Source organism: Melanostigma gelatinosum, assembly GCF_949748355.1.
Source record: "Melanostigma gelatinosum genome assembly, chromosome: 15".
Lineage (NCBI taxonomy): Eukaryota > Metazoa > Chordata > Actinopteri > Perciformes > Zoarcidae > Melanostigma > Melanostigma gelatinosum.
The window spans coordinates 2250150-2538507 of NC_136648.1; the positions used below are offsets into that span (position 1 = coordinate 2250150).

At 43.5% G+C, this 288358-nt stretch overlaps 17 protein-coding genes and 3 pseudogenes across 25 annotated transcripts in view; 15 read left to right on the forward strand and 5 right to left on the reverse strand.

Moving 5' to 3' along the window:
• LOC306789109 (major histocompatibility complex class I-related gene protein-like) overlaps positions 1-1185 on the forward strand; it is a 7457-nt gene extending 6272 nt beyond the window's left edge. The window contains exon 7 of the mRNA XM_079284901.1: positions 94-1185. The gene's annotated coding sequence lies outside the window, so the exon portion shown is untranslated. The remainder of the gene's footprint in view (positions 1-93) is intronic.
• A 6967-nt stretch (positions 1186-8152) lies between these two features.
• Positions 8153-15051, forward strand: LOC306789112 (major histocompatibility complex class I-related gene protein-like). Its single transcript, XM_079284904.1, has 7 exons — positions 8153-8291; positions 9566-9832; positions 10997-11275; positions 11788-12090; positions 12494-12613; positions 13392-13469; positions 13960-15051. Exons 1-6 carry the CDS (start codon positions 8222-8224, stop codon positions 13448-13450), a joined length of 1098 nt encoding a protein of 365 aa, XP_079141030.1. The 5' UTR covers positions 8153-8221; the 3' UTR covers positions 13451-13469; positions 13960-15051.
• Positions 15052-15717: 666 nt separating this feature from the next.
• gtpbp4 (GTP binding protein 4) lies at positions 15718-23576 on the forward strand. Its single transcript, XM_079284670.1, has 17 exons — positions 15718-15823; positions 16716-16886; positions 16966-17069; positions 17207-17343; positions 18405-18505; positions 18618-18710; positions 18974-19165; positions 19502-19567; positions 19715-19804; positions 19903-20013; positions 20890-20967; positions 21073-21124; positions 21214-21314; positions 21513-21710; positions 22046-22111; positions 22368-22511; positions 22908-23576. Exons 1-17 carry the CDS (start codon positions 15776-15778, stop codon positions 23058-23060), a joined length of 1905 nt encoding a protein of 634 aa, XP_079140796.1. The 5' UTR covers positions 15718-15775; the 3' UTR covers positions 23061-23576.
• Positions 23577-24128: 552 nt separating this feature from the next.
• On the forward strand, positions 24129-44586 carry LOC306789417 (WD repeat-containing protein 37). Its single transcript, XM_079285349.1, has 14 exons — positions 24129-24269; positions 25205-25370; positions 32053-32149; positions 32296-32391; positions 32517-32581; positions 35696-35831; positions 36619-36690; positions 36843-36887; positions 37309-37385; positions 37732-37969; positions 38159-38300; positions 39322-39456; positions 39825-39939; positions 40264-44586. The coding sequence occupies exons 2-14, from the start codon at positions 25233-25235 to the stop codon at positions 40393-40395; spliced, it is 1488 nt and encodes a 495-aa protein (XP_079141475.1). The 5' UTR covers positions 24129-24269; positions 25205-25232; the 3' UTR covers positions 40396-44586.
• A 2173-nt stretch (positions 44587-46759) lies between these two features.
• LOC306789729 (double-stranded RNA-specific editase B2-like) lies at positions 46760-67628 on the reverse strand (the record flags this gene model as incomplete). The annotated part of the gene is made up of 11 exons (XM_079285805.1): positions 46760-46924; positions 48252-48433; positions 48943-49124; positions 49601-49754; positions 50679-50833; positions 51448-51616; positions 52135-52255; positions 53794-54713; positions 55211-55297; positions 65360-65535; positions 67600-67628. The coding sequence occupies 11 exons, from the start codon at positions 67626-67628 to the stop codon at positions 46760-46762; spliced, it is 2340 nt and encodes a 779-aa protein (XP_079141931.1).
• A 4368-nt stretch (positions 67629-71996) lies between these two features.
• On the forward strand, positions 71997-73673 carry LOC306789730 (tripartite motif-containing protein 16-like; the record flags this gene model as incomplete). The annotated part of the gene is made up of 1 exon (XM_079285806.1): positions 71997-73673. The coding sequence occupies one exon, from the start codon at positions 71997-71999 to the stop codon at positions 73671-73673; it is 1677 nt and encodes a 558-aa protein (XP_079141932.1).
• A 3522-nt stretch (positions 73674-77195) lies between these two features.
• LOC306789323 (solute carrier organic anion transporter family member 5A1-like) lies at positions 77196-95580 on the forward strand. The gene is made up of 9 exons (XM_079285220.1): positions 77196-78317; positions 85632-85764; positions 86815-87035; positions 87955-88119; positions 89576-89774; positions 93623-93782; positions 93956-94203; positions 94279-94343; positions 94757-95580. Exons 1-9 carry the CDS (start codon positions 77357-77359, stop codon positions 95251-95253), a joined length of 2649 nt encoding a protein of 882 aa, XP_079141346.1. The 5' UTR covers positions 77196-77356; the 3' UTR covers positions 95254-95580.
• Positions 95581-99726: 4146 nt separating this feature from the next.
• On the reverse strand, positions 99727-132793 carry stard3nl (STARD3 N-terminal like). Of its 4 annotated transcripts, none has more exons than XM_079285225.1 (9): positions 132733-132793; positions 104821-105196; positions 103510-103587; positions 102797-102874; positions 102305-102358; positions 101820-101937; positions 101229-101327; positions 100674-100741; positions 99727-100581 (listed from the first exon to the last, which is right to left on the reverse strand). In XM_079285225.1, the coding sequence occupies exons 2-9, from the start codon at positions 105022-105024 to the stop codon at positions 100567-100569; spliced, it is 714 nt and encodes a 237-aa protein (XP_079141351.1). In that variant the 5' UTR covers positions 105025-105196; positions 132733-132793; the 3' UTR covers positions 99727-100566. The 4 variants fall into 4 exon arrangements, with proteins under 4 accessions (XP_079141351.1, XP_079141352.1, XP_079141350.1 ...); XM_079285226.1 differs by lacking the exon at positions 132733-132793 and adding an exon at positions 120160-120190; XM_079285224.1 differs by lacking the exon at positions 132733-132793 and adding an exon at positions 107593-107701.
• LOC306789731 (uncharacterized protein) lies at positions 108310-123958 on the reverse strand. Its single transcript, XM_079285807.1, has 6 exons — positions 123837-123958; positions 121327-123155; positions 119133-119257; positions 117052-118824; positions 113264-113296; positions 108310-110519 (listed from the first exon to the last, which is right to left on the reverse strand). Exons 2-6 carry the CDS (start codon positions 122994-122996, stop codon positions 108760-108762), a joined length of 5361 nt encoding a protein of 1786 aa, XP_079141933.1. The 5' UTR covers positions 122997-123155; positions 123837-123958; the 3' UTR covers positions 108310-108759.
• LOC306789732 lies at positions 128959-135660 on the reverse strand (annotated as a pseudogene). The gene is made up of 2 exons: positions 134007-135660; positions 128959-131392 (listed from the first exon to the last, which is right to left on the reverse strand). The product of its transcript is annotated as an uncharacterized misc_RNA (transcript).
• A 5463-nt stretch (positions 135661-141123) lies between these two features.
• LOC306789326 (vasoactive intestinal polypeptide receptor 2-like) lies at positions 141124-167302 on the reverse strand (the record flags this gene model as incomplete). The annotated part of the gene is made up of 13 exons (XM_079285223.1): positions 141124-141297; positions 141789-141830; positions 141956-142085; positions 142609-142700; positions 144151-144220; positions 144716-144776; positions 145635-145785; positions 146364-146496; positions 147484-147581; positions 148384-148475; positions 149897-150010; positions 152083-152188; positions 167255-167302. 13 exons carry the CDS (start codon positions 167300-167302, stop codon positions 141124-141126), a joined length of 1311 nt encoding a protein of 436 aa, XP_079141349.1.
• Positions 167303-173070: 5768 nt separating this feature from the next.
• LOC306789324 (tripartite motif-containing protein 16-like) lies at positions 173071-174735 on the forward strand (the record flags this gene model as incomplete). The annotated part of the gene is made up of 1 exon (XM_079285221.1): positions 173071-174735. One exon carries the CDS (start codon positions 173071-173073, stop codon positions 174733-174735), a length of 1665 nt encoding a protein of 554 aa, XP_079141347.1.
• Positions 174736-176587: 1852 nt separating this feature from the next.
• On the forward strand, positions 176588-177184 carry LOC306789733 (tripartite motif-containing protein 16-like protein; annotated as a pseudogene). The gene has a single exon. The product of its transcript is annotated as a tripartite motif-containing protein 16-like protein (transcript).
• A 1922-nt stretch (positions 177185-179106) lies between these two features.
• On the forward strand, positions 179107-190310 carry LOC306789735 (uncharacterized protein; the record flags this gene model as incomplete). Its single annotated transcript, XM_079285809.1, has 4 exons — positions 179107-180767; positions 183039-183055; positions 185562-185896; positions 188616-190310. 4 exons carry the CDS (start codon positions 179107-179109, stop codon positions 190308-190310), a joined length of 3708 nt encoding a protein of 1235 aa, XP_079141935.1.
• Positions 190311-196350: 6040 nt separating this feature from the next.
• LOC306789736 (tripartite motif-containing protein 16-like protein) lies at positions 196351-196947 on the forward strand (annotated as a pseudogene). Its single transcript has one exon. The product of its transcript is annotated as a tripartite motif-containing protein 16-like protein (transcript).
• A 7866-nt stretch (positions 196948-204813) lies between these two features.
• Positions 204814-206378, forward strand: LOC306789325 (E3 ubiquitin/ISG15 ligase TRIM25-like; the record flags this gene model as incomplete). Its single annotated transcript, XM_079285222.1, has 2 exons — positions 204814-206136; positions 206265-206378. 2 exons carry the CDS (start codon positions 204814-204816, stop codon positions 206376-206378), a joined length of 1437 nt encoding a protein of 478 aa, XP_079141348.1.
• A 7575-nt stretch (positions 206379-213953) lies between these two features.
• Positions 213954-223143, forward strand: LOC306789737 (uncharacterized protein; the record flags this gene model as incomplete). The annotated part of the gene is given in 5 exon segments (XM_079285810.1): positions 213954-215076; positions 215308-215847; positions 218415-218749; positions 221442-221465; positions 221467-223143. Coding segments are annotated over 5 exon segments (3699 nt in total).
• Positions 223144-224361: 1218 nt separating this feature from the next.
• On the forward strand, positions 224362-257222 carry esyt2a (extended synaptotagmin-like protein 2a). 3 transcript variants are annotated; one of them, XM_079284359.1, is made up of 24 exons: positions 224362-224494; positions 225585-225942; positions 232984-233025; positions 234786-234920; positions 235495-235571; positions 236056-236128; positions 238280-238369; positions 243555-243610; positions 246390-246510; positions 246720-246896; positions 247024-247106; positions 247477-247525; positions 247851-247940; positions 248034-248129; positions 249407-249508; positions 252628-252702; positions 252878-252964; positions 253086-253235; positions 253325-253746; positions 253974-254072; positions 254164-254295; positions 254382-254487; positions 254662-254711; positions 254832-257222. In XM_079284359.1, exons 2-24 carry the CDS (start codon positions 225592-225594, stop codon positions 254875-254877), a joined length of 2709 nt encoding a protein of 902 aa, XP_079140485.1. In that variant the 5' UTR covers positions 224362-224494; positions 225585-225591; the 3' UTR covers positions 254878-257222. The 3 variants fall into 3 exon arrangements, with proteins under 3 accessions (XP_079140485.1, XP_079140486.1, XP_079140487.1); XM_079284360.1 differs by lacking the exon at positions 249407-249508 and adding an exon at positions 251611-251673; XM_079284361.1 differs by lacking the exon at positions 249407-249508.
• A 582-nt stretch (positions 257223-257804) lies between these two features.
• The window catches only part of LOC306789304 (receptor-type tyrosine-protein phosphatase N2-like), a 150601-nt gene continuing 120047 nt past the window's right edge, over positions 257805-288358 (forward strand). Inside the window, exons 1-9 of the mRNA XM_079285192.1 lie at positions 257805-258013; positions 263310-263360; positions 269317-269430; positions 277952-278066; positions 278308-278452; positions 280570-280945; positions 281732-282025; positions 285520-285560; positions 286954-287327. Of these exons, the coding sequence (XP_079141318.1) occupies positions 257920-258013; positions 263310-263360; positions 269317-269430; positions 277952-278066; positions 278308-278452; positions 280570-280945; positions 281732-282025; positions 285520-285560; positions 286954-287327 (1604 nt within the window). The 5' untranslated portion in view covers positions 257805-257919. The remainder of the gene's footprint in view (positions 258014-263309; positions 263361-269316; positions 269431-277951; positions 278067-278307; positions 278453-280569; positions 280946-281731; positions 282026-285519; positions 285561-286953; positions 287328-288358) is intronic.
• LOC306789306 (tripartite motif-containing protein 16-like) lies at positions 270508-272767 on the forward strand. Its single transcript, XM_079285194.1, has one exon. It carries the CDS (start codon positions 270629-270631, stop codon positions 272291-272293), a length of 1665 nt encoding a protein of 554 aa, XP_079141320.1. The 5' UTR covers positions 270508-270628; the 3' UTR covers positions 272294-272767.

The window sequence follows — 288358 nt, forward strand, 5'->3', positions numbered from 1 at the left end:
TGTGTAAATATGTGTCTTTGTTCTGATTGAAACATTTGTGGTGAATGATTTAGTTTTCTCTTTGATGTGTTTCTTTTCTTTTGGTCTCTTCAGGTTTATGGATAAATATTTCACTGGATCAAGAAGTGGTGCCACCACACTCTCCTCCATGAACTGTGACCTCACCACTTCTTCACCGTTCATGTCATGAAGTCATTGAATCTAGCTGTAGATGCTCATCGATCGGAACACATTTGAAAGCTATGAGCAAACATCAGTGGTGACGTGAAATGATTTGGATCGTTTGGTTTCAACTGAACAAAATGTAATTTCCTCTGATGAGACGTTCTTAAATCAAACGAGGAAGATTATTGTTGGAGATCTTCAGAACAATGAAAGCATCACATCACTCTGCACACACAAAGACGTGTTCATCTCAAACAAATCCTCCATATTTACACTTCAATGCTTCTGCTGTTGGGTTTCTGGTTCAATCGATGTTGGTAACACACACACACACACACACACACACACTGTCGGGTCTGGTGATGTGAAGACATAAAGCTTGAGATCAGAGATCTTCGTCAACCAGTCGAGTTTCTTCTCTTTTCATACTGAGGAAGTCGTTCTCTGCTTCTCTGCTTGGGTTCCATCACTGGGGGAAACGCTGCAAATCAACCAGCAGCACCAGAAACACGCTGCGGGAACCGGACGCCCGGAGTCTCCCGTAGGTGTCGGTGTGATGGTTTCCTATCTGTGTCTCTGCTGCTGGTGAACTGGACTCCAGCTCTCTCCCAGTGTGGACTGGGATTGACTCCAGTCCGCCTCCACTCTCAGCAGGACGACACACCTTTATTTCACACTTGTGTGAATAGTTTGTTTGTATGTTTCCTTGTTTTCTAGCAGCAGGTCAAAGGAAAGAATCATTTATGTCTCTGCGTGTTTTCTTCAATAATCAAGAGGATGTTTATTGTTTCATCTCATCTTTTGATCTGATTTGAAACATTGTTTTATGTAAATGAAGGCTTCTAGTTTCTAAAGGGCAGTGAGATGTTTGAAGCTTCTCAGCTGATATAAATCTTCTTCAATATGTTTCCTGATAGTATTTAGGGACGAGGAGGCTGTTGGCTTTACAATGAATGCTGATGAAGCGGCTCTATTTCATTCCTTTTCTACTTTTGTTTTGCTTTTCAATAAAGTGCCCAAAACTCCAAATGTGTGTCTCTGTGATTCAGCAGATATGCTTATGCTTATTAACACCACATATTCTTTGTGACTCAACCTTTTAAAAGCAGAAGCGCACACAGGTATGACGCTAATAAAGTTCCTCATCGAGCATCATATAACCCAGGGGTGTCAAACTCATTTTCACTCTGGGGCCACATCAGCATCACGGTCGCCCTCAAAGGGCCGGTTGTAAATGTAAGACGGTGTAAATGTAACTACGGTACTCCTAACATAGTTAGTTTAGTTTCCCGGGATATCTGTGACTTCCACAACACGTACTTCCAGTTGTGTGATTTCTCCTCCGCCATTGTTTCCTGTTGCTGGTGCAAAATGCATTCTGGGATATTTGGCTGTTCCAAGTACAGACAAGTCACCTCCGATGCATCCCGGGTAAAATGGGCAGAGCGAGCCACATCCGGGCATTAGGGCCGTGCTTGGCTCGATGTGAACTTTGAATTGGAACAGTACTTGGGCTGAGACTGATGGCGTTTCAGTACAGAGAAGTACGCATGTTGAGAAACTTGTTGGAAATCTTCTTTATGGGCTGTTGCATCTCCTGTCCACCTGTTGTGATAGTTTTAATGTCGGCACACAGACAACATGCCATCTCATCACTTCGACTTTCTATCTCATAATTTCGACCATGGGGATATTTTTATTTTCACATCTAACTTTAAATTTTTGTAAAAAAAAAAAATATATATTTTTTTTTTTTGCTGGCGGATTCGTGGGCCACATAAAATGACGTGGTGGGCCGGGTCCGGCCCGCGGGCCGTATGTTTGACACCCCTGATATAACCTGATGTGTGATGCTGAAATAAGGACTTTGTGTGTTTGTAGTGTGACGACCCCTCCCATCCACTAGGGGTCTGTGTCCTGTTTGCTGCCCACTCTGTCTTTCAGGATGTTGATGGGCAGCTCACGAGCCCCACCTGAGCCTGCTGGAAATAGCAGCTATAAAGATGCACCACCTGAACATGGCGCTGTGCCTCACCTCCTCTCGGCAACTGTTCTCTCTTCTTTTGATTCATTCTTTTTGTTTGTTCGTTCAATAAATGTCTATTTTTTACTTTTACTTAAATGTCTCTTTTTAAGATCCACACACAACTGTTTTTATGTAGCAGCCCTATGAATATTATATTCACTCTTCTCATAGAGCAGGGATTCCCAAAGTGTGGTGCGCGCGCCCCTGGGGGTGCGCGAGAGGAAAAATGTAATGGCGGTGCAGTCCCGTCTCCTAAAAATTACGTTCCCCCAAAACTAAAATGCATTCTCAATTACGTTTGCCGCCACTCAGAACCATAAAACCAAGTCCCGGATTTCACCCGGGGGACATTGTGGAGGTATTGTGACCGGGTGATGTGCCTCGTTGCTGGGGAGGTGCGTGTGTGTATGAGCGCATTTCTGACAGGCGGCGTGTCGTGGTAGTATTCTGACCGCGTAACAGGGAGAAGGAGAGGCGGTGGTGGAGAGGGAAACAAATGTTAAAGAGATGGTGGCAGGCACGTGCACAGACATTTTGGGGGGCAGGTGCTCAAGCAAAAAAAAGGGCACCCATCGCCAAAATTATACATGAAATTAAAATAATGATAAATAAATAAATAACACAGTCGGATATTTTCAACGTATATATTTATTTTTGTTAACGCAACCAATACTAACTCAAATTATCAAATTGAATAAATAAATGAATAATAGGCAAAAACAAGGCCAGACAAAAACAAAGACAAAACAAAGACGGGCTGATGGCTACAATTTCGCTGGTACTTGTGACTTGGTAAAGGTTCATTCCTTCAAGGCCATATTGTATAACCAAATAATATGTTAAATAATAAAAAAAATATTCTAACTTAAAACTCTGCTCTGAATAAATTAAAGGATCTTCACAGGAGCATCCTCCTTGGTGCCATCTCTTGGAAGATTTTTATTACTTCACTGTGATTTATTTCAATGTCTTGCTCAATGGCAAGCAGGAGAAGGTCGGAGAGTCTTTCTTCCCCACAGAGACTCCTGAGCCTGGTCTTTATTATCTTCAGTTTTGAAAAGGATCTTTCCACTGAAGCTGTTGTCACTGGCAGTGTTGCATAGATCCTTACCATCTTCACAAATGTTGGAAAGATGAGCTGGCCAGTGTTCTCTTCAACAATGGCAAGGATTTCTTGCAGGTTATTCGAGGGAAAGATGGAGTGGAACACCTTTAGCTCTGTCTTCAGCTGGTCCTCATTTTCCTCATAGAAGTCACAAAGAACATGGACAGCTTCCTCTGCCTCTGGGTTTGGGGTGCTTGTCCAGTTGGCACACACTGTTAGAGAGTGGAAGGACCGTATGATTGTACCAGTTGGACTTCCAGTGATGCTCCCATGGAATCTCCTGTTGAGCTCTGCAGTCAGGGTATCAATAAATGTGTAGTACACATTCGACCTGTAGTATGACTCCACAGAGTCAATCTCATCACTCACTTGCGATGCAGTTGTGCTGTGTTGGAAACGCACTGGCACTTTCCGTTTCCTCTCCTGACCAGGCACAACAGTAGGTAAAGGAATGTTGAGAGCCTCTGCCTTCTCTGATGCACCTTGAAATATCTCGGCAAACTTCTCCTCAGACCTCAATGCTTGTATTGTGTGAATTACACCATCAATTAGGTTGTAGGCTGTGGAGTGGTCCAGGCTTTCTTCTTGCAGAGCATTTGATGCAAGAGCAGTGACTTCAAATGCTGGGGTGGTGATTTCCATGCAGAGAATGAATGCGAAGTTAATCGCATTTTTGTACATTTTTGCATCCCCTAGGGCCAGGTCAGGTGTATGTCTTTCGCAGATCTCATTGAGGAGCATCATTATAGCTTCCAGATTTCTCTGAAGGGCCTTCAGTGCTTGTTCCCTGCAAGCCCAACGGGTATCTGACAGCCTCTTCAGCTCCACAATGTGTCCCTCTGGATGCAGTGATTGCTGCAATCTAACTAAAGCAGCATGGCGTTTTGAGGAGCCACTGCAAAAGGCATACAGCTTCTCCACGAGGCTGAAGAAGGTCACAAAGTGCTTATTAGATTTGGAGGCTTCAACCAGGACCAAGTTTAGGCAGTGTGCTTTGCAGTGCACATAGAGGGCCTTCTCATTGAGTGTGCGTATTCTGGCTTGAAGGCCTTTGTACATGCCACTCATGTTGGCTGCTCCATCGTAGCCCTGGCCATACATATTTTTGAGCTCCAGACCATTCCTCTGTAGAAGGGAGACTACAGTATTCTCCAACTCCTGGCCTGTTGTTGTATCAACGTTGCAAACTTCAAGAAACCTTTCCTTCATTTGCTTATGTACATATCGCACTACAAATGACACCTGTTCTTTGTGGGAAACATCAGTGGTCTCATCCACGAGAATCGAGTACATTTCAGCCTCTTGGATTTCTCTTTGGATCTCCCTCCTGACGTAGGTACCCAGTGCTGTGATCAGGTCATTTTGGCTTCTGTTTGACAGCATTGATACCTGGGGCCTTTTCTTGGTGACTTTCACTCTTTCAAGATTTTCTGTATGCACCTTCAGCACACTGTCATAGCGGGAAAAAAGATGAACGAGTTCCAGAAAGTTACCACGGTTGTGACTTGAGTTACTTTCATTATCACCTCGAAATGCTAGCCCCTGCCTTGCGAGATACACTGTCAGATCTATTAACCTGGTCAGTATCTCTCTGTTTGTTTGCCTCTCTCGCTCTCTGGCTTCCACTCCCTTTACATCTGATACTTCAAATGAAGTCTGGAGTGCCTTTTGTTTGTAATGGGTCCACCTCACCATGCTTGTCATGTGGACCTCTGTGACAGAGTGCTGCTTAATTTTTTCAAGAGCAGTATTCCATTTTCTGATCCCATTTCTCCATTCCTTTCTGCTTTTATATCTATCTTCAGGTAGAAAAAGCCGACAACTGAAACAATGCATTGAATCAGCACTTGGGGAATACTCCAGCCACACATTTCCAGAAAACCAATGCTTTTGGAATGACCGCCCCTCAGCATTTTTGGGAAAAAACATTTCTGGTTGACAGGGCCCTACACTGCAGCACATAGCAATGTAACTCTCATTGCACCTGATGTGAAATGCTTCAACATGGGACGGATCTGTAGGATATGGCATGGTGGCTATTTTTGAAATTGCATTCTCACTTTCATCAACAGCTCTTTCCTCCATATGCCCTTGCTGTGATGTAAAGGGAGCTGCGGTCACTTCACCCTCTTCTTCACTCATCTCCTCAGGCAAAACTGTTTCTGTTGCTGCCCCTGAACATAACTCAGTCCTACACTCTGTCTGTCCTTCCTCATCTGTGGTGGGCTCATCTGGACCAGGTAGGGTTTCTGATTCTCCCTCATTTGTTTTAATAGTTGATGGCCTGATCCAAGATAAAAGACAGCTGCTACCCTGAGCTGCTTGCTGCTTTTCCCTGTCCTTCTGTTTTTGTAGTCTCTCTTTTCTTGGCATTATGCTGCAATTTTTTTTAAATGACATAAATCAATGTTGTGCATAATAATCAAGACATTACATATCTCTCTAAAGCTGACAACACAGTACACACCCATGTTTTTACTGTTTTCTGACAGTTGAAGCATAAGCAGCATTACACTAATAATAGCCTATAGCCTACCACAATACCTCACCAGACTGTCATGTAGCTCAACTTAAGACCTACCTTTCTTTTTAATAATTAAAATAATTAATGTCTGCCTGCCTCTCTCCCCTCTCTCTTCATTAAACATGACAAACGTCAGTAAACAACTGGGCAAGGCTTTTAAATCATGGATTTCGTGAGGGTTTTTTTTGTTTGTTTTTTAGCAAACGTCGGACCAGTTGCGACGTAATGTTTTCAGCGGCGCTAATTGTTGTTGTTAATTTATCACCAAACAACGTCGGGGTATTGCACTGTCATTACCTGTCTGTCTGATGCTCCGGGTCAGAGAAGAAGTTGCTTCAGCCGTTTAGCCTGACGCTCAGCACTGCACGCGCAGTAGGCAGTAAGTGAAGGAGGAGGAGGGAGGGGCGCGTGGGAGGCTTGTGGGCCCCGCGGTGCATGTCGGGGCGAAATTCTCACAAGTACTCAAATAAATGCCCCGTCAGATATCGAAACACATTTGGGGGGAATTGATGACAGAAAAAGTAATTTTTATTTTATTATATTTATAAAAAATTTGGCACCAGCAGAAAGGGCACTTTTCTCATCCAGGGCAAAAGGGCAGGTGCTTGAGCACCACTAGGGGTCTATCTGTGCACGTGCCTGGATGGTGGAATGTATGATTGGAGAGAGAGAAGCGAACAAACAACACTGTGTCGCGTGCATCGATGCTTTGTCCGAAGACATCCTGGCTACATTAATCGGTCGCGTGAAGAAGAGTGAGTTTCACTCTCTGCAAGTAGACGAGTCTACAGATGTGGCCAATCTGGCCAATCGTCTGGTGAACGTCCGTTACCTTTCAGAAGGCACGGTGCAGGAAGAGTTTTTGTGTTCTTTATCTTGTAAACAAACGCCACGCGCGAGCAAACTGTTCTCTCATTCGTCCGATTTTTATGCGGCTCTGTTGCTTTTTTTTTAAGGTGTGTGTGTGTGTGTGTGTGGGGGGGGGGTGATTGGGGGTGCGTGAACCCGGTCTGGATGTAGAGGGGGGTGCGTGGCCTAAAAAGTTTGGGAACCGCTGTCATAGAGCACTGATGAACGTGACCCCCACCTGTAGATGTTAGATGATGAAGAGGGAAAGGGAACCAAATCCAGTAGAAACATCATGTATTCACAGAAACACAGCTCAGCAGATAAACTCAGTTATTGATCAGCAGAGAAACTCAGTTATTGATCAGCAGAGAAACTCAGTTATTGATCATCAGCAGATAAACTCAGTTATTGATCAGCAGAGATAAACTCAGTTATTGATCAGCAGAGATACAATATGACACATATCTGTTAGTTTGTGCAATAATCATGAATAATGATGTAATAATCAGAAATAATACTATAATAATGAACAATAATACTGCAATAACGATAAATAAGACTGTCTCAGTAAAGCAGTGAGAACAAAGCATGAGTTCTTGAGATCAGATTTAAACTCTAATCTTTTATAAAGTGCTTGAACAACAGGAAGTGATGAGGGGTGAAACAGAGTCTCAACGCTTCCAAAGTGAAAAACAGCATCAGGTGTTCAAACATCAACAGAGGTGTTACATTTCTCTTCTTCAAGCAGTTTCCAGCGTCCGCAGCTCTGAGTCACTTCAGGAGCACGTGGGCTGTCGGACAGAGATGACCTCATCTGATGCTTGTGTTGGAGAAGCTCTCTGACTCTCTTCCTGCTTTGCTTCTCGTTTCTCTGCCTCTTGTTTTCCTCTCAAAGACAAACTGTGAGGTGAAATGCTGTTTGGTGGAGACTCTCTTGTGTTGTGTCGTATTGTCTGTGCTGATGCTTCAGGCCTCATGTGTGCTGAGACCAGCGTGCAGGCCTGTACTGAACACCTTCACGTGCTCACACATCAATAAAAGCCCTTGTTGGATATGGAGCTCCCCTCCATCTCATTCCATCAGCAGACGCTCTGATCGCACACAGACCTGTTCAACACAACAGATAATAAGAGTCTGAGAAACTCTCCTGCTGCTCATCAAGTGCAGCTGTGAACCACTGTAGTGCGACGTCATGTGACGTCTGTGCACGTGACGTGACATCAGAGTACACATCATGAGAGAAGACCCGAGCAGCAGGAGGTCAAACACTCCTTTCACATGAGAACAGCAGAATAAAGCCCCGCGTGTCCGCGTCTCCTTCATCCTCTCACGCGCTCAAACAACATCAATACTTTCACTTTCATTCACAACCTGAGTGGCTCACTTCTACCTAGTTACACGTGACGTCACGCTCAGCTTAAATTCCCATTGGCTCAGGTGGAGGTGGAAGGCAGCGCTGCTTCTTCTCTCTCCCGCAGTTCAGTGCTGATCCTGGAGCAGAGCGGACCGGATCACTTTCTCTCTTTAAGAACAGAAAGCACCAGAAGTTAAGATGCGACATTTCACTGTGGAGCCGTTGATTCTGTCTCTCCTGATGATACACCTTCACGGCGCGGCAGCAGGTGAGTTCACTCTTTGTTTGATAAGTTGTGTGATTGTAGAAGAAGGAAAGCTTCGTGTCTTTATAGACTGTGTTCATCAGTTGAAGCTGCTTTTGATCGTCTTTGATGTTTAGCTCCAGGACTTCCTCGTTGACCACAGAAAATGTGGTAAAAAGTCAGAAATGCTCTTAAAGTCCACGTTCGTAGATCCTGTGTGTGCAGCTCAGTGATTGGTCCCGACATGTCTCTGAGGGAGCCGCTGTGTCCTCGAGTGACTGAGTGAAAAGGACAGAAGTGTGTTCTTTCTCTCTCTGCTGTCGCTTTGATTTGGGACATTATTTCATCATATCAGCAGCATTCACAGCGAAACGGTGTGCACGCGCTTAAAGCTCAGACGTCAGCATGACGCAGCGCAGCAACAGTCCAACACCAGTCCGACGAGGAAAGAGCATGAAGCATGACGTCACAACAGCACGAGATTTAGTGCTCTTTTCTATTTCAACATCGAACTTGTTGGTGTTTGATGTAGAATGTGTGCTGCGGTTCATTCAGTGCTGTTTACAATCACTGTTATTGCATCAACGATGTCAATATTTAGTGTTAGTTATTGTCATTCAGTGGACAGAATGAACATATTCATACAGTCAGGAAACACGTCAGCACATTTCATCTCTCAGGCTGCTGTGGAGGTTTTGGACTTTTACTTTGAAACAACGAGTCAGTTGATGGTTGTTTTCCTGCTGAAGACAAACTACTTCCTGCTTTGTTGCTGTAATATTTAATATCGTTCACTCATAAACTCAATCACTGACAACCTGAGCGGCTCACTTCTACCTAGTTACACGTGACGTCAGGCTCAGCTTAAATTCCCATTGGCTGAGCTGGAGGTGGAAGGCTCAGACTTTCAGCATTACTCATGAATCATCTTGTTCTTCAGTCTCTTCAGTGTTCACTCCTTAAACAAGATGCAAAGTGTCATCTGTCACTAAATAAAACATGTTTCATGATTGAAAAGGAAGAAGAAGAAAATCATATTATATATCAGCCTCTCACAGTGAATCAATAACAAACATATTTATATTTCATTTCAGAACAGATAGTTTTAAAACAATCATCAGAAATATTAAAGTAAACATTTATTCCTGTGTGTATTGAGTGCTCAGCAGATATTATCAGCATGTATTTATTGTACTGCAGTTCTTTTAGATTCTGTGAGCAGCAGAACAACATTGTTCAGTGATTTATTAAAGCGTGATATCTAAACTGAAAGTGATGATTTTATCTTTCTGTTCCAGTGATTCACTCTCTGAAGTATTTCTTCACTGCGTCCTCTGGAGTCACAAACTTCCCAGAGTTTGTGATTGTTGGGTTGGTTGATGACGTTGAGATGGTTCACTATGACAGTAACACCAGGAGAGAAGAACCCAAACAGGACTGGATGAGCAGACTCACAGCAGATGATCCTCAGTACTGGCAGAGGAACACTGAGATCTCTGTGGGTAACCAGCAGGTCTACAAAGTCAACATGGAAATAGCAAAGCAGCGCTTCAACCAAACTGGAGGTTTGTTTATGTTTCACACATTTTGTTGATATTGTCATCCTGTACTTTAGTAAACAGATGTCACTCACTCACACACACACACACACACACACACACACACACACACACACACAGAGCTTCTCTTGGCTGAAACAGGGTGACTCAGCAGAAACATGGCTGACTGAGTGGCCTGGGTGCTGCTGTGCTCCACTGATGGTGTTTGTGTCCATCCCATAATGAGCAGCAGAGATGATGAACACCTTCTCTCCACTGGGTTCCATCAGAAGAACTCTACTGAAGTGGCCACAGAGCGTTTACAACACACAGCTGGTCGAGGAACATGACGGCCGGTTTCTCAAAGTAGGGAGCAGGACTGTAAACGGGACGCAGGCTGCTTCTGCTGGGTCCTCTCCTGAGAGGAGCAGCATGTTTGAATGGAGCTGGCTGACAGGACCACATGGTGCATGTCTCATTCAGACCACAGGCTCCACTCCAGTGTGTCCATCCCATAATACTCTGTACATGTAGAGACAGAACCACAGACGAGTGAGCTTCACTTCACCCCAATGTGTTCGTGTCTTCATAAACATCTTCAGTGATGAAGCTAGTTATGAATTTGTTCAGTTAAACGAATGAATTGGCTACATTTCTGATAATCAGATGATAATTTCAGTCTTTCATTGAAGCAATAAGTCAAACATGTTGTAGTTCAGGTTCCTCAGTGTGAGACTTTGTTCCTTTTCTCTGATTGATGTCGTTGTGAATGAAATGCTGTTCAGTGTTGTTCAGACTGAAGAAGCACTTTAAAGAGTTCATCAGACTCTGAACTTAACGGCGTCTTCACACTTTACTGACATTTACACTGTCAACTATTTATGGATTCATTAAAAATAGTCATTCCATAATCAGCAAAGACGAGAATAATGAGTTTGAGCCCTAAATATGGAGAATAATACAGAGTAGAGTCATTGAACTTCACTCTGGTGTGTTTATGTCTTCATGAACAGACAGTGTTAGAATAAGGAATCTATCAGTTCAACAGGAAATGAATTGACTTAAATGTTGATCATCAGATGATCACTCAAGTCTTTCATCAAGAAAACATGTCAAACATTTCTCTCTCTCTCTCTCTCTCTCTCTCTCTCTCTCTCTCTCTCTCTCTCTCTCTCTCTCTCTCTCTCTCAGGTGTCCACATTTTCCAGAAGATGGAGGGCTGTGAATGGGATGATGAGACCAATGAGGTCAAAGGTTTTCGTCAGTTTGGTTATGATGGAGAAGACTTCTTATCATTTGACCTGAAGACAGAGACATGGATCGCTCCAAAACAACAGGCTGTCATCACCAAACACAAGTGGGAGAATAACAGAGCTCTGATAGCACGGGACAAGAACTACCTGACTCACATCTGTCCTGAGTGGGTGAAGAAGTATGTGACCTACGGGAGGAGCTCTCTGATGAGAACAGGTAGAATCACATGACCTGATGTAGTTTCATAAAGCTTCTGTTGTTTCTGACCAACAGTCACATTACAACACATGTCAGCCACGTACAGAGAGCTGCTGTGTGTCACACCTTTCTCCTCCCTCACCTCTCTTCCTCTCTCTGCCTCCTTCTCTCCTTCACCACATTTCCTCCCTCACACTCATCACCCCTCTGTCCCTCCGTTCTCTCTCTTTGTCTCTGAACTGTTTCTGTCTGTCTCAGTTTCTCTCTCTGTCTCTTTGCTCTGTCTTTCTCACACTCACTGTCCTCCCTTTCTGATCATCTCACCTCTTCATCTGTTTGTCTCTCCCTTCTTTCATCAATTCAACCTCAATGACATGTATTTGCATTGCATACATACATCAATATATCTATATAGTGTGTGTGTTACCAAGGCATTTAAAACACATTCATCCAACATGAATGATGATATGAATCCACAGTAAATAATAACACTGAAGAACCTATAACCCGTCTCTCTCTTCCCTCTCCAGAGCTTCCCTCAGTGTCTCTCCTCCAGAAGACTTCCTCCTCTCCAGTCAGCTGCCACGCTACAGGTTTCTACCCTGACAGAGCCACACTGTTCTGGAGCAAAGATGGAGAGGAGCTCCATGAGGACGTGGACCTCGGAGAGATCCTCCCCAACCACGATGGATCCTTCCAGATGAGCGCTGACCTGGACCTGTCATCAGTCCCAGCTGAAGACTGGAGGAGGTACGACTGTGTGTTCCAGCTGTCTGGTGTGAAGGAGGACATCGTCACCAGACTGGACCGAAAGGTGATCGAGACCAACGAAGGTGAGGCTGAGATCAGGTGTGATGAAGGTGGGAAGCACACCTTCAGTTCACTGGAACACTTTGTGTGTTTTTATGAGGACGGGAAGTTGAGTTCAGTTCAAGTTTATTCAAAGTGTGCTGACGGTCAGAAAGGAGTTTGAAGACGTTTGTCAGAAGTTGTCGTCGTGTCAAAAACCAACATGAGACAGAAAGCAAGAGAAACACACAGCTGGACAGAGAGAACACAGCTGGACGAGATCAACAAGCAGAGAGACAGTCATCGTGTAGAGCAGATAAAGAAAGGACAGACACATGGTGTGTGTGTTCAGGACTGTGGTCTGCTGGATGAACGGATGTTCTCCTCTTCTAACCTGCTTCATCTCTTCAGGTTGTGACGATTTTATTCTTGTTTTCTGCTCAACAGAGAAGCCCGCTGACATGACCTTCATCATCATCATCATCATCATCATCGCTGCAGTGGTTCTTGCTCTCGTCATCATCGCTGTGGGTGGATTCATGCTTCACAGGAACAGGAACAGGAAAGGTGAGAGACCCGAACACAGACGTTGGTATTTCATTAGTATGTCAGTAGTATTTCGTGAGTATTTCGTGAGTATTTCGTGAGTATTTCGTGAGTATTTCGTGAGTATTTCGTGAGTATTTCGTGAGTATTTTGTGAGTGTTTTGTGAGTGTTTCGTGAGTGTTTCGTGAGTGTTTGGATTTTAGGCATTTTCTTCAGAATGTGACAGAGAAGCAAACTTCAACAGTCAGCGGTAATGTCATGATGACATGACTAGAAGAGACAAATTCATATTTTATGTCCAACATTAATTTCTGTTGATGTTGTTTCATCATATTTTCTTTTATTCTTCATAATATATTATATCTGCAGTTTTATAGAATCGACGAACACTTCAAGGCAGCTGGTTGTTTTCTACGTGTTCTTTTAGACTGTTGATGAAAGTAATTTGGACTTTTGGGGGGAAAATAAATAAAAACAGTATTTTTGTAATTGGAATAATGTCAGTTTTTTCATGCACATTGTTTCTACAAGGCTCAGATGATGAATAAAACCTCTTTCATCTCCGAGAGGAGTCAGAGTGAGCGGTGTGCTTAGGATCACTCAGTCACAGGTTTACTCTGTGGAGCTGCTTTTGCCTCCTCCAGTGATGACAGCGTGATGATGTCAGAGAGAAGTGAAGTCTTCATCAGTGGGAGGGGCTAGAAGAGGGGATCCTCTCCACTGGGAGGAAGCTGCTACAACACATTCTGACATGTTGGCTCTGGAGAACTAAAACGCCGTCTTTGCTTTTTATTTCAGCCAATTGCTCTTTGCCCTCTGAGCTCTCTATGAAGCTGAACCCTGAGGCTGAACGCTGAAGTCAGCGCCCTGCACACAGTGAGTTGCTTCATACGGGACATGAACTGTTCACAGCTGCTGTTAAACAAAGCTGCTCTAAACTAGCAGCAGAAGAAGCTGCTGTGATCGGTTCTCTGTCCGCTGTAGAAGCTCTGGGACACGTTGTCGCTGTGAAGAACATCTTTGACTTCTTCCACAACAAAGGTGAAGCTGCTTCATCTGATGTGAAGTGAGATGATTCAGAGAAAGACACAGATGAGTTCAGAAAGCTTCACATCAGCAGCTCAGATCACGTCTCAAACATCAACCTTTACAAACAGGGACACCAGTTTATCAGATGAAAATAAGCAGTTATGACTTCATAAGCGTGATGGTTCAATATTACAGAAGGTAACACTTCTGTGACTGAGTCATGAATATTTGGTGTCTCAATGATTGTGTAAATATGTGTCTTTGTTCTGATTGAAACATTTGTGGTGAATGATTTAGTTTTCTCTTTGATGTGTTTCTTTTCTTTTGGTCTCTTCAGGTTTATGGATAAATATTTCACTGGATCAAGAAGTGGTGCCACCACACTCTCCTCCATGAACTGTGACCTCACCACTTCTTCACCGTTCATGTCATGAAGTCATTGAATCTAGCTGTAGATGCTCATCGATCGGAACACATTTGAAAGCTATGAGCAAACATCAGTGGTGACGTGAAATGATTTGGATCGTTTGGTTTCAACTGAACAAAATGTAATTTCCTCTGATGAGACGTTCTTAAATCAAACGAGGAAGATTATTGTTGGAGATCTTCAGAACAATGAAAGCATCACAGCACTCTGCACACACAAAGACGTGTTCATCTCAAACAAATCCTCCATATTTACACTTTAATGCTTCTGCTGTTGGGTTTCTGGTTCAATCGATGTTGGTAACACACACACACACACACACACGCTGTCGGGTCTGGTGATGTGAAGACATAAAGCTTGAGATCAGAGATCTTTGTCAACCAGTCGAGTTTCTTCTCTTTTCATACTGAGGAAGTCGTTCTCTGCTTCTCTGCTTGGGTTCCATCACTGGGGGAAACGCTGCAAATCAACCAGCAGCATCCAGAAACACGCTGCGGGAACCGGACGCCCGGAGTCTCCCGTAGGTGTCGGTGTGATGGTTTCCTATCTGTGTCTCTGCTGCTGGTGAACTGGACTCCAGCTCTCTCCCAGTGTGGACTGGGATTGACTCCAGTCCGCCTCCACTCTCAGCAGGACGACACACCTTTATTTCACACTTGTGTGAATAGTTTGTTTGTATGTTTCCTTGTTTTCTAGCAGCAGGTCAAAGGAAAGAATCATTTATGTCTCTGCGTGTTTTCTTCAATAATCAAGAGGATGTTTATTGTTTCATCTCATCTTTTGATCTGATTTGAAACATTGTTTTATGTAAATGAAGGCTTCTAGTTTCTAAAGGGCAGTGAGATGTTTGAAGCTTCTCAGCTGATAGAAATCTTCTTCAATATGTTTCCTGATAGTATTTAGGGACGAGGAGGCTGTTGGCTTTACAATGAATGCTGATGAAGCGGCTCTATTTCATTCCATTTCTACTTTTGTTTTGCTTTTCAATAAAGTGCCCAAAACTCCAAATGTCTGTGTCTCTCTGTGATTCAGCAGATATGCTTATGCTTATTGCTGTAACATAAAACACTCGTTATGACATCTATTACACTTAACCCCGTTAAAGTGACAGAGGATGTCGTATGTACAGATCGTAAAGCCCTCTGAAGCTAATTTGTAGTTTGTGATTTTGGGCAATTCAGAATACATTTTATTTAACTTATTCATTTTGTATTTTGATATTGTGAGCAGGGAGGGGATTGCTGGAGAAGTGGGGTGAAGAGGGAATGAAGGAGGGATAGTACTAAAATAGTAATAACAACTAAGAATAAAGAATGAAAAAAACTATCTGAGGAAATTTTTAAAATTAAAAAATAAGAAATAAAATATAGAAATAAAAGCAAAGTACTCTAAAGGTACAAACTATAAAACATAAATATGCAGTTAAAACATGAAAGAGCTGTACAGTGTTAAATGTGTGACTTAAACATAATATTATATAATATATAAAAAAAACAATGAAATGAATAGCAGTAGTTACAGTTATTACTAACTTTAGTTGTTTGTCTTACGGAAAAAATAGAAATTGTTAGAGATGTTTTGTCCTGTAATGCCTGCATCCGGCCGGAAGGGGGCGATGTTTAGAAACACCTCGCTCCGTGTTTCTCAGCGTCTCTTCCGGTTCTAACGGAACGAGGTGCCTTCCTTTCCCCCAGTGCCGTCAGCGGACTACAACGTGTCCGACAAGATGGCACTTTACAATTTTAAGAAGATTATGGTGGTTCCCACCGCAAAGGTACGTTTTTATTCTTCCTCTTTACGGTTTTAAACGGATTACGTTGTTTGAGCTTTTAAAAGGCGGCGGAAGATATTTAAAAAACAAACATGGTGGAGCAAAACACGTGCTGAGCTGGTGTAAAGAGACACCTACTTTATGGCGTACAGTACCACGAGACGAAGTATTGAGTCTGACTAGAATGAGGAGATAAATAAGCTTTATTATGTCGTAATTACACAAGTTGACTTAAGCCGAGATGTGTCCCGGACCAGACTCCGTTAACAAACCGGGATGTTTAAGACGAGGATACGCTCCAATGCGACGTGAATGGCAGCACGTAACGTTAGTACTGAAACCGTGTTTCTCACCTGTTTCCTAAACAAATAGCGTCGTTTGTTTTAATCGTACGCCGAATTGATCAGAAGACATGTATTAAGTGTGGACATAATACAAAAAGTTCGTACAATGTGTCTGCTTTTACCTACAAGTGATTATGTATTAAACTGATGGTTTGTTAATGAAGTCTGGAAGGACTCTGGGGAAAAAGGCCTAAATTAGATTTTAGAGGACATGCATACATGTTTTTATGGATAAATGTGAAGTAGCTGTTCCAGTGGGTGTTACAGTATGTACTGTTATGAAATACAATAACAGGAGAGTCAATTTGGCAATGACATAAATACTTTATTGAGTAATATTACCGGTGACAAAAAGAGGTTCATGTTTGGAGAGTAAATGCCAAAGACATGACAGATGAGACAAATAGTTTAAAGTAACACAAACTTCTTTTCAGGGGAAAAATATCCTACGCTTTCTAATAATTAAATGTTTATGAATGTCTTGTTTACCTGTTTCCTGATGAAGTGAAAACTGTAAAATAAGTCATGTGTCACTGTTCCTCTCCCTGCAGGACTTCATCGACATCACTTTATCCAAAACCCAAAGGAAGACGCCCACCGTGGTGCACAAGCACTACCAGATCCACCGCATCCGACACTTCTACATGCGGAAGGTGAAGTTCACCCAGCAGAGCTACCACGACCGCCTCGCGCAGATCCTCACCGACTTCCCCAAGCTCGACGTGAGTCCACGAGACGCCCCGGAAAGTCTTTTGTTTACATGTTTGCGATCAGTTTGATGACGTGTTGTTTTTCTTTCAGGACATCCACCCGTTCTACGCCGATCTGATGAACGTGTTGTACGACAAAGATCATTACAAGCTGGCTTTGGGACAGATTAACATCGCCAAGAATCTGATCGATAAGTAAGTTTAAATGTTATATATATAAATCAGGTCTGCATGGCATACATCAAGCATCTAGTTTAAATATAAATATATGAACATAACCCATAACATTGATCTAACACAGGCGTGTAACCTCTTTATTTTTTCACCTCCAGTGTTGCCAAAGACTACGTGCGCCTGATGAAGTACGGAGATTCTCTGTACCGCTGTAAACAGCTGAAGAGAGCCGCTCTGGGTCGCATGTGCACCATCCTGAAGAGACAGAAGTCCAGTCTGGAGTATCTGGAACAAGGTAACGGAGATTCAGAGTTAACTGGTCCTGAACCAGTCTCAGTGTAGTCCTGATCCTCCATCAGTACAGAGACCATCAGAGAGAAGATGGTCTGTTTCTGTAGAGTTATTCTTGATGCTCGTCATCGGAGCCACCGGGTCGGATTCTGGTGAAACCGGATGAACTCATGCAGGTTCACCAGAACCTCCTTCAGCTCAGACTCCAGCAGAGACCGGTCCACCGTGGACAGACCCAGATCCTCCAGCAGAGACCGGTCCACCGTGGACAGACCCAGATCCTCCAGCAGAGACCGGTCCACCGTGGACAGACCCAGATCCTCCAGCAGAGACCGGTCCACCGTGGACAGACCCAGATCCTCCAGCAGAGACCGGTCCACCGTGGACAGACCCAGATCCTCCAGCAGAGACCGGTCCACCGTGGACAGACCCAGATCCTCCAGCAGAGACCGGTCCACCGTGGACAGACCCAGATCCTCCAGCAGAGACCGGTCCACCGTGGACAGACCCAAATCCTCCAGCAGAGACCGGTCCACCGTGGACAGACCCAGATCCTCCAGCAGAGACCGGTCCACCGTGGACAGACCCAGATCCTCCAGCAGAGACCGGTCCACCGTGGACAGACCCAAATCCAGGTGCTCCGGAGGGAGGAGGAGCGCTCAGCTCCCGGCGGCAGCAGCAGCGTCTCCTCCTCCTCCAGGAGCAGATCTCTGGGAGCCAATACCGACACCACGCTGTTGGAGACCCAGGACATATTGCTGGACCCGCTGGAGGGAAGGGAGGCACGGGAGAACCAGGACTGAGAGGAGCAGACTGTCAGACCCTGCTGCAGTAAAATGAGGTTTTCTAAAGAGTCTGGAGCTCAGAGACAATGGCACTTTAGTTCAAAGGGTTCCAAAATCAACACAAAACGGAAGCTCCTCGTAGTAACTTTAATCTGTTTTCAGGTTCTTTTTATGAACTTTTTCCATCACCTGAGAGGTTTTTATTCGCCCGGTTTTATGACTGTTATCTTTCTTTTTAACACGCTAAAATAATTAATCCCTCTGTCGTCCTCTTCAACAGTGCGTCAGCATCTGTCCCGTCTGCCGAGTATCGACCCGAACACGAGGACTCTGCTTCTGTGCGGTTACCCCAACGTCGGCAAGTCCAGTTTCATCAACAAGGTAAACTGCTCTCTAATAATAATAATAATAATAATATCAATATAACAGCTGTGCATGACACTGCTCAAAACTAATCAACAAGCTGACGTTAACATGTTGTGAACGTTGTCAGGTGACCAGAGCAGACGTTGATGTCCAGCCGTACGCGTTCACCACCAAGTCTCTGTTTGTGGGTCACATGGACTACAGATACCTCCGCTGGCAGGTGAGCCGGTTACACATCACGCGTTCGTTTTGTCCTTCAGACACGTTCTTCTGCTGCTTATGTGTTCTCGGTCAAAGGTCTTAAAAGTAACTCGCATCATTTAATTCCATTATTCATTCATTCAACACTTTCATGTAAGGCTCTAACGTCATTGAGGTTTCTTTCATTTGCAATGACGTAAATACAGAGTTAAACAAAAGGACCAAACCTGAGACATGCTTCCTGTGAACTCCGTCTTGTTGTTGTTGTTGTTGTTGTTGTAGGTGGTGGACACCCCCGGGATCCTGGACCACCCTCTGGAGGACAGGAACACCATCGAGATGCAGGCCATCACGGCTCTGGCTCACCTGCGAGCGGCGGTTCTTTACGTCATGGACGTGTCGGAGCAGTGCGGCCACAACCTGCAGCAGCAGCTGGAGCTCTTCAACAGCATCCGCCCGCTGTTCGCCAACAAGGTCAGAAAACTGTCACTCACCGGGTGACGATGACGATGTCAGAAAACTACAAACTCAGAAGTTCCTCTTTCAATGCCTGATGCGACTGTGATCCAGGTTTTTGTGGATTGAAAACTTTTGATCTCCATTTCCTGTCGGCCATTTTGAAAACTTTGCTCTCTGATATTGACGAGCTCAAACAGGAACAGGATATATTTCCCTGAGTTCTTCCAAATTATCAATACCCACCCCTCGATCTAACCACATCAAACCACGGGCAATAATTTACTGAGCAGGTCTGAGCGTCTCACAATGTGCTGGTAATGGAAGTAACACTCATGTGTGTCTCTCCTGCAGCCGCTCATCATCGTGGCCAACAAATGTGACGTGAAGAAGATCAGCGAGCTGTCTGAGGAGGACCAGGTGAGTGAAGACGCACTTCCACCAAACGTCTCAAAGGATGAGACTAGAAATACATTTAGAGTTTATTGCCGAGCAGGTCATTAAAACTTCAGAAATTCGCTGTTTTATTTGCACAAGTGTTAAAGTTTCTTCCTTTTTTGCCGTCAGAAAATCTTTGCCGATTTCACCACGGAGGAGATCCTTGTGGTGGAGACCAGCACCCTGACCGAGGAGGGAGTCATGCAAGTTAAAACCGAGGTGAGACCCGGGAGGCGTGTCGAGGAGACTAAAGTATATTGTGTTGTGTATTTTTTTTTTACCCCGTGGTTCACGGTTACTTTTGTGTTTTTTGCCAGGCCTGCGACCGGCTCCTCGCCCATCGCGTCGACACCAAGATGAAGGGCAAGAAGGTCCACGATGTTCTCAACCGGCTCCACCTGGCCATGCCCTCCAAGAGAGACGAGAAGGTACAAAGAGTCGCGAGCTCGCATATCGGAAGTCTGTGAGTGAAGTCCTCTCGCGTTAGCTCAGAGCTCGACATTAACGCTTGACCGGAGCAAGAAAGGTGGAATACTTTATGCAGTTTGTACGATAGCAAGTGAAAAATGGACGCGGTCGTTATTAGTGACCAATATTCAGTAAATATTAATGCTTTCTAGTCGCAGATCCCTGATGACGCTACATTGTGAAATACAAATCAGTTGAAAGTGACAGGAGAGCCTGTTGACGTTAGCTGTTGGCGTTAGCTGTTGCGGTTAGCTGTTGCGTTAACGTTAGCCGTTAGCTGTTAGCACAGTCCTGATTGGCTTAATAACGGAGCTAACGGTGTAGCAACATTTGGAACAACTCAGTTGGTCAGACACGTCTGCTAGTTGTATTATAGTTCACAGTGAGCGACACAGAGTCTCCGTAGCTCAGTCCTGCTTACAACGGAGCTAACCGCTAACGTACGGAGGTTCCATTCACTTACATTGTGGTGCGTTCAAGCTCCAAACCGTAAATGTCGTATCTTCGGGTAAAATGGATATTACAGATGGAATTATGACCTGATTAACTTCCTTAACGCTAGCTCTAAGTAGCTTATAAGATATAATTAAAACTATTAATGCCCCCAAAAATGATAACGCAGAGTAAATATTGAAAATAAAATACAATAATTTATTTTCTAATCATTTGAAGTGTGTGTTTTTATCCAAATAACTATTATAGATGATGATAACAAAGTAAAATGTTGAGTCTATTTATTCATTAGTAGGCCTACATTTTACATTTCTGAGGAGTTCGTTTGAGCTTAATATCGAGCCCTGTACTGATATTAATTATTATTATTGTGTAATTTCCAGCCGAGGCCTCCGTTCATCCCAGAAGGAGCGTTGATCCGTAAGAAGGCGATGGAGGTCGACGAACCCAAACGCAAACTGGTACGTCCGGCGTTACCGTCGCTCTCTGACTCTCTGACTTCATTTAAAGTGAGACGTGACCTCACAGCTCTCTGTGTGAAATAAAACGTTTTTATCGTCTCACAGGAGAGAGACCTGGAGGTGGAGCTCGGCGATGACTACATCCTGGACCTTCAGAGTAAGAGTCCTCATTTATTATGCCGTGAATTCTTGGAAAGTATATGTTTACATCTGCAGGGCTGATACTGTTTTATTATTCATGAATAGAATACTGGGATCTGATGAACGAAGAGGAGAAGAACGATAGGATCCCTGAGGTGTGGCAGGGCCACAACATCGCCGACTACATCGATCCCGAAATCATGAAGGTGAGTTTAAAAACTAAAGACGGGTTTCTGCAGTGACACAATGTTCTTTGTCCAGTTCATTTTTTACCCTATTCACCTGTAGTGTCTGTAATTTAACAAAACGTATGAAATAAAAAGAGATTTTTGATTTCCCAGAAGAACAAATCAAAGAAATAAATGGTTTTCTCCTCTAATCATCTCGACTTCCTGTCCTAACAGAAACTGGAGCTGCTGGAGAAGGAGGAGGAGCTGAAGGAGCGAGCCGGGGAGTACGACTCCGAAGAGGAGAGCGAGGACGAGGAGATGCAGGAGATCCGCGTTCTGGCCAAGCAGATCCGCGAGAAGAAGTTCCTCAAGATCGTGGAGTCCAAAGATAAGGACATCCACGGGCCCCGCATGCCCAGGACCGCCACCAAGGTGAGGACGTCATGTGACAACAGAGACACTGTCAACGAGTCTCTAAGTTTGTCCACGAGAAGGTTTCATCTCGTCAAAGGGAAGACAGAGAATGTTTAACGTGATGTATGAGGAACACAGCTGAGACATGAGCCACAAAGAGGCGAACCCTCACAAAGTCCTGAGCAACAGAAATAATCACTGGAATTGCGACTCGATGCTTCAAGTATCTCACTTTTACCAGATCGAGTAGCTGTCTCCATTTGCATTCACCCTCTAACCTCGACAGTGACGGTGCTTTTCTTCTATGAAATGACTCATTTGGCTTTTGTTAACGTTGTGCGTTTCTGTCGCAGGTTGAAAGAAAGAAGCTGGAGAAGGAGATGAGCGGGCTCGGTCTGGACATGGATAACAAGGACGATGTAAGTTCCTCTTCAGATCAGAACCTACAGGACATTTTGGCTCTATACTAGGATATGAGTGAACTAACGGGGTTCCAACGAGTCCCGGGAAAACAGTCGTCCAATCTTCCAGTAATTAAAAACGCATGGTTCCAACATCCTCGAACCCAAAACGCGAAAGAATTGAGTCCTTGAAAGTCCTGAAGTGGTCCTTGTGAACGCCGGCCACTGAATTGGTTTTCCTGAATTGGTTTTGAACTTGTTCTTCCTCTTCCAGAGCCACTACGCTGAACAGGCCCGGCGGTCCCGAAGCATCACCAAGAAACGAAAGCGGGAAGTTTCGGTGGTTCCGATCTCCAAAGCCCGCAGCCAGAGCGCCTCCCGTCTACCACGAGACCAGTCCGGCGTCAGAGACCCAAAGGTACGAGACGTCTTCACGTAGCTTTCATTCACTCAACATGCTGCGGTTTATGGTTTCAGTTCAGCTCACACATTGTGGATAGGCGGAGGATTACATTTCTATGAGGAAGATTGCTTTTTAATTCATTATTACCTGTAAAATATCAGTTTTTTTGTTTATTTCCTCCTTCGTTTTGATCCTAAATATTATCGTCTACTGATAAATATGTCCTGAGGAGGCAAGACATGACTCCACCTCAAACACTATTATGTTAAAAAGTGTATTTTATTTGTTTTGCGTGTTAAAAAATACAACTTTTTTTTTAATGTGCAATATATGCAAACCGAGATAAAACGGTGCATTAAGTACATCACTAGTTCTGAACTCACGTCTGTGTCGTCTTTGTTTGTTCCTCAGATGGCGAGGATGGGGAGGAAGATGATGAAGAAATCCCAGAAAGACATGAACCGCCAAGGAAAGAAGGGCGAGGCGGACCGACACGTGTTCGACCTCAAACCCAAACATCTCTTTTCCGGGAAGAGGACGTCCGGCACCCACGATTACAGATAAAACCCGTTATTTCTGGACTGTTCAGACCTGGACGCTCTTTTGGAAAGGAGAGGCTTAGTGTCAAAGTCTTCACTCTGTACATTTTCCCCAGCAGTAAAACGTTATGTTTGTGACATGGAAGCGTCATTCTTGAGGATGATGGCGCTGTAAAAATAACTGTAAAGCTGCGGGGGAAATGCACCCAACCCATTTAAATGATTACTAATTATAATAACCGTCTGTTTATTTGTCCGTATGGAAAAGCAGAGACTCGGAAACCGGTTGTGTGATGGTCAATATCTTATTGTGTTACTGCAGTTGCCACAATCAAAAACATGTCCAACATTATTCAGTTGTTAAACTGATGTTTTATCATATTTCACACGTTTTATTTTGGCATTAGCAGTTCAGTATGTGGCTCAGTTAATGCTGCGTTTACTTCGGATAAAGTGATGATGATGATGCTTCCTTTGAAAGTCACCCTTTTGAGAACTATTCATTAACAAGGGGGGCGTAATAAAATAAATATACACCTGAACTAAACTGCAGTCTGTCGGGTTGTTTTCTTTTCACAGAAATTCCTCTATATAGTGTGCTTTTATGTTGTAAACCCAAAGTCGTGCATGGAATTTAACTTTTTGTTTTAAAGTTAATCTGTCGAGTTGGAAATGGTTTTTTTTATTCTCACGGAAATGGTGACCAGATTGAACTCTTTAGATATTAACAATTTAAAATTGTTTCTGTCAAATATACACGCGTGATAAAACATGTTGCACACACTGTTAACATCAACTCTGTAATTCGGCTTGTATTATTTAGTTATCTATTAAGAAACCTCTAAAATAATACCTACTAGGAATACCTACGAGCTCAATGTGGGAGAGTTCATTTTACAATTTAGATTATATTTCCTAATTTGAAGTCTTTTTGCTACTTTTTGATATGCCGAATACACAACATTCCATTTGTGTCAAGTGCAGGCGTGTGGTAACACACAAGAAACGAACCCGTTTTTAGTGGAGAATGGTCTGAGGCGATACCACAGGCTTTTATTGTGAAAAGCCCCGGGCCGGAATTGGCTTCGTTATCTTTTCTCTCACGTAGCGGAGCTCGTCAGCTGTCAAACTACGGATTACTGGAACAAAAAACCTGCGCATTAAAGAGCATGTTAGTAACGGCGACACATCCCATAATATCCCGGGACAATACTCCGTATTTATAGACTTTGTGGTGAGTTTGGTTTCCATCTTTTTGAAGAGGTTTGTCTCTACCCGTTAGCCCGTTAGCCCGTTAGCACCACCAGCTTTAATGTGGATGATGATAACGGTAGCTTCGCTTTAGCTTGATGCTATGTGGAGCATGCGCAGTAACGAGGCTAATGTCTAGACTTGTGTTAAATATTTATTTTAGTATTTATTCTACAAATCTACAGCAACATTATGAAGCTTAAATATTTTATATTTGTATTTCCTTTAAATATTAAGAGCAACAACCAGCCACAGTGTCTGACAGTAAACACGGTTTCTATTCAGCAGAAAGAGACAGAAACAGGAGCTGTAATGTATTTTATTGTCTGGTTATTGAAGAAAAACAAACATATTTATGATCATACATATTCATGACTCCCTCACCCTGATGCACAGATGAGTGGAGCCCTGTAGTGTCACTGTAGGTTTGATTTTAACACGTATTGTGATGCCTAAATGTAAAATAATGGATAAAGACAACTGATAAAGCTATTATTAATAATTATCATCTGTTGTTTTAATAGTGTGGGTCATGATAAACAAGTTATGTACATTTGGTGACATGATTTTTGCCTCATAGCTGAACATCTTTCTCCAGCAGAATATATTAATAAAAAGGTTGTTATTGTTTCACACACATCCTCAGCTTGTGCTCCAGTAATCCCTCATGTTCCGCCTTAAGGTTCCCACTGTGGGAGTGCTGAGCGTGGACCTTCAGCAACACTCTGCCTCACACTCGTTCACCCCGTCGTCTCACACATTCACACGAGGAAGCTGCCAAGAGCAACACAGCCGTCTTTGTGTTCCTCCGCTGAGTGTAGTCGTGGAGTGAGGGACTCGGATTGTTTCCACGATGGTTTGTTCTCTTGACGCCTATTCGCTCACGTTCTCTGATGTGACTTTTGTTCCTTTTTAAAGACCGGTTACATCGGGTTCAGACGGCGGGATGCCGGTGGAGAGCGGGAGCAGCGCCGCCGCCCGTCAGGCCAAGCAGAAGAGGAAGTCCCACAGTCTGTCCATCCGCCGGACCAACAGCACCGAGCAGGAGCGCTCGGGCCTGCAGAGAGACATGCTGGACGGACAGGTGACGGAGACACACGGAGAAAGTGTTTAAATAGTCTACAATCACCAGTTTGAGCTTCCAGCTGCTGCTCTGGAGGTGTCAAACTACACCCTGTCTGTCACCATTACCTGTTGTAAGCCTACGCCTATCAGGTTGTGATGCATCCACCAACAGGTTCTTATGTTCTTGCCTGCTTAAGCGTTATTTTAACTCGGTGGTTTCAGCAGATGATTCAGAGCGTGTCTCAGGTTGGATCGGGTTAGATCGGTGGTGCTCGGTTCCTGCTGGGTGTCAGGCCGGCCAGCTGATAAGGAGGTGAACTAGAAAATGCATTTCCTGCTGACAATGCGTTGGAATGCTGGAAGCTGAAATTAATTGTGAAAAAATTGCTGAAAATTAAGAAATGGGAGACTATCTGTCTGAAAAATGTTGAAGCCCGAAAGCATTTAAACTGCACTACTGAAAAACCTTCTAGTTGAAATGTCTAACTATGGAGTCTGTAGCTGAAAGTATGAGGAAGAAGAAGGCTTTGAAAGTTGAAGTATAACAGGATTTGAAGATTTTCTCCGTAGAGATCCCATTCAAAAGAAAATTGCAAAAAGCTAAATTCAAAAAGTTTAGATTACAAATATGAAAAGTCAAAGCACCTCTCTCCTGAAAGAGCTGAACATTTTGATATTTGAACAATTTCTGGAGCTTAAACAAATTTCAGAAGTTGTGATATTTGTAGTAATAGTAGTAGAAGTTGTAGTAGAAGTATTATTAGTCGTAGAAGTATTTGTAGCATTAGAATAAGTAGTAGTAGTAGCAGTAGTGATATTTGTAATAGTAGTAGTAGAAGTCGTAGTTGTAGTAGAAGTATTAGTATTTAGAAGAAGTATTAGTATTTAGAAGAAGTAGTAGCCTAGTATCAGTAGTAGTAGTAGTAGTAGTAGTAATAGCTGTAGTAGTGGTCGTAGTATTTAATATAACAGTAGTAGTAGTAGTAGTAGTAGTAAAAGTAATGGCAGTATTTGAAGTAGCAGTAGTAGTAGTACCAGTAGCAGTCATACTAATAGCTGTAGTAGTATTAGTACTGGCAGTAGCATGAATAGCAGTAGTAGCAGTTGTAGTATAAGTAATAGTAGTAGTGGTAGTAATAGCAGTAGTGGTAGTAATAATATTGATGGTAGCAGTAATAGCACTAGTAACAGTAGCAACAGCAAAAGTTGTAGTAGAAGTAGTAGCAGCAGTAGTAGTAGTAATACTAGAAATATTAGCAGCAGTAGTAGTTGTCGCAGTATTAGTAAGAGCATTCATTATTTCAACAAAAAAGCCTCATTTTGAGCGAAACATTTAAATACAGTTAATCCATCAGGCTTTTATTTTGAAAGGGTGGGACTGGGTGGGGGAGGGAGGGGGAGAGGAGACATAATCATCATGTTTGACACATAAACAGAGGTTATTAAATGACAGGCTTCATCACAAGCAGTTCAGTTAGAATTCACTCTCTGGGGCTTTTATTTTGAAATGGGGAGAAGGGGAGAGGAGAAAGAATCATAATGTTAGATAAACACAAACCGGTTATTAAATGACAGGCTCATCACAAGCATTTCAGTTAGGATTCATTCTGTGGGGCTTTTATTTTAAAATGGTGTGTGTGTGGGGGGGGGGGGTGGAGGAGGGGGGAAAGACCTCTAAAGATCCCTAAGACCTGAATGACTGTATGAGAGTGTTGAAGAAATTCAACATTATAACTGAACTGAACTGGATATGAACTAAAAACAAGTTACGTAATGTGTTATTGTGAATTCGACGGAGATATCGGGAAATGGGCCTGCCTCTGGTAACTTACGGGAACTGCTTTCCTCTGGACAGATAAAGTGTGATTAATCTCTCAAAAGGACCAAAACAACACCATAAATAGAGTTGTTTTCTGTAAAAACGAAATGGAACCCTCCCAGATTAGAAGCCCAGATGTGTCCTGTTTGAATTGAACAGACAGGTTTGATTGATGAACCACAGCTGAAAAAGGCGTGTGTTAGGTTTATAAAAGAGTTGGTCAGACAGTTAGATTTGGAATCTGTCTCCATATGCCACCTCGCATGTTCGACTGTGCATTAAACGATTCCCGCTGGATTGCAAACTCCGATTCGTCCTGACTCCATCCTCATTTACGCTTCCACAAGAGACACACAGAGAGAGAGAGAGAGACACGAAAGAATGAGTGAGAGAGAGAGACCTCTAAAGATCCCTAAGACTGTGTGTTTATCAACATCACTAATTGGCTCAATCGCAAACACCTGTCTGCCTGAAGCCATTTGAAAATATTCTCCATAGAGATCCCATTGAAAATAAAAAGCTTAATAATTCAAAAAGTTTAAAGGTTAGAAATATGAAAAGTCATAGCACCCCTCTGGTGAAAGAGCTGACCATTTTAATAGTTTAACGGTTTCTGTAGCTTAAAATATGAAGGAGAAGAAGAGGTGGGATGGAAGAAATAGAAGAAGTTGAATAACGATTTGAAGAACAATAGTTGGAATGCTGAACAGCATTCCAACAATAAAGATTTGAAGAACAATAGTTGGAATGCTTAACAGCATTCCAACAATAACTCCTGGAATGCTGGGTAACTACAGTAACCTAGAGTTGGTAAAGGGGGAAGTGAGAGCCACAGAATCACAGATCGTCTCCGCTTAGATTTCATTTTGTGGAATAAAACATGTTTGCTCCGTGTTTTAAGATGGGTGATATTTTTACCCGCCAACTTTGTACGACCTGAACACAACTGAGGTTCTCAAAGGGGAACCTCCAGTTCCTCCGGAGCCACAGAAGACATGATACCTGTTTCCAAAGGCTCTGTGATCCTCCCCGAGTAAACTGAGCGCTGTGTGTAATAAACACCTACAAAACCTTCTGAAAGAGCAAAATATGATCGAGGATGAAATGATTAACTCTTAGATTGCTACTATTTAATCATGCATATTCCCTTTGATGTTAAGAAGAAGTTCCTTCTTGTTTCTTGACGACTGATAAAAACTCTCGACATCCTGAATGAAAGTGCGTTCTTATTGCTGAACTGAGTGATTGAAGCCTGAATGATGAACAGTTAAACGATCCAGTGGTTATTCTGGGCTGTTGGTGCGCAGCGGTTTCTAACCCGTCGTGGGTCAGACTGTAATCTCTGCCTCATGACTCTCTTCTCTCACTCTGGTCCCTTCTGGTCTCAGTCCTCTGATAACCTGGAGTCCCTCAGCAGGATGGAGGTAAGTGTTCAGACAGCAGTAGAATCTCCATGAAGAGATCTCGTAGCGTGTAGTTTAGGTTCGGTTAGTATTTAGAGGAGGTGTGGTGGTTCTGATTCCTCTAGTGTGAATCCATAAATCCCTTTCTTCCCCTTTTTAAATGTGATGAAACATTTAGGGTTCGATCAAACGAACAGAAGGTTTTCTTTTGCTAAAGTGGAAGAATAGACCTGACTGTATTTAAACCAGATGTTACGGGTGTTCTCTTTGGGCCTCACTAGTGTTCCTGTCCTGCTCCGGTCCTCTAACATGACTCCTGGTTTCCTGTGTACCTGTCTCCATGTGTAGGCACCATGAGGTCATACGTCTCATCTCAGATATTTGGTTCAGTCTGCCTCCCTCTCTCATGCTGAGTCGTACATCCTGTTCCTCTCCTCCGCTCTCTTTCTCCGTGTTCACCGAGGCACAAACTCTTCCGTCGGCCCGTGAATGCTGACGGCACACTTGAGCGGTTCCTTTAGAAACACGGAGCCGCGAGCAGCGACTATGAGAGTGCACCGCTCTCGGGTACAAAGACGCTGTGAGCAGCTTCTTCCAGGATTGGACAAAGACGAGGAGACGTGTCCCACTTCTGGACCGCAGAAACGTTTCTACTCACGACTGTCACAGCATTCTCATAAATAGGTCATAACTCCTGCTTTAAGGATGTGGTGTTTATTCATCAGTGGAGAAACTCTTTAAATGGAGAAACAAATCCATGTAATAATCATGAATACAAAAACCCACATGGAAATCATTTATTTATATATATATATATATATATATATATATATATATATATATATATATATATATATATATAAATATATATATAGCTAGCCGACGGGCCAAAGTTTAAGGCCTGTGTCTGTTAAAAACATTATTTTCTTTCGTGGATACTTTAATTGATTCTCTCCTCTTTGAGCTTCAAACTCGTGTTTCCTCCCTAAAGGTTCTTTATTGTTTGCTTCATGTTCTCCTGTATCTTATTTTACTGCATCGTAACAGGACGTTGAGTTCTTTATTGTGACGGTGGTGATTTGTGTTTATTCAGAGATTAAACTGCTGATGTTGCGATAACAGAACAGTCTGATGACCGACAATAAGAACTCACAACCTTTTATTTTCTCTGACCTCGAAGCAGATACGAGAGCCAAGAGATTCACATCAAAACTGTTTCTTTACATGCTTTGTTTGTCTGTTTTTATGCCTTTTCTCAGTCTGAACCTACTTCACATTACTACATCTGTACTCACACACAGAGTGCTGAAACAGTTCGTTGATTTATCGATTAGCGATTTATCGATTATCGTCAGAAAATGATTTGGTAACTGTTTAAATAATCTTTCAAGATAAAAAAGATAAACATTCACTGGTTAAAGCTTCCCTCCTCAGTGAGGACGTCTTGTTTCATGTCCTCCTCTTGTCTCCTCAGTGAGGACGTCTTGTTTCATGTCCTCTTGTCTCCTCAGTGAGGACGTCTTGTTTCATGTCCTCTTGTCTCATCAGTGAGGACGTCTTGTTTCATGTCCTCTTGTCTCCTCAGTGAGGACGTCTTGTTTCATGTCCTCTTGTCTCCTCAGTGAGGACGTCTTGTTTCATGTCCTCTTGTCTCCTCAGTGAGGACGTCTTGTTTCATGTCCTCCTCTTGTCTCCTCAGTGAGGACGTCCTGTTTCATGTCCTCCTCTTGTCTCCTCAGTGAGGACGTCCTGTTTCATGTCCTCCTCTTGTCTCCTCAGTGAGGACGTCTTGTTTCATGTCCTCTTGTCTCCTCAGTGAGGACGTCTTGTTTCATGTCCTCTTGTCTCCTCAGTGAGGACGTCTTGTTTCATGTCCTCTTGTCTCCTCAGTGAGGACGTCTTGTTTCATGTCCTCTTGTCTCCTCAGTGAGGACGTCTTGTTTCATGTCCTCCTCTTGTCTCCTCAGTGAGGACGTCCTGTTTCATGTCCTCCTCTTGTCTCCTCAGTGAGGACGTCCTGTTTCATGTCCTCCTCTTGTCTCCTCTTGTCTCCTCAGTGAGGACGTCCTGTTTCATGTCCTCCTCTTGTCTCCTCAGTGAGGATGTCCTGTTTCATGTACTTGTCTCCTCAGTGAGGACGTCCTGTTTCATGTCCTCCTCTTGTCTCCTCAGTGAGGACGTCCTGTTTCATGTCCTCCTCTTGTCTCCTCAGTGAGGATGTCCTGTTTCATGTCCTCCTCTTGTCTCCTCAGTGAGGACGTCCTGTTTCATGTCCTCCTCTTGTCTCCTCAGTGAGGACGTCTTGTTTCATGTCCTCTTGTCTCCTCAGTGAGGACGTCTTGTTTCATGTCCTCTTGTCTCCTCAGTGAGGACGTCTTGTTTCATGTCCTCTTGTCTCCTCAGTGAGGACGTCTTGTTTCATGTCCTCTTGTCTCCTCAGTGAGGACGTCTTGTTTCATGTCCTCTTGTCTCCTCAGTGAGGACGTCTTGTTTCATGTCCTCCTCTTGTCTCCTCAGTGAGGACGTCCTGTTTCATGTCCTCCTCTTGTCTCCTCAGTGAGGACGTCCTGTTTCATGTCCTCCTCTTGTCTCCTCAGTGAGGACGTCCTGTTTCATGTCCTCCTCTTGTCTCCTCAGTGAGGATGTCCTGTTTCATGTACTTGTCTCCTCAGTGAGGACGTCCTGTTTCATGTCCTCCTCTTGTCTCCTCAGTGAGGATGTCCTGTTTCATGTCCTCCTCTTGTCTCCTCAGTGAGGATGTCCTGTTTCATGTCCTCCTCTTGTCTCCTCAGTGAGGACGTCCTGTTTCATGTCCTCCTCTTGTCTCCTCAGTGAGGACGTCCTGTTTCATGTCCTCCTCTTGTCTCCTCAGTGAGGACGTCCTGTTTCATGTCCTCTTGTCTCCTCAGTGAGGACGTCTTGGTTCATGTCCTCTTGTCTCCTCAGTGAGGACGTCCTGTTTCATGTCCTCCTCTTGTCTCCTCAGTGAGGACGTCCTGGTTCATGTCCTCCTCTTGTCTCCTCAGTGACGACGTCCTGTTTCATGTCCTCCTCTTGTCTCCTCAGTGAGGACGTCCTGTTTCATGTCCTCCTCTTGTCTCCTCAGTGAGGACGTCCTGGTTCATGTCCTCCTCTTGTCTCCTCAGTGACGACGTCCTGTTTCATGTCCTCCTCTTGTCTCCTCAGTGAGGACGTCCTGTTTCATGTCCTTGTCTCCTCAGTGAGGACGTCCTGTTTCATGTCCTCTTGTCTCCTCAGTGAGGACGTCCTGTTTCATGTCCTCTTGTCTCCTCAGTGAGGACGTCCTGTTTCATGTCCTCCTCTCCTCAGTGAGGACGTCCTGTTTCATGTCCTTGTCTCCTCAGTGAGGACGTCCTGTTTCATGTCCTCCTCTTGTCTCCTCAGTGAGGACGTCCTGTTTCATGTCCTCCTCTCCTCAGTGAGGACGTCCTGTTTCATGTCCTCTTGTCTCCCTGCAGGACTCCAAGCTGCCTCTGTCTCTGAGGAGCAACCTGCTGGACCTGTTCAGTCAGATCGAGAGGGAGTTTGAGAACCTCTACATAGAAAACCTGGAACGTAAGTCAGAATATATCGCTTCTCTTGCTGTAGAACAACAGCAGATTGTGCAGAGGAGAGGAACAAACTGCCACTGAGTAGCTTCTCCTCAGCAGTTGGTCTTATTGCTGTCGGTGCTTTTAACACGTGACCCGTCCGACTGTCAGTCCGCAGAGATATCGAGACGCTGAACGACCGTCTGGCTGCAGAAGGACAGACTTTGGAAGGAGCAGATTTAGCCAAAGGAGCTCTGAAAACAAAAGGTGAGACACGCTCCTCTCAGGTTTATGTTCCTTTATAAGTGTTTATAATGTCACGTGTAGTGAAACGTCCACACGTAATTATAAACATGATGAACTTCTATCTCTTTATTTCTGACAAACCACAGCGAGTCACAGCACGAGCCAGCTGTCACAAAAACTAAAGACGACCTACAAGGCTTCCACGAGCAAGGTAAACAACAACAACAACACGCTGGTTTATTGTTTAATTCCTACCCAGCATATGTAAACACTTGAGTTATAAATGTGTGTGTATGGTAGCAGTCTACTGACTTGTACCGGGGGAAGGTTTGATCGGTAAATTGTCTCCGAGTGTCACATGACTTCTGAATGTTAAAGAGAAGAACTGCTGTGTGTGTGTGTGTGTGTGTTGTGTTGTGTTGTTTGTTTCTTCACCTCTTTGCTCGTAGCCGCGTTCAAACTCTTGCCACGCCAGAGTAGGTGGAACCCGCAACTTCAGCGTAACCAGCTGGGAGTTGTGGGGTGGAGACTCATGGGTAACTGGTTGCTTTCTCCCCCTCCCTCCCCTCCCCCTTCCTCCCCCCTCCTCCCCCCTTTATGTGCCAATATGCATGAACAGCCCGGCCGGGGTTGGACGCTCCCTCCCCAAGAGACCTGGTCATTCAAATGTAGGAGTTTGAGCTTTTCTATCAGTTTCTGGTGTGCGATAGAAAACACGACTTTATGATCTCACTAACCGGCTTCTTCTTAAGTTGCGCCTCCTTTGTTTTTCATTGAGCGTCACACGGAGACATCTTTACGCGTTGTTACCAGCGTTCATTCATAAGATGGAGCATTCGTTGGCTGCTTGAGATCATTGCTGATGTGTGTGTGGTCTGCTGAAAAGTGCACGGCCATATCAGATTTAATTAGTTTAAGACTTTTAAAGACACTAAGATTTAGGTAGTTGATACCTTTTTATATCTGTTAACAGAGATTTGATCAGATAAAGTGGCTTTAAAGTGGCAAACAGACACAGAGTGGACGTGGTCATCGTGACGTCACCCGTTGGTTTGTGGACTGATGTTATGAAGCCTCGAGTTCAGTGATTCTACCGTCACCATGTTGTTATTTACCATATTTGGACTGAGGAGTGACGTAGAGACGCCGTGTACGTCTCTGGTAGAGACCTGTCAATCAAAGTAGCCCCGCCCTAAAGCATCCCCTGCTTTATGGTCTGTGTGACTCTAAATGGAGCATAATGTACTAAATGAACATCATGCTGTATTGAAGAAGACTTGAAACTAGAGACTGAGACATAAACTCATGTTTACAATGTTTACTGAGGGAATAAATCAAGAGAGAAGTAGAGTCATTTTCTCATAGACTTCTATACAACCAGAGGAGTCGCCCCCTGGTGGACACTGGAGAGAATGCACTCGGAGGTTGCGACTCGTCTCTGTTCGGGGCCTAATATGAGCCAGTTTAGCTAAACTTCTACCGATGCTAACTTTTGCAATTGTTTCCACAACTACGGTTGTTTTTGCATTTAAAAATCGGTCCCGTTGACTGATTTATTGATCGTTAAGAGTTGATTGTGGCTCCAGCAGACTGCACGCTGAAGCTCAGAGCTGTAGAGCGTTAACCTGTTGGGTGCGTTAGATTCGCCGCTCAGCTAGTTTCCTGAAAGCTTTTTGTTTGCGATGCTTCGCGTTCTCTGAAACCTTCCCGTCTCAGTTGCTTCTTCTTTTTTAACTGTAGCATGAATGCACTAGTGTTACATTTGTCCTGGATTCAACATCATTTTCGTCTCTTTTCATTTTCACATCGTCACACTTTGCATTATCTGACAAACTTTAAAGACATTGAATGTAAATAAAACCAGAGATTCTGCCGCGCTGCTTGCTAACAGCCAGCTAACCACTGGCTCTCACCATGCTGATCATCGGTGTCCATCATCATATCTTCAGTCTCCTTTTATGTGTTTTATTTTGACTATAATTTCCTGATTTGATGTCTTGTTACCGGATAGATAAATGTGAAGCATCTGCTCTGTTCTGTGTGTGTAGCCTGAGATCCATTTGTCAGATGACTGATGTTGTGATCGCTCTCCTGCTTCCTTTCAGTTGGAACTTATTTAGTGGTCTGTTTCCAAAGAGAGCCGAGGGTCCAGTTTGTATCATCCCCATCTTTAACGTAAACACCTCGAGCCTCGATTCCACTGATATTAATCATCACTGATCTTATTGATTGTCTCACCGTAACGTCCCCTTCCAGATTCATCTTTTTCTTTTGCGGTTTTTGCATTGACAGTAATCCTGGTGTGATGGATGCAGCATTCAGTACTGACACTTAACTGCATTTGTGTTGATACCAGATCTGGGTCATTGGTGGTGTTTGGTTTAAAAAAACAAGCTTAAAACAAATACGATTCAAGCTTTTCTTTGTTTGTTTTGGTAAAACCTTGAACCCAGGACTGATATGAGTGACGCTGTTGACAACTGAAGCTTCTTAGCACTGGCACACTACAAGGACCCTGCTGACCCGCTTCCTCCTTCCTTCATCAGACCACGGTTCCTACACAGCTCTGCAACAGTCTGGGAGATTACAACTGGAACATTTCCAGATCTTAAAGGGGACATATCATTCTCAGGGCTTCTACTAGAACATGTTGATATGCTTCAATCAGCCGTATACGTCTCTGGTAGAGACCTGTCAATCACAGTAGCCCCGCCCTAAAGCATCCCCTGCTTTATGGTCTGTGTGACTCTAAATGGACCATAATGTACTAAATGAACATCATGCTGTATTGAAGAAGACTTGAAACTAGAGATTGAGACATAAACTCATGTTTACAATGTTTACTGAGGGAATAAATCAAGAGAGAAGTAGAGTAATTTTCTCATAGACTTCTATACAACCAGAGGAGTCGCCCCCTGGTGGACACTAGAGAGAATCCAGGTTTTTGCAAAAGGCAGTTTCATGATATGTCCCCTTTAAAATGTTTGTGAAATGAGGAAAAATTGTGGTAAAATGTTGAAACATTCATATTTATTTCATTAGACTAGAAGGTGTGAATGACATATCAAGGTTTCCTTAAAAAAACATGGATTTATTGATTTAAACTTTTAAAGGAATGTCTTCCACATTTAAAGTCACTGATTTGATGATAAAAATGATGGTGATCAAAACAAAATCAGTGTCGTAACTCTCCAAAAATGCCAATTCTGTCGTGTGGGAATGCTCTCAATACAGATGCAGAAGTAAAGAAGTGTGTCGGAACCCTGTTCTGTTCGGTTCACTTCCTGTGATGTCACTCTGCGTTAACGCGGTTTGATTCCGTCAGATCGTGTCCAGCTTCAAAGCGACCACGTCCAGAGCCGTGTGCCAGCTGGTCAGAGAGTATGTCGGCCACAGAGACGGCATCTGGGACCTCAGCGTCTCCAGGACTCAGCCCGTGGTGCTCGGTACTGCGTCAGCAGGTACTGCACTCATTTTCATCCTCTTCCTTCTCTCTTCTTCTCTTGATCTGTGTCTTAACAACTTTATTCTTTCCCTTCTGAACCCCCAAAACCTACCGGTGGGATTGAAATGCATGTTTTCTTTAAACAATCGCCAAAACGACACCGTTTATCACAGCCAGAAGCTGCAAAAACATTGTCCAACGCTCCTTGAACACATCATTTGTGACAAACGCTTCTGTCCGAAAAAGTAAAGAAACTTAAAGTTGTGATATTTCATTAAAAACACTTTATTCTACAAGTTTAATTTCAAATATCGCCTCAAATACAGCGTTTGGTAACATTTGTAACACTTGTGGACACTTAACAGATGTTGCATATATGGATTCCAGTGTTTTCCAATTTTTGTAAAATATTTTATCAAAGAAGTTCAACTTGTTTCTTTTTCTTTTTTTTATGATTTATGGCATCATAACTGTGTTATTCTACTCAAAAGACTTTTTGAGTTCTTTCTACTTCTACCCGTGATTGTTTCATAAAGGTGCAGGACGTATTTGAAAGTACTTTGGGTTCAGAGGGTTAGAATAAATATCAATGTGGGAAATGTCCGGGCTTACGAATCCAAATATCTTTCTTCTTTAACGGCGTACTGAGAAAACGATTTACTTCATGCTCGATATAACTTCAGAGATTCTGTATTCAAACAGTCTGTACTCATCAGGCAGTCACTGTCAATGTACACAGTAGTGAACGTACTGTAACTCTTCTCCTCCTGTGTTCTCATTGTTTCCATGTTGTGTCTCAACAGACCACTCTGCGATGCTGTGGAGCATCGAGACGGGAAAGTGCCTCCTGAAATATACGGGCCATCAAGGATCAGGTAGCGTTAGAGACGTAAAGCACCTTTAAGAGAAGACATCTGATTGAACTCTCTTCAGGACTGGTCTTCTGAAGTGTTCTAAAGTTATCGTACAGCACGTTATTGGAAAACATTCGCATTCTGTTTTGTGACGTCATGTTTTGTCTCCGCAGTCAACTCCATCAAGTTCCACCCGACTGAACAGATGGCTCTGACAGGTAACCGTCACATTCGCACTTTCAAATATTAAGCAGGGAAAAGCATCATAAAACTCACGGTTCAGATCGGATCAGCACAGAAGAATACAGGGAGCAAATAGAACTTTTATTGATCCTCGATCACGCCTCCTTTTGTGCCTCTGATACCAACTGCCGATCATCGATGATCCGTATCAGCAGATGCAGATCTACAGGTCTACAAGACTCCATCGTCCCGAAAATAAAATCTCCTCCTGTCGCTTTAAACACTGATTGGTTGTTTCCAATGAAACATGCTCACAGACTAGAAACGCATGATTGTCCTGATCGCATGTTATTTGACTGAACATCGTCCGACAGCGATCGTCAGTGAAACTTTATTTCACGCCGTGATGGTCGTCTCGACTCTTGAGTGTTTCTGTCTCACCTCTGTCCTCCTCAGCCTCCGGAGACCAGACGGCGCACATCTGGAGGTACATGGTGCAGCTGCCGACTCCACAGCCTGTTGCTGATATCAGTGTAAGCGTCAACGGCTCTACGAACCCGTTTGTGTTTTTAAACCCATTTTATTATCTGTAATCGTGTGTCTGTCCGTCCACGACGTCACTATCGGCCTCAGTTCGTCCGTTGTTGGCCACATTTTGGTGTTTGTCATGGCTCAAAAACTGACATCCGTAGAAGAGTTTGGTCTCGTTTTAATCTGCAGATATCTGTTATGATCCACTTTAAGCTTTTGTCATGTCGAGGGACAATTGAGTGACTGAACTTGTCTTTTGTTTGGGAGACGGAGACACCGACCTGGAGGAATCTTTACTGATCGGACTCTTCTATTTGTTTCTGGAAACGTCCTCCCCTCCGTCAGCAGCAGACGCCCTGCGAAGACGACGTGGACTTTTCGGATAAGGACGAGGCCGACGGCGAGGTCGAGGGTCCAACCGACTGCCCCTCCGTCCGCGTGGCCACCACCACCCTGCGCAGCCATCAGGGCGTGGTGATCGCCGCCGACTGGCTGGTGGGCGGCAAACAGGCGGTGACGGCGTCCTGGGACCGAGCCGCCAACCTGTACGACGTGGAGACGTCGGAGCTCGTCCACTCACTCACCGGTAGGATGAAGGGAACATCACACTGATGCTGGTCTCAATGTGTGTTTATTACAGAGACCAATAACACCAAAGAATACACCTACGGAGATCTGTGCACGCTCATTGAGACCACAGGACCCAGTCAATTAATACTGTGTGTGTGTGTGTGTGTGTGTGTGTGTGTGTGTGTGTGTGTGTGTGTGTGTTCAGGCCACGACCAGGAGCTGACCCACTGCTGCACACACCCCACCCAGCGTCTGGTGGTCACCTCCTCCAGAGACACCACCTTCAGACTGTGGGACTTCAGAGACCCGTCCATCCACTCTGTCAACGTGTTCCAGGGACACACCGAGTCAGTCTGACACACTCACTCACTCACTCACTCATTCACTCACTCACTCACTCTCACACACTCACTCACTCACTCACTCACTCACTCACTCACTCACTCACTCACTCACTCATTCACTCACTCACTCACTCTCACACACTCACTCACTCACTCACTCACTCACTCACTCACTCACTCACTCACACGCTCGCTCACTCACTCACTCACTCACTCACTCACTCACTCACACGCTCACTCACTCACTCACTCGCTCACTCACTCGCTCACACACTCGCTCGCTCGCTCACTCACTCACTCACTCACTCACTCACTCACTCACACACTCACTCACTCACATTCACTCACACACACGCTCACTCACTCACTCACTCACACGCTCACTCACACGCTCACTCACGCTCACTCACTCTCACTCACTCACTCACTCACTCACTCACTCACTCACTCACTCACAGTGTATTTTGTAAATAACATTTAGAAAAAACAAGATGAAAGGACAACGTATTGATAAAAAACATTTTGCTTCATCAGAAACAGGATATGTGTCGTTAACAATATGTTCAGTATTTGGGTAGATGAGTAATAAATGATAAAATGTGTTCTTCATACAAATACGGTTAGAACAAAACATCTTAATCATTCAGTTGTTACAGTCCATGTTGTTGTCCTCCTTTTACATTAAGTCTAAACTAACATGCTCTCTTCTCCTTCTTCTTGTCCTTTCTGTCCTTCTCATCCTTCTCGTCCTTCTTGTCCTTCTTCTCGTCCTTTCTGTCCTTCTTCTCATCCTTCTCGTCCTTCTTGTCCTTCTTCTCATCCTTCTTGTCCTTCTTCTCATCCTTCTCGTCCTTCTTGTCCTTCTTCTCATCCTTCTCATCCTTCTTGTCCTTCTCGTCCTTCTTGTCCTCCTTCTTCTTGTCCTTTCTGTCCTTCTCGTCCTTCTTGTCATCCTCCTCCTTCTCGTCCTTCTCATCCGTCTCGTCCTTCTCGTCGTCATTCTTGTCCTTCTTGTCCTTCTCAGCGCGGTGACGTCCGCCGTGTTCACGGTGGGAGATAACGTGGTTTCCGGGAGCGACGATCGAACCGTCAAAGTGTGGGACCTGAAGAACATGAGGTCGCCCATAGCAACCATCCGCACCGACTCCGCTGTCAACAGGTCTGTGACGACAACAACAACAACAGTCTGGTTCTGTTTTACATTCAGTCACTTTATATAATATCGTTAAATAGGTTTGATATGATGCTGAAACTGAATCAGCTGAAACATTTGTCAAATTTGATCCTTTGTTTTATAACATTGTAAATTTAATATCTTCGGGTTTTGAACAGTTTTTTGGACAAAACAAACAATTTGAAGAAGTCTTCTTGGCCTCTGGTTTCAAATTTTACAGTTGTGGTGTCACGGTTTTTAAGGGTGTCGTCTTTTCACATCCCTGAAACCACTTTCCGTGGTCGGGGACGATGTAGCGCGTGTTAAAGATCCGTTTGTCTTTGATTGTCTGACCGTCGTGTCGTCGTGTTCAGGATCAGCGTGTCGGTGACACAGAAGATCATCGCTCTCCCTCACGACAATCGGCAGGTCCGGCTGTTCGACATGGCCGGGGTGAGACTGGCTCGACTCCCACGAAGCAACAGACAGGTGAGGAGGAAGAGGAGGAGGAGGGGCCTCCGATTGACCCCTCACAGCTTCCGTACACTCACAAACAGGCTTCCGTCCAGAGTGCTCTTTTATTTGTGCCAGAGTCTCATTTTAAATGTCATGACTTGCGATGCAACTGAAACGTCCTCAGTTTAAAGTCCAGCCAGCGGTCTTTGTTTTACGCAGCGTATGTCAAAATAAAGACGAAAGAAGACGATAAAAATGCATTCAGATATGCAACGTTTAATGGTCGGTCAAAACCCTGAATACCAGATTACGCTGCCCACGCGTCCTCGGTGTTTAACGCTGTCTGTCGTGGTTCAGGGTCACCGGCGGATGGTGTGCTGCTCCGCCTGGTGTGAAGACAACACCTCCTGCAACCTGTTCACCTGCGGCTTCGACCGGCAGGCCATCGGCTGGAACATCAACATCCCGGCTCTGCTGCAGGAGAAGTGATCTCCTCCTCCTCCTCGTCCTCCTCCTCCTCGTCCTCCTCCTCCTCGTCCTCCTCCTCGTCCTCCTCCTCGTCCTCGTCCTCCTCCTCCTCCTCCTCCTCCTCCTCCTCCTCTCGCTGCTGCTGCTGCCGTCACCTCGTGGTGAAACTCCACCCGCAGCCTGTCAAACACTCTCACCCTGCAGGCTTCAAAGAGAGGGTTTCTGTGACCGACGCAATGAGTCAGCGAAAGATCAAATTACCGACTTTTACCGGCCGTCTCTTGAGTCTACAGGCGGTCAGTATTTGACACGTGAAGCTCCCTAAAGGTCTGACCTCCCACCCTAAACCCGTCGACTGCATCTGTCTAACGCACCGCCGCCATTATTACACAGAACACATTTAGGCAAAAGAGGAAATAAAGTAACTGAACTGACACTGATGAAAACAAACACTGAAGGGTTTTGTTCTTCTTAGTTGAAAACTAAAAACTCAGACGCTGAGGAGAGTGAGGGGCTGATTTAAGCAAATTAACAGCAGCTGTATGTTTGGACAGGAACGTCAGTCTGACGCTTTAAAGGAGGAATCCACTAGTTTTTAATAATTAAATCCGTTTTTTTGCTGATTGTGCAAAATGTCAGCACTAGAAAGTCACTCAAAATCTTCTTTTCTCAAATATTTTTATTCTTTTCTGCTTCTGGAAATAACTTGACGACACAAAACATTGTCTAAAATATGTTTGTCTGGTTTTCCGTTAGTTTCATACATTCCAAACATTTTGATTGGCACCTGAGATCCAGAGCGTAACATCTGTTACACTTTAAGAAGCGTCTATCGTACAAACAGCTATCAGAGAAGCTGTTTGCCTCTGTGCGATACAGTAATGCCCCTTTTTCAGAGTACCTATAGCTTCTCATTGAGGTGTTAGAAATGAAAAATGCTTTTGCAGCTTCTGTACAAAGTCAGAATGTAAAGCAGCTCAGTGCTGGTGAGTTTCAGCCGGAGGGATTGTTGTCCAGTAAGTTCTTCCAATTGACTCCGACAGAGAGGTGGTGACGCCTTTAAAGGAAGCTACATGCGACGCTTTTATTAATGTGTCATGTTCAGAACTATATCGAGCCTGCATGGACCAAAAGACACCAAAATATCAAATAATAAATGATTGGAAAGCTTTTGTGATTGTAACCTACAAGAGAAATGAAAGACGTATTCAAGAGTTCATCTCGGGCTCTTTTGCATGCAAACAGTAAACAACCATCCAAACTTTGATTGTCTGTACACTATAAAAAAAACATATAAATATGGTTGTTTTCATAATTAATGTTGCAATGTGGCTTCCAGCCACCAGAGGCAGCGCTGAGCGAGGAATAAATCCTGCTCCATTTTGAATTGAATTTGGATTTGCAGATAGTGAACTTTAACAAATGTCAGAACAAAACACCGATGAGGTGACTGAAATGTTAGAGTTCTGTTTGGTTTCTCTCCACTGCGCAGCCACACCAGTATGGCTGCTCTCCAGTGTGCATGCTGGTGGTTTCCTCCCAGCACTGACACTGGTGTGGTCTCTCTTTAGTTGGGATACCGAGACGTCCCAGTTTTTCCTCCTCTATGATGTTTTAGTCGGTTGGTCGCTTTGCTCCCGGTGTTGTCGTTGCGGTCTGACTGTGTCTTTGTTTCCTGTAAACGTGTCTGTGTTTCCTGTAAAGCCATGAACCAGCCACAGAGCGTCACCTTCCTGCCCTGTCAGCGGTTCATTGTTGGAGGCTGATGAACGTGTAGTCGTTGTTCCATCTCAGACTTCAGGGAGGAAAGAAGGTTCCAGTGTTTCTGTACGTGTGCAACTTAAATCTCTAAGAGCAACACCTGTTGAAATGGTTGTTAGCAGCGCTGGGTACCGAGATATATCTACAATATACTGTCTCATACTGTTCATGCTGTTGTTTTAATTTGAAGAACTAAATTGACTTTTTTTTTGTCTTTCGACACTTTCCAGCAGTTAAGAAACCTTTTTTTTAGGATCTTCAGCTGTGATTTGACCAGAACGACTTCATCACCTCATGAAACCAAAAAAGAACCGATTCATTTAAAACTTGCGTCAAATATTAAATACTTTGTGACTGATGTTCCTCGGCTGCCCAGCCCTGCTGGCCTACCAGTACTTGACATGATTGTAAAAACATGTTTTTCCAGTTCATCGCAGTGCCCTTTAGTCGTGAGTGTTGAAACACTGTTGTGTGCGATTCTGTCGCATATATTCTGTGTCATATTTGTTATGGTACTTTAAAACGTGATGCGTTTCACTGTCAGCTGCTTTGCTTTCCCACTGCCACTAAAACAGCCAACGCTGCATTGAAGTCAATGGGAGAGGGTGTGTGTGTGTGTGTGTGTGTGTGTGTGTGTGTGTGTGTGTGTTTGAGTTTGAGAAGAAGTATGTGTGGTGATAAAAATCAACGTCTAAAACCTATTTAATGTTGTGATAACAGGGCAGTTCAAGTTCTGACTGCTGTACAACTCATGTACTCTGATGTACTCTGTTGTACTCTGTTGTACTCTGTTGTACTCTCATGTACTCTGATGTACTCTGTTGTACTCTGATGTACTCTCATGTACTCTGATGTACTCTGTTGTACTCTGATGTACTCTGATGTACTCTGTTGTACTCTGTTGTACTCTCATGTACTCTGATGTACTCTGATGTACTCTGTTGTACTCTGATGTACTCTCATGTACTCTGTTGTACTCTGATGTACTCTCGTGTACTCTGTTGTACTCTGATGTACTCTCATGTACTCTGTTGTACTCTGATGTACTCTCATGTACTGTTGTACTCTGATGTACTCTGTTGTACTCTCATGTACTCTGTTATACTCTGATGTACTCTGATGTACTCTGATGTACTCTCATGTACTCTGTTATACTCTGATGTACTCTCATGTACTCTGTTGTACTCTGATGTACTCTCATGTACTCTGTTGTACTCTCATGTACTCTGTTGTACTCTGTTGTACTCTGATGTACTCTGTTGTACTCGTGAGTTGTGACATCAACACGATGAACAAGCACAGTCCATTTCTGCGTCTAGCTTGAGCTTCGTGGAGCGTTCTGCTGGTTTGTAACTAAAGCGTTCATTCAAACATCTGCATTGACGTGACGAACATGTGTGTGCGTGTGTGTATTTGGTTTCACTTTGCGGCTGCGTTTTGCAGTGTTTTAACCCAGTGAAATGTGTTTGAGTACAATAAAAACTCTTAGGTTGACCATATTTGTTTATTATAAATGTTGTGAAAAAAACGGCATCGTTACATTTAAGATCAAAAGATGGAAGATTTCCAGAACAAACTAAAGTGAGAACTTGTCAGAAGTAAAGTGTCAACCTTTAAAACCAGAACATTTGTATCGTATAATTGTAATATACACAGAGAAATGAGGCGGTTTTGGCTGTATAGTGTATTTCAGCTGCAGCAGTTTTTTATTAGCCTTTATAAGTTGACGTGATCTCACATTTCACTTGTTTTATTTCGTGTTATTGCAGATGTTCCGATACCATTTCTCCCTTTCAGATTCCTGAATTTGCGTTTCCGCCGGTACCGATCCGATGCCAGAGCATTAAAAACAGTTAAAAACAGATATGACGTGATATCGGATCGGTGCTTAGAGCGGCGTACTCGCCGAGACATCTCTGATGCTGATATCGGTACAACGTGATCCATTTTACTGCTTCATGACGGATGACGTTGGTTCATCTGTCAAAGGCTTCACATTCACTTTAAACTGAGTTATTTTTGTAACGTAGACCAGAGATGGCTAGTTACAAATGAGCTTTATAAATGTCACAAATGTCAGCTGAAGACTAAACTTTCCTTAAACCAATTTTTAGGTTTTGTGCAATATGTTTTTGTGAGTAGTTATTTATATTAGTTTTAACAGTGTTAGGTGTGTATTTCTATATTATATTCCTCACTGTAGGAATACCCTTTTGCTCAAGAGTTCATCAACGATCTGCACTGTTGATGAAGTTCACGCTTTCACTCGCACAACGAAACGCATCGTCACGGAGCATCGGCCATCTCAGATCCACCGTGGTGAAGCCGGGTTAAACTGTGGCTCCTTGTGTTTAAGTGATCGACGTGGTTCCATGTAGAACAAGACGTCACAGCTCAGTTCTCAGAAGAACAAAAAACCTGTTGGATCGACTTGACGGCAGTTTTGTGGGTTAAACGCTGTAATAAAGAACAAGCATCTGCTTGTGAAATCAAAATAAACCGTTTGTGCTGTTTGAACGTTTCCGTATTGTTGTTCGTCATATCAAAGATGTCGGTGTTGTGTTCATAACTCGTTTACACTGCCCCCCCAAAGTCGCATCATACAGGTTTAAGTTTTAATATCCCATTAACTTATTAAAGCGTCATCTTTAATTTTCAAGTTTTTTAAAACACGCTTCAGAAAATGTGAGAACGAAGATCCTATAATCTGAATTTGAACGGAGAAGACGGGCTTTCTCATGAACCTTTCAGAGCTGAAAGACGTTCGAATGAAACTGGTTCATCAGGTGGACATAATACATTATTAATAATTTTACTTTATAACTTTACTGTGTCTGCTGATTGTAGGAGTCGTCAGTTTGCTTGAATCCAAATTAAAATATGTTGGTCAAAAGAACTTGAAGTCATACAGTGAAGTGGACTATTTCTGCACTTTTGAGAAATTTAACTGGAGCAACAAGGATTTTGCACATTTTTAACTTTTGTTAGTTGGCTCATTTATTTTAAACAGACATTGGTCCCCATTAAATCTGCCTTATTTCTCTTTATTGTGGACTCAAGCAAACATCGACTAACCTCCTCTCATCGTCTAAAACTGGAGTTGCTGTCATGTCCTAATAAGTTCAACTATTACATCAACACAAAGATCCTGAGAGGACCTCATCTTATTAATGATATAAAGTATCCATATGGACGGTGTGAAGCGCTTAATCTTTCACGTTTAATGTGATACAAATACAAGAACTAACACAAATAAGAATTTATTCCCAGTGATATAAAAGTCATGAACAATATAGACTACATCCATTCTGCATACCTAATATAAAAGTTTATACAGCATTCAACACCAGTGGCGTTCAGTATAAGTATTTTCTTTTTTTTACATTCCATCACTCTGAAAACTTTTCTTAAAATGAACACAAAGAGACAGTCACGACACAAAAATAATGTTAAAATCCTTTGGGATATTATTAATAAATCAATAAATACTTTAAAGAGATAAACAAATAAATCTAAAGGACAAATGATGAAGGAAATCGCTTAACAAATTTGAATTATAACATTTCTCTCTTCAGTAAAACCTGGACTCCACATCTTGTAACGCACACAATCGGCCTCTAGGTGGCGGCGTGTCTTCACTCCTGAGTCTCACACGCTCTGTCACTTTACAACACTGTTCAAAGAGCATGAAGAGTAACTAAAAACTAACATAATTGAACAGGTGAGACATGCAGTTGCATCAAATATACATTACTTAAACAACAGACACATTTTCTAAAACAAAACACAAACAAATAAGTGTAAATGAAAATAAAATGTTACTTTCAGTTCAGTCGTAAAAGAAACCAGAGTATGGGTTTGAGTTATTCATGTAGTGGTTATGGTTAGGACAAGTCACCAATGCACTGATACAAGTCAATGTAATGTCCTCCTAAGTGATAAAAACAAGGTGTGTGTGTGTGTCATTCTGTATTAAAGTGTTTGTGAGGACCACAGGCTTTAGACCCATAAGTGAGGACACTGTTGGAAAGTGAGGACATTTTGGCTTGTCCTCACGTCTAAAAGGGTCAGTTTATTAATACAAATTATAAAAGCAAGATACAATTGGATGAATGGGTCCAAATGGATTATCTCTGGGTCAACAAACAAAAAAAAGATAATGTTTAAATAGACAATTGTTTTTTGCAGCCATTTTTTCACCAGGAGGGAGATATCGTAGCTGAATGAGTTCCCGATATCAGATAAGTATTATTATATTTGTTGAATTTTACTCAAACACTGTATATTGCTTTGTTAAACTTACATGAGATGTCTTAAATGTTACTCAGTGGTTTGAGCATCATGGTTGTTAAGATTTAAGGTGGCCAGACGAGCTAGCGTTATCTTCTTTTAGAGCTGAAGTTAGCAGCTTTTAGGCAACTTAAGTCTACTCTGGCTTTTGCCTAAAGTTGATTTTCTTTTCTGAATACTTTGAACTCATTTGCAAAATGAAGAAACTCTCAAATAAGATAAATGAAGGGTGAAATTACACATTTTTTGTACCTCGTACATGCACTCGCAAACAAAAAACACACATGAACTTCAACTCCAACCTCTTCATACTCAGCCTTTCAATAAACACTTATCACACACTGATGTTGAAGTGACCCAATTCTGGAGGTTTTCTGAGCCAAGTCCCCAGCCCGCCGGCCTGCAGAGCGCCGGTGAACTGCAGCATCGCCCTTTGGTAGCGTTCAGCAGCCATCTTGGAACCAGAATATGTCCTTAGGGTCGCTTCTTCCCCATTCAACTGAGAAAGTAAGACATAAAACATGATTCACTGTCATAACACAATAACCAAAATACACAAATAAAACCCACAAACCTACAGTATTACGATTGGATATGTTGACCAATGACACTTGGCCATGGCTAAAAATAATATCTGTCAATCATGTGTTGTCCTCAAAATGACACCTGTTCCGTGACATTTTGACTTGTCAATGCGGGAAAAGCAAAGGTGTAACTAATTACTTTAGATGTCCCGATAAACCACGCCGGCGCTTCAGCTGCAGGGACCTGGAGCTGACACATCGAAATGGTAAATGATGTTATTGGTCACACCAGAGTTCGACAAATGAAAAAGCCTCTCCACACTTGGCTGCCACTTATGATGACGCCCACATGGCTGAAACGTTCAGTCCACCTCCTCTACTGTGCTCAGAATAAAATATTACTTCATTTATTTTCTTGCTTCTTGTTACTTCACTTGGATGTCTAGGAGGCTGTTTTCACTTTAAATCTAAGGTTAAGACATAATGTGTATGAGATGATTTGGTGACATTACAACTAGTTTGGAAGCCAATCGTAGTCCAAAAGGCCCTTTTCACAGCAGTCATTGCAGGGTCAACACAGGTGTGTATAATAACATCAATTATGACCAATGATATGAACATTTAAATGCAAAATAAATGTTAAAAATGTCTCTTTAGACGTAGTATGCTACGGCATATCCATGTTTTTCACATTGAGGAGCTTTGGGTTCCTTTTGTCTTTAATTTGGAGTTCTTTCAGGTTTGCTTCATTTGTTTCTCAAGTCATTAAAATACTGTATCATTGTCTCACTCGTTGTTTCTCAGCTCCTCGTTCAGTCCTTGTTGCCAGTTGCTTTTGTAAATAATTACGACTCTTGTCTGCCGTCATCAAATATATAAATGGAGGCTGTTTTGGTTCAGCAGCAACGCTCTCTGCATACATATTTTAATGTCACAGTGGAAATAAAATCCTGCTTTTAAAAACATCATTAGAGCTCGAGGACGGTTTGGTCGTTTTGCTTCGTGTGCCGATGAAGTTCATTTTATACCTAAACCAGCGTCTCAACTTGTTTGTCTCTTAAAGCTGTCTTTATCTTTTTCTAAGTGATTCACATTGTGAATTAGTCAGCCTCCAATAATAATGCTTCAATAATCAACTTTTAAAAGTGTGAAATTCAATATGAAAATATCAGATTTGGACACAGAGACGAGAATGAATGTTAAACAGCAAAAGTTGCTTGCTTGCGTCTGCTGGCGAGGTTCAGTGTCTCCGGTCTCTGTAACCTCTTCTCACGAATAAGAGGTGAAGAGTGTCTGACCCACCTGCTGCTGCAGCCTTTGCCAGCGGGCGAACATGGAGCGCCTGCAGAGCCGCGACGGCGTCCCCGAGTCCTTCCTCCTCCCCGTGGAGGTGCTGATTTCCTCCAGGCCTCCGTCACCCCGGGTCCAGTTCACGCTGACGTTCGGCGCTTTGCCCGCCGGCCGAACCTCGCTGCTGCTCAGACCTGAGAGAAAACCTCACAGGGTGAGAGGTGAGAATGAGTGTGTCCTCACTAATACCAAGGGTCGAAAATAGGTTTTGTTAAATGTTTCAAAAACTATTGTATGGATTTCAATGACATTTGGTCCACACATTCGTGTTCCCCTTACGATTAACTTAACTTTTCATCGAAAAGATCAAACTATTTCAAAATGTATTGAAAGTACCCAAACACCATGGCCTTATGCATTATCTATGTTATTGGCTTGTTATTACAGTCAGATGCGTTTACATGGAAACATAGTGAAATACAGCACATAACTAAGTGTACGTATTTATTTCCACCCCAATGTGTTTGATTTTAGTTTATTGTGGTTTGAGTTTCTGCTATCACTGTTCATTCTTCTTTAGATCATCTTCAACGAACTAGAAGCTTTCTGTCCAGACCTTCCAGAGTCTGAGGCGAATAAACTGTCGTGAACTCAATTAGGAGGAAGATTTAATACTCCGGGCGTGTATAACATTTTGACCTACAGCCGAGCAGCAGCTGCTGTCGTCGGTACGGGAATGGGAGGCGCTTGACGGGCGCGAGGCGGCGTCCCACGGCCCGGCTCAGGTGACCCGTGTGGCTGAGCGTCCCCACCGTCAAGCTGTGCAGGTAAACCGGCTCCACCAGGTGAGACAGGAGGGCCCCCTGGAGGCCCACAACGCTCCACCTGTCGAGACAAACAATTTTAAACATTGACAATAACGGAAGACTCCTCTGGTTGTATAGAAGTCTATAGAAAATGACTACTTCTCTCTTGATTTATTACCTCAGTAAACATTGTAAACATGAGTTTATGTCTCAATCTCTAGTTTCAAGTCTTCTTCAATACAGCATGATGTTCATTTAGTACGTTATGGTCCATTTAGAGTCACACAGACCATAAAGCAGGGGATGCTTTAGGGCGGGGCTTACTGTGATTGACAGGTCTCTACCAAAAACATATACGGCGTCTTTACGTCACTCCTCAGTCCAAATATGGTCACTTCCTTTTGCGGGTTGCAAAAACAACATAGCGACGGCCGTAATCCAAGATGGCGACGGCGAAATTATTCCACAAACCAACGGGTACATGCCAACGAAACTAAACCCATTATATTTCATTAAATACCAGAACACACCTTCCAGGGCTGATTTTAAACTCACTTTGCCATCTTGTCAGTGCAGGACATGGTGACGAGAGGTTTGCCCGGCGACACGCCGCCCGGGTTCCGATTGGCTCTTCCCGCTGTGATGGGCAGCGTCCCCTCGCCTCCGTCCACCTTCACCCTGAGGTGACAGTGGAACCTCCTGCTGGGATCTGACACGACAAGAAACGAAGAAGAAGAAGGTGACTAATACTGGTTTTTTCTCGGGACGATGACGCTGGTCTGTCCGTCGGTCCGACACTTTGATCCAGACTGAAATATGTCAATGATTAACGGACGGCTCACCATGAAATTCATGGCGTACATTCATGTTCCCCAGAGGATGACTCCTCTGACTTTTGCCGCCAGCGCCATAACCACAACTTTGACTTTTGCTGCTGTTGAGTGAAATATTTTCACAACTATTGCATGTGTTGGAATGCGATTGAGTTCAGTCATTTACGGCCTTCCCACGATTCATTGTGATAAATTTGGCGATCATCCGACTCTTCGTCTAGCGCCACCATCAGGTCAAAATTCACAATAACCCAGCCCACAAGAACTTAAGACTTTACAAAGTTTATTTGGACGTGAATATAAGTGGCTACTGTTTCCGATGATTTCTCCGTCCAGCTGTTGTGTCTCATTGCAAACTGTCAGCTTTGGAGAAAAGCTCTCCCTCTCAGATTTGTTCACTCTTTTGATTCACATGCAGCGGCTGAAAATATGTCGACGTCTGACATTTTGTTGGGTCATCTACAAGAAGAGAGAACGTAGACTAAGCTGCTTAAGTATCTGGTGTTTGTTCATCAATGTTCCCACAGAGCTTAACTGTGTTCTGGTGGCTTTGTCCTTTAAAGGTTCATGAAACTGTCGGTGGTCAGTGGGTTTGTGCAGAATATAAATGTCTGCAGAACAAATACTTTACGAAAGGTATCAAAGTATGTGTCAACAGAAAAGTACAAACTGATAACAGTACAAAAACACGAAGGTGCAAATGTGCATCAGGTAAAGAGGCAGAAATGTTAGATTTCGTCCACACAACGACATGAGTTTAGCATCATCTTCTCATCACCGTCTACAGGTGTTGGTCTCACATGCAGCTGTGGTCTCGTAGGGGCAGTTGAGTCGAGCGTCTCCACACGGCGACGAGCTGACGTACATGTGGAAGAGGACGCCGTCCCGCAGCCGGAAGCCGCCGCCGTCTTTATTTGGTACGAAGATGGATCGTTCCTCACAGCCTGCCGGCTCACTTCAGAGAGGAAAGACAACCGAGAAGTCCAACACGAGACGGAGACGAAAGAAACAAGAACAACTCCCGACAAAAGACCGACTGCAAGGTCGATGAAACTTCAATGATCCTGTGGTGAAACTGCATCTTCTTAATTGTTAATTATTATCAGTTGTCAGTTTGTAATTATTGACAAGCTTTTCAATCCTTGCACACAAAGTTCACTGCCGTTAATTTGAGGAATTAGGACCCGAAGACGAAAACACATTCCCGAATTATTCCCAACAATTAGAGTTCAATTGTCAAGTAACTGTCATCTGATTTTTAAATTATGAATAGTTGAAATACCCGACGACAATCTCGTACCCATCACGCATGAATGCAAACACTTGTATCTTAAAGTTGTGAAATCTTGAGGTTTTTGTTGCGCTGCCTTAACATATCTGTGAGATATTTTTACAGATTAACAAATGTGTTTGGAGCTGAGAGCCACAGACAAGGTGTTAGAAATTTGGGATTTGTAGACAAGAGAAAAACCGAATCACATGAGCCTTGTGCTTTAAATTGAAGTTAAAAACAACAACATTGAAATCAAATTCCCAACCAAGACCAGACACTACAGAGCAGCAGGGTACCAGAGCAGCAGCTCCAGCTGGGCACACAGGAATCGAACCAGCGCCCTCCGGCTGAGGACTTCGGCGTGGCAGTCGCTGAGCGTCCCGCCGCGGTCGCCGACGTTGTCCGAGTCCAGACACTTTGTCCCCGTGGCCAGAGACACAACCTGCGCCGACCTCAGGTCAAATCCTGAGGAAGGAAACGGAGGATGTGGGTTAAAAGTCAACAACGGCTCCGATTTCTGGAGACGTAATGATTTGACTCTACGATGCAACGAGACATGATTCAAACGGGACTCCCAGAACAATACGTTTCCTGTCTCGTCCCAACCAGAGTCACAAGACGAGCCAATGAAAAGTGTATGAATGAACGCCCCTCCAACGCCTCGAAGGACACGATGTTATGCTGCAGTCGGGACGATGAAGAGGACGACTGTCTCCCCTCTGGATCCTCAGTCATTTGAGGTAACTCGTTTGTTTGACATTTTATATTGTCTCTCTGTGTCTGTGTCCCTCTCTCTCAGTGTCCCCCTCTCTCTCTCTCAGTGTCCCCCTCTCTCTCTCTGTGTCTCTCTCTCTCTCTCAGTGTCCCTCCCTCTCTCTCTCTCAGTGTCCCCCCCCCCCCCCTCTCTCTCTCTCTCTCTCTCTCTCAGTGTCCTACCTCGTCCTCTCATGTCTCATTCTGACCTTTGTGTCTCCTCCACTCACCTCTGGTCATTACGACGGCTGCCAGGACTTTGTGGCGGGCGTACGAGGAGGTAGAGGAGCAGCCGTCGGTCAGCTCTGAGTATTTCCCTCCAACCAGGCGGAAGATCGACTCTGCGAAGAACTGCAGAAGAAGAAATGTTCTTCAGTGTTTGAGGAGTGAAGGGTGCATATCCAACACGTCCTCTTTCTTTTCCTTTCACCTCCACGCACACCTGTTGCTCGTTCTCTATCAAGCTCCACCTGCTCCTCACGAGACTCGGTGTAGAACTCGTGTAAGACACTCGGTGTCGCGTTGTGTTTGCAGGTTATCTTCCTGAATGCTCCGCCGTCCTCGAGGAACAGTGTTCATTTCATCAAGCAACGAAGCGTGCGTGTTGTTTAATGACATGTAGAATGCAAACTCTTCATGTCATGAACAGCCCTTCACTCTATTGCTAACTACCCTTAATAAATACATCTTAAGTGTCTTAACCGATCTTGTCGGAGTGTTTTTTTGAGAATGGAACTCTCCGGCTCCATGTTTTTCTGGATGTCAGTGGCACAAGGTCGTGTGCAGCGAGTGTGTTCAACAATTATCTGTCTGATTATTATGCTCTTCACACCGCCTTCCCGCTCCACCTCCTCGGTCTGCTGCCGCTCCTCCTTCATCCCTAATGTTCTGTAATAACGTCCATTAATGCGTCACGCCAGCCGGTTCATGTTGAAGGAGTTTTGGTGTGTCAGCCGAAATGCGCGGCAAAATCACCCTTTTGTTCAAATCCACCCAAACGGTTGCCTCTTGCGCTCTCCTCTCTCTCGTGGAATCCCTTCAGGGTTTCATAAAGTACCTCCATGTCTCCGTATACTCATATACGCATATTTGGGTGGCGGCGTGGTTCTGCATTAGCCACGCTCAGTCGCCCTCTTCGTCTCCGTGCCGCCGATTCCGGGAGACGGATCCTCTTGTATTCATAAAGCACGACGGCAAAAGGACAATTTTCCGAGACTCTGAGACATAATGAAGTTGTTTGGATGCATCCAGCTCTCAGGCCTTCAGGGCACGATGGCCGCGCTGATGTGCGGCCACACTCCATTGGGTAGCACGCGGCGCACTTCAGACCCATTTATTCAAAGCATTTAGAAGACTGGCTCAAGAACTCAAGAGATGAAGGGTGAATTCAGTCTCACCACTGATGTTTCCAAGTGAGCGGATCTGTCTTCAACTGATGAAGGGCATTCCCTGATGTACTCGTCGGCCTCCTCTCTACTCAATGCTAACCAGAGATTAGTCTTGAAATACTTCTGTAGAACTGTTTATTTTGTTGTCTAAACGTTTGTCTACACCACGTATCCTGTTGAAGGTCACTCTGTTATGGAGGCTGTTCCATTATGAATTATACAAGAAGCAACATGGAACATGGACGTCACAGAGTTTCTTGTTTTGAAGCCTTGAACAACCTTCTCCCCTGTTATACTTCATTTATTTAGATTTTCTTTTCAATACGATTTTCATACATGCAGCTTAGCTGCTTCCAAATGTACAATTCACGACACACGAGAATCCATAATAGAAATTCCAAAACAAAAAGAAAAAAAGGAGAAAGAAAGAGGAGCAATACGTTAGTCTGTATCTCTAAAAACATCTTTAAATGGAACCACTGAGCAGACTGAGTTACTCACCTGAGGCAGCTGGTGCTGGAGACCCGGGACTGTCCGTGCTGGTCCCAGACTCACGTTGTACAGAGACTGCAGGGCGGCCGCGGCTGCCTGGGCCTTGGCCGATCTTTTACTGTGACCACACCCTTCGAACACCCTCCCCTCCACCCGCACCACCAGAACGAAACTCCTCACCGGCCTGCCGTGGACCCTCTCCGTCAGGCACATGTACCGGAGTCCCGGGCGCAGCTCGTCGAGCAGCGCCACCGGGCTGAGTTGCTCTAACAGTGACGTGCTGAGGGCTCGTCTTTTTGGATGACTCGAGGAGTCCAGTGTGAGTCGCGCACGTCGCCTGTGGTTGTACACGCTGGAAAACAACTCTTTCTTCGGTGTGTTGCAGTGCAGGAGCTCACAGCTCTCGCGCAGCTCGACCTCTCTGAGGAAGGCGTCGGGGATGTCCAGCTGGTCCGCCGTAAAGTCTGCAGGAGTGCAGGCGGAGCTCCCCGTGGTGCCGTGAGCCTGGGACGCGTTTGGGAACTGGATGAACGACCGGAGGGCCAGTTCTGCAGCCCTCATCTTGGCCTGTTTTTTCGTTGGTCCTCGGCCCTCGAAGTGGAAGCCGTTTACCTCGACGCCCACCGAGAACACCGGCGCATGCAGAGGGCCCGTCTCTGACAGGATCTCGTACCGCAGACCGGGCCGCAACTCGTTCAGCTGCACCAGCGCGTTCTTCCGAGCGGCCGTCCAGGCGGCTCGTTTACAGGTCGAGTGGCTTTGGTGGAGCAGCCGGTCTGTTCCGCCCGCCAGCGGCCGCTTCCTCTTCACAGCTCTCGGCCCGTGTTTGGGGGAAGTCGTGCAGAACGCCGATGGATGATACTTCAGCAGGTCACAGTCCACCTGACTGACATCATCCCGGTTCTCTTTCACCTCCACACTGCTTGTGCCTGTTGGCAGATCGAAATCAAGAAGGGAAACGTGACATGAAGGAAAAAACTAAATGGCACGTTTCTGTCAGTGGTTCCACATGTACGTCACGAGACGAAGAGTCTACGTCATTCCACGCTTTGGGCGTGAGAACGGGTTGAACCTGTTACTTGAATGCAGGTAAACACACTTGGTGCTCGATGAACAGCCACGGGATCATTTAAGTTCTTACAATTTACAGTTTCTGGGTCATCTGCTGTTGCCCGCTCTCCAGACTGTGATGTCAGTATTTACAACAGTCTGTGGGCGTTTCGTTAAGCAGCCAAATCAATTGATCACCACTTCGGGGTAAGTTTCAGAGTAAACTTGAAAAGATGAAAGTAGTAAATATAATAAACAATGATCATTTCAACATCATCCAGGGTGTGTGTTGGTTACTTGTTCCCTGCGGTACAATAAGTCTGTGTGAGCTGGACAAAACAAACTTTTTTTAAGGACAAGAAGGAAAAATATTTACTTGAATTGTCTGCCTCCTCAGCTGATGAAGCTCCAGGATCCCAGCGTCTTATGGGACTGATGAGAGTTGATAACATATCGCCTCGTTCTGAAAAACAGCACCATAAACAACCGTTTACTGATATACGAAAACAACTCATCTCTGACATTTTTGCGTTCGCGAAATGATCCCAATTACAGTCATGATCCTGAACGCTTTTACTGCATCGTTTTATATTCAGTCCCAACCATAAAAGCAATGAAATGGACGGAGGCGAACACGTTCACGGCGACAGCGCAAACGTGATGTGTGAGGCAGGGACGGCCGTAAGGGTTCCCGCTTAAATGAACGGAGTGAAAGCAAACAGACAGGAGCCAGCGGGGTGATTGGAAGGTGTCGGTGGACGGAGGTTTTCAGGCAGGAAGCATCGAGGGGCTCGAAGCTTTGTCTCGTTAACCCGTCACACAGTTCTTCAATCGGCACAAACGTTTTTCATTCCATTGAAATGGATTTGGTGAGTGGTTTGAAGGTGTGATGGCTGTTTTTCAATTAGATATAGAAGAAAATATCACACAATAATAACTAAAAAGTGAAGCCAAAGCGTCATGTGTTAAAGCTGCATTCTCTCTAGTGACCACCAGGGGGCGACTCCTCTGGTTGTATAGAAGTCTATGAGAAAATGACTCTACTTCTCTCTTGATTTATTACCTCAGTAAACATTGTAAACATGAGTTTATGTCTCAATCTCTAGTTTCAAGTCTTCTTCAATACAGCATGATGTTCATTTAGTACATTATGGTCCATTTAGAGTCACACAGACCATAAAGCAGGGGATGCTTTAGGGCGGGGCTTACTGTGATTGACAGGTCTCTACCAGAGACGTATAGTGTCTCTACGTCACTCCTCAGTCCAGATATGGTACGATGCTAATTGATTTAGGTCCGTCCGTGTTTGATGCATTTATATTGTATCGTATCGGCAATTATTGACCTCCAACTTGCAATGGATTGCAGCATCATGTCCTTTCAAACTTCAAGTCATTACAATAATGAAGAGCGCACACTGAACTCTTCGGCATTAACCTTGCACCTTGCAGTTATATTAGGCGTGCGATGCCATTAAGCGGTGGGTTGATATGAGCGAGAGCTGTGAGACTGGAAGTGAATGTAATGATGTGAGTCCGGAGCTTCTGAAGGCAGCGGCGGGTCGGAGGTGTTTTTAATGACCTGCACCATCAGCTAATGGGGCCATTTATTTTGGGGTTGAAAAAGATAATAACCGTGTTTGTCTTTGCGTTACAGCGGCTGAGCCCCTCACCCCCCCCCCCCCCCCCCCCCCCCCCTCTCATTCAAGGAGCTCCATTAACTCACTCGGATGTGAATTGCAGTATTAGACGTAACACTTGATGTAAATAGAGGTTAACCAGGTTGCAACATGACAAATAATTTGCTTAATCTACCTGTAATCTTCTCAACAAGCAAATCTGCACAAAAATATGGTTTTCTGCAGCGATTGAGATATAAAGGCAGCTGCTGTTCAACACAAGTGATATGAAGGTCTTTGGTAAAAACTTCAGTTTGTCATTTGCACACAAATGGAAAAACACTTTTGCTTTTTGTTTTTGACTATTTGGAGAAACAAATGACAGTAATTTAGTGATTTTATTTCATACTAGAATACTTTAAGTTGTGTATTTGACATTTCTTGCACTGAACAAACAATTAATTATGTACAGTTTTTAAAATGAATTATTTCCTAAAAGACAAACACAGTGGTTTAAACACTGTACCTGTTTTCTAAACGTGCTCCCCTTTCTGTAAATGTGTGCTGAAACACTTGATACCTCTCATGTAGATTTTGTGTAGAAACTCACTCCACATGTCAACAGTTCTGGCTCATGACAACATGACACACGCTACTGTTTGTTATCTTATATCATAACTGGCCACATCTCAAATATGACTGCATTTACATCCGCTACTAACATGGTCTGTGTCTGCATCGCCTCTCACACTCACTGTTCGTGAGCTTTTAAAAGACATTTCAGTGACGAACAGCATTCTGCTGTTGAGGCTTCCAGGTGGTCTGAAGTGTCAAACACACCGAATCCACATTTGATTTCAAGTGGAGCGCCTTAACCACTCGGCCATCACATCTGGATAATAATACTCTGGTAACGAGAGTAACTCCTAAAAACGTTTCTCCACTGGCTGTGATTATGTTCTCACAGTATCGGTAACGTTAGTGGAGTTAGATTTTAGGTCACAGTGCTTTGCAAGATGGATTTTTTCCCATAAAAGGTTTGAAGAAGTCTGGGTAAGAGCCCTCAAGCACTCACTGGGACGTCCTGGAGCCTAACAGGCTTCACGAGAGCGTAAGGGCGAATATCTCGCGCCAATCTACAGCCGCGCTTCCACTGAATGGTCGGCTCAACTCAACTGCACTCGCTTTTGGTGCCGCGTGCTTTTCTCCATGCCGTGTTTCTGCTGCTGATGTAACCCGATCAGTGCAGGCGGGATCCTCCACTCATCGCCATCGTTTGCATGCAGCTTCATATTCCACAGCGCGTGTGTTTATCAAACCTCAGAAGCGAAGTTTCTCCATCCAGCCGCTGTTAATGAACCTTTTTTTAATCGAATAATGAAATTAGGCATGGTAGGGGGAGGCGAGAAGCGCCCGCTCCCTGTCCGGTGTGTGTGTGTGTGTGTGTGTGTGTGTGTGTGTGTGTGTGTGTGTGTGTGTGTGTGTGCGCGTGTGTGTGTGCGCGTGTGTGCGTGCGTGTGGTTTGACAGCTGTGGATAATCTCATTTGCTAAGTGTAATTAATGGCAAGCACTTCCATTTACTTGTAATGTGGACTGTCTTTCCTCAAGGGCAAAGAAATAAGGAAACTTTTAGCAATAATTTCTCTGTCGATGGCTTCGCTATCACTAATACGATCTGTAATAGTATCTGTAATACTATCTGTAATACTATCTGTAATACTATCTGTAATACTATCTGTAATAGTAGATGTTTGGTTCATTATTTTCTCAATTAATTCGATTTCTTTGACCCTTTCTTATTACGTCATTTACTTTCCTGGTGTTTATTTGAGAAGACTTCTCCAGCTAAAATGTTGCTTTGAAATCTTAAATGTGTTTTATCTTTCGGTAACTCCACTAAAAGGTTTGCAAATTATGAACTTGCTTTTGGAAAAAAGTTATATCGATCACAATGAAGTCACGTGTTTCGTATCTTGCTTGTAGGTGACCACACAGTGGGCATCGACGTCAGAGTCTTCATATGATGAATACCCTACGTGAGTCAGATCCCAGCCAAATTCTCACCCCTGCTCTTGCTGTTTCCTGTTCGGATGTGTATGGATTTTAATGTAAACGCACCCATTCATTTATTGTGCAGGGTGTCACCATAAGATGGTGCTTGTTTAACAATGACACATAAACCAACTGCAGGACACTGAAGAATCATTTTCTTTGTTTAAGCCATGGTTTGCACATTAACTCCCAGATTCACAGCTGTTGGAGGAATGTCAATAATGCCAGAAACGCGGCGACCGCAAAAAGTGTTAGTCCAAGACTGGACAGCTGTGATGGCCGAGTGGTTAAGGCGTTGGACTTGAAATCCAATGGGGTTTCCCCGCGCAGGTTCAAACCCTGCTCACAGCGTGTCAGGGAAGCACTGGAGTTTCTCTGTTCTTATGCTTCTAACTTACTGTGTCTCAGAGGCAAATATTGACGCCTAAAGGCGTTGGGCTTCATATTCACTGGGGTCTTCCCGCGCATGTTTAAATCCTGCTCACAATGTTCAGAGTCTACAAGTTGATAGAAGTGTAATGCAATGAGCCAAGTTGTCTGTGCTGCCAACCTGACGGAATTTTTTAAATGATCATTAAATCTGAATTAGGTCTTAATGTTATTAGAAGTTGACTTGAGCAAAATGCACACGCTAATCAGCTGTTGATAAAACTTACAAAGCGTGTTCGATTTCCACTGTAAACACGATTCACTCACTTGCATTTAATCCATGAGATGGTTTTTCCTAAAACCTCTCATTCTAATGCGTCATTAGTGATCAAAGTCTGAAAGGCTGTAAAAGTTCAATGCTGAGTGACAATTAGCCAAATTGTCTGTACGACATTAATGCAAAGAGCCAGTAGAATCTGCCTGCAGGACGATCATGAATTCAATTTGACTGATTTTCATCCTGAAAACAACATTTCTTTATTTGTTACCCGTACAGGGAAACTATGCATGGTGGCTCCACTCATGTCTGCGATTTGGATAAAAGTGCATTTCATTTTCTTCTGTGAAATTGTCAATGGACAGAGCTGCAGGGGGGGGGGGGGGTCCTCATACTACTGTTGAACCGCAACGACCTGGATCCGATTCCAGCCTTTGGACCTGTGCTGCATGTCATACCCGTCTCTCTTTCTCTCCCCACATTTACACCCTGTCATCTGTCAAATAAAGCTGAAAATCCCCCAAAAATAATCATACGTATATCATTGTCTTGCGCAGTGAGAACAGACTGCAACGCTTCTTCTTTTCATGTCCAACTCTTCATGCAGTTCAGTGCAGAAACTCAATCAAATCACACTCCAGCAGCTAAAGCTTTCCAATCAACAGACTGATGATCATTATTTGGAAATGAGTGATGAAATTACTCTCTGAAACATATGGCAATGTGCAATGAAATTGCAATGAGAGATAATAACAATGACAGCAATAATCCGTGGCAGGCTGTTGATTGCTGACGATGGCCTCGTTTCAGCTTCTCCCTCGCCTGCTGCTTTACCGCCACTTCATCACTTTGAAAGATTGGGTTTCATTTGTCTCTAATTGTGATCGTGTCATTGTTGTTGTTTTCTTAGTAACTTGAAGCGGGCAGTCACGTACTCTGCACAATCCTCTTTAAAAATAGAGATTTTATAGTTTCGTACATGGGGAATGAAATGCTGTGCAATGGTTCAACCAGACAGAGACAAGGATCCATCTGAGCAACAGTTGAATGAGAGCCTCATCTCTCCTGTAAGCCTGTGGGCAAGTTTAAATCATTTCATTCTTCTTCTTTTGGTGCCAAAACTAATTCAAATGTAGAATAACAGATTTGGTGTCTTGATTATACAGTTTATTTTTTCATCTCTTTTGGTTATTATTTAAAAATAAAAACATAAATATCACCGTTGATTGATAACTTGAGCGGTAATGTACATGTGCAGTTACATTTGACCAACAAAGTCTACCTGCCACTCATGACAGGTAGTGGAAGATACAAATATTTTATTCAAGCAACAAAACTGTGAGTACTTCGAGTTCATCCATATTTATTACAGCGTCTTCTTTCTCCATTCAAAGCATTGTTTTCACTCTGAAAATCATTATTTACCCGCTGAGCTGAGGACAACTTCAGTAAATGCATTCTTATTTTATTAAAGCTCGCTTGAGAATCCATCCACCGACTTTCACAACATAATATCACTGTGTGTGTGTGTGTGTGTGTGTGTGTTATAATACTCTCGTTGTGATTGCTCAGAACGAAACAATAACAGATAAGACAACCATTTAATAGAAGTTAATTCTTTCAAAAAAACTTAATCACGTGGAAATACATCATAAAGAGAATCCAACAAATAATCGTGTGCGTCTGGATGATTCTGTATTTTTTTGTTTTGTTTATAAAAAGCAGCTCTTTCAGCAGATTGTGGAAAATCACTGCTTCTTCAAACACACAAACACTGAAGTGCCCTTGAGCAAGGCCCTTTATCCCCGACCGTTCCAGCAGCAAGCCGTCCTGGGTGTGGTGCTGTCTCGGTAGTTGGGTAAACTGTGGTTTTCAACAATAATATTGAAGTTTCACACCCAAAAAAAGTACCCTTACTAAAGTACTGGACTCAAGTACAAAGTACTTCACTCTCCTATTTCCATTTCACGCCACTTTTTATTGCTACTCAACTAAAAAGAAAGTTTTTCTCCCATGACAGCTTTAGATTCAAGTCGCTTTACAGATTAATATTTTACATACAAAACACATAATGCGTTTATAAAATATGATGCACTGTATTGATTAAATTATACATTACATTAAATGATAATGTATAAAAATAGCTCCAACTACAACACTAAAATTCTACTTTATTGCATCATTATAAGAATTCAAATTTTCTTGAAATTAAATATTGTTTTAATTCAGTATTGATCATTTTACATAAAGGATCTGAATAATCCTCCACCAGTCCACACACAACATAGACATTCTTAGTGTACTGTGTACTTCCTGTCCCAGTGTTTGTTAATGCAGCAGCTGACAGGAAGTAAACTTGGACCAAAGCTGTAACGATCCATTTCGTACCCCCAACTTGTGGGTTGTGGAGCGACAGAAAGGGACATTCGCTTCTGTAGTTTGTCCTCGTCACAATGTCTGCCTCAGTTCTTTGAATGCCACTCAGTCTGTCCTTTGTCCCTGTCTCTAGCCACTTCTCAAACTCAGAACTCAAACCCAGCAGCACCCGTTCCCTTCACACTGATCTGCAGAGGGAATGGGACCCCCAACCCTGGCAGAGTTAGTATCGCACTCTACCCGCCGAGCATCACTGCAATTAAGTTAAATGGGCACACAAACCATATTGCTAATGTTTTCATGAAGCCAGAGAAGTGTGGAGATTGCAGAATCCATCAGTGAAATTGCACGCTGACATGCCCCACTAAGTTTGACTGCACGATGGAGCTCACTTATCCAAAAAGCATCCGACACTCAGACAAGTCCCAACGCACGACGCGACATCAGACAGCCGCTGACCGACGGCAGCTGTTTGTTCCATGTTGGAGAATAATAATCCGCGCTGAAAGCGGCACGATCAAATGTTTTCCTCCGACTGGATTTTACAGCCAACAAATGACAGTTTGTTAAATTTAGACTGGAACGCCAGCAGAAGGGGATTTTACAGCCAAATGGTGATTTGTTTTTACTGAAAAGCCGGCAATAACTCCATTCTGTCATCCGTACAAAAGTCCTTATTAACTGTCGTTTCATTGTGTGCTCAATAGACTTTGCCCAGTAATTCCTAACACGGAGAGAGAAGTTTATTTTTCTGTAACAAAGAAGCTAAGATGACGCTCAGTGTTTTCTCTGCAAAGCGTGAATGTTTTCCTCGTGAGCGGCAGCGTTTCTATGACTTCATTTCAAGCGTTCATCTTGAAATGTTGTTCGATAACGTAGATAATTAGAAACTTCAACCAAATTTAACCCTGTTTCACTTCAGATGTTTAGCTCAAAAACATACTTTTGTCTCGTAAATGAAGGATTGTGCGTAATTTAACTTAAACCACAATCTTTTCACAAACTTCACCAAGTAGTCTTGTTGCCTAAACAACAGTTTCTGCACTGGCCGCCCTGTCTCCTCAAAACGACGTTCCCATACAACGAAACTATTACTTTTGGAGGGAAACGTATTTTGTTGTGGATTACGTTTGCTTTTGACGAGTCACGTATAGGTTTGAAATTAGTCTGCGGAAGTCTGCATAGGGAGGAAGTCGGGGTGGTGGATGGTTAAAAAAACACAGGACTTTCACCCAGGAGGCCTCTGTTTGTACACAACCAAGTACTTTTGTTGCATTTTTGTTTGTTTTGTTTTGTTTCATTCTCATAGTTATTTTAGGCCAAACCATGATGTTTTTTTACAAACCTAACCAAGTAGTTTGTTTTTGTTTTGTTTTGTTTGTTAACCACATGTTTTAAACTGTTCCGCAAACACAGGACTTTCACCCAGGAGACCGCTGTTTGTGTCCCGTGTTAAGGAAGCCTTGTTGCCTAAACATAACCATGAACTTTTGTTTTGTTTTGTTTCAACTTTGTCGTCATTTTAAGCCAAACCGTGATGTTTTTTACTAACCTAACCAAGTGGTTTTGAAGCGATAAATCCATTCTCACTACACGGTCAAAAATGTATCTTGACTCCAACCTACGAAGACTTCAATGACTTTGTACAAAATCTTGTTTTGTCATCATCGCCATGAATAACAAACTAAACTTGTATTTTAGCGCTTTATAACAATGATAGTAAAAACCTTTATCGGTCAGCTGTAAAAGTCTACTGGCAGTATAACCTTAAATAATATCAGATCTTATATGACACAACGTCATGCAAACGTACATCATTCTTACCAAACGCAAACATGTGTCTCTTCCAGAGGTTTCCACCAACGCGATGGAGAAAACGTTTTCACACAAAGACGGCGTTTTAAGAACGTGGACGACTTGATGCAGAACTTGAGTAACTGTTGGACGAAGACGGACTGCAACAGTCACACAAGAGACGTCTGCCGCTTGAGAACAAGAATGCCGCCTTCTGCTGGGACAGCTGGCGTTAAAGTACAGCTCGTTGTTGGATCCGGCGGAAGCATTAGCTAAGTGCATTCTGGTCCTAAAAGAGCGGGATTTCAGTCATGAGTTTTCAAAGAGGACGCAGTTTTTCGCTCCAGAGCTGATTTACAAACAAAACAAAAAGGCCGACGGGCCATTAATGAAAGTGGAACAGGCTTAGAGCACTTTGAATAACCATTGGACTTCATACAAAAGCCATCACGGAGTAATCTGCAGCATTTACTGAGGATTAGCATGCGGAGAACAATGACAGTTTAAATCCTAAAATGCTGACCTGTTGCCTAGACGACTGTAATTATGATTACCAGAGCTCATGGTGAGACGTTTCATTTATGCTCACACATGAAACACACGTGAAACACACGTGAAACACAGGTGAAACACACGTGGAACACACGTGGAATACAGAGGGAACACATGAAACAGTGTTTTCAGGTTTATTTAGACTTTTTCTTCCTCCACCAGTTGAGCTTCTCATCTACTTGTGTTGCTCTTTTTGAACACGGTGTTTGTGAATTTTGGGCAGATGAAATTAAACGGTACAGTTTATTTCTGGGAGCAAAGGAGATGCACGTCAACTTTCTGCATAACTTCCTGTTAATACTCTGAAAGTTGCTTTAATGTCTTGATATGAAGTCGTCAGTTGAATATCGTAATTCTGTTATTTTACAGTTCTTGGTTGTAAATTGTTCTCCTGCTCCTGCTAACATGCCGAGGTTTCTCACAGTTCTGGTCGTTAATGGAAATGCTGCTCCTGATCCACACTGAAATATCTTGTGGTGAAAGACGAGTACATTTACTCAAGTACGTCACTTAAGTACGAATTCTAGGTAGTTGTATATTACTTGAGTATTCCCATTTCATGTTGCGTTCTACTTCTATTCCTCTACATCTCAGAGGTACATGTTGGACTTTCCGTCTCAGCTTTGAGCTCTAATTAGCATATGTTAGCATGCTAACATGCTAAACTAAGATGGTAAACATGGTTGACATTATGCCTGGCAAGCAACAGCATGTTAGCATTTAGCTTAAAGAACTACTGCGCCGCTGTACAGCCTCACAGAGCTTTGCTTTTCTGACTCAAGGGTCTGAGGATAAAGAGCATATCGTCACATGTAGCTGACTCCTGATCCACCTTCACCACCGATCATCTTTAACTTTCACTGCAATACAAAATGATTCGGAGCTACGACTTGCAGTTCAATGCAAAGTGGAGTTTTGATTCTGTAACAGGTCAGAGTTCAGCCTCAGTGACCGCAGCAAAAGCTGCAAACACGCAGCTAAAGAGCACGTGTCAAACATTTAATGAAACATTGAAATAGAACGTGTTTCATTTGTTATACATCATTTGGTTCTGATGACGGAGGTTTGACTCAATAACAATCAGGTTATTTCTGCCTCCGAAACACCATGAAGTATAATTATGGCAAACACACTTATGTTGCTATAAAAATGACTCGGAGAAGATTGAAGGGATTTTAACGCTCACCAGACTGTAGTTTGACAACTCGTTCTGAATCCACGTATTGAAGGTTTCTTTTTAAAATGGAATCCAAATTCAGCAACTACCACAATAAAACTGTAACTCTACATAAGAATATCGTAGTAGAACTATACAAATGCCGTAAAGTCTCTTAAGACACAAAATAAACATGGAATATGAAGAGGGTCACTTTAAAGGTGCCAAAGAAGATTAAATAAATCAGTAAACCAAACACATTATCAGCATTCAGTCAGCATCACAGTGACAGGAACATCAACTTCCCCTAAACACAGCTGCTGTACTAACCTTTGCCTTTGCACCTCCTCCTCCTCTTCCTCTTGGACGTTCCCTTCATGTCTCGCTCTGACCTCTCCATGTCTCTGCTGCACGTCCCAGCATGCACCGCTGCATTCAGGAGATCCCTTCTTCTGTTAATGTTGTCCAGTAGTCTGTCCTCTTTCGGTTTCTTCTTCTTCTTCGTCCTGTCAGAAGGAAAGCCGTTGAGGGAGGATGGAGAGTGCAGCTCTGCAGCGGGAAGCCCTCCACAGTGACTGCCCCCCCGCTGCTGCCGGCTTTAGGAGGAGGCGGCTGTTCAGACTGTGACATCATGAGGAGAGAGCTCTGGTCCAAGCTGTCACTCAGCATCACTGGTGCAAAGCCACTCAGATGTTAGCGGCTTGGCTCAGCGGGAGGTCTGCTGGTTTCCTTGGTCCACTAGACTATCTCAACAATCATACAATGAATTATCATGAGATTCTTTACAGTCCCGGTCCTCGGAGGATGAAGCCCACCGGCTCCTTTAACGTTTCCTGCAGCGCCACTCTGAGGTTCACATTAGTGTGTTTTTTGTGAGCTGTTTAAAAACGAATGGATGGACTGCTGGGGTTCCAGTTTAGACTCATGACAGTTAAAGAATTCGTACGACTAACGTGACGATTGTCGAGTCATTTTGCTCGCTGTAAGAACGCTGTTCTTGCTTGTTTGTGAGGCGTCTTCCTGTTACGTTGCTTCTGTAAAGATTTGACTTAGTTTACTTATTGTAAGTCCAACCAGGATGTTTTTCCCAAACACATCGAAGTGGGTTTGTTGGTCCGTTACTGTAGTTTTGCCTCAACATAAACTCGTCTGTTTCACGGTAACAACGTGGCGTAAAATGGAAATGTTGTAATATTTACACACCGTAGGTCTAAATATTCAGATCCTTTACTGAACTTAAAGCACTAATAACACACTGTGAACATACTCTGTTACGAGTAAAAGTCTTGCATTGAAAATGTAACTCAAGTAAAAGTGAGTATCAGGAAAATGTACTTGAAGTATCAAAAGTAAAAGTACTCAATGCAGAAGTATGACACCTGTGGCTATTTTGACCAACAAATACAAAATATAAATCACTTAAATCTGTCAATCTGAGATGTAGTGGAGTACAGTGGCATGTAAAGAAAAGACTATAGTACCACAAGTTTCAACTACAGCACAGTACTTTGCGTAGATGTACACACACTAAACACAGTCCTGGTTTCTACCGTCATTCATAACACTTATGATAACTCACCCAGTTAACGCCGGACATTTCTTCATTTATTATGCTACTTTCACACTTTTATCAAACATTAAATCACTGAATTGTGTGTTGGAAAGATGCTCCAGCTGTGTTGTCTCTCCTGCTTGGTCTGCAGGCTGCAAAAATACAACACGATGGGGGATTTAAAATGCTGACACTACGATGAATAAACCAAATAGTTATAGTTATGTATTGTGATTGTTACATGCATTTAATGTGAAAAACCACAGACGTTTTAAAGAACAGTTGAGATCCGAAGATTTCCAAAAACACCAAATATGTCAAGATGAATGTGTATAAAATCAAACAGAAGTCATGTAGAATAAGTGCTGGAACGACAATGGAGGTTTAATGCTTTAATCAGTGTATTCAGTCAAGTATAAGATTATTTTAACAACTTTACAGCAACAAGAAAAACAGGGAACATCTGATTTTTAATGGTGAGATCAAAAAGAAACTACAAAATACAATAAAAAACTAAAACCAGACATCCTGAAACCTTCTGCTCAAACTCTCACCGTCACTGATATGCATCACGATGCCAGTTTTGCATAATCTCCCTTCAGTCACCTTAATTAATGAACAGCAGCTGTTTAATCCCCGTCAGTCACCTTCCTCCTCACGTCCAAACTAAGATCCACATCTTTCCCCTCTGTTTGCTCATGTTATTGTCATTAATCTGTCGACGTGTCATTCATTCAACAGTTTTACTGCTTAAGTTCAGCCGCATGTCAAATTCAGCTCCTTATATGAATACATTATTTTCAAAATAAACTACCGTCTTCGCAGGAAACAGCTAAGTTAGGTTTGGGAAACGATGGTGAAATACTTCGTTTGGTTTCGGTCGTTTGGGTTGAAACATAAAACAGCAGTGCTGAAAAATAAAAAATTGAAATATGAATTCTTGAGTTTTGGCCATGGACTGAAGTGGACGTAGTCATCGTGACGTCACCCGTTGGTTTGTGGACTGATGTTTTGAAACCTCGAGTTCAGCGATTTCATCGTCGCCATCTTGGCTTTTTTGCATGCAGTGAACAGGAAGTGACCATATTAGGACTGAGGAGGAGTGACGTAGAGACGCCGTCTCTGGTAACGACCTGTCAATCAGCGTGTAGCCCCGCCCTAAAGCATCCCCTGCTTTATGGTCTGTGTGACTCTAAATGGACCATAATGTACTAAATGAACATCATGCTGTGTTGAAGAAGACTTGAAACTAGAGATTGAGACATAAACTCATGTTTACAATGTTTACTGAGGGAATAAATCAAGAGAGAAGTAGAGTCATTTTCTATAGACTTCTATACAACCAGAGGAGTCGCCCCCTGGTGGACACTAGAGAGAATGCAGCTTTAACACGTGAAGCTTTGACTTCCCTCTGCAGAAAAAAACAAGTCAGGTTACGTTGAGTCCAGGTGGGTGTTTGCTAAATTCCCTTGAGGTGTTCAAAGTCAGCTGTGCCACAATCCTTTCCAACTATGTTACGTTCCAACTCTTCCCCGGTGTAATTGTGGGGAAAACAGCAATAAATAAGCAGAATTTCAATGCGACGGGTTGTTTGAACAGTACACTGGCCAAACATCAGCATGTTAGCATGTTGACGTTAGCATCTAGCTTATAGCACCGCTGTAGAGTCTCATAGAGCCACTATAGCATCACTGCTTTATTTTGTTATTTTGCACAGAACTTTACAATTATAGAAAACAGCGCTGAACAACATCCTGTTATTATAATGTACAGTCGTTTTATTAGAAACCAGGGCAACAGTTTCTTTCCTCGCCCCCTTCCTTCCTCTTTCCTCTCTCCTTGTCTTATTTCTGTCCTGCGTTGTATGTTAATTGACTGGATGTTGCTTTTTGTAAAGAGTATTGAGACACTTCATTTCTTGCTTTCCTTCTTTCTCTCTCTTTCCAATTTCCCTGATGGCTTCCTTTCCTTCCTTCCAGTCTACTTTCACTCTCTACTATTCACCCACCTTGTCACCCTGTGTGTGTGTGTGTGTGTGCGTGCGTGTGTGTGCGCGCGCGTTCGTTTCATTGTTTGTTTTGAGAGCGACGCTCAGCCACCCCGGTCACGCTCGAGGAGATTCATTACGCCGTGAAATAAAGATCACACCGTGATTAAGTTGATTAGATTTCATGAATATTTGGAAGGCGAAACCAAATTGCTGATTAAATATTTGCTGGTGCTTTTCCTTCACGACAGACTTGGAGATCATATCACGTCTCCCGGAGGACTGACTGTATGAAACGTCTCTCATGTCACATAACTGGAACAATACGTTGATCAGGTTCATTGTTAAAATACATTCTAAAGACATTACTTTAAGTTCAGTATCTGTTTGCACCGGATGGTTGTGGTTCAATTGCGGTTTAAAACTGCAGTAATGATAATAAAATAAATATGCCAGCGGTGGAAACGCCCACAAATATTCTACTGAACTGTTTTATTTACGGAACAAAAAGCATATCACATGTTTTATGTCAAATCTGAAAAAGTAAATACAACTGTTAAGTGTCAAACAATGTTGATAAACTGAAATAAACTGTCTTACTTGGATTCGGTGAAGAATGATGCTGAAGGTTTCAGAACTACGGTTCCCATAATGCATCGGGAGAAAGAGAGGAAGTATATAGTTGCCTTGGAGTCAGCTGTAGGCTGCAACTTCTTTTGCCAATATTTGTTTACATTTTGGGAAACTGGCATCATTAAAAGTGTGCCGAATCAGCGATTACACGTTCCTTTTTAAGGTGTACTCATTAATGTACAGATAACTATCACCGGATTAATATAACACTGAAGAAAACTCAACAAGACGATTCTCAGGCTACTTCTGCAGTTACATGAACATCTTCCTTTACCCTTCATTCATAAGCAGATTTGGTTGATATCCGTTCATACTGATATGTGATGTGTGTGTGCGTGTGCGTGTGTGTGTATTCAGATGTGACTGCGCATCGGTTTCACCATTTATTTATTCATTTTTTACCTGAAGGCCCTGAAAGCTGCATAATGAGACATGGACCACTGGCGGCTCCAGGTGGCTGCAGGCGGGAAGTGCGTGAAGCTCTTTGCAGGTCTTTTATTCAGACGTCACACAATAAGTGAAGCCTAAATACAATCTAGCAGACAATATGACGGAGAAGGCGCAGGCAGAAGCATAATGCTCATATATATCCTAGTTTAAGCGAGAAAGAAAATCTGCACACTCAGCAGGGAGCAGACACTGTTTTCTCTCTGAGCTCCAGTTATGATTTATTCGAACAGGGATGTGCTGATATACATTTTAAACTCTTTAAAACGAGTCAATCTGTAGAATGAGTTTAAATGCCTTTAATGTGATCCCAACGACTATTTGGTTTGCAGCTCAACGTCCCAACACAGACACACAAAATACATCATTTCAATACCTGAGAGTGAAACACGCCCTGTGATCATCATTCAGACACAGCTGAACATCTCAGAAGAACATTAGAAAATCTGACATTTGCAAACCTATTTGTGCTACGAGTGTAAAAGTATTATAGAAATACATGATGTAGAAGTTTCTGCACGTTTTCAGACCTGAAAAACCTTTTCTGTCTAAATGTCGAGCGTTATCTGTGTTGAACTTCTTTACATGCTGCTCTGCAGCTGGCACTGACATTCATCTTAATTACAGCAGAAAGCTGAAAGTCACGAAGCTTCAAACAAAACATTTAAACTAATGAGGAATATCTACGTTATTGATGAGTGAAACCTGGAGCGATCAGCTCGTCACTGATATAAACTGATGGTCGACGTCATGTGATAGTTTATTCATTTCATTCGAACTTCAACCTCTAAAACGGACAAATAAACAGTAATGAATGACCCTATCTCTAAGGCTGAGCCCGGCCACCCTACGGAGGAAACTCATTTTGGCCGCTTTTAGCCGCGACCTCGTCCTTTCGGTCACGACCCAGAGTTGTCGATCTCCCGCTCCATCTTACCCTCACTCGTGAACAAGACCCCGAGATACTTGAACTCCTTCGCTTGAGGTCGGCACTCCGTCTCCACCTGGAGGGAGCAATCCACCGGTTTCCGGCAGAGAACCATGGCCTCAGATTTGGAGGCGCTAACTCTCATCCCCGCCGCTTCACACTCGGCTGCAAACCGCCCCAATGAATGCTGGAGGTCACGATCCGAGGAGGCCAACAGGACCACATCATCTGCAAACAGCAGAACAGGACCGGTGACAAACACACTTTTATGTCTTTGACTAATCTAACAGATTGAGGGGCTCAACAACCTCTGCAGACGCAGAATTAACGGTACTTTGGAAAAACACAAGCTGTTGGACTCCTCCAAAAACCTCCAGGAGAACATGTGTGCTTTGCCTTGATGCCTGTCACTGCTAATGCAAACTATGCATTTGTGGTTTTGTTTTTGCAAAACTAAATCAGAAATGTAAAACATCATAACTGCAGGATGATCCCCGCCCCCCCCCATAAAAACAGCTGATTGAAAAGTTTCTTTGTTCACTTCAACTGGGTAGAAAGACAATGACAAGTGTTATTATCTCTCTTACATTCTGTCTTAACGTTGTTGTTGTGAGCAAGGACTAAACATACTTCCTGTTTAAAACACTCCTCTACCTGGAATGAAGCACAGCCGGATCACCCTCATTTTCTTCCGTCAGGCGTTGCCCCGATGAGATCAGGGTTGTGCAGCAGTGTGGGACTGTCTCTTAAATGGCCCATTTGAGTGACACTCATTTGATTTGGATGACCCACTGTTCATGTTTGAGCTCTCCAAATAATTAGTTCAGACCCAACTCAGGAGTTTGGTTCATGAACTGGTCGTGTGCATAGAGGCGTGCACAACTATATCATATATTAGATGTGACTCCTTTCTCAGCGTTCTTTTTAATGAGAGAGGTGACACTTCATATTACAGCTAAAGAAGCTAAAGTTGTAAAGTCATTAGGTGGTGTCTGTCAGGGGGCCCAGACCCTAAGTTTGTTAAAAACTGAAAGACTTTGTACCTACACAAACACAACTCAACTGTACATTGTGAGTAGAAAGAACATTTAAAAAATGCATTGTCATGCACATGTTGATGTCACAATGTTATTATACAGAGGACAATGAGGACAAAACACACCCAGTGTACTGTATGTCAAACCGCTCCTCTCCCTGGAATGAAGCAAAGTAACCCCTCCTTCCTTTGTGCTCCAACACCGAACTCTAGTTTGTCTAAATATTTCCTTGTTCCCTCCCCTTCACTGAGCTGCAGTTTTGATCAGGTGAGAGAGCTGGCCGGCTACATTCGCTGCAGTTTAAGGGAGCAGAATAAGGTTTGGACTTGGGCACAACTTTTGACGGTTTAAGTGAAACTGACAATAGCTATAAGGGAGGTACAATGGCGCAGACAGGAGTTCAGAAGGACAAGGAAATAATTAGCTGTTCCATCTGTCTGGATCCACTGAAGGATCCGGTGACTATTCCCTGTGGACACAGCTACTGCATGAACTGTATTAAAACCCACTGGGATGGAGAGAAGGAGAAGAAACTCCACAGCTGCCCTCAGTGCAGGCAGACCTTCACACCGAGGCCTGTCCTGGTGAAAAACACCATGTTAGCAGATTTAGTGGAGGAGCTGAAGAAGACTGGACTCCAAGCTGCTCCTGCTGATCACTGCGATGCTGGACCTGAAGATGTGTCCTGTGATTTCTGCACTGGGAGGAAACTGAAAGCCTTCAAGTCCTGTCTGGTCTGTCTGGCCTCTTACTGTGAGCACCATCTCCAGCCTCATTATCAGTCCCAAACATTTAAAAAACACAAGCTGGTGGACCCCTCCAACAAGCTCCAGGAGAACATCTGCTCTCGTCATGATGAGGTGATGAAGATGTTCTGTCGTACTGATCAGCAGTGTATCTGTTATCTCTGCTCTGTGGATGAACACAAAGGCCACGACACAGTCTCAGCTGCAGCAGAAATCACTGAGAGGCAGAGAGAGCTGGAGGTGAGTCGACTAAACATCCAGAAGAGAATCCAGGACAGAGAGAAAGACGTGAAGCTGCTTCAACAGCAGGTGGAGGCCGTCAATCTCTCTGCTGATAAAGCAGTGGAGGACAATGAGAAGATCTTCACTGAGCTGATCAGTCTCATGGAGGAAAGAAGCTCTGATGTGAAGCAGCAGGTCAGATCCCAGCAGAGAACTGAAGTGAGTCGAGTCAAAGAGCTTCAGGAGAAGCTGGAGCAGGAGATCACTGAGCTGAAGAGGAATGACGCTGAGCTGCAGCAGCTCTCACACACAGAGGATCACAACCAGTTTCTACACAACTACCCCTCACTGTCACCACTCAGTGAGTCTACAGAGTTACCCAGCACCAAACTACGTCCTCTGAGCTACTTTGAGGACGTGACAGCAGTTGTGTTAGAAGTCAGAGATGAACTACAGGACGTTCTGAGAGAGAAATGGATAAAAATCTCACTGGCAGTGACTGAAGTGGATGGTTTACTGTCACAAGAGCCCAAGACCGAAGATGAATTCTTAGAATATTCATACAAAATCACACTGGATCCAAACACAGCAAACACTCGTCTGTTATTATCTGAAGAGAACCAAAAAGTAACAGTCACTGCAGGACTGAATTATTCTAGTCACCCAGACAGATTCACTAACAGCGCTCAGGTCCTGAGTAGAGAGAGTCTGACTGGACGTTGTTACTGGGAGGTGGAGAAAGGCGAGGGTGGAGTTCATGTAGCGGTCGCATACAAAGACCATAACACTGTAAATGAGAAATTTGGAGATAGTGAAAAGTCTTGGGCATTAGGTTGTTTCAAACATCGTTATGAATTTAGACACAACAATGTCACAACTCCCGTCTCTGGTCCTCTGTCCTCCACATTCGGAGTGTACCTGGATAACAGTGCAGGTATTCTGTCCTTCTACAGAGTCTCTAAAACCATGACTCTTCTCCACAGAGTCCAGACCACATTCACTCAGCCTCTCTATGCTGGACTTTATCTTTTTGGTCCAGTTGGAAACACTGCTGAGCTGTGTGAGTTGAAGAAGGCAAAACATATCAAATAGATAATGTGTGAACTAGATTTAAATGCAATAGTGGTTGGCACTTTGGTATCCTGTGTTTGCTTTGCCTTGGTGCCTGTGACTGCTAATGCTGACTACACCGGCTTTTTATTTTTTTAATGGAAATAGTTGATCGATGAATACTTGACTAAAAGTCCTCGTTTTAAATAGTCCATTGATATATTTGCAGTAAAGATTAAGTGCTGTTTTTTCAGAAAATGGCAACATTGATGCACTAATTTTCTTTTATTGTTGTAGGTCTGACGTTTACTCTGTATATGTTGATGGTGAGATTACATATCACATATTTTAGATGCTCATTTGTCCGGTTTATTGAGGGCAGTAGTCGTGTAAATGTACTTTCAATATGTTTGAAGGCAGGATGCTATAGTGTTGAAGCTGTTGAGCTGAAGCTTAAATTACAATTTAAATTCTAATAATCATTGAGTCAATGTCTAATGTGACTTCCATTGAACTTTAATCGTCTTTCTCCGGCAGCTATTTGCAGAGGTTCTCCACTAGAGGTCGCTATTTACACATGTATTCTACTGTATTCTACTGTATTCTACTGTATTCTACTGCCACACACTAAAGGTGCTCTACAGCCATTTACGACACACCAGTGGGCTGAAGTGGAACTCAAACTATGAGTCAGACATTAGTGTGGGGGAGTAAATACTTTTTGAATTGCTGATGAATTTTCTTTTTGACATTTTGAACTGTCAAGAAATACAAATGTATTTTGTAATTTGCTGCTGATGATGCCGTTTATTACATGTTTTTCTCTAATTCAACACCAATCTTACTTTTGCTGCATGATTTGCTGCATTTAATTCATACTCTTTTCATTCATACTTATAATTATATTTGTTGTTGTTCTTTGTTTGAGTTGGAATTTTGGGATTTGTTAAGATGGTGTGTCTGCTGTACTTGAGACTTTTTCATGCTTCTAATTAGAGCTTCACCTGGAAATCAACCACGTTGAAGTGTACAGTGTAAATTGTGTGTTTACGTAATAAAATCACAACTTGATGTATAAGAGAAGGTAGTTTATTGTCTTTCTTTTGACCCAAAAGACTGTGTTATCTTTCTGCTTCCACAATATTTGCTGTCAATGAAACGAACAAGCAAACAAGCTAATTCATAAAGGTATTGCAATTCTTTAGAAACTTGTTATTTGATTTGCAGTTCAATCACAATATGTAGAAGCTACCGGTAAAGGTAATTTAGGCGTGTGTTGAGAATAACAATTATTATTATTATCTTTCCGATAGATGTTTGAGATTTATGACGCAGCTGCAAAGCCATAAAGTCTCGTTCTACATTAAAAAAGGACATAATCCAGTGTTGACTCTGGCAACAATCAACTCTGTATTCAGCACCACACACACCTGCCCCATGATAAATAATACTTGTAAATATCCAACATTTTGCAACCCTCCTAGAAGCTTTGTTTGCTTGTTAATATTATTATCCCTGTAATTTCCTCTTAATTTATGTATCACAAATGACTCATCACTGAGTAAGTGCATTGAACAAATGAATCATCAGATATGCTCAAAAATAAATAAATAATCAAAGAAGATAAAAACCCAAATGTATTCTTTTTGGTGCAGACAAGGAAAAAGAGTAAAAAAGAACTCACCTTGAATCATAAACGCAGCTGAAACTCTCATGATCTCAACATCCACATTGAGACAAATACACAATTAGAAAGACTTTATAAAACGTCAGTAGGCTCAACAAGGAAGCTGATGACGTCACCAGTTCCCAGATCTTTGCAATGGCTTCATGTGAGTCAAAGATTATGTTTTAAAATATTACTTTTGGTTTGCCTAAAAATCAAAACATAACAAAATTGAGAAGCAGTGTTCAGTTTTATTTGCACCACATATTCGGTGGATACTTCTGTTCTGCCTTTGTATTAAATTGCATTTGGGGATAAGTATTCATATATAGTATGTTCCTTACTGTTATGTCATTTATGTTTATATTATAATTTCTTCTTTTGTTTCTGTTTTCACCATTAAAGTGTCTTTGAGTACAACTTAAAGCGCTATACAAATAAAATGTATTATTATTATTATGTATCTCACTTTCTTCTTCTTCTTTTCTGTTTCCGCTTATTATTTGTTTCATATCTATATTTTTTTTCTTTGATTTGCCATGTTGTTGAAAAGAGGTTTTACTTTCCAGCACTTTTTCTCTGAGTGACACGCGTTCCGCTTTTATTTTGAAGTGTTTCCGGTCTTTTCTGGCTAATTGCCTGCGCCTTTACGCAGCTCCGGGAGAAGATGCTTTGTAGGAGATATTTTAACATGAACGTGTTATTTTATTTTATGACACGTCCGTCCTCCCACAGAGCGTGTTGGTGTAACTCGGCCATGAAGACGTAAAGGCTCGTGTCGTCACTTCGCAGTGTTGAGGTTAGTGAAGAGCAGACATTGTTGTTTTATCCGTTAACGTTACCACTGCGGAGTTTACCTGCTAGCTGTGCGGCTAGCCGGGAAGTTAGCCGCATTGTTAAGGACTTCCTGTTGTAACTTTCAAAGTAAATCCTCATCTAAAAATACAAAGTCGTGAATACTGGTACATTCTATAAATCCTGCCGAATTAATTGACATAATATATGGTTTTTACATCACCGTCATTTTTTAAAAATTAGTTTTGGCACAAAAGGAAAATATATTCCAGCGGTCAGATTTTTTTAGAACATACTAACATTTTTGGAGTGCGCTTTTATTTTGAAGTACACTTTTCCGGTGTCCGCGGCGTTGTCTCAGCGTTAGCTTGACGCAGATGCTTTCAAAACAGCTGAGCAGCAGCTGAGCACTGCGGTGTTTTTCTGAGCAGCGTTATTATCCGAGCAGCTCGTCACCAGACGAGCTCCGACCTTCTCTCGTTTTCACGCTTCGTTTTTTCCTCGAAGACTCTTCTCCTATTTGCCGATTTATTTTTAATATATATATATTTTTTTTTTCATGCACATCTCCAGCGGATTTACACAGAAATATGATCACTAAATGACAGCTGGTGCGGTGATAACATCGGGGCGGGGGGTGGGTGGTGGTGATGCCCTTGACTTGGGGGAGGATGAGCGAGGAGGGGAGTGTAATGGAAAGAAGTGACATTGTGACCATTGTGTGATCTTCATTGGCAGGAGGGTGTCAGCGATGCAGCGCATGCTCTGCAAGTTCATCTCGTCCCTGCCGGCCGAGGATCATCAGCAGCAGCACCATCATCATCATCATCAGCAGCAGCAGCGTCCTGTATAGCAAAGCCATCGCGTGGAGATGTTAGCGAGCGTCTGCAGGGATCCTCGGCCCTGGAGCTCTCCGGCGGGTCGAGCTGAGGAGGCCTGAGCTCGTCTCCAGCCCTCCGGATCGGATGGTGGCAGAAGGCAAAGTGTGCGTGACCAGATAAACAAGAGGCGGTCCAGCCTGCGCTGCAGATAAGCAGCAGAAGCTGTGAGTCAACGCTCCTATTGTTGACATTGTTGCCTTTTTTTTGTTGTTTTTTGAGCCTCTTTGTGTGCACGACTGTATTTGTGGCGAGTCCATGTTCCTATTAATAATAGATGTAATGGGCTGCAGCCCCTGAACTGTGAATGTAGACTTGGAACTGGGGTGTTTTTTTTTTTGTATTTTTCTATCGCCTAAAAGAAAAGGAAGGTTTGAGTGGAAGCGATGGCCGACCACGAGGAAGCGGAGTTGTCCGAGTCCCTCCAGAAGGGGGACGGGTTCTCCAGCGAGCCCGAGGAACCCGGCACGCACTTCCAATCTAAAAGTCTGCCCGTTGTCACCGAAGAAGCGCCTCAAGAGGAAACGTTGCTGGCCAGTTCTGCGTCCATAACCGCGGAAGAGAGCGCTGAATTCATCCAGCTCTCGGGCAAGACCGAGTCCTTCCGGCCGGAGTCCCCGACCAGAACGAACCACCAGCCCAAGCCGGGGAAGTCGGCGCTGAACAGGCCGAGCTCGTACATGGAGAACACGGAGAACCGGAGGAGTAAAAACACGGCGAGAAGGAAGCCGCCGGGGATTTTCGCCTCCAGGCTGGCTCGCCTACGGCTGCCCAGCAGGAAGTACCTGAGCGTCTTCATGCAGGACTCACGCTGCTTCCTGTTCTGCATGTGCTACCTGACGTTCATCCAGTCGCTCATGGTGTCCGGCTACCTCAGCAGCGTCATCACCACCATTGAGAAGCGCTACAGCCTGAGGAGCTCCGAGTCGGGCCTCCTCGTCAGCTGTTTCGACATCGGGAGCCTCCTGGTGGTCGTCTTCATCAGCTACTTCGGCGGGCGGGGCCAGAGGCCTCGCTGGCTGGCGGTGGGCGGCATCTTCATCGCCGTGGGCGCCGCCCTCTTCTCCTTACCTCACTTCATCTCGCCGGCCTACCAGATCCAGGAGGTCAACTCGTCCTCCGGCAACGAGGGCCTCTGCATGAACAGCATCGGCAACGCCAGCGGCAGGGACCGCGTCGACATCACTTCCTGTCCCCGAGACCAGGAGGGCAACGAGCACAACCTGTACGTGGCGCTGTTCGTCATCGCCCAGATCCTGGTGGGCATGGGCTCCACGCCCATCTACACGCTGGGACCCACCTACCTGGACGACAACGTCAAGAAGGAGAACGCCTCGCTGTATCTGGGTAAGAGTCTGTGACAGCGAGGGTTGTTGGGTACCACTGTCTCTTGTTGTTGTTGTTGTTGTTGTTGTTGATCTTGAGAGAAACCTGCTGTCGTTCACATCCAGCATGTTGCAGCAACTGAAACTACGTTACAGTTTAGTAGAAACTAGGATCATAAAACTCACGGTTCGGATCAGCACAAAAGAAAGTGAACCTCCGTTGGTTAGCCGTTAGCGGTGCTGCTAACGTCACTAGCGCTCCTGTTGGTTTGAACACTGATTGGTTGTTTATAATGAATTGACCAGAGCCTGACTGATTAATAAGCTCTTCCACACCAAACTGGTAAAACCATGTCTTCATGGAGCTTTCATGTTGAGACAGGAAACTGTTGCCAGTCACTGAGTGCTCCAGTGCTTTGCTCAAAGGCGCATCGGCAGTCAGGATGTGGAAGCAATATGCAGAAAAAGTTCCTGTCGTGCCCGTTTCTGCCACCGCCGTGGCCCACATGTCTACGGCCCCCCCCCTCCTCTTCCACATACTTCCCCTGAAGTTCTCGCCTCAGTGGACTCAAACAAGGTAAAGCCTAATTAACCAGCAAATGAGAGTTGGGTTATGAAAGAGAGGAGGGGAGGCGGAGGGAATAGTGGAAGGTATTATGTGCATTCCTGTGGGGGGGGGGGGGGGGGCGAGCGAGAGGGGCTTAGATCTGTGGAGCAGCCGGTTGTTGGTACGATGTCACCTGCAAGGAGCCTGGAGAGCATGGGGTCGTCTCCGGACATGGAAATAAAGACGTATTATAGAAAGGAAAAAGTTTCACTTCATGTTTTTAGGCTATTGGTCCTGAGGCGAGATCAAAATATTCTTAGTTGCCAGAAGTTTGGAAAAATGCTGCAAGAGCCGAGATTTTGATTGCCTGTCAACAGCTCTCAAGGCGGCTCATAGCTAACGGTGCTAACAGCGCTAACGGTGCTAACAGCGCTAACAGTGCAGCAGCGCCTATAAATAATTGTGTGGACATTTTTGAAAAGTTCTGGGCCAACATTTTTAGAGCTTGTCCCACAATCGTAAACTAAAAGTCACAACATATCTGCCTTTTCATTGAAGTTGTTGTTGATTGTAACCGTATCTGCTCTACCAGCCACTTTGGCAAGTCACCAAAAAGCGTCTCGTCTGGCGAGGCCCACTTCACCAGTCAGCTCTTGGTATTCGGTTGCTTTCGTGACGGCTGAATGAAAACATTTAACGGGCTAAAGGGTCGGCAGGTTGGAGGCGAGCCGGGTATCCAGCCGACGGCAGCAGATACTGTTCGGCTGCAGCAACGCGGTGGTGTGCTCGGCTGGTTTGACGGCAGCTCACGGCTTCTCTCGTCACTGGAATGAGGACGCCGTCCGTTTTAAAACCGTCACAGTTCAGTCCGGAGTCCTGGAAAAACACACTAGCCAGCAAAGTCCTGCCAGTTTATTACCGGTAAACGTTGTGGAATAGATTTTACTTTCCAAAGTAATCAGTTGGAGAAAGTATGGCTGCTGTATTGGAATCCAAACTTTTTATTATTATTTAACAACGTCTATGTTGTCCTTATTGATTTACTTTGATGTTTCATATTCCACGTAAACGGACTTGTTGGACGACCAACTCAAATCTTTGTTTTGTAGACCTGACTCTCCCGCTCTCTTTTGCCCCGGGCTGAGATCGACAGTGTGCCTGATATTGACCATGAAGTGTGCCCAAAGGGACGACTGTACACCGATAGGCCTCTTATGCTCCTCAGCCTACTTAAGTTATTATGTTAGTGGCAGAACATGAGACGAGCGGAGGCCGATGATGTCTTGAGTACAGCTGCAGCTGTGCTGTGGATTCAGCGGGAATCCCTCGTCGTCGGACCTCTGCTGTATCGTTCACCAGTCAGACACTTTTAAAAACACAGATTGATCGAGCGCGTATAAAAGCAGAGAGGGGGAACTTCCTGGCAAAGGCCGAAATCAATCCGTACCATTTGTCTGGTAATCCCTTTTCAGATCAAAGGTGTCTTCCGGTTCATCTCCGCTGCTAATGGAGATAAAAGACTCGCCGTGAGCGAGATTTCAACTTTGACTTTTTAGAAAATATTTAGTCAAATTGCCGTTGCCGCTGGAACCGGCCCAGCAGCCACACAATGCCACATATTCTGTTTGGGTCCCACCTCGAAGAACAATAGACGTCACGCCGGGACAAAGATGGGGTTTATTCCTTTGTTATTTGACGGGGGAACCCAACTCAACACGAGCCCAAATTCACTGCAGTGACAGAACTTGTCTCTTTTTGAAGTGGTGGTAACTATTTGTGAAAGTCTTTCCACCGGAACGTGGCTGCAGGGATTTGGTCCCATTGAGCTCCACGAGCTTTAGGGAGGTCCGAACACTGATGTTGGGTGATCGGGTCTGCCTCCCAGACCTGGTCCTACTTTATGTCCTTACCACGCTGTGCTGAGGCAGTACGGGCAGCAGCACGCTGGCTGTCTGCTCCGGAAAACAAGCGTCCTGGTCCTCTTTGGCCGTGCTCTGCGGTAGCCTACGTACGAGGTCATGCCCAAAGGCGTAGCAGACCTCCATTGGAATAATTCAGCACAATATTGCTTTGTAACCCCAACAAGAGACGCTCTGTTTGGCTCCACTTGAAATTTTGATTTGCCAGCCGTAGCTCGGAGACGCAATATGGTCCTCAGCGGCGCCAGTTTGTGTTTTGGCATGCTTTGTCCTGCGACTGTGTATGATTCAGACTTTTGGGTGGCTGTAGGTTGGAATTGAGAGTGTATTAAAACAACCACACAAACATGCTTTGTGACCCTTTTTACTGGATTTGATATAAAGTCGTGTCAGCGCTATGATTTAATGTTTTCCTCAGGAAATATGGTGGTTTTTGACACTTTACTATCGGACTATATTGCCCGTTCTTCAGTCAGCCTGTCGTGTTCATGTTGTTCTGTTCTCTGTTTGGGGGTGTTGGGGGGGTTATTTAGTAGAAGCCGTGGTAGTGGTTGCTCAGAGCAGTTAACGTGTCAATAGTAGAAATACATTCTATTAAAGTGTAAGTGGATTTAAAATAGCCGGTGTAACTGTTGTCAATCTCACCCACGCTGCCAGCGTTGTGTCGCTATATTTCAAGGGTTTAGCTGTTTCTAGCTTAGTGCCGCCCACAAAGCTCTGATTGGTTGTTGTTGTGGGGAGACGAGCACCTCAGCAGACTTACAGTAGTTCAAATGTTAAAAGAATCAGAGGTCTGAAACCAGGCCAGCATCAGAGTTCCTCAAATCTAAAGCGGTCGTGCTGTGCTTGTGGTTGTGCACCCCAGTGAATTATGGGAAATAATGTTAAAATAGGGGCTGCTTTTAAAGTCGCTGAACCACTTTGTGACAAATTTTTATTTGATGCACTGGCATCACTTTTGTTCAACAAACATTTTGAAACTGTGAAATAAAACGGGGAAGATCAGCAAATCCTCACCTTTAGAATTGGGAACGTGGAACGTGGAGCAGTTCCATCTCCATCTAACTTAAACCGTTAATGACTTGATGTTGATTTAAGACGAGCTGCGTCTTGCGCTAAATATTACTTGAGCTGCAAGCCGAGGACTAGATTGAGAACACTGAGACTTCTGAAGAACCTCAGAGGTTCCACTCGGCCGCAGCAGCTAAACACGAGGTTTGGTTCTCGTGTTCTCCGGTTCATCGGAGAACAGTTTGTGTTCGTATTGATCGAGTGGAAGCGTCTTCACACGACTCGGTACAATCCCGCTGGACATAAAAGTCTCACTCATCACGTTTGATCCACTTGTATATGTGTAAATATTCCCTTTGATCATCCGCCTAAAATCATGTTTACGCCTCGTTTAAGCCTTCACAGAACTTGAAGCAGGAAACTCTTGCTTTGATCCTGTTGAAATCATATTTGCTGACTGAAACGGCGAAAGAGTACCCGGTGTTGCCGTTGTGAGTCTTTGCATTAATGCCAAGCTGCCGATGACTCATCTCACCACTTTATTTTGCTGCAGAGGCCGTGAGCGACGTTCCTAAACCACAGAAGCCAGTTTGAAATGTACAGAAAGCAGTCTGAGCTGGAACAGACGTCGTGGTCTGTGGCGTCGGTTTGGCCTCATTCTGTCTCTCCGTCGCTCTCGGACACATGCAGTTTAGGAAATGAACTTTCTTGCTAATGTGCTGAAGCATAACAAGTTGTTCCGAACGTTTATCAGTGTTTTCAAGGTTGCTTTGATGAAACCTTTGACTTGCTGGACCTTCTGCATCATCAGGCACCACGTTCCTGTTCTGGGTTGGACAGAATGAATAATTGGCTCTGTGATATTTAATGATGCGTGTTTCTATAAAAGGGGAACAGAGATACTGTTACTGCCTTCCTTTTTTAATACTTAACGATTTGAAGATTTGAACCTCACCGGCAGAGTGTGTGAATGTATAAACGCAGGTTGTGCAGCCATCTGTCAAACCACACAGAACGTTGTCTCTTGCAGCGCACGCCCTCATGTCGTCGTGACGATGGGCCTTTTGACGACTAAAATGAAGTCCTCTGCCAAAGTTCCTGGAGCCAAAAGAGTCCGCGTTCTGGGGAAAGTACTCTCTTAGTGCTTCAGGAACCGTGAGGGCGGAAGAATGAACGCTCAGCTTTGAGTTGGAGCTTTAAGTGATCAAATGAAGCGAGGGGGTAACGGAGACAACAAACAAATGGAAAACAAAGAAAATGTGTTCGTTACGTCTGTGATTTTATTCATTCAAATATCAGCGATGTTTGAGACACAGTTTCCACACCCAGATGTGTTTGTAGTGACACGAACTATGTCAGGAAAATGAGCACGTGTGTCTGAAACCTTTAGAATATTTCCATTTAATAGATCTAGTGTTCACATTCATTTGGGAACTCCACCAATTCTACTGCTCAGTTTACTCGTTCCGGTTCGTAGCGTTGTGTAACGTCGTCTCTGGAGAGGCTTTAGTTTGAGAAAGTAGCTCCTTTGTTGAGCGTTGAGACTTAATTCCTTTAAGTAGAAAGCCTGCGTTACAGATCGGGGTCGTAGAGTTTGAAGTATGTTGCCGAGAGGATCGAGTGGGTCTGCAGGTCCAGATATCACGGCCTCAGCCGCTGAGACATCGACTGTTCTTTTTTTACTTTCTGTTTCTTGTGAGTCCCCGTCTTTATGTAACTGAGATGCTGAATCTCTGAAGAATCCCTTTAAACCTCTGTAGCCCAGAACTTGCCGGCTGGATTGAAAAGCATGTTTTGTTTTTTTGAACACTCACAAGACACACGCGTGTTTGATCCCGTGAAAAACGTCATCATCATATTATTAAAAACACACCATGTGCTCGCTCTCGCTCTCTCTCTCTCTCTGTCTCTCTCACTCACTCACTCTCTCACGCTCTCTCTGTCTCTGTCTCTCTGTCTGTCTCTCTCTCTCTCTGTGTCTCTCGCTCTCTCTCTCGCTCTCGCTCTCTCTCTCTCTCTCGCTCTCGCTCGCTCTCTCTCGCTCTCTCTGTCTCTGTCTCTCTCTCTCTCTGTGTCTCTCTCTCTCTCGCTCGCTCGCTCGCTCAATAAATAAACCCAATCCGTCAACTGGCAAGAATCGAATGAGACCTCGAACAAAACTTGGCAACTCCAATCCTGATTTATGCTTTTGATTTATCTTCAGTGGATTGAAAGCTTACGAGTGTGTTTCGCTTGTTGATTGAGGCTCTTGAAGCCATTCATATTTATTTTATTTATTATGTGTGTGATGGTGACGCAGCTCTAGAGTGATAACTCATCATCACTGAGAGGGGTATTGTGACCTATTGGAGTACTATTACAGTGTCCTCAGCGGCTACAAACACTTTGCTATAAGAGAAAGTCGACTCACCGTTTGAAATAAGGAGCTGCTCTGACATGCTGTGCATTGTTTCTGAGATACCGTGGCTCAATTAACTTTTGTGAACTTGTCTCATTCTTGATTTAAACTACCTTTCAGTTTTGTTCGTTGTGGTGCTAAGCGTTGCCCGGTCGCCCGTCTTTACCACCACCAGCATCCGTCTGCCGATGGTCTGCATCACGTTGCGTAACACGACCCGGCTAGAGACGGGATTATCCACGATGCCACGCCGGGTCCACCTAGGAAAGCCCTCAATCCCATCCCCGTGCTGTATCATCCCATCCCCGTGCTGTATCATCCCATCCCCGTGCTGTATCATCCCATCCCCGTGCTGTATCATCCCATCCCCGTGCTGTATCATCCCATCCCCGTGCTGTATCATCCCAGGCTCCAGCTTTCCCAGTCCGATGATGTGACGGTGTAGTGGGGAGCGTGGAGGGTTTAGAAAACATCCCTGTGGGATGGCGGTGCAACGGTGCAAAACTTGACAAGCTGCTGCACTCTGCCGATCTTTTGTCGTCATTGTTTCCGAACTGTAGACGGGTTTATAGAGAACAATGCTCATCATGCTCTGTTTAAATGACTTGTGTTATAAGTATGACAACGGTACATTCGGTACAGTTCTCGCACACAATAAGTAAGCGTAGTTTGACGCTTCCATAAATACCAGAAGATTCGATTGTAAATCCGTCCTCGCAGTCGGCCATGAGAGCTGTTGATGCATCGCTTACAACTTGGCATTTTACTTTGAAAAGCACAACATTGGTGATGATGAATTGTGAAGGAGTCGCTGTTAAACGTACTGCTGACATGAAGCCAGAGCTCCCCGTGAGTTCCCAGGACTCTGCCAGTTTAACGTTCAGTTTGGTCCAGCTTTCAGGGTTTAAGTCACGCCACCGGATTTCTTTTGTGTTTTAGCTTTCAACTCCAGCAAAGGACCTTAAGATGTTCATTCCCTCTAATTGGGGAAATCTTATTCTCAGCCTCAAGCATGCACCTTATTACACGGTCACATGACCCGCACACATGACCCGCACACATGGCCTTTTGTGCCCCGCTCGTAAAGCGAGATTCGTTGGATTTGAAGCGTTGCATTGGGGTTAAAGTTAGGCGTCGAGTTTGGGTAAATGAGCAAATTGAAGCAGGGGATGCTTTAGGGCGGGGCTACAGTGATTGACAGGTCTCTACCAGAGACGTATACGGCGTCTCTACGTCACTCCTCAGTCCAGATATGCTCACTTCTGTTTATTGGTTGCTCGAGGCTTCAAAACATCAAAACATCAAAACATCAGTCCACAAACCAATGGGTGACGTCACGGTGACGCCGTCCACTTCTTATCTCCGGTCTGTGATTAACCATTTAATGATCAGTGAGCGTACCTACTGGTTAGTCTGTTTCTGTTTTTATGCTGCTGAAGTCTGATCACCATCTCTCCTCAGCCATCATGTATGTGATGGGAGCACTGGGTCCAGCAGCTGGTTACCTGCTGGGAGGAGTCCTCATCGGCTTCTACGTGGACCCCAAGACCGTCGTCAACATCGATCAAAGCGACCCCCGCTTCATCGGCAACTGGTGAGGACAGTTTGGAGAATTTTACACTCATGTATGTTTATTGAGTGTTTATTGTTCCTTCATTAAACACTCTCACTGTAGCTTGTTATTAAATCCCACAATCCACCAAATGTGGATTCATCCGCCACTGAAAATAGTCCCCCAACAAATGCACTTTGCTCTTGTCTCAGTCACGTTTGTTTGAAACTAAAGGGACCAGCTGTTTTAGGACGCACTGAATCATGAATGTGTACGTCTGTGAGGTTTGACTTCAGGAGGAATCAATGAGCTGAGAACCAGAGACGAGAGTCGTTGGTTTTGGTCTTTTCATGAGATCGATCGTTCACCGAGTTGCCTAAATAAAACAGCCTTAAGTTGGAAGATTTCTTAGATTTCAATCAGGGAAAATATCTGATCAAAGCGAAAGTAAACCAGCGTAATAATCAGACATTTGATGCCATCTCTTTATATCCACTCAACACTTTTCGATGCTTGATTTCGTCAGTGATGAAGCTGAATATCCAGTCCTCATTGAAGCTAACGTTGGATGGAATTTTTAAATTGTACTCCGTGTTAAATGGAACTACTTTCCCTGTTGTGTCCTCAACCTGTAATCTCTAAACTTCATTTATAACAGAGAGACATTCCCTTCCCTTAAAGTCGATCAGTATATTTGTATGTATATTTGTTCCCTCCTGCTCCTCTCTGTGCGAGTGGACCAAGAGGATAAATCCACCACATATCTGACATCCATCTGTAGATGTTCTGCGTGAGATGTTGAGGTTCGTCATCTGTTTACAGCTCAGTAAGGCCGTCTTCTCACTCGCAGCACAACCAGTGACTCACCAGCTCACGGCCACAGGCTTCCTACATGAGCTATCGCTGATGATAGCGGGAAAGGGGATGATGAGTGGACCAGTCATTCTTTTTCGCACAACCCTGATGATTTGATTTTATTCATTTATGTGCACAATAATGAGGCACAGACAGAAATGTCCGGACAGAGAGGAGAGTAAAGTGACTCTCCTCTGTATTGTTTTTGAGTATTTCTGTCGATCCTCCCGTCAACAGGTGGAGCGGGTTCCTGCTGTGCGCCGTGGCCATGCTGCTGGTCATCTTCCCCATGTTCACCTTCCCCAAGAAGCTGCCGCCCCGACACAAGAAGAAGAAGAGGAGGAAAAAGCTCAGCATGGACGACATGTCCAGCGACGACAACGTCCTCAAGGAGAAGAGCAACAACGGCAAGAGCCAGGCGGTCACCTCGTCCATGGGCTTCGGCAAGGACATCAAAGGTACCGGGAAATCACGACGATGTCACCGACGATGTCTCTCCTCTTCATATAACAAGAGTCTCTCTTGAAGTTTCTTTGATTTGTCTCATTAGCCTTCTGACAACAAAAGCCGCCCTCCACTCGTTTGGTTGTTGGTTTGATCAGAAGTTAAAACTGCGATGATTAGTTGGTTTAATAATTAGTCGTTATTCAGCAGCTGTTTTGATAATCAATTAACAGTTGGAGTATATTTTTAAGGGAAAATTCTCGAGTTCCAGCTTCTACAACGTGATTATTTGCTGGTTTCCTTCGTCTTCTACACTAAATTGAAAACGGAACATTTTGGGGTTTTGAACTGCTTTTTTCCAACAAGATAAGACATTTAATAACATCGTCTTTTTCACAGTTTTCTGATATTTTAAAGCGGAAACAGCTGCTTGATTAATCCAACAAACAATCGAGAGATTAACAGATTGTTGCAAGAAGAAACTTTTCATCCGGATATAAGTGAATAAAATGCTTACAAATGCTTTTTTTTGCTCCTGAATCAAGTTTATTTTAAATGATTTGAAGGAGAGTTGACACAAAGGGAAGAAGTACAGCTCATTGTTTTTACATAAGTGTCAAATTGTACCAAACCCCACACACACACACGCACACGCATGCGCACGCGCGCGCTCTCTCTCTCTCACTCTCTCACTCACTCACTCACTCACTCACACACACACACACACACACTCACTCACTCACTCACTCACTCACTCACACACACACTTATGAGTACCGGTAAGTCGGGAGAGAAGCTTCAGTCGGGAACAGATTCATTACAAAATAAATGAACCTTTTCTCTCCGTCTAACCTCCTCCTCCTCCTCCTCCTCCTCCTCCTCCTCCTCCTCCTCCTCCTCCTCCTCCTCCTCCTCCTCCTCCTCTTCTTTCAGACCTGCCCAAAGCTGCAGTGAGGATCCTCAGCAACGTGACCTTCCTGTTCGTCAGCCTCTCCTACACGGCAGAGAGCGCCATCGTCACGGCTTTCATCACCTTCATCCCCAAGTTCATCGAGTCCCAGTTTGGCATCCCGGCCTCCAGCGCCAGCATCTACACCGGTGAGCTGGGTTACGCACCACAATGCGCTAAAGCAGCAGCGTTTTCCTCGTCACGCGATCCACATTCCTGCAGTCATTAATCAGCATTACTGCACTCTTTAAAACCAGATTTAGTTTTTCACTTATCTTTCATGAAGCTCTTACATTTGAGAGGAATCTGAGCGTCTTAAAGACGAACACAGCACAGACCGGATGCAGACAGACCCGAATGTTCTCGCAGCGTCCAGGACTTTAATCTTCTGCCTGTTCAGCGCCGCTCTGCTGTTTTATTTTTTCTTAAATCTTCGAGCAGAGCAGGAGAGGCTTGTCTGCCCAGAGCTGCAAGCCAACACACATTAATAACAAAGACACTGCTGGTCTTCAGATGAAGGGGGCACCTGGGAGCTGCAGCACTGAGTGCATTACGCACACGCACACGCATGCTTAAACAGGCTGATATGCCACGTGGTCTCACGCGGCGTGTTATCGACAGAACAAGAGTTAAGCCCGAGAAGCTGAAACGTCCAAAGGAAGTGAAACGCTTTTTGACCTGAGCGACGACCTTTCTTCCGGCACCGTGAAGTGAAAGGACAGCGTAGCGTTGGGTCAAATGAATCCTTCCCGTCCGTCAGCAGTGATGAAGACGAGAGAGAACGAGTAGACAGAAGGTAGAGATGAAGACGAGAGAGAACGAGTATTCTGCAGCTGTGAGTGTCTGGAAGTCCACGAGGCGCCTTCTCTCCACGTGAGATGGACGTGTTTGCAGATTCACTGAAGCTAAAATAAATCCTCTTATCAGTTTTTAGAATTTGTACCAGAAGAAGGTTTCTTCCATTTCTAACAGTTGACGTCTTCTTCAACTAAATAAATGACTAAAGAAGACGCCGTCATTCAGTTTATTGGATGTCTGGACTTAAAACTAAAATGGTTATTCCGTATTATTATTATTTGCTTTATGCAATTTCCAAGAGTTTGATAACAAAAATAATATATTATTGGAATAAGTGGTTTTGTTTGCAGCTCATCATTAGTCACACTGGCACCGTGAGTCATCTGAACGTTTTATCCAACAAAACCTTTTATTTCTATTGTTTTGGAAACCTTTTCAAAGATTTTGTCCAAAATCAGAATTCTATCTTGTAAAGACTTGTTATCAGGAATGTGTGTGTGGAGTTGCTGGAGGTGGAGTGGGCTGTGAGGCCTGTGAGTCAAACTGCCACTCACACATACTTTCATGTTACGCCAGCCTCTAGTGGGTGAATTCAAAATGTTCTTTGGGAAACCTGCTCACGGACTTGTGAAGGTGACAAGACCCCACTTTGGTGTTCATCGCTGTTCAGTCTGGTTAGTGGTTAGAGCAAGGCAGTAGCTCCCACCTGCCAGGGTTGGTGTTATATTCCCTGAGCAGAATAAGTATGATAAAGTGGTGGAAGTGGGTTCTCTGAATTTCTAATATGCACCTTTCTTCTCCCCCCAGGTTTGATTATCGTGCCCAGCGCTGGCGTGGGCATCGTCCTGGGCGGCTACATCATCAAGAAGCTGAAGCTGGGAGCTCGCGAGTCGGCCAAGCTGGCCATGATCTGCAGCGGAGTCTCCCTGCTCTGCTTCTCCACGCTGTTCATCGTGGGCTGCGACAGCATCAACCTGGGAGGAATCAACATCCCCTACACCACCGGGTGAGAAGGGGGGAAACCGGGGGGGGGGGGCAAATTAGGGGAAGTGGTGGGTTGTCACTGCTGACGAGGAAGAAGAGATGAAGACGAGAGAACGAGCAGACAGAAGGTAGAGATGAAGACGAGAGAGAACGAGTAGACAGAAGGTAGAGATGAAGATGAGAGAGAACGAGTAGACAGAAGGTAGAGATGAAGATGAGAGAGAGAACGAGTAGACAGAAGGTAGAGATGAAGACGAGAGAGAGAACGAGCAGACAGAAGGTAGAGATGAAGACGAGAGAGAACGAGTAGACAGAAGGTAGAGATGAAGACGAGAGAGAACGAGCAGACAGAAGGTAGAGATGAAGACGAGAGAGAACGAGTAGACAGAAGGTAGAGATGAAGACGAGAGAGAGAACGAGTAGACAGAAGGTAGAGATGAAGACGAGAGAGAACGAGTAGACAGAAGGTAGAGATGAAGACGAGAGAGAGAACGAGTAGACAGAAGGTAGAGATGAAGACGAGAGAGAACGAGTAGACAGAAGGTAGAGATGAAGACGAGAGAGAGAACGAGTAGACAGAAGGTAGAGATGAAGACGAGATTGAACGAGCAGACAGAAGGTAGAGATGAGAACGAGCAGACAGAAGGTAGAGATGAAGACGAGAGAGAACGAGTAGACAGAAGGTAGAGATGAAGACGAGATTGAACGAGCAGACAGAAGGTAGAGATGAAGACGAGAGAACGAGCAGACAGAAGGTAGAGATGAAGACGAGAGAACGAGTAGACAGAAGGTAGAGATGAAGACGAGAGAACGAGTAGACAGAAGGTAGAGATGAAGACGAGATTGAACGAGCAGACAGAAGGTAGAGATGAAGACGAGAGAACGAGCAGACAGAAGGTAGAGATGAAGACGAGATTGAACGAGCAGACAGAAGGTAGAGATGAAGACGAGAGAACGAGCAGACAGAAGGTAGAGATGAAGACGAGAGAACGAGTAGACAGAAGGTAGAGATGAAGACGAGAGAACGAGTAGACAGAAGGTAGAGATGAAGACGAGATTGAACGAGCAGACAGAAGGTAGAGATGAAGACGAGAAAGAGAACGAGTAGACAGAAGGTAGAGATGAAGACGAGAGAGAACGAGTAGACAGAAGGTAGAGATGAAGATGAGAGAGAGAACAAGCAGACAGAAGGTAGAGATGAAGACGAGAGAGAACGAGTAGACAGAAGGTAGAGATGAAGACGAGAGAGAACGAGTAGACAGAAGGTAGAGATGAAGACGAGAGAGAACGAGTAGACAGAAGGTAGAGATGAAGACGAGAGAGAACGAGTAGACAGAAGGTAGAGATGAAGACGAGAGAGAACGAGTAGACAGAAGGTAGAGATGAAGACGAGAGAACGAGCAGACAGAAGGTAGAGATGAAGAGGAGATTGAACGAGCAGACAGAAGGTAGAGATGAAGACGAGATTGAACGAGCAGACAGGAGGTAGAGATGAAGACGAGATTGAACGAGCAGACAGAAGGTAGAGATGAAGACGAGAAAGAGAACGAGTAGACAGAAGGTAGAGATGAAGACGAGAAAGAGAACGAGCAGACAGAAGGTAGAGATGAAGAGGAGATTGAACGAGCAGACAGAAGGTAGAGATGAAGACGAGATTGAACGAGCAGACAGGAGGTAGAGATGAAGACGAGATTGAACGAGCAGACAGAAGGTAGAGATGAAGACGAGAAAGAGAACGAGTAGACAGAAGGTAGAGATGAAGACGAGAAAGAGAACGAGTAGACAGAAGGTAGAGATGAAGACGAGAAAGAGAACGAGCAGACAGAAGGTAGAGATGAAGACGAGAGAACGAGCAGACAGGAGGTAGAGATGAAGACGAGATTGAACGAGCAGACAGAAGGTAGAGATGAAGACGAGAAAGAGAACGAGTAGACAGAAGGTAGAGATGAAGACAAGAGAGAGAACGAGCAGACAGAAGGTAGAGATGAAGAGGAGAGAGAACGAGCAGACAGAAGGTAGAGATGAAGACGAGATTGAACGAGCAGACAGAAGGTAGAGATGAAGACGAGAGAGAACGAGTAGACAGAAGGTAGAGATGAAGACAAGAGAGAGAACGAGTAGACAGAAGGTAGAGATGAAGACAAGAGAGAGAACGAGCAGACAGAAGGTAGAGATGAAGAGGAGAGAGAACGAGCAGACAGAAGGTAGAGATGAAGACAAGAGAGAGAACGAGTAGACAGAAGGTAGAGATGAAGACAAGAGAGAGAACGAGTAGACAGAAGGTAGAGATGAAGACAAGAGAGAGAACGAGCAGACAGAAGGTAGAGATGAAGAGGAGAGAGAACGAGCAGACAGAAGGTAGAGATGAAGAGGAGAGAGAACGAGCAGACAGAAGGTAGAGATGAGCAGACTGTGGAAAAGAAAAACGCCCACAGAGAAAGAACGGTGAATGAAAGAGAGCGAGAGGCCAGGTGGAGAAAGAGAAGTGTAGCTTTGGTAATCTCAGCACATGAATATTCTCTTCTTCTGTTATTCTCTGTGATGTGGATCCAGTTAAACACACTCCTGGACGTCCTCTTTCAAACCCACAAACACACTCATAACTTTTGGCATGAATCCGAAGGAGCAGCTTTCACCTATAGTCCACCGTCATGGTCCACTCAGGTCTAGTTCTTCCTCTGACAACCAGACACTTCACTGTGTTTTCATGGCTCTTACAAAGCAGCGATCTCAGTTTGATGCTTACCAATATACCCATCTTTGGGTCCAAACAGGTTTTCTTTTGGCACAGATGTATGAAGTCTAACCTTAGACCTGCATTGTGGGGTCTCTCCTCTCGGGTCTCAGTGTGATCTCAGGAGTAAACGGGGTCTTTTCAAAGCTTTCACTTCTGTCAGAGACATCCGTTCGCCGACTGCGTGTTTGGCTTTTCTCGTACAAAATCCTTTCCCGGTGTGAGAAGAGCCGGCGGGAGTTTCTTATCACCCCATCTGTGACCGGCGTCCGGGAGAGGAAGCCGGCGTTCAGATCGGCGCGGGATAACGGACAGCGAGCCAGTAAACGGAGGCGTTTTGTTATTTTGGACGCAGCGTCCCCGAGAGCGATGACATGGCAACGGTGGAAAATGTCCATGGACAGCTTGGAAGAGACGTCTGTTGGCCGACTGCCTCTCGTGTTTCTCCCTCTGGGCTTTCTTTCTGCCCGCCTCTCTTGATCTTTAGTTCTGTGTCTCTAATGCTTTTGTTATCTTTTGAATTCATCTGTTGTTTCGTTCCTTTCAATATCCTCTTTCTCATAATCTTTTGTTCTTTTTTCTCTACTTCTTCCAGTCTTCTCCATCTTTGTTCTTCTAATCTCCCCATAACGCCCTCCTTTTCTTTCCTTTCTTTCTGCCCTCTAATCTCTCTTCCTCCTCGTCTCTTGTCTTTCTGTCTCGTTTCCACATCCCTCTCTCCTCATCCTTGTTATCTTTTCTCATTTCCTCTTTTATTCTCTATCTTTCATTTTCCTTCCCTTTCGGTGAAGAGTGAGCACTTTTACTACAGTTACAGTTACTACTTGTTCCCTCTGTTGTGCTTGCTCTCCAGTTAATTAACATCGTTTTTATAATCTCTGCAGTCTTTGTGGTTTGGTTGAAAAATCTATAGATTGCCATGAAGTGTACTGCAGGCCTTCATGGTCTCCAGATGATGTATTGTGACTTTGTATCCGGCTCTAACAGCAGCTCAGAGTTTCCACTTTCCAGCACGAAAGTTCATCACAGAATAAAAAAAAGTTAAAGTGTGTGTGTGTGTGTGTGTGTGTGTGTGTGTGTGTGTGTGTGTGTGTGTGTGTGTGTGTGTGTGTGTGTGTCTGGCTTCCTCTCTGCAGACCGACTCTCACCATGACCCAGAGGAACCTGACCGGCGGTTGCAATGTGAACTGCGGCTGTAAAATCCACGAGTACGCTCCGGTCTGCGGCTCCGATGGCATCACGTACTTTAACCCCTGCCTGGCCGGCTGCAGCAGCGTGGGCAACGACAGCACCGGGGTGAGAGGACGACGGATAAAACTCTTCAAAAGCGATGAAGAACGTCAAGCTTTTACACATTTAATGTTTCAAGAACTGTGAGAAAGCAGCGGCAAAAGAAAGTTAGATGTTCTTTAAGATCGCGTGACTCCGTCAGTCGTCTCGGTGACGATCTTTAACTCCGCCCCCTCCAGATCCGCAACTACTCGGACTGCGCCTGCGTCCAGAGCCGCCAGATCATCACGCCGGCGTCGTCCGGCGGTCAGGGAGGCAACCAGCTGCAGCTCGTCATCGTCAAGACCTACCTGAACGAGAACGGCTACGCCGTGTCGGGGAAGTGCAACCGCACCTGCAGCACCCTCATCCCCTTCCTCATCTTCCTCTTCATCGTCACGCTCATCACCGCCTGCGCCCAGCCCTCCGCCATCATCGTCACGCTCAGGTAGTCGAAGTGTTATCTCAGTTTGGTCCTCCGTCACTGTGAGGTTCCTCGTCTTCACCTTTCCGTGTGTTGCAGGTCTGTAGCGGAGCAGGAGAGGCCGTTCGCTCTGGGGATGCAGTTTGTCCTCCTCAGGACTCTCGGTGAGTCTTTTTAGTTGAGCGTCAGCTAAACGCACCGATTGTAAACGCGCTGCACATCCTGGAGCTGCTGACCGCCGAGCTGATGAAGCGCCGGGAAGTTTAGATGTTATTTGATGCCTCGTCATCACCGTTCTCCTGAAGGAGGAGGAGTGAGATGCAGGAGATGTTCAGGAAGCTGCTGTCACTTTGAATCAGTCAGAACTGGAGTGTGAAGTGAAATAAAGAGGATTTAGATTTAGATTGGTCCTTGATCACTTCTGTGCTCATGAGTTTTCTCTTTCCTCCTCTTCCTCACCTTCTCTTTTCACCCTCTTCTTTGCATATTCTCTTTTCTTGACTTTCCTCTTCATCCTCCCTCCTCACTCTTCTCTCCTCTTCCTCTGTCACTTCGTCCCCCCCTCTTCTCCACTCAGCCTACATCCCGACGCCCATATACTTCGGCGCCGTCATCGACACCACCTGCATGCTGTGGCAGCAGGACTGCGGCGTCCACGGCTCCTGCTGGGAGTACGACGTCACCTCGCTGCGCTTCGTCTACTTCGGCCTCGCCGCCAGCCTCAAGTTCTTCGGCTTCCTCTTCATCTTCCTCACCTGGTACTCCATCAAGTACAAGGAGGAGCGGGTGGAGCGCTGGCTCAAGCGCCACATGTCGCCCGTCGACACCGTGGGCAGCCTCGTGTGCCACCCGGGCGGCCACAAGGGCCACGCCCGCACCCGCTCGTGCCCCGTCAACATCCCCCGGACCGACCCCGGCGCCCTGCTGCCCGCCAACGCGCCGCCGCGCGCCGGCCCCCTCAACCGCGGCGTCAGCACCCAGAGTTGCCCCGGCAATGAGCTTAAAGCAGTAACTCCTCCCCCCGCGGTGGCGCCGCCCGCGCCGGCCCGCTCGCTGGAACACGTTTCAGTGTGAGTTTCAGAATGGCGGGGTGGGGGGGGGGAATGAGGCCGGTCTCACCCTCTGACATTTATTCTGAAATCGTCCCGTGGAGGTCCTGCTCTCATCTCATCCTACGTTTAGTCTGCACCGACTGCCTCTGTGGCTTAAACAAACCCTCGTCGACTCCTTCAGAACCTCCAGGGCTGCAGTGGAACGATGGAGTCTGACTCCTTTAGGACCCAGCAGCTCGGAGTTCCTCCTCTGCCACCAAAAACATCCGCTCGGTTGGTGAAAGTGCTGAAAGCGGCCGGGTTTGTTTTCTTTTCGGCAATATGTGCCTTCTGTCACCACGGCCCTCACATGTACAGTATACCTGCAAACACACTGGACGCCCAGACAGACTGTGCCCCCCCCCCCCCCCCCCTTCACACCTGTGTTCCTTCTTTCTTTGTTTTTTTATGTACTTCACCAACATGCAAGTGATCTTTTCTTTTGTTTTTCCGGACACTGGATCACAGCGCTCTCACAGAGCAAAACAAAAAAACAAGAGAACCCTCGTCTCACAAGAGAACCCTCGCAAGAGAACCCTCGTCTCGTAAGAGAACCCTCGCAAGAGAACCCTCGTCTCACAAGAGAACCCTGTGGAAATGTGATACACTGCAACTAAGTGTTCAGAAGTGGAAAGCGACGGCATGGTGCTTTGTGAACGAGTGGTGTTTCGTGTCCATCTTTTCTTTTGGCTCATGTTTTGGGGTTAAACAGGCGTCAGAAGAAGCCGACCTGACAGCCGGTTACCGGGCGGAGCAGCTTGGCGTGCACAGAACGCATTCCTGTCCGACTGCAAAAAGGCCTTTTTGTTTGCTCCCCCGACACAATGACGCGTAGTATTACCGCTGGAAGTCGGGATTGTTTGGCTTTTGCCGGCTCCACACAAAGCGTCCATACATCCGAGCTGCGTCGCTCCTGACTCAGCACCGTGATGAGTGCTTTCCCCTGGAAAGAACAGGATCGGCTTTTTTGTGTTTATTTTCTCTCCCAACGCGCTGACCACGTTCCCCCGGCTGGACGAGTCGCCGAGGATCCTTTCGCTCGCCTGGAAGAAAGACGGTTAACTGAAGAAGCTCGGAGACGGTTCTTGGCGTTCTTTGACTCGCTGTGTTTGAGACTCTTCACCGGGAGATGAGACTCGACCGTTCATTTAGTCGACCGCCGTCTTCTATTCTTCGTCAGCTCGTCGAGTAATGGGATGGATCCTGACAATTAACCAGTAGCCCCAATGACTTATGGGTAACGACTGAATAGGATTTTTGCGGTTCTCTTCGCCACATGTCGGGTTAAAAGTGTGGAACGTAGAACCGAAGTACAGAAGAAGCTCTCATGTTCACTGTCGAGCTGCAGCTAGTGATCGTTTCCTTTATCTGTAGATCAGCTGATTATTCTTTAAAATATAATATTTTTTTGATCGAAAGAGAAACGGTGAATAAAATGTCCACGTTTATTCAGTTTATTCACGTTTGAGAAGCTGTGTCTGTCTCGATCGATTCTCAGAACTTTGAGTGTTCTTCAGTTGACTCATGGTGTTAGCACGAGATCGCTCCCGGTAGACGAGGTCGTTCATGTGCAGAAGAATTCATGCTGCCGTCATTTCAACGATCGGTTATTACAACGTAGAGAAAAACGTCAACCTATCGAGTGTTTGTGTCTAAAAACGCTGATTTGACAAAAAAATCTGCCAGAAATTATGTTGCAACTTGTTTTAAAATACAAATGAACAATTTCGCCTCCAGCTTGATTGCGTAGCTGTTCGATCACATGACTTTCGATCAGATCACATGATCTTCATCAGCAGGTGGATCTGTAGGATCAGCACCTTTTTGGGACTTTTCGTCCGTCTTTGTTTGAAAACGGCAACTTAAAAAAGCAATCCCGTGACACAAAAGCCATTTAGTAAATGTTCTCCAGTATATATATATATATATATATACAGTAGAGACCGTAGAGTAGAACCACGCAACCCGACATTCCGGTTTCATGTGAGGAAACAACGAATACAAACCAGTGTGCACTCTGTAGTTCGTGAAGCGCGGAGATGCTGGTCCACCCGGTGGCCTGCTTCTCTGTTCACCTTCATTTTGTTTGTGTGACGATTCCTGTTTCACAAGCGACACTCGAGGGGATGAAATGTTGAGTCCACCTTCCTGATGCCTGCTCTGTAATTCCTCTTTATTTATTTATTTTAGCTTCTTAGTTCCCCGTTGAGCTCCTTTTTCTTTGTTTGGTTTTCTATGTTTCTTATTGTCTACAAATCCCATAAAAAGACCAAAAAACTCTACCGTAACTCTTTCAAATCTTTTTGCTGGGGGACTACTTTCAGCGGCGGATTAATCCACATTTGGTATTTGTATGACTTCAGGGGTCTGAATGAACGGGTGTGTTTGTGTTCATGGTGACGCCATGAGGCTCATTGGTGTGTTTAATGGAGTTCTGTTGCACGAGGGAAGAACATATATTAAGAGGAGGAACAACATTCATTTATGTTTTTTGGTCTTTTAGTTGGATTTGTTGACAATAAGGTAAATATAGAATATAATTTTCCCCCTTTAAGGCTTGATCCAAGGCCTCATTCAGTGGTGTGACAAACGGGCAAGATGCGGCACAAACTCAGCGGCTTTGAAAAGATATGTATCGTCAACTTTACATTTCCTGTTTGTGTATTTATACTGTAAAACAACTGAGATTCAGCATGTTAATCAGCAACAATAGCGCTCTGATCGAGTAGCGAACATCATCATTTTGCTAAATTAAGCTGAAAAAAGAAGAATTTGGACATCATTTGTGTTTTTTTTACAGGTTTAGAGACCAATAATATCCTGAAAATGCATCAGCTCAGAAACACTAATGCGTCATGCAGTTGGTCTGAGTATTTCACCCTCATGTTGATGATTTCCTCTGAATCCACGGACGTTTGTGGACACCAGATTCCGCAGCGTCTCTAGTTTCTCTCCTCTTTGGGTCGAAGGAGTCGTCGTTTCCCGCCGTGTGTCGTGCGGTCGTTTCCTGGCGTGTTGTGGCCTCATTTCCACACCGTGACAACAGACACGTGCTCTGGATCTGCGTGAGCGCCTTCAGGCAGACGTAGGTTAGAATATTCAGTTTACTTCTTTTCTTTAAAAAGAAATTATAAAAAAATCAGTATTGTATTTATTTGAAGAGGAACGTGTTTGTGACTGACTGAAAGCTGCACTGATGACGGGCTAATGTAGATCTGTGGACGCACCGTTTACAGACGCCTTGGCTACTTGACTGTCAATGAAAATGTGAAAAAATAATAAAACAGTATTACAGAGTCTGCTGGTTTATGGGTTTGATTCTCCGTACAAATGTCGTATTATAGTTTATCATATAGTATGTCATAGTGGAGTATGGCATAAAGACATTTATTTAATATATTGTATTTCATAAACATGTCAGTGTGGTATGCTGTAAATACTTCTAAAAAAATGTCATAGCATTTAGAATGCAATGAAATGTGTCATATAGTATAGTACATCATAAAAGATATTATTAAATTTATAGTATAATATGCCATAGTATAGTATGTCATAAAAACGTAGTTGTATCGTGTGATGAAAAATGTCATAGAAAAGTAATAAAGGTTCTGGGACCATTTAGTGTCATTATGCAACACATGGTTGCACAACGATGCAACCATGTGTTGCATAATGTTGCCAACAAGAAAAACAAAACGGCGTTTTATTTTAGTGCATTCAAAAAGAACTTCATCCGGAAGAACATGTTGATGGATAGAATGTTGAAACATGTTTTGAAAATATATTTTGCACAAAAATACTTATTATGGTATGTCATAGAATGTTGATAAATGTAATTAAAGACATTAAAAAAAAATCATAGTATAGCGTGTCGAAAAAAGTCATATTTCGTAAATAAATCATGAGTCGAGTAGCGTGTGGAAAAGATGTCATTACAGACATTAAACAGTCAGTACAGCATGTCACAATATAGTCTGTCAAAACAAAATAAATATAGAACTTTGAAAAGTCTTCGTATAGTCTGTGGAAACAGTAAAAAGTAATGTAATAAATCTAAGTCATAAAAGCGATGGTTTAGTTTGCAATGTCTAAATACGTTAGTATGGGAAACATGTTCCCAAAATAGTTCAGTATGATGTAAAAACTGCACTAACTGTCATCGTGTATAATGCCATAACATTTCTTTAAAAAGTGTCGGGTATAGAATGTCATAAAGATATAATAGTGTTATGGTAAAACATAGCATGCCATCATTTAAAATAAAGTTATCGTAAATACTTTGTCATAAAGATTTCAATAAAAAGTAAAAGTAATTTCTAGTCCACTACAGTCACTGGATAGCCCGAGTTACTTTACCGATTAACAATATTACAAATATTATAATTAATATACTCATAACTCTGAGTCTCTGTCATTCAGGAGAACAATGATGCAAAAAACAAAGTAAACAACCACACAAGATTTCACATTTTAATGATTGTGTTTTAGACAAGCGCTTCATAAAAACAAAACCACTCGGCCTGCAAAGCGTGCATGAAGATATGTACATGTAATCATTTTAACTCTTATTGAGCTCACACTGTCTGATAGCAGCTGTATGTGAGCAGTGTACAGTGTACAGTTCATCGCGAGCAACTCAAACCTTCATGTGTAAGTGCTGGACATCAACGGCTCCTTTAGTGTAGAAGTAAAATAATACTTCACTCTTTCCAAAGCAGATAATATTCCTAAAATCTTGACACGAATGTTTTTCCGTGCAAAGCTGCTTCTCCACTTTTTAAGTCCTGGAAGCGATCAAATATGTTTCTCAGTTAATAAGCGCAGCACATTTTAAATATTACGCCTCTGAGTGGTCCGTGAGCTCAATACTGGCCGGAAAAAATCATTTTTTTTTTATGCAGAGACTCTGGAGCGAGCGCACTTTCCTTCACAGTGACTTCAAACCCCAGCGTGTTCTTTTGCCGAAGGTTTAGTAAAATACTGAAATACAGCAAATCTAATTACTTTCACGCTCTTGGGACACAGTGTATAATTTTGTGTGTAATATTCATGAACATCGATTCTCCTCGACGCTCCAGAGTTTATTAAATATGAAGGGAAAGTTAACAGGTCGTGATGCTGAAGTTGCTTTTTAAGCGGCACTTTTCCGGTCCCGGGTGCACATGCAGAGGACTGACGTCAGAAACAGCCGTGCATTGGCGGGGATGGAGATACAAAAACATATTTTAAAATAAAGACAAAAATGGCAGAATGTGTAAGGCAGAATTGTCCCTCAGTAGCACAAGAGTCAAAACCTTCAGAGGTGGAGATCCTGAGGAGAATTAAAAATGAAAATGATCAAAATGAGGTTCGTGATTTGGGTGAAGGTGGCAACTATCGTAAACACGACGCGTCACTACAAACCTGTTCGATCGCCTGCTGAATGAGCCCTTTTTCTGGATCATGTTTATCATCCAGTTCCTCGTCAGAGTCTGAACAAGAGACACAAACAAATCAGTGTGAAGATTAAAAACGGCAAAACGTAGGTAGCCAACTGTCAAAATACGGTTTAAAAAGTAAGAAAACGTCAAAGTGTGTGAAAAGTCAGTTTAGTCGGAAAAAGTCCCCAAAAAGATGATAGTACAGCATGTCGAATGAAATCATGAAAAGTCAGAGAATACGATTTCTAAAACGGTTACGTTATAGTTGGTCGAAAGGAGTTACAGAATATCGTAGAATGTAAGAAAATAGTCATAAAAAACAACAGTATATTCTGTCAAATAAAGGAGCTGACCGTCTGTTATCCTCTCTCACGTCATCATTTAGTTTTTATTCATGAAACAAAATGTCTCACATTTTTCATAGTTTTTTGTGGACTGGCAGAAAATCTCAGACACGTATCTAAAAAAAAACCCTGGACAAATAAAAGTATTTCCGGCGAGCAGGAGATATTTTGGGGGCTGATGGGAGTTCACAGACCTGCCACAGACTCTGGTGGAGAGTAGAACTGTCCGTCAGATAAAGGACCCGGACACATGAGAGGCGCTCGCTCTGTGGCGTCCATGATGGACTGATATCCTGAAACACAAGGAGGAGGAGGAGGAGGAGGAGGAGGAGGAGGAGGAGGAGGAGGAGGAGACATGAACGCAGCAGCAACAGCAGTAATCGACCCTTGGCTAAGCTCCGCCCCCTGCTGCTGCTACTACCTCAAGCTGTCAGCGATACGCTAACAATGGAGCCCACACGGTCACTAACTGCACTCCCTGAAGATATATGATCGGACTGAAAGCCAGAAGAGTCGATAATATGTGTTTTAATAATATACCAGGATGTCAAACTGATTCATAAGTGAAATCTTTCAGGTACTAATACTTTACTGCTACTTTACAGTTCTTTTCCACTACATTTTTAAATAGTATTTTTAATTGCAGGACTTTTACATGTAACGAGTCGTGAAGAGTATTTAAAAAACCACGTACTGGTACTTTTGTTCAAGTAAAGAATACTCAAAATACTTCTCCTGGATATTAGCAGGAGTACTGCAGCAGTAACAGTAGTACTGTGACTCACTCTTTTCATCCTCGGCCTCCTGAGGCAGAACCTTCAAGTCGAGCAGCCATGTTTCTATCCAGGCCAACACGAAGGAGATGATGGGCAGCAGGTACCCGAAGGCCCCCTGAGACAGCAGCTACACACACACACACACACACACACACACACACACACACACACACACACACACACACACACACACACACACACACACACACACACACACACACACACACACACACACACACACACACACACACACTTTATTCTCATGAGATTAGAAAAAAGTCAGACAGCACCAAGCTGACGCTGTGTTTAGTACGTTTCTTTGGGTTTTCTCTGTATTACTGAGGACATTGCATCGTGAGTGTAGTTCTGATGATGAGCAGCAGGTGGAGCAGCCAGACGTACAGACCTCTGATCAGAAACAACATTCATATCACGTTCCTGAAAAGAAGATATGGAACCGAGTCGTTTAGATTGTTTTGATGTGCGACTCTTACCTTTGATAAAATGACTTTAACAATCAAGAACAAGCTGCAGACTGCAGTCGAGATCTGTGGAACAGAGGAAACATGCATTACCTTTACGGTTGAATATTCTGGTGTAATATTTATGTGCAATATTAGTTTATAGTCGGTTGTATTTTTTACAAAACTGTGGAATGTTTAGTCATCCTCATTTGTTTCTGTATTATCTTTCATCATATTTCATCATTTAGTTCCACTTGTATCTGGTGTTTCATGGTTTAATGCCACTAGTTTTTTAGACGTATGAATGAATGAGGATGATAAAGTATATTTTATTTCAATCAGTGGCAGATAGAAGAACCGATCTAGAACATTTACATTCAGGTAAACAACAACAACAACACACTCATCCTCAAACAGAAAAGACTTTGATTAAAGCTCACAGACAGAATGCGTTATTCCTCTCAGCAGCGCCCTCTGCTGGCACAAATACGACAGCACAGTCTTTGAACAGAGAGAACTCACTGCGATGGCCCACCAGTGACGGAGCTTACAGACAGCGTAGGCCAGGATCAGGATGGCAAACCGGAAGACCGCCAGGAGCTGAGGGAGGAGAGGGAGGAGAGAGAGGAGAGGGAAGGGAGGAGAGGGAAGGGAGGAGAGGGAGGAGAGGGAGGGGAGGGAGGAGAGGGAGGAGAGGGAGGGAAGGGAGGGAAGGGAGGAGAGGGAGGGAAGGGAGGAGAGGGAGGAGAGGGAGGGAAGGGAAGGGAGGAGAGGAGAGGGAAGGGAGGAGAGGGAGGAGAGGGAGGGAAGGGAGGAGAGGGAGGGAGGGAAGGGAGGAGAGGGAGGGAAGGGAGGAGAGGGAGGGAAGGAGGAGAGGGAGGGAGGGAAGGGAGGAGAGGGAGGGAGGGAGGGAAGGGAGGAGAGGGAGGGAAGGGAGGAGAGGGAGGGAAGGAGGAGAGGGAGGGAAGGAGGAGAGGGAGGGAGGGAGGAGAGGGAGGGAGGGAAGGGAGGAGAGGGAGGAGAGGGAGGAGAGGGAGGAGAGGGAGGGAAGCGAGGGAAGGGAGGGAAGGGAGGAGAGGGAGGAGAAATAAAAAATATCAGTTTGATGTGTTAATGTCTGCATATTGTGTCACACTCTCGTGTCCGTCTCTTTATGCTACACGCGACATTGAGAAAATAAATAAATAAAACAATAAATAGATTGAAATAAATGTGCAGAAAAAGGAAGAACTTACAAAAATGTCGAAGAAGGAGGCGTGGTAGTCGTAGTGCAGGACTTCTTTATCCAGCTGCTGCTGAATGCCACCGTTCACCTGTTAAACACAAAGTACTGATGAGAACACATTCACACAGGTTCATATTAATACTTTTTAATAAAAATGATTTTAATAAAAAAGTAGATTTCACTGACGAACTATATATATATATATAAACATATACACACACACACACACACACACACACACACACACACACACACACACACACACACACACACACACACACACACACACACACACACACACACACACACACACACACACACACACACACACACACACACACACACTTCTAGGAGAGGAGGCTGCTATAAAACTCTGCAGGACACTCTGGGTGCCTAATAAAGTTCCAAAGGAACGCCCACTATCGGACTTGTTTGACTGGATCTGGTTTGTTCAGCTGCCTCGTCGTCTCCGCCGCTATTGTCGCTACATTATGCATTTCTCTTTATCTTACGGTAATCCAGGGACTCAATAGGTGTGTCAGCCAACAGAGACGTATCATTACATACACAAGAGAACTACGGTTCATATTTAGCTGAGCCCGCTGGAGGGAAGGGAGGCACCTAAGAACCAGAACCAGGACTGAGCGCAGCAGACTGTCAGACTGACCCTGCTGCAGAAAAATGAGTTTTGCAAAAAAGGACTCTGGTGCTCGGACCACTTTTGTCCACAAATAACTTGATTACTTGTAGTTTCATGCTGGATTGGAATCGTAACGTTCCAGTTACAAGAGAAAGCTCTGCAGGAAACCCGTTTGAGCTCACATTAGAGTTCTAGTCCAGCAGGCTTTACAGTCACAGAGACCACGAAAAGTTCACATCTATGTACGTGAGCAGAGTTAATGTTCAACACGTAATGTTCCTCTAAATACAGTTATACAAACAGTGTGTGTGTGCGTGTGTGTGTGTGTGTGTGTGTGTGTGTGCGGAAACTGGAGCGTTCTGGGAATGTGTGCCGCAGTAAAAATCACTTCCTCCTTCGGGGCTCAGAGGTTTTATGGATCCTGACCTGCTTTCTGTTCCGTCCTCGACACAATTCAAACAAAGACTTCTGACCGTAACAAGCCAAGACTGTGTGTGTGTGCAGCTGAGGCTGTACCTGAGGGAGGATTGGACAAAGTGCTGCACAACATGCTGACGCTGGTCAGCTGAACTGTTGTGTGAACACGTTAGCACAAAGCAAAACTGATGGTAACATAAAACAGCCCAAAAGTGATACACGTTGCATCAACACTCGTGAATCAAACGAACACGACGGTCTTACGTTGAGCTCTATGATCCAGAGCAAAGTGATGAACAGGAAGTCAAAGGTGACGAAGAGGCAGAAGGTCCTCCTCACGTCCGAGATGCACTTCTTCTGCCCGGCGTCGTACGACTCCACCCTCGCGCAGAGGGCCGTGCTGTTGATGGAGCCCACCCTCCTGCCGGTCAGCCGGGAATCGGCGCTGCTGCTGCATCGGCTGTCCATCTCTGGTCACGCACCACCACCAGCACCACCAGCACCACCAGCACCACCAGCACCACCAGCACCGCCGCGAGCGGGGCCAGCGCCGCCCGCCGGTCAACAGAAGGTGGAGTCACAGGAGGCCGGTTTTAGTGGATGTGGACTCGCTCCGTGGAGGTTAACTTCATCACTGCATCTGCAGGGAGGAAGGATGGAGCAGGAGGTCAGACACGATGATTCATCCTCTGTACACTGAAGACACGGAAACATTTCAAGTAGTTTTCCATCACTAGAGATGCACCGATAGATTTAACTTAACTGCTTTATTGAAAAACTGAAAACGGTTCTTCTGCATTATTTCTTCTTGCTAACATGAATATTATAAACCGATGTGTTGCATAACAGTGTTATTGTCATTGTCTGAGTGCTCTGACCTTTGGCCACATCACGTTATGATGCCTGTGTTTTAGGAAGTGAAACTAATTGCTCTTCTGCTCTGACTGTACTTCTCTAATACAGAGAAGCTAAGAGACCAGTGGACACAGGATCCAGCTGTTTCTCTGTGCTCGTTATAAACTGCTTGTGTCTCCTGATCTTATATCTTAACGGCTACTTCAGTGGATAAATCAATCAATTACTTTTTTAAATCACAAAATGTATCCGTTTATCATCTCATGATCTTCAATCCATTACAAAAACTTGTCAAAAGAATCATTTTTTTAAATATGAAAATGTAATATAATATGTGAACACTGAACTGAGAGCTGCACTTCGTAAATGATCCAGAGGTTTAAGCGTCAATGTGATCTACTAAGACTGAGCGACTGGGAGCAAAGTTACAGTTTGCATCCAAAATGTCCTCCCTTCATCGTTTTATCCAACTTGACATTTGAGTGAAAGTGTCAGAATTTGCACAAAAAGTTTTGTCCGTGATCTGTGGCCACAAAAATCTGGTAGAAAATATAACACGGTATTATATCGCATTAAGAAATTAAAAGGATACTGCGCTTGATTCTACCATTTTTTAACAAATCTTAAGACAAAAACACAAAATTTCACCGCAGAGAAAACAGGACGTTACATAACATCTGAAAGAATGTTGAAGAAAGCGAAAGCTGACATCACGTTTAACGCCTTCACACACAAGAAGAGTTTAAAAATGTGCAGCGCGGACACCGTTGAACCGGTTGAGCACTAAAGGACCGTGACTCATCTAGAGAGAAGAATGTAAAATGGCCATTCAGCAAACATACTGTAACTCCCACGAGTGAAAACAAACGCTGTAATTTCCCTTGAAAGTACAACTCTCCTCCAGCTTCCTCTTTAATGACACAAGACTTTTATAACCCCACAGAACTGGATTTGACCGTTTTTTAGGGAAGTATTTCTAAGACAAAAAAAAGAATTTATTGTTTCATTTCATGACTCAAGTATCGTTCAGCTTTATTTATAACGGGACATCCCATGCAAGAGAGGGTACTTATACACGTGTATACACAAGTACAACGAGAAAGTAAGTAAAGTCACAAGGGGAGTATTCATCCACTCAAAACAACCAAATATCACCAGAGACACAAGCTGTTCACTCACAGCAACAAAACCAGTCCTCCCAGTTCAGAGATGGTGAGAGGAACTTCTTAAAGCTGAAGACTAAATCTGATAATTATGGAACAGAAGGCCAAACTAGATGTGAATGAGACATGCGAGTTACTTGTTTTTATTAAACTGTAAAACGTCCCTCTCAGTACGTTTCTTGGTCACGATTATTTACAGAAATAAACTACACATTTTAACCGTCAGTATTGGATTTAGCTAATGCTCATATATACACAACTTAACTACATTTGAGCTCATTTTTAATGATGAATAGCTGACTTAAGCGTGTCCCATCACTTTTTACTTTTACCAGCTTTCACGGTGTTGTGCACTTCCTGCAGCAACTTTATGCATTTGGTGACTCTCTCTGATTTGCAGCATGTTTTCTTCATTAGTTACTGTTTCCTATACTTTCATTTTAAAGGTTAGGATGTCACTAAAGGAGAAACCATCAGACTGAAGGCTACATCCACACTACTACTACTGCTAAACGATGAGTACACAGAATAATACTTGCCTCTGGAATGAAGTTGAGTAGAAGGTGTTAGCATGATATAGAAATACTCCAATAAAGCACCTCGATATTTGATGTAGTACTTGTGTACATGTACTTACTGCTCATGTCTTATTAAATCTGCACTCGGGGCAATTTCTCTGCATTGCTTTAGCAACTTGACATTTCAGATTTTAACACAAAAACTGCAGCAGGAAACGCAAAGAGCCCGAGACAGAGAGGTCAGCAACAACAGCAGCACCACTGTGGATTCATGAGCATGTTTGAGCCCACTAGCCCGACGTACGAGCACAATAATGAACATAACAAAGTGAGATACGAGGACAAGAACCGACCAGCTGCACCAAGGATGACATAATATTGAGCAGAGGTGTTTACCAACGGCTCGTGTAACGTTAACGGAGCAACTAAGCTAGCTCGTTAGCTTGAAGTCACGTCTTTGAAACGGTTCTTTATTTAAAAGTCTCCATTTGAGTCCTTACCGATCAAACTCGCTCCTTCAACGGGTTTAGATTGTACCGAACAGCAGGTTTCAGCTTCAACGCAGCAGACGAGTCATCGGTTTCCTCTTCTGGGAACTCGGACCGGAAGTTGGTAGCAGGAATATGAAGTGGAGAAAAACAATACCCGGACGCAAAGGATTCTGGGATGTGAGGTCTACGGTCCAAAGGCTTCTGGGTCCCCCTGGTGGTGATGTTGGAGATCAGCAGCTTTTGACAGGATTTTATGTATTTATTTATTTCGTTTATTAACTTATTTGTTTCGTCTCAAGTTTAACTTGAAATTCAAACTTTTCACTTTTGAGTAAGCTTCTAAACAGTTCATGTTTGTCCTTTTCTAATTGTTTGATTTCATTTATTTTCCAGGAGCAGTGCTCATTAATCAACATTTCAGTGACCACCTTAATATAAATGAGTTAGCTACTGAGCTAATTCTCATATGTAGTCCCGAAGCAGGGAGATACACATTAGTGGCCTCATGTTATGAATATAATGTTGCAACAAGCACTCTAAACACTTTTTAATGTAAGTTTCAGGAGGAAAACTGACTCAGTTATTCCCTCTTATGAGTTTCATATTTTGTCCATCAGCTTTGTATGAAACCCTGGAACGAAGACAAGAAGAAAATACTTTGTTCATGTTTGTTTATTCATCATGTAAACATTCAGTTTGTTCACACATCCCATCAGTAAAGTCTGTTAAATGACTCTTGATCAGTTAGAGATTCATTCACAAATGCACACAAAGAGAACTAAACATCTCGGATAAATGAAGGTCTGGTGTTTTCTCTCTTAAGATTCATGCAGTGGAAGAGAAACAACTAAATAAAAGCATCAACACAAATATTCAAACATTTAGAGCTCAGAGAAGTTTAAATGTTCATGCAGAGAAACGTCAGTTCAGGTAAACAAACATCATCATGAGCAGTGATAGCCTCCATGGCTAAACAGACACAGGAAGGAGCTCCACCTGAAGACATTCAAACATTTACACAACAACTGATGACAAGATGTCAGAGTACCGCCCACAATGTTTGACTGACAGCTGATCTCTGTGCAGTGAAGAAACGCCACAACAATCAGCTGCCAGCAACAAACATGGAGACAAAATGAGTTCAAACAGAGAGTTTAACCCTTAAAGGACTTCTGTCTACTTCAGTTTACACAACTCAGCACTGTCTCCTTCCCAATAAAGATAAAGTCCAGCATAGAGAGGCTGAGTGAATGTGGTCTGGACTCTGTGGAGGAGAGTCATGGTGTCAGAGATGCTGTAGAAGGACAGAATACCTGCACTGTGATCCAGGTACACTCCTACTCTGGAGGACTGAGGACCTGAGACGGGAGTTTGGACTTTGTTGTACAAAAAGATATAACTGTTATAGTGACAATATAATGCCCAAGATTTGTCATTGTTTCCAAATCCAGATTCATTTGACCCTTCTCTGCTGATATCCTTGTATGCGACTGCTATATCAACTCCTAGTCCTCTCCTCTCCACCTCCCAGTAACAACGTCCAGTCAGACTCTCTGTACTCAGGACCTGACTATAATAAATGAATTCGTCTGGGTGACTAGAATACGACTCTTGTTGATGACTCATGAATGTTGCTTTTCTGTTCCCCTCAGATAATAACAGACATGTGTTTGCTGTGTTTGGATCCAGTGTGAGTTCACGTGAATATTTTAGGAACTCAGCTCTGGTCTTGGGCTCTGGTTGTGGCAGTAAAACATCCACTTCATTCCCCGTCAGTGAGATGTTCGTCCATTTCTCTCTCAGAACGTCCTGTAGTTTATCTCTGACTTCTGACACAGCCGCTGTCACGTCCTCAAAGTAGCTCAGAGGACGGATCCTGATGCTGGATGCGTCTGTAGACTCACTGAGTGGTGACAGTGAGGGGTAGTTGTGTAGAATCTGGTTGTGATCCTCTGTGTGTGAGAGCTGCTGCAGCTCAGCGTCGTTCCTCTTCAGCTCAGAGATCTCCTGCTCCAGCTTCTCCTGAAGCTCTTTGACTCGACTCACTTCACTTTTCTGCTGGGATCTGACCTGCTGCTTCACATCAGAGCTTCTTTCCTCCATGAGACGGATCAGCTCAGTGAAGATCTTCTGGCTGCCGTCCACTGCTTTATCAGCAAAGTAATTGACGGCCTCCACCTCCTGTTGAAGCAGCTTCACATATTTCTCTCTGTCCTGGATTCTCTTCTGGATGTTTAGTCGACTCACCTCCAGCTCTCTCTGCCTCTCAGTGATTTCTGCTGCAGCTGAGACTGTGTCGTGGCCTTTATGTTCATCCACAGGACAGAGATAACAGATACACTGCTGATCAGTACGGCAGAACATCTTCATCACCTCATTATGACGAGAGCAGATGTTCTCCTGGAGCTTGTTGGAGGGGTCCACCAGCTTGTGTTTCTTTAATTGAGCCACATCATAATGAGGCTGAAGGTGTTTCTCACAGTAAGAGACCAGACACACCAGACAGGACTTGAAGGCTTTCAGTTTCCTCCCAGTGCAGAAATCACAGGACACATCTTCAGGTCCAGCATAGCAGTGATCAGCAGGAGCAGCTTGGAGTCCAGTCTTCTTCAGTTGCTCCACTAAATCTGCTAACATGGTGTTTTTCACCAGGACAGGCCTCGGTCTGAAGGTCTGCTTACACTGAGGGCAGCTGTGGAGTTTCTTCTCATCCTCTTCATCCCAGTGTGTTTTAATACAGTTCATGCAGTAGCTGTGTCCACAGGGAATAGCCACCGGATCCTTCAGTGGATCCAGACAGATGCAACAAGAGAAGCTTTCCCGGTCCAGCTGAACTCCTTTCTGCTCCATTTCACCTCTCAGTAACAACGACTGTGTGAGTGTCACTTTGTGAGAAGGTAAACTCGTTCGAGCTCTGATCTGAACAGCTCGTGTCTCTGCAGTGAATGGAGTCTGTCAGCTCCTGCACTTCACCACCATGTTGGTTACAGCCATCTTCAAAGTGTAGATCTGAAGGGGAGGGAACAAGGAAACACATGAACAGAGTGGAGCTGGCTGTGTGAGAGCAGGAGGAGGAGGGAGGGGTTATCAAGTGTTGCGTCATTCCAGGAAGAGGAGCAGCGCTTTGCTTCCTCCTTTAAAATGGAGCCTCAGTTAAAAGCTGCTCCCCGTCTGAAAACACTGACGTGTCTTCTTCTTGGCTCCTCAGCTCATCTTCTCACATATTTAATGATCGACTTTGAAGCATTCATGACAAAACATGTAAACAGAACACCACTCTGAACCTGAGCTGCATTTCAAGCTGCAGATGGATTTAAACTAAAATCATCAAACAAGTTATTTACTGGTAGAAATACTACAGAGTTATACTGCGTTATGTCACTATCTTTACAAACCAATCAACAGTGTAACAAAAAGTGTAGTATTAGTACTTTTACTGTAACAGTATTTTCACAGCGTGGTATTAGTAGTTTTACTGTACCAGAGTAGTTTCACAGTGTGTTTGTACTTTTACTGCAACAGAGTATTTATATTGTCTGTTATTTTTACTTTTACTGTTACAGCATTTTCACTGTGTGGTATTAGTACTTTTACTGTAACAGAGTATTTCTACAGTGTGGTATTAGTACTCTTCCTGTTGGAGTACATGTAGTGACTACTTGTCAAAGAGAAAATAAAAACCAAACTCACATTAAAGTTCAGTGATGCAGCATTTCAGTGGATTGTAACTCAGACAAGAAGTCCAATGTGCAGTCGAGATTTGTGCTTCAGGTTGATTTTACTGTGGAGATCAAAGAGAACGACGTTCCTCGTGCTCTCTCTCTCGTGTTCTGATAAAAAATTAAAAAGAGTGTCACTAAGAGAGCATCGGGACATCCTGATGTAACTTTTCAAAATAAAAGAACTTTAAAATCTCAGATATACACACTGTGACACCTGTGGTACATCGACGTTTCCCTCACAAGGAAAACCATGCAAGGAGAGAGGAAACGAGGAAATATGCTTGAAGAGACACAATACGTTCTTTCCTCTGAAGCATCATGTGAAGTGATTCGTTTCTGATGATGGATGATCAGCTGATCACAGCTGGATCAGCTCAATGGAGTTTATTAAATTCCAATAATAATGATCAAGTCGAATAATATCTAAAACTAACAACTACTACTACACAATCACAAGCCTCCTATCTAAAATCAACAAACAATTGGTGATGAGAGTGTGTGTGTGTGTGTGTGTGTGTGTGCATGTATGTGTGCGGAGAAGCGAGAAACTATCCAGACAATGGTGGAATGTAACCTAAAACGTGGCCATGCCACTTGGGACTACAAACAATATGGCGGGGTAGATAGGACTATCAAAATGGAGGGGGTAGTCTCATGCGTGACTCCAAAATGACGCGTGGTGTCAAAAAGAGTTGAGATCCCAGGACCAGCCTTAAATGAGGAATATATGGTAGGCCTGTAAATTAGGTTAAAGGGACACAAAGCGTAAAATTAAGAGTTAAAAGATGAAATCTAATAATTATTTTAAAGTAAGCATGAATTGCATAACAAATGTGAAGGGATTTTAACAAATGTCAACCTGATAATAATAATAATAATAGCTGTATCTAAGTAAAAGTGCAGTCTGAGTGAGTGTTTAAATTGAGGAAGTGAGCAGGGTGAGGGCCTGAAGGGATGTGGAAATAACGGCTGTTGAGAGCAGGCACAAAGCTTAATAATGAGGAAGGATGAAATCTAATAATTATTTTAAAGCAAGCGTGTGCTAAATAAAGCGATTAACAACTGTAACTGATTATAACAATTGTAACTGTGATCTGATAACCAATCTGAGTTAGAAATGTGGGTGTGTGCGAGCGAAAGGGGAAGTGAAGATGCAGAGACGTTAGGATTGCAAGATCAGGCCTACGGAAGGCAAGGTGATTTCCACACATCCACAGCATAAGCACACACACATTATGATGAAGAATGGATCAGGTGCCGAGTGAGAAAGGAGGGGGGGTCAAGATAACCCAAAGGTATTATAAAAGAAGTGACCCGCTACCAGACGAGAGGATAACGTCGTAAGAGCCATCCTAGTGCTCCACCTGAGAGGACCCTGGACTTCGCTCTACAGATGCTCAAGGACTTCGTCTTTGCTCAAGAATGAAGAAAAGAAAGAAGAAAAGAATCGAGAAGCAAGAATGAAGAAAAGAAAGAAGAAAAGAATCGAGAAGCGAGAAAGAAGAAAGAAGAGAGAAGAAGACGGCCCTTTGAGGAGAAAGATGAGAGAAGCAAGACCGAAAACCAAGTGAGAAGGAGAATCCAAGTGAGAAGGAAGATCTAACCGAGAAGGAAGGTCCAACCGAGAAGGAAGAATCTAACCGAGAAGGAAGAATCCAACCGAGAAGGAAGATCCAACCGAGAAGGAAGGTCCAACCGAGAATGAAGAATCCAACCGAGAACGAAGAACAAAGAAAGAAGACGGCCCTTCATGAGCAAAGATTGAAAGACGAAGAACCACCTATCCTCCCTGCTCAACTTTAACAACTGGACAACGAAAGAACCGCAGCCGCCCTTGAGACTTTGTACTGAGCCTCGAAGATCGCTGAACGGGCGTCGTTTGCCGAGCAGGCAGGAGCGAGGAGGGTCTGGCCAGACCCTCGCCCCTGACAACTCCAAAAAATAACTTTTCACCGCACCCAAAGCCAGCTCCAACCGAGCGGACTCTGCATCTAAACAAATGAGTATAATCAAAGAATTGAAAGTAAGAAATTATGTGAAGTATTATTATTTTATGTGAGCTGAAGCTTTGCCCTTGCTAAATATATTTTGCAATAAATATCTAACCTGCATTTTAAGTAAATTTCTCAAGTGCATTCATTTTGCTTACGTAGTAAATGTTCCTCGTGATAGTAAAAAGTTAAATCTATGTATGTCTAACAACTGAGTTCTGAATGGTTATCCTAGTGACCTATCCACTTAACAAACCCTTACGGCTTTATATGTAATCCAAGCCGTTAAAACCAAACCTGGCAATTTACCAAGAGCACGGACCCAAAAGAGGAAGCTACCATAACTGACGCGACAGGTAGGTGCGCCCGGGGCTAGGGTGGCCCCTCGGCCGAGTGCGTGTTTACCGGAGGAAGCAGGGAAGACGTCAGGAGTAACGGTAGTTAGCAGAGCCAGGCGAGTTCCTCGAAAGAACACCAGCTCGCCAATCTTGTAATAGAGAGCTGAGTCAATAAGTAGCCCCGTATCGGGCCAAGGAAAACCCCCGGATCTAACAGTGGCTACAATAGAGACCGCATTTTAACACACCTGTCTGAGATAGTTAGATAAACCAGTATATGTATGTGACTGTGTGCGTGTGTGTTAGTAAAATAGGAGAAAAAAAGCGGGAGGGGGGAGGGACACTTAAAACAAGGCAGATCCTCACCGCCGTAAAAAAACGGAAACCGTTAACTTATCACACAAAATCCCGACTGACGCACTTAGAGTCGGCCAGCCGCGGTTCTGGTTAAATGATAAAGTCAAAGTTCCCAACTTCACTCGCGGTGTCTGATCTAACATAACACTATTGCAGCTTGTCGAGAAGAGTTGAGCTCACAGAGAAAGCCGCCTTGGATACTTACTACACGATCAGGGGAAGGTCAGGATATAAAAAGCATGAAGCATATACTCAGAAATCAACAGTTAAAGTGTAATTGAAAGGTAAAGTGTATGATCGTTACATAACGAATGTTTAATACATAGTGATTTAACAAATGTAAACCTGATAATAATAATAATATGTGTATCTGAGTATAGTGCAGTCTGAGTGTAGAAAGTACGGAGAAAGAGGAAGTAAGCAGGGTGTTGGCTTCAAGGGATGGGGAAATAATGATGGTTGAGAAGAAAAGACACAAAGCACAATAATGATAAAGGATGAGATCAATAATAATTTTATAAGCAAATGTGTACTAAGTAAAGTGAGTAACAACTGTAACTGTGATTATGATAACTAATCCGTGTTAGAAATGTGTGAGTGTAGGAAAAGGGGAAGTACAACAGATGTTGAACACCCAGACACGCGCAGAGCTTGATTAAGTAAGCGCCCAGACAGGGAAGTTGGGGTGATTTCCTCATGCACACACACAAAATGTAGGTACTTTTCGAAGCACATGCACCAAATCAATGATGTCATGTTCATCATGGGCTGAGGGAGGCCGTGTTGGGGAAGAGGGGGGAGAGACGGGAGAGGCAGCCCAAAAGTGTTATAAAAGAAGTAACTTGCAAACAGCAAGACGGGATTTCTGCACGAGCCGCCCAGACGCTCTGAGAAGATACGGACGATCGCCACTGAAGTATTCGAGGACTTCGTCTCTGTTCACGGAAAGAAGACCGCTGTTCGTGGACAAACATTGAAAGACGGAGATTTTCCTCTCCCCACTGCTCGACTTTAACAACTGAACAACGGAGAACCGCGGCAGTCCTATAAAGACTTTGTACTGAGCCTTGAGGACTGTTGAACGGACTCCGCTGCGAGGGCAGGAGGGCCGAGGGTCCGGCCGGACCTTCGCTCCTAACAACGCCAAAATAACCTTTTCATCGCACCATTGAAGATCCAGCTCCAACCGAGCTGTCTCGGCATCTAAAACGAATGAGTATAATCTAAGAAGAAAATTAAAGTAACAAATCAAGTATAGTAACATTTTACGTGAGCTGTAGCTTAACCCTTGCTAACTAACTAAATATAACCTGCAATAAATATCTAATCTACATTTAAAGTAAATTTCTCAAGTGCATTTATTTGCTCAAGTAGTGAAAGTTCCTCGTGGCAGTAAAAAGTTAAATCCATTGTATGTCTAACAACTGAGTTCTGTAAGGTTATCCTAGAGACCGAATCCACTTAACAATCCCTTACGGTTTTAGAAGTGATCCTAGCCGTTAAAACCTAACCTGGCATTTACCAAGAGCACGGATCCAGAAGAGGGAAGCTGCCATAACCGACGCGACTGGTAGGAGCGCCCGGGGTCAGGGTGGCCCCTCGGCCGAGCTCGCTCTGACCGGAGGAAGCAGGGTAGACGTCGGGAGTAACGGCAGTTAGCAGAGCCAGGAGAGTTCCCTCGCAAGAACACCAGCTCGACAATCTTTTAACAGAGAGCTGAGTCAGTAAGTAGCCCCGTATCGGGCCAGAAGTACCCCAGGATCTAACAAGCTGTACGGAACACAGTAGTCTCTTCACAGCACTAATGGACCTCTGTGGTCCGTGAGCATACACAAGAACACGTTCTGACAAAACAGTAACTTAAACAAAACAAGGTAATGAACACACTATCTCTGCCAAGGCACAATCCTCTTACTCTGAGATGACTTTGTTGCGGTCGATGTGGTTCTTGGTTGAACTCTGGATTCCCTCGGAGGTTAAATACATTTTTCTTCCTTACGACCGGCAAATGTCGACTTGATTGGAAAGAGAATTTGTCCTTCTCTTTCTCTGAAGAATGCGTTTTCTTCCTTTTGCAGGAAGGCTTCTATTATTCAGTGTGAGTTTTGATGAAAACTCACACTTAGGTGCAACTTAACGTCTCCTGGAGATTGATGTTATCTTAAACCCAAATCAGGCTTTTGACTGCTCTGCAGGCCCTGCAAGCCCCTTTGTTCAGAGCACATGGTCAAATCCCAACACTACTCTTCTGCTCTAAACATGAACTCTGAACTTTGTGGTGTTACAGGAGGGAAACTGCCTCAGTTCTACTCTCATATCAGTGTGACATTTAGTCCATCAGCTTGGTATGAAACCCTGGAATGAAGAGGAGAAGAAAAGACTTTGTTCATGTTGGTTTATTCATCATGTGAAGCTTCAGTAAAGTCTGTTCAATGACTCTTGTTCAATGATTTCATCTTCACATTCACTTCATCCACACAATCAGTGAGTTTGAGCAGAATGTCAGCATGTAAAAGAGAAGAATGGAAGATCTCCTTATTGATTATGATCAGGATCATTACACTTCTACAATACCTCACAACAACAACAGATTTGGTTTGGACAAACAAGTCAATGTGACCATAGATTTCTTTACAAATGTCCACAAAGAGAACAAAGTGTGGAGGATAAAGGAGGTCTGCCGCTTTCTCTCTTAAGACCCAAGAGAACAAACAACATACTAATTCATCAATACTAATATTCATCAGACATTTAGAGCTCAGAGAAGTTTAAATGTTCATGCAGAGAAACGTCAGTTCAGGTAAACAAACATCATCATGAGCAGTGATAGCCTCCATGGCTAAACAGACACAGGAAGGAGCTCCACCTGAAGACATTCAAACATTTACACAACAACTGATGACAAGATGTCAGAGTACCGCCCACAATGTTTGACTGACAGCTGATCTCTGTGCAGTGAAGAAACACCACAACAATCAGCTGCCAGCAACAAACATGGAGACAAAATGAGTTCAAACAGAGAGTTTAACCCTTAAAGCACTTCTGTCTACTTCAGTTTACACAACTCAGCACTGGTTCCAAACGTCAACGGCAATAGTCCAGCATAGAGAGGCTGAGTGAATGTGGTCTGGACTCTGTGGAGGAGAGTCATGGTTTCAGAGACGCTGTAGAAGGACAGAATACCTGCACTGTGATCCAGGTACACTCCAACTCTGGAGGACCGAGGACCTGAAACGGGAGTTTGGACACCATTGTAAAAAAATGTAAAACTCTTTCTGTCACATAATAATGCCCAAGATTTGTCATTCCATCCAAATCTACATTCCGCCCAGTCCCCTTTTCTGCTGATATTCTTGTATGAGACTGCCACATCACCTCCTCTTCCTCTCCACTCCACCTCCCAGTAACAACGTCCAGTCAGACTCTCTCTACTCAGGACCTGATGACATTTAGTGAATTTGTCTGGGTGAATAGAATGAGACTGTTGTAGATTCATTAATGTTGCTTTGCTGTTCCCATCAGATAATAACACTTTTGTGAATGCTGTGTTTGGATCCAGTGTGATTTCACGTGAATATTTTAGGAATCCAGCTCTGGTCTTGGGCTCTGGTTGTGGCAGTAAAACATCCACTTCAGTCACCATCAGTGAGATGTACGTCCATTTCTCTCTCAGGACGTCCTGTAGTTCATCTCTGACTTCTGACACAGCCGCTGTCACGTCCTCAAAGTAGCTCATAGGACAGATGTTGATGCTGGATGTGTCTGTAGACTCACTGAGTGGTGACAGTGAGGGGTAGTTGTGTAGAAACTGGTTGTGATCCTCTGTGTGTGAGAGCTGCTGCAGCTCAGCGTCGTTCCTCTTCAGCTCAGTGATCTCCTGCTCCAGCTTCTCCTGAAGCTCTTTGACTCGACTCACTTCAGTTCTCTGCTGGGATCTGACCTGCTGCTTCACATCGGAGCTTCTTTTCTCCATGTGACGGATCAGCTCAGTGATCTCCTGCTCCAGCTGCTCCTGAAGCTCTTTGACTCGACTCACTTCAGTTCTCTGCTGGGATCTGACCTGCTGCTTCACATCAGAGCTTCTTTCCTCCATGAGACGGATCAGCTCAGTGAAGATCTTCTCATTGTCCCCCACTGCTTTATCAGCAGAGAGATTCATTTTCTCCTCCTCCTGTTGAAGCAGCTTCACGTCTTTCTCTCTGTCCTGGATTCTCTTCTGGATGTTTAGTCGACTCACCTCCAGCTCTCTCTGCCTCTCAGTCCTTTCTGCTGCAGCTGAGACTGTGTCGTGGCCTTTGTGTTCATCCATTAAGCAGAGATAACAGATACACTGCTGATCAGTACGACAGAAGATCTTCATCACCTCATCGTGACGAGAGCAGATGTTCTCCTGGAGCTTGTTGGAGGGGTCCACCAGCTTGTGTTTTTTAAAGGCAGGAGATTTAAAATGAGGCTGAAGGTGTTTCTCACAGTAAGAGACCAGACAGACCAGACAGGACTTGAACGCTTTCCGTTTCCTAGTGCAGACATCACAGGACACATCTACAGGTCCAGCATAGCAGTGATCAGCAGGAGCAGCTTGGAGTCCAGTCTTCATCAGCTCCTCCACTAAATCTGCTAACATGGTGTTTTTCAGCAGGACAGGCCTCGGTGTGAAGGTCTGCCTGCACTGAGGGCAGCTGTGGAGTTTCTTCTTATCCCAGTGTGTTTTAATACAGTTCATGCAGTAGTTGTGTCCACAGGGAATAGTCACCGGATCCTTCAGTAGATCCAGACAGATGCAACAAGAGCAGACTTCCTTGTCTAGTTTAATTCTTTTCGGATCCATATCGACTTGTCACAGTGACTTGACAGAGTTTCTCTAGACTGGCTGGCTCAACTCAAACTCTCTGCCTCTTGTTCCTGATCTTCACTGAATGGGGCTCCTCCTGTCCTATCAGATGTTGGTTAGACCCATATTCACTCTTGCATATCAGTGAGGGGGAGGGAACAAGACGACAAGGTCCTGCATTCCAGCAGGAGGGGTTTTCTCTTAAAGGGACAGTAAATGTTTCTGTCTTTTTTAACATGCAGTGAAGATTAGAACAAAAATAAAATCGTGTATTCACTCTTGGCGTTCTTTCACAAGTAGCTATGTCCACAGGGAATAGTCACCGGATCCTTCAGGAGATCAGATGCAACAAGAGAAGGTCTCCTGGTCCACATGAACTCCTTCCTGAGCCGTTTTCTCCTCGTGGCAGAGACTGTGTGAGCGTGCTGTGTTTCACTGCAGGAAGAAGAAGAGGGAGGAGTTAACCAGCTTTCATGTGATTGGACAGCAGCAAAGTGGGGAGGGGCAGTAATGACGTTACACCATTGGTCGGTCGCTCCCTCCTCATTGGCTGTTGCTATTTCATAATGAAAAGTAAAGTACAAAAACATCAAAATATACTCAGAATACCAAAAGTAAAAGTACTCACAATGCAGAATGGCAGATTTCAATATTATAAATATAAGTATTGCTGCATTTATTTATTAATCACTTAAATGTTGTACCTGTTAACGTGGAGCTAATTACGTTATATGCTGCCAGGTAGATCAACCTATAATAATATATCATAATTGATCAGGGGAATTATATTATGTCTCCATAATCTAAATCTACAAAGATGTCAAATAAATGTGGACTACAAAGAATAATACTTGCTTCTGGAATGAAGTTGAGTCGAAGGTGTTAGCATGATATAGAAATACTCCAATAAAGCACAAGTACCTCGATATTTGATGTAGTACTTGTGTACATGTACTTACTGCTAATGTCTTATTAAATCTGCACTCGGGGCAATTTCTCTGCATTGCTTTAGCAACTTGACATTTCAGATTATAAGATAAAAACTGCAGCAGGAAACGCAAAGAGCCCGAGACAGAGAGGTCAACAACAGCAGCACCACTGTGGATTCATGAGCATGTTTGAGCCCACTAGCCCGACGTACGAGCACAATAATGAACATAACAAAGTGAGATACGAGGACAAGAACCGACCAGCTGCACCAAGGATGACATAATAAAGAGCAGCGGTGTTTACCAACGGCTCGTGTAACGTTAACGGAGCAACTAAGCTAGCTCGTTAGCTTGAAGTCACGTCTTTGAAACGGTTGTTTATTTAAAAGTCTCCATTTGAGTCCTTACCGGTCAAACTCGCTCCTTCAACGGGTTTAGAGTGTACCGAACAGCAGGTTTCAGCTTCAACGCAGCAGACGAGTCATCGGTTTCCTCTTCTGTGAACTCGGACCGGAAGTTGGTAGCAGGAATATGAAGTGGAGAAAAACAATACCCGGACGCAAAGGATTCTGGGATGTGAGGTCTACGGTCCAAAGGCTTCTGGGTCCCCCTGGTGGTGATGTTGGAGATCAGCAGATTTTGACATGATTTTATGTATTTATTTATTTCGTTTATTAACTTATTTGTTTCGTCTCAAGTTTAACTTGAAATTCAAACTTTTCACTTTTGAGTAAGCTTCTAAACAGTTCATGTTTGTCCTTTTCTAATTGTTTGATTTCATTTATTTTCCAGGAGCAGTGGTCATTAATCAACATTTCAGTGACCACCTTAATATAAATGAGTTAGCTACTGAGCTAATTCTCATATGTAGTCCCGAAGCAGGGAGATACACATTAGTGGCCTCATGTTATGAATATAATGTTGCAACAAGCACTCTAAACACTTTTTAATGTAAGTTTCAGGACGAAAACTGACTCAGTTATTCTCTCTTATGAGTTTCATATTTTGTCCATCAGCTTTGTATGAAACCCTGGAATGAAGACAAGAAGAAAATACTTTGTTCATGTTTGTTTATTCATCATGTAAACATTCAGTTTGTTCACACCATCAGTAAAGTCTGTTAAATGACTCTTGATCAGTTAGAGATTCATTCACAAATGCACACAAAGAGAACTAAACATCTCGGATAAATGAAGGTCTGGTGTTTTCTCTCTTAAGATTCATGCAGTGGAAGAGAAACAACAAAATAAAAGCATCAACACAAATATTCAAACATTTAGAGCTCAGAGAAGTTTAAATGTTCATGCAGAGAAATGTCAGTTCAGGTAAACAAACATCATCATGAGCAGTGATAGCCTCCATGGCTAAACAGACACAGGAAGGAGCTCCACCTAAAGAAACTCAAACATTTACACAACAACTGATGACAAGATGTCAGAGTACCGCCCACAATGTTTGACTGACAGCTGATCTCTGTGCAGTGAAGAAACGCCACAACAATCAGCTGCCAGCAACAAACATGGAGACAAAATGAGTTCAAACAGAGAGTTTAACCCTTAAAGGACTTCTGTCTACTTCAGTTTACACAACTCAGCACTGTCTCCTTCCCAATAAAGATAAAGTCCAGCATAGAGAGGCTGAGTGAATGTGGTCTGGACTCTGTGGAGGAGAGTCATGGTGTCAGAGATGCTGTAGAAGGACAGAATACCTGCACTGTGATCCAGGTACACTCCTACTCTGGAGGACTGAGGACCTGAGACGGGAGTTTGGACTTTGTTGTACAAAAAGATATAACTGTTATAGTGACAATATAATGCCCAAGATTTGTCATTGTTTCCAAATCCAGATTCATTTGACCCTTCTCTGCTGATATCCTTGTATGCGACTGCTATATCAACTCCTAGTCCTCTCCTCTCCACCTCCCAGTAACAACGTCCAGTCAGACTCTCTGTACTCAGGACCTGACTATAATAAATGAATTCGTCTGGGTGACTAGAATACGACTCTTGTTGATGACTCATGAATGTTGCTTTTCTGTTCCCCTCAGATAATAACAGACATGTGTTTGCTGTGTTTGGATCCAGTGTGAGTTCACGTGAATATTTTAGGAACTCAGCTCTGGTCTTGGGCTCTGGTTGTGGCAGTAAAACATCCACTTCATTCCCCGTCAGTGAGATGTTCGTCCATTTCTCTCTCAGAACGTCCTGTAGTTTATCTCTGACTTCTGACACAGCCGCTGTCACGTCCTCAAAGTAGCTCAGAGGACGGATCCTGATGCTGGATGCGTCTGTAGACTCACTGAGTGGTGACAGTGAGGGGTAGTTGTGTAGAAACTGGTTGTGATCCTCTGTGTGTGAGAGCAGCTTCAGCTCAGCGTCGTTCCTCTTCAGCTCAGAGATCTCCTGCTCCAGCTTCTCCTGAAGCTCTTTGACTCGACTCACTTCACTTTTCTGCTGGGATCTGACCTGCTGCTTCACATCGGAGCTTCTCTTCTCCATGAGACGGATCAGCTCAGTGAAGATCTTCTGGCTGCCGTCCACTGCTTTATCAGCAAAGTAATTGACGGCCTCCACCTCCTGTTGAAGCAGCTTCACATATTTCTCTCTGTCCTGGATTCTCTTCTGGATGTTTAGTCGACTCACCTCCAGCTCTCTCTGCCTCTCAGTGATTTCTGCTGCAGCTGAGACTGTGTCGTGGCCTTTATGTTCATCCACAGGACAGAGATAACAGATACACTGCTGATCAGTACGGCAGAACATCTTCATCACCTCATTATGACGAGAGCAGATGTTCTCCTGGAGCTTGTTGGAGGGGTCCACCAGCTTGTGTTTCTTTAATTGAGCCACATCATAATGAGGCTGAAGGTGTTTCTCACAGTAAGAGACCAGACACACCAGACAGGACTTGAAGGCTTTCAGTTTCCTCCCAGTGCAGAAATCACAGGACACATCTTCAGGTCCAGCATAGCAGTGATCAGCAGGAGCAGCTTGGAGTCCAGTCTTCTTCAGTTGCTCCACTAAATCTGCTAACATGGTGTTTTTCACCAGGACAGGCCTCGGTGTGAAGGTCTGCTTACACTGAGGGCAGCTGTGGAGTTTCTTCTCATCCTCTTCATCCCAGTGTGTTTTAATACAGTTCATGCAGTAGCTGTGTCCACAGGGAATAGCCACCGGATCCTTCAGTAGATCCAGACAGATGCAACAAGAGAAGCTTTCCCGGTCCAGCTGAACTCCTTTCTGCGCCATTTCACCTCTCAGTAACAACGACTGTGTGAGTGTCACTTTGTGAGAAGGTAAACTCGTTCGAGCTCTGATCTGAACAGCTCGTGTCTCTGCAGTGAATGGAGTCTGTCAGCTCCTGCACTTCACCACCATGTTGGTTACAGCCGTCTTCAAAGTGTAGATCTGAAGGGGAGGGAACAAGGAAACACATGAACAGAGTGGAGCTGGCTGTGTGAGAGCAGGAGGAGGAGGGAGGAGTTATCAAGTGTTGCGTCATTCCAGGAAGAGGAGCAGCGCTTTGCTTCCTCCTTTAAAATGGAGCCTCAGTTAAAAGCTGCTCCCCGTCTGAAAACACTGACGTTTCTAATTCTTGGCTCCTCAGCTCATCTTCTCACATATTTAATGATCGACTTTGAAGCATTCATGACAAAACATGTAAACAGAACACCACTCTGAACCTGAGCTGCATTTCAAGCTGCAGATGGATTTAAACTAAAATCATCAAACAAGTTATTTACTGGTAGAAATACTGCAGAGTTATACTGCGTTATGTCACTATCTTTACAAACCAATCAACAGTGTAACAAAAAGTGTAGTATTAGTACTTTTACTGTAACAGTATTTTCACAGCGTGGTATTAGTAGTTTTACTGTACCAGAGTAGTTTCACAGTGTGTTTGTACTTTTACTGCAACAGAGTATTTATATTGTCTGTTATTTTTACTTTTACTGTTACAGCATTTTCACTGTGTGGTATTAGTACTTTTACTGTAACAGAGTATTTCTACAGTGTGGTATTAGTACTCTTCCTGTTGGAGTACATGTAGTGACTACTTGTCAAAGAGAAAATAAAAACCAAACTCACATTAAAGTTCAGTGATGCAGCATTTCAGTGGATTGTAACTCAGACAAGAAGTCCAATGTGCAGTCGAGATTTGTGCTTCAGGTTGATTTTACTGTGGAGATCAAAGAGAACGACGTTCCTCGTGCTCTCTCTCTCGTGTTCTGATAAAAAATTAAAAAGAGTGTCACTAAGAGAGCATCGGGACATCCTGATGTAACTTTTCAAAATAAAAGAACTTTAAAATCTCAGATATACACACTGTGACACCTGTGGTACATCGACGTTTCCCTCACAAGGAAAACCATGCAAGGAGAGAGGAAACGAGGAAATATGCTTGAAGAGACACAATACGTTCTTTCCTCTGAAGCATCATGTGAAGTGATTCGTTTCTGATGATGGATGATCAGCTGATCACAGCTGGATCAGCTCAATGGAGTTTATTAAATTCCAATAATAATGATCAAGTCGAATAATATCTAAAACTAACAACTACTACTACACAATCACAAGCCTCCTATCTAAAATCAACAAACAATTGGTGATGAGAGTGTGTGTGTGTGTGTGTGTGTGTGTGTGCATGTATGTGTGCGGAGAAGCGAGAAACTATCCAGACAATGGTGGAATGTAACCTAAAACGTGGCCATGCCACTTGGGACTACAAACAATATGGCGGGGTAGATAGGACTATCAAAATGGAGGGGGTAGTCTCATGCGTGACTCCAAAATGACGCGTGGTGTCAAAAAGAGTTGAGATCCCAGGACCAGCCTTAAATGAGGAATATATGGTAGGCCTGTAAATTAGGTTAAAGGGACACAAAGCGTAAAATTAAGAGTTAAAAGATGAAATCTAATAATTATTTTAAAGTAAGCATGAATTGCATAACAAATGTGAAGGGATTTTAACAAATGTCAACCTGATAATAATAATAATAATAGCTGTATCTAAGTAAAAGTGCAGTCTGAGTGAGTGTTTAAATTGAGGAAGTGAGCAGGGTGAGGGCCTGAAGGGATGTGGAAATAACGGCTGTTGAGAGCAGGCACAAAGCTTAATAATGAGGAAGGATGAAATCTAATAATTATTTTAAAGCAAGCGTGTGCTAAATAAAGCGATTAACAACTGTAACTGATTATAACAATTGTAACTGTGATCTGATAACCAATCTGAGTTAGAAATGTGGGTGTGTGCGAGCGAAAGGGGAAGTGAAGATGCAGAGACGTTAGGATTGCAAGATCAGGCCTACGGAAGGCAAGGTGATTTCCACACATCCACAGCATAAGCACACACACATTATGATGAAGAATGGATCAGGTGCCGAGTGAGAAAGGAGGGGGGGTCAAGATAACCCAAAGGTATTATAAAAGAAGTGACCCGCTACCAGACGAGAGGATAACGTCGTAAGAGCCATCCTAGTGCTCCACCTGAGAGGACCCTGGACTTCGCTCTACAGATGCTCAAGGACTTCGTCTTTGCTCAAGAATGAAGAAAAGAAAGAAGAAAAGAATCGAGAAGCAAGAATGAAGAAAAGAAAGAAGAAAAGAATCGAGAAGCGAGAAAGAAGAAAGAAGAGAGAAGAAGACGGCCCTTTGAGGAGAAAGATGAGAGAAGCAAGACCGAAAACCAAGTGAGAAGGAGAATCCAAGTGAGAAGGAAGATCTAACCGAGAAGGAAGGTCCAACCGAGAAGGAAGAATCTAACCGAGAAGGAAGAATCCAACCGAGAAGGAAGATCCAACCGAGAAGGAAGGTCCAACCGAGAATGAAGAATCCAACCGAGAACGAAGAACAAAGAAAGAAGACGGCCCTTCATGAGCAAAGATTGAAAGACGAAGAACCACCTATCCTCCCTGCTCAACTTTAACAACTGGACAACGAAAGAACCGCAGCCGCCCTTGAGACTTTGTACTGAGCCTCGAAGATCGCTGAACGGGCGTCGTTTGCCGAGCAGGCAGGAGCGAGGAGGGTCTGGCCAGACCCTCGCCCCTGACAACTCCAAAAAAGAACTTTTCACCGCACCCAAAGCCAGCTCCAACCGAGCGGACTCTGCATCTAAACAAATGAGTATAATCAAAGAATTGAAAGTAAGAAATCATGTGAAGTATTATTATTTTATGTGAGCTGAAGCTTTGCCCTTGCTAAATATATTTTGCAATAAATATCTAACCTGCATTTTAAGTAAATTTCTCAAGTGCATTCATTTTGCTTACGTAGTAAATGTTCCTCGTGATAGTAAAAAGTTAAATCTATGTATGTCTAACAACTGAGTTCTGAATGGTTATCCTAGTGACCTATCCACTTAACAAACCCTTACGGCTTTATATGTAATCCAAGCCGTTAAAACCAAACCTGGCAATTTACCAAGAGCACGGACCCAAAAGAGGAAGCTACCATAACTGACGCGACAGGTAGGTGCGCCCGGGGCTAGGGTGGCCCCTCGGCCGAGTGCGTGTTTACCGGAGGAAGCAGGGAAGACGTCAGGAGTAACGGTAGTTAGCAGAGCCAGGCGAGTTCCTCGAAAGAACACCAGCTCGCCAATCTTGTAATAGAGAGCTGAGTCAATAAGTAGCCCCGTATCGGGCCAAGGAAAACCCCCGGATCTAACAGTGGCTACGATAGAGACCGCATTTTAACACACCTGTCTGAGATAGTTAGATAAACCAGTATATGTATGTGACTGTGTGCGTGTGTGTTAGTAAAATAGGAGAAAAAAAGAGGGAGGGGGGAGGGACACTTAAAACAAGGCAGATCCTCACCGCCGTAAAAAAACGGAAACTGTTAACTTATCACACAAAATCCCGACTGACGCACTTAGAGTCGGCCAGCCGCGGTTCTGGTTAAATGATAAAGTCAAAGTTCCCAACTTCACTCGCGGTGTCTGATCTAACATAACACTATTGCAGCTTGTCGAGAAGAGTTGAGCTCACAGAGAAAGCCGCCTTGGATACTTACTACACGATCAGGGGAAGGTCAGGATATAAAAAGCATGAAGCATATACTCAGAAATCAACAGTTAAAGTGTAATTGAAAGGTAAAGTGTATGATCGTTACATAACGAATGTTTAATACATAGAGTGATTTAACAAATGTAAACCTGATAATAATAATAATATGTGTATCTGAGTATAGTGCAGTCTGAGTGTAGAAAGTACGGAGAAAGAGGAAGTAAGCAGGGTGTTGGCTTCAAGGGATGGGGAAATAATGATGGTTGAGAAGAAAAGACACAAAGCACAATAATGATGAAGGATGAGATCAATAATAATTTTATAAGCAAATGTGTACTAAGTAAAGTGAGTAACAACTGTAACTGTGATTATGATAACTAATCCGTGTTAGAAATGTGTGAGTGTAGGAAAAGGGGAAGTACAACAGATGTTGAACACCCAGACACGCGCAGAGCTTGATTAAGTAAGCGCCCAGACAGGGAAGTTGGGGTGATTTCCTCATGCACACACACAAAATGTAGGTACTTTTCGAAGCACATGCACCAGATCAATGATGTCATGTTAATCATAGGCTGAGGGAGGCCGTGTTGGGGAAGAGGGGGGAGAGACGGGAGAGGCAGCCCAAAAGTGTTATAAAAGAAGTAACTTGCAAACAGCAAGACGGGATTTCTGCACGAGCCGCCCAGACGCTCTGAGAAGATACGGACGATCGCCACTGAAGTATTCGAGGACTTCGTCTCTGTTCACGGAAAGAAGACCGCTGTTCGTGGACAAACATTGAAAGACGGAGATTTTCCTCTCCCCACTGCTCGACTTTAACAACTGAACAACGGAGAACCGCGGCAGTCCTATAAAGACTTTGTACTGAGCCTTGAGGACTGTTGAACGGACTCCGCTGCGAGGGCAGGAGGGCCGAGGGTCCGGCCGGACCTTCGCTCCTAACAACGCCAAAATAACCTTTTCATCGCACCATTGAAGATCCAGCTCCAACCGAGCCGTCTCGGCATCTAAAACGAATGAGTATAATCTAAGAAGAAAATTAAAGTAACAAATCAAGTATAGTAACATTTTACGTGAGCTGTAGCTTAACCCTTGCTAACTAACTAAATATAACCTGCAATAAATATCTAATCTACATTTAAAGTAAATTTCTCAAGTGCATTTATTTGCTCAAGTAGTGAAAGTTCCTTGTGGCAGTAAAAAGTTAAAGCCATTGTATGTCTAACAACTGAGTTCTGAAAGGTTATCCTAGAGACCGAATCCACTTAACAATCCCTTACGGTTTTAGAAGTGATCCTAGCCGTCAAAACCTAACCTGGCATTTACCAAGAGCACGGATCCAGAAGAGGGAAGCTGCCATAACCGACGCGACTGGTGGGAGCGCCCGGGGTCAGGGTGGCCCCTCGACCGAGTGCACTCAGACCGGAGGAAGCAGGGTAGACGTCGGGAGTAACGGCAGTTAGCAGAGCCAGGAGAGTTCCCTCGCAAGAACACCAGCTCGACAATCTTTTAACAGAGAGCTGAGTCAGTAAGTAGCCCCGTATCGGGCCAGAAGTACCCCAGGATCTAACAAGCTGTACGGAACACAGTAGTCTCTTCACAGCACTAATGGACCTCTGTGGTCCGTGAGCATACACAAGAACACGTTCTGACAAAACAGTAACTTAAACAAAACAAGGTAATGAACACACTATCTCTGCCAAGGCACAATCCTCTTACTCTGAGATGACTTTGTTGCGGTCGATGTGGTTCTTGGTTGAACTCTGGATTCCCTCGGAGGTTAAATACATTTTTCTTCCTTACGACCGGCAAATGTCGACTTGATTGGAAAGAGAATTTGTCCTTCTCTTTCTCTGAAGAATGCGTTTTCTTCCTTTTGCAGGAAGGCTTCTATTATTCAGTGTGAGTTTTGATGAAAACTCACACTTAGGTGCAACTTAACGTCTCCTGGAGATTGATGTTATCTTAAACCCAAATCAGGCTTTTGACTGCTCTGCAGGCCCTGCAAGCCCCTTTGTTCAGAGCACATGGTCAAATCCCAACACTACTCTTCTGCTCTAAACATGAACTCTGAACTTTGTGGTGTTACAGGAGGGAAACTGCCTCAGTTCTACTCTCATATCAGTGTGACATTTAGTCCATCAGCTTGGTATGAAACCCTGGAATGAAGAGGAGAAGAAAAGACTTTGTTCATGTTGGTTTATTCATCATGTGAAGCTTCAGTAAAGTCTGTTCAATGACTCTTGTTCAATGATTTCATCTTCACATTCACTTCATCCACACAATCAGTGAGTTTGAGCAGAATGTCAGCATGTAAAAGAGAAGAATGGAAGATCTCCTTATTGATTATGATCAGGATCATTACACTTCTACAATACCTCACAACAACAACAACATTTGGTTTGGACAAACAAGTCAATGTGACCATAGATTTCTTTACAAATGTCCACAAAGAGAACAAAGTGTGGAGGATAAAGGAGGTCTGCCGCTTTCTCTCTTAAGACCCAAGAGAACAAACAACATACTAATTCATCAATACTAATATTCATCAGACATTTAGAGCTCAGAGAAGTTTAAATGTTCATGCAGAGAAACGTCAGTTCAGGTAAACAAACATCATCATGAGCAGTGATAGCCTCCATGGCTAAACAGACACAGGAAGGAGCTCCACCTGAAGACATTCAAACATTTACACAACAACTGATGACAAGATGTCAGAGTACCGCCCACAATGTTTGACTGACAGCTGATCTCTGTGCAGTGAAGAAACGCCACAACAATCAGCTGTCAGCAACAAACATGGAGACAAAATTAGTTCAAACTGAGAGTTTAACCCTTAAAGCACTTCTGTCTACTTCAGTTTACACAACTCAGCACTGGTTCCAAACGTCAAAGGCAATAGTCCAGCATAGAGAGGCTGAGTGAATGTGGTCTGGACTCTGTGGAGGAGAGTCATGGTTTCAGAGACGCTGTAGAAGGACAGAATACCTGCACTGTGATCCAGGTACACTCCTACTCTGGAGGACCAAGGACCTGAAACGGGAGTTTGGACACCATTGTAAAAAAATGTAAAACTCTTTCTGTCACATAATAATGCCCAAGATTTGTCATTCCATCCAAATCTACATTCCGCCCAGTCCCCTTTTCTGCTGATATTCTTGTATGAGACTGCCACATCACCTCCTCTTCCTCTCCACTTCACCTCCCAGTAACAACGTCCAGTCAGACTCTCTCTACTCAGGACCTGATGACATTTAGTGAATTTGTCTGGGTGAATAGAATGAGACTGTTGTAGATGCATTAATGTTGCTTTGCTGTTCCCATCAGATAATAACACTTTTGTGAATGCTGTGTTTGGATCCAGTGTGATTTCACGTGAATATTTTAAGAACTCAGCTCTGGTCTTGGGCTCTGGTTGTGGCAGTAAAACATCCACTTCAGTCACCATCAGTGAGATGTACGTCCATTTCTCTCTCAGGACGTCCTGTAGTTCATCTCTGACTTCTGACACAGCCGCTGTCACGTCCTCAAAGTAGCTCATAGGACGGATCTTGATGCTGGATGCGTCTGTAGACTCACTGAGTGGTGACAGTGAGGGGTAGTTGTGTAGAAACTGGTTGTGATCCTCTGTGTGTGAGAGCTGCTGCAGCTCAGCGTCGTTCCTCTTCAGCTCAGAGATCTCCTGCTCCAGCTTCTCCTGAAGCTCTTTGACTCGACTCACTTCACTTTTCTGCTGAGATCTGACCTGCTGCTTCACATCGGAGCTTCTTTTCTCCATGTGACGGATCAGCTCAGTGATCTCCTGCTCCAGCTGCTCCTGAAGCTCTTTGACTCGACTCACTTCAGTTCTCTGCTGGGATCTGACCTGCTGCTTCACATCAGAGCTTCTTTCCTCCATGAGACGGATCAGCTCAGTGAAGATCTTCTCATTGTCCCCCACTGCTTTATCAGCAGAGAGATTCATTTTCTCCTCCTCCTGTTGAAGCAGCTTCACGTCTTTCTCTCTGTCCTGGATTCTCTGCTGGATGTTTAGTCGACTCACCTCCAGCTCTCTCTGCCTCTCAGTCCTTTCTGCTGCAGCTGAGACTGTGTCGTGGCCTTTGTGTTGATCCATTAAGCAGAGATAACAGATACACTGCTGATCAGTACGACAGAAGATCTTCATCACCTCATCGTGACGAGAGCAGATGTTCTCCTGGAGCTTGTTGGAGGGGTCCACCAGCTTGTGTTTTTTAAAGGCAGGAGATTTAAAATGAGGCTGAAGGTGTTTCTCACAGTAAGAGACCAGACAGACCAGACAGGACTTGAACGCTTTCCGTTTCCTAGTGCAGACATCACAGGACACATCTTCAGGTCCAGCATAGCAGTGATCAGCAGGAGCAGCTTGGAGTCCAGTCTTCATCAGCTCCTCCACTAAATCTGCTAACATGGTGTTTTTCACCAGGACAGGCCTCGGTGTGAAGGTCTGCCTGCACTGAGGGCAGCTGTGGAGTTTCTTCTTATCCCAGTGTGTTTTAATACAGTTCATGCAGTAGTTGTGTCCACAGGGAATAGTCACCGGATCCTTCAGTAGATCCAGACAGATGCAACAAGAGCAGACTTCCTTGTCTAGTTTAATTATTTTCGGATCCATATCGACTTGTCACAGTGACTTGACAGAGTTTCTCTAGACTGGCTGGCTTAACTCAAACTCTCTGCCTCTTGTTCCTGTTCTTCACTGAATGGGGCTCCTCCTGTCCTATCAGATGTTGGTTAGACCCATATTCACTCTTGCATATCAGTGAGGGGGAGGGAACAAGACGACAAGGTCCTGCATTCCAGCAGGAGGGGTTTTCTCTTAAAGGGACAGTAAATGTTTCTGTCTTTTTTAACATGCAGTGAAGATTAGAACAAAAATAAAATCGTGTATTCACTCTTGGCGTTCTTTCACAAGTAGCTATGTCCACAGGGAATAGTCACCGGATCCTTCAGGAGATCAGATGCAACAAGAGAAGGTCTCCTGGTCCACATGAACTCCTTCCTGAGCCGTTTTCTCCTCGTGGCAGAGACTGTGTGAGCGTGCTGTGTTTCACTGCAGGAAGAAGAAGAGGGAGGAGTTAACCAGCTTTCATGTGATTGGACAGCAGCAAAGTGGTGAGGGGGGCAGTAATGACGTTACACCATTGGTCGGTCGCTCCCTCCTCATTGGCTGTTGCTATTTCATAATGAAAAGTAAAGTACAAAAACATCAAAATATACTCAGAATACCAAAAGTAAAAGTACTCACAATGCAGAATGGCAGATTTCAATATTATAAATATAAGTATTGCTGCATTTATTTATTAATCACTTAAATGTTGTACCTGTTAACGTGGAGCTAATTACGTTATATGCTGCCAGGTAGATTAACCTATAATAATATATCATAATTGATCAGGGGAATTATATTATGTCTCCATAATCTAAATCTACAAAGATGTCAAATAAATGTGGACTACAAAGAATAATACTTGCTTCTGGAATGAAGTTGAGTCGAAGGTGTTAGCATGATATAGAAATACTCCAATAAAGCACAAGTACCTCGATATTTGATGTAGTACTTGTGTACATGTACTTACTGCTAATGTCTTATTAAATCTGCACTCGGGGCAATTTCTCTGCATCACTTTAGCAACTTGACATTTCAGATTTTAAGATAAAAACTGCAGCAGGAAACGCAAAGAGCCCGAGACAGAGAGGTCAGCAACAACAGCAGCACCACTGTGGATTCATGAGCATGTTTGAGCCCACTAGCCCGACGTACGAGCACAATAATGAACATAACAAAGTGAGATACGAGGACAAGAACCGACCAGCTGCACCAAGGATGACATAATAAAGAGCAGAGGTGTTTACCAACGGCTCGTGTAACGTTAACGGAGCAACTAAGCTAGCTCGTTAGCTTGAAGTCACGTCTTTGAAACGGTTGTTTATTTAAAAGTCTCCATTTGAGTCCTTACCGGTCAAACTCGCTCCTTCAACGGGTTTAGATTGTACCGAACAGCAGGTTTCAGCTTCAACGCTGCAGACGAGTCATCGGTTTCCTCTTCTGTGAGCTCGCGCTGAAAGTTGGTAGCAGGAATATGAAGAGGGGGAAAAGAATACCCGGACGCAAAGGATTCTGGGTTGTGAAGTCTATGGATGGTCCAACGGCTTCTGGGTCCCCCTGGTGGTGAAGTTGGAGAGCTGCAGCTTTTGACAGGATGTTATTCATTTATGTATTTATTTATTCCTCTAATTAATATATTTGGCACATACTGTACATGTTGGCATCAATGTTTTTAAAAATAGAAAAATAAAACACAACACACCACAAAGGCATGACTGTATAATAGTGGTTGAAGGTTTATTATATATATTCTAAATTTGGCACCTTTGAGTATGCTTCCAAACTTTTGCTAACAGTAAATTTTTGTCCTTTTGTTTGATTTCATTTATTTTCCAGGAACAGTGCTCATTAATCAACATTTCAGTGACCACCTTAATGGAAATGAGTTAGCTACGGAGCTAATTCTCATATGTAGTCCCTAAGCAGGTAGATACACATTAGTGGCCTCATGTTATGAATATAATGTTGCAACAAGCACTCTAAACACTTTTTAATGTAAGTTTCAGGAGGAAAACTCTCTTCTCTCTTATGAGTTTCATATTTTCTCCATCAGCTTTGTATGAAACCCTGGAATGAAGACAAGAAGAAAATACTTTGTTCATGTTTGTTTATTCATCATGTAAACATTCAGTTTGTTCACACCATCAGTAAAGTCTGTTAAATGACTCTTGATCAGTTAGAGATTCATTCACAAATGCACACAAAGAGAACGAAACATCTCGGATAAATGAAGGTCTGGTGTTTTCTCTTTTAAGATTCATGCAGTGGAAGAGAAACAACAAAATAAAAGCATCAACACAAATATTCATCAAACATTTAGAGCTCAGAGAAGTTTAAATGTTCATGCAGAGAAATGTCAGTTCAGGTAAACAATCATCATCATGAGCAGTGATAGCCTCCATGGCTAAACAGACACAGGAAGGAGCTCCACCTGAAGACATTCAAACATTTACACAACAACTGATGACAAGATGTCAGAGTACCGCCCACAATGTTTGACTGACAGCTGATCTCTGTGCAGTGAAGAAACGCCACAACAATCAGCTGTCAGCAACAAACATGGAGACAAAATGAGTTCAAACACAGAGTTTAACCCTTAAAGCACTTCTGTCTACTTCAGTTCACACAACTCAGCACTGGTTCCAAACGTCAAAGGCAATAGTCCAGCATAGAGAGGCTGAGTGAATGTGGTCTGGACTCTGTGGAGGAGAGTCATGGTTTCAGAGACGCTGTAGAAGGACAGAATACCTGCACTGTGATCCAGGTACACTCCTACTCTGGAGGACTGAGGACCTGAGACGGGAGTTTGGACTTTGTTGTACAAAAATGTAAAACTCTTTTTGTTACATCTTAATGTCCAAGATTTGTCATTCCATCCAAATGCACATTTAGCCCCTGTTCTGCTGATATCCTTGTATGCGACTGCCACATCAACTCCTGCTCCTCTACACGCCACCTCCCAGTATCAACGTCCAGTCAGACTCTCTCTACTCAGGACCTGAAAACATCCAGTGAATCTGTCTGGGTGACTAGAATAAGACTGTTGTTGACTCATAACTGTTGCTTTCTTGTTCCCATCAGATAATAACAGCAGTGTGTTTGCTGTGTTTGGATCCAGAGTGATTTCACGTGAATATTTTAGGAATCCAGCTCTGGTCTTGGGCTCTGGTTGTGGCAGTAAAACATCCACTTCAGTCACCATCAGTGAGATGTTTGTCCATTTCTCTCTCAGAACGTCCTGTAGTTTATCTCTGACTTCTGACACAGCCGCTGTCACGTCCTCAAAGTAGCTCAGAGGACGGATCTTGATGCTGGATGAGACTGTAGACTCACTGAGTGGTGACAGTGAGGGGTAGTTGTGTAGAAACTGGTTGTGATCCTCTGTGTGTGAGAGCTGCTGCAGCTCAGCGTTGTTCCTCTTCAGCTCAGTGATCTCCTGCTCCAGCTTCTCCTGAAGCTCTTTGACTCGACTCACTTCAGTTCTCTTCTGGGATCTGACCTGCTGCTTCACATCAGAGCTTCTCTTCTCCATGAGACGGATCAGATCAGTGAAGGTCTTCTCATTGTCCTCCACTGCTTTATCAGCAGAGAGATTGATGTTCTCCTCCTCCTGTTGAAGCAGCTTCACGTCTTTCTCTCTGTCCTGGATTCTCTTCTGGATGTTTAGTCGACTCACCTCCAGCTCTCTCTGCCTCTCAGTGATTTCTGCTGCAGCTGAGACTGTGTCGTGGCCTTTGTGTTCATCCATTAAGCAGAGATAACAGATACACTGCTGATCAGTACGACAGAAGATCTTCATCACCTCATCGTGACGAGAGCAGATGTTCTCCTGGAGCTTGTTGGAGGGGTCCACCAGCTTGTGATTCTCAAAGGCAGGAGATTTAAAATGAGGCTGAAGGTGTTTCTCACAGTAAGAGACCAGACAGACCAGACAGGACTTGAAGGCTTTCAGTTTCCTCCCAGTGCAGAAATCACAGGACACATCTTCAGGTCCAGCATAGCAGTGATCAGCAGGAGCAGCTTGGAGTCCAGTCTTCTTCAGCTCCTCCACTAAATCTGCTAACATGGTGTTTTTCACCAGGACAGGCCTCGGTGTGAAGGTCTGCCTACACTGAGGGCAGCTGTGGAGTTTCTTCTCCTTCTCTCCATCCCAGTGTGTTTTAATACAGTTCATGCAGTAGCTGTGTCCACAGGGAATAGTCACCGGATCCTTCAGTGGATCCAGACAGATGCAACAAGAGAAGGTCTCCTGGTCCAGCCGAACTCCTTTCTGCGCCATTTTCTTCTCCTCGTGTGAGAGTTGCACTCAACAGAAACAGAAGTCTGTTTCTGCCTGCAGAATTTATGAATGTAAATATGAAGCACATAGCACACTCATGGGTCAGAACTGTAGATTCCTGTCTGACTACAATGAAGGAAAAGTCTGAAGAAACATTGACTGAACTGCCACTGGGAGGCGATAGCGTTCCACTGACACCGAAGTGGAGAAACGTGTGTTCACACACCTTTGATCTTTCTGTGTATTTGTGTGTTAGATGTAAACAGTGATGACTGAAGCTGATTATCTGCTCAGATTTTTTATTTTTTTTATGTGTATTATATTGAAATGAACAACTGTAATCCTGTTTCATGTGTAGATGTTGTATTGATTCATTCTGTGGCATTCAGTTAAAGGTTTACTCCCCACAGTACTGGGCTTTGATTTCCAGTGATGGAAGAAATATTCAGATGTAAAGAAGAGAAATGCATTTGCTGAATCACAAATTAGTTTCATGCGTGTGTTATTAAAATCTATACAGACGTCTATCTCATTCTTTTTATTTTCTCTCATCAGTAAAACAAACTTTATGAGTGAACTTTAGCCTTTCATGTCAGAGTCAATGTTTTAAGTAGACATTTATCAGAACAAAAGCAACGTTCAGGCTCCCTCACGTGGCTAAAAGGTGAACTGCAGATATAAATGTTAAATAAAAGTGAAGACACTCCCCCTGATACATTGTCCTGGGTCCAACCTGTGGGTCCCGACCCGGTGTTTCTCGGAAAGTGAGGCCTCGATAATGTTGCTGAAATGTTTCAAACAGCGAGAGGAGGAGTTTAAATTAAATTACAAATTCAACTTTGTGATTTTTCAAAGACAGATTCTGACTCAACGACAGAGGAAAGACTGTTTCCTCTGTCTGTCGGTAGTGAAGTGACAGAGAAAGTCACAGCTACGCTCTCATAACTTCTTATTCTTGCTTGGCACTGTGACCAGCATCAACATCCAGATGTTGATGCTGGTCGTACCTCTGGAGTCCTCTGCCTGAACCTGAAAGCTTGCAGACGTTGTTTCATCTGAACTAAGCAGGCTCTGACTCTTCTCCACTTACTGCTCATCTCTCATCCACTCTGAGCTGCTCCAGAATCCCCACTGGTGGATCGGATTTCCTTTGTAGTCGGCGCTGCCTCTTTGTAGTGTCGACAGGCCGAACCCGAGTGTGGCAGTGAAGCAGCCTTTTTCGTGTCCAATAAATCCATCAGACGCGTCACTGTTAGTGAAGTCGCCGGTGTGATGTTAAATCCAGATCTGATAAAATGTTTCCGTCATTATTTAGCAAAGCACAAAGGTTTTTCCACAACCTCACACCTCCTTTAAAAGTCCACCAGAAACATTTCAAACTCTTTTCTTTTCTGTTCACTTTGACTTTTTTCCCTGACACATCAACGGATTCAATGTTTTAACTGCAGATGATCCGGTTCGTCCGCTGGTTCCCAACCTTGGGGTCGGGTCACAAGATCAGTCTGAGGGGTCGAGAGGTGGTTAACTGCTCATTGTTAGCGGGGACGTTGTGTTCTACATTGAGGGGGCATGAATGTCACATTCACAGGCGTCACAAATATAATCTATAACAACAACTTCTGGATCTCTCAGATCCACGTAGAGAATCAAAAAAGTACATTTCCCTCTGAGTAGAAGTATAAAGAAGCTGAGAATATTCAACTCCAACACCCCCCCCCCCCACACACACTTTATTTTACTTACATACATGTTTTATCTAAGGCCACTCGTGTCTGTTATTCTACAGACACGAAGGAAAGAAGAGGAAAAAGCTGTCAAGAGCTGTCGCTGGATTGCCAAAGCTAAAAGTCCAGTCAGTTTCACTACAGAGTGCAAATGAGGAGCATTGCTGCTGTATTTCACACGTGCGACAGGGATGAGAGTTACAGTAGCCATTACACAAAGAGATAAAACATGAAAACAAGCGTCTACATGAAGTTCGTGTTTTCCCTTTTGCAAAATAAAGAATTGCAGTCGTGTGGTCGTGACCCCGCAGCAGTGATGAGCCATGTGTCGCCGAGGTTTTTTAATGTTTAAGCAATGAGCTGATTTCAAATTCAATTGCATTCGTCTTCAGATTTCTTTATTCATATTCATAGCAGCACGCGTGCTCTGTGTTAGTGCACATCTGCCTCATTCGTGCTGTTGCACACGTTCACACCGAGGAGCTGAACAATTAATGCGCTGAGGAATCAAACAAACTCGCGCCAGGTTTGATTAAAGTCGGGTTCAAACTGCAGAGGGCGACCATCAATCTGTCAGCCGACTTTGCACCTTAGGTGTTCATTCTCTGCCTGCCACGAGCATTTATTCGGCCAATGACAACCTCTAGAAGGTGGCAGTGGATTGTTATCAACAATAAATAAAATCTGGACATTAGAAACTACAATTAATGGCAGAGCTGTTTTTCCGGTTGAAGATGTTCCTTTTTATCATGTTTACTCATGATGAAGGAATAAATGAAAACACAAGAGGCTTAAATGTTTCAATTTCAAATAGAATCTGCAATTAAAAATGAGAACCATCAAAGACATAAAGTCGTGCAGTAGTTAAAATACAGGGTTACATTTTAAAATCATATACATGCGGCAGAAGTGTACAGTAAAGATGTATCAAGTGTAATGTAAAAGTATATGAAGGTTAAAGTTTTCATGATGAGCTCAAGAGTTCAAAGCAACAGAAGGAAGACATGTGACTTCTGTCTCAATGAAGTGGTGATTTGCTTTGATGTTGGCCTCTGTCAGACAGTAATGGAGAGAGAAACAGTAGAATGCACAAATGTAACACAGGCCTGTGAACCAAATATTCCCACATGAAGGTCCAGCGTTTGGCTTCATGGCATCCCAGCCCTTTAATCAGCTCATCAGCAGAGCACACACAGCAACCTGCAGAGGCCCTGCACTGCGCCCGTTAATGGCAGTTAGTGTCTCGTTCTCAGAGAATGCGGGTTAAAGGTCAGTGACCTGTAAACGTTACATGCTCTCTTTACATCCTTTTGCTCGGTGTGGAAACAATAACCGTCACGACAGAGAACCATGGTTGAGTTGGGTTTTAGACACTGGGTACAAACAACGTACAATCTCTTGTGAAGCGTGACCCATACTCTCTGTTTAGACCCCTATAGCAAGTGGAACGTCTTTATTAGTCATGACAGGTTGCAGGATATCAAGAATTCCTCACGGGCACCAAACTGCAACGTGACTGGACTTGCAAGAGGAGCCTGAAATGCATCGACGTACCATCTCTATGCAGACGACATGCTCTCGGAGTAAAGATACGAAAAGTTGTTGTTTTTCTCTCACACTCACACACACACACACACACACACACACACACACACACACACACACACACACACACACACACACACACACACACACACACACACACACACACACACACACACACACACACACACACACACACACACACAGTACGCAGGAAGCCAGCTGAATTTAATCCCAGGATCCCTGTTGTTGTGGTGACAGAGTGCAGCATGTTTTCATTGTTTAAAACAGCGTTTCTGTCCAGAACTGATTGTTAAGAGTCGTTTCAGTAAAAGTCTCCATCCATACTACTACGCCTGAAAACGAAGGACTGATGACCCCACTGGACACGGGAATTGTCGCAGCACATGAAGAAGTATTATAAAATGCAAAAAGCACCATCGAGACAATTCTCTGCCACTGCGCCACCGTGTGGTACAGCAGCTGTACTGCAGAGAACCGGAGAGACTAAAACGACGTCGGCAACGTTTTCAGACGACTCCGTTTACCGGGTTCTAAAACGCTTGAGAAGTGTGGACGGTAAGCGTAACTACTTTTATCTTCCTTTCCTTCCTTTCTTTTATTTAATTCATGAGCATGATTCACGAAGAAACGATTGCAGGTTAAAAATCACAGCTGGAGATGGAGATGGCGTCTGTGCTGCTGCACGGGTGGACATGCGGATCATTTGAGGTCAACACCGCCCTGCTGCAACCATCAGACACTATGAATAATAAAATGAGATTCATTTCATGTAAAGACCTGCCTGAGAGCAAAGAAAAGTCAAATAAAGCCAAACTTACAGTGTGATCTTATCAGGAAACTCAGTTAGGTTGTGCAAGAAAAACTCTTCGATAGGTTTAAGAACAAATGTTTTTTGGGTTGAAATAACTACGGATGTGCCGTAACTAGTTACACAGTTTATGTGAAAGAGGAGAACACACAAAGACAGACGGAGCTCGTCTGGTCCATTAATAGCCAACATGAAAGATTTCCCTCTCAAATCACCGCCTGGAATAAACTCATTTCAGTCATTTGTTTTGTCCCTGATTGTGTTTATCTGCTCAGCGCATTGATGTCATCGCTGCTTTCTCACAGCATGTTGCTGCTCGTCGGAATGTCACTTCAACGTTTCAACGTGTGAATGGTTGACAAAGATAATGTAATGAGCGACTGTTCATAATGTGTTCGTTCCACCCTGTTTTTATATGCATTCATGTCATCCACATCTGCTGCTCTGGAAAACTCTTAACGATGATCCTTTTCTTTTTTTTTTACTATTCTTATTATCTATCATGAAATACAAAAATGTTATGTTCACGGCTGTAAATCAGATCCAAAAATTGCCCCATTTCCATTATGATGGAGCCACCGAAAGCAGAGTAACGGCAAGATTAAATTGCGGAACAGAAAACACGAAGGCCGCTTCACAGACTTTAAAGGGCTTTAAAGTCTTACCGCTGACTTTCTTGAGAGCTTTCTGTCCGTCGATTTTTATTTGCTGTCAGGCAGCTCCCAGGGAGCGTCCATCATCAAAGGAAAAGAACGATTATTCAATGTGTGACAGCGACAGTGAGCGGTGATGAGCAACCTCTGGTTCTGAAAACTGAAGACAAGTGTCTTCATTTGACATTCTCTCTAGTGTCCACCAGGGGGCGACTCCTCTGGTTGTATAGAAGTCTATGAGAAAATGACTCTACTACATTATGGTCCATTTAGAGTCACACAGACCATAAAGCAGGGGATGCTTTAGGGCGGGGCTACACGGTGATTGACAGGTGTCTTCACAGATATTTAACCGATGCCTTTAACATACACAGATTAAAGTAAGTACATTTCTTACCTCACAGGTCATGGAAAAACTGACAAAATACGAGGTTGCTGGAGATCCGATCTTTCTTGGCTTGCACAGTTAACACAATGTAAAAACTAATCACAAGCACACACAAGCACACCCTCAAAGGATGGATCGGAACTGCTTCAGGTCCACTTAAGGTACACGTTGAAGGCTCGCAGAGATTTGTAAAGCTAAAACCAAAATATGCTCTGGGACGATGTGCAGGTCCCACCCATGTGGTACTTCACCTCAACTTTGTGTTGAAATCATTTTGTAAAAACTATTGGACCTGGAGACTGTTTGTTTTATCCCCTCAGGTCCTCACAGCACTACGGTCTCTGACCGCAGGATGGACTGGGTTCGGGAGTTGCGGTGAAACTGCACCATGTGATCTGAACCGTTCCTGGAGGCGAAGGTGCTGTTGAAGTGGTGGTCTCTGCTCAGACGGCAGTTCAGACATATACTCCGCCACTTTCTCTGTAGCTCGCCCTGAACCTGCAAAACCAGATAAACAAATGTGGCTTTTTTTTACTAAATAAATGTAAGTGTTACTGATAGAAAAGTGATGAAACTTCCACCAGCTTTCCAAAGCACCGAACCACTCGTTTACCCACATGCTCTTGATGAATAATATAATTCAAAATTATTTTAAAAGGAAAAAAATGATACAATTTCAACACACTAAAAAATGTTGCTCCGACCAAATAAAAATAGAATTTACTGCCCATCATATGTTTCCACTGCAGACCACATTGAAATGAAGCTGCATATTTTTAAGTAAGCGTGGTATCAGCTCAACGCAGACATTTTAATGGGAATCTTTTAAAACGATATCATTTTTTCCGTCACTTAGCAATCAAATGCTGAAAAGGACATCATGATTTATGCAAATTGATGTTAACTTAAAGGGCCACGCTCAGCTTTTGCTTGTCGTTAACATTACTAAACACTACTGCACTACCAAATTTCATGTAAGTAAAGCTTACCTCACTGTTCAGGAAACAGTACAGAATGGCCACCACCAGACCCTGAAGACAACAACACAGCAATGTTAAAAAATCACAAATGATTCAACATTTAAATAGTCAATTTATAACATCAACACATTTTAATGAGAATAACATTGTGGGTGAAGGGACGAATGAAACCGCACCTGAAAGGATCCGAGGGCCAGATCAAAGAATATTTTATAAGCTTCTGCGATGGATTCACTGAGCGAAACGAAGACCACGTAGTGGATCCCGAACAGAGGGATCAGCAGGAGAGTAGACTTGGCCAATCTCCTGAGAGAAAAACAGCAATGAATCGTTATTTGTAGCACCATTAATGTGTAAAAGATTTCGCGTTTGTTCCTACTCGAGCCAATCTCCTGGGAATGCGTATAAATAGCACAACATTTCCGATATTGCCATGCGTCATATTTTACGCATTTAAGGCTTTTCGCATTGACATTTTACATCACCTCGCTAGGCAACACAACCACCAAGTTAGGTTGAGGGAAAACATCAAGGTTGGGCATGAAACAAGTGAGTAAACTAAGTAAAATACATACGGAAGCAACAGGAAAACATGTCACAAACGTCCCTTTAAAATAAAAACCCACTTTGGGACACCGGCCTCCTGGTTGAAAGTCCTGTTTGTTTGACCCATTTACAATGGGTACAATGGGACGGATGAAAATGTTCTGGGTGGCTCAGATTATCTGTTGTTGTTTGGTTTTTTTTAGGGGCATTTGGCTGACTATTACCTACACAAGCTTACACTGACAAACAAGCAGGTTTAGCGTCTGTGCCCCTTGTGAGATACCTGTATTGTGATTGGTCGTTGCCGCCCACGTCAGGACACCTCAGCTTCTGAACCAAGATCCGAATGATGCTGATGAAGAGGATAAAGTTCACCTTGGAGACAGGGAGGAAAAACAACAGAGCTATTAGATTGACTGAAGAGAGTCAGAAAAACACACGAGGGAGGATTTTATTTTTGCTGTGTTGCACAGTTTTCCACCCACAGAAAGCAATGAATGAAAAGTTAAGGCAGAAACACAGCAAAACAGCAAGTGGGTGCTCCGTGCAGAGAGAGACGATTGACGGACTTTAAATATTTTTCTCTGGCGCATTTGCTCGTGAATTTGTTAGCTAAAAGACTGTTAGCTTGAAGACTATTAGCTTAAAGACTGTTAGCTTAAAGATTATTATCTTAAAGACTGTTAGTTTAAAGACTATTAGCTTAAAGACTGTTAGTTTAAAGACTATTAGCTTAAATACTATTAGCTTAAAGACTGTTAGTTTACAGACTATTAGCTTAAAGACTGTTAGTTTAAAGACTATTAGCTTAAAGACTGTTAGCTTAAAGACTGTTAGCTTAAAGATTATTAGCTTAAAGACTATTAGCTTAAATACTATTAGCTTAAAGACTATTAGCTTAAAGACTATTAGCTTAAAGACTGTTAGTTTAAAGACTATTAGCTTAAAGACTGTTAGTTTAAAGACTATTAGCTTAAAGACTGTTAGTTTAAAGACTATTAGCTTAAAGACTATTAGCTTAAAGACTTAGTTTAAAGACTATTCGCTTAAAGACTTAGTTTAAAGACTATTAGCTTAAAGACTGTTAGCTTGAAGACTATTAGCTTAAAGACTATTAGCTTAAATACTATTAGCTTAAAGACTGTTAGCTTAAAGACTATTAGCTTAAATACTATTAGCTTAAAGACTGTTAGTTTAAAGACTATTCGCTTAAAGACTCTTAGCTTAAAGACTGTTAGCTTAAAGACTGTCAGCTAAAAGACACATTTTAGTGATTGACATATTTAAGCCTTTATTTTCTTCACATGCTAAAGCTGTATCCAATCTGTTTAAGAGGACTTTGCCGATCACCTCAGTTTGTCCTCATCTTCAAGAGTTTATTTATTTACTAAAAAGTAGAAGATATTATTTAAAAGATGAATAAGTTACCTAAGAACGCAGCAAAACATCGCACTACAATTACTTGTTCATGTAGCTATCATTTATTTCAAAATGTAACCAGCAAACAGCACATTACTTTACTTCTATCTCTTCTACAAGAATTATCAACTTAATTTCAATGGTTTAAATTGTTTTACGTCGGTCTGAAATCCAGTGGTAATTGTTTCAGAAATTTGCTCAGATTTTGGGTGGTTACACTGTCGATCGAACACACTGCTTTTTTGAAAAGCTTGACAGGCGTAGAAACAGTTATTGAAGGAGGGGAGGGGTTAGCATATATATCCTTCATATCATCATCCATTTCTTTCCACGTGGAAGTGCTTTTATAACTGACAAGCATGCGAAACACCTGCAAACAAACAGCAGGTAATGAACCTCAACCTACCATGATGGAGAATCCGATTGGTCCGTTGATCACCCAGTTGGGTATGGGGTTGTCATTTCTCTCCCAGCACCTGAAGGCACCATAAATAACCATAATGTAACTTTCATAGCACATATATATTATATAAGTGTGGATGGTTGCTAGCAGAAGGAGAACCAGGCTGCTACATACTCAATGTATTTTCAGCAGATCTGAAAGTTTGATGTGTTTGCTGTGCTTTCCTGTCAGACCGCTGCTCTGTCCTAATTCTGTAAACCGAGCTGGCTTAATCTAATCGATGAAATGTAATTTGTTGATTTAATGAAATGCAATCCCCAAACCACGTCTCCTATCGCATAATGAAGTAGAAAATAATAAACTAAAATAAATTCCAAAGAGTGAGTGACGTGCGTTCATATATCCATTTGACAAAACAAAATACATGTGATAATTAATCAGACAACACACAGCATGCACATTGCTGTCATACAATTTGTATCTGTGTGGAAGGACGTTCAGATGTGCACATAGGACCAAATCTGAATCACATTTCCATGCTGATGAGTGATTGGTTGGCGACACTCACCCTGTATCCTCCAGATAAATCCTCGTCATCACCCACGCAGAGACGAACACCGTGGGGATTCCTGCAAAACGCCACGAGGAAAACACAGATATGAAGGAGCTAAAACGTTACATATCTGCGTGTTTGATTGTTTAAATATCATACGGAAGAATAACATTGATTTCATTCTCTTTTTCTTCTTCTAATCATATCCTTACTTCATATCATAAATAATAATAATGTGTTTCTTCATAGATGATGTGAATACCATATAAAGATTCGAAGTTGTTGACACAAATATAAGGAAATATATATTACAGTTAGCACACTTTGAAACCCCATCACATGACTTCACACTTTTAATTATCTTTTGCAATATAATTATTTCATATTAAAACATTAAACCAATTCTGTTGGACATCAAATCATGTCATGAGTTTTATGAAAAGCACCAAACTAAGTATATTACGTGGAAAGCACGAGTGAAAAGTGGTCATACCGACAAGTAAATGTTGTTTAAAGCTGCATTAATCTGTTGGCCACTAGGGGGCAGAAAAACTCAAAAACAAGCTGATACGGTGGCAAACAGCTGCTTATTCACACACCCAGCAGACATCAAGCCACACTACGGCCCCACTGGAGTCGTGTTTGTTTTACATTTACGTGCAGATTTTACTGAGTTAACATACTTATTTTAAGCCCAAGCATGTTTTTTTTCTAATCCTAAAGTGGTTTTGTTGTGTTACGTGGTGTAAAATGACATGGGGAAAGCCTAAAATGCTAGAAAATAACATGAATTGGAGAATGTCATTGCAATGAGATCGGGTTTGTTCAAACATCTTCAAAAGATAAGATTGAGCATAAAAAAATAAAATTAATGATGCTAAGTTAATTCCTCTTGATCCAATAATGCTGAACCTCAAATTAAATACAAGCTCACCCCAGCCGATGAACATGTAGACGATGAAGTGGCTGTTCTCGGAGAAGATGACGACCAGCAGCGTGTGGAGGTACAGACCCTCCACCAGCAGCCAGAAGAAGTTGGCCATGATGAAGTACTGGAAGAACACCAGGCTGGCTTTACATCCCACCTGAATAACACAAGGGTCAAACATCTCGACTATGGACTTTGGCTCCGACCAACAAATGGAAAATGTCGTATTACTGCAGATAAAAAATGAACCTTCAAGTCCTTTTGTCATATCAACCTCGAGTGCACATCCTGGGCTGCATGTGACCAGTGTTGGTGCTTCCACAGAGACACTGAGGGCTTATCAGGCAATAACGCTAATTATTCTGATATGTGGGGCAATAAGTGAGTTCACCAGCAGGATGAGCTTTAGTTTGTAGTTCACGACGTTACATGCAGCGAGTAGATGAGAATATTAAGGTCAGAGCGCCCCGACAGTATTCCTTCAATTACCACGGAGACGTTTCCTCTCCAATGTAAGAAGCAAATGAAGGCAAGTAGAGGAGGGACGTTAAGGGGGAAGAGTCGGCTTCAGGATGAAGTAAAAAAAGATATATTCCAAAGCCTGCAGAGTATAAGGTAACAACAAGTCATGCCAACTGAATCAAACCCTGGTATCAGTAAATTAACTGTGACAGTAGATCCATTTCCTGTTTCTCTTTAGGACACGACTCGGGCCTCGGTGGCGGCGGACCTCACCAGTGACGGCTGGTTGGAGCACTGCGTGGTTCGGTTGAAGAGGATGTCGTCTTTCACCAGCACGGCCACGGCTCTCAGGACGAAGGAGAGGAAGAGGTTGAGGTGGATGTAGTTCCTGGTGCAGTGGAGCTTCCTGTGGAGACGTTACACGCATACACAACGTACAGATTATAGAAAATGAAAACGTGTTCTGTTGATAAAGACTGAATGTGTAGAATGTTGATACCAATGGTGTTGAAATCAACACCAGCCGTTCTCGTCAGTAATTAATCAAGTAGTTTTTTCCGTGCTGGTCTTGTGTTCATCTCGTTCAGGCCTTTCCACAGTGGGAGCGTGGCTTTTCTTTGGAGCGAAGTTGCACGTGAACAAAAAAAGAGACGTTTTCTTCCGGAACAAGGTTGATTTTTTTGGAGCTTTCGCAGCACGAATAAACCAATCGCATTGTGCGTAACAAACATATTCTAAATGTATAATGTACAACAACACGGAGACTCCGTAGTCTAAACCAAGACGGAAAACTTTATTACTCCTTTCAATCTTGACAAAAACAGCTCAGACCAGATCCGCTCCTTCTAATCGTACCTTTTGCAATAGAAGCCGTAGACGTATGATATGTATCGTGCATAATTCACATTCTCGTATTTTTTAGTCACGCCCAGGTGTTGCCAGTGTTTTCAACAAGATAGCATCACAACAGTGTAGCTTCACAAAACTTGTGTATTTGAGATGAAAGGCGACGGCGGGCGTGGAGGCCCTTCAGCCCCCGTTGTGGTTTGTGTAATCCAAGGCGGCAACATCTGTCTTAACAATTGCATTCTCTCTAGTGACCACCAGGGGGCGACTCCTCTGGTTGTATAGAAGTCTATGAGAAAATGACTCTACTTCTCTCTTGATTTATTCCCTCAGTAAACATTGTAAACATGAGTTTATGTCTCAATCTCTAGTTTCAAGTCTTCTTCAATACAGCATGATGTTCATTTAGTACATTATGGTCCATTTAGAGTCACACAGACCATAAAGCAGGGGATGCTTTAGGGCGGGGCTTACTGTGATTGACAGGTCTCTTCTACACGATGTCCACTCAGGCTTTTATTTCATGTGATAATATTGTAACATTTACCGGAACAGACAGAGGATGGCGCTCCCTGTGGTGAGGGCGATCAAAGACAGACTGTGACCCAGAGTGTACAACGTCTTCACCACCACGTAGAAGACCAGCTGCAGAGACGGAGAGAGGAGAGGAACATGGTCAAACGTCTTCTTTCAGAAACTTAGCCAGGTGCTCAGTCCTGTGCTCCGTGGAAACTACTGGTCTCTGGGGGAGAGAGAGAGAGAGAGAGAGGCAGGACAGCACAATGGGCAATTCAGCAAAGCCATTCGTGACACAAAACGAGCCAAACGAGCAAAGTGAACAGGAGGAAGCTGCTGGCAGGAGGTTCAATTTGACACAAACATATTTGATGAAAAGTTTGATCATTTCCAAAAGAACAATCATGTTTTGTTTCCCATCATACTTTCTTCTCCAAGAATAATCGTTTCAAAAATATCTGCAAAATCTTTTGAGGCAGCTCACAAAGCAAATCATCTTGAAGGGAAAGTCAAAGAGATATCAGCAATGAATGCACCGTCACATATTCAGAGTTCTGTCGTCACTCCGCCCTCAAATCTAGACTGCAATTCATTCAATTGAAACGATCCTTATTTTAAATGTAAATGGCTGCTATTATAAACACATCCTGGGACTCACAGAATTACACTTTTGTAAAACCAAATTGCTCCCAATGACGCCAGTCAGGGGGAGCTGCTCACATTTAAACATGCGTCACACTGCTGATGACCCTTTAAAGATCCCCGTGTTAATTAACAGACGAGCCCTGCAGGCTTCATCAATTACAGGCCACTAACGGGTCACGTTGCGTTGCAGCTGTTCCCGCTGCGCACTCGCAGACTGTTGGTGTTCAGGTGACATTTACAGCAAGGACAGACGGAGAAGAAGACGGCGTGAAGACGGCGACGGCACCTTGTCCTGGATGGCGTCCGAGCCACAAGCGCTGGTGATGTTCGGGAAAACGTCCGACCATCCCGCTGACGTGCAGTTCCTGCTGATGTTACCTGCGAGAGACGGAGAGAGACGAAGAGAGACGGAGAGAGACGGAGAGAGACGGCTGCGAATTATCTTCACACAAAAACACCAACTTAGAATTAGTGTTTTACATTTGGTAACATCAGATGTGTGTTGTTGTGTTGTAGATCTACTGTGTGTCCTGTTTATGTGTCAGCATGGGGAGGTTTGCCCGGTTGTTGGTTTTGTCCTACTTTTAAAGGACTCGCGTGGATTTAGTGGCATCTGGCACTTGAACACCACTGCTTTTCTTGACAAGCTGCTCTGTGAAGCGTTCAAACCACAGACTGTATGTAAGAAGTGGACGTAGTCATCCTGAGGTCATCCGTTTGTTTGAGGACTGATGCAATGAAGCCTTGAGTTTGGAGATTTCACCGTCGCCTTCTTGGATTACGGCCTTCAGTGGTTTGTGTAACACTTTCTTTCTCCAGCACAAAGAGGGACGACTGTGCCAGATGTGGATTCTGGAAGCATTTTTCAAGACTGTAAATTCATGTTTTTCTTTTAATGACATAAGGACATCAATGTTCCTAAACACAGCAGCATGGTCATTTGACAATTATCGTTTTAAATTCAAATTTCAGATCAAAACTAGAATTAAATTTGCCAAATGTAAAATGCGGTGTACTTATTGTTGCATCGGGATTAACAATCTAACCTCAGACAATATATCAACCACAGGGTCCAGTTCCACGAGGATAGATATGTCCAGTGCGTGCGGCTTCATGAAGCTGACATCGAGAATGTGTTTCTGTCTTTTTTGGTCGTGATTGGAAAGAGATTCCAGCCAATGTTCATCTTATACAAACTTTGTTTTTGTATATTTCATCGTAGAAACTTTCTGGGTTTTGGATCCGTCTCTGCCGGGCGAGCGTCTGAGTGAGCGTTTGGCTCTGACATCGTGTTTAGTCATCGATCAAGAGCACGGCCTCGGAGCGGACATCCAAGCTGCCATCTGGTCACTGGCTGGGTAAAAAAACAAAGATCCACGCAGAACTGTGGGACGCAACGAGGGCAGAGAGCCTCCTCAGTTTAGATACTCATCCCTCATGACATCACCTTCTTTGAGCTTGGAAACAGCTGAATGAATGAGGACCATGTGATGTGATCGAAAGCTGCAGGGCAGCAGCGAAATGGACTTCGTGGTGAGACTTCATGAAGAGGAATGAACTTTCTTTTCTTCTGTGAAGCAACAGTTATTCTTCATACCTGATGTTACAGTACGTCCAATAATCCAGATGCTGGATGAGCCGTAAGACTAACACATCAATGACGACACACGATCGACCAGCTTAAATCTACAGTTCAGTCCAGCATTCATTCTGCTCCCAAATCATCTCCCTGTTTATAACATTGAATATGAAATAAATAAACCCATCAATGAATGTACATCAGTGAATTAGTGACCCACCGTTTCTGCCGAATACAGTCGTGAGGACTCGGGGACAGGCGATGGTGACGGTCTCTCCAACCTCGGTTTGCTCCCAGCATGCAATGCTGTCCCACGTTCCTTTGCATCCCGGCTCTGTCGGGAAAAAGACGGAAAACCGGCTCAATGAGATTGAAAATTTTATTTGCAAATAAATTAAATTTCCTGGCGACTTTTATGATTAGTTGTGTGTTTAGAAACCCTTAAATATTACAGCACAAATTCAGATGCTATTCACATCTGTTCAAACCCAAATAACGTATTTGTATTCGGTGTATTGTATTCATATTGTATTCATCCCTTTGAGAGACCTGGACAAAAACTGCAAAAGAATATTTGGAAAACTCAAACAGCTCATCACAACAATTAAATACAGCACGTTAAAAGAAGAAGTTATATCCTGTTTCAAACGATGACACTCATTAAGCATTATGGATTTGTCACATCCTTTCCTTAAATCGCACAGAGACATATGTAGAGGATCTAAGCGCTATCCGTGCAGAATACAAGGGAGGATACAAAAAAAACCTCACAAAGCTGAATGAAGCTACAGCATAAAGACTCAGCTGCACTTCCAGCTTCGTTGATGAACCACGGGCCAAAGCCTTTGTATCTGACTTCATCAGTTGATTTTCGGACACTGGTACCTCGACAGTATTCCATGTAACTTTCGATAATGGTAGCTCCATTTACTACGTCACTTCCTCCGAATGCAAAAAGATTCAACGTATCCGTGGTTTGCAGGAACCTACAATCCAACATTTGTTTCCCGGAAAACTGTAATTATTTTTCTTACTTTCCTCTTTATTCCATCATCTCCATTTCTTTCTTTCTGCCCTTCTGTCTGTCTTTCTGCCTTTATTGTTCCTCTGTCCTCGTTTCCTTAGTTCCCTTCCATTAATCCTTGTCCTTTCCTTCTTTTCCTTCTTTGCTTCCTTTCTTCTGTTTTTCCCGAATCATTTCCTTCTTTCCTTCATTACTTGATGTCTGTATTACGTCTTTTTCTTCCTTCCTTTCTTCTTTTGCACCTCAATGTCAGGAATGCAAGAGGCAAAGGACAGAAGCAGTCTGGTTGGAAGTGCTCTGACCTTTGACCTCCTTTAAACTCGCTCCTATTGTGTTTGTAATGTGGGAAGCTGCCTGTAAATGGCCTGAACCAACGCTGACTAGAAAAGTGAGTGAAGGTGCAAAAGAGAGGAAACGGCACCGAGAGGGCAAGAGAGGACAAAAAAAGAGCAAGAGGGGACAGATGTCTTTGGGCTAAAACATCCAAACTCACCAGCGCATGAAGAAAAAGCCCATCTACCCGCTGAGTGACTCAATGCTCTCTCTGTTCGCTTTCACAGAAACCAAATGCACAACAGCAGCCCACATCTGGGGGAATCCTCCTCCTCTGGTTTCTCTATTCCCAGTCGGCCGACGAAACGGACTGTTTTAAATGTTACAACCACGAATTGTTAAAATACTGTTTGCAACCAAATTAAAGAAACAAGTGCTGTCCCCAGAACCTTTTCACCCGCAGACAACTTGACCCACGTTCATATTATTTTGTGTGCTGAGATTTCCCCTCACAGAAACGTATCGTCACTCTTTAACAGCGAGCCGGCTGCAGCCTCAGTGTGTCGTCTTCTTCTCTTCCGTTCCAAAATAGTTTATACATTATTGTTTGTACTTCATCCTGTTCGCACTGGGAGCACTGTAGCTTCGCCTGCACATCTTGTCAGTAAAGCTCCGCTCTGCAACATTAAAATATGCTTTTTTGAAGACCAAAAAAAAAAAAACATCCAGAGCTGCGACCATATCTGACTACATGTGGAAGAAGTAGCGTTATGTTGTAATGCCTGCACTCAGCAGGCTGTGTGTAATATATGAGTTTATATTCACAGAAACAAATGCTGACACGCTGTATTTTTTAAGAAGTCACATGAATAATTATCTCCCAACCAGAGATTAACCTTCAACAGATGACAATAAAGAAGTGAAATAACACGGTGAAGGATGCATACACAGTCGCTTTCTACAATACAGAACGTGACAAATAAACTCTACTTGTGCTCAGTGTTCTGAGTGTTGAGGTCCGGTTCAGCTCCACAGAGTTTCTCAGGTTGAGTCTGTGTTCGTAGAGGAGGTGGCGTTTAGTTAAAGCCTAGTTTAGTGATGATTGTGACCTTTATGGCTGCCGGCAGCATCCTCCTCCCTCAGCCTCCTCACACACTCCGCCTGGTCTCTCGCCACCTCCAACAGGAAGTTACAGGTTGGATGTCGCCCGTCAACCTGTGGAGGAAGAAGTCAAATATTATTATTATTATTATGATTATATTTAAGGGGTGACGATCTCCTGACAGACACATTGTTAGCAGTGAGTATTTGCCGTCCATTTCAAGAACTCACACAGCCTTTAAGATGAGGAAAAAAACAGAGACTGCAAAAACAATACTGGACGAACAGCAAACCATCCTCCACATATTTTAATATCACCATCAAAACACCAAAATCAAGAATCCTGAATGCGAGGAACGTGCTCACATTTAAACCAAATCAAATGAGCTGAACGCAGCTCACACTGACTCTGAGAGTGTTTTATATCACACAGCAGAATATTGTGAAATTCACCAGGCAAGATGACTAAAAACCAACACTTCTATTTACTGCAGCGGCATGGACACACACACACACACACACACACACACACACACACACACACACACACACACACACACACGCACACACACACACACACACACACACGCGCACGCACGCACACACACACACACGCACACACACACCAACTGATTTTTTCCGGTTTTTGGAGGTTAAATAGAAAAAGCATTTGACTATATTTCAACGTGAAGCTGTTCTTTACGTGTTTAAATGAAATGCTGTTGAAGTTAAGGTAATATGACCAAAACACGATACAAAACAATAAATCTTTATTTTCCACCAGGTTGGAAAATGTGTATTCGGCTCAACAAACAGGAAACAGAATACAAACATAAAAGCAGGTGGTGGGTAAAAAAAAGAAAATATACAAATACATACCGGTCATGTTACACAAACATTAATGGCACCTGGGATGTCCAAAAACACTTCAACTGAACTTAAAGCTCCAGCATAGGTTTGATTCAGTCTCCAGGTTTACTGAGGCAAGAAAAGTACTTGAAGTTACTTTCAATAAATATGTTTTTTAAATAACTAAGTTTCCAGCGGGACAGGTCAGCGGTCTCCTGAGTGACAGTCCTGTGTTTGTCCGACACATCCAACCTCCGCTACCACCCTCAGCTGGCTCTTCATGCTCCGTCAGGTGCTCTGAGCGTTTAACAATGACGCAGATGTGTTTACGCTGGATGGAGGTGAAAGGCCGCCGAGTCTCGAACGGACGCTAACGGCTTCCTCGATGTGTTTGATGAGTTGGGAGTGAGAGCTGGCTGGCAGGTCATGAAGGGTCAGTTTGCCTAAATAACAAGCAGGAAAATTGCTCTTTCCAAAAAATGTCCATTCGTTTGCACAATGAACATAATAAAGTTTTAAACAGTCGACGTATCCTCATAACGGTTTGTACCTTACGAAAAGTTACTTTCATTTTTGGTGCGTTTTCCTCCGAATGTCCTGACAACACGTGTCAATTTCCGCTCGATCTGCACGCGGTCCTTTCAAAGTAAACCTCAGAAGAAAGAGGACACATGCGCTCTCTTCAATCACCGCTGCGCTTTAAAAAGACCATCGATGGGCTGCAGTTTGTGTGTTTTTTTTTTGCATTTTCTTGGCTGCACTTCCCCGAAAGGTCACGTGTCAATCAAACAGTGGAGGCAGTGCTGTAATGAAGTGTGAGTTCCTCAGTCACGCCGTCTCTTTCTGCTCATCCTCACTTCTTCTATTTACTTCCAGACGAACCAGAAACTGCATCGCTTCCTGTTCGCCCGAGCTTTCTTCTTCTTTTGTCTTCCTGACAGCGATGGTTCAGCTGATGCACGCCAGGCTGAGTCACTGGTGTTCTATTTCATCCTTACTGACCGCCAGAGGCAGTGCTTAACACTGGATGTATCCCGTCTCGCGCATGCGCAGGTCGAATATTTATATCAACAAAGTCACGTGTGACCTCGGATGACCACCGTCATCTATAAGTTCCGGTGTCATCCTGAGCTCAGTCCTTTTTTTCTTCTCGCGTCGCAGGTTAGCTACCATGGTAGCTTAAACAAGGATGTGTCTACGATCAAGACATATTAGAGCTCGTCGCTGTAGCCTTGTGACTACCGGTCGGAGTTGCGGTTCTCTCGCCCTCCAAAGGCTGCGACGAGCTGTCCCTCTTCGGAGGGAACGGTGTGTTCGCCGTTCGGACATCGAGCCCCGGACTGGTGGCCGCCCCTATAAGTCGGTCGTCACCAGTCTGATAAGGGTCAGCTAAGTCGTGATGACAGCAATCGGTAAGATCGATTAACATTGTTTTCTATAACAGTTGTTTGTTCCACGGTTGGCAGAGCGCTTCCGCTCTAGTAATCGAGTGGCGCGCTAACGAGAGCGTAGAATTACGCTGTCGGCCCGCCCTTCACAGTGTTACGGCTATCACAGTTAGCAGAGTGTTCCTGCTCAGGCAAACTTTGTGAGACACTAGTCCGCATTGGCGTTGTGTACATGGAGATTTAATCTTTACATCTGACGTAATTCGCAGTTAGCAGTGTCTTCACTCAGGCTAACTTGGATGCTAGCTGGCTAGCTAAACAAAGCTGATACTGGGGCTGTAGCCATCAACTTTGTATCCTTACAGCTGTCACAGTTAACAGAGCGTCCTCGCTCAGGTTAACTCAGTGGGAAACTAGCTAAAACAAAAGCTGATACTGGGACTGCGTCCATCAACTTTGTATCCTTACGGCTGTCACAGTTAACAGAGCTGTCACAGTTAACAGAGCGTCCTCGCTCAGGTTAACTCAGTGGGAAACTAGCTAAACAGAGCTGATACTGGGACTGCGTCCATCAACTTTGTATCCTTACGGCTGTCACAGTTAACAGAGCGTCCTCGCTCAGGTTAACTCAGTGGAAAACTAGCTAAACAAAGCTGATACTGGGGCTGTAGCCATCAACTTTGTATCCTTACAGCTGTCACAGTTAACAGAGCGTCCTCGCTCAGGTTAACTCAGTGGGAAACTAGCTAAACAAAAGCTGAGACTGGGACTGCGTCCAGCAACTTTGTATCCTTACGGCTGTCACAGTTAACAGAGCGTCCTCGCTCAGGTTAACTCAGTGGGAAACTAGATAAACAAAGCTGGTACTGGGGCTGTGGCCATCAACTTTGTAGCATTACAACGATCACAGTTAGCGGAATGTGCTCGCTCAGGCTAACTCGGTGAATGCTAGTTATACTAAATCAACATTGAGGTTGTGCCCATTGATGGTTTTGACGCATTACGGCTGTCGAGTTCGCTCCGGCTAACTAGACTAAGCTAATACTCTGTGTGTCCATTGATTGTTGTAAACATTATGGACATATCGGTAGCGGATATCAGTTAGCAGAGTGCCCTCGCTCAGGCTAACTGGTAGCACACCAAGAGTTACAGCACCTGTCCAAGTGGAGAGTGTCCTCGCACTGTAAGGACTGTGGGTTTTTTTGTCCGTTTTCACAGTAGCAGAGTGCTCTCGCTCAAGCTAACTGGTGGGGCACCAATATCTGCAGCAACTATCCGAGTGAAGAGAGTGTCCTCGCTCCCCTCTCACTAGGAGAACTGTTTTCCTGACCTGTTTCACAGTAGCAGAGTGCTCTCGCTCGCTCAAGCTAACTGGTGGGACACCAATATCTGCAGCAGCTGTCTTAGTGAAGAGTGTCCTCGCTCCCCTCTCACTGTAAGGACTGTGTTCTTTTTGTCCGTTTTCACAGTAGCAGAGTGCTCTCGCTCAAGCTAACTGGTGGGACACCAATATCGGCAGCAACTAGTTTAGTGAAGAGTGTCCTCGCCCCTCTCACTATAAGGACTTTGCCTGACCTGTTTCCACAGTGGCAGAGTGCTCTCGCTCAAGCTAACTGGTGGGACACCAATATCTGCAGCAACTATCTTAGTGAAGAGAGTGGGCTTAGAGAGTGTCCTCGCCCCTCTCACTATAAGGACTTTGCCTGACCTGTTTCCGCAGTTGCAGAGTGCTCTCGCTCAGGCTAACTGGTGGGTCACCAATATCCGCAGCGGCTGGCTAAGGGAAGAGTGTCCGAAGGATCACTCGCCACTGACTGCCCCCTGCCTGTTCTCTCAACCTTCAGCAGAGCGCTCTCGCTCGGACTGATTGGGAATTCCGCATAAACTAGTGGGACAAGGGTTCCACCAGTATCGCGGCCATGTTCAACTCTCCCGGCTGTAGGACCTGTATAGCTCCTCTTCAGCCGGAGGACGGCCCTGACCTCTTGCCCTAGCAGGGAGAACCCAGGCAGGACCTGCGGCATCACGCCTTGAGCAGTAAGGTCTGCTAGGCTGGCCGAAGTGGAACACCTGATGCGGGAGGTCTACCTCCCCCTGTCAGGGCAGCTGAATCCAGACCAACCTACCCTGGTCATTGGTATGGCGCTTGCACGCCGGGCATACACAGCAGCTGGAGCATCCACCTGTGAGTGCCTTCTTCAGGCACCTTCCCGCCCTCACCACCTTTTCTGTTCCTCCCTCCGAGGAATATCTGAGGGAGTTGCGTGCATGGTGGAGACACCAGGGCTCTCTCCCGCCTTACATCAGACCATGCAGGAGGTGGCAAATCTGGCCTTGCACGTATGCCAGCCAGTTCGACGACTATGGCGTCCATCAGTTTCCCCTGAGGAGACTCTGAGGCCCGATGCCAGGTGCCCTCGACCCAATGTCGGGTCAAAGATGACCTGCTATCCAGGGCTTAGGACACAGCAGCGCTGTGCACCGTATCGACAACTCCCTCTCCCACCTCATGCTTTCCCTCGCAGATTCTCTGCAGCGGGCTACTTCGACGCTTCTGCTCAGTGATGCTTCATTGCAGGCGTTTGCGCTCATATCGAGGGAACGTGGATGGATGATGTCCACCCTGGTTCAGACTCGCCGCCAGGTTTGGCTGGCGCAGTCACCCCTATCTGAGACATGTAGGAGGACCCTCCATACTGTCCCAGTGGAGCCTGGTGAGCTGTTCGAGTCAGCTGCTGTACAGGCGCTTCAGCGGACTGTTAGAGCTAGCCAGACCTGGCAGCAGTTCTCTGGTCTTTGCAGGGACATGCCTGCACCCCCAGACCTAGGGGTCCCATTTTTGGCCCACAAGGCCGTTTCTCAGCCTCCAGCTTACCCTAGTAGCGCAACAGGCCTCGGCGTCCTGCTGAGAGGCCGGACCGCTACCTATACAACCCTACTTACGTCCCCGTCCCCCCCGGCAGGGGTGCCAGGAGATGTCTCCAGGCCGGCTGTCAGGGTTCTTTCTCCCATCAGCGGATTTCCAAGGGAGAGTGGTGCACGTCTATCGACGCCTGTTCCCATGGTGCGTCACCACAACTTTCAGTCCTGGGTGCTTCCATTCGGACTCTCCCATCTCCCCATGGGTGTCCACAGTGTGTTACTGCTGTCCTTTCCCCCTGCAATCGCAGGGCGTGAGCATACTGCCGTACTTAGACGACTGGCTGACCTAGGCGCCGTCCCGGCTTCAGGCGCCACAGGACACTGCTCGCCTTCTCTCACATGGCCCGGTAGGCCTCAAGGTGAACATGGAGAGGAGCTACCTGAGCCCTTCTCAGAGCATAACCTTCATTAGGGTGGCCCTATGAGGGCCTGTCTGTCGCCCCAGTGCGGATGGCTGAACAGCCTTCACTTGGATGCCAAGTGGCACAGATACAGGGCAATAATATTATCGAAACAGTGTCTATTCATCTATTCACTATCCCCATGGAGGGAGTGCATATCTGGCGAACAGTGTCCCAGGAACCGAGCCCCAGGGGCTCGGTTCCATTCCACCAGGAGATTGTCACAACAGTTACCTGCCTCTCAAGGCGGGTGCAGGGTGACAGAACGGGACAGCCTGGGGGCAGTTGTCTGCTGAAAGACCGCAGGTCCAGGTTCTAGAGCTAGCGCTCGAGCACTTCCTTCCATGTTGAAGGGAAAGCATGTGCTTGTCCGGTGGACAGCACCTCTGCTGTGATTTCCCATGAACTATCGATGGGGCACCAGATCTGCAGAAGTTGCTACGGGGATCACCGTGGCCTTCTGACTTGGGAGGCCCCTCGCCTGACCAGCCTGTGGGCAATGTACCCACCAGGAGAATGGAACAAGGTTGTGGTTTCCTGTTCCGTTACAAGCCTCCACCGGGAGAGTGGCGGCTGCAGCCAGACGTGTCGACCCACTGCCCCCACTGGGTCTCCCTGACGGAGGACCAGCCCTCTGGGTCAAGATGCCCTGGCTCACACGTGGCCAGAGGATCTTCTTTATGCCTTTCCACCATTCCCTCTGCTTTTGCTGTAAGCTTGTCAGAGTTCTTCCCCGACAGGAGGGATCTCCTGTCGCAACTAGAGGGTCGGATTTGGCATTCCAATCCCTGCCGCCTTCAATTAGGGGTCACGGGAGGGCCCGACCGTATGCTGAGTGGCTGCATAGAACCAGTCTGACGGACTATTCTGAATGCCAGTGCGCGGTCTACCTGCCTGCAGTACAAGAAACAGGTGGAAGCTGTTCTCCGACTAGTGTGCGGCTCAGAACAAGGTCCCAGTACAGCGCCCCGTGCCTGCTGTACTGAGTTTCTACAGTCTCTCCTGGATAAGGGCCGGTCTCCCCTGCATGGGACCTACCCTTGGTACTGGACAGCTTATGCTTGTCCTTTTGAACCCCTGGCACAGGCGGAGCCTAGATGGCTATCAGCAAGACGGTTTTCTCCTTGCTGTCAATTCAGCTCAATGTGGGGGCGAGCTGCATGCCCTATCAGTGGAAGAATCATGTCTGAGGTGGAACTCAGATGGCTTGGGTGTCACTTTCTGGCCTAAGGCAGTGTTTCTCCCAAGGGGGTGGATACGGTCACATATAAACCGGCCTATCCAGCTGGCAAAGTTGACCCCCCCCCCCTCCCCCATCGGGAGAGGAGAGGTCAAGGCTGCTGTGCCCAGTGTGGGCCCTCAGAGCTTATATGGCAGCCACCGCCTGCATAGTCAGTTATGGTGAGCCTAAGAAGGGCTGTGCTCCTTTTTAAGGGAAAAAGGAAAAACGGCACCTGTCCCACTGGATAGTGGAGGCCATTGCCGATACATACAAGGCGAGCGGCTGCGCTCGGCCATCCGGGGTGAAGGGTCACTACCAAGAGTGTCTCCACACCGAGGGCAAGCCTGAGTGGTGTGCCTGTGGGGGATACATGTGCGGCGGCCTCATGGGCATCGCCGAGCACATTCACCAAACACTACAGAGTTAACGTTGCCGGCCCTCACCCACTGGGGAGGGTTCTTGGCCAATTTTCTCTGCCGGAGCTATAAGGGGTAGTTACTGTGCTTCCTCGTGACTCTTTTGGTATAAGTCATCCAGTGTTAAGCACTGCCTCTGGCGGTCAGTAAGGATGAAATAGAACGAAAGTTACGGACGTAACTACGGTTCTATGAATCCTGGATGACCGCCAGAGTTCTTGGTCACTCGGAATCCCGTGAACTCGCGAGAAGATTCCATAGGACTGAGCTCAGGATGACACCGGAACTTATAGATGACGGTGGTCATCCGAGGTCACACGTGACTTTGTTGATATAAATATTCGACCTGCGCATGCGCGAGACGGGATACATCCAGTGTTAAGCACTGCCTCTGGCGGTCATCCAGGATTCATAGAACCGTAGTTACGTCCGTAACTTTCGTTTTACAGCAGCCCGCAAAACTGACATTTATTTACATGTGAGTGTGGGTGAAGATTCATTTGACAGCTGGATGGAAACACTGTTTGTCTCTTTCTCTTTCTCACGCACCAGAGAATCGATCTTGGCCAGATGCTGCTTTCAGTGGCTTCCACCAGCTCTAATTTATTTTCCATTCCACTAATCTCATATTGTTTTGACTCAGAGCTTTGGTGTTTGAAGTCAAAGAAATTTGGCATTTTTTCCACACCTGTCTCAGAGCTCCGTGTCTGATGCAGGAGCAACATATTTATCACAGTGCTGGATGGCTGCCGCAGCCAATTTCAATATTTCATCTTCCAGAAGTTCCATGTCAGATAAATAGAGAGAAAGTGAACTCCTCAGAGACTACGTTTATACATGCACACTCAACTCCCATCATTACTCAGAATATAGTGGATTTGATGTGGTTCATGTAAACATCATATTCTCTTTGGATATTCTGAGTGAGGCCTGATTCCGAATGGAGCAGATTCAAAATGAAACACGTGTGATATGTTGATATTCTGGCTTTAGGAGCATTCTTTGGACATGTGTACAGCACATTATGAATACGCGTCCCAATAGAGCTTTGTACGGCACTTTGTGGCCTCTTTCCTGTTTACGACCAGCTGTGTGGATTGAACACAAACCAACTGGCCAATAGTTTACAAAGCTGGAGAGATACATGCTCAAAAACCACAGACTGTTTATAAGAAGTGGACGTCGTCGTCGAGACGTCACTCATTGCTTTGTGGACTTCCTTTTTGAAGCATCGAGTTTGGTGATTTGGCCATCGCAACCTGTGGACGGAGGTGGCCATATTTGGAATGCGGAGAAGAGACACTGCATACGCCTCTGGCAGCAACCTGTCAATCAGCGTGTAGCCCCGCCCTAAAGCATCCCCTGCTTTATGGTCTGTGTGACTCTAAATGGACCATAATGTACTAAATGAACATCATGCTGTATTGAAGAAGACTTGAAACTAGAGATTGAGACATAAACTCATGTTTACAATGTTTACTGAGGGAATAAATCAAGAGAGAAGTAGAGTCATTTTCTATAGACTTCTATACAACCAGAGGAGTCGCCCCCTGGTGGACACTAGAGAGAATGCAGCTTTCACACATGAAGCATTTGCTTCACTTTTCAAAACCGGAAGTTGACGCCTGTTCTCCTACACGCCTGGACGACCGGAGAAGTTTCAGTCAGTTTGCAATCTGCGACCTCACCACTAGATGCCGCCACATCCTACGAACTGGACCTTTATATGTTGCTTCAGTGCATTTCTGTACCTTATGTAAAAGCCTTCTGAACTTGCTTTAATGGGATGACTAATCACTGTGTAATATCATACGCCATATCATCCCAAAACAAATCCTTGATGTGTTGTTTATCGGGGAAATTAATCACATTCTTCAACTGTGGATGAAACCCTGAACGCCTCCAGTGTAAATGTGGTGTCAGACGTCAACAAATAGGCAGTTTAATGTGTAACGGATCCCCAAAGCAAAGACTTTCTGTAAAAGAGTGTTCACAGTGTGTGTGTGTGTGTGTGTGTGTACGAGTGTGTGGGCAGCCTATTAAGAGACAAAGCTTCTATCATATTGCACAAAATGTGGTTTCCTGATTTTCTTTTAGCACAACAACCACACTCCAGGGGCGACTTAGAGATTATGAGGCTCGCTTCTTCCAACAAGCTCAGAACTGTGTTTCACTTCAAAAATCCACTGTTAAGCTCTGACGTTATGATTTTTAATATTCACTGAAAAATCTTTATATCTTTATGTTACACAGGGATTTACACCGGGCTTGTTCAAGCTTCAGTGCCTTGCTCAAAGGCCTCTGCTCGGGCACTTCTCCAGCTGGTCCATTGGGTAACAAGCCTGCTGGTCTCTCCTTCATGCCACAGCTGCCCCCAAATCCAAGTCATGGAACTAAAGTGAGACTCTACGGATCCAGAGAATTAGGACTGTTAGGACCATCTGCTCACGGGTTCCAGCATCACGGAGGGATTTCACTCCTCGAGGTCCATCAGAGCAGAGTCTCTCAACTTAAAGTCCAATTCTGATATTCTTGAATATTTCGTAAGCAGGATCAGAAGTTGGTTTATTGTCAAGTTGGTTTTCACAGACAAGGTTTCGTATTTTGCTGAATAAAGTTCACAATAAACATAATCATGAAAATAGAAATGTACAATATGTGAAATATACAGTAGTAAGATATATTGAGCGTGACATTTTACATTGTAAGAGCAAGCAGCAACCATTGCTTCATGTCTCAAACCTGCATTCTCTCTAATGTCCACCAGGGGGCGACTCCTCTGGTTGTATAGAAATAGACTCTACTTCTCTCTTGATTTATTATCATATTGATTACCTGAGCATGACCAGACGTACTGTAAAAAAATGACAGTGAAGCAACAGAAAAGAAGCAAAGGAAACAATAAGTAGCCCAATTATCCATAATAACAATAATGACAACATATAGTGAGCAAACAAAACAGGAAACTGTGAAAACTGAGAAAACACTATCTTTGCTTTCAGAGCCATTGTCTGAAAACTGAAACCAAATATTTGTGCTCTAGTGATGTCATCACTAAGAATGATTGGGCTCAGGGCTGGTTTTTGGTCTTTTCATGGGATTTGTTGAACAAAAGAACGAGTGTTTGGAACAATATGCAGCGTCAGTCCCATTGAGGTCTATTTAGCTGATGCTTTTATTCATATGTGAGTTAAAGTGGAATAAACCTTCATTCAAACCGACACCAAAAGAGAGCCCTTAATATGTTTAGTGCCTCTATTATATTCTGCCGTGTTGTGTGCGTATAATGGAGGCGAGTGTTTCGTATCATTGCGTTAGCGTTCTGTGCTGAATCATAACGGGCTGCTCCCTGTGGCCTGAATACAACAAGACAGCAGACAGCTTTCCTTGGAAAAGATATTACCCCGAAACTCGCAAACATGAAATTATGAACAGCGTGGGCAACTTCAAAGGTTTGTTGACCAAAGGGTGAGTTTTGTTTCTGGATCTTTTAGATACTCAGGAATGAAATAATGTTGTCGTCTCTCTAAAACATTCAGATGTGGAATGAAGAAGAGTACAGTACATCACTTGTATGGATTTATTCTGACTGACGCTTTATTAAATACATGATAAAAGTAGTTCTATAAAATAAATAAAGTTCTATCAATCTAAACCCATTAGTGTCCGTGCGTCCTGTAATGGAGATGAAAATGTGGATTCTTCCAGTTGGTGGTCAAAGGCAGACGACCAGCTCGGTTTCACTGCTGGATGGATGGATGGATGCACACTGAATTATTCATGTTACAGATGCTGTGCACTCAGACCTGCGGGTTTCATTGACTTCTCTTATGTCAGAAGATCTTCTGACTCCAACAACAGATACTTTCAAACTCCCATATGTGAGGTCAAACGTCTGTCTTTTTATATTTTCACAATCATTATCTAAACTGAAATGAATAATAATTTCCTGCTACAATTTCCAATCCAGAATAACGATAATGTGAAATGGGTTCATCCTTTTGGCTCATTTGGTTACGGGACCTTCGTCAACATAACAAACACACACTGTAACACTTCAATGTACATTTACAGTGAAACTACTGTATTATTTGTATACTGTACATCGCTGTGAAAGCAATGCATTCTGGGAGTCATAACACTTGCTCCCATGATCCCAAAGGTGAAGTATTTCTTTTCACTGCTTAAATTTGACAAATAAAAATAAGATAAAAGTACATTTTGGTTGTTACTGTCTTTCTCTGATACGGTACTGTACTGTCATTTGCGCAAAGTCTTGATGGTTAAACTGCTGGCAGTAAAATACTTTAATAAATGTTGATTACAGTAAGATGCCGTATTCTTTTGATGCAGTAGAGATACTGTAAATTGTACAGTGTCTTGCTGCAAGGCTTTAAAAACAACACTGTTAACTGACGGTTGGATATGGGAATCGAATAGCGGTCTCCTGTGTTAAAGTCTGATGTTTTGTTGATAACGTCATGAATACCACAACCTCTGGAGGTCTTTGTCACGTGAACATTTAGCAGTGGGAGAAAGAATCATAGTGTCACGATATGTTCTGTGGCAATATTGTATCATTACACAGACGCCAAGTATCAATCTTTTGTTGTATAAACGAATAATATTACAAATACAAATGAAGACTTGTTAACAAAAGTCCACTTCAGTCTCATTTAAGTGGCATATCATTAACACGACACGGCGGCACAAACACTTTCACCGTGTAACGCCGCGAGACGAGCGGCTTTATATTTATCTCCACCACCATGCGGCACTTAAAAGAGTTCCAGCACTCCGAAGGTGGTAGAAGCTCTTGTCAACCCGCAGAGAGAAAGAGAATGCAGTTATCCTTCCAGTGACGGGGAAACATGTACAGCAGTAAACCGACTGCAGGAGCCTGAACCCCCACACAGCCTGCAGAGATAAATCAATACATTTCCATGTGAGCGCGGAGGCCGCTATGTGATCCCACCGTGAGTCTCGGGTGACTCATCCCATTCGCTTCCTCGAAAACACCGACCGGCACCACAACCATCACCTGGCTGGCTCCATTAGTGAACGGCTTCAGGACCACTATGCGTTTTCTTTGGACCTCGCCTCTGCGAGTATCTAAAGAATGAATGTGTCTGGACCATGATGCAGATCAAGAGTCATCAGTGTTCTGCTGCTCTGATGTGAAGGTTTAGACCTCTGGATAACTGCTCAACCTCTGGCATCAGTTTAATCTGACCGGTTCCTCTCATTACAGCCCCGTGTGCCGTTTAAAATCAGCTCTCTGACAGAAACTACACTAAATCTCACACAATTCTTACTGCATTTTAATTGGGAAAAAAACATCCTAATTAAAAAGGACTGAGCTGAAAAGTCCGGGCCAATCACTAAAATATAAAACCAGCACAGCAGGCGGGAAAACCCTGGTCTACGTTAGTGTGGCATCGATTTATGGCGTCCAAATCCATTATGTTCCAGTGTAATTAACACACACACACACACACACACACACACCCTTTACACACAACAACCAGCGCTATCCGTCTGAGAATAACTCACAATAATAATTACTGTTCATGCATAATGAATAATGTGGGATTACTATTCCTCATTCCATGGGATATTTGGGATATTTAGGGTAATGTATGTTAAATAAAACTAAAGAAAAATGCATTTGAATGCTTATGTGGATGTCGTTTACCATGTCCATGATCAGACTTGGTTATTTTAGTTGATGGTATATCGGAGAGGGATTCCGCCTCAGTTGCTGTTCCTGAAGTTTCTTCATCATGAAGCACTAACTTTGCATTTCACTGCATTTTATTGCTTTTGGTGAATCTCTAGAGATTCCATACTTCAAAAGCATACAAATAATTGGAGAAAGGGATTTCTTTTCTTCTTCTCTTAATGAAGACAGTTTTAGCAGACGCGTGGTTTCTCTGTTATCTGCCGCTGATTTTCCAGACACCCGGTACTTTTGGTTCTGCCCAATGATATCAGATGAAATCCCCACAGATGACCTGGCACAGCGTTGGCGGTGAAAAGGTTTTTCAACACGAACCCTCCTCTGTGTCTGCGGCGCACTCGTGTTCAGACGGAGTTAATATACCACAGCGGCCAGGAGCCTCGGCCACACCTGACAGAGGCAAATATAGGCTTAACCTTTTTAACTCTTAATTATCACACCATAATTATGTTTTAGTTCGATGTATTCTCGTTGAACAGGTTCGTACGATATCTACGATATTTTGCTGTCACACGAGCTATCTGTGCGCCTGCTAAAGCCCCCGTGGTGTCAACAAAAGCACTTGGTCAGCTTTAGGAAAAGGTCGTGGTTTGGGTTCAAATAACTGTGGCGGTAACGTTACTTCAGTACGGAAGTTTTTGCCCAATCTATGAATATGATGAAAAATAACAGCCTGCAAATCCAATATTGCCTTGAAGCTGCCACTGAGCAGCATACCGAGCTTTTTGGTTTGAATAGGGAAGCATCATCAGATCATGTATTACAATATGTCCCATTTCTGCACAACTTCAAACAAACATCTCACGGATCAAAGCCTCCTTTTGGAAAGAGCTTTGTTCTCGTTTCAAACATTTACACCAAACGCCATCGACTTCAATGTGAATGTACTGTGAGGGTAAAGGAATGAACGATAAGCAACAATGTGTCCCGAGTTACAGCCAAACTCAATCCAATGATCCAGTTTCACAACGGCATCCATCCCACATTCCTAAGTGCCCTCGAGCAAGAGACACACGTCATCCCTCCCGGAATAGAAGTGGGGAAGAGAGAGGAGGGATGGGCGGACGAGTCTGTGTGAAAGGGGGTTTGTGTACTTTAGGTGGCAGTGTTCCTCCGTGAGATAATTAAACCCTCACATTTGTTTTGGGTGATGTGAACATGTTGAGCCCAGTCTGCTTTCAGTCAGAGGAGGATTATGGGAAGAGAGCTGTGCTTATCCTGTGAGGTGGATCAACACTGGAAAAAAGGGAAGTGAGACAATAGCTGCAGGACGGCAGTACAACTGAATATCTTTGTGGTATTTGACTGTTCCACCAAACGAGACCAATGTTCAGTCATTTTCTCATAGACTTCTATATAACCAGAGGAGTCGCCCCCTGGTGGACACTAGAGAGAATGCAGCTTTAAGACACTTCAGCCAAAAAAAGTCCAAGCTGACATATTAACAATGGAAATGTTTTGTATATCCATGTTATGATGATGCTTCCCTATTCAAACCAAACAATTCCAAAATGTAAAGTTATATCTCTGTTCTCTTTGGCGCCACCTGTGGTGATAATTAGTAATTGCAGGTTTTTTTTTTGCCTCTTTGTTTCTTTATTCTTTGGATTCGTAGTTCTTTTAGAAGTTTCATCGTCTGTAGTCATCGCTACTTTCTCTGTTCGTTCGGCCATAATAACCGTTTCCTCAAAAGCAGAGATCGAAACACATTTAAATAAATGTTCGTAATACTTCAAATACAACTCTCATAAGTGAGCCATGGGTTCGGCCACTATTGTGTTGCCTCATTCAATAGACCATGACTAAACAGACATTTATTCAAATCCTTGAGATTATTACTTTAATATAAGAGCAAATATTGAAATAGAAAACAGAATTTAGGGCATTTTTTTGCTTTAAAAAAATGACTTCGAAAATAAGTAAATAACTGTCACCTTAAGAGAAGATAATGAGCAGTTAATTGAGGATGAAAACAATAAATTGCAGCACTGTAATTACGTCATCACAATCAAAGGTCTTCTCCATGTTCTTATAGGAATATTTCAATCACAAGATAATTTGAATATTACAAGCAATATTAATGTGATATTTCATAATACTCTCAATAACCTTGTATATGTGTCTTTACTTGTCAGTGGGAATATTAAAATGGTTGGCAAAAAGTAGGAATCTGAGCTTTATTCCTGCTCTAAAACACCATTAATATTCAGCATTGTTTAGTGGAGGAGAGAAAGAGACTCACCGGGAAACACGTCGAGAAACACAAGGTGAGGAAGAGCAAACTTTTCATCCTCACTCCTCAGCTAGAAGTCGGTCTCAGGTCGGAGAGATGCAGATGAAGAATAAGAAAAGAGGAGACTTCATTTAAACTCCACTTCTGACTTCCTTCATCCCGTTCAAAGGATCCGGATCTTGTTTTAATTCCATTCATGTGGAAGAAGAAGAAAAAAAAGCGCATTCAAATGAAAAGGAGGAGAAGCTGGTGATGTTCTGTATCCACACTGATCACCTGCACTGAGCGGAGTGAGCGGAGAGATCAGTGACCCGCAGCTGCATTCACTGTCACCGCGCAATGACAGGCACCGAGACTTCCGGTAGTGGTTTTCAAAATAAAACCTTTATTGAGGATTAGTATCCGATATATAGGACTGTAAGTATGAAATATCAGCTTGCACAAAGTGCATCTGCTAAAGTAATACTAAGAGGCGATATATATATATATATATGTTTTTGTTTAAAATATGCAGAAATATCTTGTACACATGGTGTGTTACTGTTCCGGTTACACCTATTTTTGCACCTCTACTTGTATGTACAGAGTACTGTGTTGACGTGTCATGAGACAACTCATGTTTGTGTTTATTTAGGGCTACATAAATACACATTTTATTGAATTCTATTTCTTTGTGATCTTGTCCTTGTTTTTAGCCGTATGTCTGTTCATCCTGTACATTTTACTGGGAACTTGGATTCTGACTGACTTCCTGTTTCTTTTAGAATCGATTTTGACATTTTTAAATAATTGACTGTCCCTCCTTTTGAGCCTTCCAATCTCCGGTCAGAGGTTCGCAAACTGGGGATCGGGACCCCTCAATAGGTCACAGGGAAACTTCCAGCTGTCACCAGATACTTATTGTGGCATGCTGGACACTTTCACCTCCTCAGGCCTTTTAACATCCTTTAAATGAAACAATCTGTGTCGGAAAAAACACTCTTTCAGCTCTTATCCACACTAAGACCAACTGTTTTGAGGGGTCATTGCATGTTATTTCACTTCAGTGTCCAATACTTTGTACGTCCAACCGTCCACCCTGAACTCCTCCTGAAGAACAGCTCTATAACTCTGCTTATTCCATTCCATGTTCGTTTTTCTCATGAAAAAACTGCTTCGTGTTTACTATGTCGTTAATTGGCCCATGATGCTCACCGTTTACAGTTTATCGACCTCTTTAATTACATGCAGGCCTCTTTTCACGCACCACATTTGTCTTTCCTTCCAGACAGTCGGAGCTGAACATTGGCCCTGTGTTGCATCTTTCCCCCACAACAGATGAAGGCCGAGTGAGCTGGTCTGTTTGTGAATTAAACTGTGAAGTCCAAAGCCTTCAACGCACCCGTAACCTGGGATAAACTTTGAAAGTCTTTTTCACTTTTAGGGAAGGAAATAAAAAACATACTGTAAATGTCTGTCCATTAAAGAGGATAAAAGCAGGTTTGGACATATCTTTGGTAACAGCATCTAACGTTTAATCCTCTGGGTGAAGTGAACATCTGAGAAATAAAATCAACAGGGATTTGGACATTTATTGTAATTTATTAACACACAAAATATACAATACATATGCTCTCCTCAAGCCACTATCTCCATTGACAGAAACAGTCATTTGACATCGCAGATCATCGAAACATACTTCATTCAAACTCAACAGAAACTAAATAAAAGTCATCAAAACCACCTTGGTTAGTCTTTCCACTGTTCCAACAACCATCGAAACCAAAGTTGTCACTCTTTACTCACGCTGTTTTCCAGCGCGGAGAAAAAACAGAAACGTGTAGTCGTCCTCTGCCAATAGCAAGGATTCTATGCCTGTTTCTGGAGGGTTGTCCTGTGTTTAAAAAAACTGCAGATACGCACGAATGATGGGAGGAAAGGGTATAAGTGCGGTTCCATCCACTCTGTAAATACATCTGGATAGAAACACAGAAAGAGGTGGAAAAGTTAGTAAAAGCAAGATGCGACTAAACAAGCAGAACAGAGCTGGAATCCACTTCCAGAATTTCAACTGCAGTTCAAAAAAACAGTCTTTGACTGTGAAGTAAAGGTCAGTGAACTGCCGGATGAAATGTAAACGTCAGGTTATCGGCAAATCTGTCACTTCGAACGGCGAGTGTGGAAACTTCTCGACTCAGTGTGGAACAGCAGGACAGACATGCACGCACCCGTCTCTCCGTTATGAATGCACGCGCTCTCGGATGTGTACATGGTTTCTGTCTTGGTTACGGTGAACTCGTGAGAGCGGAGCGAGGATGAAGTGGCACATATTTACACAAAGCCAGAGACCATCAGCTGCCCCCGCTGTGGGCCGAAGTATCAACAGCGCGTTAAAACGCGCTGACAGAAACCGTAAAGCAGTCGCTCTCCGTCCGACCGCCTCAAGTGCTTTATGGCTTGTGTATAAAACAGAATTTAAACAGTGTGACGTGTTCGAGAAATACTCAGCGCACCCATCGTGATCCAGATGAGGGGAAGACAGTATTATGCAGTCTTTTAAATATTTCTTATTTCGTTATATATGATTCATTTTTCCATTAAGTTGTATTTGAATCGTCTCTTCTCTGCAGGAAGAAAACCTGAGACTGAGGAATGGTGGAAGAAATGGAATTAAACAGTTAATGAAAGTTTGATTGAGTTGATATACGTTTTAAAAAGTTGAACTTGTACTTTAGAGACATGAAAGATTTGATGAATACAGATTTTGATCTGATATGACACAAAGCAGAGCATGATTCGTTCCTCTTTCTCTAATCAAAGCTGAGGTGATATAGATGCTGTAGAATGCTGATGTTGTTTTAAGAGCAACTTTTCCCAAGTAAAGGTTAAAAACCCTTTATTCACTGAGTTACATGTGAATGAAAATACTCGTTATTTGCGGTCATCAAAGGTACAAGACTCCATTGACAGAAATATTCATTTTAAGTCGCCGAAACATATTTTATTCAAACTCAACAGAAACAGAATAAAACTCATGAAAACCATCTGTGTTAGTATTTCCACTGTTCCAACAATCAACAATACGGCTTGGTCATAATAAACACATCATTCTCAGAGTTAGATGTATTAAATCAATTAAAAAGGGATAATATAAATACACATTATTTTCTCCTTAATCCAGTTGATTTTATTGTGTTGTTTCTCTTCCACTGCATGAATCTTAAGAGAGAAAACACCAGACCTTCATTTATCCGAGATGTTTAGTTCTCTTTGTGTGCATTTGTGAATGAATCTCTAACTGATCAAGAGTCATTTAACAGACTTTACTGATGGTGTGAACAAACTGAATGTTTACATGATGAATAAACAAACATGAACAAAGTATTTTCTTCTTGTCTTCATTCCAGGGTTTCATAAAAAGCTGATGGAGAAAATATGAAACTCATAAGAGAGAATAACTGAGTCAGTTTTCCTCCTGAAACACCACAAAGTACAGAGTTCATGTTTAGAGCAGAAGAACATTCGTCAGTCAGTCTCTGTCCTTTAAACTTTCCTCACTGAAACATCTTTGTCACAGAGAAGTGAGCAGAGTTTGATTTCACTTGTTGATTTTTACAACCAAGGTTTGTTCTATGAAAGAAGATTCATGACACAAACTTAAAAACGTTTAAAATAGTAAGAATTGATTCGGTAAAGTTAGGATGTCTGGAGGATATGTCGAGTCCTGACACGCATAAGACAACAGATATTGTGTAGTTGATTATTTACAATGTTTAATCAGAATTCAATAAGTCAGAGAAACTTTAACCCACAGCCTCAAACCTCACATTCATAAATACTATTTACAACCTGAGAGCTGATGTGAATACTGTTTGTAGAGTAGAAGCTCTTCTCTACCATCTTTCCCATGTGACCTGAATGCAGCATCTTATGATGCTCACTGACTGGAGGTTCTACTTTAGTTTGGCCTCCTTTATTTCTACTACAATCATCCATGTTTTACAGAAGTCTTTGGACTCATTCTAATGTTTCCACCGACAGAACGCTTAGAGATTTTATTTCAAGAGGATATTTTAATATTGACAATAAAAGGATCCAATTGTTAAATGAGAAAAAAGTAAAGTATATCAACACTAGAGGTTCATGACTTTATATCAATCAACAACAAACTGCAGAATCAGCTGATCTGGTTCATTCTGGTCCTTCTGCATTTGCATCTGTTTGCTGCTGAGCAGGTAGTCTACAGTGGCTTCTCTTGAACAGCCTGTTAACGTCCCTCTCCAGGATGGAGAGAGTCCTCGTTGTTGTCAGGACTGTCCCTTTGTCTTTCACAAACACAGTAGGATTCATTCAGGTCATTGGACATGTGCAAGTCGTTCGTGGAGTGAGGAGCTTTATGTTTGCAGCTGGTGGTCAATCAGAGACCTTTTCAGACAGAAGCAGAGTCGTTCACTGAGAACTGCTGTTGGAGTTTCTCAGAGTACAGTCGTTTGGTTTCTCTCACCGTCTCACTAAACCTGTTCTTTGATTCTTTAAACCTGTCCTTGTCCTCCTGAATGATTCTTCTGTGTTCAACCTCAACTGTCTGAGTTTACTGTGAACCAAGGTTTGTTTTTAAATATTTGTTTGTTTAAAAACAAATATTTATACATTATGGGGTTTGAGATAGAATAAACGCCACACCAAACAAGAAGATCAATATTAGACGATGCTGCAAAACTCCAGCTGGACTCTACTGTAAAGTAAACATGATGAAGTGCCATCTAGGATGCCCTTCAGTGGATAGAAAGTAATGAAGCGGCTTACAGGACAAAGAGAAACCTACATTATAGACAACTTCACAGTTTACTTCTTCTCTGAACTCCACAACTCGCTACTTGAAAAAGTTTACCCTCTGGACTCAGTATGTATAGTTCATAGTTTCATAGTTTAATTATATATCCTAATAACAATAATATTCAGCACATTTCATGCACATCTAGCTCAAAGTGCTGTACAGAAAACAGAAAACCCTACTTTTAAAAATATACCAAATTAACCTGTTATGAAGAAAGCAAACATTTCAAAACATCTCTTCCTGACATCTTAAGTGTCATATCCTACAGACAATAATTCTCTGGATCTTTGAAATGTTTTTAGGGGGATTTGTCATGAGCGGTGTAAATATTAATAATGTGGTGTTTCTCACTTCTGTAAAAGCAGTCCAGCATCAATAGTCTGCCAGGAATAGTGTCTCTTATTGTAAATATAAGATGAAATAAAATAAGATAATCCTTTTATTCGTCCCACAGCGGGGACATTTGCAGGATTACAGCAGCAAAGTGGACAGTTCAAACCAACAAGAGACATCAGGAGAAAAACAAGATCAAAACAAGTATAATAAATGAGTAATCGCACATAAGGTATGACACATAACATTATGTTTAAAACATATACAACAACTAAGCACTGCTCCACGACTCTGATTCTGCGCCTGAACGTCTCAAAATGAGGCTTTCTGTGCACGAGCTTTGCGGGGAGAGTAAACAAACCGCGCACGCATTGAGGAAGTGGATCAGCTGACTTGATCGCGAAGCGATGAGACGTCACGCAGCTGAAACGCCGCCTCTTCGTTTTCAAACAGTAACAGCCAATGAGGAGAGGGGGAGCGCCAACTCGACCGACCAATGGTGTAACGCCGTGCTTCACTCCTCCTCCTTTTCACCGACATGCAAGTGTGTGAGATCAGTATAAAAGAGCACGTGAAGGAGCAGCAGCTCTAACGGGACAAAAAGAACAGTTTGACTGTTGGTCGAAGCACAGACTTCTGTTTCTGTTGAGTGCAACTCTCACACGAGGAGAAGAAAATGGCGCAGAAAGGAGTTCGGCTGGACCAGGAGACCTTCTCTTGTTGCATCTGTCTGGATCCACTGAAGGATCCGGTGACTATTCCCTGTGGACACAGCTACTGCATGAACTGTATTAAAACCCACTGGGATGGAGAGAAGGAGAAGAAACTCCACAGCTGCCCTCAGTGCAGGCAGACCTTCACACCGAGGCCTGTCCTGCTGAAAAACACCATGTTAGCAGATTTAGTGGAGGAGCTGAAGAAGACTGGACTCCAAGCTGCTCCTGCTGATCACTGCTATGCTGGACCTGAAGATGTGTCCTGTGATGTCTGCACTGGGAGGAAACTGAAAGCCATCAAGTCCTGTCTGGTCTGTCTGGTCTCTTACTGTGAGAAACACCTCCAGCCTCATTTAAAATCTCCTGCCTTTGAGAATCACAAGCTGGTGGACCCCTCCAACAAGCTCCAGGAGAACATCTGCTCTCGTCACGATGAGGTGATGAAGATCTTCTGTCGTACTGATCAGCAGTGTATCTGTTTTCTCTGCTTAATGGATGAACACAAAGGCCACGACACAGTCTCAGCTGCAGCAGAAAGGACTGAGAGGCAGAGAGAGCTGGAGGTGAGTCGACTAAACATCCAGAAGAGAATCCAGGACAGAGAGAAAGACGTGAAGCTGCTTCAACAGGAGGAGGAGAACATCAATCTCTCTGCTGATAAAGCAGTGGAGGACAATGAGAAGGCCTTCACTGATCTGATCCGTCTCATGGAGAAGAGAAGCTCTGATGTGAAGCAGCAGGTCAGATCCCAGCAGAGAACTGAAGTGAGTCGAGTCAAAGAGCTTCAGGAGAAGCTGGAGCAGGAGATCACTGAGCTGAAGAGGAACAACGCTGAGCTGCAGCAGCTCTCACACACAGAGGATCACAACCAGTTTCTACACAACTACCCCTCACTGTCACCACTCAGTGAGTCTACAGACATCAAGATCCGTCCTCTGAGCTACTTTGAGGACGTGACAGCGGCTGTGTCAGAAGTCAGAGATAAACTACAGGACGTTCTGAGAGAGAAATGGACGTACATCTCACTGATGGTGACTGAAGTGGATGTTTTACTGCCACAACCAGAGCCCAAGACCAGAGCTGGATTCCTAAAATATTCACGTGAAATCACACTGGATCCAAACACAGCAAACACACTGCTGTTATTATCTGATGGAAACAAGAAAGCAACAGTTATGAGTAAACAACAGTCTTATTCTATTCACCCAGACAGATTCACTAAATGTCATCAGGTCCTGAGTAGAGAGAGTCTGACTGGACGTTGTTACTGGGAGGTGAAGTGGAGAGGAAGAGGAGTTGAGGTGGCAGTTGCATTCAAGGGTATCAGCAGAAAAGGGGACTGGGGTGAAAGTGGATTTGGATTGAATGACAAATCTTGGGTATTAAGATGTGACAAAAACAGTTATCATTTTTGGTACAACAATGTCCGATCTCCCGTCTCAGGTCCTCAGTCCTCCAGAGTAGGAGTGTACCTGGATCACAGTGCAGGTATTCTGTCCTTCTACAGCGTCACTGAAACCATGACTCTCCTCCACAGAGTCCAGACCACATTGACTCAGCCTCTCTATGCTGGACTTTTGCCTTTTAGTTCTAGAGGTACTGCTGAGTTGTGTAAACTGAAGTAGACAGAAGTCCTTTAAGGGTTGAACTCTGTGTTTGAACATTTCTCTGCATGAACATTTAAACTTCTCTGAGCTCTAAATGTTTGATGAATATTTGTGTTCATGCTTTATTTAGTTGTTTCTCTTCCACTGCATGAATCTTAAGAGAGAAAACACCAGACCTTCATTTATCCGAGATGTTTAGTTCTCTCTGTGTGCATTTGTGAATGAATCTCTAACTGATCAAGAGTCATTTAACAGACTTTACTGATGGTGTGAACAAACTGAATGTTTACATGATGAATAAACAAACATGAACAAAGTATTTTCTTCTTGTCTTCATTCCAGGGTTTCATAAAAAGCTGATGGAGAAAATATGAAACTCATAAGAGAGAATAACTGAGTCAGTTTTCCTCCTGAAACTCCACAAAGTACAGAGTTCATGTTTAGAGCAGAAGAACATTCGTCAGTCAGTCTCTGTCCTTTAAACTTTCCTCACTGAAACATCTTTGTCACAGAGAAGTGAGCAGAGTTTGATTTCACTTGTTGATTTTTACAACCAAGGTTTGTTCTATGAAAGAAGATTCATGACACAAACTTAAAAACGTTTAAAATAGTAAGAATTGATTCGGTAAAGTTAGGATGTCTGGAGGATATGTCGAGTCCTGACACGCATAAGACAACAGATATTGTGTAGTTGATTATTTACAATGTTTAATCAGAATTCAATAAGTCAGAGAAACTTTAACCCACAGCCTCAAACCTCACATTCATAAATACTATTTACAACCTGAGAGCTGATGTGAATACTGTTTGTAGAGTAGAAGCTCTTCTCTACCATCTTTCCCATGTGACCTGAATGCAGCATCTTATGATGCTCACTGACTGGAGGTTCTACTTTAGTTTGGCCTCCTTTATTTCTACTACAATCATCCATGTTTTACAGAAGTCTTTGGACTCATTCTAATGTTTCCACCGACAGAACGCTTAGAGATTTTATTTCAAGAGGATATTTTAATATTGACAATAAAAGGATCCAATTGTTAAATGAGAAAAAAGTAAAGTATATCAACACTAGAGGTTCATGACTTTATATCAATCAACAACAAACTGCAGAATCAGCTGATCTGGTTCATTCTGGTCCTTCTGCATTTGCATCTGTTTGCTGCTGAGCAGGTCGTCTACAGTGGCTTCTCTTGAACGGCCTGTTAACGTCCCTCTCCAGGATGGAGAGAGTCCTCGTTGTTGTCAGGACTGTCCCTTTGTCTTTCACAAACACAGTAGGATTCATTCAGGTCATTGGACATGTGCAAGTCGTTCGTGGAGTGAGGAGCTTTATGTTTGCAGCTGGTGGTCAATCAGAGACCTTTTCAGACAGAAGCAGAGTCGTTCACTGAGAACTGCTGTTGGAGTTTCTCAGAGTACAGTCGTTTGGTTTCTCTCACCGTCTCACTAAACCTGTTCTTTGATTCTTTAAACCTGTCCTTGTCCTCCTGAATGATTCTTCTGTGTTCAACCTCAACTGTCTGAGTTTACTGTGAACCAAGGTTTGTTTTTAAATATTTGTTTGTTTAAAAACAAATATTTATACATTATGGGGTTTGAGATAGAATAAACGCCACACCAAACAAGAAGATCAATATTAGAGCAGGAGATCACTGAGCTGAAGAGGAACAACGCTGAGCTGCAGCAGCTCTCACACACAGAGGATCACAACCAGTTTCTACACAACTACCCCTCACTGTCACCACTCAGTGAGTCTACAGACATCAAGATCCGTCCTCTGAGCTACTTTGAGGACGTGACAGCGGCTGTGTCAGAAGTCAGAGATAAACTACAGGACGTTCTGAGAGAGAAATGGACGTACATCTCACTGATGGTGACTGAAGTGGATGTTTTACTGCCACAACCAGAGCCCAAGACCAGAGCTGGATTCCTAAAATATTCACGTGAAATCACACTGGATCCAAACACAGCAAACACACTGCTGTTATTATCTGATGGAAACAAGAAAGCAACAGTTATGAGTAAATAACAGTCTTATTCTATTCACCCAGACAGATTCACTAAATATCATCAGGTCCTGAGTAGAGAGAGTCTGACTGGACGTTGTTACTGGGAGGTGAAGTGGAGAGGAAGAGGAGTTGAGGTGGCAGTTGCATTCAAGGGTATCAGCAGAAAAGGGGACTGGGGTGAAAGTGGATTTGGATTGAATGACAAATCTTGGGTATTAAGATGTGACAAAAACAGTTATCATTTTTGGTACAACAATGTCCGATCTCCCGTCTCAGGTCCTCAGTCCTCCAGAGTAGGAGTGTACCTGGATCACAGTGCAGGTATTCTGTCCTTCTACAGCGTCACTGAAACCATGACTCTCCTCCACAGAGTCCAGACCACATTGACTCAGCCTCTCTATGCTGGACTTTTGCCTTTTAGTTCTAGAGGTACTGCTGAGTTGTGTAAACTGAAGTAGACAGAAGTCCTTTAAGGGTTGAACTCTGTGTTTGAACATTTCTCTGCATGAACATTTAAACTTCTCTGAGCTCTAAATGTTTGATGAATATTTGTGTTCATGCTTTATTTAGTTGTTTCTCTTCCACTGCATGAATCTTAAGAGAGAAAACACCAGACCTTCATTTATCCGAGATGTTTAGTTCTCTCTGTGTGCATTTGTGAATTAATCTCTAATTGATCAAGAGTCATTTAACAGACTTTACTGATGGTGTGAACAAACTGAATGTTTACATGATGAATAAACAAACATGAACAAAGTATTTTCTTCTTGTCTTCATTCCAGGGTTTCATACAAAGCTGATGGACAAAATATGAAACTAATACGAGAGAATAACTGAGTCAGTTTTCCTCCTGAAACACCACAAAGTACAGAGTTCATGTTTAGAGCAGAAGAGCATTCGTCAGTCAGTCTCTGTCCTTTAAACTTTCCTCACTGAAACATCGGTGGTCAATCAGAGACCTTTTCAGACAGAAGCAGAGTCGTTCACTGAGAACTGCTGTTGGAGTTTCTCAGAGTACAGTCGTTTGGTTTCTCTCACCGTCTCACTAAACCTGTTCTTTGATTCTTTAAACCTGTCCTTGTCCTCCTGAATGATTCTTCTGTGTTCAACCTCAACTGTCTGAGTTTACTGTGAACCAAGGTTTGTTTTTAAATATTTGTTTGTTTAAAAACAAATATTTATACATTATGGGGTTTGAGATAGAATAAACGCCACACCAAACAAGAAGATCAATATTAGACGATGCTGCAAAACTCCAGCTGGACTCTACTGTAAAGTAAACATGATGAAGTGCCATCTAGGATGCCCTTCAGTGGATAGAAAGTAATGAAGCGGGTTATAGGACAAAGAGAAACCTACATTATAGACAACTTCACAGTTTACTTCTTCTCTGAACTCCACAACTCGCTACTTGAAAAAGTTTACCCTCTGGACTCAGTATGTATAGTTCATAGTTTCATAGTTTAATTATATATCCTAATAACAATAATATTCAGCACATTTCATGCACATCTAGCTCAAAGTGCTGTACAGAAAACAGAAAACCCTACTTTTAAAAATATACCAAATTAACCTGTTATGAAGAAAGCAAACATTTCAAAACATCTCTTCCTGACATCTTAAGTGTCATATCCTACAGACAATAATTCTCTGGATCTTTGAAATGTTTTTAGGGGGATTTGTCATGAGCGGTGTAAATATTAATAATGTGGTGTTTCTCACTTCTGTAAAAGCAGTCCAGCATCAATAGTCTGCCAGGAATAGTGTCTCTTATTGTAAATATAAGATGAAATAAAATAAGATAATCCTTTTATTCGTCCCACAGCGGGGACATTTGCAGGATTACAGCAGCAAAGTGGACAGTTCAAACCAACAAGAGACATCAGGAGAAAAACAAGATCAAAACAAGTATAATAAATGAGTAATCGCACATAAGGTATGACACATAACATTATGTTTAAAACATATACAACAACTAAGCATTGCTCCACGACTCTGATTCTGCGCCTGAACGTCTCAAAATGAGGCTTTCTGTGCACGAGCTTTGCGGGGAGAGTAAACAAACCGCGCACGCATTGAGGAAGTGGATCAGCTGACTTGATCGCGAAGCGATGAGACGTCACGCAGCTGAAACGCCGCCTCTTCGTTTTCAAACAGTAACAGCCAATGAGGAGAGGGGGAGCGCCAACTCGACCGACCAATGGTGTAACGCCGTGCTTCACTCCTCCTCCTTTTCACCGACATGCAAGTGTGTGAGATCAGTATAAAAGAGCACGTGAAGGAGCAGCAGCTCTAACGGGACAAAAAGAACAGTTTGACTGTTGGTCGAAGCACAGACTTCTGTTTCTGTTGAGTGCAACTCTCACACGAGGAGAAGAAAATGGCGCAGAAAGGAGTTCGGCTGGACCAGGAGACCTTCTCTTGTTGCATCTGTCTGGATCCACTGAAGGATCCGGTGACTATTCCCTGTGGACACAGCTACTGCATGAACTGTATTAAAACCCACTGGGATGGAGAGAAGGAGAAGAAACTCCACAGCTGCCCTCAGTGCAGGCAGACCTTCACACCGAGGCCTGTCCTGCTGAAAAACACCATGTTAGCAGATTTAGTGGAGGAGCTGAAGAAGACTGGACTCCAAGCTGCTCCTGCTGATCACTGCTATGCTGGACCTGAAGATGTGTCCTGTGATGTCTGCACTGGGAGGAAACTGAAAGCCATCAAGTCCTGTCTGGTCTGTCTGGTCTCTTACTGTGAGAAACACCTCCAGCCTCATTTAAAATCTCCTGCCTTTGAGAATCACAAGCTGGTGGACCCCTCCAACAAGCTCCAGGAGAACATCTGCTCTCGTCACGATGAGGTGATGAAGATCTTCTGTCGTACTGATCAGCAGTGTATCTGTTATCTCTGCTTAATGGATGAACACAAAGGCCACGACACAGTCTCAGCTGCAGCAGAAAGGACTGAGAGGCAGAGAGAGCTGGAGGTGAGTCGACTAAACATCCAGAAGAGAATCCAGGACAGAGAGAAAGACGTGAAGCTGCTTCAACAGGAGGAGGAGAACATCAATCTCTCTGCTGATAAAGCAGTGGAGGACAATGAGAAGGCCTTCACTGATCTGATCCGTCTCATGGAGAAGAGAAGCTCTGATGTGAAGCAGCAGGTCAGATCCCAGCAGAGAACTGAAGTGAGTCGAGTCAAAGAGCTTCAGGAGAAGCTGGAGCAGGAGATCACTGAGCTGAAGAGGAACAACGCTGAGCTGCAGCAGCTCTCACACACAGAGGATCACAACCAGTTTCTACACAACTACCCCTCACTGTCACCACTCAGTGAGTCTACAGACATCAAGATCCGTCCTCTGAGCTACTTTGAGGACGTGACAGCGGCTGTGTCAGAAGTCAGAGATAAACTACAGGACGTTCTGAGAGAGAAATGGACGTACATCTCACTGATGGTGACTGAAGTGGATGTTTTACTGCCACAACCAGAGCCCAAGACCAGAGCTGGATTCCTAAAATATTCACGTGAAATCACACTGGATCCAAACACAGCAAACACACTGCTGTTATTATCTGATGGAAACAAGAAAGCAACAGTTATGAGTAAACAACAGTCTTATTCTATTCACCCAGACAGATTCACTAAATGTCATCAGGTCCTGAGTAGAGAGAGTCTGACTGGACGTTGTTACTGGGAGGTGAAGTGGAGAGGAAGAGGAGTTGAGGTGGCAGTTGCATTCAAGGGTATCAGCAGAAAAGGGGACTGGGGTGAAAGTGGATTTGGATTGAATGACAAATCTTGGGTATTAAGATGTGACAAAAACAGTTATCATTTTTGGTACAACAATGTCCGATCTCCCGTCTCAGGTCCTCAGTCCTCCAGAGTAGGAGTGTACCTGGATCACAGTGCAGGTATTCTGTCCTTCTACAGCGTCACTGAAACCATGACTCTCCTCCACAGAGTCCAGACCACATTGACTCAGCCTCTCTATGCTGGACTTTTGCCTTTTAGTTCTAGAGGTACTGCTGAGTTGTGTAAACTGAAGTAGACAGAAGTCCTTTAAGGGTTGAACTCTGTGTTTGAACATTTCTCTGCATGAACATTTAAACTTCTCTGAGCTCTAAATGTTTGATGAATATTTGTGTTCATGCTTTATTTAGTTGTTTCTCTTCCACTGCATGAATCTTAAGAGAGAAAACACCAGACCTTCATTTATCCGAGATGTTTAGTTCTCTCTGTGTGCATTTGTGAATGAATCTCTAACTGATCAAGAGTCATTTAACAGACTTTACTGATGGTGTGAACAAACTGAATGTTTACATGATGAATAAACAAACATGAACAAAGTATTTTCTTCTTGTCTTCATTCCAGGGTTTCATAAAAAGCTGATGGAGAAAATATGAAACTCATAAGAGAGAATAACTGAGTCAGTTTTCCTCCTGAAACTCCACAAAGTACAGAGTTCATGTTTAGAGCAGAAGAACATTCGTCAGTCAGTCTCTGTCCTTTAAACTTTCCTCACTGAAACATCTTTGTCACAGAGAAGTGAGCAGAGTTTGATTTCACTTGTTGATTTTTACAACCAAGGTTTGTTCTATGAAAGAAGATTCATGACACAAACTTAAAAACGTTTAAAATAGTAAGAATTGATTCGGTAAAGTTAGGATGTCTGGAGGATATGTCGAGTCCTGACACGCATAAGACAACAGATATTGTGTAGTTGATTATTTACAATGTTTAATCAGAATTCAATAAGTCAGAGAAACTTTAACCCACAGCCTCAAACCTCACATTCATAAATACTATTTACAACCTGAGAGCTGATGTGAATACTGTTTGTAGAGTAGAAGCTCTTCTCTACCATCTTTCCCATGTGACCTGAATGCAGCATCTTATGATGCTCACTGACTGGAGGTTCTACTTTAGTTTGGCCTCCTTTATTTCTACTACAATCATCCATGTTTTACAGAAGTCTTTGGACTCATTCTAATGTTTCCACCGACAGAACGCTTAGAGATTTTATTTCAAGAGGATATTTTAATATTGACAATAAAAGGATCCAATTGTTAAATGAGAAAAAAGTAAAGTATATCAACACTAGAGGTTCATGACTTTATATCAATCAACAACAAACTGCAGAATCAGCTGATCTGGTTCATTCTGGTCCTTCTGCATTTGCATCTGTTTGCTGCTGAGCAGGTCGTCTACAGTGGCTTCTCTTGAACGGCCTGTTAACGTCCCTCTCCAGGATGGAGAGAGTCCTCGTTGTTGTCAGGACTGTCCCTTTGTCTTTCACAAACACAGTAGGATTCATTCAGGTCATTGGACATGTGCAAGTCGTTCGTGGAGTGAGGAGCTTTATGTTTGCAGCTGGTGGTCAATCAGAGACCTTTTCAGACAGAAGCAGAGTCGTTCACTGAGAACTGCTGTTGGAGTTTCTCAGAGTACAGTCGTTTGGTTTCTCTCACCGTCTCACTAAACCTGTTCTTTGATTCTTTAAACCTGTCCTTGTCCTCCTGAATGATTCTTCTGTGTTCAACCTCAACTGTCTGAGTTTACTGTGAACCAAGGTTTGTTTTTAAATATTTGTTTGTTTAAAAACAAATATTTATACATTATGGGGTTTGAGATAGAATAAACGCCACACCAAACAAGAAGATCAATATTAGAGCAGGAGATCACTGAGCTGAAGAGGAACAACGCTGAGCTGCAGCAGCTCTCACACACAGAGGATCACAACCAGTTTCTACACAACTACCCCTCACTGTCACCACTCAGTGAGTCTACAGACATCAAGATCCGTCCTCTGAGCTACTTTGAGGACGTGACAGCGGCTGTGTCAGAAGTCAGAGATAAACTACAGGACGTTCTGAGAGAGAAATGGACGTACATCTCACTGATGGTGACTGAAGTGGATGTTTTACTGCCACAACCAGAGCCCAAGACCAGAGCTGGATTCCTAAAATATTCACGTGAAATCACACTGGATCCAAACACAGCAAACACACTGCTGTTATTATCTGATGGAAACAAGAAAGCAACAGTTATGAGTAAACAACAGTCTTATTCTATTCACCCAGACAGATTCACTAAATATCATCAGGTCCTGAGTAGAGAGAGTCTGACTGGACATTGTTACTGGGAGGTGAAGTGGAGAGGAAGAGGAGTTGAGGTGGCAGTTGCATTCAAGGGTATCAGCAGAAAAGGGGACTGGGGTGAAAGTGGATTTGGATTGAATGACAAATCTTGGGTATTAAGATGTGACAAAAACAGTTATCATTTTTGGTACAACAATGTCCGATCTCCCGTCTCAGGTCCTCAGTCCTCCAGAGTAGGAGTGTACCTGGATCACAGTGCAGGTATTCTGTCCTTCTACAGCGTCACTGAAACCATGACTCTCCTCCACAGAGTCCAGACCACATTGACTCAGCCTCTCTATGCTGGACTTTTGCCTTTTAGTTCTAGAGGTACTGCTGAGTTGTGTAAACTGAAGTAGACAGAAGTCCTTTAAGGGTTGAACTCTGTGTTTGAACATTTCTCTGCATGAACATTTAAACTTCTCTGAGCTCTAAATGTTTGATGAATATTTGTGTTCATGCTTTATTTAGTTGTTTCTCTTCCACTGCATGAATCTTAAGAGAGAAAACACCAGACCTTCATTTATCCGAGATGTTTAGTTCTCTCTGTGTGCATTTGTGAATTAATCTCTAATTGATCAAGAGTCATTTAACAGACTTTACTGATGGTGTGAACAAACTGAATGTTTACATGATGAATAAACAAACATGAACAAAGTATTTTCTTCTTGTCTTCATTCCAGGGTTTCATACAAAGCTGATGGACAAAATATGAAACTAATACGAGAGAATAACTGAGTCAGTTTTCCTCCTGAAACACCACAAAGTACAGAGTTCATGTTTAGAGCAGAAGAGCATTCGTCAGTCAGTCTCTGTCCTTTAAACTTTCCTCACTGAAACATCTTTGTCAGAGAAATGAGCAGTTTGATTTCACTTGTTGATTTTTTACAACGAACATTTAGTTTGTGCACGAAGTCAGTGAAGAGGATTCATTCCACGAAAAAAAAACGATCGTCAAGTTTGTTTGTGAGGAAGTCTAGTTGAGTCCTGACATTTGGTTACAAATATTTCAATGTTCAATCAGAATTCAGAGAAATGTTCTAAAACTGGTAGCTCAAATCAATCAATCTGATTGGTTCATACAGCTCTGATTTAATGACTACATACCACTGCTATGACGTCTCATTCCTTTGCACCTTAACCCTCCTGTTACTTTTGGGATCAATTTGACCCCATTCAATGTTTAACGTCTCTAAATAAATAATTGCCATCATTTTTTTTGCTTCATATTTAATGACTTTTCCTAATTTAACAGGGACAACTGGGTAAACATAAAATGAACATATGTTTTCAATGTCCTGTACACATGCTGTACGCATCGGTGTTCTTTGGGGTCAATTTGACCCCAGGCTGTTTTAGCTGTGTAAAACATATAAGGTCATCCACAGGTCAGACACAAAATCTGCAGGTGCAAGCACAAGTACTTGCATCTGCGGTATATTATCAAACAATCTACAAAGTAACACATTTGAACCAATTTGGGTTTGGTGGGGGGTGGAGCTGGTGCTACTGTGAGAGCCTGTGAGTGCTATAAAAGCTTGGTGCTTTGGGTGGTCTCTCTTTCTGCTCTCTCTCTCAACTGAAAATGACTTCTAAAGAAAGATATTCTGTCAGTGAGGTGTTGTCACAGCTCTTTGACCATGAAAGTGACATAGAGGAGGAGAATGTCTCTGAGACAGAGGATGATGTTGAGAAGGACCCTGATTATGAGGCATCCTCCTCTGATGAGAATGAGACTCATTGTTGACCCTCCTGTTGTCTCTCAACCACCAGCAAACACTCTACCTTCCAAAAATGGAAAGTTATTGTGGTCCGTCTCCCCACTTGAACAACAGGGTAGACTTAGTGCTTCTAATGTCATCAAAATGGTTCCAGGTCCCACCAGATACGCTGTCAGCCATGTCAATGACATAAAATCAGCATTTGAGCTCTTCATAACACCATCAATTGAAAAGGATATACTTGAGATGAAAAATTTAGAGGGCAGGCGTGTGTATGGGAAGAGTTGGAAAGACATGGATGTGACCTACTTGCAAGCCTACATTGGGTTGCTCATTTTGGCAGGAGTGTACAAGTCAAAAGGCGAAGCAACAGCAAGCCTTTGGGCTGCTGACACTGGAAGGGCAATATTTCCAGCCACCATGTCTCTAAATACCTGCCATGTTTTCTCACGTGTCATACGCTTTGATGACAGAGAAATAAGGCAGGGCCAACGAGAGCGTGACAAACTTGCAGCAATACGGGATGCATGGGACAAGTGGGTTCAACGATTACCCTTTCTTTATAATCCAGGCCCCTACGTGACTGTGGATGAATGTCTGGTTGCATTTCGTGGACGCTGTCCCTTCAGACAATACATTCCGAGCAAACCGGCCAAATATGGAATCAAAATATGGGCAGCATGTGATGCACAGTCTAGCAATGCTTGGAATATGCAGGTGCACACTGGTAAATCCCCTGGAGAAGCGCCTGAAAAAAATCAGGGCATGAGGGTGGTACTTGACATGGCTGAAGGACTGAATGGTCACAACATTACATGTGATCATTTTTTCACATCGTACGCCCTGGGTGAAGAACTTCTCAAAAGGAAGATTACCATGTTGGGGACAGTGAGAAAAAACAAGCCGGAGCTTCCCACTGAGCTGCTTTTGATGAAGAACAGGAAGGTAACATCTTCAATTTTTGCGTTTTCTGACAAAGCCACTGTCGTCTCCTACTGCCCCAAGAAAGGGAAACATGTCCTGCTGATGAGCACCATGCACAAAGATGCTGTCCTGAGCACCAGAGAAGACAAAAAACCACAAATGGTCTTGGACTACAACGAGACAAAGGGAGGTGTTGATAACCTGGACAAGATCACAGCCACATACAGCTGCCGACGCATGACTGCCCGTTGGCCCCTTGTAATTTTCTTCAACATCATTGATGTGAGCGCCTACAATGCCTTTGTAATATGGAGGGAAATGAACAAGGACTGGAACAGCGGAAAACTGAGTCAAAGGAGGATTTTCCTGGAGCAACTGGGTTACGCGTTGGTGAAACCTCATATCGAGAGAAGACGGTGCCTTCCGAGAGCATCAACAGCTGCTGCAACCGTTGTGAAGGACATCCAAACAGAGACATACACCCCAACTCCTCTAGTGGTTCAAATTGGAGGCAAGAAACGTGGCAGGTGCCAGGTCTGTCCCAACATAAATGACTCCAAGACCAGCAACACCTGTGTGAAATGCAAGAAATACATCTGCAAGGAACATGCATGCACTCTCTGCACATCATGTGTACAGTAGTGCAAACAACAGGCTGGAATGTACCTTCTGGTGGCCTGAAGGAAAAATAACATACTGTTCATATTCTGTCAGTTCGTATTCTGTCAAACTAATTTTAGTGACCATGTAACTTTGTTTTTTACTATCTCGCACATACATATTCACATTAGTAGCATAGAACAATCCCTGATGCACACGTCTTTTTTTATAGTTTTTTTGTATATACAGAAGTGTTCTGTGTTCTTTACTGATGTTCTGATGATGATGATGTTCTTTAAAAAAAATAAAATCCTTCAAAATTTTGGAAATTGGTTTTGTTTTTCCTGGGGTCAAATTGACCCCGAACATAACGAATGTTACTAGTCTTAATAACAGAAATAGTTTTTCATTCCAAACTTTACAGACAACAAAAATATGTACTTAGAGATAATATAAAGCCATTAAAACACCAACAAATTATCTCTTTTAAATGATATGTCAATCAGTGAGATTTTATTCTGATCTGCATATTTCTCCATAGTCGCTTAACAGGTATTCCCGGATGTTTAAGGGGGTGGGTGTCTTTTTTATTTTTATTTAATGCGCTATTTAGGTAGTCAACAAACAAGCAAAAAGTTCCTAATACATAAACTTGGAGAAAAATTTGAATTATGATCATTTTCTGGAGGTTGAAATTGCTGGGGTCAAATTGACCCGAATAGCAAAAGATGTTAGTACATTTGAAGGTAACAGGAGGGTTAAGTATTAATCCAAGTCTGAGAATAAAACGTCAGACTAATGTGACGCCTGGTTGCTTAGAGACACAGATAACAGATACAGAGGAACAAAGTTAGCTGGTAAAACCTGAGTGGATTGAGCAACAACAACAACAACAACATGCAGCGCTACGTGAAGAGGAGGTTAAACATTGTTGACCAGAATATGAAAGAAATCAGGAATTTAGCAGAAATGCTCAAACCAACCACGTACACTAATCTGATTCAAACCTGAATAAGATGAAGAAATATCTCCTCGCATCTAGTTTAGGCTACGTTCCACATTAATTATGTGAATACTGTTTGTAGAGTAGAAGCTCTTCTCTACCATCTTTCCCATGTGACCTGAATGCAGCATCTTATGATGCTCACTGACTGGAGGTTCTACTTTAGTTTGGCCTCCTTTATTTCTACTACAATCATCCATGTTTTACAGAAGTCTTTGGACTCATTCTAATGTTTCCACGTACAGAACCTTTAGAGATTTTATTTCAAGGGGATATTTTATAATATTATAGTAAAGTATATCAACACTAGAGGTTCATCACTTCATATCAATCAACAACAAACTGCAGAATCAGCTGATCTGGTTCATTCTGGTCCTTCTGCATTTGCATCTGTTTGCTGCTGAGCAGGTCGTCTACAGTGGCTTTTCTTGAACAGCCTGTTTATGTTTGCAGCTGGTGATCAATCAGAGACCTTTTCAGACAGAAGCAGAGTCGTTCACTGAGAACTGCTGTTGGAGTTTCTCAGAGTACAGTCGTTTGGTTTCTCTCACCGTCTCACTAAACCTGTACTTTGATTCTTTAAACCTGTCCTTGTCCTCCTGAATCATTATTCTGTGTTCAACCTCAACTGTGTGAGCTTAACTGTGAACCAAGGTTTGTATTCAAATATTTGCTTATTTAAAAACAAATATTTATACATTATGGGGTTTGAGATAGCATAAACGCCACACCAAGCAAGAAGATCAATATTAGACGATGCTGCAAAACTCCAGCTGGACTCTACTGTAAAGTAAACATGATGAAGTGCCATCTAGGATGCTCTTCAGTGGATAGAAAGTAATGAAGAGGCTTATAGGACAAAGAGAAACCTACATTATAGACAACTTCACAGTTTACTTCTTCTCTGAACTCCACAACTCGCTACTTTAAAAAGTTTACCCTCTGGACTCAGTATGTATAGTTCATAGTTTCATAGTTTAATTCTATATCCTAATAACAATAATATTCAGCACATTTCATGCACATCTAGCTCAAAGTGCTGTACAGAAAACAGAAAACCCTACTTTTAAAAATATACCAAATTAACCTGTTATGAAGAAAGCAAACATTTCAAAACATCTCTTCCTGATATTTTAAGTGTCATATCCTACAGACAATAATTCTGTGCACGAGCTTTGCGGGGAGAGTAAACAAACCGCGCACGCATTGAGGAAGTGGATCAGCTGACTTGATCGCGGAAGCGATGAGACGTCATGCAGCTGAAACGCCGCCTCTTCGTTTTCAAACAGTAACAGCCAATGAGGAGAGGGGGAGCACCAACTCGACCGACCAATGGTGTAACGCCGTGCTTCACTCCTCCTCCTTTTCACCGACATGCAAGTGTGTGAGATCAGTATAAAGGAGCACGTGAAGGAGCAGCAGCTCTAACGGGACAAAAAGAACAGTTTGACTGTTGGTCGAAGCACAGACTTCTGTTTCTGTTGAGTGAAACTCTCACACGAGGAGAAGAAAATGGCGCAGAAAGGAGTTCGGCTGGACCAGGAGACCTTCTCTTGTTGCATCTGTCTGGATCCACTGAAGGATCCGGTGACTATTCCCTGTGGACACAGCTACTGCATGAACTGTATTAAAACCCACTGGGATGGAGAGAAGGAGAAGAAACTCCACAGCTGCCCTCAGTGCAGGCAGACCTTCACACCGAGGCCTGTCCTGGTGAAAAACACCATGTTAGCAGATTTAGTGGAGGAGCTGAAGAAGACTGGACTCCAAGCTGCTCCTGCTGATCACTGCTATGCTGGACCTGAAGATGTGTCCTGTGATTTCTGCACTGGGAGGAAACTGAAAGCCTTCATGTCCTGTCTGGTCTGTCTGGTCTCTTACTGTGAGAAACACCTTCAGCCTCATTTTAAATCTCCTGCCTTTGAGAAACACAAGCTGGTGGACCCCTCCAACAAGCTCCAGGAGAACATCTGCTCTCGTCATGATGAGGTGATGAAGATCTTCTGTCGTACTGATCAGCAGTGTATCTGTTATCTCTGCTTAATGGATGAACACAAAGGCCACGACACAGTCTCAGCTGCAGCAGAAAGGACTGAGAGGCAGAGAGAGCTGGAGGTGAGTCGACTAAACATCCAGAAGAGAATCCAGGACAGAGAGAAAGACGTGAAGCTGCTTCAACAGGAGGAGGAGAAAATGACTCGCTCTGCTGATAAAGCAGTGGGGGACAATAGGAAGATCTTCACTGAGCTGATCCGTCTCATGGAGGAAAGAAGCTCTGATGTGAAGCAGCAGGTCAGATCCCAGCAGAGAACTGAAGTGATTCGAGTCAAAGAGCTTCAGGAGAAGCTGGAGCAGGAGATCACTGAGCTGAAGAGGAACAACGCTGAGCTGCAGCAGCTCTCACACACAGAGGATCACAACCAGTTTCTACACAACTACCCCTCACTGTCACCACTCAGTGAGTCTACAGACGCATCCAGCATCAAGATCCGTCCTCTGAGCTACTTTGAGGACATGACAGCGGCTGTGTCAGAAGTCAGAGATAAACTACAGGACGTTCTAAGAGAGAAATGGATGAACATCTCACTGATGGTGACTGAAGTGGATGTTTTACTGCCACAAGCAGAGCCCAAGACCAGAGCTGAGTTCCTAAAATATTCACGTGAAATCACACTGGATCCAAACACAGCAAACACACTGCTGTTATTATCTGATGGAAACAAGAAAGCAACAGTTATGAGTAAACAACAGTCTTATTCTAGTCACCCAGACAGATTCACTAAATGTCATCAGGTCCTGAGTAGAGAGAGTCTGACTGGACGTTGTTACTGGGAGGTGGAGTGGAGAGGAAGAGGAGTTGAGGTGGCAGTCGCATACAAGGGTATCAGCAGAAAAGGGGACTGGGGTGAAAGTGGATTTGGATTGAATGACAAATCTTGGGTATTAAGATGTGTCAAAAACAGTTATCATTTTTGGTACAACAATGTCCGATCTCCCGTCTCAGGTCCTCAGTCCTCCAGAGTAGGAGTGTACCTGGATCACAGTGCAGGTATTCTGTCCTTCTACAGTGTCTCTGAAACCATGACTCTCCTACACAGAGTCCAGACCACATTCACTCAGCCTCTCTATGCTGGACTTTTGACTTTTAGTTCTAGAGGTACTGCTGAGTTGTGTAAACTGAAGTCGACAGAAGTCCTTTAAGGGTTGAACTCTGTGTTTGAACATTTCTCTGCATGAACATTTAAACTTCTCTGCGCTCTAAATGTTTGATGAATATTTGTGTTGATGCTTTTATTTAGTTGTTTCTCTTCCACTGCATGAATCTTAAGAGAGAAAACACCAGACCTTCATTTATCCGAGATGTTTAGTTCTCTTTGTGTGCATTTGTGAATTAATCTCTAATTGATCAAGAGTCATTTAACAGACTTTACTGATGGGATGTGTGAACAAACTGAATGTTTACGTGATGAATAAACAAACATGAACAAAGTATTTTCTTCTTGTCTTCATTCCAGGGTTTCATACAAAGCTGATGGACAAAATATGAAACTAATACGAGAGAATAACTGAGTCAGTTTTCCTCCTGAAACAGCACAAAGTACAGAGTTCATTTTTAGAGCAGAAGAGCATTTGTCAGTCAGTCTCTGTCCTTTAAACTTTCCTCACTGAAACATCTTTGTCACAGAGAAATGAGCAGAGTTTGATTTCACTTGTTGATTTTTACAACGAACATTTAGTTTGTGCACCAAGTCAGTGAAGAGGATTAATCACACAGACTTATGTATGTTAAGATTGGCATATTTGTTGATTCCTAAAACACATAAGACAACAGATATTGTTCAGTTAATTATTTACAATTATTACAATGTTTGTTTGATCAGAATTCAAGAAGTCAGAGAAACTTTAACCCACAGCCTCAAACCTCACATTCATAAATACTATTTGCAACCTGAGAGCTGATGTGAATACTGTTTGTAAAGTGGAAGCTCTTCTCTACCATCTTCCCCATGTGCCCTGAATGCAGCATCAGTGTTCCAGGATGTGACTCCTGTGAACAAACTGACACAGTGAGATGTTACATTTAAATGTCTCTTTACTGATGTTTGAAGCTGCCAAAGACTCAGTGAAGTTGTTCCATGTCTTCCTGCAGTGAACATCACAGCAGGTTAACAGGTGAAATGTGAAAACTGAAGCTCAACACAAGAGGGCGCCTTCATGCTGATAACCAGGGATGTAGTGGAGGTTCCAGCACCTCTACTCACTTTGTCTCCAGTTTTAGTTTAAAACATATGTTTAGTCCTCCAAAGGGTCACAAGATAAATCGTGTTCATGATATGATCAGAGAACAGTTCTGCTTCACATTGTTACATAATCTTTGCTGTTTTCAATGAAACGTTGGATCGTTTTAGCCTCAATCAGTGATTTAAATGAGGCCGTCTGAGAAGTTTAGAGGGTTAATGTCTCTTTGATGGAGCTGCTAACAACTCATGGACATCTGAAACACGATAACGAGCCCCGACTGATTTCTAAAAGGTTTGAAACCAGCGCTTTAATCCTCAGCAGCGTGTTTGTATTTGTTGTGTAAAATCTTGATCTCAAAAGTAACTGCAGTGGCATACAAAGTACAACGTTGCCTCTAAAATGTAGTGGAGCAGAAGTAGCAGTACACAAGTGTAGTACTTTGAGCAAACAGGCTGGTTTAAGATGAGATCAGGCGGCAGCAGCAGGAGGAGGCGATGACAAGTCCAACAGTTTCCAACTGTCTTCAAAGAACAAACAGGAAGTCACAGAAACAGTTACATCCTGTTAGATCCAAACTGTAGGCTACTTGTAGTTTTTAGACCACATTAGGATGCATTCATGTTTCTTTGAAAATATATATGTATGTGTACATATGTGTGTGTGAATATGTGAGCAGCTAGTGTTGTATTTTAACCTTAGTTCTTTTTACGTCTGCTCGTTTTGATAAGTGTTATATGAATAATCCACATTATTATCAACTATATCAAATATGATTTCAGATTAAACCTTCATTGCGCAACATGAGACTAATATCCTTCAATCTCGTGTTAAATATTACAATTACACAGAAAAGTAGGATTTTCTACATAACGTGGTGTTTGTTATCAAAACTAAGAGCCAATCAGTTTACCCTCTGGACTCAGTATGTATAGTTCATAGTTTCATAGTTTAATTCTATATCCTAATAACAATAATATTCAGCACATTCAGCTTTAGTTCTCTCTGTGTGCATTTGTGAATTAATCTCTAATTGATCAAGAGTCATTTAACAGACTTTACTGATGGGATGTGTGAACAAACTGAATGTTTACATGATGAATAAACAAACATGAACAAAGTATTTTCTTCTTGTCTTCATTGTCAGTCAGTCTCTGTCCTTTAAACTTTCCTCACTGAAACATCTTTGTCACAGAGAAGTGAGCAGAGTTTGATTTCACTTGTTGATTTTTACAACCAAGGTTTGTTCTATGAAAGAAGATTCATGACACAAACTTAAAAACGTTTAAAATAGTAAGAATTGATTCGGTAAAGTTAGGATGTCTGGAGGATATGTCGAGTCCTGACACGCATAAGACAACAGATATTGTGTAGTTGATTATTTACAATGTTTAATCAGAATTCAATAAGTCAGAGAAACTTTAACCCACAGCCTCAAACCTCACATTCATAAATACTATTTACAACCTGAGAGCTGATGTGAATACTGTTTGTAGAGTAGAAGCTCTTCTCTACCATCTTTCCCATGTGACCTGAATGCAGCATCTTATGATGCTCACTGACTGGAGGTTCTACTTTAGTTTGGCCTCCTTTATTTCTACTACAATCATCCATGTTTTACAGAAGTCTTTGGACTCATTCTAATGTTTCCACCGACAGAACGCTTAGAGATTTTATTTCAAGAGGATATTTTAATATTGACAATAAAAGGATCCAATTGTTAAATGAGAAAAAAGTAAAGTATATCAACACTAGAGGTTCATGACTTTATATCAATCAACAACAAACTGCAGAATCAGCTGATCTGGTTCATTCTGGTCCTTCTGCATTTGCATCTGTTTGCTGCTGAGCAGGTCGTCTACAGTGGCTTCTCTTGAACGGCCTGTTAACGTCCCTCTCCAGGATGGAGAGAGTCCTCGTTGTTGTCAGGACTGTCCCTTTGTCTTTCACAAACACAGTAGGATTCATTCAGGTCATTGGACATGTGCAAGTCGTTCGTGGAGTGAGGAGCTTTATGTTTGCAGCTGGTGGTCAATCAGAGACCTTTTCAGACAGAAGCAGAGTCGTTCACTGAGAACTGCTGTTGGAGTTTCTCAGAGTACAGTCGTTTGGTTTCTCTCACCGTCTCACTAAACCTGTTCTTTGATTCTTTAAACCTGTCCTTGTCCTCCTGAATGATTCTTCTGTGTTCAACCTCAACTGTCTGAGTTTACTGTGAACCAAGGTTTGTTTTTAAATATTTGTTTGTTTAAAAACAAATATTTATACATTATGGGGTTTGAGATAGAATAAACGCCACACCAAACAAGAAGATCAATATTAGAGCAGGAGATCACTGAGCTGAAGAGGAACAACGCTGAGCTGCAGCAGCTCTCACACACAGAGGATCACAACCAGTTTCTACACAACTACCCCTCACTGTCACCACTCAGTGAGTCTACAGACATCAAGATCCGTCCTCTGAGCTACTTTGAGGACGTGACAGCGGCTGTGTCAGAAGTCAGAGATAAACTACAGGACGTTCTGAGAGAGAAATGGACGTACATCTCACTGATGGTGACTGAAGTGGATGTTTTACTGCCACAACCAGAGCCCAAGACCAGAGCTGGATTCCTAAAATATTCACGTGAAATCACACTGGATCCAAACACAGCAAACACACTGCTGTTATTATCTGATGGAAACAAGAAAGCAACAGTTATGAGTAAACAACAGTCTTATTCTATTCACCCAGACAGATTCACTAAATATCATCAGGTCCTGAGTAGAGAGAGTCTGACTGGACGTTGTTACTGGGAGGTGAAGTGGAGAGGAAGAGGAGTTGAGGTGGCAGTTGCATTCAAGGGTATCAGCAGAAAAGGGGACTGGGGTGAAAGTGGATTTGGATTGAATGACAAATCTTGGGTATTAAGATGTGACAAAAACAGTTATCATTTTTGGTACAACAATGTCCGATCTCCCGTCTCAGGTCCTCAGTCCTCCAGAGTAGGAGTGTACCTGGATCACAGTGCAGGTATTCTGTCCTTCTACAGCGTCACTGAAACCATGACTCTCCTCCACAGAGTCCAGACCACATTGACTCAGCCTCTCTATGCTGGACTTTTGCCTTTTAGTTCTAGAGGTACTGCTGAGTTGTGTAAACTGAAGTAGACAGAAGTCCTTTAAGGGTTGAACTCTGTGTTTGAACATTTCTCTGCATGAACATTTAAACTTCTCTGAGCTCTAAATGTTTGATGAATATTTGTGTTCATGCTTTATTTAGTTGTTTCTCGTCCACTGCATGAATCTTAAGAGAGAAAACACCAGACCTTCATTTATCCGAGATGTTTAGTTCTCTCTGTGTGCATTTGTGAATGAATCTCTAACTGATCAAGAGTCATTTAACAGACTTTACTGATGGTGTGAACAAACTGAATGTTTACATGATGAATAAACAAACATGAACAAAGTATTTTCTTCTTGTCTTCATTCCAGGGTTTCATAAAAAGCTGATGGAGAAAATATGAAACTCATAAGAGAGAATAACTGAGTCAGTTTTCCTCCTGAAACTCCACAAAGTACAGAGTTCATGTTTAGAGCAGAAGAACATTCGTCAGTCAGTCTCTGTCCTTTAAACTTTCCTCACTGAAACATCTTTGTCACAGAGAAGTGAGCAGAGTTTGATTTCACTTGTTGATTTTTACAACCAAGGTTTGTTCTATGAAAGAAGATTCATGACACAAACTTAAAAACGTTTAAAATAGTAAGAATTGATTCGGTAAAGTTAGGATGTCTGGAGGATATGTCGAGTCCTGACACGCATAAGACAACAGATATTGTGTAGTTGATTATTTACAATGTTTAATCAGAATTCAATAAGTCAGAGAAACTTTAACCCACAGCCTCAAACCTCACATTCATAAATACTATTTACAACCTGAGAGCTGATGTGAATACTGTTTGTAGAGTAGAAGCTCTTCTCTACCATCTTTCCCATGTGACCTGAATGCAGCATCTTATGATGCTCACTGACTGGAGGTTCTACTTTAGTTTGGCCTCCTTTATTTCTACTACAATCATCCATGTTTTACAGAAGTCTTTGGACTCATTCTAATGTTTCCACCGACAGAACGCTTAGAGATTTTATTTCAAGAGGATATTTTAATATTGACAATAAAAGGATCCAATTGTTAAATGAGAAAAAAGTAAAGTATATCAACACTAGAGGTTCATGACTTTATATCAATCAACAACAAACTGCAGAATCAGCTGATCTGGTTCATTCTGGTCCTTCTGCATTTGCATCTGTTTGCTGCTGAGCAGGTCGTCTACAGTGGCTTCTCTTGAACGGCCTGTTAACGTCCCTCTCCAGGATGGAGAGAGTCCTCGTTGTTGTCAGGACTGTCCCTTTGTCTTTCACAAACACAGTAGGATTCATTCAGGTCATTGGACATGTGCAAGTCGTTCGTGGAGTGAGGAGCTTTATGTTTGCAGCTGGTGGTCAATCAGAGACCTTTTCAGACAGAAGCAGAGTCGTTCACTGAGAACTGCTGTTGGAGTTTCTCAGAGTACAGTCGTTTGGTTTCTCTCACCGTCTCACTAAACCTGTTCTTTGATTCTTTAAACCTGTCCTTGTCCTCCTGAATGATTCTTCTGTGTTCAACCTCAACTGTCTGAGTTTACTGTGAACCAAGGTTTGTTTTTAAATATTTGTTTGTTTAAAAACAAATATTTATACATTATGGGGTTTGAGATAGAATAAACGCCACACCAAACAAGAAGATCAATATTAGAGCAGGAGATCACTGAGCTGAAGAGGAACAACGCTGAGCTGCAGCAGCTCTCACACACAGAGGATCACAACCAGTTTCTACACAACTACCCCTCACTGTCACCACTCAGTGAGTCTACAGACATCAAGATCCGTCCTCTGAGCTACTTTGAGGACGTGACAGCGGCTGTGTCAGAAGTCAGAGATAAACTACAGGACGTTCTGAGAGAGAAATGGACGTACATCTCACTGATGGTGACTGAAGTGGATGTTTTACTGCCACAACCAGAGCCCAAGACCAGAGCTGGATTCCTAAAATATTCACGTGAAATCACACTGGATCCAAACACAGCAAACACACTGCTGTTATTATCTGATGGAAACAAGAAAGCAACAGTTATGAGTAAATAACAGTCTTATTCTATTCACCCAGACAGATTCACTAAATATCATCAGGTCCTGAGTAGAGAGAGTCTGACTGGACGTTGTTACTGGGAGGTGAAGTGGAGAGGAAGAGGAGTTGAGGTGGCAGTTGCATTCAAGGGTATCAGCAGAAAAGGGGACTGGGGTGAAAGTGGATTTGGATTGAATGACAAATCTTGGGTATTAAGATGTGACAAAAACAGTTATCATTTTTGGTACAACAATGTCCGATCTCCCGTCTCAGGTCCTCAGTCCTCCAGAGTAGGAGTGTACCTGGATCACAGTGCAGGTATTCTGTCCTTCTACAGCGTCACTGAAACCATGACTCTCCTCCACAGAGTCCAGACCACATTGACTCAGCCTCTCTATGCTGGACTTTTGCCTTTTAGTTCTAGAGGTACTGCTGAGTTGTGTAAACTGAAGTAGACAGAAGTCCTTTAAGGGTTGAACTCTGTGTTTGAACATTTCTCTGCATGAACATTTAAACTTCTCTGAGCTCTAAATGTTTGATGAATATTTGTGTTCATGCTTTATTTAGTTGTTTCTCTTCCACTGCATGAATCTTAAGAGAGAAAACACCAGACCTTCATTTATCCGAGATGTTTAGTTCTCTCTGTGTGCATTTGTGAATTAATCTCTAATTGATCAAGAGTCATTTAACAGACTTTACTGATGGTGTGAACAAACTGAATGTTTACATGATGAATAAACAAACATGAACAAAGTATTTTCTTCTTGTCTTCATTCCAGGGTTTCATACAAAGCTGATGGACAAAATATGAAACTAATACGAGAGAATAACTGAGTCAGTTTTCCTCCTGAAACACCACAAAGTACAGAGTTCATGTTTAGAGCAGAAGAGCATTCGTCAGTCAGTCTCTGTCCTTTAAACTTTCCTCACTGAAACATCGGTGGTCAATCAGAGACCTTTTCAGACAGAAGCAGAGTCGTTCACTGAGAACTGCTGTTGGAGTTTCTCAGAGTACAGTCGTTTGGTTTCTCTCACCGTCTCACTAAACCTGTTCTTTGATTCTTTAAACCTGTCCTTGTCCTCCTGAATGATTCTTCTGTGTTCAACCTCAACTGTCTGAGTTTACTGTGAACCAAGGTTTGTTTTTAAATATTTGTTTGTTTAAAAACAAATATTTATACATTATGGGGTTTGAGATAGAATAAACGCCACACCAAACAAGAAGATCAATATTAGAGCAGGAGATCACTGAGCTGAAGAGGAACAACGCTGAGCTGCAGCAGCTCTCACACACAGAGGATCACAACCAGTTTCTACACAACTACCCCTCACTGTCACCACTCAGTGAGTCTACAGACATCAAGATCCGTCCTCTGAGCTACTTTGAGGACGTGACAGCGGCTGTGTCAGAAGTCAGAGATAAACTACAGGACGTTCTGAGAGAGAAATGGACGTACATCTCACTGATGGTGACTGAAGTGGATGTTTTACTGCCACAACCAGAGCCCAAGACCAGAGCTGGATTCCTAAAATATTCACGTGAAATCACACTGGATCCAAACACAGCAAACACACTGCTGTTATTATCTGATGGAAACAAGAAAGCAACAGTTATGAGTAAACAACAGTCTTATTCTATTCACCCAGACAGATTCACTAAATATCATCAGGTCCTGAGTAGAGAGAGTCTGACTGGACGTTGTTACTGGGAGGTGAAGTGGAGAGGAAGAGGAGTTGAGGTGGCAGTTGCATTCAAGGGTATCAGCAGAAAAGGGGACTGGGGTGAAAGTGGATTTGGATTGAATGACAAATCTTGGGTATTAAGATGTGACAAAAACAGTTATCATTTTTGGTACAACAATGTCCGATCTCCCGTCTCAGGTCCTCAGTCCTCCAGAGTAGGAGTGTACCTGGATCACAGTGCAGGTATTCTGTCCTTCTACAGCGTCACTGAAACCATGACTCTCCTCCACAGAGTCCAGACCACATTGACTCAGCCTCTCTATGCTGGACTTTTGCCTTTTAGTTCTAGAGGTACTGCTGAGTTGTGTAAACTGAAGTAGACAGAAGTCCTTTAAGGGTTGAACTCTGTGTTTGAACATTTCTCTGCATGAACATTTAAACTTCTCTGAGCTCTAAATGTTTGATGAATATTTGTGTTCATGCTTTATTTAGTTGTTTCTCTTCCACTGCATGAATCTTAAGAGAGAAAACACCAGACCTTCATTTATCCGAGATGTTTTCAATGAAACGTTGGATCGTTTTAGCCTCAATCAGTGATTTAAATGAGGCCGTCTGAGAAGTTTAGAGGGTTAATGTCTCTTTGATGGAGCTGCTAACAACTCATGGACATCTGAAACACGATAACGAGCCCCGACTGATTTCTAAAAGGTTTGAAACCAGCGCTTTAATCCTCAGCAGCGTGTTTGTATTTGTTGTGTAAAATCTTGATCTCAAAAGTAACTGCAGTGGCATACAAAGTACAACGTTGCCTCTAAAATGTAGTGGAGCAGAAGTAGCAGTACACAAGTGTAGTACTTTGAGCAAACAGGCTGGTTTAAGATGAGATCAGGCGGCAGCAGCAGGAGGAGGCGATGACAAGTCCAACAGTTTCCAACTGTCTTCAAAGAACAAACAGGAAGTCACAGAAACAGTTACATCCTGTTAGATCCAAACTGTAGGCTACTTGTAGTTTTTAGACCACATTAGGATGCATTCATGTTTCTTTGAAAATATATATGTATGTGTACATATGTGTGTGTGAATATGTGAGCAGCTAGTGTTGTATTTTAACCTTAGTTCTTTTTACGTCTGCTCGTTTTGATAAGTGTTATATGAATAATCCACATTATTATCAACTATATCAAATATGATTTCAGATTAAACCTTCATTGCGCAACATGAGACTAATATCCTTCAATCTCGTGTTAAATATTACAATTACACAGAAAAGTAGGATTTTCTACATAACGTGGTGTTTGTTATCAAAACTAAGAGCCAATCAGTTTACCCTCTGGACTCAGTATGTATAGTTCATAGTTTCATAGTTTAATTCTATATCCTAATAACAATAATATTCAGCACATTCAGCTTTAGTTCTCTCTGTGTGCATTTGTGAATTAATCTCTAATTGATCAAGAGTCATTTAACAGACTTTACTGATGGGATGTGTGAACAAACTGAATGTTTACATGATGAATAAACAAACATGAACAAAGTATTTTCTTCTTGTCTTCATTCCAGGGTTTCATACAAAGCTGATGGACAAAATATGAAACTAATACGAGAGAATAACTGAGTCAGTTTTCCTCCTGAAACACCACAAAGTACAGAGTTCATGTTTAGAGCAGAAGAGCATTCGTCAGTCAGTCTCTGTCCTTTAAACTTTCCTCACTGAAACATCTTTGTCAGAGAAATGAGCAGTTTGATTTCACTTGTTGATTTTTACAACGAACATTTAGTTTGTGCACGAAGTCAGTGAAGAGGATTCATTCCACGAAAAAAACAAACGATCGTTAAGTTTGTTTGTGAGGAAGTCTAGTTGAGTCCTGACATTTGGTTACAAATATTTCAATGTTCAATCAGAATTCAGAGAAATGTTCTAAAACTGGTAGCTCAAATCAATCAATCTGATTGGTTCATACAGCTCTGATTTAATGACTACATACCACTGCTATGACGTCTCATTCCTTTGCACCTTAACCCTCCTGTTACTTTTGGGGTCAATTTGACCCCATTCAATGTTTAACGTCTCTAAATAAATAATTGCCATCATTTTTTTTGCTTCATATTTAATGACTTTTCCTAATTTAACAGGGACAACTGGGTAAACATAAAATGAACATATGTTTTCAATGTCCTGTACACATGCTGTACGCATCGGTGTTCTTTGGGGTCAATTTGACCCCAGGCTGTTTTAGCTGTGTAAAACATATAAGGTCATCCACAGGTCAGACACAAAATCTGCAGGTGCAAGCACAAGTACTTGCATCTGCGGTATATTATCAAACAATCTACAAAGTAACACATTTGAACCAATTTGGGTTTGGTGGGGGGTGGAGCTGGTGCTACTGTGAGAGCCTGTGAGTGCTATAAAAGCTTGGTGCTTTGGGTGGTCTCTCTTTCTGCTCTCTCTCTCAACTGAAAATGACTTCTAAAGAAAGATATTCTGTCAGTGAGGTGTTGTCACAGCTCTTTGACCATGAAAGTGACATAGAGGAGGAGAATGTCTCTGAGACAGAGGATGATGTTGAGAAGGACCCTGATTATGAGGCATCCTCCTCTGATGAGAATGAGACTCATTGTTGACCCTCCTGTTGTCTCTCAACCACCAGCAAACACTCTACCTTCCAAAAATGGAAAGTTATTGTGGTCCGTCTCCCCACTTGAACAACAGGGTAGACTTAGTGCTTCTAATGTCATCAAAATGGTTCCAGGTCCCACCAGATACGCTGTCAGCCATGTCAATGACATAAAATCAGCATTTGAGCTCTTCATAACACCATCAATTGAAAAGGATATACTTGAGATGAAAAATTTAGAGGGCAGGCGTGTGTATGGGAAGAGTTGGAAAGACATGGATGTGACCTACTTGCAAGCCTACATTGGGTTGCTCATTTTGGCAGGAGTGTACAAGTCAAAAGGCGAAGCAACAGCAAGCCTTTGGGCTGCTGACACTGGAAGGGCAATATTTCCAGCCACCATGTCTCTAAATACCTGCCATGTTTTCTCACGTGTCATACGCTTTGATGACAGAGAAATAAGGCAGGGCCAACGAGAGCGTGACAAACTTGCAGCAATACGGGATGCATGGGACAAGTGGGTTCAACGATTACCCTTTCTTTATAATCCAGGCCCCTACGTGACTGTGGATGAATGTCTGGTTGCATTTCGTGGACGCTGTCCCTTCAGACAATACATTCCGAGCAAACCGGCCAAATATGGAATCAAAATATGGGCAGCATGTGATGCACAGTCTAGCAATGCTTGGAATATGCAGGTGCACACTGGTAAATCCCCTGGAGAAGCGCCTGAAAAAAATCAGGGCATGAGGGTGGTACTTGACATGGCTGAAGGACTGAATGGTCACAACATTACATGTGATCATTTTTTCACATCGTACGCCCTGGGTGAAGAACTTCTCAAAAGGAAGATTACCATGTTGGGGACAGTGAGAAAAAACAAGCCGGAGCTTCCCACTGAGCTGCTTTTGATGAAGAACAGGAAGGTAACATCTTCAATTTTTGCGTTTTCTGACAAAGCCACTGTCGTCTCCTACTGCCCCAAGAAAGGGAAACATGTCCTGCTGATGAGCACCATGCACAAAGATGCTGTCCTGAGCACCAGAGAAGACAAAAAACCACAAATGGTCTTGGACTACAACGAGACAAAGGGAGGTGTTGATAACCTGGACAAGATCACAGCCACATACAGCTGCCGACGCATGACTGCCCGTTGGCCCCTTGTAATTTTCTTCAACATCATTGATGTGAGCGCCTACAATGCCTTTGTAATATGGAGGGAAATGAACAAGGACTGGAACAGCGGAAAACTGAGTCAAAGGAGGATTTTCCTGGAGCAACTGGGTTACGCGTTGGTGAAACCTCATATCGAGAGAAGACGGTGCCTTCCGAGAGCATCAACAGCTGCTGCAACCGTTGTGAAGGACATCCAAACAGAGACATACACCCCAACTCCTCTAGTGGTTCAAATTGGAGGCAAGAAACGTGGCAGGTGCCAGGTCTGTCCCAACATAAATGACTCCAAGACCAGCAACACCTGTGTGAAATGCAAGAAATACATCTGCAAGGAACATGCATGCACTCTCTGCACATCATGTGTACAGTAGTGCAAACAACAGGCTGGAATGTACCTTCTGGTGGCCTGAAGGAAAAATAACATACTGTTCATATTCTGTCAGTTCGTATTCTGTCAAACTAATTTTAGTGACCATGTAACTTTGTTTTTTACTATCTCGCACATACATATTCACATTAGTAGCATAGAACAATCCCTGATGCACACGTCTTTTTTTATAGTTTTTTTGTATATACAGAAGTGTTCTGTGTTCTTTACTGATGTTCTGATGATGATGATGTTCTTTAAAAAAAATAAAATCCTTCAAAATTTTGGAAATTGGTTTTGTTTTTCCTGGGGTCAAATTGACCCCGAACATAACGAATGTTACTAGTCTTAATAACAGAAATAGTTTTTCATTCCAAACTTTACAGACAACAAAAATATGTACTTAGAGATAATATAAAGCCATTAAAACACCAACAAATTATCTCTTTTAAATGATATGTCAATCAGTGAGATTTTATTCTGATCTGCATATTTCTCCATAGTCGCTTAACAGGTATTCCCGGATGTTTAAGGGGGTGGGTGTCTTTTTTATTTTTATTTAATGCGCTATTTAGGTAGTCAACAAACAAGCAAAAAGTTCCTAATACATAAACTTGGAGAAAAATTTGAATTATGATCATTTTCTGGAGGTTGAAATTGCTGGGGTCAAATTGACCCGAATAGCAAAAGATGTTAGTACATTTGAAGGTAACAGGAGGGTTAAGTATTAATCCAAGTCTGAGAATAAAACGTCAGACTAATGTGACGCCTGGTTGCTTAGAGACACAGATAACAGATACAGAGGAACAAAGTTAGCTGGTAAAACCTGAGTGGATTGAGCAACAACAACAACAACAACATGCAGCGCTACGTGAAGAGGAGGTTAAACATTGTTGACCAGAATATGAAAGAAATCAGGAATTTAGCAGAAATGCTCAAACCAACCACGTACACTAATCTGATTCAAACCTGAATAAGATGAAGAAATATCTCCTCGCATCTAGTTTAGGCTACGTTCCACATTAATTATGTGAATACTGTTTGTAGAGTAGAAGCTCTTCTCTACCATCTTTCCCATGTGACCTGAATGCAGCATCTTATGATGCTCACTGACTGGAGGTTCTACTTTAGTTTGGCCTCCTTTATTTCTACTACAATCATCCATGTTTTACAGAAGTCTTTGGACTCATTCTAATGTTTCCACGTACAGAACCTTTAGAGATTTTATTTCAAGGGGATATTTTATAATATTATAGTAAAGTATATCAACACTAGAGGTTCATCACTTCATATCAATCAACAACAAACTGCAGAATCAGCTGATCTGGTTCATTCTGGTCCTTCTGCATTTGCATCTGTTTGCTGCTGAGCAGGTCGTCTACAGTGGCTTTTCTTGAACAGCCTGTTTATGTTTGCAGCTGGTGATCAATCAGAGACCTTTTCAGACAGAAGCAGAGTCGTTCACTGAGAACTGCTGTTGGAGTTTCTCAGAGTACAGTCGTTTGGTTTCTCTCACCGTCTCACTAAACCTGTACTTTGATTCTTTAAACCTGTCCTTGTCCTCCTGAATCATTATTCTGTGTTCAACCTCAACTGTGTGAGCTTAACTGTGAACCAAGGTTTGTATTCAAATATTTGCTTATTTAAAAACAAATATTTATACATTATGGGGTTTGAGATAGCATAAACGCCACACCAAGCAAGAAGATCAATATTAGACGATGCTGCAAAACTCCAGCTGGACTCTACTGTAAAGTAAACATGATGAAGTGCCATCTAGGATGCTCTTCAGTGGATAGAAAGTAATGAAGAGGCTTATAGGACAAAGAGAAACCTACATTATAGACAACTTCACAGTTTACTTCTTCTCTGAACTCCACAACTCGCTACTTTAAAAAGTTTACCCTCTGGACTCAGTATGTATAGTTCATAGTTTCATAGTTTAATTCTATATCCTAATAACAATAATATTCAGCACATTTCATGCACATCTAGCTCAAAGTGCTGTACAGAAAACAGAAAACCCTACTTTTAAAAATATACCAAATTAACCTGTTATGAAGAAAGCAAACATTTCAAAACATCTCTTCCTGATATTTTAAGTGTCATATCCTACAGACAATAATTCTGTGCACGAGCTTTGCGGGGAGAGTAAACAAACCGCGCACGCATTGAGGAAGTGGATCAGCTGACTTGATCGCGGAAGCGATGAGACGTCACGCAGCTGAAACGCCGCCTCTTCGTTTTCAAACAGTAACAGCCAATGAGGAGAGGGGGAGCACCAACTCGACCGACCAATGGTGTAACGCCGTGCTTCACTCCTCCTCCTTTTCACCGACATGCAAGTGTGTGAGATCAGTATAAAGGAGCACGTGAAGGAGCAGCAGCTCTAACGGGACAAAAAGAACAGTTTGACTGTTGGTCGAAGCACAGACTTCTGTTTCTGTTGAGTGAAACTCTCACACGAGGAGAAGAAAATGGCGCAGAAAGGAGTTCGGCTGGACCAGGAGACCTTCTCTTGTTGCATCTGTCTGGATCCACTGAAGGATCCGGTGACTATTCCCTGTGGACACAGCTACTGCATGAACTGTATTAAAACCCACTGGGATGGAGAGAAGGAGAAGAAACTCCACAGCTGCCCTCAGTGCAGGCAGACCTTCACACCGAGGCCTGTCCTGGTGAAAAACACCATGTTAGCAGATTTAGTGGAGGAGCTGAAGAAGACTGGACTCCAAGCTGCTCCTGCTGATCACTGCTATGCTGGACCTGAAGATGTGTCCTGTGATTTCTGCACTGGGAGGAAACTGAAAGCCTTCATGTCCTGTCTGGTCTGTCTGGTCTCTTACTGTGAGAAACACCTTCAGCCTCATTTTAAATCTCCTGCCTTTGAGAAACACAAGCTGGTGGACCCCTCCAACAAGCTCCAGGAGAACATCTGCTCTCGTCATGATGAGGTGATGAAGATCTTCTGTCGTACTGATCAGCAGTGTATCTGTTATCTCTGCTTAATGGATGAACACAAAGGCCACGACACAGTCTCAGCTGCAGCAGAAAGGACTGAGAGGCAGAGAGAGCTGGAGGTGAGTCGACTAAACATCCAGAAGAGAATCCAGGACAGAGAGAAAGACGTGAAGCTGCTTCAACAGGAGGAGGAGAAAATGACTCGCTCTGCTGATAAAGCAGTGGGGGACAATAGGAAGATCTTCACTGAGCTGATCCGTCTCATGGAGGAAAGAAGCTCTGATGTGAAGCAGCAGGTCAGATCCCAGCAGAGAACTGAAGTGATTCGAGTCAAAGAGCTTCAGGAGAAGCTGGAGCAGGAGATCACTGAGCTGAAGAGGAACAACGCTGAGCTGCAGCAGCTCTCACACACAGAGGATCACAACCAGTTTCTACACAACTACCCCTCACTGTCACCACTCAGTGAGTCTACAGACGCATCCAGCATCAAGATCCGTCCTCTGAGCTACTTTGAGGACATGACAGCGGCTGTGTCAGAAGTCAGAGATAAACTACAGGACGTTCTAAGAGAGAAATGGATGAACATCTCACTGATGGTGACTGAAGTGGATGTTTTACTGCCACAAGCAGAGCCCAAGACCAGAGCTGAGTTCCTAAAATATTCACGTGAAATCACACTGGATCCAAACACAGCAAACACACTGCTGTTATTATCTGATGGAAACAAGAAAGCAACAGTTATGAGTAAACAACAGTCTTATTCTAGTCACCCAGACAGATTCACTAAATGTCATCAGGTCCTGAGTAGAGAGAGTCTGACTGGACGTTGTTACTGGGAGGTGGAGTGGAGAGGAAGAGGAGTTGAGGTGGCAGTCGCATACAAGGGTATCAGCAGAAAAGGGGACTGGGGTGAAAGTGGATTTGGATTGAATGACAAATCTTGGGTATTAAGATGTGTCAAAAACAGTTATCATTTTTGGTACAACAATGTCCGATCTCCCGTCTCAGGTCCTCAGTCCTCCAGAGTAGGAGTGTACCTGGATCACAGTGCAGGTATTCTGTCCTTCTACAGTGTCTCTGAAACCATGACTCTCCTACACAGAGTCCAGACCACATTCACTCAGCCTCTCTATGCTGGACTTTTGACTTTTAGTTCTAGAGGTACTGCTGAGTTGTGTAAACTGAAGTCGACAGAAGTCCTTTAAGGGTTGAACTCTGTGTTTGAACATTTCTCTGCATGAACATTTAAACTTCTCTGCGCTCTAAATGTTTGATGAATATTTGTGTTGATGCTTTTATTTAGTTGTTTCTCTTCCACTGCATGAATCTTAAGAGAGAAAACACCAGACCTTCATTTATCCGAGATGTTTTTTAGTTCTCTTTGTGTGCATTTGTGAATTAATCTCTAATTGATCAAGAGTCATTTAACAGACTTTACTGATGGGATGTGTGAACAAACTGAATGTTTACGTGATGAATAAACAAACATGAACAAAGTATTTTCTTCTTGTCTTCATTCCAGGGTTTCATACAAAGCTGATGGACAAAATATGAAACTAATACGAGAGAATAACTGAGTCAGTTTTCCTCCTGAAACAGCACAAAGTACAGAGTTCATTTTTAGAGCAGAAGAGCATTTGTCAGTCAGTCTCTGTCCTTTAAACTTTCCTCACTGAAACATCTTTGTCACAGAGAAATGAGCAGAGTTTGATTTCACTTGTTGATTTTTACAACGAACATTTAGTTTGTGCACCAAGTCAGTGAAGAGGATTAATCACACAGACTTATGTATGTTAAGATTGGCATATTTGTTGATTCCTAAAACACATAAGACAACAGATATTGTTCAGTTAATTATTTACAATTATTACAATGTTTGTTTGATCAGAATTCAAGAAGTCAGAGAAACTTTAACCCACAGCCTCAAACCTCACATTCATAAATACTATTTGCAACCTGAGAGCTGATGTGAATACTGTTTGTAAAGTGGAAGCTCTTCTCTACCATCTTCCCCATGTGCCCTGAATGCAGCATCAGTGTTCCAGGATGTGACTCCTGTGAACAAACTGACACAGTGAGATGTTACATTTAAATGTCTCTTTACTGATGTTTGAAGCTGCCAAAGACTCAGTGAAGTTGTTCCATGTCTTCCTGCAGTGAACATCACAGCAGGTTAACAGGTGAAATGTGAAAACTGAAGCTCAACACAAGAGGGCGCCTTCATGCTGATAACCAGGGATGTAGTGGAGGTTCCAGCACCTCTACTCACTTTGTCTCCAGTTTTAGTTTAAAACATATGTTTAGTCCTCCAAAGGGTCACAAGATAAATCGTGTTCATGATATGATCAGAGAACAGTTCTGCTTCACATTGTTACATAATCTTTGCTGTTTTCAATGAAACGTTGGATCGTTTTAGCCTCAATCAGTGATTTAAATGAGGCCGTCTGAGAAGTTTAGAGGGTTAATGTCTCTTTGATGGAGCTGCTAACAACTCATGGACATCTGAAACACGATAACGAGCCCCGACTGATTTCTAAAAGGTTTGAAACCAGCGCTTTAATCCTCAGCAGCGTGTTTGTATTTGTTGTGTAAAATCTTGATCTCAAAAGTAACTGCAGTGGCATACAAAGTACAACGTTGCCTCTAAAATGTAGTGGAGCAGAAGTAGCAGTACACAAGTGTAGTACTTTGAGCAAACAGGCTGGTTTAAGATGAGATCAGGCGGCAGCAGCAGGAGGAGGCGATGACAAGTCCAACAGTTTCCAACTGTCTTCAAAGAACAAACAGGAAGTCACAGAAACAGTTACATCCTGTTAGATCCAAACTGTAGGCTACTTGTAGTTTTTAGACCACATTAGGATGCATTCATGTTTCTTTGAAAATATATATGTATGTGTACATATGTGTGTGTGAATATGTGAGCAGCTAGTGTTGTATTTTAACCTTAGTTCTTTTTACGTCTGCTCGTTTTGATAAGTGTTATATGAATAATCCACATTATTATCAACTATATCAAATATGATTTCAGATTAAACCTTCATTGCGCAACATGAGACTAATATCCTTCAATCTCGTGTTAAATATTACAATTACACAGAAAAGTAGGATTTTCTACATAACGTGGTGTTTGTTATCAAAACTAAGAGCCAATCAGTTTACCCTCTGGACTCAGTATGTATAGTTCATAGTTTCATAGTTTAATTCTATATCCTAATAACAATAATATTCAGCACATTCAGCTTTAGTTCTCTCTGTGTGCATTTGTGAATTAATCTCTAATTGATCAAGAGTCATTTAACAGACTTTACTGATGGGATGTGTGAACAAACTGAATGTTTACATGATGAATAAACAAACATGAACAAAGTATTTTCTTCTTGTCTTCATTCCAGGGTTTCATACAAAGCTGATGGACAAAATATGAAACTAATACGAGAGAATAACTGAGTCAGTTTTCCTCCTGAAACACCACAAAGTACAGAGTTCATGTTTAGAGCAGAAGAGCATTCGTCAGTCAGTCTCTGTCCTTTAAACTTTCCTCACTGAAACATCTTTGTCAGAGAAATGAGCAGTTTGATTTCACTTGTTGATTTTTACAACGAACATTTAGTTTGTGCACGAAGTCAGTGAAGAGGATTCATTCCACGAAAAAAAAAAACGATCGTTAAGTTTGTTTGTGAGGAAGTCTAGTTGAGTCCTGACATTTGGTTACAAATATTTCAATGTTCAATCAGAATTCAGAGAAATGTTCTAAAACTGGTAGCTCAAATCAATCAATCTGATTGGTTCATACAGCTCTGATTTAATGACTACATACCACTGCTATGACGTCTCATTCCTTTGCACCTTAACCCTCCTGTTACTTTTGGGGTCAATTTGACCCCATTCAATGTTTAACGTCTCTAAATAAATAATTGCCATCATTTTTTTTTGCTTCATATTTAATGACTTTTCCTAATTTAACAGGGACAACTGGGTAAACATAAAATGAACATATGTTTTCAATGTCCTGTACACATGCTGTACGCATCGGTGTTCTTTGGGGTCAATTTGACCCCAGGCTGTTTTAGCTGTGTAAAACATATAAGGTCATCCACAGGTCAGACACAAAATCTGCAGGTGCAAGCACAAGTACTTGCATCTGCGGTATATTATCAAACAATCTACAAAGTAACACATTTGAACCAATTTGGGTTTGGTGGGGGGTGGAGCTGGTGCTACTGTGAGAGCCTGTGAGTGCTATAAAAGCTTGGTGCTTTGGGTGGTCTCTCTTTCTGCTCTCTCTCTCAACTGAAAATGACTTCTAAAGAAAGATATTCTGTCAGTGAGGTGTTGTCACAGCTCTTTGACCATGAAAGTGACATAGAGGAGGAGAATGTCTCTGAGACAGAGGATGATGTTGAGAAGGACCCTGATTATGAGGCATCCTCCTCTGATGAGAATGAGACTCATTGTTGACCCTCCTGTTGTCTCTCAACCACCAGCAAACACTCTACCTTCCAAAAATGGAAAGTTATTGTGGTCCGTCTCCCCACTTGAACAACAGGGTAGACTTAGTGCTTCTAATGTCATCAAAATGGTTCCAGGTCCCACCAGATACGCTGTCAGCCATGTCAATGACATAAAATCAGCATTTGAGCTCTTCATAACACCATCAATTGAAAAGGATATACTTGAGATGAAAAATTTAGAGGGCAGGCGTGTGTATGGGAAGAGTTGGAAAGACATGGATGTGACCTACTTGCAAGCCTACATTGGGTTGCTCATTTTGGCAGGAGTGTACAAGTCAAAAGGCGAAGCAACAGCAAGCCTTTGGGCTGCTGACACTGGAAGGGCAATATTTCCAGCCACCATGTCTCTAAATACCTGCCATGTTTTCTCACGTGTCATACGCTTTGATGACAGAGAAATAAGGCAGGGCCGACGAGAGCGTGACAAACTTGCAGCAATACGGGATGCATGGGACAAGTGGGTTCAACGATTACCCTTTCTTTATAATCCAGGCCCCTACGTGACTGTGGATGAATGTCTGGTTGCATTTCGTGGACGCTGTCCCTTCAGACAATACATTCCGAGCAAACCGGCCAAATATGGAATCAAAATATGGGCAGCATGTGATGCACAGTCTAGCAATGCTTGGAATATGCAGGTGCACACTGGTAAATCCCCTGGAGAAGCGCCTGAAAAAAATCAGGGCATGAGGGTGGTACTTGACATGGCTGAAGGACTGAATGGTCACAACATTACATGTGATCATTTTTTCACATCGTACGCCCTGGGTGAAGAACTTCTCAAAAGGAAGATTACCATGTTGGGGACAGTGAGAAAAAACAAGCCGGAGCTTCCCACTGAGCTGCTTTTGATGAAGAACAGGAAGGTAACATCTTCAATTTTTGCGTTTTCTGACAAAGCCACTGTCGTCTCCTACTGCCCCAAGAAAGGGAAACATGTCCTGCTGATGAGCACCATGCACAAAGATGCTGTCCTGAGCACCAGAGAAGACAAAAAACCACAAATGGTCTTGGACTACAACGAGACAAAGGGAGGTGTTGATAACCTGGACAAGATCACAGCCACATACAGCTGCCGACGCATGACTGCCCGTTGGCCCCTTGTAATTTTCTTCAACATCATTGATGTGAGTGCCTACAATGCCTTTGTAATATGGAGGGAAATGAACAAGGACTGGAACAGCGGAAAACTGAGTCAAAGGAGGATTTTCCTGGAGCAACTGGGTTACGCGTTGGTGAAACCTCATATCGAGAGAAGACGGTGCCTTCCGAGAGCATCAACAGCTGCTGCAACCGTTGTGAAGGACATCCAAACAGAGACATACACCCCAACTCCTCTAGTGGTTCAAATTGGAGGCAAGAAACGTGGCAGGTGCCAGGTCTGTCCCAACAGAAATGACTCCAAGACCAGCAACACCTGTGTGAAATGCAAGAAATACATCTGCAAGGAACATGCATGCACTCTCTGCACATCATGTGTACAGTAGTGCAAACAACAGGCTGGAATGTACCTTCTGGTGGCCTGAAGGAGAAATAACATACTGTTCATATTCTGTCAGTTCGTATTCTGTCAAACTAATTTCAGTGACCATGTAACTTTGTTTTTTACTATCTCGCACATACATATTCACATTAGTAGCATAGAACAATCCCTGATGCACACGTCTTTTTTTATAGTTTTTTTGTATATACAGAATTGTTCTGTGTTCTTTACTGATGTTCTGATGATGATGATGTTCTTTAAAAAAAATAAAATCCTTCAAAATTTTGGAAATTGGTTTTGTTTTTCCTGGGGTCAAATTGACCCCGAACATAACGAATGTTACTAGTCTTAATAACAGAAATAGTTTTTCATTCCAAACTTTACAGACAACAAAAATATGTACTTAGAGATAATATAAAGCCATTAAAACACCAACAAATTATCTCTTTTAAATGATATGTCAATCAGTGAGATTTTATTCTGATCTGCATATTTCTCCATAGTCGCTTAACAGGTATTCCCGGATGTTTAAGGGGGTGGGTGTCTTTTTTTTAATATTTAATGCGCTATTTAGGTAGTCAACAAACAAGCAAAAAGTTCCTAATACATAAACTTGGAGAAAAATTTGAATTATGATCATTTTCTGGAGGTTGAAATTGCTGGGGTCAAATTGACCCGAATAGTAAAAGATGTTAGTAAATTTGAAGGTAACAGGAGGGTTAAGTATTAATCCAAGTCTGAGAATAAAACGTCAGACTAATGTGACGCCTGGTTGCTTAGAGACACAGATAACAGATACAGAGGAACAAAGTTAGCTGGTAAAACCTGCAACAAAATAGACAAATTTGAGGTAAACTTCTCTGGAGGAGTGGATTGAGCAGCAACAACAACATGCAGCGCTACGTAAAGAGGAGGTTAAACATTGTTGACCAGAATATGAAAGAAATCCGGAATTTAGCAGAAATGCTCTAACCACGTACACTAATCTGATTCAAGCCTGAATAAGATGAAGAAATATCTCCTCGCATCTAGTTTAGGCTACGTTCCACATTAATTATGTAAATATTATTTGTAGAGTAGAAGCTCTTCTCTACCATCTTTCCCATGTGACCTGAATGCAGCATCTTATGATGCTCACTGACTGGAGGTTCTACTTTAGTTTGGCCTCCTTTATTTCTACTACAATCATCCATGTTTTACAGAAGTCTTTGGACTCATTCTAATGTTTCCACCGACAGAACGCTTAGAGATTTTATTTCAAGAGGATATTTTAATATTGCCAATAAAAGGATCCAATTATTAAATGAGAAAAAAGTAAAGTATATCAACACTAGAGATTCATCACTTCATATCAATCAACAACAAACTGCAGAATCAGCTGATCTGGTTCATTCTGGTCCTTCTGCATTTGCATCTGTTTGCTGCTGAGCAGGTAGTCTACAGTGGCTTCTCTTGAACAGCCTGTTAACGTCCCTCTCCAGGATGGAGAGAGTCCTCGTTGTTGTCAGGACTGTCCCTTTGTCTTTCACAAACACAGTAGGATTCATTCAGGTCATTGGACATGTGCAAGTCGTTAGTGGAGTGAGGAGCTTTATGTTTGCAGCTGGTGATCAATCAGAGACCTTTTCAGACAGAAGCAGAGTCGTTCACTGAGAACTGCTGTTGGAGTTTCTCAGAGTACAGTCGTTTGGTTTCTCTCACGGTCTCGCCAAACCTGTACTTTGATTCTTTAAACCTGTCCTTGTCCTCCTGAATGATTCTTCTGTGTTCAACCTCAACTGTGTGAGCTTAACTGTGAACCAAGGTTTGTATTCAAATATTTGCTTATTTAAAAACAAATATTTATACATTATGGGGTTTGAGATAGCATAAACGCCACACCAAGCAAGAAGATCAATATTAGACGATGCTGCAAAACTCCAGCTGGACTCTACTGTAAAGTAAACATGATGAAGTGCCATCTAGGATGCTCTTCAGTGGATAGAAAGTAATGAAGCGGCTTACAGGACAAAGAGAAACCTACATTATAGACAACTTCACAGTTTACTTCTTCTCTGAACTCCACAACTCGCTACTTGAAAAAGTTTACCCTCTGGACTCAGTATGTATAGTTCATAGTTTCATAGTTTAATTCTATATCCTAATAACAATAATATTCAGCACATTTCATGCACATCTAGCTCAAAGTGCTGTACAGAAAACAGAAAACCCTACTTTTAAAAATATACCAAATTAACCTGTTATGAAGAAAGCAAACATTTAAAAACATCTCTTCCTGACATCTTAAGTGTCATATCCTACAGACAATAATTCTGTGCACGAGCTTTGCGGGGAGAGTAAACAAACCGCGCACGCATTGAGGAAGTGGATCAGCTGACTTGATCGCGGAAGCGATGAGACGTCACGCAGCTGAAACGCCGCCTCTTCGTTTTCAAACAGTAACAGCCAATGAGGAGAGGGGGAGCACCAACTCGACCGACCAATGGTGTAACGCCGTGCTTCACTCCTCCTCCTTTTCACCGACATGCAAGTGTGTGAGATCAGTATAAAGGAGCACGTGAAGGAGCAGCAGCTCTAACGGGACAAAAAGAACAGTTTGACTGTTGGTCGAAGCACAGACTTCTGTTTCTGTTGAGTGCAACTCTCACACGAGGAGAAGAAAATGGCGCAGAAAGGAGTTCGGCTGGACCAGGAGACCTTCTCTTGTTGCATCTGTCTGGATCCACTGAAGGATCCGGTGACTATTCCCTGTGGACACAGCTACTGCATGAACTGTATTAAAACCCACTGGGATGGAGAGAAGGAGAAGAAACTCCACAGCTGCCCTCAGTGCAGGCAGACCTTCACACAGAGGCCTGTCCTGGTGAAAAACACCATGTTAGCAGATTTAGTGGAGGAGCTGAAGAAGACTGGACTCCAAGCTGCTCCTGCTGATCACTGCTATGCTGGACCTGAAGATGTGTCCTGTGATTTCTGCACTGGGAGGAAACTGAAAGCCTTCAAGTCCTGTCTGGTCTGTCTGGTCTCTTACTGTGAGAAACACCTTCAGCCTCATTTAAAATCTCCTGCCTTTGAGAATCACAAGCTGGTGGACCCCTCCAACAAGCTCCAGGAGAACATCTGCTCTCGTCACGATGAGGTGATGAAGATCTTCTGTCGTACTGATCAGCAGTGTATCTGTTATCTCTGCTTAATGGATCAACACAAAGGCCACGACACAGTCTCAGCTGCAGCAGAAAGGACTGAGAGGCAGAGAGAGCTGGAGGTGAGTCGACTAAACATCCAGAAGAGAATCCAGGACAGAGAGAAAGACGTGAAGCTGCTTCAACAGGAGGAGGAGAAAATGAATCACTCTGCTGATAAAGCAGTGGGGGACAATAGGAAGATCTTCACTGAGCTGATCCGTCTCATGGAGAAGAGAAGCTCTGATGTGAAGCAGCAGGTCAGATCCCAGCAGAGAACTGAAGTGAGTCGAGTCAAAGAGCTTCAGGAGAAGCTGGAGCAGGAGATCACTGAGCTGAAGAGGAATGACGCTGAGCTGCAGCAGCTCTCACACACAGAGGATCACAACCAGTTTCTACACAACTACCCCTCACTGTCACCACTCAGTGAGTCTACAGACGCATCCAGCATCAAGATCCGTCCTCTGAGCTACTTTGAGGACGTGACAGCGGCTGTGTCAGAAGTCAGAGATGAACTACAGGACGTTCTGAGAGAGAAATGGACAAACATCTCACTGATGGTGACTGAAGTGGATGTTTTACTGCCACAACCAGAGCCCAAAGGCCACGACACAGTCTCAGCTGCACTGAGGACTGAGAGGCAGAGAGAGCTGGAGAAATATGTGAAGACGCTTCAACAGGGGAACAGCAATCTCCCTGCAAAGCGCAATCACAAGATCTTCACTGAGCTGACCCGTCTCATGGAGGACAGAAGCTCTGAGATTCTGAAGCGCTGTGAAGCAGCACATCGGATCCCACCAGAGAACCAACGTGAGTCGATTCAAAGACCTTCAGGAGAAGCTGGAGCTGGAAAATGTTCACGTGAACTCTCACTGGATCCAAACACAGCACACACACAGGTGTTGTTATCTGATGGGAACAGAAAAGCAACATTTACGATAGAAGAACAGTCTTATTCTCGTCACCCAGACAGATTCACTCATTATTGTCAGGTCCTGAGTAGAGAGAGTCTGACTGGACGTTGTTACTGGGAGGTGGACTGTAGAGGAGCAGGAGTTGATGTGGCAGTCGCATACAAGGATATCAGCAGAACAGGGGCTAAATGTGCATTTGGATGGAATGACAAATCTTGGGCATTAAGATGTAGCAAAAACAGTTTTACATTTTGGTACAACAAAGTCCAAACTCCCGTCTCAGGTCCATGGTCCTCCAGAGTAGGAGTGTACCTGCATCACAGCGCAGGTATTCTGTCTTTCTACAGCGTCTCTGACACCATGACTCTCCTCCACAGAGTCGAGACCACATTCACTCAGCCTCTCTATGCTGGACTACGGATTTATTGTTCCGCTGGACACAGTGCTGAGTTGTGTGAAAGTCCGACAGAAGTCCTTTAAGGGTTAAACTCTCTGTTTGAACTCATTTTGTCTCCATGTTTGTTGCTGGCAGCTGATTGTTGTGGCGTTTCTTCACTGCACAGAGATCAGCTGTCAGTCAAACATTGTGGGCGGTACTCTGACATCTTGTCATCAGTTGTTGTGTAAATGTTTGAATGTCTTCAGGTGGAGCTCCTTCCTGTGTCTGTTTAGCCATGGAGGCTATCACTGCTCATGATGATGTTTGTTTACCTGAACTGACATTTCTCTGCATGAACATTTAAACTTCTCTGAGCTCTAAATGTTTGATGAATATTTGTGTTGATGCTTTTATTTTGTTGTTTCTCTTCCACTGCATGAATCTTAAAAGAGAAAACACCAGACCTTCATTTATCCGAGATGTTTAGTTCTCTTTGTGTGCATTTGTGAATGAATCTCTAACTGATCAAGAGTCATTTAACAGACTTTACTGATGGTGTGAACAAACTGAATGTTTACATGATGAATAAACAAACATGAACAAAGTATTTTCTTCTTGTCTTCATTCCAGGGTTTCATACAAAGCTGATGGACAAAATACGAAACTAATACGAGAGAATAACTGAGTCAGTTTTCCCCCTGAAACACCACAAAGTACAGAGTTCATGTTTAGAGCAGAAGAGCATTCGTCAGTCAGTCTCTGTCCTTTAAACTTTCCTCACTGAAACATCTTTGTCAGAGAAATGAGCAGTTTGATTTCACTTGTTGATTTTTACAACGAACATTTAGTTTGTGCACGAAGTCAGTGAAGAGGATTCATTCCACGAAAAAAACAAACGATCGTTAAGTTTGTTTGTGAGGAAGTCTAGTTGAGTCCTGACATTTGGTTACAAATATTTCAATGTTCAATCAGAATTCAGAGAAATGTTCTAAAACTGGTAGCTCAAATCAATCAATCTGATTGGTTCATACAGCTCTGATTTAATGACTATATACCACTGCTATGACGTCTCATTCCTTTGCACCTTAACCCTCCTGTTACTTTTGGGGTCAATTTGACCCCATTCAATGTTTAACGTCTCTAAATAAATAATTGCCATCATTTTTTTTGCTTCATATTTAATGACTTTTCCTAATTTAACAGGGACAACTGGGTAAACATAAAATGAACATATGTTTTCAATGTCCTGTACACATGCTGTACGCATCGGTGTTCTTTGGGGTCAATTTGACCCCAGGCTGTTTTAGCTGTGTAAAACATATAAGGTCATCCACAGGTCAGACACAAAATCTGCAGGTGCAAGCACAAGTACTTGCATCTGCGGTATATTATCAAACAATCTACAAAGTAACACATTTGAACCAATTTGGGTTTGGTGGGGGGTGGAGCTGGTGCTACTGTGAGAGCCTGTGAGTGCTATAAAAGCTTGGTGCTTTGGGTGGTCTCTCTTTCTGCTCTCTCTCTCAACTGAAAATGACTTCTAAAGAAAGATATTCTGTCAGTGAGGTGTTGTCACAGCTCTTTGACCATGAAAGTGACATAGAGGAGGAGAATGTCTCTGAGACAGAGGATGATGTTGAGAAGGACCCTGATTATGAGGCATCCTCCTCTGATGAGAATGAGACTCATTGTTGACCCTCCTGTTGTCTCTCAACCACCAGCAAACACTCTACCTTCCAAAAATGGAAAGTTATTGTGGTCCGTCTCCCCACTTGAACAACAGGGTAGACTTAGTGCTTCTAATGTCATCAAAATGGTTCCAGGTCCCACCAGATACGCTGTCAGCCATGTCAATGACATAAAATCAGCATTTGAGCTCTTCATAACACCATCAATTGAAAAGGATATACTTGAGATGAAAAATTTAGAGGGCAGGCGTGTGTATGGGAAGAGTTGGAAAGACATGGATGTGACCTACTTGCAAGCCTACATTGGGTTGCTCATTTTGGCAGGAGTGTACAAGTCAAAAGGCGAAGCAACAGCAAGCCTTTGGGCTGCTGACACTGGAAGGGCAATATTTCCAGCCACCATGTCTCTAAATACCTGCCATGTTTTCTCACGTGTCATACGCTTTGATGACAGAGAAATAAGGCAGGGCCGACGAGAGCGTGACAAACTTGCAGCAATATGGGATGCATGGGACAAGTGGGTTCAACGATTACCCTTTCTTTATAATCCAGGCCCCTACGTGAATGTGGATGAATGTCTGGTTGCATTTCGTGGACGCTGTCCCTTCAGACAATACATTCCGAGCAAACCGGCCAAATATGGAATCAAAATATGGGCAGCATGTGATGCACAGTCTAGCAATGCTTGGAATATGCAGGTGCACACTGGTAAATCCCCTGGAGAAGCGCCTGAAATAAATCAGGGCATGAGGGTGGTACTTGACATGGCTGAAGGACTGAATGGTCACAACATTACATGTGATCATTTTTTCACATCGTACGCCCTGGGTGAAGAACTTCTCAAAAGGAAGATTACCATGTTGGGGACAGTGAGAAAAAACAAGCCGGAGCTTCCCACTGAGCTGCTTTTGATGAAGAACAGGAAGGTAACATCTTCAATTTTTGCGTTTTCTGACAAAGCCACTGTCGTCTCCTACTGCCCCAAGAAAGGGAAACATGTCCTGCTGATGAGCACCATGCACAAAGATGCTGTCCTGAGCACCAGAGAAGACAAAAAACCACAAATGGTCTTGGACTACAACGAGACAAAGGGAGGTGTTGATAACCTGGACAAGATCACAGCCACATACAGCTGCCGACGCATGACTGCCCGTTGGCCCCTTGTAATTTTCTTCAACATCATTGATGTGAGCGCCTACAATGCCTTTGTAATATGGAGGGAAATGAACAAGGACTGGAACAGCGGAAAACTGAGTCAAAGGAGGATTTTCCTGGAGCAACTGGGTTACGCGTTGGTGAAACCTCATATCGAGAGAAGACGGTGCCTTCCGAGAGCATCAACAGCTGCTGCAACCGTTGTGAAGGACATCCAAACAGAGACATACACCCCAACTCCTCTAGTGGTTCAAATTGGAGGCAAGAAACGTGGCAGGTGCCAGGTCTGTCCCAACATAAATGACTCCAAGACCAGCAACACCTGTGTGAAATGCAAGAAATACATCTGCAAGGAACATGCATGCACTCTCTGCACATCATGTGTACAGTAGTGCAAACAACAGGCTGGAATGTACCTTCTGGTGGCCTGAAGGAAAAATAACATACTGTTCATATTCTGTCAGTTCGTATTCTGTCAAACTAATTTTAGTGACCATGTAACTTTGTTTTTTACTATCTCGCACATACATATTCACATTAGTAGCATAGAACAATCCCTGATGCACACGTCTTTTTTTTTATAGTTTTTTTGTATATACAGAAGTGTTCTGTGTTCTTTACTGATGTTCTGATGATGATGATGATGATGTTCTTTAAAAAAAATAAAATCCTTCAAAATTTTGGAAATTGGTTTTGTTTTTCCTGGGGTCAAATTGACCCCGAACATAACGAATGTTACTAGTCTTAATAACAGAAATAGTTTTTCATTCCAAACTTTACAGACAACAAAAATATGTACTTAGAGATAATATAAAGCCATTAAAACACCAACAAATTATCTCTTTTAAATGATATGTCAATCAGTGAGATTTTATTCTGATCTGCATATTTCTCCATAGTCGCTTAACAGGTATTCCCGGATGTTTAAGGGGGTGGGTGTCTTTTTTTTTTAAATTTAATGCGCTATTTAGGTAGTCAACAAACAAGCAAAAAGTTCCTAATACATAAACTTGGAGAAAAATTTGAATTATGATCATTTTCTGGAGGTTGAAATTGCTGGGGTCAAATTGACCCGAATAGCAAAAGATGTTAGTACATTTGAAGGTAACAGGAGGGTTAAGTATTAATCCAAGTCTGAGAATAAAACGTCAGACTAATGTGACGCCTGGTTGCTTAGAGACACAGATAACAGATACAGAGGAACAAAGTTAGCTGGTAAAACCTGCAACAAAATAGAAACATTTGAGGTAAACTTCTCTGGAGGAGTGGATTGAGCAGCAACAACAACAACATGCAGCGCTACGTAAAGAGGAGGTTAAACATTGTTGACAAGAATATGAAAGAAATCCGGAATTTAGCAGAAATGCTCTAACCACGTACACTAATCTGATTCAAGCCTGAATAAGATGAAGAAATATCTCCTCGCATCTAGTTTAGGCTACGTTCCACATTAATTATGTAAATATTATTTGTAGAGTAGAAGCTCTTCTCTACCATCTTTCCCATGTGACCTGAATGCAGCATCTTATGATGCTCACTGACTGGAGGTTCTACTTTAGTTTGGCCTCCTTTATTTCAACTAAAATCATCTATGTTCAGAAGTCTTTGGACTCATTCTAATGTTTCCACCTACAGAACGCTTAGAGATTTTATTTCAAGAGGATATTTTAATATTGACAATAAAAGGATCCAATTATTAAATGAGAAAAAAGTAAAGTATATCAACACTAGAGGTTCATGACTTTATATCAATCAACAACAAACTGCAGAATCAGCTGATCTGGTTCATTCTGGTCCTTCTGCATTAGCATCTGTTTGCTGCTGAGCAGGTCGTCTACAGTGGCTTCTCTTGAACAGCCTGTTAACGTCCCTCTCCAGGATGGAGAGAGTCCTCGTTGTTGTCAGGACTGTCCCTTTGTCTTTCACAAACACAGTAGGATTCATTCAGGTCATTGGACATGTGCAAGTCGTTAGTGGAGTGAGGAGCTTTATGTTTGCAGCTGGTGATCAATCAGAGACCTTTTCAGACAGAAGCAGAGTCGTTCACTGAGAACTGCTGTTGGAGTTTCTCAGAGTACAGTCGTTTGGTTTCTCTCACCGTCTCACTAAACCTGTACTTTGATTCTTTAAACCTGTCCTTGTCCTCCTGAATGATTCTTCTGTGTTCAACCTCAACTGTGTGAGTTTAACTGTGAACCAAGGTTTGTATTTAAATATCTTTGTATCTAAAAACAAATATTTATACATCATTGGGTTCATATAGAACTTTTGTTGGATTGAATATGTCTCCATTTTCAGACTTTTTGTCAAAAACAAGTCGACTACATTCGGATAAAAAGTATCAGAATCAACGTTCAAAACCTGAAAGAGTACAATTCACATGAAAGGTATTTTAAACTCTGACTCATGTTTTTTTTTTCAATCCCAACAACAAAACAGACAGAATGTCCTCGGTTTCCTCAGTGGAGCTTCCTATACAGCCCTGATTTAATCTTTTGTATGAAATATTTTGTCATTGACTTCTACATAAAATTAAGAATCACTTTTCATCAGCTGCAATGCTGTTTGTGAGATAAAACGCCCCCCCCCCCCCCCCCCCCCGACACGCGCGCACACACACACACACACACACACTTTGCTGCTGTCCAATCACATGAAAGCTTGATAGCTCCTCCCTCTTCTTCTGGCTGTAAATCACAGCCAGCTCCACATGTGCACATCTCGCCTTGTTTGGAGCAGGAACCTCATTCAGTGAAGATCAGCAGATGAACAGAAACAAAAAAGAGATTTTTGATGTGAACTCAGATGTTTGTTTTATAATCAATGAAACTCACACAGTCTCTGCTACGAGGAGACAATGGCTCAGCAGGGAGTTCAGTTGGACCAGGAGACCTTCTCTTGTTGCATCTGTCTGGATCCACTGAAGGATCCGGTGACTATTCCCTGTGGACACAGCTACTGCATGAACTGTATTAAAACCCACTGGGATGGAGAGAAGGAGAAGAAACTCCTCAGCTGCCCTCAGTGCAGGCAGACCTTCACACCGAGGCCTGTCCTGGTCAAAAACACCATGTTAGCAGATTTAGTGGAGCAACTGAAGAAGACTGGACTCCAAGCTGCTCCTGCTGATCACTGCTATGCTGGACCTGAAGATGTGTCCTGTGATTTCTGCACTGGGAGGAAACTGAAAGCCATCAAGTCCTGTCTGGTGTGTCTGGTCTCTTACTGTGAGAAACACCTTCAGCCTCATCATGATGTAGCCCAATTAAGGAAACACAAGCTGGTGGACCCCTCCAACAAGCTCCAGGAGAACATCTGCTCTCGTCACGATGAGGTGATGAAGATCTTCTGTCGTACTGATCAGCAGTGTATCTGTTATCTCTGCTTAATGGATGAACACAAAGGCCACGACACAGTCTCAGCTGCAGCAGAAAGGACTGAGAGGCAGAGAGAGCTGGAGGTGAGTCGACTAAACATCCAGAAGAGAATCCAGGACAGAGAGAAAGACGTGAAGCTGCTTCAACAGGAGGTGGAGAAAATGAATCTCTCTGCTGATAAAGCAGTGGAGGACAATGAGAAGATCTTCACTGAGCTGATCCGTCTCATGGAGAAGAGAAGCTCTGATGTGAAGCAGCAGGTCAGATCCCAGCAGAGAACTGAAGTGAGTCAAGTCAAAGAGCTTCAGGAGAAGCTGGAGCAGGAGATCACTGAGCTGAAGAGGAATGACGCTGAGCTGCAGCAGCTCTCACACACAGAGGATCACAACCAGTTTCTACACAACTACCCCTCACTGTCACCACTCAGTGAGTCTACAGTCTTATCCAGCATCAAGATCCGTCCTATGAGCTACTTTGAGGACGTGACAGCGGCTGTGTCAGAAGTCAGAGATAAACTACAGGACATTCTGAGAGAGAAATGGACGTACATCTCACTGATGGTGACTGAAGTGGATGTTTTACTGCCACAACCAGAGCCCAAGACCAGAGCTGAGTTCTTAAAATATTCACGTGAAATCACACTGGATCCAAACACAGCAAACACACTGCTGTTTTTATCTGATGGAAACAGAAAAGCAACATTAATGAGACAAGAACAGTCTTATTCTATTCACCCAGACAGATTCACTGGATGTTTTCAGGTCCTGAGTAGAGAGAGTCTGACTGGACGTTGTTACTGGGAGGTGGAGTGGAGAGGAGAAGGAGTTGATGTAGCAGTCGCATACAACGATATAAGCAGAAAAGGGGAGTGGGATGAATGTGGATTTGGATGTAATGACAAATCTTGGGCATTAAGATGTTATAATAATAGTTATAACTTTCGGTACAACGGTGTCCAAACTCCCGTTTCAGGTCCTTGGTCCTCCAGAGTAGGAGTGTACCTGGATCACAGTGCAGGTATTCTGTCCTTCTACAGCGTCTCTGAAACCATGACTCTCCTCCACAGAGTCCAGACCACATTCACTCAGCCTCTCTATGCTGGACTTTGGGTTTATTTCAACTGGGGAGACACAGCTGAGTTGTGTGAACTGAAGTAGACAGAAGTCCTTTAAGGGTTAAACTCTCAGTTTGAACTAATTTTGTCTCCATGTTTGTTGCTGACAGCTGATTGTTGTGGCGTTTCTTCACTGCACAGAGATCAGCTGTCAGTCAAACATTGTGGGCGGTACTCTGACATCTTGTCATCAGTTGTTGTGTAAATGTTTGAATGTCTTCAGGTGGAGCTCCTTCCTGTGTCTGTTTAGCCATGGAGGCTATCACTGCTCATGATGATGTTTGTTTACCTGAACTGACATTTCTCTGCATGAACATTTAAACTTCTCTGAGCTCTAAATGTTTGATGAATATTTGTGTTGATGCTTTTATTTTGTTGTTTCTCTTCCACTGCATGAATCTTAAAAGAGAAAACACCAGACCTTCATTTATCCGAGATGTTTAGTTCTCTTTGTGTGCATTTGTGAATGAATCTCTAACTGATCAAGAGTCATTTAACAGACTTTACTGATGGTGTGAACAAACTGAATGTTTACATGATGAATAAACAAACATGAACAAAGTATTTTCTTCTTGTCTTCATTCCAGGGTTTCATACAAAGCTGATGGACAAAATATGAAACTAATATGAGAGAATAACTGAGTCAGTTTTCCTCCTGAAACACCACAAAGTACAGAGTTCATGTTTAGAGCAGAAGAGCATTCGTCAGTCAGTCTCTGTCCTTTAAACTTTCCTCACTGAAACATCTTTGTCACAGAGAAATGAGCAGATGTATAATTAACTGAATAAGTAGACATAGTATAGAATGCAATGCCGTTTCAAATCTAATTTCATGTTTGTGGAACTTTCATAATGGTCAGAAAAATAGAAAAGGATGCCATTGGACCAGGTCTCGATACTAAAATCTTCGAACACTTGGTTTTGTTTAACATTTAGACTCGTGCTAATAGGCTGTTGTTTACAACAACTTTTATAGTGTTTAACGTTGTGTGGCTTATTTAAAGTTACTATGTTGTAAAAACAGAAACTCCAGACCGCATTGGACCAATCCCGGACTGGATTAACTTTACATTTATTATAGAAACTTTGGTGAAACATTGACAACCTCAGTAAGTTATTTTGTTTCCCGCCACAAGATGGCGCCCAGGTGCTATGCTGTCTTATTTTTTTACGGTCCCTCCCCGACGGAGGCTGACCTCTTCCCAGCGATGACAGTTTCCTGCCGGCTGGGTCGAGGAGGACTCGGCCGCCCCCTCACAGCGGGACGTGCTGAAGGGGAAGACAGGGTTATCTGAGTTGAGCTGCTCGGCATGCCGTGGACCGGGCTGGTGGAGTGAATTTTTTTGTACTTTCTTTTTTTTTCAGGGAACACCGAATGTCGCAGGTGGATACCGGTGAGTGTTGATGCGTATAGTAGTATACGTCGTTTTATTCCCGCGGGTGTTTGGTTTACGCAGTGCTGCTGGTGAAGTCCGAGCCTCCCCGATACGTGTCACTTTGTGGAGAGAACGTCACGACGGGTTCCGTTCAAAAAACACCTCCATTAAGCGTCGATGGGCCCAAAGGTCCACATTTACGCACCGACTCCAAATATTAAAGTACATTTTGGATTAAGTAGGATATTCTGTTATATTCGGCATACATAGAACCGAACCAAAGAGCACTTATTTCAGTGGAAACTCTACTTTCATAACCGCCTCACACTTGACGTTCCCGTCCACCGCGGTGTGGTTATGGTGGCTGAAGATTGCGGGGAAAACGGATGAAGCACTTCTACAAAAAAGTTGAATTTCTACAAAATAAATGTCGTGCAGCTGTATGGGATGTATGCCGAATTGAGGAGTACTTCTAAACGCGTCGTAATCTGTAGTTAAGTATGATGAAAGGTATGATGTTGGCGAAGGAGTTTCGTATGACGTCCTCGGGGCAGATACCACCACAGGTCAGCCGGTTCAATGTGCTCTGATAGCATTTTGAAGAATGCATTTTTTATGTATTTAAGTAATCTTAGTTCTAACGTGGAGCAGTGTGGGTGGTTTAGTTATTTATATGTTAACCAACTTTTTCACTTGTTGGAAGAGGATTTACTGTAACATGGAGCCTCTGGGAAGGCCTTCCATTTATGGTATCCTCTTAATATACAAATATTTATATACATTTAATATTTACACTGATCACTCTGTTTACTACCTTACAAATTGTATTATAATGTTTTAAACTTAATTATTATATATTTTTTAAGTATTTACTCTCGGAACAAAGACTGGTAGTTCTTTGGTTCACATGAAAGGAACGATTTTTATATTTTATACACAATGTAACATTGTTGAGGGCCAATAGTTGCCTTGATTCTTTGTCACGCTTAATGTTGCTTTGTTCCTCAGGGTATATACAGCATGTCTTGCATGCAGGCTAGATGCTGCAACTTTCTAAGTCGCTGTGTGTGTGACGAGACACAAACATTTGTTGTAAATGTCCTTCCAGGTGAGAAATGACGAATAGGATGGAGGGTTCGGCGGGACCCATCGCGGCCCCCAGCAGCCCCGTGAGCTCCACCATAGGCCCGCCTCTGCCTCCGCAGGAGGCGCCCCAGTCGTCTCTGACGGACATCACCCAAATGTGGATGAAATTCGGCAAGACCTTCGCCATCATCCTCCCGATCTACATCCTGGGATACTTTGAGTTTAGCTTCAGCTGGGTCCTGATCGGACTGGCCATGTTGTTCTATTGGAGGAGGAACTACGGCGGTAAGGACTACAGGATAAACCGAGCCTTGGCGTTCCTGGACCACGAGGAGAAAGCAGTGAGGCAAAGTGTGCCCACGTCCGAGCTGCCTCCGTGGGTGAGTCCTCCAGCGTTATCGCCGTCTTGCCGTTGTTGGTTTGTGTTTGGACTCTTGTTCCCGGCTTCGATCCCTCCCTTTGGTGTTCTTCCAGCCAGCATCATGTCTAGGATGTCAGCGTTGACTGTTTGCCGGCCCTACGCCCTTTTTGACTCATTCAAATGAAAGGATCAGCCCAAATGGAAGCTTTTGCTCCACTTAATACATGTCAAAACTATGACTAACACTCAGCTTCTCAGCTTAGCTTCTCAGCTAAACTCAACAGCGCAGCTGACAACAAATAAAGAAAATTGAGCAGCTAGATACTCCGAAATGTCCAGCAATGTGAGACCATATTACTTGGCAATTAATAATCTGCAACAGTCTCTGGAAGACTTTTCTCAGACGGTCCAGATGTGTTTATAACGATCAATATAACGACAATCAAGTATAAAAAGATTCACACAAGTTACTACAAGGAACTTTGAACCGGTTATGAATCGGTTTAAAGCTGATGCCTCTATCTGACTTAGAGACGCAAACAAGACCATCAGCAAGAATATTGGCCTTTTCTAAATCTGCACTCTTCATGCCAGTGATCTGCAAAAATAAGCCGGTTCATCAGAAGCTCCTTCAGCTCAGACTCCAGCAGAGACAGGTCCACCGTGGACAGACCCAGATCCGGAGGTAGGAGGAGAGCTCAGCTCCCAGCAGCACCTCCTCCTCCTCCTCCTCCTCCTCCTCCTCCTCCTCCTCCAGGAGCAGAGCTTCTCCTCTCTGGGAGTCAACACCGACACCACACTGCTGGAGACCCAGGACGTATTGCTGGACCCGCTGGAGGGAAGGGAGGCACGGGAGAACCAGAACCAGGACTGAGAGGAGCAGACTGTCGGACCCTGCTGCAGTAAAATGAGAAGTTTACTGACTACCACTTTAGTCCACAGGGACCAACAGAACCAACACACCATGAAAGTTCCTCGTAGTAACTTTAATGCGTTTCATTTTTAAACTAGCCTTTTGAAAGGTCACACATGCTGCACACGAGCTGCCCATCACTTCCAGGATGTAATCAGAGCTAGACTTTAAAAAAAAAAAAAAATCATTTAAACCCTGTTAAGCACCCGAAGGTGTTGGAACCTTTAGTGAATAATTTACATTTGGCCCTTGAGGCCCCGGGGCTCCTGAGGCTGGCCCCGTTAAAGCAGCAGAGCCATCAAGCCTGCTCACCTTTTCTCTTTCTGTGTTCAGCCTCCTGGTGTGGTTGCCTGTTTATGTGCACTACGCTCACAGTGACACAATAACAGACCACTGTGAGCAAACGCCTTCAACATAGCTGGCATTCTCTCTCGCTCTCGCTCTCCCCCCCTCCCCCTCCCTCCCTCTCTCTCTCGTTCTCCGTCTACTCATTCTCCGGTCTCGACATGTGGCGAGCTCATCCTGCCAAGATGACTCGTTCCCACCATGCGAGGAATGGAGATCTGTCACAGGACGAATGTTTACCATCAAATCCACCAACGTTTGCTCGTAACATCTGTAACGTGTTGGCTTGTCCAGAGATCCATTCGAGCAGAGTGGTTTCCCAGAAGCCTCTGGGCGGGGCTTAGTGAAGGGCCAACTCAAACATCTGACCTTGTTATGAGTAACGTTCAATCTCCTTTACTCCTAAAGAAGTGTTCCCTTCGTAGAGCAGCATTTTGTAAAGGTGGCACTTTTAGAAGCACTCAAATCAAGATGTCCTCTCAGTCGTTCCAGTGACTGAGTTTGGTTCGTTATGTCAACATTATTCTGAAGATTAACGGCTGAAGATTATTGCTCACAGCGACAGACGGCTGATCTAAAGGCATCGTATGTAATAGGATCTTTTTATGTAACTATGAAGCATAAACTACACTTTAGTCCCAGACTTACCCAGAGAGAGTCGGCAATAAGAGGTTCCCATTCTGAGGGGAGAAGCTGAGCGAATGGCAGGATGCCAGCGCCCCCCCCCCCCATCAACACGCCCATTATCACACACAGACCTTGAGAACCACAGCGCTCAGCAGTAAGCACACATGCAGCGGTGCAGGGCGGCCGTGTCGTGAGCCAGTAAGCTCGTCTTTTGTCTTTGTGGCTCGTGCCGGTTTAGGCTGATTCAAAGGAAACTGAGAGAAGCAAGTGAAAGTATGTCAAAGGATTAACGTGAGTCCTTTCTGATAAACAATCAGCCGTGAACTTTAAACTCTGGGAGACACTCAGGACGCCGTCGGTCTGTCCTTCACAGAGACGTTATCTATGTCACCTCTCGTCACACTGACCTCAAAACCTTAACGATTAGAAGCTGAAAGAAAGTCCCTGAGTCATCCCGAGATGATCATAAAGAGAAGCCCACTTGTGTTACAATTCAATTAAAGGGTTAGGATGTCAAATTGCCAAAAACAAATAAATTCAAATGCCTTTTAAAAATGACTTTTGTCCAATACCTTAATCAGTTATCGAAGCTTTTCTGTTGATTGATAAATCAATTAACAAGTAATATTGTTTCAGCCGTACTTAAGAGATGCTAATCGCTGTCTTTGATACGACAACGTCCGCTCGCGTTTCCGCCCTAAAGTTTGATGAGCTGGAGTTATTCCCTACCAATGGAAAAAGGAATACCGTAGTTTTCTTTTCAGAGGCAGTTAAATTCCAAAATTCACTTAAGTTTCAGAAAAGACTCGAATCAAAAGCAGAGTGGCTGTTGCTGCTTCGGTAATCTGCCCAAAGAAACGAGCCGTTAACTGTAATGTTCATTACAGATCGTGTAATCATTTCTGCCATTTAACTTTCCGTCTTTGGTCTCATGCAACATTACGATCTAAACTACACGGGCCGTTGAAAGAAGCACGCTGTCAGTCTCTCCTCTCGCCGTCTGTAACCGTCCCGTGTCCGTCCATGATTCCTGTAATCCTTTGAGCCGGAACATCATAAAGTCAGTGACGAAGCGAGCAAAAGATAAGTAGAACCCATGTGCAACCTTTAAAGCTCTTAATGTGATTAGCGATGCATGACTTAAGAGACGGGGCCGCAGGATGTAGGCCACGGGTTTATAGAGCAAAACCACATTCCTGCAGAATAACTCACAATGCAGCAGCTGATATTTGAGCTCTAGTGTTCTCAAAAAGACAAGTGCCCATCATGAGTATAACGCGATGTCGTTAAATTGTTTGATTTGTCTGGAAAACTATAAAATATAGTTTGTTTTAGTCTAAAACCAATCAAAGAACCCATGGTATGTTTATTATAGTGTGGAGTTTAACAGTTTAGTTGATCCACAAATGTATTAACTGGAGAATTGTATCTTTTTTGTTTGTTATCTCCTTTTTATTTAGATATTTGATATTAATTTGAGTGTGTTTTGTCACTGATATCTTTACTGTACTGAGGTCTACATATCTTTCACTACAGCACAGAACAGACCCGCATCAAGTCTGTGTTGTTCAGTTGTTTGTGAGGCTGTTAACCATACCGTACTGGTATGACGTGGCTCACTCGGGTGGGTCCTCCCGGATCCTTGACGGTGCCAAAGGGCAGGGCTGCTGGAAACAATGTGGAGGAACAGAAAGCTGTTGTGCCGCTCAGCCCTGCTGCCACCTCCAGTCTGTGAACGATTCCACTGTTCTCTCTGATTCCTGTTTGTTTGTGTCTGTTGGGTTTGGGTTTGTTTTTAGGTTATCTGTCTCCGTTTGCATGTGAAAGTTATTATTTTGCTTCTCTGGTAGAAAATATGATTGTATCTGGATTGGACCTCTCTGGTTAACTGTTAAAAAAGAAACAACCTAAGGATAAAAGACGTACCATTCCTACGAACTTTACCTAATATGGATGTGAACACCCCCAAACGTTGCTCTTTGTTTTAATACATTTTAACGTCGGCTCTCCCGCTGCACTCCTTTCTATTGGACTTGCTTTGCATGCTCAGTAAAGTAACTCCACGTATAACTGCATTGCTGCGGGACAGCAACTTTAAACTCATTAAAACTCATGAAACCCGATCAGTCGTCCACCTCTCTTGAAACTCCATGACATCTTTCCTTTAGCTCTAGAATGAGGCACTTTGGTAGATATCGTGTTGTTAAAATGATAAAGCTGATTCAGTTTAGTGGAGCTTGTTAAACATGAAATAAAAGCTAGTTTTTATATTTTGCATCCCTGGTAGAAAATGAAATAATCCCTCAAGTTCCTCTTAATGTTTAGAGCTTGAGGATCTTCACTCATAGAGTCTTAAAACAGACAGTCAGAGGTTCACTGGGTCACGATGCTGCTGAATATTCAGTTTGCATTCAAATGTATTCAAACTCTTTTGTCCCGTGAGGGAGATGCAGCTTTGTCCCAGGGTTCATAGTGAACACACACAACAACAGTGAATAATGATGATGGAGCTGGAGAAGACCTTCTAACCACTGTGATGAGCAGGCGATCGATGAGATGATTTGCTTGCCAATACTTCTTGGAGAGAATCCGGCTTTTCTTCAGATGAATATGTGCAAATGTTGTGCTGATGCGCTGCTTTGACAGAACGACAGCATCTTGTTCTGGAGCCACGTTTATGAACCGAAGCCGTGTCACATGAACACACATTTCAAGAGACTGTGTATTAAGTATGAGCTGAGTTTAAATAACTTATTTTGATACCATTTAATAGGCAGTGTTGTGCATCAGATCCTCTACGTATGAAACCGACTTCAACAACATGCAGCTGACTTCAGGCTGCGACTGAAATCTGTCGAACATGAAAATAGAGTCTGGTTCTGCACAACAGAGCGCTCAGGTTTCCTCCACTGATCTCTGTCCTGGCTGCACTCGGTCCTCACATCATCCACAACCTCTCGCTCTCTCTGAGCCTAAATACAGACGTCAACATGGCGCGGCCGTCTCGTCACGTCTCTGGTTTCTGCACCTTTTTGACGCTGATTGAGCAGGTTTCCTGGTTGTCCCGCTTATGTTTGTATTAATATATTCCAGCTGCACTCGACAGAAATGTTCATCCTCTCCACACCCGTCTCATACCCGCATTGTAGTGGGAGGTGTGGCTGGAAAGGGAGGTTTCCAAACAGCTGTGACATAGTTGGACCTGTGAGTCCCACCCACTGGACCGGCTTTCTCTCACTCACTCACTCACTCACTCACTCACTCACTCACACACACGGCTCAAATTAAAAGGGAAGCTCCAATCCTAATTCCTAAACTGTCTTTGCCTGCTCACCTGTTGAGGGCGGGGCTTAGCGTCATTAAGATGATAGGTGTGTCATGTTGTCGCGGCCTCGTCTTTGCATTCTAGCATCGTGAGCCATTAAGTCTTGTGTTCCTCCTGAGAGCGGATGGAGGGAAGGACTGACCTTTAAAAGCCTTCGTCCTCCTCCACTCTCAAACAAAGTGGCGAGCCATTGATGCTGTGAAGAGAGAGAATGTTCCCGTTTTATTTAGAGGAAATGAATCCGTTTCCTCGCTTTGTCATCTCGGTTTCACAGCGTTCTGCATCACGGGATAAGATATTAAAGAACATCAATTCAGTTTATTTTATCAGTATATTCTGTCTCCTCTGGCTTCGTTTCTTCTTCTTCTATATTTAGTATTTCATCACCGGTTCGGTCTCTTAATGATGAGTCATGCTGGCTGGTATTTCCTGTTTACGTCATGTGAATGACCGACATTAGCTGCACTTCCTTACCTTTTTATTCTCCGTCCACATGTTTCGTTCCCTCCGTTTGAATGGACTGGTGAGTCAGTGTTTCCTCCTCTCCCTCTGTGTTTCCTCCTCTCCCTCTGTTTCCTCCTCTCCCTCTGTGTTTCCTCCTCTCCCTCTGTGTTTCCTCCTCTCCCTCTGTGTTTCCTCCTCTCCCTCTGTGTTTCCTCCTCTCCCTCTGTGTTTCCTCCTCTCCCTCTGTGTTTCCTCTGCTTTGTTTCCAGTCTGCAGCTGGTGTGAATGTGATCAGTGCAGAAGAGATCACGTCTGTGGTTCAGCGTTTCCTCTTTTAAAGACTCGCTCTCACCACACGGCTTGAGATAAGATGAGATAAAACTCTATTAGTCCTGAAGGACAGCAAAAAACAACAATACAAACAAAACATGAACAATAGAATGACAATTATTAAAACTGACACCATAGATAGAACACAATAGAAATAAGAGTAAATAAATAAAGTAAAAAGAAAAGTAGAATACAAAGAGTAAAAATAAGAAGTGAAAATGATTCTAATTATTTATAATATTCCTAAATGTAACTCATCCGTCTTGTTTCACCTCGTGGGTTCTGTTGCTTCTGTTTCTATTGTGAAGCGCTTCGTACCTTTGTTTTTAAAGGTGCTCTATGAATAAAGTTATTATTATTATTATTATTATTATTATTGTTATTATTATCTGGCGCAGCTTCGCTTTATTCAACCTTGAATAATCTTGCGGCGATGACTAAACAATTTGTGTCCCGAACATGTTTGACTCGAACGTCATCGCTCTGTTGTGTTGCTGTTCACGGTGCCGTTGATGTCGTCGCGTGAAAGAAATGTTGGTATTCAAACCGTCGTATCGCACTGAGACCTTTTCATTCGTTGGTACATTTAATACCTCTAGTGAAGGCAAAACAGTGACAGGACGAAGCACTCGCACACAAATGATTCATTTATGTATTTATTTATGATTATAGAGGCTTCCTGGAACTTATTCTCTATTCAAATGCATTGTGTTTATGGCCCTGTGATAGTTTGAGTATCTGCCTCAGAGTGTTTCTGCAGCATCGGTTCTGTAAGCGGTCCCTTAGATTGCATCCCGCTGTGGCTGCGTAGCCTCCGTCCTCTCAGGTAGCCAGATGTGTTAGCATTTAGCTCAAAGCCTCACAGAGCTGCTAGCACGGCTGTAGACTCTGTTGTTGCAAGATATTCCAAGTCTGTGGATGACAAAAAACAACTTAGTCTCACAGTGATTAGAGTTATAGTAGAAAACTGTAGCTCCTCAAAAGACCATGAAGTAAATAAAGAGATCAAACGAAAGCAACAGAAATGTGAATTGAAGCCATGATTCTAACTCGTGCCTTTCTATCTCTTATTCCAGGTCCATTATCCAGATGTGGAGAGAGTGGAGTGGCTGAATAAGGTACACACATGAACACACTCGTCTCTCTCTCCTCTCGCCCACTGGTTTGCTCTACGTTAGCCCGTTAGCTACCGGAGGCACTCGGGTATATAAATAGGATTTGAATCTGGAGCTCTGCTAGACCTCGACCCAGCGCTGCTACCGCCTCCCTGGAGAGACTGATGGAGAGAGAAGAAGAAGAAGAAGAGGAGCATCGCTTTCTGTAAATGTGTTCATGTGGACTTCCAGGAAGAAGTTAATGGATGTAGATGGACCGGAAAATAGCTTTTTAATGTAGAAAACTATAGACTGTATATAAGAAGTGGACGTAGTCATCGTGACGTCACTCATTGGTTTGTCGACTGATGTTTTGGTAGAGACCTGTCAATCACAGTAAGCCCCGCCCTAAAGCATCCCCTGCTTTATGGTCTGTGACTCTAAATGGACCATAATGTACTAAATGAACATCATGCTGTATTGAAGAAGACTTGAAACTAGAGATTGAGACCATGGACTCACGACAAACCACAAAGTGTTCAACAAGGCTCAACTATGCTCATCTTAATGAGTCCGTCTGTCACCTTCCATTCAGATCTTCAGTCCCCTTTTTCCCCCCAAACAGCTGAGAGGCCACGCCCCCAAAAACAGAGCATGTCAGGTGACGACCAGCTCTCACTTCATTCCTGCCTGTTGGCCCGGTTTCTCAGCCTGTAAAGATTCCTCAAAGATTCCGAGGAGAGAAACTCTCTGAACTAGAAGTATGCGTGGCCGCGTCATAGGAACAGACAGATGAATCCTTCCCCTTGTTGTTTTTCACATTGCATTACTGTAAAATGCTCCATGAGAAAGATATGTGGCTGTAGTTTTTCGTGGTTATTATTTGTATCGTGGTTATTATTGCAGAAATGTGGCTCTCTGATTCTCATCTGAACCACATTAATATATTGCAACATGAATCTCCAGTGTGTCCAAACGTGTGTCATCCACCGTCTCTTCCCACAGACACAAAGAGAACGTTGGAATGTATTGAAACACGACAACTAACAATAGGCCTCATTTGCACGCATAAATGTGGTTAAACCGCGTGATCGGATGTTTTACGCACAAATCAGAGATTCCTCAATATTGTCTTCCATGAGTTTGTTAACGCACCGTTTAAACTAAAAGCATCTCATATTAATAAAAACACATTCAGAAGTAGAATAGAATAAAGAATTGGCCAAATGTGTCACATAACAATGAAACTGACGTCGTTTCATCCTCATCAATTATTGTCATAATTTAAAATATATTACATATTTATTCTACGAAGGTTTTTGAATGAAGCTTCGACTGTCTGGCATCATATTTGATGACGTCATCGCCCTAAAAAAGGAGGAAAAGAAACAAACTTAAATGTAGTTTATGGTGCGGTTTAGCACGACAGTTTTAAAAAGCTAAACGCCAACAAATGTGGATTGAAGCAGAATATTTTGTGAGATAAAAACATGCTTTTGTGAATTTTGAAATCGATCTTTTTTTTTTCTCTATAAATGTTTCGGTCCAACCCAAATAGAATTGTGTAACACGCGACCCTTTGTGTGAAAGTGTTTCCTGGATGTTCTCACTTTCACGTATTGTTACAGATGTTTGTCCAATGATTGCGGCGAGTCTCTCGTCTCGATCTGTTTCTATTTCACCTGAGAACGAATCATTTCTACGCACATATTCGTGACTGAGGCCCCAACGTTACCAAGAGTGTGTCATCTTTGTCTAATTCTTTTTGTCTCTCTCTCCGTCAGACGGTGAAGCAGATGTGGCCGTTCATCTGCCAGTTCGTGGACAAGCTGTTCAGAGAGACCATCGAGCCGGCGGTGAAGGCCGCCAGCCCTCACCTCAGCTCCTTCTGCTTCACCAAGATCGACATGGGCGACAAGGTGACGAGATGACGGCAGCGTGAATCCAGCGTCTCGCTCTGTTGTTCATCGATTGAGCATTTCAAAAAACACGTAGTTCGGTCAGCGGTTCTCTTTGAGGTGTAACTATTTTATTTTATTGTATTTTTAGCTCCTGGTGAAATCTGTAAGCCGAGGATGTTCGATGTGTTTTCTCTGTACGAGTAAATGAGTTCTCAGTATCGATGTGACTGTCTGATGAGATGAAGTCTGTAGAATTGATTCATTAAACTAGCTTTAACTGACACTAAGTTCTTCAAACGTAAACGAGTGCTATTACGTCTATGTTGCTGTTTTTAAAGCACTTTTTCAAGTCGCAACAATAAAAACAAATGAAGGATTCTATCCAAAACGGGCTTTAACGTGCAGAGGAACAACACTGCTGACAGAGTGTCGGCGTGTAGATATTTTCTTGGCGCGTTTCTATTTTTTCGAGCTGTTTTTCTGTCTTTTGAACTACACACTGAGCTGCTCACACATCAGAGCGTCACGCGCTGGAGACAAACGGCAGATCTGAGAGATTTACTCACTTTCGTGATGTTCTGTGTTTCCACAGCCGCTGAGAGTGAACGGGGTGAAGGTTTACACGGAGAACGTGGACAAGAGGCAGATCATCATGGACCTGCAGATCAGGTACACAGGCACTACTCCTTCGCTTTACGTCACACAGCTTGTGGTTTCTGAAGCACAAAGCTGGTGAGCAGATGATCCACAAGCAGAAGAAGTAGTGCAGATGGTCTAAAATGTACTTTTTACATCTGTTTTTGCAACATTTGTTAAGAACACAGCTGTTTCAGGACTTTTATGAGCCTGTAAACCGTATATTTGCGTCTTGGTTTTGGTGTAGAGCAGCGGTTCCTTCAGGATAAAGGTGCTTCTGCTGTTCCCACACATCCCAGATCTCAAAGTCAAGGAGAAAAACAAAACTAACAACATTTCACTTATTTGAATCGCATCGAAATAGAGAGTCGTGCATGTTTCAGCACGTAGTCTTCATCGGATCTGTTTTCTGCCGTTTGCTCGACAAAAGAAAAGCGTAAATGTACGTTTTAGTTATTTCTCGTCTCTTTCATAACGTTGATCATCTTATTGCATTTTGTTTTTTCTTCTCTTTCAGTTTTGTCGGGAACACTAAGATCGACGTGGACATCAAGAAATATTACTGCAAAGCTGGAATCAAAAGCATACAGGTCAGTTTTATGACAGTAATAATGGTTTCAGTCGTAGTTTGATTTCTTCACACACTCCGCCCTTCCATCTTTTTAAAGGTGCATAAACACCTCTTTCTGTGCAAACTATTTCAGAAAAATATCAAATTAAGCTGTAAAGATCATACAGAATGAGTGTTGCAACTAATGATCATGTTCATTATCGATGATTTGTCAACGCTTTTTATTTATTTATTCATTAATTAAAAGTTTTTAAGTTCGTCAAAAAATCCCAAATTACTTGATTTCTCCGACCAACAGTCCAAAACTGAAAGATATTAAATCAACAATGATATAAAAGGGACCAGCAGCAGATCCTTTAATGCTGGAACCAGTGAACTCCTCCCTGATAAGTTATTTAAGTTACTCGAATATCAAGATAATACATTTTCTGGAAATCAGCTGAATTTCCTGAGGCAATAGAGAATAAAGAGACTTTCAGTCGGAGGGACGATGACATCGATAACATCTATCTCCGACTGTGAGCTGCGTATTAACCCGTGACCTGCACTGAGACACTTTTACATCATGTGTTGACTCGGCTCTGATAACGGAGACGTTGTCCACTCGGCTGCTGGCGCAGCATCGGGCCATGTTTGCTGCTCAGAGATCAGAGAGAGAGAGAGAGAGAGAGAGACGTCTGCGTGGGAGGCACAGTCAATATCTGCCTCTCGTGTGTCGGCTTTTAGATATTTATTTATTTTCATAGCCGGATTTTCATCGGCTGCTGAAGGAATAAGACGTTAAACTCGAGAGCTTATTCGGGAATGATGAGTCACGTCCTGGGAAGAGTTTCTGAAAAGAGAGCTTCTTCTTCTTCTGGTTAAATGCACAACTACTCTGCTGCACACGATTCAGAAAGCATCCTCCTCTGTGGGCGGGGTGGATAAACAGAATGTTATCTGTTTGAGATCTTTCCACTGCACCCTTTGTGATGAGCACTGTTGGTGTTTCATTCCTCAGAGTTGAGCCAGGACCAAATTTGGTGGTGCAGATGTGCGGTCTGCACATCTGAGGTTTGAGTCACTGAGAGAAAATGCTCTCAGGAGGAAACATTCACTTGCTTTCTTTTTCAGAATCAGCCCTCGTGTCTGTAATTTCAGTTAAACATGAAAACATAAGCAACAGTTATGTTTAAAACAGCAAAGTTACAACATGGAGTCATTAATATCTCACTGGAAACAAATATAAAATGGCAATTAAATAAATAACGTCTCTCCTCTCCTCTGTTTCCAAATAAATGCTGTATATAAAAGGCTTTTTCTGAGCAAAGGAAAACATAACGATTCTTAGTTTCGGGTGAATATACACTGATTTAAACATAGTTATGAATATTATATTCAATATCTGCCAATTAACCCCCTAAATGTTCCACACTGTCCCTTTAAGAGCACAAAGCCGATGTTTCCCAAACTGCCTTATAAACAGCAGGTGAAGCTAAACGAGGACAAAGCATCAAACTGAAGAGAAGACGACGCCGCTCCATTAATGTGTTCACAACAGACGACGCCGCTCCATTAATGTGTTCACAACAGACGACGCCGCTCCATTAATGTGTTCACAACAGACGACGCCGCTCCATTAATGTGTTCACAACAGACGAAGTCGCTCCATTAATGTGTTCACAACAGACGACGCCGCTCCATTAATGTGTTCACAACAGACAACGCCGCTCCATTAATGTGTTCACAACAGACAACGCCGCTCCATTAACGTATTCACAACAGACGAAGTCGCTCCATTAATGTGTTCACAACAGACGACGCCGCTCCATTAATGTGTTCACAACAGACAACGCCGCTCCATTAACGTGTTCACAACAGACGAAGTCGCTCCATTAACGTGTTCACAACAGACGACGTCGCTCCATTAACGTGTTCACAACAGACGATGCCGCTCCATTAACGTGTTCACAACAGACAACGCCGCTCCATTAACGTGTTCACAACAGACGAAGTCGCTCCATTAACGTGTTCACAACAGACGACGTCGCTCCATTAACGTGTTCACAACAGATGACGTCGCTCCATTAATGTGTTCACAACAGACGACACGGTGTGATGACGCGATGACGGCCGTGATCAGGTTCAATGAAAGAAAGACGATAACCATGAATACGTTTCCTCTGTGCAGCTGCACGGGACGGTGAGAGTGGTGATGGAGCCTCTGCTGGGGGACATGCCTCTGATCGGAGCGCTGTCCGTCTTCTTCCTCAAGAAACCGGTGAGTCCCTTTCACCTTTGACCCCGTCCTCTGAACGTGACTTCCTCACGAGTGTCTCCTCTGAAATCCTCTAAAACTGTTACTAACTGTTCACCAGGAGCATTTCCCTCTGCGCTGACGTCTCAAGTTTTAAATGTAAGGTTGCGAGTCATGATTTTAATAAGCTGTCAGTTATTGTTTTTTCTGGAAGTTTTAAAAGACTTTGCAAACTGTGTAAAAACAATAATATCTGGTGTAATGCACTACAATTATTGTAAAAAATATTTTTGCAGCAGAACAAAAGAAGATGTATGTATGGAGTTTGTTCTAATGATGTTGATAAAGTCCGACATTAACTCCCCCCATCACTTTGACATGATGCTGCTTGTATTGAGCTGATTATGAGTCTGCTGGTTCTGAACCACCGCCCCGGTCCTCCTCTATCAGTGCATTCCTTCCCTGACTGCTGGCTTCCTTCCTCTTGCCTCCAGATTCAGGCTTTGATTCTGGTGCCCACGAGATCGAGCGTAATTGTTCCCTCTCCTAGAAATCTTATCTTCAGTCTGAATAAGAAGTTCTAGAAGACGGAGACGTCGGATACGACGGCAGCAACGCTCCAACTTGTGTTTTTTAATATGAGGGACTGTGTATCGCACGTCCTCGCTCTAGTTCGCTGTATGTCGACTAAACTTCGTGAAATCATCGCTGTCTCAGTTTGCGATTGAGATAATCTGGCGTTGGCATTTTGCATCGTGATCTTTTAAGTCAGGCCAAGAGCAGAAAGGTTTACACATAATAACATCATAAGTAAGTGGGCACTTCAGCCTTGCACTGCAGTTGGAGTTAAATAAAATGTGCGAGCAGCAGATACAGAAACGGCTTTATGTAAGAAACTACCGTCATGTTAAGCTGTTATACAATGAATCTTCTACGGTTTCTTGTATAGTATTAATGATGTTCTTGCAGTGGGTTTAATATATAATGTAAATAATATCTTTGGTTTGGCCCACAGTCAAAAACGTTTGTCCAACCCCCGAACTGAAGCGTTCGTTACGTCATCAGATGGCACACACGTGGTTGTCTGTACAGTTGAAAGCCCAGAAGGCCAACTGGCATTCCACATCCCACGCTCAGGAATTTCACTCGTGAATTTGACTTCAACCGGCGACCCTCTGGTTCCTACGCCAAGTCAGAATATTTGAGCTGACTGTTATATAAACAGCCCAACGGCATGCTGGGTACAACTCGCTCTCCTAAACTGGCTTTAGTACGTTCAATGACGGATAAAGAAAGAGAGACCGGAGATCTACGGGACAAATTTACTCGTCATATTCTCCACAACCGTTCATCCGATCGACTTCACAGTTACCGGTTGTTTTGCCGAGGGCCCAAGGAAGCAGGTAGCAGAGTGTGAAGTTGTTTGTGTGAGGTGTTCTCCATAAAGCAGCAGTACGAGTGGACTAAAACATTGGCCAAATATGAACAGGTTATTGAACCGCACTACTGAGAAGAAACAGATATTCTACAGTTGTTTAGAATGTTGCATTAGCCTCAGACAGCTGGTAGCATGGTTAGCTTTGTTAGCATCAAAATATTTTAGACTGGAGCAATACATGGAGAGTAAGTCAGCACTTTGAAATATATCTTTACAATGGTTTCTAAGATAATCGCAAACATAACCAAAGAGCCTTCAGATAACCTCAGTACTACACACACACACACACACACATTGTGTGTGTTGCATTATGGGAAATGAATTTACTATTGATGTCAAAGTTGAAAGCATTATTATGTGCCGTTGAGTGACAGTCGTCGTCTTTTCATCGAGTAGTTCTGTGAAATGTCCTCCACCACGCGGCCTTCATTCTCTTCCTGTGCCAGCACGGCATTGTGGTCCACCGTGGTCTAGTCTAGAGCGCTAACTAGGCCACAGAGGGAAACACACACGTGAATGTATACTGTACGTTTCATTTATCCATGCAGACTGACACACAGACATGAGGATTGAAGAACTAATCCCACACATCTCGGTCTGTTTACATAGTTCAGGTAACAGTTGATAAGAAAGCATGTGTTACAAAGTGCAAGTTAGAGAAACCTGGACTTCTACTAGGAAGGAGGGAGCTAATATGAAGACACAATATTGAGTTATCATGTAGGATCCAACGTTTGAGGATCTTGACCCGTATTCAGGATTAAAAGTCCAGATATCTCATTCTAAGCTGCACAGATATTGACGGTTGTTTGTCTAATTCACCCCCAAACCGCCTTGTTTTTCCTGCTAACGTGTTTGGTATCTGCACAGACAACAGGGATACATGTTGAAGAACAAGGTTGTTTTGGGATGTCAGCTAGCTCACTGAACAAAATGATGCTTCGTATGAATACCAGAGCAACAACTGCAATCAGCATAACATGTAAGCACTGTTCATTTCTGCAAGGTTTGTCCTCAACCAAAGAAATTCCACAAACACGAGATGATTGAATCATGTTTCTCCCCAAATATCTCCCCTAACCTTCTATCCATCTATCCTTCTATCCATCCATCTATCCTTCTATCCTTCTATCCATCTATCCTTCTATCCATCCATCTATCCTTCAATACTTCTATCATCCTTCTATCCATCAATCTATCCTTCAATACTTCTATCATCCTTCTATCCATCCTTCTATCCTTCCATCCTTCTATCCTTCCATCCTTCTATCCTTCCATCCTTCTATCCTTCTATCCATCCATCCTTCTATCCATCCATCTATCCTTCCATCCTTCTATACATCCTTCTATCCTTCTATCCATCCATCCATCTATCCTTCCATCCTTCTATCATTCCATCTATCCATCTATCCATCTATCCTTCTATCCTTCTATCATTCCATCTATCCATCCTTCCATCTATCCTTCCATCCTTCTATCATTCCATCCTTCCATCTATCCTTCCATCCTTCTATCATTCCATCTATCCATCCTTCCATCTGTCCTTCCATCCTTCTATCATTCCATCCTTCCATCTATCCTTCCATCCTTCTATCATTCCATCTATCCATCCTTCCATCTGTCCTTCCATCCTTCTATCCTTCCTTCCTTCTATCCTTCTATCATTCCATCTATCCATCCTTCCATCTATCCTTCCATCCTTCTATCATTCCATCTATCCTTCCATCCTTCTATCATTCCATCTATCCTTCTATCCTTCCTTCCATCCATCCTTCTACATTCATATATTACAGTATACTCCTCCTGCTACTCGTCACTGCTTCCTGTATTGCTGCTGCTGTTGGCAGCAGTGGTAACTGGTAATTCAACCCTCTGAGTATGAGGGTGTGTCCGCTGTGTGTGCTGTGATTCAGCCTTGCTTCGTTACTGCACTGACAGTTTGGAGGCTCCTGGCTGGCGGAATGTTAAATATGTGACTTCCTCGCCATAGTGCGGCTCCTCAGGTAACCCAGTGTTCTAATACTGAAGTGTGTAAGCCTCGTAACTGGGTTAGAACAGCAGGTTAAGCTCCTCCACTCTCAATATGAGAACGTGTTGCTGCCTGCAGTGTCTGGTTGCATCTTCATGAAGCAAACTGATGATTTGCTCATCATTTCTGTTGCGATGCCAACTAATACATTATCATGAGCAGCACCTCCTATAAAGGTTATCGTTGTGTCTCCTCGTAATGTTCCGTCTGCACTGAAAGGCTCAGCCAGAGGGTCTGAAAGGTCAGAGTCAGCAGTTTATCTTGAATAATTGAAGTGGTGAACGCTGTGCAGGAGTCTGGTCTTTATAGAGCTCATCACAGGCTAATGCATGGGGTTGTGATGATCTGTCTGCTTCTTCTTCTAGCCATGCCACCGGGTTATGGAGTGTGTAGTCGAGGTTTCTCTGTCTTTGCTTTTATTGTGTTTTCGTTTTCTTGCTTTAGTTTTAACAGTTTGTCATTTAAAGCGAAAATATATTATTATTATGTCTGCGTATAAGGAGACATTTCAAAGGACTGATGCGTTCATTTGTAACCCGTTAAATGCTCTGTTTATCACATATCTTGATCTCAATTCTTTAGTAAGAATATGTAACGTTACTACGAGAAGCCTTTTCATGTTTTTGGCGGCCCCTGTGGACATGAGTGGTAGTGTCTCTGAGCACCAGAGTCCCATCAGAAAACCTCTCATCCTGCAGCAGCAGGGTCTGACAGGCTGCTCGCTCCTCAAGTGTCTTTTTTTGTTGAAGAGTTTTCTCTTAATGAAAAATAAATCCAACTCCGCTACATTCATCCAAAGTAATGTTAAGGAAATCCTCTTTACTGCAGTTGTTGCTGTTTTCTGTCCGTCTCGCTTGTTTTTCATTAACTGGATTTCTGTGCATAGCGTTGGATTCTGTCGTTGATGAGACGTTTTTACACATTTGTTTCCTCTGTTGACTTCCCTCCTGATCTGCTGAGGCCTCCAGCTGTTTATTTGTTAATGTAATGTCATTTCCACATACTTCCTGTTTGTACGAGGGCTAACCCAATCTGCTGATTATCGGCTGGATTGAATTAAGAGTCGGGCTCCTCGGCTCTGCTGACTCATGGCGACGTCAGCGAGGAGCTGATAATGTGGGGACGTGTAGAAGAAGAAACGTCAGAGATCGTTCCATAAAAACACTTTGATTTTGATGTTGAGTTTGCGCGTTACGTTTATTATATGAAGGATATTTATTTTCCTCAAATCATGTTTTGAATCAGATTAACTGCCAATGATTGGTTACTTTACTAATATTTGTTTCTATTGAAGAGAATTATTTTCTTAATGCCAGAATATTACCCAGAGAAGAATCCTCCTTCAATCCATAAAATATCATAGAAGCTAAGTTGCTTTCAGGGAGAAATTTCTCTCTAGAAAGAGAACGCTCAGTTTCCTCCCACAAATACTCAAACGTGCACATTTTAAAGATGTGTTTTCTGACTAATTTGAACCCCCCCTTAAAAAAAACTCTCCACAGTCCCGTCAAAATGACACGCGATCTGAGAACTTTCACACATCTTCATCAGAAACCATCACCTTTATGCAATGTTGCTGCATGATGTCTGTGTGGTGCAGCTGATTGTCTCAACAACTAATCTGTCACGTGAACCAAAGTCATGTCTGCTTGTTATGATCAGGACCAGTTAACTGTAGATAGTTTTACCTGTAAACATCCCCCGTCTCTTATTAAACATCATATTTCTTCTCTCTCGTTCAGTTGCTGGACATCAATTGGACGGGACTCACAAACATGCTGGACATTCCTGGTGTCAAGTAAGTGACTGTGTGTGTGTGTGTGTGTGTGTGTGTGTGTGTGTGTGTCTAACGGAGACATGATGTCCTAACTGTCTCTGTTGTGCCTCCATGTTGGACCGTGTACGTCCTGTGTTTGGATCACAGTGTACTTCAGCCTCATGTTAAACCGGATGAAAACATCAATATGTTGGAACTGAACTCTACGCAAACGTTGGTCACATTACGAGTTCATTCAAATGATGCACAGAGAGACTTCATAGCATTCTGCGTACTTTCCTTTGATATAATAATCAATCATCGGAAAACAGAGAATTCATTAATTTATTATTAATTCATTGCTTTCTTCTTAAACCAAAAGTATTTAAGTTGTGTTGTCATTCGTTCTTTATTCGTTTATCTTTTAAAGAACACTGATAAACAAAAGTGATACATTTGTTCTGGTCAAAGCGTTTGTTTGCCACCAACGCTCAACAAGTCTTCATCTCTCTCAGTGAATCTCTTATGATGTCACAAAAGTAAATACTTTTAAAACTGAAATAGATTTTCGACTTTAAAAAACTTCCTCCAGGCCGGCGTGGACGCGTCTCCTCCAGAGCTCGTCAGCACTTGTTCTTTCAAGGTTTTTTCCCCCAAAAACGGTGACAAATCCAGACATGAACTTTGTTACTCGTCCACTGTAATGTATTTGCATCATGATGCAGTAATAGATAGAATTATACACGCTGATATTTCACTTAAAATCTTGAACCTGGTATTCTTTGAATTACTGTGGTACTTCAGCAGGTAAAAGAGGAACGCTGTCTTTTTAGTCCTCGTCTGAAAATATCACATTCGAACCCTCGACAGTAGAAAAAACCCAAAACATACCGAGCTCTTTGGAGGATCAGCAGCAGCAGAAGAAGAACCCGCATGTTGTGTTCATGACAGAATGAAGGCGGTGCTTTGTTTAGTGGAGAGACGTTCCCGGTGGACGAGCAGCGCTCCATCAGGCTCTGCTGCTGAAATCATTACTTGAACCACCGGATCACAGGACGGATTGCGGCCTCTCCCCGCTCACTGTCGGTATTTATCGTAAGGTGATTCATGAAAAGGAGAGCCGCTGCAGAGATGTGACGTCATGAAAGAAACATGTTCTACACAGAACTTTTAGTTCTGCATCAAGAAGACGACACCGCAGCAAGAATAAAAACAAATAGAGAAAAATACACTCTGACAGTGTTGAAGCTAAATCACTGAACATCCTAATCTCTTGAGATGTCACCACTCCCACCACCGTTCTGTGATAAACGAGCATCGCCCCTTTGCGTTCTATCTCTATTTGGGCTACTATTTATTTGTTTTACATTGTTTTTCCACCATGAGCAACAAACGGAGCACGTCTGCGTCATACTGTGTATGAATGAGCTTGTCAACGATCAATCTGAGTCGTAACGTTGGAGCAACGAGGCGTCTGGGGATAAAAAGGCCAATCTGCATCACGTCTCTTTAGAATCTGACTTTTGATTGAATTTTTTTGTTTTGCACTTTCGTCCGTTATCTTCAATCCTGAAGAGATAATCTAGGCAAGAAGAACATCAAAGTGTGGAACCCATTCTTCAGGCGGAACACTTTGTTTCCACTCTGTTCACTCCGCTCCTCCGTACCGACCTGTTGCTGTTTGTTTTTGAGCAGAGAAACTCGCTGCGGTTTCCAAAAGACTCCGCCCTGTGAAATGCAGCTCTCCTTGTTCGACGGGTTTGTGTGAAAACGCCAGTGTGTGCGCGTGTGTGTGTGTGTGTGTGCGTGTGTGTGTGTGTGTGTGTGTGTGTGTGTGTGTGTGTGTCTCTCGCCCCACCCTCCTCTCTCTTCCTGTGTGAGGGACCCTCACTTTTTCCTCAGTGATTATTTGCGTGTTTCCCTGAAGCAGCAGGAAAACATCAGCTCACCCGATTTGAGTGTTTGGTGAGTCAGCAGACCAGGAAGCAGCTCAACTCAACTCTGCTTTGGCCAGAAATTCTATTCGGGAATTTCTTTGTGCGGCGCAGCTGCCTTTGAATGCAGGTTGCTGCTGCCCTCTAGAGGAGAGGAGGGGGAACAACAGGAGTGTTTTATGACGCGTAGTGCAGAATGTACACACTGAATAAACAAGAACGGTCATATATGTTGTTATAGTTCAGTTTCTTCTCTCCAATTGTTCAGACATATTTTTTTATTTTAAAGGCCCAGATTTATAAGATGTAAGCCTGTGAGATTTCTTCCTTTCCCTCAATAGAAGTGAAAATGAATTTGATTTTCTAGCGTTCATGAATTCATCATCTATTTCCTGTCCCGTATTACTTTAAGTAATCCACTGCTGCCATCAGTTGTCATGGTAACGTAAATAAAATAGCTGAAACTAACACTGTGTTCTGACTCTGAAATGTCAGGAAATAGTGAAAAATGCTCCTGATTGTTACAGGACGTCCTGTTTCTGTTGTCATGCCTGGTAAAGAAAAGTCTGTTGGCTTTATTTAAAACCGTCTCTCATGTGTTAGGAACAGGTTCATTCACTTTCTCTCGTTATTTGTTTTGGGTGGAAAAAAGTGTTGTTGTTGTAATACCCATGTGGGCCACAAGAGGCTGAAGTGCATCTGTTCTCATGTTCATAGACTAAAGGTCAATTTCAAAAAATGAACTTGACCAAATATATACCCGACTATATTAATACTGTTATTTTTAAGTTTTTCATTGTTGTTGTTGTTGTTGTTGTTGTTATTATTATCCTCATAACTTTCTCCTTCCTCTCTCTCCCTCCTCTTCCTCCGTCCATCCTTCTCAGTGGTTTGTTTGACAACATCGTCCAGGACATCATCTCCAGTCAGATGGTCCTCCCCAACCGCATCACCATCCCTCTGGTTCAGGAGAGCCAGCTGGCCCAGCTCCGCTTCCCCATGCCCAAGGTCACACACACACACACACACACACACACACACACACACACACACACACACACACACACTTGGTTTCAAGTTGTACTGATTTATTGCGTTAAAATCTCACTTTTCCATGAACCCCAAACATTTAAAATGATCCCAGAGAGGGCCTGTTTCTCATCCTCGTTCTGGTCCAGCCTCATCTTACGCTCTCAGTTTGTGGTCCGTGTCCTCAGGGCATCCTGAGGATCCACTTCATCGAGGCCCAGGACCTGCTGGGCAAAGACAAGTTCCTCGGAGGACTCATCAAAGGCAAGTCGGACCCGTACGGGTTCATCAGGATCGGGACCCAGGTCTTCCAGAGCAAAGTCATCCACGAGACCGTCCACCCCAAATGGAACGAGGTGTACGAGGTGAGGGTCCGACGGAGTCCGTACAGCACAACGTCAACGAGAGTTATATAGTTTAAGCACTTTAAACAGGTGTGTGTGTGTGTGTGTGCGCGGGGCTCACATGAACGTGTTTATTTGTTTTCTGCAGGCCTTCATATACGAGAACACAGCAAAGACTCTGGACATTGAGCTGTTTGATGAAGACACTGATAAAGACGACTTCCTGGGAAGGTACAGCGTCTGTTTCAATGACGAACCGAAGACAAACACGACATTTCTTATGGAATATTTTATGAGTTTAGGGCCCTTTTTATGAATAATTGAGGTTAAAGATGAAGGTATCTCCTCCACAGAGGTCCTCAGTGTTTATGAGTATGAACGATTGCTAAAATAGTCGTTCAAGTCGTACATCCACCAAAAATGCAAGTAATCCTCTTTCCTCTGCTCCTAAAATATGAAGATGTGCTGCTTTTTAGAAGTTTAAAATATTTAGTTTTTGGACCGTCGCTCGGACAAAACGAAACATTTAAAGAACTTCCTTTGAGCTCCGGGAACTTGTTTGAGTCCACTTCGCTTTCAGTGAAATTTTTTTTTTTTCCAGTCTGGAGATCGACGTGGCGGAGCTCCAGAAGGAACAGACGATCGATGAGGTAATCTCCTCTTCCTCCTCCTCCTCCTTAATTTAATAAAGTTAAAAGTTAATAATCTGCAGTTGTCTTCCAGGATGCTGTCATGTCTGAAGTATCTTTTATTTTAAAGTGTCAGCGCATCATAATCTTTACAAAATAAATCGCTTTTGTTGTGCGTTTCTACAAATGCTCTCGTCTCACGAGGCAAAATACATAAATCATAACAATAAATGCTGGATGCATACATCGTTGCTGTTGTCACCATCAGTGATGAAGAGCAGCAGAAACAGTGACATGCTGCAGCACTTCAGCATGGATATTAACCGGGAGCGTTTCTCTGTCGCAGTGGTTCCCGGTCGAGGATGTGGCTACAGGGAAGGTGCACCTCAAGCTGGAGTGGTTGTCTCTGCTGCACACACCTGAGAAGCTGGACCAGGTACAGAACCGCTGCTCGATTAATACAAGTAAAAAAACAAGCCGCTTGAACTGAGCAACAGACTCAGCAGCGTCCGTCCTTCTGTCCTCTCAGACTCTGACGAGCATCAAAGCCGCCCGCGGTCAAGCCAACGACGGCCTGTCGTCCGCGCTGCTCCTCGTCTTCCTGGATTCAGCCAGGAACCTGCCGGTAAGTCGCTCTGCTCCAATTTCCCAGAGTGCACTTCTGCTGTAATGACTCCCGGTTTACTCGGAGAGTCAACAGATGGAACAAATACAGATATTTATTCAGCACAGCTGAAGAAAAATGCTGGTTTGTAGATACTGAAATACCTTAAACAGAATTATGAGACAGGAAAAGGAGAACTTTTGACGCATTTTCTCATATTTTATTTATTTATAATGTATAAAAAGATTATTGCTTACATTACATGAAAGAAATGGGGAAAATAAAGAAATTCTTATTTTTCTATTTTTCTTGCCTGAAGTGGAGCTGTAGTTTGTTGTTGTTGTTGTTGTTGTGTGGTCAGCACTTGACTTTAAAGAGCTTTGTCTTGATATCCCACCCGTCTGGTGCTCCAGGTTGTTGAAAACAAACATTCTTTGGAGTGTTCGCCTCAGTCCTTCATCTTCTCCTCCGAACTTCTTTTCTCTTCTTCAACCTTCTTAAAGGTGCAGTAGAGAGAAGACTGATAATAAGAAGATATATATCATGTAGAAATATGTTTTTGTGTGCGCGTTCTTCTGGATTTAACTTTTGCACTTGAGCTTTTTTAAATAACATAAATACGCCAAAACTGTTATTGTACGATGCAAAGTATTCTGTTAATTAGTATGTTTTTGTATGTATGTGTAAATATGCATCGTCTTTTATTTGATTACAACAGATTTGAACAGATGAGACATCGTTTCCAGCGTCTAGCGTCGAGTAGCGACAGTCGTCGTTGAACTCGTGGCCACACGTTTAAGTTTGCTCTCTTATTCTCTCATCAAACTTTTCTAACTTTACAAGATATTTATTTAGCTTTATTTTCTCTTTGAAAAAGTGAAACCAATATGATCTGTTCATCGTCTCGACTCCAGACTCCGTAGTCCAACAGTTGCAGAGCCGTCAGGGCTGGAAAAACAAAGGTGGAAATGGAGAGTAGTGACTCCTCTGCACACGTCGCTGGCTCAAGAATAACAAGGAGACGCACTTTACGAGGCTCGAGTTGTTCAAATATAACGGAACATTTTGCAGTGTTTCTGAAAAAGAAAATGTTAATGTTGTTGGTTTTGGGGGGAAAGTATTTGAACTCGTTGAAAGTGATTGTGGTAACTGACCGTTCGCCGCACCTTTAAGTCTACTTCTCCCATTAAGAACTCTTATCTGTTAGCGTGTGAACTCTGCAGCAGTGCAGGCCTCACCTTCCTCCTCTCAGCCTCCTCCTCTTCTTCTTCCTCACCTCCTCCTCCTCCCCTCTGAAGAGCGTCTTCGAGGGGAACTTGGGCTCTGGCTACTTAAAGGAGAGGCGGGTGGCGGGCCTCGTGTTTTGCGAGAACACCGCCTCTCTCTATCGGACCTTGTTTGTGAGTCCGCTGGCTGTTTCCTGCATCCTGGAGTCCTTTTGGCTCGAGGTCCTTTTGGTTACGCTTGCTTGTGTTTGTTTTTTTTAAACAGCAAAGGTTTGACCAGTTTGCCTGATGAGCATGAATCCCGACTAGCGCATGAGAAGTCATTAATATCATGTTTTGTTATTTGTTGGAGTTTGACTGATTCCAAAGCGGAGGAACACGACAGGAAACAACAACAGCAGTGAGGTTTCTGTTTGAGGACTATCGAAAGCATCTTCCTCCTCCTCCTCCTCTGTTCTTCACTGTTTCCACTGATCTCGTTTCATCACTGGGCTGCTTCTCTGCAGCGTAGAGACGCCGGCTGTGCGTCTAATAAGATCAGCCGCTCTGTTTCTCTGAAGAAAGGCGTTGTGTTGATGTTTTTCTGTCTCAACACAGATTACAACTCAGCAGAGCAGTTTAAAGAGTAAAACATTCACTTCTGCGTCATGGTTTTTATCTGTAGAAGAAACACAGAACAGCAGAGTTCATTCGGTTTGTCTTCGTCCGGAGATGTTTACTGAACTTCATCCTTATTGTTTTATACATCTTTCAGTTCATGAAAACTCTTAATATTTTAGTTTCATCTTATTCAAAGAGAAGATTTTACTCTGAGAAAACACTTTTCATGTTTTGGTTTAGTATTATGTATCAGTTTATAATACTTCAGTCTGCTTAGGTAAGAGGAAACTTCACCATTTTATATAATCGCAAGCAAACCAATTTACTACAAAAAAAATAAAATATGACGATATTGTTAGTTTTTGTTTTTAAATTCCATTTCTGTAAACGCATCGTTTGTCCACAATATTATAAATACATTCAGAGGAACTCAAAAACCAATCTCTTCCCCTTACCTGTACTGATATTTATGTATTTAGCAGCTGACAGCAACAACACATCTAAACTGATTAAATAGCCCGACAGGAAAGAACAACGTGTGTTTTAGATTTTTGGGTGAACTGTCCCTTTAAACCGTCTGGCTGCACAGAAACAACAGATGTTGCGTTGCAGCTCGCCACGCTTTACCGCCGCTCGGTGTGTTTTCAGCGTTACGTCAGGTCAACAGGTCTGTTTCTTATAGAACCTCACCTCTGATCCCATCACTGATCATTCATCCTCGTTAGATCAGAGCTGCTGACCAGGTTTCATGTTTCATTGAGCAGCTTCTCACAAACCTTTTAACGGCGAGGTCACGCTTGTCTCTCCATCATTACACATTGAGTTGGCGTACGTACCTGCGTCCACGTGTCCAGGTGTGATAAACACACCTGTGTCCATGTTAGTCCGACACCGACGTCTTTATATTGATGCGGTCTGTGAAACACAACATGGTTTTATCACCAATTCAATGTGTTGTTTGGTTTTAACATCAGCGTATTTCATACCGATATTAATACATTAACGTCAGCCAATCATCTCATTGTCTGTTTGATCAAATGATTGCTCTGATCTTCACTTCATCTCTTCATCGGAATGAATCAATGGCTCCCGTCTCATGCTGTGGTACTTTAACTAGAGTCCAACCAACATCTTCTAGCTGACGTCTGTTCAGAGCAGATATTATGTTTCGCCATATCTATCATTGGCAGAGATTTGTTTTTGTTATTGTTATAAATGTTTTGCTTTACACTTTTGATATTTACAACAATTCAATTTCCAGTTTTATAAATGTACTCAAATTTATTGCTGAACTGGAAAACTTTTCAAGAGATGATCAACAAAAAGATGTTTATTTAAATAAAGTTTGCAATCATTGTTTCATTTAACACATGACCTTAAACACGTGGTCTGAAGATGGTCGTCATGGTTCCCGTATTGGTTGGACTCTAGTTGTCTCGGTTTAATTGGTGACTGACATTAACCATGTGATCATCCATGTTGTCTCTCTCTCTCATCGTGTCCCATTGTTTGGTGATGCCGGCGGTCCTGGTGTGTTCTTGTCTTTCTCCTCATCCTCCTCTTCCTCCCCTCCCCTCCCTGCATGCCCCCCCCCCCCTTCTCCCTAATAACCTACTGGTGTGTGGCTGTGTTTGTTGTTTGGTCTCTCCTGCCTCTTCCCTGTGGGAAAATCAAAGCGCAATCCGTTAGAGTTCAACCAGTCGGGGCTGAGGAAGACCTCGGTCAGTAAGGCCATCAAGGTAACGACACGGTGACGAAGCACTCCCATATCGACACCGAGGAGGCGAGCACAGCAACACAACGCACACACAGGCTGATTTACTCACACAGTCGACTCGTGTTTACACCGTCTGGCCAAAAGTATCCAGATCTCCGCCGGGTGTGTCTGCAACGACCGCCGCTGCCGTGTGATTGAATGAATACGAAAACTCATCAAAGAGGTCTTCTGCCCCCGTAGCAGCGGCTGAGTAGCAGCGATGTACTCGGCAGTAAGTGTGTCGGTGGTTCCGTTAGCTGTTAGCCAAACACACCATCTAAAAGAATTAAAGTGAGCGAACTGTTTTCCCCTTTTATTGTGAAATCATTAACAAACTCCACTCATCACGTTTGTTTACTAAAACTATGTCTAACAATGTGTGTTGTAAATAACAACATTGTTGTCATAATCACATTTCCACTTTTTTGATTCATATACTTTTAACTGATCTTTTATTTTGAAGTCATCCGGTAGGGATTCCAGACTTCCTGTTTGGGGGCCACAGAGACGTTTCCCTGACGGACTTTCCCGCTTAACTCCTCCCCCCCGTCATAAGTAACACATTTCACCATCTACTGCTGAAATGTGACACGTAGCCTCTGGGTGGTTTGGTATCGCGGTAAAGATGTGATATCACACGCCCAAAAATGACACGGTATGAGCTCAAAATGCACATTTTGAATGCTCAAAACATGCAGCATAGGTGTGTTACCTGTTACAGTCAACATGTTAGATGTGTGTTTGTGATTAATGGAATGTTTAGTTGTATTTTATGTATAAAAAAAAGATGCTATAAGAGCTAAATCTTGACCAAATCAAGACTCCCATTACCTCCATCATTGCATCTTTTTTAAAGGAGTTTATTGCCAACTGTACTCTAACGAAACAGTCGTCAGCCTTATTAGCCATTTTAAAACCTGTTTTTCTTCTTCTGCAGTCTGGTAAAAAGGTGACCAGCGATCCCAGTACACTTGTCCAGTTCACAGTGGGACACAAGCCCTTTGAGAGCAAGGTGAGACCAAAACCAGATCCACGTTCATACCCACCATTCATTTATTGAGTGAAACCTCGTTTTCTGTGTCAAAATGAGGCTGCAAACCCTTAAAAACACAGTATTTAACACCAATCGACCGAACTAGTAACTTGAGTCTCTGACTCTAACTCCTCTCTGTTGTGTCCTCCATCAGATCAGATATAAGACCAATGAACCGGTGTGGGAGGAAGCCTTCACCTTCCTCATCCACAACCCCAAAACCCAAGAGTTGCAGGTTGAGGTACGTCTTTTCCGTCTTTCGTCGGTTGATCGCTTCATTGCTGCTGAAGTCTCATGTTTGTAAGCAGTTAACCGTGGTGGTGAGGGACGCTGACCCCTCATGTCTCTCACGTGTCTCTCAGGTGAAGGACGTGAAACACGAGTGTTCGTTGGGGACGTTGACGCTTCCTCTGAGCCGCCTGCTGGAGGCGGAGGACATGACGCTGAACCAGCGCTTCCCCCTGAGGAACTCCGGGCCGAACTGCACCCTCAAGATGAAGATGGCTCTGCGGGTAGGAGGAAGACCTGCCGATGACGTTCCCTCCCAAAAGAAAGATTTCAGGACTTTCTTTCCTCATTCTCTGCGTGTGTTTTCTTTCAGGTTCTGTGCTTGGACCAGAGCCCTTCCTCGTCCTCAAACTCCACCCCGTCCTCCGTGCAGGTCAACAAGAACAGCTCCGCCAGCCAAACCCCGCGGCCCTCCGTGTCCTCGGACTCCTCGGCGCCGCCCGCCTCCACCGTCCCCCTCTCGTCCCCCGTGTCGGCCCAGGACCCGCTGAACCGGCGCAGGGAGGCCGACGAGCCCTTCGGGTCTCCGGGAAGCACGGACTTGGGACAGGGAGGATCAAGAGGAGGAGTCGGAAGGGGCCTGGCGGACACCGGGAGGAGCACCTCCAGCCTGGCCATCTCTGGCTCCCAGCAGTACCTGGCCGGAGGCAAGGAGCCGACGCCAAGCATCGCCTCGGACATCTCCAACCCCTACGCTGCTCAGGAGCTGCAGCAGAGACTCCAGCTGCTGCAAAAGTAAATATCAACCAATCGTACATCCGTAAACAGTGCAATTGTTGGGGACTATTTTCAGCGGCGGATTAATCCACGTCAATATGCAACAGTGTGGCTCATTCATGTGTTTTGATGGAGCTCTATGGTTCAGAATCAACTACTAAACTACTAGGATTGAACAGGAAATGCTGGGCGTTGACCTCCTCTTCCTCCTCTTCCTCCTCCTCTCTCCGTCTTTTTCTCCGTAGTGGTTCAGGCCCCAGTCACTTCCCGCTGGGTGAGATCCAGCTGACGATCCGACACAGCTCCCAGAGGAACAAACTCATCGTGGTGGTCCACGGCTGCAGGTACGGGACCAATCAGAGCGAGGAGAAAGAAAAACAACCCCCCCCCCCCTGACTCTCTTGCGATACATTCATTTCTATTGAACCTCCACAGAAACCTGATCACGTTCTCGGACCACGGCTCGGACCCGTACGTCCGCCTCTACCTGCTTCCTGACAAGCGGCGGTCGGGCCGGAGGAAAACTCACACCTTCAAGAAAACCCTCAACCCGGTTTACGATCAGACGTGAGTCCCACCGAGCTTCACAGCAACGCTCACGGGTTTGTTTCAACGTCGCTGGTTATTGAGCAGAGCGCTTCGTTTGTCTTCAGGTTTGAGTTCAGCGTTTCCCTCGTGGAGCTCCACAGGAGGACTCTGGACGTGGCGGTGAAGAACGGCGGAGGTCTGCTCTCCAAACACAAGGGCCTGCTGGGAAAGGTACGGACCTTCATTCATCAACGCTGACGAAACCCTCTTTAAATCGATGAGTCTTGATGATTTAGAAACTTCGGAATATTCCTCTCGTCTGGAGATAAAAAGATATTTTCATTTCATATTTCAACCGTGTTGAGTCTTTATTTCTACCAGTGAAGAAAACTCTTCTCTCGTCAGGTTCTGGTGGATTTGACCCACGATGAGAGCAGTAAGGGTTGGACACAATGGTAAGTCTCTGATCGGAGTGCGTTTCTGATTTATTTATTACGAGTTGGGAGGAGTGACTTTGATTGGAATAAAAAAACACTGATTCCATGACGCTGAAAACCGTCTTCCTCCTCCTGCAGGTATGAGCTGAGTGAAGACGGCCAGATGAAGCCTCTCCAGCTATAGACAGGAACCATATCTTCATCACCATCATCACCATCACCATCATATCTCTTCCACTTAAGTGTGCGTGTGTGTGTGTGTGTGTGTGTGTGTTTGTACAAAAGGAAACAGAAAAGCAGCTTTGACATTCATCTAATCACATCAGTCGCAAGGCCAACCTCCCCTTTAAGAAGTGAAAGGCTGATAGACTAAAGGGAGTGTAGAACACTATCTATTACGTACTGTACTGCTGTGGAAGTCTGTATTCCATATCTATAGGAGAAACTATAACAGCTGTAGAGGAAGACAATCTATTTTTTCTTTTCTTTTTTGCTGTTTCAGTAAAGAACGACGATGTACAAGTTTGTAAATATGACCAGTGATGCTGGACAAAAGGAAGATAAGAGAGAGAGAGGTGCAGTCTCTTATTTGGCCAAATGATTGTTTGTCATTTTATGTTGTTTGATTTGTTAATTCTTCTTTTTTAAATGAACAACATTCTGAAGCAGAGCAGGCCGGCGGTCGCACCAAAGAGACGAGAAGTATTTAAATTTCTTCGCCCCCTCAGCTTCACTCTGGTTTTATTCCACTTTAATAACATGTGTAATAACCAAGTTAAAGATGTTTGTTTAGTTCCTTTCCATCGGTGAACACCTGTCGTTCCACTCAACATGAGGCCGTTGTTCAGTGTAACCTGTTTGCTTTTTAAGATGAATATTTGCACATCTGTTTTTAATCTGGTGGGGATCGTCTTTACGCTTAGTTGCAATTTAAACATTGCTTCAATTTGTTGTTGAAATCTTCTTTTAACATAATTCATTGTATCAAACTGTATTTAATATTATCAACCATGTTTTTTATTCATTTATCTAAAGCCACTATGTATCTTCTATACGTCTATATCCTCTCTAGCGCCCTCCAGTGGTGAGATGACGAAAAGACCCCGTGACAACCATAATAATGATGATGATAATGTCTATCTCCACGTAAGGGTTGAGTCATACGCACCGCTCTGATGCTGTCAATCAACGTTAAGCTACCGCTACTCAACACTTCCTGCCAATTCCTTCACATTAAAAGACTTTCAGCTTTTCCATTTTAATGGTTATTCTTTCAATGTGAAGAAAAACAGGAAGGACCCGTGAGTGAGGACAGTATTCGTGATAAAAAGAGTGACAAGTGCTGTGGAAATTATCATTTTACTGTATTCAACATGTGATTGATTTTTGGGCAGAATTCAGGGTTTACACACCCGCACAAACACAGATTAACTATCTGAAAGCATCACTCACGTTGCACCAGCTTTCACGTTGGTTTCTACAAACAAACGCCTGATTGAATTATTAAAAAAATTAGCTTTAATCACAATTTGTACAAAAGTGGCTTTACATTTTGTAATTTAACATTTCCAATTTAAATTGCACATTCTGTTCTAAAGGGCTTTTTGTTTGTTTGACATCACGATAATTTCCATCACAATCATGTAGAGTTGTTAAAATGTTGTTCATGACTCGACGAACGGTCTTAACTTGTCATGAAGTGTCGCTTTCGACACGTCGCTGTTTGTTCTGGTGGTGAAAATGCAAACGCAACACTGCTTTGACTTTGCAGCACCTGCTCTGAAAGGGATTCATATCGGTAACGAATACGTCTTTATTGGTGTCAAACACGTTCAATAAATGCTGATAACATGTTTATTAAATGTCTCAGCCAAAGAGCAGCCGTCTTGTGTTGATGCAGAGGAGGCCAGACGTTTGTCCTCATGAAAGGCGGTTTGTTTTTCCTCAGTCTTCTTAATTTATCTTGTGCCTTAAGAGTCACACGATCCCAGAGATGTTCACGTGTATCAGGAGAAACCGTACAGATGAGCGTCCTCAGTCCCCCCAATGTCTCCTAAATGTCTTTTGAAACAAATAAAGAGCTTCATGGCAGCATGAAGCTGTATGGCACCGTGACTTCTGACCCTTTTTCTGTTTAATCACCTGGCACTGCCGTGGCAGCGACCTGTCAATCACAGTAAGCCCCGCCCTAAAGCATCCCCTGCTTTATGGTCCGTTTGACTCTAAATGGACCATAATTTACTAAATGAACATCATGCTGTATTGAAGACTTGAAACTAGAGATTGAGACATAAACTCATGTTTACAATGTTTACTGAGGTAATAAATCAAGAGAGAAGTAGAGTCATTTTCTATAGACTTCTATACAACCAGAGGAGTCGCCCCCTGGTGGACACTAGAGAGAATGCAGCTTTAAGACTGATTATCTGAGTGAGAGGAAATGATCTGATGTTGGTGAAAAGTTCTTAAAAAAAAATATCTTTGAATATGTTTTTGTATATTTCGTCGTAATAAATTGGACAGACAGCTTGTGTAGATATGTTTCTTTATTTTTAAAAGGCCATCCACTTAATTTAAACAACAAAAATGGTTATTGTTTGTGTATTACTACAGAATACTTGAATGCTGAATCACAATAATTTTATTAAATATAAACACCTTGAAAGTATTTCATTGAAGTTAAATGTGTTTATATACATGTGTATATTTGTTGAAAAACAAACGAGAGAGGGCAGCATAAAAAAGGTAAAAACATGAATGTATGATGATTTATGTTTTCTTAGATTTGTCTTTAGATTTACATTTAAAGCACTTTGTCATTGTTGCTGTAGGTGAGTTTTATACAAGTTAATTTTGTTTGCTCCTTGAGTCAACATGACTTTTTTATTTATTTTTTTTATACACTTCCGCTTTTGCATCTCATTTCTCCACAGAATCTGCAGAGCACTGCGTTCGTAAAACCTTTTTATTTTGAAAACCGGAAATCGCGTCTAACGTACGCACGTGCCTTTGAGGCCAGCTTGCTGCGTGTGAGCGCGCGATCCTCCAGCAGCAGAAAACGCCCTGCATCCTCTCCAGTCTCCTCTCCTCCAACATCCGCCGTCCGCGCGTCTCCCTCTGCTCCTCCAGCCGCGCAGGAGGCTCTCTGAGCGGGAAGGAAGACGAGCTAAACCTCCCCGGAAAGAAAATGGCCTTTTAACACTTGAGAGAATAACCCATAAGAGACATGCATCCTATGGCTTTTTCCTTCCTCCGCCATCTCCTCCTCCTCTTCCTCGCTTCCCTGAGCTGCTCCCCCGCTTCTGCTGACAGGAGAATCGGTGAGTGAATTAACGGATGATTATTTTCTTAATTAGCTGCATCCGAACCGTCTCCGGTCCTGCAGCCATCTTTGCAGACCGACCGGAGGAGACTGTTGTCAGGCTGGTTTCTGTGCAGCGTCACCTGAAAACCCAGCACGGTGCTCCTGATGCACGTTTCAGCGGAATAAACCACGTGACAACATCATGGGAATAACACAAGAGCAGCACCCAGCCGGTAATACGGGAAGATTAGCCGGTATTTTATTAGGGAGACTTGCATCTGTTAATCAGGACTATTTGGAAGAGTAATTTAAAAAACATTAGAAATAAAAATACAAAAAAATCGAAATAACTTTATAAATGAAATACAGAACATTCAAACACAATGATCATCAATTATCAATTCAAATGAAAAATACTAAAAAACAAATGTAAGTTAATGTAAGTTTGAATTAATACAAATAATTTAACAAATAAGGCGAATTATTTGAAGTTATTCAGAAATGAAAATAGATTTAAAATGTATAAGATACAATATAATTACAAGTTCTCAGAATACAATTTCGAAACTACACTGAACTAAAAGTAATTACAATAAAGATGAAAGTAAATTAATGCAATAATAAAAGTTAAAAATGAATCATGTAAAAAGAAAAAAGCAATGCCATTTATGAAATACAGAGAAAATAATATATATAAACAAATACACAAATGAAATGTCGAAATATAACATCTTTACATAAAAATATTTAATCAACATATGAATACTAATTATTGGGAAATAATTCATGAAAGCAACAGTAAATAAAATGAATCAAACATACAAAATAATATATATATAAATAATATACTAACAGAACAACAGTACCAAATAAAATAGTCAGTGTTGTGTTTGTGCAAGAACAAACATCCATCAGTGAAATCAATGCAAAGCAATGAAACATGAGCTCATACATACTCCAATATCCAGCGCTGTGCTCCTGACAGAGGCAGCTATTGATCGGAAATATAAAGGTGTGTGTGTGTGTGTGTGTGTGTGTGTGTGTGTGTGTGTGTGTGTGTGTGTGTGTGTGTGTGGGCGTGTAGACTGGAGACATACATTTCTATAAATAGCTGATATGTAATATTCCCGCACTGATGTGAGATGTGCAGCCTGCAGGATGACTGATGCAGAGATGATTGTAGAAGATGGTGAGAGGAGGAGGAGGAAGCTGGTGATGAGAGGTGTGTGTGTGTGTGTGTGTGTGTGTGTGTGTGTGTGTGTGTGTCCAGACTCTCCTCCTCGTTCTTCCTCCTTCAGATCACATAACCAGCATACAGAGAGTATGGCAGCCACAGGACAGACTCCGAGGAGACGAGCAGCAAAACAACAGGGAGCACCGAGCTGCAGCGCTCAGCCTCCATTTATTCTTCATGGATACTTCATACCCTATAATAGGTTTATTTACGTGTACTTTTATTGATTTAGATGGTTTAATTGACCTCAGTCATCCTGCTCTTCTCCATCTCTCTGGACCTGTATATACGGCGTGATGGAAACAGGAAGTAGCTGAGTGAAGCCGGAGCTCAATAACACAATATTTCCCTGCTTGTATCATAACACAAACAGACCAAATTGATTTCTTATCTTTCTTTTCGGAGCCGGTCACCACCGAGTTACATGGTTTTGGTTTCAGTGCCAACAGGAGAGAAAAATACGTTAATTTGAAGTAATATTTAAATCCCTGAAACATGTGAAATATATCTTAAAGTATTTAATAATAATTTATTGAGCTTGCTTATTCTGAATCCAGCTTTTCGGCCACTGTGTCGCTTTCATGCTGTTCCGCTCATCGACGTTTGGTGGCGATAGCGCGTTAACAAGAGCAGCAACACGTCAGTAAAAGCAGAGAAGAAGACGAACATCCAGTTTGTTTGAGCACATGTGGGAAGCTGAAACAACAACATCGATGTCATCACAAAGACAGTTACACATCCAGCTGTGCAGCACGATGATGAGTCATACGGAGTCTCTGTGTTTGTGTCACCTGATGAACGTAAGTCCAACCTTCTGTCTCCTGTAGCTCTGAGTTTGGTCTCCACCACCTCCTGAAATATCTCTCGAGCTGCTAAATGTTTCACTTTGTTCACAAGCGAGTTTCTAACCGTCTGTCTGCTGTGCTGCTGAGCAGGATATATATATATATAATATATATATAATATGTATATATATATATTATATGTATATATATACATATAATATATATATATACATATATATATATTATATATATATATATATATATATATATATATATAATATATATATAATATGTATATATATATATTATATGTATATATATACGTGTATATATATACATATAATATATATATAATATGTATATATATGTATATGTATATATATATGTATATATATATATATATGTATATATATATATATATATACATGTGTGTATATATATATATATAAGTATATATATATATATATACATGTGTATATATATATATATACATGTGTGTGTATATATATATATATAAGTATATATATATATATATACATGTGTATATATATATACGTATATATATATACATGTGTATATATATACGTATATATATATATTATTTAACTTACTTGACGGCAGCAATGACTTCTTCCATGTTGAATTCATAATCTGAATTTCTTAATGTCAGATATAAGTGTCAGTAGAAACTGGAAATGATACCCAAAATACCTCAAAACTACACTACAAAGTACAGTACTTGAGTAAATGTACTTAGTTACTTCTAAACTCTAAATAAACATTTACTGTACTATATAAATATGTCCATAATTCTCTTGTTTTCTTCATAAAAGATTGATCGTAACAAATCAGAAGTGGGAGGAAGGTGTGAATGTAACTTGCATATTAAAACTTTAATCAATGATGACTTAGTTGTGAGCCTTTAATATATTCTTACAACATTTCAAATGTTCTTCTGATAAACCTTCAGGGAGCCGTAGAGAGAATATCATGACCTGATCAAACTGGCATGACGTTGCTGCTGTTAATATTCTCATTTATTGAAATATTGATGTGGTGAATTAGCGAGAAGCTGGAATTTGTAACAGAGTTTTGTGCAGAAACAAATAATTACAATAACACAGCAACAATTATCACCTTTGACATAGTAAACAAATTAAAATGCTGATTCGTATTTCTGCTCTGCCTAAAAGGTCTTCTGTGAGTGCTGCTCCTGTGGTTCCGTGCTGGTGTTGGATGATCATATTCTCACGGCTCACATGTGGCTCGTGCAGAAGTTTCAACGTGTAAAACGTCATTTGTGCTCCGTTGCTTCCCGACAGCAACATAATATCCTCCAATCATTAACTTGGACCCGGAGAAGGTCGCCGCTGGTTCGCTTCACCGTCTCTGTGGCAACGCTCGTTGACATTCCGTGCGTGCTGATTGGTCGGTCGGGGAGCCGCTGATGTCGCCGTAACTGCGAATGTGACGGAGGTTTATGAGAGCACCGGGGCTCTGCCATCCCAGGTTCAGTCAAACATCCCATCATTCTAACGGCTTCCTGTTTAGCCTGATTGAAGATCATGAGGCGGATACATCTTGATATGAACGGGCTGGTTGACTGTTTGGGGGCAATGATGCTCATTGATAAACAGAGAAGAAGAAAGTTGCAAACTGTAAAAATGAAGCTTTAATTCCGGCTGTTTTAAGCTGCCGTCCTCTGGCCAGATGTTAAAGAAGGAATCCTGAAAATAGAGCAACATTAAAATACATAATATAATAAATACACACAAAAGAGTAAATCAATCAACACCACGTTGTGGCATTTTATTCTTCATTCCAAAGCAGAAACATCATCTTCAAAGAGAGACGTGTGTGAAGCTGACAGCACTCTGCAAACTCTTACCAAAGTCAATTACGACTATTTATGTCCTGAATATCTGATCCATGGAGGTCCTCTCCCTCAGGAGTAGCAGGTGTCTGCTGCAGGCGGACAGATGGCATTCTGGGAAATGTAGTGCCTTCCTCGTCAGAGAGCGCGTCTTGTATAATGGCCGTGCCAGGAAGCATTAAAAGGCCACAGTGTGGACGCTACTCTTTGCTCACATGGGGCTGAAGTTGGATTGAAGTCCTCGTCCTCGTCCTCGTCCTCTCGCATCGCCGGCTTGGCGTCGGTCCTCAGTGCAGCACCGCGACCTATTTCACACTCTGCTGCCGTGGAGTGATGAGAGCAGAGAGCAGACGGCTCGGGGTGGCAGCAGAAGTCCAAGAAACCATATTCCATATCCTCCAGCTCTAACTGGCTGAAGAAAATAAAGATCTGGAAGTGACAGGAAACAAAACACCTTTTACTTGAACCTTCTTTTCTGACACGTCTCTTGATCTGCTTTTTCTCTGAAGGAACTTTGGCTCCTCGACCGTAAATAAAACTTCACTTGAATGTGTAGTTTATAATCTACTACATTTATAATAAGAACTATAATCATTCATATGTATATAGTTGTAGTTTGTTAACTTGTTCGGGTTCAATGACTTTGTTAAAAGCACAACGCATCACAACTCTGTTTAAGATCCTGATATTATATTCACAACAGGTTTGTATCATGCAGACAATCAAAGCAGACATCAGTACAAGTAAAAAAAAAAAAACAAGGAAACGAAACAAAAAAATAAATAGATTTCAGTGTTAAAATAGTTTGATATTGGTATGATATGGGTATGTCATTTGTGGACTGCACAAAAAGAGACGGCGGCAAAATGATCGCTGCATAAATGAGCTGCTCTGATTGCTTCTCTTACATTTCATTTGATTTGAATCGATGGATTTAAATGTGTGTCCAGCATGCTGCTGTCAGATGTTCGACTCCCTCGCCGCCGGCCGCCTCTGTGTGTCGCTCCTCTCGCTCGTGTAGTTTCTCTCTTGTTATTGCTGCTGTGCAGAAGTCGACCGAAGCCGCTGTGATGAAGCTCTGACTCTGTAAACAGCGTTCTGCTTTTAACAAGACTGCTGCAAACTACCAGAGACACGAACGAAACACCGCCCCGGTGATTCTCTCTTTTAATTACACCGAAACAGACACGTAGTGAATATCCGGGTAAACACGACACCAGCTTGCGGCACATTACTTCACTCTGGTTTGTCTTTGTGAGAGATGAAGTGCATCCTGGGTAAACGGAGGTTGAGAGACGCAGTCTGATCTCAAAGGTGAAAGTGTGTTTATTCTGGTTGGAGGCAGACGTCTGAGAGATTCATGCAAACTAGTTTTGGGTCAACCTGCTAAACCATGTGTTGTGTGTGTTTCTCTGCACAGGTTGCCTGTTTGAGAACGAGCTGTGTTCACCGTATGAGATCTGCGTCAACGGTAAGAAATCTGACACACAAACAAATTTTAAAAGCTTTATTTGACTCCACAAATTACAGGTATTTAAGTACATTTAACCAGATCCGGAACAGTTTGAAAAAATGGAATATTGTATAGAAGTCTATAGAAAATGACTCCACTTCTCTCTTGATTTATTCCCTCAGTAAACATTGTAAACATGAGTTTATGTCTCAATCTCTAGTTTCAAGTCTTCTTCAATACAGCATGATGTTCATTTAGTACATTATGCTCCATTTAGAGTCACACAGACCATAAAGCAGGGGATGCTTTAGGGCGGGGCTTACTGTGATTGACAGGTGGCTACCACGGTGTTGTCCGGTTTCTGTGTTTTTTAGTCTTTGGAATTCAACCTTTTCACAATGTGTTTCAGTTTGTGAACGTTCTTCGTCACATTTTGTTCTCCTGTAAATGTCCTTCGGTTGGACCACTCCACCCTCTCGTGTCACTCCTGGTTGCAAAGAAACCAAGATGGCGTCGGTCTAAATGCCGAACTCCAGGCTTAAAAATGGCCGTCCACAAACAAATGGGTGACGTTACTTCTTACTTCTGGTTCCTGATAGCAATCTCTTGTGTTGAATATTTTCCGGTTGGTGATCTGGATGTCTGGGACCTCCTCCCTCTGTAGTTTGTGTTTGTGGATCCAACCTCTGCTCGTTTGCAGGCCGATCTCAGCGTCAGCACCAGCTGCATGTCGGAGGAAACATTCAGCCTTCACTGTGTTCACGATCTCGGTTGGAAGAGGCGAGACATTTACTAAATGAGCGCGCTTGCAAGTGAGCAGAAACATCATCTTCATTATTGGACGAGCCTCTTGGGAATAAACTGCAGGGTTCTGTAACTACACCCTCACAACCTCGTGTAAATATGTTTCCTCGCGGCCTCTCTGGCATCAAGAGGAAGGAAACTCCTGCTGAGAATCAACCCAGAATCATAAAAAGAGCTCAAAACATGAAAGTCGTGCCGTGGAAATAGTCAGCATGCATTATTTTCGAATCCTGGAAACACTTGTATCTGTGACTCCACTGCGGCAGGCGGCTGATAAGCGGGTTCCTCCCCAAACGTTGTGCTCTAACCTTTTATTTCTCTGTTTTATTGGTTTACTGGCTTCAACATCTCTGCAGGATTTAAATCACAGACAGAAGGCCAACAGCGTGAATGTTGTGTTGACCCGATGAGCTGACCTTTCAGAGAGCACGGCTCCTCTTGGAGTGAGCCAGGTGAGGCGAGGCTGCGCCTACAGCTGGATCTCACAATGGAAAGAGCTCCGGTGGCTCCGCCTCCAGCCATTGTTCTCGCTCGCCGCGTGTGTCTGAGCTGCTTCAACAGCTGCTGTCGAACTGGCCCTCGCGCACAATGCCAGCCGCTTGCGTTGGCGATTGGCCGCTCAGACTATCGGGACACGCAGCCGCTCTGATTGGAGTCGGAGGCTTTAATCTGTTGGCAGGAAGATAAATAAAGATGTCGTTCAGCTGAGGACACAAAGGGAGGATGTGACGGCTAGAACGATATCTCAACACCCGGAGGAAAGTCTTCCTTTAACTTGTTATTGGACGACTTTCAAACGCTTTTTAAAGTTGCACTCAAGGCTTTCAACCCGTAGTCCACCAACGAATGGTGACGTCATGGTGACTTTGTTCAGTTCTTGTACACAGTCCACGGCTGACATCTGCCATGACATCACCAATTTAGGGCGTGGCCAAAAGGGTACGTTTATTTTGATTGTAGTTGGTTGAAGCCATCTTTCACAGTTAAATGAATCACCTGAATGTATTGAAAACTTCTCTTTGCTTTCAGCAAAATAGTGAAGTCAAGATATTCTGATTGTACTGGTTTAATCAAGGCCCACACATCCATTTGAAGCCCGTGCACATGATGGTTTACATGTTAGTCTCACGCCATCATAGGAACTTTAATGTGAAAGTCATGACAGCAATCTTAATCAGAACTTCCATTGCACCTTTCTAGTACATTTAACAGTTTACATTTACAGTTATCTCTCATGTGTCAGATCAGTCAGAATCTTTCTTTCATGAGAAAATAAACCCGACAACAATCAGAGCAGCAGGCTCCGTTCCCATAGTTAACAGAAGACATGAGATGCAGCTGGTGAGCAAATAGGAAATGAAACCGAGTCCCAACTTCACGCCTTGTCGTTCTGCGCTCCCACCGTTCTGAAGCAGCGTCGTTCTCTATAACCGACAATGAAACCGAGGAGAGAACGTATGAAAGCGTTCACTGTGAGGACAGGGGGGTGCGTGTCTCTGGTGCTCATGATGGTTAATTAAAGCCTCAAGGATGAAATGCAACCCGTCGCTTCTACAGCCTGTGACGCAAAGCACACCTTCACTCCTTTCTTTCCTGCATCCTGCATGTGCCTCAAAAATGATTCCACGCAGCCATTTATGATCATGTGTACACCGAACAGCGTGGCTCCATGCTGCAAGCCCCTCCCCCGACATGCTGCAAGCCCCTCCCAAGACATGCTGCAAGCCCCTCCCCCGCCATGCTGCAAGCCCCTCCCCCGACATGCTGCAAGCCCCTCCCCCGTCATGCTGCAAGCCCCTCCCCCGACATGCTGCAAGCCCCTCCCCCGACATGCTGCAAGCCCCTCCCCCGCCATGCTGCAAGCCCCTCCCCCGACATGCTGCAAGACCCTCCCCCGACATGCTGCAAGCCCCTCCCCCGACATGCTGCAAGCCCCTCCCCCGCCATGCTGCTCGCCCCTCCCCCGCCATGCTGCAAGCCCCTCCCCCGACATGCTGCAAGCCCCTCCCCCGACATGCTGCAAGCCCCTCCCAAGACATGCTGCAAGCCCCTCCCCCGACATGCTGCAAGCCCCTCCCCCGACATGCTGCAAGCCCCTCTCCCGACATGCTGCAAGCCCCTCCCCCGCCATGCTGCAAGCCCCTCCCCCGCCATGCTGCAAGCCCCTCCCCCGACATGCTGCAAGCCTCTCCCCCGCCATGCTGCAAGCCCCTCCCCCGACATGCTGCAAGCCCCTCCCCCGCCATGCTGCAAGCCCCTCCCCCGACATGCTGCAAGCCCCTCCCCCGACATGCTGCAAGCCCCTCCCCCGACATGCTGCAAGCCCCTCCCCCGACATGCTGCAAGCCCCTCCCCCGACATGCTGCCTTTTCAAACCACCCACACAGCCTCAAATTAAAACGTCTTCCTTCGTATCATTACGTACACGCCAAATGTCAAAATGCATCAATGTACAAAAAGTAATGTGACACTGGGCATTATTGTGACAGGCTGAAGATCACACTTCCTGTTGTACTAGAACTGGTCCATTAGATCAGGTGCAGACACAACTCTCTTCACAGGGGCACGAAGCCAGATTGTTCCCTACAATTCAAGATGGGGGATTCACTTCCCAATCCCTGACAACACACACACACACACACACACACACACACACACAGAAGCCAGAGTCACAGAGGAGGCTGATGTCTCTCCCCCGCACACTTCCTCTTGATGAGTGGCCGGGGACGAACAGCCCTCGATGGAGATGACCATGGCAACAGGCGCAGGAGGAGCCGGGCTTAACCGGCCCAGTCCCCATGCGCTGGCTGCTGCATGAACATCGCAACCTTCGACATGTTGCAGCACCCCATGGCGAGGGCAACCTGGGTCCTAGACATGAAAATATCTTCAGAGCATGAACCCGGGGCAGCTGCCGAGCGCTGCCCGATCTCAGCGGTCTTGTGAGAGTGCGGTCTGTGAGGGATGATGGACTTGTGCGGGTCCCCCGGAGGCAACAGATCCATGAAGATGTCTCAGTGCAGTTCATTAGGCAGGACTCTGTTTGCTGCTTTCAGTCAGCATGTCCCAACAACACAGTCCAGACGTGCACAACCGCACCGTGTCCAAGAGCCATTCGACGGCAAGTGTTCCTTCATCGCATTACCCGTCGACCCGACGCGTGTTTGATGCTCTTCAGTACGCGCTACGTCCATTGGTTATGAATGAGTAGATACCAAGTACTGAACCTGTTCATGATGCGATTCATTCAAAACACATGCCGTATGTAACACAGTAAAGCTGCAACCCTTACCGTCGAGCCCCGACGTGTTTTGAAGTTGTGGCAACCGAAAGCAGCATCTGGTCAGCGCTGCCGGTCCATCTCCTGCATCTCTCACACCCTCTGCTTCTGGCAACGGGCCTGTGCGTCCTCGCTCTGCTCTAACCTGGACCCTCCATCACAAGGAGACATGTTCTGGCTCTGGTAGTGAACTGGGATAAATGACAGCGTCTTGAGGTCTGCATGAGTCGTGTTATGAGAGGTAATTCAAGATCGTATGATGAGATCAGAGCTGAAGGAGAAAGAGAGGCCCGCGGTGCAGCAGCTAACTCAGGATCTTGTTTGTCTTTTTTTTACACTTTGTCACTGTTATCCGTATCTTTCGACATCGATAAGCCGTCGTCATATTTTACGTTTGATTGTTTTATGACATAAAAGAGGGCGACGTGCTGCTCTGCTGAAACTGAGCTCCAGGTTTTGCAGTTTGGACCCTGAAGACACACGTTGCAGCCTGGGTTTACTTTTTAATCTCCACGTTTAAAAAACAAAGACAGGACTTTCACCCAGGAGACCACTGTTCAGATCCCGCTTGAAACCAAGTCAATGATAACTCATCTTGTCACGTAACTCATTGGAGTTGAAGATATTCGGTTTCTTGCTCCAGCAGGGTGAAACACGAGGCTCGTACCCAATAAGTCCAGTTGAGGAACAGCAACATCTATAACGTCTCAGCCCAGCGTCAACGTAATCGCATCTTCATCCTCGATACTGCGGCTCTGGATGAGTTTAATGATGAGTCAGATGTAGCTCCTGGAAGATACAGAGATGTAAGTGCATCAAGTGAAGGAAGAGACTTGTAGTGATGAGCAACCAATACTTCTGTTTCTTGGTCTTTGTTTGTCTTTGTTTGTCTTTCTCCATTTATCTGTTTATTTTGTGTAGATGTGACAATTTCCAGTTCAAAGGTTGAGTCTTGCAACTCGCCAGCTGCATTGTTCCTCTGCCTCCCTTCTTCCCTCGCTCTCCCTCCCCCGCAGTACATCTCACTGTTCCGTCTCATTGTAAACCGCCGAACACGCGTCTGAGCGTGATCAACGGTCGGTGCCGCCGCTCGTCCTCGGCTGCACGCTAAACGGAGCACAATGACGCAGAGGCTATTTATAGACAAGTGGCCTGAATTACTATTTAACCAGTGCCGTATGCAACATGCACACTCTCTCCCACACACACACACTCATGCAGACATGCAACGAGAAAACATCGAGCCGCAGACTGAAGCATTAACATACAAACAACACTTGTACTCTGATGTTTCAGCTCAACAGGAATAATGACTTTTACAACATAAGATCACAATAATGTTTGTCGGAGCTCAGAAACACGACTGCCTTTAATTCATCCGTGTCTCCTACAAATTACATTTATCTTCAACTGATTTGCAACAGAATGATGGCTGACATGTTCTATTAACAGAATGAGAACATTTTATTTGTTAATTGTATCTGCAGTTGCAAACGAATCAGTAAATTGACAACGAACAACATGTTTCATGTTTTCCGAAGTTACAATACAACATGTTACAAAATGCAACTAACTGGTTGCAGTGTGGAGCTTCATGCTTTCTGCTGTTACTGTCCATCAATAAATGCTGACGCGACCAAGGAAACGGCTCCAGGTATTGATCGAGCTGTCGAAGCATGCAGGCAGATTCTATTGTCAGATGGAACTTCGGACAAATTCCTGATTCATGGTTGTGTGAAAATGAAGTCAATTTAGTCCGTTTTGAGAAAAAGCCCTGAAAGATTTGAATATTTAGCCTTTTATAAAAAAGTTCCTTGACCTGATTGTGAACTGTAAAATGGGCTAAAATGTGCGTTTGATTCTCTAATTGAAGTGTTGACGTGTTGACAGATGACATGTTCGGGAGGTGTCGCCCTGTTCCAGTGAAGGAGGTTTACGCCTACGATGTCTCCCCGTCTGTAGTGCAACGCTTCAGGACGCTGCTGGAGAAGCTGTCCAACAGAGGTACGCACACACACACACACACACACACACACACCACACGCACGCGCACGCACGCACACATGCGCACACACACACACGCACACACACACATACACACACGTCACGCACACACACACACACGTCACACGCACACACACACACGCACACACACACACACGTCACACGCACACACACGCACACACACACACACACACGTCTCACACACACACGTCTCACACACACACACACACACACACTCTCTCACACACACAGACACACACACACACGTCTCACACACACGTCTCTCACACACACACACACACACACACAGCACAAAGGCAAACTCATGCAAGAGCTGTGTCTTGAAAACACATTTTTCCTGAAAAGAACGTTTAACTCATTAAATGTTGCATTTTGTTTATTCATGTGTTGTGCAACTGTGTCACCAACAATTTATGTTCATATGCAATAAATCTGCTGTGGCCTACGTGTTGAAGAGAGCTTGTATGTAATGTAGAACAGCTTGAGATGCTGTAGGAGCCTGACTGCCCCCCAAAAGCAGTTTCTTTCGTGTCATGTCTGTGTGACTGTAAGAGATGGTGTGTCAGTAATTATGAGCCTCAAAGTCGTATAATACAACACTCGACAAAGCGATTGCTGCTATAAATGCAACTGTGTTAATGGTCATTTCCTGAACACAGTTACTTGCAGAAAGGGCTCAATAACTCAGTGAGACGTCGAGCGCGTTGTGTTTCAGAAGTACTGTGAGCAGGGTGAGAGTCTCACATTGCCACTCTAAAAGCATTCTCTTCCAGAAATGAGTCACTGCCCGACCCCCTCCGTCCTCTTCCTGCTCTCAAACACAGCGAGCTCCACCCTGAGCAAATACTTCCTTCTTCCCTCCCCTCCAGAGCTACAGTTTTAAGATGGGTGTAACCAACAGCTGTCTAAGTGAACGAGCTGAGGCACGAGTTGTTCGGATCAGAGCTCAAACGTGTTTTGATTCTAAAGAAGTGAAACTCAGACGGCCGACAGTCTTGAGGGATACAATGTCACAGCTCGACTAGGAAACCGTCTCTTGTTGCATCTGTCCGGATCTACTGAAGGATCCGGTGACTATTTTCTGTGTTGCATGTTGCATGTTGTTCAGATCAGAGCTCAAACTTGATTTAATTCTGAGGAAGTGAAACTCAGACAGTTGTTGCCACTGAGAAGTGAAATGGCGCAGAAAGGAGTTCGGCTGGACCAGGAGACCTTCTCTTGTTGCATCTGTCTGGATCCACTGAAGGATCCGGTGACTATTCCCTGTGGACACAGCTACTGCATGAACTGTATTAAAACCCACTGGGATGGAGAGAAGGAGAAGAAACTCCACAGCTGCCCTCAGTGCAGGCAGACCTTCAGACCGAGGCCTGTCCTGCTGAAAAACACCATGTTAGCAGATTTAGTGGAGGAGCTGAAGAAGACTGGACTCCAAGCTGCTCCTGCTGATCACTGCTATGCTGGACCTGAAGATGTGTCCTGTGATGTCTGCACTGGGAGGAAACTGAAAGCCATCAAGTCCTGTCTGGTCTGTCTGGTCTCTTACTGTGAGAAACACCTTCAGCCTCATTTAAAATCTCCTGCCTTTGAGAAACACAAGCTGGTGGACCCCTCCAACAAGCTCCAGGAGAACATCTGCTCTCGTCACGATGAGGTGATGAAGATCTTCTGTCGTACAGATCAGCAGTGTATCTGTTATCTCTGCTTAATGGATGAACACAAAGGCCACGACACAGTCTCAGCTGCAGCAGAAAGGACTGAGAGGCAGAGAGAGCTGGAGGTGAGTCGACTAAACATCCAGAAGAGAATCCAGAACAGAGAGAAAGACGTGAAGCTGCTTCAACATGAGGTGGAGAAAATTAATCTCTCTGCTGATAAAGCAGTGGGGGACAATAGGAAGATCTTCACTGAGCTGATCCGTCTCATGGAGAAGAGAAGCTCTGATGTGAAGCAGCAGGTCAGATCCCAGCAGAGAACTGAAGTGAGTCGAGTCAAAGAGCTTCAGGAGAAGCTGGAGCAGGAGATCACTGAGCTGAAGAGGAACGACGCTGAGCTGCAGCAGCTCTCACACACAGAGGATCACAACCAGTTTCTACACAACTACCCCTCACTGTCACCACTCAGTGAGTCTACAGAGTTACCCAGCACCAAACTACGTCCTCTGACATACTTTGAGGACGTGACAGCGGCTGTCTCAGACGTCAGAGATAAACTACAGGACGTTCTGAGTGAGAAGTGGCCAAAGATTCTACGAACAGTGACTGAAGTGGATGCTTTACTGTCGCAACAACTGAGGACCAGAGAGGAATTCTTACAGTATGCATGTCCGATCACACTGGATCCAAATACAGCAAACGCTGGGATGATATTATCTGAGAGGAACCGTAAAGTAACAACGAGACCAAACTATTTTCCGATATTTAAGTCCTCTGCATTCAATAAGAATTGTCAGGTCCTGAGTAGAGAGAGTCTGACTGGGTGTTGTTACTGGGAGGTGGAGTGGGATGCACTCGTCACAATAGCTGTTGCATACAAGGACATGAGCAGATCAGGGACCTATCATGAATGCACATTCGGACACAATGACAAGTCCTGGGCATTATATTGTCTTGCTAAATATGAATTCAGACACAATGATATCAACACTGCAATCTCAGGCAAGTCGTCCCTAAAAGTAGGAGTTTTCCTGGATCACAAGGCAGGCGTTCTGTCTTTTTACAACGTGGATGAAACCATGACCCTCCTCCACAGAGTCCAGACCACATTCACTCAGCCTCTCTATGCTGGACTTGCTCTCCATTTTTCTGGAGGAGACAATGCCACGTTGTGTGAGCTGAAGTAGACGGCATTGTTTCAGGTGGCAACGGGTTCGGTTCTGCTTTTTGAAATTGCGTTTGTCTTTAGCGTAGTTCCTCAGCGGTTATTGATTTGGTGTTCATGCATTTCATGTCCCACACATCAGATGTCACTCGAGCTGCGTTGTCGTCGTTGTATTTTCCGTTTGAGGCGGCTTTCACAGCCGTGGAGGCACTTCCTGCTTCGTCTGACAATGCAGCTCCTTGGCAAACAAACACACATTGATATCGGTTAAATCACTGCTGCAGTCAATCTGCAAAACAGATCAGATACACATACTTTTACATAACCTGTGTTGTGATGTCATAGCTCTTGTGTTGTAATATGCATATCATAATGCCTTGATATTATTGCACATTTTGTTGCTGTAAAATAAGCTGTGCTGTCTATAACAATATCTCCATTTTATTTAATAATTGCAGTGTAAATGTAATCATTGAAGATGAGTTCTGATTGATTTTGTGGGTGAAGTGAACATGTAAAATGAACAAAGGTCCTTCAACAGGATTCATCAATTGGATGTCTGAAAATAAAGTAAAATAAAGATTCTAAGATTTCTGAGGATGGTCAAGCCTTGTGTTGTGTGTTCATTTCAGAACCTAAAAGCTGGAAAAGAACACACGTTCTTTGTGTGAGAATTGAGAGTAGCCCAGGCGTTGTTGAACTATTCCTTTAAGTTCAAAGTACAAACTGGTCACGGTTTGGTTGAAACGGTGAACATTTGGCTGCAATACAGGAGTTTGTACTGAGACCGGTGATGTGTTGTTCTACTCTTGCAACAACCGTTGTATATATATGTATATATATATATATATATTGGCTACTTGTTCACTTCTTATTGCACACAATTTACTTAGAGTAAGAAAACCAGAATTCATCCCACACAAACCCGAACGAAGAAGATAAGATGAGATAAAAGTTGAGCGTCTGAGATACAATCGGGTGTAAATAAGGTGCAGATCCAAAATGTATACAATATATATCAGTATGGATCATAAAACAGTAGGGATATGTCACAGAAGGAAAAGAAGAATTCACAACCAAGATTAGAATCAATGTGAAATGTAGTTTGAATTGCATTAAAAGTCACATTTGTACGACCTGTATGGAAACGATGAACGATCAGTTGCTGCTCGTCTCTTCTTCTCTGGCGTCAGAAGCTGCTGGTGTTGCAGTGTACCACTAGGGGGAGGCAGACACCTGCGGCACCGGCCGTTGGGCGTCGTGGAACATTTCATGCGCTTTCATCATGCAGCTGTGCTTCAAACGACAGGACGGGAAGAAGCAGCCTGTTCCTCTCTGGAGAGTTCAGCCTTTCATGGCTGCTGAAGAGAGAGTCATGGCAAAAGAAGTGCAGCGCTTACTTTGTGAGGACTTTTCTCTCTCTGCCTTTCTTTCCACAGTCGTTCTTTGGAGTGTGATTTGGTTCTCTTCCCCCCCCCCCCCCCCCCCTACAAAAGAAAAAGAAAAAACACAACAAAACAACAAAAACTGCTCTTCTTGGTTTAATTCGCCGAATCGGCACTCGGCGGGAGAGCTGGAGAAATATTCAGATTTCACAGAGAGGCGAGGAGTTTGGAGGCATTTGTCAGGCGCTCTGAAGTGAAATGAATTATGCAAATGAGATGTTTGGCCCCGGCTGTCTGCAGAAGCCATTAGGGAGGACAAAACTCTAAAGACACTGAAGCATCTGCATCTCAGGCGCTGCCAGTCCACTGAACAGATGAAAGAAGAGCTCTCTTCTCTCATAAACACACAGCATATATCCTCAACTCTTCCTCTTTCATATTCATATGCAGCGCGATGACAATACAGTACCGTTCTCGTGTTTGTCTTTTCAATGTGACGCTACAGCGAGGCTAGCTGATTCCAATCTTTATGCTAAGCTAACTGTCTCCTGGCCTTATATTATATAATCAATAGACAGATATGAAAGTTGTATTGCTCTTCTCATCTCTCAATAAAGCAAGTAAGTGTACTTTCTTAAAAAGTTAAACTCTTCTTTTCAGTATTAAGCACAAACAGGTGAACAGCTGAATAAATGTTTCCAACATATATATATATATATATATATATGTGTGTGTGTGTGTGTGTGTGTGTGTGTGTGTGTGTGTGTGTGTGTGTGTGTGTGTGTATGTATGTACATATATATATGTATGTACGTATATATATATATATATATATATATATATATACGTATATATATATATATATACGTATATATATATACATATATATATATATATATATACACGTATATATATATATATATACGTATATATATATATACGTATATATATATATATATATATGTATATATATATATATATATATATATACGTATATATATATATATATATATATATACGTATATATATATATATATATATATATATATATACGTATATATATATATATATACGTATATATACGTATATACGTATATATACGTATATACATTTGAAACATTTGAAACCCTCCTTGAGTCCAACTATGAGCTGTTTATGGAGGCTTCAAAACCCTTATTATGGGCCTTATCAGCTAGTGGAGCCAAGATTTTTACACAGACTGCATGAAAGAAGATGACGAAGTCCCCGTGACGTCACACATTGGTTCGTGAACTACGATTTAGAAGCCTTCAGTTAGGCATTTTGGCCGTCGCCATCTTGGTTTTTTGCAACCAGAAGTGACACAAAAAGGTGGATGTAAGTACAACCGAGCACGAAGACATTTTCAGGTGACCGAAATGTCACAATTAGCTTTCATGTACTAAAAACACAGTCAGAGGGTTAAATTTGTAAGACGAAAACAAGGACAACTCCAGACGCCATGGTGGCAGAACTAGAAGTCCCAATCCTCCCCCATGATGTGGTGGGCACTTCCTGTGTTTAAAAGCTCTGCATCTTTTGCGCCACATGACAACTTGCAGCAGCGCCGGTGAATTTACCTGCTGCCGTCCCCAAGAGCTGCTAGTCGGAGAGAGTTCCAGGCGATACGCTGTACCGTTGACCAATCGGGCTCGTCGTCGGATTTTAGGACACACAAAGCCAATCGCCGCTGGGCAACTGCTCGTTTTCCCAACGATCACACTGTGTGGGTCGTTTTGAGCGAACCCGAGAGAGGAAGCCTCGCTCTGCTCTCGCCTCGCCGAGTCACGCTGCAGTGAGTGCGGTTGCGCTTCAGGTTTTTGGAAATCAAGTTTGCGCGAGTGGTCTCGATAAATCCAGCGCTAAACTGCTGAAAGCTGCGCCTGTTATGCTTTTGCCCCATGGTTGTCATTACAGTGACTCTAGTGGTTGAGTACACATGCATAATTCAGTTAGAATGTGCAGAAGATGGAACAGAAAGCTACAGCAAATAAAAAAGAGAGAACTTAGGAATAGAGCAGGAGCTATTCCTTTCAGTTCTTTGTCAAGACATGACACGTTGACCTCTGACCTCACGGTTGTCAGCTTGCCTCTTTGTCCATTTACTCACTTTGCTTTTGGTCCGTCTGGATAAAAGCGCCAGCTTTGGCCCTGAACACCTCCCGAGTCTTCATCCCTCTTGCGGTCTCATTTCGTCAGCCATTTAGAAGCCTCTCACCGGCCGACAGCCTCCTGCCCACGTCTCTGTGAGAAGCGCAGAGTCACTCTGAATATCCTGGCAGGGGCTCCGGCGTTTGTTAACCCGTCGTGTCAGATGCCGTCTGTTCAGCCGCCGCAAACGTCCGTTTTCTCAGCCACCGCGGCTGCCGTGACGGGCTCGGTTTCATGGCTCTGTGAGGGTGAACGCGTGGCCTGACACGCTGTGCAGCTGTTCAAGAGAGGCTTGTGCCTGATTCCGTGCGGCAGTCGGGGTCGTAACTCATCGTGCAGCGGTCGAAAGAAGGCGTCCGGGTGCTGAGATGTTCTGCAGCGAGTGGAGCTGATTTAATTCGTGCAGCAGCGTAGATGCAGTTGTTAGAAACTGCGTCGCTGTCGGTTGCTCATCAGTGTAATGAGATGCCTCGTTCAGGAGGATTTTATGAAATGCTATCGAATGCTAACACGAGGCTGACTTTAGCATTGATCAGTGGAGGTCGAGGAGATGAAAGTCAGTTGGGAAAATACATTTCCCATTTCTTTGTTTAGTTTCCTGGGGCATGTTATGGCTCAGCTTTGTGGAGCTTTCAGCTCATTGTTCATCTGTCCGGCTACAACCTTTCACTACCTGCTCAGCAGCTAACAGCAGACAGACAGTTGGAGACCAGCTGGTGAACATTGTGGAGCATTTAGCAGCTAAAGAGAACGACATTTCCCTCAGCAGATGGTGGACGGAGCTAAAAGAGAGAATATGTATTTTTATGATTGTAACAGTGAACAAAGACCCGCCCAGCTTTACAGGAACAGTGTTGTTCCTTTATTTCATTGTCTTCCATCTCGATGGCCAGGTGATAATTAGCTTCTATCTTCATCTTTTTTAACCTCTTTTTGCTGCTGAATCCGTTTGTCGTCCTGGATTTGTCCTGAATACACACTGTAGATCCTTTTGTCTGCTTCTCTCTGAAATCCTTTTTTTGTTTTTCCAAAAATGACACAATCGTTTTTCAGGGAGTGCAGTTAGTGACAGTGTGGGCTCCATGGTAGCAGCAGGAGGCGGGGCTTAGCGAAGGTTCTTCAATCGGGGTCAATAAATAAAGCGAAGCATGCTTTGAATGTGTGTTCTTATTGAATGTGTGCATTTTATTTATTTATGTTTTGTATGATATGAAAAATGAAAACAATGTATTTTCAAGAGGGGGTTTAGAGTTTCACATCATTTTATATGCATTTATTTAATGTCACGCAGCTGCATTTATGTCTTCACCTTCTGAAAACGTGAGAAACCGGCTTCACAGACTACAGCGGGGGTGTTCTCCTCCTTTCTCGTCCTCCGTTCTGGACCCACATGTTGTGGCATCACATCTGGAGCTGCCGTCTGTATGAATCCAATCTTTCAGGAACGTCGTCGCTCATCTGCCAAATGCCTCTCGGTTCATGTTGTGCTTTGCGCGGCGCGGCCATATTTCCGGTGTAACATTTCGTTCCGCAACCCCATCTGGTGCTGGCGCCTGCTCCTCTGTTCGGATGCCAAAAAACAAATCTGTGTTTGGATGCATGTTAAGCATAAGAAGCAGACATGAATGCCCAAGCAGCTCATCAAACTTGTCCTTTTGTACACTTGCTGGACTGCAGAAGAGATTTATGTCGATTATGCTTCATTTGCCAGTAAATGCACGGGAGTGTGTGGTTGACATCGGTGCTGAGACAGTTTGACAACGAGCGGACAAAGAAAATGTTACTCTGAAGAAAAGGGACACAGCTGCCGAACCTGCTCATCAATATTTCCCCTTGTGCCCTCAGTAGCACAGAGAAGACGAATCTTTTTTGAATTGAATATGAATCAGGAAACAAAAAGTGCATTCGTCGAGTATTTGAATGTATCAGTAATACTTGGTTTGTACAGGTTAATAGTTTCTGCTTCTTCACTGACACAGCAAGTCAGTCTCTCCAGAACACGCTGCTCTGCTAATGAGTGAAGGGAAATTACAGCAGGCTCAGCAATTTATTGCCCTTCTCCCGCCTCCAAGTAGAAACAGGGTTCCGACGTGGTTCTTAAGGTTCTCCGTGTTTTCCGTCCGTAGGTTTGACCTGGAGAGATGACGCCACTCAGCAGGTTCTGTCCAAGGAGCTGTCCAAACTGAGGAGGGTTCCCTACAGGCCTCAGCAGAATGGAGCTGGTTACAACGCCGACAGAAGGTCCGATGTTTACCCGTCAGTTAAGATCTGTGGAGGTGACCCGCTGTCCCACTGTGGGCCAAAAACTAAATGACAAAAAAAGAAAACACGACTCATAATGTGTTGTTTGCAGAAATATTGTGACGCTACCAGTGAGACGGGAGAGATGTATTTAGAGAGCGCTGCCCCCTGTTGGAAGTATGTCAGTGTATGTCTTTTAAATGAAGTAATGATTTAGGAACTTCCTTTTTCACTCTCTCAGGCCGGTATCTGAGGCGATGGACCCAGCGGAACAGAGGGTGAAGCCCGCGGAGGCGGAGCTCAGCAGGAGTCTGCAGACGTACCTCCAGCGTCTCGGCCTCCTTCCAAAGACGTCGTCTGCCTCCAGCCCGAGCACCCAGGTCAAGGTGAGGGATTCCTGGATGCTATATGTGTCTCTGCTTGGTCTCCGCTCTCCAGTGAATGCATCTCCTCGTAAACCAGTGAAGCCTGGACTCGCACAGCACAAAGTCCAGCTCCTGTTGCTGAAAGTGGGAAGAGCAGGTGGGACATCTGCTTGTCACCCCACTCTCCGCTCACAGCCACCTGCCTCTGTTAAAAAAGACTCAATAAACTTGCAATCAAACGAGTACCGAGCCACAAAACACACACACACACACACGCACACACACACACACACACACACACACACACACACACACACACACACACACACACACACACACACACACACACACACACACACACACACACACACACACACACTCACAGTTTTTAGTGATTAACTAAAGCTGAAAAGAGAGGATCTTTCTGCTGACTATTTACATGTTTTATTATATCCTGGTTGTTTTCCAAAACTGAAACTGAAGATATCCACTGAAGTTGAGCATTTATATTTTGCTACAAAAACATAATGCAAAAACAATAAATGTTTCAAGAGACCGGTTTCTTGGCTCAGTAGCCTGTTTAACAGCCCTCTACATTCTGAAAGACTGGCCCGGGGCTGCGAGCCATTCACGCCATGGGAGAGTGTGGAGCATGGACTTAATAAGCACTCGCACGTCTTTACTCTGCTGAAATAAAAAATAAAAATCACCAGAGTTTCCGGTGTCATCCTTCGTTGTCGCTCCCGCTCTCGCTCCTTCATCCGAACCGATGGCTTCTCCCAGCGCGGCCGTTACGAAATAATAGCAGCCGAGAGTTCACGAGTTCACTCCTCTGATTAATAACTCTCCACGTGACTGGTCTCTGTCTCCAGCGGGGCGAGGGCAGAGGGAGCGCCGCTGCTGAATGGCGGAGGCCTTTCTCCTCCTCCACAGAGCGCGGGTGGCACTGAGCCCTGCAGGCGTCGCTTTGGGCCTCGTGGCCTTTTTATTTTCTATCCGAGTTCACGTGTTTGGTGCAAAACGGAGCAGGAGGCCCAAAGGGGGGGGGGGGGGGGGGTCTTGGAGGCCACGAGTGGAATAAAAAGCGCACCAACTGTGCGACACACAGCAGATTAATAAAGATGCCGACAGTGACAAATACCAGGAGGGGCCTCGGCGCATACAGAGCCTAAAGATGACGAGCTGTGGGGGAGCTTTACGGTTCATGTCGGGGTTGTTATGGTGATTTTACCGTTTGTCAGGCTTGTGCCATTTCTGTGCTCCCAGGTGGGCGTTTCATGGAGCCGGCAGGGACACTTTGCTTTTGTTGAAGCTGATGGATCTGTTGTGATTGCATAAATGGATTCATAACTTGTTTTTCATCAAATACAGGCTTACCTTTCATGTCAGTAGTCGTCATAGATGTCGGATGAAAGCCGTGATTTTTTTCGACGACATTGAGTTCTGTTTAGATTTTTACATGTGAAGCACTTTGACTTCATCTCCTTCCAGATAAAACAATACGTCTTACGTGAATTTGTCTTTAATCGTTTTATTTTGAACCATTAAAAAAAAAAAATGAAACTTGCCATGTATTACTTTTTTAGAGAATAACCTAATATACAAGTCCTTATTTGATAAAGTTGATAAGCTGTTTTAAAGAATGCATCAACATATCTTATATTAAATGGATAAACGAGGCATATTTTGACCAGTTTGACGATTAGAACTGAACCGAAAGCTGCTGCCTCAGGATGACTTGGCAATTTTACCTCAGCAACATATTTAGTTGCAACGGCATACACAACCGTATCTCTGCTCATTGCTTCAGTGTTAGCGGGACGTTTGTCTTTGTCCCAGCATCTGCATGAAGTACAATGCGTCCACACACCTGGACGCCTGCTTCCCTCTTTAGACATGTGGCGGCACAGAAATGAGAGGAAACGAGGCAGCGATAGATGGCCAATGACCATCAAGCTGGCCCTGGGGTCCATTCACAGTCGGGGCCCCTTTAAACTCTCTGGCCCCCAGACAACGGCAACATGAATCAGGATGTAATAATCGACACCGTCATGTTTACGGTTTGGGTTCCCCATGACGGCACAGTGTTTCTTTAAATTAACTCTGTGGTTATAATTGCTTTTCCTTGTTTCTTTCAGGGCGACCGTTTCCAGTCGGGCATCCCTGCGGACTTCTACCGCTCCGAGGCCCAGATTGTGCCTCAGAAGTCGTCTCCCTCCGGCTTTTCCTCTCTTCCATCTTTCTTGCCTCTGCAGGAGCAGAGACCCCCGGACGAGCAGCTCCTCGCCACGCAGGCCGAGGGCGACCTTCTCCTGGGCGCCCTGAGGCGGTATCTCTCCCTTTACGGTGGAAGGGTGAGCCCCGAGGAGCAGGAGGCCCCCTCGACCCGCCTGAGGCCCTTCTACAGCAGAGCAGACACTCCTGGGCTCAAAAAAGACACCTCAAAATCCAGGCTTGTGAAGTTGGGGAGAACTCAAGGGGCTTCAGTCAAGGACCCTCTGACTTCTGTGGATGGTACGTGTTTTAAGGAAGGTCATCTCACTCACTTGCACGTACAAGAAACATCTGTGTTTTCAGCTGTCAATGCTTTTAATTCAACTTTGGCGATTTGTTTAAGCTGGAGTTTGTAGCCTGAATGAACAGAGGGTCAGCTTCCTGTTCTGTTGCATTGCTTTGCTCAGATGTCGCAGTCATTGTACATAAATGACAAAATAGAACATTTGCTTGCGACTTCCAGAACAATATCACCGAAATGACTTCTATGGGTCTGATCTGCCACCTCCATGCTTAAGCTCTGGTCAGATTTAAAGCTAAAAAACAGCAGCGAGTGACGGTAGAATTCATGTTTCAACGGTGTACCTGACATGTGTTCTTGCCAGATATTGAGCATCTGTACTGGGACCCCGGCTATTTCAGCTCAGCGGTATCATTTGGATGAATGAAGGCGCTGAAATCATTATAAAGACAAAACTGTCAAACTCCTGATTCCGATAAGTCAACGAACCTGTTGTCCCGTGTCACTGGAACGTCCTTTGCAGATGCAGTTGCAGCAAGACTCCACCAGCGAGTCTTTAACTGTGTCTGTGTGCTGCTTCGTGCTGAGCAGGTGGATTTTTACAGATCTTTCTCTGAGAACGACACGTATGGACCTCTTATCCATGTTGAGATTGAAAGCTCCAGCAACTTAATGGACCAGACGGTGACATTGTTTCAGTCAACCTCTGTTTCCCAGATGAAGATCTAAATCAAACACACTGTCATTCTCAGCGTTTTAACAAACCACCTCTGTGTCTCCTCCAGAGAGGTTCATCGAGAACGTCTTGAAGAGCGTCGGCAGGCACCACGTTGACGGCCTGACGGCACAGGACTTGGGGCAGCTGTCCAGCCTCATTGCTGATGCCCTGCAAGTGGTGGACCAGGACCAGGGACTAAACAGGGGCATGACCCGTGTCAGACCTGGACCGAGAGACCTGGGGGGAGAGGAGGAAGAAGAGGAGGATACTGCCAGGGATGAGGAAGAGGAGAAGTTGCTGGAGAATGCTCCAACACTGAAACCGCAGGAGATCCCTCGTATGGCGCCGGCAGCACTTCAAGGTGATTTTGTAGTGATTCATTCTGTGTTTTTGCACAATTAAAGTATTGAGCAGAAGCTGGTAAGCGAGTCTATAGTACATTCATAACTGTGTAGGTAGGATTAAACAAAACAAAGGAGCTCTCAAGCAGCTTGCCTGCAAGAACGCGGCATTAAAATCAATGTGAAAATAAATGGGCATCCTGTTAAGCTCAGAGTAAACACAGCCAGCTTCAATGCTCCAGAGTCCACCGAGGCCACTCCAGCTGAAATGTTTCCAACACGGTGAAGAAGAATGCTCAACAAATAGCTTTAAAAGGGCTGAAAATAATGAAGCAAAATGTTAGCTTGTTTTGAAACATGCAGACTTATGAAGGTGTAATGAAAATAGCTTTTTGTCATATTTGTTTAAACTGTCACGATATCCTGACGGTAATGCATGAGATACATGATGTCAGGTTTCTCTGCCTTCATTTAGTTCAAGAAGAACAACCAATCAGAGCAGAGGAGTCTCGAACGGAGCTGTCAGTCACTGCTGACGAACTCTGATCAAACTGTCAAACTCGTCACCGCTGATGATCGAATATGAGTCGAGATGACGTCACTGCATTGCCTCTTTCTCACCTCCACATGTTTACAGCAACATACTTCAGAGCACCGTCGAGCTGTAAAATGAGGAATGCTGCTCTGGCCGATGGGCGGGGCTTGGTTTGGGGCCTGGTTTGGGGTTTGGTTTGGGGCCTGGTTTGGGGCCTGGTTTGGGGCTTGGTTTGGGGCCTGGTTTGGGGCTTGGTTTGGGGCCTGGTTTGGGGCCTGGTTTGGGGCCTGGTTTGGGGCTTGGTTTGGGGCTTGGTTTGGGGCCTGGTTTGGGGCCTGGTTTGCGGCTTGGTTTGGGGTTTGGTTTGGGGCCTGGTTTGGGGCTTGGTTTGGGGTTTGGTTTGGGGCCTGGTTTGGGGCCTGGTTTGGGGCTTGGTTTGGGGCCTGGTTTGGGGCTTGGTTTGGGGTTTGGTTTGGGGTTTGGTTTGGGGCCTGGTTTGGGGCCTGGTTTGGGGCTTGGTTTGGGGCCTGGTTTGGGGCTTGGTTTGGGGCCTGGTTTGGGGCCTGGTTTGGGGCTTGGTTTGGGGCTTGGTTTGGGGTTTGGTTTGGGGCTTGGTTTGGGGCCTGGTTTGGGGCTTGGTTTGGGGTTTGGTTTGGGGCTTGGTTTGGGGCTTGGTTTGGGGCTTGGTTTGGGGCCTGGTTTGGGGCTTGGTTTGGGGCCTGGTTTGGGGCTTGGTTTGGGGCTTGGTTTGGGGCTTGGTTTGGGGTTTGGTTTGGGGCTTGGTTTGGGGCCTGGTTTGGGGCCTGGTTTGGGGCCTGGTTTGGGGCTTGGTTTGGGGCCTGGTTTGAGGCTTGGTTTGGGGCCTGGTTTGGGGCCTGGTTTGCGGCTTGGTTTGGGGTTTGGTTTGGGGCCTGGTTTGGGGCCTGGTTTGGGGCTTGGTTTGGGGCCTGGTTTGGGGCCTGGTTTGCAGCTTGGTTTGGGGTTTGGTTTGGGGCCTGGTTTGGGGCCTGGTTTGGGGCTTGGTTTGGGGTTTGGTTTGGGGCTTGGTTTGGGGCCTGGTTTGGGGCTTGGTTTGGGGTTTGGTTTGGGGTTTGGTTTGGGGCTTGGTTTGGGGCCTGGTTTGGGGCTTGGTTTGGGGTTTGGTTTGGGGCCTGGTTTGGGGCTTGGTTTGGGGTTTGGTTTGGGGTTTGGTTTGGGGCCTGGTTTGGGGCTTGGTTTGGGGCCTGGTTTGGGGCCTGGTTTGGGGCTTGGTTTGGGGCCTGGTTTGGGGCCTGGTTTGGGGCTTGGTTTGGGGCTTGGTTTGGGGTTTGGTTTGGGGCTTGGTTTGGGGCCTGGTTTGGGGCTTGGTTTGGGGTTTGGTTTGGGGTTTGGTTTGGGGCTTGGTTTGGGGCCTGGTTTGGGGCTTGGTTTGGGGTTTGGTTTGGGGCTTGGTTTGGGGCTTGGTTTGGGGCTTGGTTTGGGGCCTGGTTTGGGGCTTGGTTTGGGGCCTGGTTTGGGGCTTGGTTTGGGGCCTGGTTTGGGGCTTGGTTTGGGGCTTGGTTTGGGGCTTGGTTTGGGGCCTGGTTTGGGGCCTGGTTTGGGGCTTGGTTTGGGGCCTGGTTTGGGGCTTGGTTTGGGGCCTGGTTTGGGGCCTGGTTTGCGGCTTGGTTTGGGGTTTGGTTTGGGGCCTGGTTTGGGGCCTGGTTTGGGGCTTGGTTTGGGGCCTGGTTTGGGGCCTGGTTTGCGGCTTGGTTTGGGGTTTGGTTTGGGGCCTGGTTTGGGGCTTGGTTTGGGGTTTGGTTTGGGGCCTGGTTTGGGGCCTGGTTTGGGGCTTGGTTTGGGGCCTGGTTTGGGGCTTGGTTTGGGGTTTGGTTTGGGGTTTGGTTTGGGGCCTGGTTTGGGGCTTGGTTTGGGGCCTGGTTTGGGGCCTGGTTTGGGGCTTGGTTTGGGGCCTGGTTTGGGGCCTGGTTTGGGGCTTGGTTTGGGGCTTGGTTTGGGGTTTGGTTTGGGGCTTGGTTTGGGGCCTGGTTTGGGGCTTGGTTTGGGGTTTGGTTTGGGGCTTGGTTTGGGGCTTGGTTTGGGGCTTGGTTTGGGGCCTGGTTTGGGGCTTGGTTTGGGGCCTGGTTTGGGGCTTGGTTTGGGGCCTGGTTTGGGGCTTGGTTTGGGGCTTGGTTTGGGGCTTGGTTTGGGGTTTGGTTTGGGGCTTGGTTTGGGGCCTGGTTTGGGGCCTGGTTTGGGGCTTGGTTTGGGGCCTGGTTTGGGCCTTGGTTTGGGGCTTGGTTTGGGGCTTGGTTTGGGGTTTGGTTTGGGGCCTGGTTTGGGGCCTGGTTTGGGGCTTGGTTTGGGGCCTGGTTTGGGGCCTGGTTTGGGGCCTGGTTTGGGGCTTGGTTTGGGGCCTGGTTTGGGGCTTGGTTTGGGGCTTGGTTTGGGGCTTGGTTTGGGGCCTGGTTTGGGGCTTGGTTTGGGGCTTGGTTTGGGGCCTGGTTTGGGGCTTGGTTTGGGGCTTGGTTTGGGGCTTGGTTTGGGGCCTGGTTTGGGGCCTGGTTTGGGGCTTGGTTTGGGGCTTGGTTTGGGGCCTGGTTTGGGGCTTTATTTGGGGCTCAGCTTGTTTTCAACATGGCGGATCTCTCTCACAGATTATCTGTCTCGCGTACTGCTGTCAGGATATTGTGGCATAGTTATCGATAAAGTTATTCTTGTTAAAGTTACTCTATGTAGCTTTAATCTGATGTTTTTCAAGATGTGTTTAGTGAAGAAGAAAAAAATTATCTGTGAAATATGAAATTACTGCAAATGTGAATTCATATCAGTCAAATATTGAAGTTTATTAATTTATTATTTAATTTTGAAAGAAGTCCTTGAAATTTGGTCATCTGGTTTTTATCTCCGTTTGTTTTTACTTCTGTTCATTTTGATTAACTTTACTCTTCCTCTCCGACTCTTGTTCTCATTGATGAACACCAACATGTATCAACACGTTCACTCTCTCTCTCCCAACAGAGCGCCACACGAATACAGAGGAGCGAAACATAAAGGACACGGTAAGCCGTCTGTGTGCGGTGAGAATAAAACCCTGAAATGTCAGAGGGAAGGCTGACATTATAAGCCATTATGTTCTGCGAGGGGAAGAATGTGAAGCCGGCTGTTTTCAAAAGAATTAAAAATTGTGTTTGACCTCAGCTTCTGCACAAAAGGTGAAGTGACGGTCCCGAGAACTGAATCTAGTTTTGAGACACTGACTTCACAATACGGTCGTACAGAAATTAAATCAAGTGCGGCTACACATTGTGTGTACGTGATTCTAAAGCAACTAGAAGCCAGACGAGTCAAAATGCTTTACGTAAGACATGTAAGACATTAAGGCAACATAAAAACACACATTTAGAATGTAAAAGAGTAAAATAAAATAGAAGATAAGAATGATCTAGAACGTGCTCTGTACTGTTAGTGCAGTGCGAGATGTGGGTTTAGTCTTTTCACTCGATGTTGAACCTGCTGCAGGGATTTGTTCCCGTTCAACCACAGGACCATCGCTGAAGTCCAGCTCTGATGTTGGGTGATCCGGTTTGGCTCGCAGTTGCTGTTTGATGCATGTTTTGATGAACATGAACAAAACGGACTCAAAATGGCCGCAAATAAACATAAAAGTAAAACAAAGAGGTTCTAGAAGTCTACGAAGAGATTCAAAGACAGCTGCAAAGACACTCACGACTTTGAAATGGGGAAAACCTCAAAGAGACACAAAATGACTACAAAGACACTGAACATGACCACAAAGACACGTAAAACGACTACAAAGAGACGCAAAGGAACTACAAATAGACCAAAACAACTACAAATAGATGCAAAAAAGTGATGCTAAGAGACTCACAACAACTATGAAAAGGGACAACTCAAACAGACACAAAGAGAAGCAAAATGATCAAAAAGATACTCAACATGACCACAAAGACACATAAAACGACTACAAAGAAACACAAAGGAACTACAAATAGACCAAAACAACTACAAAGAGATGCAAAAACTGAGACTCGGACTCACGACTATGAAAAGTAAAGAAACAAACCACCTCAATGAGACAAAGCGACAATAAAAAGAGGCTCAGCTGAAGTCTGTGTTCCCTCTCCTTTGTTGGAGTGGTGGTGGGGGGTCTTTGGCATGTCTGTGCCCGGGGGCCCATTGGATCACAGTCCGCCGGTGCATGAAGGTGTTTCGCCAAAAGAAGAACTTAGAAGAAGCAAACAGCCATTGATAAGAAACACATGAACAAACAGAACGTGTTAGCGTGTGTTGAGGCTTGAAACTTTAAATGGACCTCAGTCGTTGGACCTTTTCGATACTTACTCTACTTCAGACCTAAAATGTTGCTCATGGTCAGAAGATGCTGCTTTTTGAAATTGAAAAGTTCTCGTTTCTTTTGCTTCTTCCCTTCAGCCTGAGAGTGGAATCCTCTTCTCCAAACTTCTCGCCTACCTGGACGAAAGCTCCTTCGGCGGCCCCCCCTCAGCGAGGAGCCGCGACGCCGTCGCCGTGGAGACACCCAGAGGCCGACAGGCGGGGCTGGAGAACGTCCAGAGTCGGACCAGCGCGGCGGGGGTGACGGTGCAGAAGAAGGACGCCGCCCAGTCGGTGGAGGAGGTGTCGGAGGTGCGGGGCTGGATCAAGGAGGTGGCTCCGCCTCCTGCGGCGCTCGTGTACGAGAAGCCGCGCGAGAAGACGATGCACGTTGCCGAACTTCAGCTGGACGTGAAAGCCGGCGGGAAGAAGGCAGACGAGGATGTCTTCGGCTACGTCATCACCGACACAGAGTGAGCAGGAAGCTAAGATACCGAATCGAGTCCGCTGATGCTGGAGTTTAGAGTTTGATTCCAGTTTTTATATTTGAGATTAAAACAATCTGTTTTTTGATATTATTGGTTCAAACTGGTAGAATTAATGCGCACAGTTACATCTGCGCAGAGAACACTTTGTGTTGCTATTATTGGTTGAAATCAGTCTTTATAGCTGACATAATTATAGTTAATTAGTTCATTAAGGCCGCATGACGTCTTTTGATGAAATGATTGCTGTTTCAACAGATATAACAAGAAGTATTTCTAATACCCAGCTTTGAATACACTGCTGCTGTGTTGTCTTAAGAGAAGACATTCTGCACCATGTCTTTTCTTTTGTCTGTGTTTAGACCGATCCACAGTGACCTCCAATACTGTCTTCGCACAGCAACGGAGGCACGACGTGTCTTTTCTCCGTACATTTACAAATCTGTTTCTGTGTCGAGGCCATCAAGGAACAAATAAATCGAGTTTCTCATACATCACGAAATAGGTGAGATAGAAACTGCCTTCGCGCTGATGTCTAATATTACCCAGGATGCAACAACACGCCACTGTCGGGCCATGTCTTTCCTTCAATTGGTTCTTATTCACACCGATGCTAAAGTCATGTTCAGATTGATTCCTCCGCTCCTCAGTGTGAGATTGGAGTCCTTTTCCAAATGTTTGCTGTGGTTTCTTTCATCTTTCATCTGCAACAAGGCCCACTGTGGCATTTCCCTTCCTGTCTCTTCTTCCTGCTCACTCAGATAAATACAAGCCCCGAATGTTACATCGAATAGGAAGACTATCTTTGCCAAGCTGTTGACACGGTCACGGCTTTAGTATGTCGAAGATGAAAAATGTTGTTCTCTGGTTGAGTTCGACAAATGACAAAGTATTTGATGTTTGTTTGTAAAAGCTGATACAAATTCAAATTGAGCAGAAATTTCAACGACAGATATAAGATTATCTTGCTTGTTTGATTCATAGTTTCAATTTTCGAAAACATTCCTGTGTTTTTGTTA

Bases quoted from the DNA above. Each gene is read 5' to 3' on its own strand.
- LOC306789323 (XM_079285220.1), top strand. From the start codon at position 77,357: ATGGCCGACCACGAGGAAGCGGAGTTGTCCGAGTCCCTCCAGAAGGGG. The intron at 78,318-85,631 runs GTAAGAGTCTGT...ATCTCTCCTCAG, and splicing joins GAACGCCTCGCTGTATCTGG to CCATCATGTATGTGATGGGA. The intron at 89,775-93,622 runs GTGAGAAGGGGG...TCCTCTCTGCAG, and splicing joins AACATCCCCTACACCACCGG to ACCGACTCTCACCATGACCC.
- LOC306789306 (XM_079285194.1), top strand. From the start codon at position 270,629: ATGGCGCAGAAAGGAGTTCGGCTGGACCAGGAGACCTTCTCTTGTTGC.
- stard3nl (XM_079285225.1), bottom strand. From the start codon at position 105,024: ATGGACAGCCGATGCAGCAGCAGCGCCGATTCCCGGCTGACCGGCAGG. The intron at 102,875-103,509 runs GTAAGTTCTTCC...CTCCTCCCTCAG, and splicing joins CCTCCTTCTTCGACATTTTT to CTCCTGGCGGTCTTCCGGTT. The intron at 102,359-102,796 runs GTGAGTTCTCTC...TCTGTTCCACAG, and splicing joins GTCACTGGTGGGCCATCGCA to ATCTCGACTGCAGTCTGCAG.
- esyt2a (XM_079284359.1), top strand. From the start codon at position 225,592: ATGACGAATAGGATGGAGGGTTCGGCGGGACCCATCGCGGCCCCCAGC. The intron at 243,611-246,389 runs GTAAGTGACTGT...CATCCTTCTCAG, and splicing joins CTGGACATTCCTGGTGTCAA to TGGTTTGTTTGACAACATCG. The intron at 254,712-254,831 runs GTAAGTCTCTGA...CTCCTCCTGCAG, and splicing joins AGTAAGGGTTGGACACAATG to GTATGAGCTGAGTGAAGACG.
- LOC306789417 (XM_079285349.1), top strand. From the start codon at position 25,233: ATGCCGGTGGAGAGCGGGAGCAGCGCCGCCGCCCGTCAGGCCAAGCAG. The intron at 32,392-32,516 runs GTGAGACACGCT...GACAAACCACAG, and splicing joins AGGAGCTCTGAAAACAAAAG to CGAGTCACAGCACGAGCCAG. The intron at 36,691-36,842 runs GTAGCGTTAGAG...TTGTCTCCGCAG, and splicing joins TACGGGCCATCAAGGATCAG to TCAACTCCATCAAGTTCCAC.
- gtpbp4 (XM_079284670.1), top strand. From the start codon at position 15,776: ATGGCACTTTACAATTTTAAGAAGATTATGGTGGTTCCCACCGCAAAG. The intron at 16,887-16,965 runs GTGAGTCCACGA...TTTTTCTTTCAG, and splicing joins CCGACTTCCCCAAGCTCGAC to GACATCCACCCGTTCTACGC. The intron at 17,344-18,404 runs GTAACGGAGATT...CCTCTTCAACAG, and splicing joins TCTGGAGTATCTGGAACAAG to TGCGTCAGCATCTGTCCCGT.
- LOC306789112 (XM_079284904.1), top strand. From the start codon at position 8,222: ATGCGACATTTCACTGTGGAGCCGTTGATTCTGTCTCTCCTGATGATA. The intron at 9,833-10,996 runs GTTTGTTTATGT...TCTCTCTCTCAG, and splicing joins GCGCTTCAACCAAACTGGAG to GTGTCCACATTTTCCAGAAG. The intron at 11,276-11,787 runs GTAGAATCACAT...TTCCCTCTCCAG, and splicing joins GAGCTCTCTGATGAGAACAG to AGCTTCCCTCAGTGTCTCTC.
- LOC306789731 (XM_079285807.1), bottom strand. From the start codon at position 122,996: ATGGCGCAGAAAGGAGTTCAGCTGGACCGGGAAAGCTTCTCTTGTTGC. The intron at 113,297-117,051 runs GTAAACTGAAGT...TCATTTGTTTAG, and splicing joins TGGAACCAGTGCTGAGTTGT to ATGCAGAGTCCGCTCGGTTG. The intron at 110,520-113,263 runs GTGCGGTGAAAA...CATTCACTGCAG, and splicing joins TCGGTTGGAGCTGGCTTTGG to AGACACGAGCTGTTCAGATC.